A 288,358-nucleotide genomic window follows, 5' to 3' on the forward strand; every position below is an offset into this window, starting at 1 on the left:
CTACTGTGATGCAAGATAAGGGTTTACTATTGGAGGGAAGTCCCGCCCAAATAGTAACCCCTTGTCTGATGTTGACAGTGGAAATGAGGTGTCAATTACATTTTGTTGGTTGGGGAGACATAGCCAGGAGGGGTTGACTCTTAGCAAGCCGTGATGGGGCGCTTTGTTGCTCTCCTTGTATTTTTCACCAGAATCCCATATTTGGAAAGACTCTTAACCTATATTGCCTCCCAGTATGCATGAAATGCAACTCCTACACCTTGTAACCCTAATTGTCTTATGTAACATTTCATGTGCATTGATTTACTCACTTTCATGATTCATCATCTCTGTATAATGTGTGTGGTGTGTGTGTTGTAAAGTGCTTTTACACCCTGCATTGGACAAAGAGCGCTACAAAACAATAGAATACAAAATAAATGAATGCTATTTAACTGAATATTTATGCAATTACTCATACAGATACATCTGACATTTTTACGTTGCATGCATGTCGCTTACATTGAGCAATTGAACAAAGTCAACAATCTGCCTCCAAATCATAGCTTCTCATGTTCTTGTGAAGCGATAACCTACGTGCCTTTGTTTCTCTCCATTGTATTGGCATCTAGATATTAGACTCCAGATATACCCAAAACTCCACCCAGGATTACACTCAAACAAAAGAAGGACTAATGGCACTTTATATCCACCTCTGTTTAGAGCCCAGCTGGAAGTAAATAAGAAAGCCCTCTCACCCTCTGCAGGTTGCTGCTTGAAGCGAAAAGCAGATAAAGTGCTGATGCTGCCGAATGTGACTCATATAACACCAGGACAAATTCAGCGTGTTTCTTTGTGGCCAGCCCGGATCTGGTACAATACTAGCTGCCAAATTCAGGATCCGTCAGGGTCTCCCCCATGTCCTTCACTGCTCCTTACAAAAATTAAAAACTAGTTCTGAAATCTTGGTATTGGTATTGCTCGCCAATCGCTGATTCAGATTTGTAATGTTACTTGTTTGTAGACAAGTGTGTTAATGACTGATCAAAGAACGCAATGATTCTGCTTTAGTGCCTATAGACTACCTCTTCCTGGAGACCACTTGGCTTTGCACTCAAGAATCCGAAATACATCTGGGTAGAAATTAACAAGATCATTTCAGAGTAACAACAGAGCCCCAGAAACGTGTTTACAGTGGACTCACGCCTTCTCCCATATGCCCTGCTAGTTTATTTGAGCAGTTAAATGGGCAGATATCGGTGTCAAGGTACCATACAAGTGTGCTCTACAATTTGTCCTAGCACTTCATGACACTATCCTTTGCGTATCATTTACATAGTAAATAACATATTCTAACTGTAACTGTCCATATGTTTTTATTATTCAGTATTAATGATATTTGCGTGCCCTTGGTGGACCCCCAGCATACTTTACAAGTTGGTGGCCGAAATGGTAGATTGTCTACATCCGTTATTAATTACAGGACTGAATACTTGGTTGGTCCTCTTGCAATCCACCACGGTAGGTATAGACCAACACACACTGTTTCTTGTGCGTGTCTTGGCTGTTCCTTGTTGGTAGGTGGTGATTGTTCAGCATCACAATTGACAACTTCGTTGGCATTCTCAGCAGAATGAAGTGCATTTACTCTGAAGTTCTCTTTCACAGACATAGTTCTCTCTCTCCTGATTGCTGTAGGGCTGGGTAGTCAGCAGTTCTTCCGCAAATAAAAGGTTCAGTCTCTCATGGCTCGTGGCTCTGAAGTGAACCGCCAAATTTCAGGTGTGCGCTGACAGCAGAGCAGTTGTGTCACGCGCCAGTGGAGGACGGAAAAGGCAAAATCGGTTCTTTGTTATAAACATTTATTTGTATTTGGTTAAGGCACAATGGCGAGTCCGAAAACTCCACAAGGAAACAAAACTGCTCCCAGGCAGCAAATTAAAGTTGTGGACGAGGAGGAATGGAAGAAGAAATGGGAGCAAAAAAATACCACATTTCACAAAGATCAGGTACACAGGTAAGTTCCTGTTAAATGTTTGTTAGGAACTTCGATATGTTGCCCAGGCTACCTTATCGTACTTCACTCCTAGGTCTGTGGGCTGCCTGTTCTGTGAATATCTTGGCCATTTGTGTGGTTGTTTAATCATTCGGCAGTGGTTCATCGGTTTAGGTTTAGGCTGTAGGTAGGTGCGCCGTACGACCACACTTCTCAGTGATTTCATTCAGTATTTGCCCGGCTGAAAAGGAAAGAATGTGGAAGTGAGAAAACAGTTTTTAATTTATCTGCGCAGTCCAACCTTCATAACTTGATTGCTTCTAATTATCCGTAACGGGTTTCTTCAGAATTATTTTTTCTGAGTGGAGAATCCACATCCTTGCAGTCGTGTGAAGTATAGGAAGGGCAGGATGCTTTAAGCTCAGTGTCGACACCTATACATTTTTCAAAGTTCTGTAAAGAGAAGAAGCTAGAATTGTTGACGTCCTAAAATATTGACTAGCATGATGACATCATAAGATCTATGGTGTTATGATATTACAGAACATCTCATCATTGATGAGACCTGGCTTAGAAGGAAGGACTGTGTGTTTTGTAATATGAACAATATTTTTTTAAATTAAAAACCACACTATATTTTAGTGTCTTTGAGACTGTCCTATGCAACCTTCTCTCCTTGGCTTGTATTGTGACTGCACTCTTTACTGAACTGTCTTTCCTTGTTTTATGATTGCACTATTTATTGGGCAGTGTTAGTCTATCTTGGTGAAAGTATGTTCGTAGCATATGTGGTCATTGAATCACATTCTCTGCTTACTCCAGTCATTTCGTGCTGGATGTGGACATTTGCAAGTTGCTTTTAGGCATCACCTTGCAAACAGTGCAAGCTATCTGATTGCAAAATATCTATTGTCAACTTTTTTAGGCCTTACCTTGCAAACAGTGCAAGCTATCTGATTGCAAAAGATCTATTGTGAACTTACAATGGGGCTATAATCACAATTCATTGCTTACAATTGGCTGACTTAATTGTAACTGTCATTTGCTTACTTCTTATTCAACAGCTTGCCTTCAACGTCTTGTGTTTGTCCCTCCTTGGAGAATAACCTCTTTACCAAACTTCTGATTGATTTATCTTGCCCCTACTCCCTTTTAACCCCTTTGCTCCCAGGACTTTTCCCCTCAGGTGCTAGGCCTTTTTTTGGCTATTTGGGGCAGTTCCCACTTAGGCCCTCATAACGTTTTGTCCACATGAGCTACCCACGCCAAATTTGCGTCCTTTTTTTCCAAAATCCTAGGGATTCTAGAGGTAGCCAGAGTTTGTGGGTTCCCCCGAAGGAGACCAAGAAATAAGCCAAAATACAGCGAAAATGTAGTTTAAAAAAAATAAAATGGGAAAAAAGGGCTGCAGAAGAAGGCTTGTGGTTTTTTCCCTGAAAATGTCATGTAGAAAGGGTTTGCGATGCTAAAATCACCATCTTCCCAGCTTTCAGGAACAGGCAGACTTGAATCAGAAAACCATATTTTTCAACACAATTTTGGCATTTTACTGGGACATACCCCATTTTTTGTATTTTTTGTGCTTTTAGCCTCCTTCCAGTTAGTGACTAAAATAAGCATGAAACTAATGTTGGATCCTAGACAGCTAAACATTTCTATAAAGTAGTCTAAATTCTGAATTCAGCAGGGGGTCATTTGTGTAGAACCTACAAGGTTTTCCTAAAGGAAACAACAGCTGAAATGAATAAATATTGAAATTGAAGTGAAAAAACAGCCATTTTTCTCCACGTTTTACTATGTATCTTTTTCCTGCAATGTCAGATTTTTTAAAGCAATATACTGTTACTTCTGCTGGACACTTCTGGTTGTGGGGATATATAGGGCTTGTAGGTTCATCAAGAACCCTAGGTACCCAGAGCCAATAAATGAGCTGCACCTTTCAATGGGTTTTCATTCTATACTAGGTATAAATCAATGTATTTGCTGAAATATAAAGAGTGAAAAATAGGTGTCAAGAAAACCATTGTATTTCCAAAATGGGCACAAGATAAGGTGTTGAGAAGCAGTGGTTATTTGCACATCTCTGAATTCCTGGGTGCCCATACTAGCATGTGAATTACAGGGCATTTCTCAAATAAATGTCTTTTTAACACACTGTCGTACATTTGGAAGGACAAAATGTAGAGAAAGACAAGGGGCAATAACACTTGTTCTTCTATTGTGTGTTCCCCCAAGTCTCTAGATAAAATTGGTATCCTTGTGTGGATAGGCCTAGTGCCCGTGAAAGGAAATGCCCCAAAACACAACATAGACACATTACATTTTCCCAAAGAAAACAGAGCTGTTTTTTCCAAAGTGCCAAGCTGTGGATTTTGGCCTCTAGCTCAGCCAGCACCTAGGGAAACCTGTGAAATTTTGAAAACTAGGCACCTAGGGGAATACAAGAGGGGGTGACTTGTGGGGCTCTCACAAAGTTCTATTACCCAGAATACTTTGCAAATCTCAAAATGTGGCCAAATAAACACTTTTTCCTCACCTTTTGGTGACAATAAGTTCTGGAATCTGAGAGGAACCACACATTTCCTTCCACCCAGCGTTCCCCCAAGTCTCCCAATAAACATTGTACCTCACTTGTGTGGGTAGGCCTAGTGCCCGCGAAAGGAAATGCCCCAAAACACAACGTGAACACATCACATTTTCCCAAAGAAAACAGAGCTGGTTTTTGCAAAGTGCCTAGCTGTGGATTTTGGCCTCTAGCTCAGCCGGCACCTAGGGACACCTACAAAACCTGTGCATTTTTAAAAACTAGACACCTAGGGGAATCCAAGATGGGGTGACTTGTGGGGCTCTCACCAGGTTCTGTTACCCAGAATCCTTTGCAAACCTCAAAGTTTGACAAAAAAACTATTTTTCCTCATATTTCGGTGACATAAAGTTCTGGAATCTGAGAGGAGCCACAAATTTCCTTTCATGCAGTGTTCCCCCAAGTCTCCCAATAAAAATGGTACATCACTTGGGTCAGTAGGCCTGGTGCCCGCGAAAGGAAATGCCCCAAAACACAACGTGGACACATCACATTTTCCCACAGAAAACAGAGCTGTTTTTTTAAAATTGCCTAGCTGTGGATTTTGGCCTCTAGCTCAACGGGCACCTATGGAAAACTACCAAACCTGTGCATCTTTGAAAATTAGACACCTAGGGGAATCAAAGATGGGGTGACTTGGGGTGGTCTCACCAGTTTCTGTTACCCAGAATCCTTTGCAAACCTCAAAATTTGTCCGAAAAACACTTTTTCCTCACATTTTGGTGACAGAAACTTCTGGAATCTGAGAGGAGCCACAAATTTCCTTCCACTCAGCGTTCCCCCAAGTCTCTCGATAAAAATAGTACCTCAATTTTGTGGCGAGGCCTAGTACCCACGGAAGGAAATGCCCCAAAACACTATCTGGACACATCAAAATTATCATATTCAAAACTACCTGTTTTTGCTGGGGGGTGGGAAGGAGGCACCTGTGTTTTTGGTCCTGGGCTCAGCAGACATACAGGGAAACCTACAAAATGAAGACATTTCTGAAACTAGACACCCAAGGGAGTCCAGGAAGGTGTGGCTTGCGTGGATCCCCCAGTGTTTTCTTACCCAGAATCAGCAAGCCTCAAATTTAGCTAAAAAATACAATTTTCCCACATTTCCTTGTGGGATCACTGCACCAGGACAGATTTCCTACCGCAGAACGTTCCCCTCAGTCTCCCGGTAAAAATGATACCTCACTTTTGTAGGTGGGCCAAGTGCCTGTGACAGGGAAGAGCCAAAAACATATAAAAATTGAAGGGGAACCAAAGCGGATCCAAAAGGGCAGTTTGAAAAAAAAAAATTTTAGGCTGAAAAGTGTGGCAGAATTTTTATCGGTATAGATGAGACAATGCTGTGTGGTAGGAATTTTGTGGATTCCGGAAGGTTCAATCACAAAAATGTGGGAAAAATGTGTGATTTCCAGCAAAGTTGGAGGTTTTCAGGGCTTTGTGGGTAAGAAAATGGTGCGGGTGCATGTGAAGCACACCACCCTGGACTCACCCAAATTTTTAGCTTTCAGATATGTCTAGGTCTTGTGGATTTTTCTACCTGTCCCAAAGTCCAAAAAGTACAGCCCTCACCATTCCAAGTGGGACGATTTTGAGAGTTAGCTAAGCTCTCATGGCCCAAATGTAAAACCAAAACCCAAATTAATCAAATGTTCTTGCTTACCTTGGAATAAGATCTTTTAGAGTGCGGGGGAGAGCTGAAAGACTGTTACCCCCTTCAGTTGGGGTTGGGGGCATAACAATGCCCATACTGGTCGGTAGCCTCCACCCCACTATTTTTATTTTTTTTAATTCCCTTGTATCTAGTAGGTTTTCTGCCCCCCAGGGAGTGAATCGGGGGTAGTTGCCCCATTTTCCCACCGGTGGGCAGAACAACTGTGGCCCAATTTATTTGGGGTGGGGATGTGGCCCTCTTTTTTTGAAGAAAAAAATCTTCCCTGGTCTCTGGTGGGCTTTCTGCTCCCTTTGGGGGCAGATGGGCTTTCCAAAAATAGGCCGATCTGCCTCCAAGGGGGGCAGATATGGCCAATAGTAATGTGTCCCCATGGGTAGCGACCCTTGCCCAAGGGCAGCAAAAATGGGCTAAAATGAATTTGCCCCCCAGGGGAACGACTCTTGCCTAAGGGATTTCTCTCATCGCATTAAATCAATGCAAAAAAAACAAACCCTGGTGTCTAGTGGTTTCTCCCACAAGGGGGGCAGAAATGGCCTAAAGACAATTTCCCCCCCAGGAGAGTGACCCTTGCCTAAGGGGGTCACTCCCCACATGTAAAAAAATAAACTAAAAAAAAAAAGAAAGATTCCTGGTGTCTATGGGTTTCGGCCCCTCCTGGGGGCAGATCGACCTAATTACGATAGGCGGATCTGCCCCCAAAGGCCTAAAACAAATTTGCTCTCCTTTCATGCCTCTCTCGCCCCCTCCATGTGATCAGAGGGGAAATGCTGAGGAGGTGGAAGCCTCTGATGATGTTGCTGACGTCATCAGATGCCACAGGGAGGTTGGGAGGGGTAGGGGTGGAGGGGGAAGGGGAATCAACTCCCCTTCCATTCCCTGCCCAAGGGAGGGGGGTGCTTGGCCCATGGGGGGAGCGCTAGCGCTCCCCCGAGGGCCCCTTGCAGGATGAGCTGGTCTCGTCCTTGGCACCGGGCAACTGGAACTATTGTTTTGTTTTTCATTAAGCATTCAGAGTGTGTATGTGTTTTCCAAGTGTATCCCTCTGAGCTTCACCCCCTCCAAATACAACTCCAACTACTTGCCCCCACCATGTGCTCTGTGCTGCTCTTTCTCCAGTCGCAGCTCACTGCATGTTAAAGGGGTGGGGTGGCGTGCAGCGCGGGGGGGCAAACACATTAAATTAAAAAATAAAATAAAATAATAAAATATTATCTGCTACGCCGCGCCACTCCTCTTTTCTGGTCACTGCAGGCAGGTACAGGGTCCCAGCCTGCCCTGCGACCAATCCTGATGCTGCTCAGAGCAGCATTGCTATTGGCTGGAGCACCCAGCCAGGGTGCTCTCAGGCAAACTGCGAGCCTGTGCCTTCTCTCTCTAGCCCAGCAACACAGTGCCGGGCTGGAGAGAGCACAGTGCGCATGTGTGTTTAGCCGGCCCAAGACGGCTAGGCTAACACACATGCACACTGAGGGGAGGGCACAGGGCACTCCCCTCATCCCCGTCACTCCCACCGGCCCTGCCCCTTTGACAACAAAAGGATAATAAACAGAGTTTTAGTTGTTAAAGTTTTGCAGCTGCTGCTTCTGCTCGCGAGGGGGGAGGCGCTCTCCTGCTCTCCCACACTGTGTATTGTTCTTTCCATCATGTACTTCTCCCCTCATCCACTGTGTTACTCTTTCCCTAATGTGCTGCTTTTCTTTTCCTCCTCCACCCTCACCTCCATGGCCGCTCATCCTATAATGCAAAAATATTTTTTTCGTTACTGATCCAAGCAACACCTGCCATCATGAATTGGTAAATTTAAAAAACAGAAAACGAAATAGGTCCCTTTGTCATTCTGTAAGATCACACATGAATGACCAACAACGTTGACCGTGCCATTGTGCCCTTTTTATTTTTTGCTAAGTTAAAGAGACAATCAGTGTGAGTATCGTGTACTGGGGTGTCTGCTGCAAGGTGGTATGATAAACGGTGTGTAGTCAGTGTCAAAATCAGAGGCAGACAAAGTGGATTATTTCAGCCTCTACTTTGTATTGTGTCAGATGTGTCAGACATCGAAAGGCAGCCCAGCGGCAGACCTTACCTCTTCCATTCAGGAGAGGGAAGCACTTCCTACTGAAACACAACAATGTTTATCTTTAATGTGTTTTTAATAGCACTTGCTTCTTGCACGTGATCAGTTTGCATTATGTCGTATCAGTCTGCTGTTGTGGGCACGTCCTACCTTATATTTGTTTTGATAATTTATTTATAAGGGGAAACGTAATGATAAACAACCATCTACCCTCATGAGGTCGAATGATACTTTGGACTCAGATAGATGTGAGTGTTTGGCTCTGAACAAAACAAAGTCAACAATGAACAAAACCAAACAATACCATCATTAATCAGCTTTAGAGTCAGTAATTTATCCACACCATTACCTATTTGGCTATGAATCACCACACCAGTTTAGTAAAGTTCAAACATTTATTGCCCTTTAAATTAACAATGCTAAGATCAAGTAAATCAAGCCCAAAACCAAATTATAAAACTACATGAATAACACAGGTTGGCCAAACCTTCTAAAGAATCTCAGCTCTGAGAGAATATGAATTATTAGGCTCTCAAGAATCAAAATACAGAATAACAGAAATATTAGCTGCACATTTGAGATTGAATACATTGAGTTAACACAAATGTATTATTCACAATCAATTATTTTGCGCAGCCAAATTCTGATTGTGACATTCTGTTACCCTAATTAGATTAAGCATTGTTGAACTTCATGCAAAAAGGAAAAGAAGACAAAAACTAATTTGGAAAACATCTATCTATGGCATTAGCAAAAATAGCGGTTGGGTTTCCAGAAGAGAAAAACATGTAATGCAAGAAATACAAATGCGCACATGTGTGTTATACCTCTCCTTAATGAGTTCAGCAGGCAGCGAAGTCTTCATCAGTTGAGCATTTTCCGGTCATCTTCAGTGGACAGTGAAAGCCCCAGAAAATAACTAGCTACTCTACCATTGGTTAGACTATGAGGTGGTTAGAACAGAACCAATAAAAACGAATATACGTTTCTTCATGTTGCATTCTTATTTCCATTTTTCTCCCTCATTGGTTCAGCTTCTTCCACTCTCATCGCCAGTTTCTGTTGCAGGGATAAAATGTTTCAAACTACATAAAACTACTGAAAGCCATTGTTTTCTGTGGAACACTACCTAACAGGAAATTAAATAAAATGTTATAAATGTTACAACAGGACATTTCTCTTGGACATTAGATCATTACATAGGATGTTTCAGAAAGAACAGAAAATATTCAACTGCCATCAGCATTTCTAAGCATCACATTATTTCATTCTGAATTAGCTTACCATAGGCCTGTTTAAAAAGCAGTAAAATATGCAGTGCACACTTCATAAAACAAAAAAGCTTCTTTTTTGAACATGTACTTATTATTTTTTGATTACTCACAGTAAAACATAAAATACATTTAATTAGACAGTAATTTATTTTCATTTTCGAAGTATTTGTGTCAATTATCAGTGTAGGCCTCATTTTCATTTCAGCCTTGCAATTTTAAACACACATGTGTCTTTCAGTTAATCACACAGTTTTATTAGTAATTAACACTGGCCACCAAAGGGTGGCCAGTGTTAATTACTAATAAAGGGAAGGCCTTTCAATACAGAGAAAATCCAGGTCTCCCTCAGAAAATTTCCTCTTTTGTTGTTCCTGTTGTTCCCTCCATCTGTTGTCCACTCCTTCCCTTTCGCTACTTATCAAATTCAGCTCTCCCCCAAAAATGTCCTTTTCTGTTGTTACTTGGGAGCGACCACAGTGCAGAGCTCCTTTTATCTGTGCTAAACAGCAGCTGGATCTTGTATTGAACGCAGTAGAGCCACAGCTTAGCTCACTTCTGATTCTGTGCCTACAACATTTACCTCATACTTGTTGATTTATCACTCTTGCTACATAGTATTCCACACAGTATTCAGATTGCAGAAAAATCTGTTCGCAGCACAATGTCCCTATTCTTGCCATATCATTCAGATGACCTGTGTTCAAGGGAGTAGCCAGAAACATTAAAATACTACCCACTTTGAACCAAAGCTCTTATGGCACAAACCAAGAGAAGCAAGTAACCACAACCCTCTCCAGAACAGCTTGCTTGTTTGTCACCATTTTGTCCATCACTCCACCTATTTATATCCATACCTATCCATCTACCTTCACACCAATGCAGCAAACATATCCATCTGTCCTTTCATGTATCCACCCCTTTCATCCATCCATCCTTTTAATCATCCAGCCAGCCATCGTTTTGCTCATCCATTTACCCTTTCACCCTTCCATCCATTCACTTCATCCATCCACCCAACCTCCCTTTCTCTCATCCACCCTTTCACAACATACAAAACCAGAGAAATTCTCCAGATATAGTTAAACTTATCTCAAGTAACTATGACTCGTGCCCAAGGGTAACTATAACTCTTGCCATGCACTGCTAATTACCCCCCAAATTATGGCACTCATGACATCTTTGATAACATCATTGATAATATCAGTGTAAAATTTGCGGTAACATTTTTGCCAAAAAAAACTGTGCATGGCGGGTGAGTGAGTTATAATTACCTTAGGACACAAGTTATAGTTACTTGAGATAACTCTAACTATAACTGGTGAATTTCTATGGTTTTGTACGTTTCAATTGTGAACCTAACTATAACGTCTCTGTAACCTTTGTTTTTTTTAGTTACAGGGACGTTATAGTTAGGATCAGAATTTACAATTGCCACTTCCAGGGCCATTTGCAATAGGTGGTCTTGGTCACGAAGGTTCAGGATCCTGGCCACCGTGGGGCGACACCCTCAGTGGCGGGCGGTGCACCGGCACTCTGTGAGCCCTTTCAATGACAAACACGGCTTAGAAGCCTTGACGAGCCACCACCACCTGAAACCATTCCTTGATGAACTGGGTGGGGTTGGTTCCCTCTCTACCCGGAGGCATTCATACTAGTCTTCAGTTATTACGCCGCGTCCGGCACTCAGCGTCCTCTGTGCAATAGTGCAACATCAGGATCCGCCGCCAAAGATCTGAGATGGCGTCAGTGTTCGAAGTGTGCTGGGGGGCCAGGTCAGTGAGGGTACCCTCAGCAACGCACACCTTGTCTGCTAGTTTCCTGTGGTCATCTCTTAAGATGCAGAGGTCTGTGGCAATGATTTATATGTGGTGTTCAATGCAGCAAACGAATTGCGTATTTCCTGTAATATCAGGTCCACCTTATCTGCTAGAGGAGCTGGATTGGTACGGGGGATACAGTCCACAGATGCCGGTATGGTGTGCCCCTTAGGGGGGGAGCCTGATGAGTGTTGGAGTCCCCAAGGTGGGACGGGGAACATGCCATCTTGGTGGGCCTCAGGGCAGCTGCATTTTGGGCTCATTCTTGCTTCCAGGTAAAAGGTGCGCCGGTGAGGCTGGTGTACAGGATTTCCTGCACTTCTGGACCCTTTATGCTAGTGGGTATTTGTTGGAAATGGTCTTTCTGCAGGGTCACCCCCAAACTTTTTACCTTCCTCCTTGCTGGCTTTGGGACTCTGAGCACTTTATCTGCGCACTTTACCACTGCTAATCAGTGCTAAAGTGCATATGCTCTATCCTTAAAACATGATGATATTGGCTCATACCCAATTGGCTTATTCAATGTACTTGTAAGTCCCTAATCAAGTGCTCTACATGTGCCCAGGGCCTGTACATTAAATGCTACTGGTGGGCTGCAGCGCTGGTTGTGCCACCCACAAAAGAAGCCCCCTAACCATGTCTTCGGCCTGCCTCTGCAGTGCTTGTGTGTGCAGTTTCACTGCCATTTCGACTTGGCATTTAAAAGTACTTGCCAAGCCTTAAACTCCCCTTTTTATACATATAAGTCGCCCCAAAGGTAGGCCCTATATAGCCCATAGGGCAGGGTGCTATGTAGGTAAAAGGCAGGACATGAACATGTGTGTTCTATATGTCCTGGTAGTGTAAAACTCCTAAATTCGTTTTGCACTGCTGTGAGGCCTGCTCACTTCATAGGATAGCATCAGGGCTACCCTCATATACTGTTTGAGTGGTAGGTCCTGATCTGAAAAGAGTATCCAGGTCATATTTAGTATGGCCAGAACGGTGATACAAAACCTTGCCTAATGGTGAAGTTGGATTTCATATTACTATTAGAAATGCTACTTTTAGAAAGTGAGCATTTCTCTACACTTAAATCCTTCTGTCCCTTCCAATCCATGCCTGGGTAGGTTTAGTTGGCAGCTCCCTTGTGCATTCACTCAGACAACTCCAAGCACAGGATGCTCAGTCACACTTGCATATATCTGCATATTGAATGGGTCTTCCTGGGCTGGGAGGTTGGAGGGCCTGACACTTATATGTCAAAGGACAGTAGCCTGCCCTCACACAAAGGCCTGCCACACCCCCTACTGGGACCCTGGCAGACAGGATGGAACTGAAAGGGGACCTTGTGCACTTCTAAGCCACTCTTTGAAGTCTCCCCACTTCAAAGGCACATTTGGGTATTTAAGCAGGGTCTCTGACCCTACCAACCAACTTAGACACTTCTTGACAAGACACTCTTGTTACAGACACTTCCTGGGGAAGAACCTGAACCAGAACCTGCAACCTGCCAAGAAGAACTGCCTGGCTGCCCAAAGGACTCACCTGACAGCTTTCTGAGAAGGACTGCTGCCTTGCTGTTGCCCTGCTACCTTGCTGCTCTCTGGCTGAGAAGTGTTCTCCAAGGGCTTGGATAGAGCCTGCCTCCTGTTCCCTGAAGTCTCAGGACCAAAAAGACTTAATTCCTGCAAGAAGAACTCCCGGTGTGGTGAAAATCGACGCACCGCCTGCCAGAAACAACGCACAGCCTGCTTCGCGGTGAAAGATTCACCGCATGCCGAACCGGAACAACGCAGCCCGACCTTGCATGGAGAAGATCGACGCAGCGCCAGCGTAGCAACTGGAAATTTTATGCACGGCCCACTTCGATCGACACACAGATGAGCCGGAACGACGCAGCCCGACTTCCTGAGAGGAATTGACGCAGCGCCTGCCATGCAGTAGAAATTTCCATGCAACGCCCACTGGATCGATGCAGCCCCTGTGACTTCGTCCTGTCAGTGCCAGATTTCAGCGCATTGTCCCCGGGGAATCCGAAAACCCCGCAAACCGAAGAGAATCCAAGCCCGAGCGCCGGAAATCTACGTAAAGCCTTCCCTGCGTGAAAAATAAACAACACATCACTGTGTGCGGCCCGAGAAATCGACGCACACCTCCCTGTTTTCCACGCATCTCCTCCTCTGCAGTTCTTTGAGGAGATTTTGAACGCAAACCAAGTACTTTGTGCTTGCAAGAGACATTTATTGTTTTTAAGAGACTAAAGACTCTTTATACAGTGATATTTTCAACATATACTCATTGCATCTTAATCGTTTTACCCTGCATTTATCCAGCTAAATATTATATATTTTCCTAAGCACTGTGTGGTGTATTTTTGTGGTGTTCTATTGTGTTATTGCATGATTTATTGCACAAATACTTTACACATTGCCTTCTAAGTTAAGCCTGACTGCTCAGTGCCAAGGTACCAGAGAGTTGGCGCAGATTAATTTGGATTGTGTGTGACTTACCCTGACTAGAGTGAGGGTCCTTGCTTGGACAGGGGGTAACCTGACTGTCAACCAAAGACCCCATTTCTAACAGTGTTGCAGCAGGTTGGTGCTCGGCAAGAGCCCTGGGAGGACCAAAGCAGAGAACACAGTCAACACCAGTCTGTTCGCGACACTGGCTAATCGATATCTCCCTGTAGCCACCTCAATTCAGGGAGGAGGAGGAGGTGGGGAAGAAGGTCTGCAAAAGCTAAACTGCAAGGCTGCAATATTTGGTGGTAGGTGGCACCTGACACTGGTTATTAATAAGATAGTGCCCACAGTGAATGGAGTAGAAGCTCCTCTCCTATCCGGCCCCGTGGTAAACCGGTATGTGTCTTCTTAGGCCATGTAGTTCCCCTCCAGTTAGGGCACCCCCTGCTGGCCACGCCTGGTGCAGCGGGATTTGCAAGCCCTGTCAGACCAATCAGGAATGCTGAATTTGCTCAACTCATTGCCAGCGATGCCACCATCACAGCAGAGGGCCCCCCAGGCAGCACTTGCCCTGGAATGGAGGCTCGAGCCGGGGAGTCCATTCCCCCCAGGGCCACACCCTGCTCATCCAGCACCAGCAGCCGCATGACCGTCCCGCTACACAGTCACCAGATTACGACCCACCTTACCACATAGCCCAGAGGCCTGCCTAACCTCTTCAGGTCCATCCTCTCAGCTCAGCGAGGCCTCTGGGTGCAGGATCCATTCCACACTGAGGCCCCCCTCTCTTTGGTCCAGGGGAGGGAACGCCGCTTCACCAACCTTTTCTGCAGCTCTGCTCCTTGAGGTAGGCCCACGCGTGCCTTGCTGCTCCTCCTCTTTGGTGCCTGGCAGCATGAAGCTGGAGTCTTTTGGAGACCTCGCAAGGCTGAAGCAGGTCTCCACAGCCTTCACCCTGCAGTAGAATGTGTGGCATGAGATTTTGCAGATAGGATGCAGACGAACTCCCGGGTGGACTGCGGGAGCTCCTTGAGTTTGCGTCCATCATGTTTGGCGCCAAGCCACGTCCCATCTCTCTAGTGACATTACATCTCGCGTTACCATTAACATTGTGCATGGTATGCCTGTGGATAAAGTATGATATATATGTGCATGTGTTCTAATTTAAAGATTTGGCATCAAGCCCTCTTACTTATTGTTATACAGTCATAAGCATTGCATTTGGTGTGCAAGTTTTGTTATGCATGGCAGTTTTGTGGAGCTAACTAGAACTGTGAATGTTAGGTGTTATTCGTTTTTTTTTTACTTCACAGCCACAACTTTACTATATGTTTTTTTCAGTGAATTTCTGTTTTTCCTAATGACTACATCCAGCATCTATAAAAGCAAACCTTCATTAGCAGTCAACTACTGATGCACAGGGCCTGTAGCCATGTGCCTCATTGATGGGCACAGACCCTGGCCTGTGGCCTATGTTCCACTTTCTGCAGTTGGCAAGTCCCTGCTGTGTACATCCTTTTGTCATACGCTGTGGTGGTTGTTAACAGGCTTGTGCTGATCACATCCATTAGCATGCAGACAGTCCCATCTGTGCATGTCTGACAGCCTTGTTCAGCAGAGGCATTATTGCAGAGACTGATCCAAATCCTCTTTGGGCAGCCAGCCACCGCTGTGCATGGCAGAAGGTGGTGTACAGCAGTCTTTGGCTACTAGATCGTGTGACCAACCCCTCCACATGTCCACATCACACTGCACATGATGTCGGCAGAGCACTCCTGTTAGACCTGACAGCCTTAGGGTGGTCACCCCAAACTTTTTGCCTGCCTCCCTCCACTTTTTGGACACTGTTTTTGCTGGCTTTTAGACTCTGCGCACTTTATCACTGCTAATCAGTGCTAAAGTGCATATGCTCTCTCCCTTTAAACATGGTAACCTTGGATCATACCTGATTAGACTATTCAATGTACTTATAAGTCCCTAGTAATGTGCACTATATGTGCCTAGGGCCTGTAGATTAAATGCTACTAGTGGGCCTGCAGCACTGGTTGTGCCACCCACTCAAGTAGCCCCTTTACCTTGTCTCAGGCCTGCCATTGCAAGGCCTGTGTGTGCAGTTTCACTGTCACCTCGGCATTTAAAAGTACTTGCCAAGCCTAAACCTCCCCTTTCTCGACATATAAGTCACCCCTAATGTGTGCCCTAGGTAACCCCTAGAGCAGGGTGCTGTGTGGGTGAAAGGCAGGACATGTACCGGTGTAGTTTACATGTCCTGGTAATGTAAAACTCATAAATTCGTTTTGCACTACTGTGAGGCCTGCTCCCTTTATAGGCTAACATTGGGGCTGCCCTCATACATTATTGAAGTGGTAGCTGCTGATCTGAAAGGAGTAGGAAGGTCATATTTAGTATGGCCAGAATGGTAATACCAAATCCTGCTGACTGGTGAAGTTGGATTTAATATTACTATTCTAGAAATGCCAGTTTTAGAAAGTGAGCATTTCTTTGCACTTAAATCTTTCTGTGCCTTACAATCCACGTCTGGCTGGGCTTAGTTGACAGCTCCCAGTGCATTCATTCAGACACACCCCAAACACAGGGTACTCAGCCTCACTTGCATACATCTGCATTTTAAATGGGTCTTCCTGGGATGGGAGGGTGGAGGGCCTGCTCTCACACAAAGGACTGCCACACCGCCTACTGGGACCCTGGCAGACAGGATTGAACTGAAAGGGGACCTGGTGCACTTCTTAGCCACCCTTTGAAGTCTCCCCCACTTCAAAGGCACATTTGGGTATATAATAGGGCCTCTGCCCTACCTCATCAGACACTTGCTGGAGAAGAAACGTGAACCAGAACCTGCATCCTGCCAAGAAGAACTGCCTGGCTGTCTAAAGGACTCTCCTGACTGCTTTCTACAACAGACTGCTGCCTTGGTGTTGCCCTGCTGCCTTGCTGAACTCTTGTCTGGCTGTAAAAGTGCTCTCCAAGGGCTTGGATAGAGCTTGCCTCCTGTTCCCTGAAGTCTCAGGACCAAAAAGACTTCTCTTTTTTATTTGGACTCTGCGTGCGGCGAAAATTTCGACACACAGCTTGCTCCGTGGCGAGAAAATCGCCGCACACCGACGCTGATCGATGTGACGCCTTCAGGGCAACCGGAACTCGCAAGGACAACGCCGCCCAACTCCCAGAGGGGAAATCGACACAACACCTGCCGTGAGAGTGAAACTTCGACGCACAGCCCCGTGGAATGACGCGCAGCCGGAAAACAAGCAGGAAAATCCACGCACAGACCCCGGGACATCTGGTAATCCCGCGACCCACAGAAAGAGACTGTCTGCGCGCCGGAAAACGACGCACGACTTCCCCACGTGAAAAATAACGACGTAAGTCTGTGTGTGCTGGGGAGAAATCAACGCACACACCATTTTTCCACGTATCTCTTCTTCTGTGGCCCTTTGCGGAGATTTTCCACTCCAAACCAGGTACTTTGTGCTTGAAAGAGACTTTGTTTGCTTTTTAAAGACTTAAGACACTTCATATCACTTTTTAGTGATATCTCTACAATTTCACATTGCATCTTTATTCGTTTTGACCTGCAATTATCCAGATAAATATTATATATTTTTCTAGACACTGTGTGGTATATTTTAGTGGTATTATATGGTGTTATTGTATGATTTATTGCACAAATACTTTACGCATTGCCTTCTAAGTTAAGCCTGACTGCTCGTGCTAAGCTACCAGATGGTGGGCACAGGATAATTTTGGATTGTGTGTGACTTACCCTGACTAGAGTGAGGGTTCTTGCTTGGACAGAGGGTAACCTGACTGCCAACCAAAAACCCCATTTCTAAAAACTCCAAAATAATTTTTATTAAAAAAGATCAGGATTTACAGATACTGAGACGTTAAGGAGGATGCATATGGTCCAGCAAGGCTCCAGGATTTGTGAATTCAGACAAGGATCCTGCAAGCAAATTTACATTTTTTAAATAATTTTAATAGAGAGACCCCAGCTGACTGGGTACGGGAGTCAGGATATGCTCACCCTTCTCCCATTTTGTCCTATTTTTTATTTTTCCGATCACAGTATTTTTTTATTTTTCCCAACCGCTTTGGGTAAAGGTGCCTGGTACAGACATTTTTATATGACAGCCTTCGAGTCAGAGTGCACAGATTAACAAATAAATTTGTCGATACGTGAATTGACAATGGACATTAGAGCAAAAGTTCCCTCTTCCAATGTTGTGCCTTTATGTTTTTTTTAATGGATCTGTAGACCCTTAGTGGACTTGCAAATTTACAGAGTATCTGTAAGTTAACATCAAGATAGCTCAAGCGATTTGAACTATGCTTGACTCCCTTTGTAACAATAATTTCTCACAAGCTACCACATTAGTTTATGCCAAATCAGCAAATGCACTCCTCAGTGTAAAGTTTCTGTTTAAAGTCAAGTTTGGAGCAATTCTGTTCATTGGTTTTTGCTACAGTACAAAGCAGTTTCCTATATGAGTTAAAAGGGAAAATGCTCATTTTGTAGGCCTTCCCTCCCTGTCACTTATATGTTTTTACGTCCCTGAAGGGATCTACACAAACCTTGATATGCCAAAACATAGCCATCTTTGTTATTTGATTGGAAGGTTACTTGCAGATTCGTTAAATAGCACCAAACGTTACAAACATAGCAAAGCTCGTCTTTACAATGGAAACTGTTTAACTAAAGAGTTGCTGTTACCGACGTTGTACCCTATATTTCTGGAAGTAACTAGTAAGTAGGGAAGCCTAAAATTCTCCTTACAATAAAGTATCAGATGTTGGCACATTACATCAGCATACTTTATTTCATAGTCCTCTTTTTCTCTCTACAGATTATTACGGGCACACCTGAATGCTCTACTGAACAACAGGAATGGACTCCGGATATTCTTCCCACTGTGTGGTAAAGCTGTTGACATGAAGTGGTAGTACAATATATATATTTTCACATACTCTCCCATATGATCACCATATATATATATATATACATAATCTGTGCCTCTATTCTGGTTGATTTATTATCAAGACTTGATTTAGGTTTGTTCCAACAGCGTGAACCAGAATATGGCGTACAATCTCCTAATAATGGGGCTGCCTTGGAGTATGTAAGAGAACTGTAGTAGATGGCCTCCACAAATTAATTTATGTGGGTTTTAAGCATTCTGAAGATACTGTCTCGCCATCCTTTGCACTTAGTGTGAGTAATACGCAGAGTTAGTGATATATATACTTGTGATCCTTGTTGTCACTGTCGAAGCAAAGCAACAGTGACACTTTATTTATTTAGCTGTCCCCGGATCAGCATTCCCATTATGTTGATTGTAGCTCTATATTTCATTCTTAGGAGGCATCGCTGCCCTCAAATGCCTACCTGTTAAAATGCAAGACTTCGGCAACAGGATGTGTCATCGTTGGATTGGATGTCATTTAAAAAGTCAGAACGTCTTTAACCAAAGGAAATTAAAGAGTTAAAGTAAAAATATATGCCGTCCGATAAATAACATGGCAAGATCTTAGCCCATTCTCGTATGGAAGCAAAAGGGAACTTTAACCACAAATTGCTAGTGCAACAGTTGTTAACTTAATATCAATTACAACAAATAGAAAATCTGTGCTACCTTGATGTTGGGCGGTTATGGGAGGCTCTGCGTCCTGTGTTTATATGAAAAAATGTACTATTTGCAACCTCCTGCATCAAGCTGTAGACTGGAGAAGATGGTTCCAAGTTCCTCTTCTAATATCAGTTTGACGCTACAAACGTTATGTTGGTGACTCATGATAAAACGTTTTCAAACTGATTGACCACTAATTAGATCAAACATGAATCCTAAAAAAATATTATTGTTTTAGTTTATTGAATGTTCATAAAGCGACAGGACACTTTGTCTAATGGAACAACTCATTCAGCAGTTTCATTGAACGTTTTTAGTAACCAAAGCTGGATACTGTAGCTGACAATCGTGGGCTTTTTGCTTACGGTGTAGTTGTCACTCAGCTGTCCAGATCTTGTTTGAGATCTCTGCTCCTCTGTTTACACCTGTTGCTTTTCTTGTTCGTATTGGTTGCTTTCCAGTAAAGACCATTGTATGCAACCTGCACTGCCATTGACTTTTTCAATGTATCTTTCTAATAGACATGCTGAGCTAGACTAATGCTTTGGTCACCATTCAGAATTCTATTGATAAGTTTTGCTGTCTTTAATTTATACAACAATCATAATATTGGGGCCAAAATCGTTCAGTTGTTCATGGTGTGCTGTACATCTGAGAGTAACAAACAAGTCTCTGGGCAGTGACTCGTGAGGTTTTTATGGGCAATTTCTGGATTCAGTCACATCACTCCAACGCCTTCAGCATGTGCTTGCGGTGCTAGCATAGTTTGACACCTCTGAAAGTTATCTGAAGAAGCAGACACCCAATGTAGATCACAATAACATTTTGAGGATAGCCTTTTTTTTAAATTGAAACATTTTAAACATTCACATAACTTATTTTAGAACTGTCCCTGGTGTGTCAAGGATCACATTAAGTTGTATCACTGTGCAGTTTAAGATCATAACATGGCAATTGCACGACAGCTGTTGTTGAATTACGAACATGTCTTGTTGATTGTGGCTTCTCAGTCAACAAAGAAGGTTTATACCTGCATGTCACAGTGCCCAGATGTGCGAACAGTTATTCATGGATTGGACACATGTTGAGTTTCTTCCTTCGGTTCCGTCATAACCCCAATGTTGTTTTGTGGTTTTTCCTTTTGGTGGTGGATTCCTCTTGCTTCATTGCAGGGCAATATTTATTGGCAGTAGGTTTATTGTTTTCAAAGGACTTTTTCAGGGAAAGATTTCATATAAAGTGCTAAATTATTTTTTGATGAAAAATGTGAAAGGGACTGCTGTGTTAATGCAGTAATGCTAGATTGTAAACCTCAACCAGCATCATTAAACAAAGGATCACATGGAATCCTTATTGTTGATTGTTGGTGATCCAGGATTGGTTAAATAGATAATGGAGTTTTTCTTTCAACAGGTAACCCTCTAAAAAACAAATTCGTCACCATCAACAGAAAATAAAACAAATGTATTTGTAGGTTTGGTATTGTTTTCTGGCCTGGCATATCACTTCCCAGTATGTTGATCTAAACGTAAAGAATGTATTGTAACTTTAATTGCATTTATATAGCTCTTACCTGTGCTGAATTTGTAAAAATATGAGCTCCAAGGCCCTCGTCAGGAGGCTACCGCAGCTTGCACCACACATTGCCCCTGCCAGCACTGTTAATGACATTACCAACCCAACTACTGACCATTACACTTCTACAAGTGAGACAATTTAACTATTCCAGGCCCCCAAAACTTAAGAATGTCTTGGGCAGCAAGTATATGTCAGTGTTAGACATGGGGTCTTTGGCTGGCAGTCAGGTTACCCCCTGTCCAAGCAAGGACCCTCGCTCTAGTCAGGGTAATAGAGAATCACCTTCAGCTAATCCCTGCTTACCCCCTTGGTAGCTTGGCACGAGCAGTAGGCTTAACTTCAGAGCGCTAGGTGTAAAGTATTTGTACCAACACACACAGTAACTGAATGAAAACACTACAAAATTACACAACCCAGGTTTAGAAAAATAGAAAATATTTATCTAAACAAAACCTGACCAAAACGACAAAAATCCACAAAACACAAGTCAAGTTATCAATACAAATGCAAAAAGAGTCTTCATGTAATTTTAAACACACACTAACGCTCTTAGCATGAAAATGTACCTTGAGCATGTCAAAAATAAACCTGCAAGGGTGAGTGTGCGTCAAACAGGGCTTGCGATGCGTCGAGATCACTCACGAGCGAGACCTTGCGTTGTTTCTCCTTTCGTCGGGTCGGCGTGCGCCGTTTCTTCTCTCTGCAGGTGAGCGATGCGTCGATCCGGTCAGCACTCTCGGGTCTGGGCAGGCCTTGCGTTGTTTTTACAAGCCCAGCGGTGTTGCGTCAGAAATCCAGCCGCACTATGATCTGAAAACCACGCAGCTCGGGTTGTGATCTCATTAGCCTCCATCAGCAATGCTGTGCGCCGTTTCTCCAACCCCGGGCATCGATCTTCCGGTCGCGTTGCAAGTGAGCATCGATTTTTCAGCTGCGATGCCAGCGGTGCGTCGATTTTTAAGCCGCAGATCAGAGTTGCGTCAATCTTTTCCCTGCACGTTTGTCGGTGCGTGGATTACTCACTCTTGGGCTGCCAGCTTCTCCTTTCAGGGTCCCAGGACCTGGACGGGGACCACTTGGCAGAGTAGGAGGCTCAGCAGAGGCTCCAGGTGCTGGCAGAGAGAACTCTTAGCTGTCTCTGATACTACAAATAATAGGAGGCAAGCTCTAAATCAAGCCCTTGGAGAGATCTTCACAAGATGGGAGGCACACAAAGTCCAGTCTTTGTCCTCTAGCACAGGCAGAAGCAGCAACTGCAGGATAGCTCCACAAAGCACAGTCACAGGCAGGGCAGGGCAGCTATTCTTCCTCAGCTCTTCAGCTCTTCTCCGGGCAGAAGTTCCTCTTGGTTTCCAGAAGTGTTCTAAAGTCTGTAGTTTTGGATGCCCTTCTTATACCCATTTTGCCCTTTGAAGTAGGCTTACTTCAAAGCAAAGTCTCTTGTGTTTGTGAAATCCTGCCTTGCCCAGGCCAGGCACCAGACACACACCAGGGGGTTGGAGACTGTATTGTGTGAGGGCCGGCACAGCCCTTTCAGGTGTGAGTGACCACTCCTCTCCTCCCTCCTAGCACAGATGGCCCATCAGGAAATGCAGACTACACTCCAGCTCCCATTGTGTCACTGTCAAAGGGAATCCACAAACAGGCAGAGTCACAGAAATGGTTTAAGCAAGAAAATGCTCACTTTCTAAAAGTGGCATTTTCAAACACACAATCTTAAAAGCAACTTTACTAAAAGATGTTTTTTTAAATTGTGAGCTCAGGGACCCCAAACTCAGCATGTCTATCCGCTCACAAAGAGAATCTACACTTTAGTCATATTTAAAGGTAGCCCCCATGTTAACCTATGAGAGGGACATGCCTTGCAAAAGTGACAAACGAATTTAGCAGTATTTCACTGTCAGGACACATAAAACACATTACTATGTGTCATACCTTAACCATACACTGCACCCTGCCCTTCGGGCTACCTAGGGCCTACCTTAAGTGTGTCTTACATGTAAGAAAAGGGAAGGTTTAGACCTGGCAAGTGGGTACACTTGCCAAGTCGAATTTACAGTTAAAACTGCGCACACAGACACTGCAGTGGCAGGTCTGAGACATGATTACAGAGTTACTAATGTGGGTGGCACAACCAGTGCTGCAGGCCCACAAGTAGCATTTGATTTACAGGACCTGGGCACCTCTAGTGCATTTTACTATGAACTTGCTAGTAAATCAAATATGCCCATCATGGATAAACCAATCAACCATACAATTTACACATAGGGCATATGCACTTTAGCACTGGTTAGCAGTGGTAAAGTGTCCAGAGTTCAATAGCCAACAGCAACAAGTCAGAAAAAATAGGAGGCAGGAGGCAAAGAGATTGGGGATGACCCTGCATAAGCAAAAAAGTCCAACAGTCAGCGTGACCATATAGCAGACTGCCATAAGTGCTGATGTTGACAATTAAAGCTCTGCCTCAAATTAAGCACCGGTGCTTACCACCCCTGTCAAGGCTTTTAAGTGCTTTATGCCAGGGTAACATGCTGCTCCTGAAGCCATGGTTAGTCCAGTGTTATTTGTTACTGTGGCTTTTTGGGATTCACCTTTTGTGGCTCCTCAAACCATTCTGTGCATTCACTCCACTTTCTCTATGGTAGATTACATTTATAGGAGTTGGGTGTTGTCATGGGCGGGCTGTGGGTGGAAGTCGACAGTGCAGATGTTTGGTGGGGTTAATAGATGAGACAGAGGTTAGGTGTTGTTAGGTTGCAGGACTGTGACCTTTAAAATAGCAGAGACTGTGATCTTTAAAATGAGTTTTGGTCACATTGCAGAAATACTTTAATAGTGATTAAGGCAAACAGGCAAGTGAAATAAAGAAGTTTGTGCTCAGGGAGAAAAGACATGCAAAGGATGGGAAAGGAAGAAGATTGTCATTTGAAGGAAAAAGGTGAGGCAACAATTTGACATTTTAGGTAAAAGTGAAGGATCGGTTTTTCATATCAGATTTTATGAATAAAGAGGGCACTTTTTAAAACAGTATTCAGTTTGAGGAATTAAGGCTTTAGACAGAATCAACATTATTTGCATGTGAAGATACTGCTGTATTCAGTACTTTTGCTAGCTACTAGAATCAGGCGAATAGTTTGTGTGATGTTAAGCTAACTCTAGACCACCGCTTTCGCAAGCACAACTGGTCAACTCATGGACTTGAAGCTTAAAATAACGGCATGACATGAGATGCTGCAAACGGTGGAGTGGATGTCTTCTCAAGTTTGGCTCACAATATTTCATGGTAGAGCGAGGTGAGATCTATTTGGGACTCCTCTGGTCTGACATGGCACAGGATGGAGGGTGAGTACAGTTTCCACAGACAATGCAAATGTATTACCTCGATTCCTGTGGCTGGAGGGTGAAGACCCAGACATGGAAATGTAATGAAAACTTTTGCTGACGAGTCTTCCGGAAGCATTTCCCTTTAGTAGGTGGCAGGGGCGAGGGGCAGAGCTGCAGGTTCTGTCAGGCAAGTTAAAGGGAATCCCGAGGGGAGGCCCAGCCATTGTTCCTTCCTCGATAACACTTTCAGGCGGACTGATGACAGCCGGTGAAACACTCACACCCTTGTGCCTTTGTTGTGGGTGCTGCAGGGTTTAAACTACCCTGCTGTGAGGGGCATCAATGGACAAAAAATGTGTCTAGAGAGGAACCTGGAGGGGACATTTCAACGGGAACACCCCAGATTAGTTCTTCAGTTTGTAGACTTTAGAAACATTTATCACCCTTGTCTTAAAGCACTCCTGCCGTGTAGTAAACAAGCACAAGTAAAACTCAACGCTTGATAAAGTTAGTTAAGAAGCAGCAATGGAGGCTGGCGTGTGGAAGCATGAAGGATACAAAACTCACTGTTGTGGTAACAAGTGTGCTCACTGCAAGGCAGAGCCGGTAAAAATACAATGTTTAAAGGGAAAAACTGTCACAGGCTTGTCCTCTGCTGTGGGAACAGGATGCAGCACAGGGCGAACGCAGATATGATCACCACTCCATCAAATACACATAAACACACTTTAAAAATTGAACACCAGCATTATAATTTGGGCCGGATGTGTTTGTTTATATCCGCGTGCTAATCAAATAAAAAAGGAAAGTGGAATTTCTGGCACCACGACCAGGTCTTGGAGCAATTTCGCCGATTCTGCTTACATTTATAACTGCTTCCATCCAGGCACGTTCTTTCTGTGTTTTTTGAGGGCCTCAAAGGGGAAGAAGGGTCGTCTTATATTTCCACATCCAGTTGGATGAGCTATTAAACATCATTACTCAGAGTGTAGCACTTACAGAAGATCCGATTTAAAAAAAAGCTTTTTCTATGTACCTCATACTCACAACCCCATGTGTGCCTGCTCCCTGCATCTCACGTATAGCATCATATGCCTGCTCCCTTCAGCGCACATCGACAGGCGTGTAAGTATCTGCTCCACGGACCTCCCATACAGTGTCATGAGTTTGTTCTCTGTCATACATGCGCAGTGTCATGTCTGATTGTTCCCGCATTCTAACATGGACAGCGTCATGTCAGCTTGTCCTTGCACCTCACATGCAGCATCATGTGTACCTGCTCCTTGCACCAAGCATACAAAGACTGTGTGCCTGCACCTTACTATTCTCATGCGAGGTTTTCCTGTGTACCTCTGCTTGTACTTCAAATGTGTAGCCTTGTGTGCCTGCCCCGCACGTGCAGCATCCTATGTGCCCCTTCTCTGCGTCCAAAATATGCAATGTCAATTTGTTCCCTGCACCTCACATGGTGTCATATCTGCCTCTCCCTGCACCTCACATACCGAGCTCCCTCTCTCTGCTCTTTAATTGAACCTCAATTGCTCATCTCTTCTGTCTGCCTGTTTTCAGCACCATAAGTGTGGAGATGTATGTCTGCCTGCTCCTTGCACCTCACATTACAGCTGTCTACTCCCCTGAGCCTCACCTGCACACAGTGTGCGTCCATGCACCTGACAATCTCAGTTCCAAGATTGCCTTTTCACTGACACTTTCCCCGTTTATACCTGAGGCTGTTCCCCACATATCAAATGTACTCCGTGCCTTCCATAGTCCTGGTTATAGTAAACACAGCTGCTTGTCTGACCAACCTCTGCATCTCACACACAGAAATAACTATGGCTGTCCCCTGCACCTCACAGGCAGCAGTTTCCGATCCCCTCAGCCCTCCCACGATAAACTGTATAGACAGACCTAATTACAAGGAGAGCTCTGTGTTTTGGAATACATCACTTCCTTGCACGAGCACCCATATATAGGTATTAGTCCCACAGAGCAGTCAGAAGGCAACTTTCTTAAGAACTAAACTACTAATGGGGTGTTTTAAAGGAGGTCTGGCGCTCACCTTATGCTACAAATCTCAATATTCACATAAATCCCTTTTTATATCAAGTTGACGGTGCTATTCCAAGTTACCTCCCCAAAAAGACCTTGTAACTGGAACTTTCTTAAGAACTCCTGCCCCAAGGACTGCCTGGAGCAGGACTTCCCTGACCTGACCAGCGGGCAGGCTTTGCTGTAGTTATGTTCGGGGAAGGTCGCTTAGACGTTTCTGTCGTTTCAGGCGCTGCAATAACACTCTCACTGTACGTTACCATGTGATGGAGAGAGGGGCTACTTTCTGGTAAGGAGGCAGAGGTGGTCTATGGATTTCAGGCACAGTAACCCCTTCAGGAGGATGCCGGTGCAAAGCAGGCTCTACCCCAGTGCACAGGGTCCTTCGCTGACAGATCACAAGGTCATACCTGGACACCTCAGGGAAACCTTCACATGCACCCTGCAATCCCTTTTCCCTTCAATTCAAATGTTTCTGTACGGGTCGTCATAGGCTCCCTAGCCTACCTGTCATGGCTCCTTGCCCCGCGACCCACAACCCCCATCTCCAGCAACTTACAGGCTCCTTCACTTGCATCCTACAGACTTCACCGCTGCCAAGACACAAGTCCCTTTTTGGCATTTCCAAGGATATTTCCTCTTCACCTCACAGACTCCTTCCTCGCAGTCCACATGCCTGTTCAACTGCACCTTATGGGCTGCTTCCCATGCACTTCAGAAGTTTCCTTTCCAAACCACAGGATCCTTCAATGGCACCTCAAAGGCTTCTTCTTCTTCAATTGCCCGTAGACTCATCAAGTGTACCTTATTGAAAGTTCAACCTGTAGGTAAAAAAAGAAGTTAGAAATTGCAACAAGCCCACAGGAGAATGACCTGAGTGATTCTGTTTGGCCCTGCACTGACGGATTTGGAGGACAAGGAAATTGAGGAATTCACGATTGAAACAAGGGCTGATTTGATAGGAACGAAATAATGAAATACACCCCAGACAATTGTTTAAAAGGTAAGGCAAAAGTAGGAAACAAGAGCATGGATCACCATAAAGTTACAAAATTAATGAGGCAGTTATGTATCCGAGGAAACATTGAAATAAATAGGAACAACCAGGGTCGTAGTGGTAACAATAGGAATGTATAACAATGCTGTGGCGTGTGATCTGTTGCTTTTGCATTTGGTGGGTGGTGTACTTCCTTGCCAGCTGAACGGAGGGTAGAGGTGGGGAGAGAGAACCACTGTCTAATTAAAACCCAGCGATGGCTGATATGTTTGTATGTTTCTGTCATAGTTATGCTTTGTATCTGAAAATTACAACAAATAAAAAAAAAGGATAGCAAGAAAAGAACAGTGGAAAAATGAAATAGAGATAAGTATAACAGTAGGCTCCATGAGGAAAGTTCTGGACATGACACAAATGAAGCCATGTGCTCCAGAACATAGCCCTCATAGGGATATCGTAGCTGTCTGTATATTATGTCACTGTGTGCCATCTAATAACACAATATTGAAATGCTAACCTTCTTTAATGTTTCTATAGGTTAGCAGATATGGGGCATACGATTACTGGAGTGGACGTTAGTGAAATTGGACTAAAAGACTTTTTTACTGAACAGGATGTTCCATATGTTGAAGAAGACGTTCCTGAAATACCTGGGGCCAAATTGTTTAAGGTTTGATTCGTACACTAAAGTATAGTTACCTCCAGCGCCATAAAATCCTCTGATTGTTTCCCTCTCAGTGTTATGAGATTGAATTAGTGGATTTGGTTTGCAAGTGTTCATTGAAGATTGAAGACATTTTGCACATAAAGGCCTCCATCAAAGGATAATTCTCTCTCATTACAGTTTACTTTTTCCTATTCTACTGTTCCCAACTAGTTGGATCCTGGCGATACCATATGTGATGGCAATGTGAACTGATTCTGAAAGCACTTGAAAATGATAGGAGGATGCAGCTCTTAGCTTCTGGCTCACCCCTTTCCACAAAACCATATCTGACCCATTCATTTAAATGCAGTCCAAAGCATGCATTCAAATACTTGTGTGTGGTTTCATTTTCCAAGGTAAAGTATCAACATTAGTAGAGAAATCTATGTTTTTAGCATGTCTGACTATAAATGCATTGCTTTGCATACTTCTGCCATCTAGTGTTGAGCTCAGGGGTTAGCAAGTTGTTTTTCTCAAAAAAGAGTCTCACGTCACAGGATGTGATGTGACTTCCCTTTGGGGACACAGCACTTGGGCGGTGACTCCTTGTTAGATTGATTTTTTCTGTCCCCCGGGTATGGACATGCTCCAAGAGAGTCTAGTGTTTCTCATGTGCTGAACACGTTCTTTGGCTTGAACGTTTCCTTTTTGTTCCTGGTGCGTTGGATAGACCTAGTCACCATTCCTTCATCTTTCTGACTCTTGGTTCAATAGGCTCCCCCCACCAACCCACCAGACTCTTTGGGGGCCAGGTGTCATCTCCAACACCAGAGAATGCTGATCGCATCTGGGTTATGGAAGAGACACCCTTTCAAAATTGATGTTGCTTTAATTCCAAATACATGTTGGCTACGAACACAACATATGCAACTTGTGCTTGTAACCCGACCGCCTCTGTGTGTGCTTCCTCTGTGTGTGCATCACCTTCTGTTCCCAAAAGACTCTGAGGTACCAAAGGGAATGAAGTTACACACACACAAGATGTACCAACAAACAGAGCCTCCAAATATCTTCTGGGAAGAAAATCCCTTCAGTGCCGAAGAACAGGAAGCCGCTGACCCCCCACCTCACACATGATACCCAGCCTGTATATGGTCTACTCTAGTGCATCAGAGCATGAGGAGCTGGAAGACAAAGACCAGCAGCCCCCATACTAAGACCACACCCAGGGTCTTGAGTATTCCATTGGACCGAGAAGTTCGTACCACCAATCCATGGCCTCAAAGAAGGCCAGAGCTGTGGTAAAGCAACACTCCAGCGAGAGTCAGGCATTGAGCCGCAACCAAGGACAGAAATAGAAGGCCACTCAAGGGCCCCGGCTTCCTCTGGGCTCCTATTGGCACCCGTAAAATGCTTCAGAACTGAGCAAGCTTCCACAAAAAAGTCATCTAACCCCATAGACTGTTGAGCCTCATCCTCTCCAAGATCGCCGAGCACCTTTGCTCTCTCCCAAAGCAAGCAAAAAGGCTCCACCTGCACTTGTGTACAAGACTCTGTTAACGCCAAAGCCTTCCTTGATGTCAAAACCTCTGCTGAAGCTTCCATCAACAGTCAGCTGCGAGGAAGCGGGGGATCCTGTACAGTGCACAGTGCAGTTTTTACCATTGCTCAAAGGCATGTTGTAGTCTGCTGCTGATAATTTCAAGAAGGAGTCTTTTAAAGTGAAAATAGTTGTGCCAAGGGTTGAATAAAGTTTAAGCCCTCCCCTAGTGACTCTGTGTCTACCACGGGCCAGGTTCCTCACGACTCTTTAGTAGTCCACACCGCCCACAAGCATGCCTCTGTCTAGGCCACTGGTAAGTCTTTGCCGCCCAAGGAGATTAAAAAGATGGATGAGGCAGGCAAGACAGTAGCAGTTAGGGCAGCAGCACATTGGTGCCTTGGCTAATTCTGTTGCACTCCTATTCATGTATGAGAGGGATCAGTGGGAGGAGATGCAGGGACTCCTTAAATATCTCCCAGGGTATAAGAAAAGGAGTGTAGAAATTGTATCAGAGGATAAGATCATCTCATGCCACAGATACAGCCTCTAGAGGTAATGATACTAGTATCCCCCTCAGGCTTCATGCCTGGGACAGTGTCTCCTGGTTCAAAGTCAAGGTCCACCAGAGTCTCCTCCACCTCCCATTTGACAGGGAACAGCTCAGGCCCCAGACTGATTAATTTCTGGAGAAATTAAAGGCTGATATAGAGACAGTGCAATCACTGAGACACTACAAACGTCACCAAACTGGGGCCCATTAGTAGGTGGGATGGGAGGGGTGTGTGGTTGGGAAGTGAAAACAGCCTCACTCAAACAGTGACACTTCTATTAGAGACAGCAACAGTGACCTTTCACCAATAAACTGGGAGGGGTTACTGCTGCGAGCCCTACAGGGAGGTGGTTCTGATGAGACTGACACTTCCAAACAGTGACTTCCCCGGCCTAACCTCAACCACACGTAAGCTCTCTCTTATTGGGAGGAAATCACATCCAACTTTTGGGTCTTAGGAGTGGTCCATCATGGCTGTTGCTCAAGCTACACACAACTCCTTCCAGCATCTTGCCACGTACGCACATTCATATCAAGGATAACCTTTCCCTCCTTCAGCATCAAGTGCAGGCCCTTCCACACAAGGACACCATAAAAAGAGTCCCTCTGCAACATCGAAGGAACATTTTCACATGTCAAACCTGGAGGATGTTATCCCCTCATCCAACAGGTTGATTACATGATGGAGCTTGACCTCAAGGATGTCTACTTCCACATACCCATCCAACCTGCTCATCCCCAGTACCTTTGCTTTGTGGTAAGTTGACAGCAGTACCATTTTCATTTGTGGTCACCATGGCTACAAGGTTGTTTACAAAGTACCTTGTAGTGGTGGCTGCCCATCTGCAAAGAGGGAGCATTCATGACTTTCTCTCCATCAATGATTGGTTGACCAAGAGTGGCTGCAGGCTGCACTTGATCACAGAGAGCAGTGTTTCTATTTCACAACCTGCAAGCACAGCAGATAGGGAAAGCCTAGCCCAACCATCAAAGAGTGAATGCCTTTCAGCAGCTGCTGTCTTTTTTCAGCAAAATTCTCAGTTCACGGTCAGGACTGTAATGTGCCTTCTAGGAATAATGAGCTCCTTTATCACCTTTGTATCCCAGGCTAGGCTACGTATGTGCCCCCTGAAGGAGTGCCTTGCCTTTCAAAGGACACAAGCGGAGGGTCACTTGGAAGAGCTAGTGTTGTTACAGGCCAGGACCCAACTTCTCTGCGAGGTGGACTAGCAACAGCTTGTTGCAAGGGATGCCTTTCTTCAGTCCCATTCTACAGGTGTCCATTACTACCATTGCCGCTCTCACAGGTTTGGATATGCAATTTGACGACATGACTGTGTAGAGACGTAGGTCCCTCATCAACTTGTTCAACACATCAACTGCCTCAAACAGCTAGCCGTTCATCAGGCTGTCAAAGCCTCAAGGTCATTCAGGTCAAAGAAGTCCTCATCAAGACAGACACCATTTCTGCCATGTACTATCTACTAATACAGGACAGCACATACTCTCCCCAGCTGTCACAATTCAGGGAATTTTGCATTGAGCAGTCTGCCACAACATACACCTCATGTTGGAACTGCTTCTTGGGGTGAACAACAACTTTTTGGACTTGCTCAGCAAGATGCATCAACAAGTCCACAAGTGGGAACTCCAACCAGAGGTTTTACATTGGAACTTCCATCATTGGGAAGGCACTACATATAGACCTGTTTGGCACCCCAAAAAACACACAATGCCTAAACCTTGCTTTCAGGTACCCACAGTCCTTGCACAATGCACTAGAGACGAATTGGTAAGTGATATTTGCCTACACTTTTCCTCATTTCCCACTGCTTCCCCACATGGTATGGAAGTTGAGACACACATCACTGATGCTCATACTGGTAGCTCCTGCCAGGGCCAGACAACCTTGGTACTCCACACTCCTGGAGATGTCCATCAGTCCTCTTGAGGGGCCCCCGCTCAGGTTGGACCGTCACGTACAGAGGCAAGGTCAAGTTGGGTATCCAGACCCTAGACAATTCAAACTGCTGTCCTGGAACCTAATGTCCTAGAATTCAGGTTTTTCAATCTTCCCAATGAATGTATGTCCATCTTAAGAGAAGCTTGATGGCCCACAAAACAGGCCTGCTATGTTGAAAAATGGAACAGGTTAGTTCACTGCTGTGTTTTCAAAAATCAGGATCCGTTAAAGCTTACTGTACAGGACATCACCTGCTACCTCCTAAATATGCAAAAGTCAGGCCTTGCCTAGACCTTCATATGTATATAATTAGCTGTTGTTGCAGCTTTAATGCAGAAAAGAGAATATTTATCCCTTTTAGAATTCTGGTTGTTAAAGCATCAGGGAAAGTCTCAAGAGGGTTATACCCCTAGAGTTATACCCTAAGCATGCCTCCTGCCCACATGTAGAATCTTAATATAATTCTCACAAATCCTATGGGGCCACTCTTTTCACTTATGCTCTCTTGGTTGCTCCCCTGTAAGGAGGCCTTCCTAGTGGCCATTTTACATTTTTTAGATGCATTAGTGAACTGCAAGCTCTTATCCTACAAGAGCTGTTTCTTCAGGCCCATAAAGACAGGGTTGTTCTTAAACCAATCTGTAGTTTCTCTCTAGGGTGGTTGCCCATTACATCTTAACAAGACCATAGATCTCACATTCTTCTTCCTACAACCAGATCCGGTAGCTGAAAGAGTGCTGCACACCTTAGATGTCAAAAGAGCTCTTACATATTACACCAACAAAACAAGCCTTGGCTAAATCTCCGTAAAATCATCCAATCTCCAAAGGCAAGTATGGCTAGATGGATAGTCAAATGTATCCAATCCTGCTACTATAGAGCAAAGAGAGTTCTACCCAGTACAATCAGGGCGCATTTCACTTGTAAGAAAAGGTTATGGCCTGCTTAGGAAACATTCTGCTAGCAGACATTTGCAAAGCAACCACCTGGTTAACATCACACACTTTTACTACTGTGTGAATATCTTAGCCTGCCTACAGGCCAGGGTGGATCAGACAGTATTTGGACTGCGTACATACATCTGCATCTTCCACATACCAGTCACCGCTTATGGAGGGCATTGCTTACAGACAATGAAAAGCATATGCAGATATAGTCACACATGCGGGGAACAGAAAATGTTACTTACTTTCTAAGTGTAGTTCTGTAGATTCACGTGTCTGACCTCTTCCCCATAAGCCTGTGTTTTTGTAGCTCTCTTATTCACCACTTCACATTGTATATTGTGCAAGGTGCACCATGACTATGTTCACTGGAAACTCCATACAAATTATCAGCAATTATGCAAAACAAATCTAACATGGAGTCGGTGCTTATGCGCAATGCCCACCAAGAGGAGGAGTCACATCACAACTTGTGACTAAAGAGACTTCCTCGAAGAAAAACAACTTGTGAACGTCCGAGCCAACACTAGATGATAGTTCTATGGGAATCATGTGAATCTACAACACTGTACACTACAAAACAAGGTAAGGAGCATTTTCCTTCATAAATGCATCAATTTTGCAAGAATGTGTACTCATACAATTTTTCTGATTACTGCAGAGCTCCTCTGGAAATATTTCACTCTACTGTTGCAGTTTCTATGATTTTATCAGGTAAGAATCTATAGTTTTCTTTTAGCATGAAGTCGCTAGGTCATACTTTATATTCCTTGTGACTTTTAATTTTGATATTCCTCTGGTTGAAATGTGGTGTTCCATCTAAATTGATTGTATTGTATTGCGGACATCTTTGAAACTGGCAGTACATTGCAGGACCTGATGTAAAATATTTCTGCAGTTGCAAACTCCCGTGATTCACACAATCACAGAGTTTGAAACTTCAAAATGGCATTTTATTAAACTCATTTCATGGTTCAGTAAAGCCCTCACAAATTGCAAAATGGGTTTACTGACTTGTTCCAATTCACTACTAAGAAACAGTGAGTGTAAAAGGGGCATTCCTTCCTATTTGCAAATCAATATGGAATGTATCAATGGTTTGTCACCACAACTGCGGTCACACACCATTGAAAAATAAACTACTTTCCAAAGGAGGTGCTAACCCATTTGAAAAGGGGAAGTGCTACTATTTGGACAGCTCCCCATCGAGAATTTTAAACTTGGGGAGCTGGTGGTGGTCCAGAGGACCACTGTCTGCTCCCCACCCCAATATGTTCCCAAACTGGAGACATTTATTATAGTCAGTAATGGTCAGTTGTTCCTTGTAGGCCACTATTATTGTGTTTGTGACCTATCACAGGGCTTGCAAATAGCAGCCTGCCTAATTAATATTGTGAGGAAATGGGGTGTATTATATAGTGTGGTTGTGTGACCTCAACTTGTAATACACTTACCAACTCCTTTAGGACCCTTAGATTTTGTTTGTCAAACCTTCAGCTCAACCCTGGGTAGCTTTGGCTGTGAGCAGCAAGGCTTATACAAAGGAACAAGTGTAAAGCATTTAAACAGCACCAAAATAATTGAAGAAGTAATTGGCAAGACACTAAAGAAATCTGACTCAAATTTATAAAGTTTGTTTTTATGTAGTGTTAGACACCACAAAGAGAAAGAGCCACCAAAAATGTGGGCTAGTTTTAATGCGGTTCCTTAGAGTCTCTTTACATGACCAACTCCGGTAGGGAGCCAGTCAGGGGGCTAGCAGGGTCCTCAGAATCAGTTACCCCTTCAGGTGAAGCAGTCTCCTGGCAATTCCAGGCACTTTATTCTCCTTGCAATGGTTTCCTATGGAAGCGTTCCTGATGCAAAACATGAAGGATGCTGAAGATGCTCAAGGATGCTGTGGATGTGGTGCAGTCGATGAGTGTCTTCCAGGGGCTACTCCTCAGTCCACCAAGGGGGTGAGGTGGTCTGGTCACAGGGTCGAAGTCCTTGTGAAGTCCTTCGAATTCCTCTCAGTGCTGACAGAAGATATGTCACCATTGAACTACTAGTCGCTCAGTATCATGGACACAGCCAAATCCTTCCCTGGGCAATCACTTGGCTTCTGGGTGAGCAAGCTGCACTCCAGCGACTCTCCCGGGCTCAGTGAACTCAGGTGCATCTTTGAGTGTCGGGTCCTGGTCTCTGGTGCTGCATGATGGCAGTTGGCGATGGTTTGAGGATTCTGGTCTACAAACTTGTCCCAGCAGAATTCTCAGCTGTTGTGTCCCTGTGCTGTCAACAGGAGATCAGCTCACTGACCCTTGGAGTCTCTTGGCTTTGGCTGGGTTCTGGAGATGACTTCTCCCCAAGCACAACACAGCTGGCACAGTCTGTCTCCTTTACTAGCCACCAGGCTCAGCAGGTGTATAGCCTCTCTCTCTGCCGGTTCCATGCTGCAGCAGGGCAGTCCTTCGTTTGTCCTTCTTCCAGTCCAGACAAGATTTAAGTTTGAGGCACCAGGGGTGCCCTGCTTATGCTCAGAAAATGCATTCAGTGTAGGATTCAGTTGATAGCCAATGGGCTTCCTGATGACCACTTCCTGTGAAGTGTGGCATCTGGGCATCCTGGGATGCACCATTCTGCCCACTTCTAATGGGGAAGAACCCCTCTCCAGGCACGTGGAGCTCCCTAGCCCAACCCACAGATGTGGCTATCGAGGGGCTACATGCCCTAAAAAATACTGTTTAAAAACTGGCTTTCCCTTCCCTGTCCCTAGTGCTAGCCTGTCTACCTAAACAACAGATCAGCCTCTCTCCCAAGTGTTTCCCATTTGTCCTTCAAAGGTGGCTTCCTGCCTGGGGAGGTAACACCTCCTCCTGTGGCAGGTCTTAACTCCTATTAACATGCTCCCCAGGAGGGCAAAAAGCTCTCTGCTGGGCAGGCCCTAAATACATTAGCAAACAGGCACTGGAGACCTTGGGCAACTAAAGTGGCAACTTCTAAAGTTGCACTTTTCCCACCAGTGACATTAAATTCGATTCAACCATTAAATCAGATTTAATGCACTGATTCTTTTGATACCTAATAGCACCAACTTTCGTAGTCCCATTCAGAAGTTAGCAGGGTTGAAGTGTCAGCTGGTAGCTTTGTACTTGTCAATGGGACTACTAGCCTTTCCAAAGTAAAATAGACAATTTAGGGTTTTTACTGCTGGAACATGTAAAAATATCTCTTCCATTCTTTAACATACAGCACTCAGCCTTAGGACTTAATAGGCCCACCTTGGGAGTGACTTACATATATTATAATAATTGATGCACAATTTTCACCACTGCTTGTGATCTGTTCGATTCTACAACATGCTCCTAGCTCCTCAAATAAATAAGAAACAAGGGTAGAGGCCAGTTTAATTTCATTATAATAGCATCAGCTGACATTATAAGACCATTTCTATTTTTGAGAGCACAGCATTCTAAAAATGAAAACCCTTTTCACTGCAGTCTCAGGTGGTGATAAACACCACCAGACCTTCAAGTAGCTTAGCTTTCCTTTCCCCACTGACAACTGCCATGATTTTTCAGTACAGCAGCTTTCAGGAGTGGGGGTGGTTCTCACAGAAGGTTCAGCCATATTTTACACACTCTTGTGGTTCCCAGTTAATCAGTTTCTTCCTAACAGAGGACTCGTAAGACTCTTGCAAGTGCCCGAAACTTCCTTCTCCACCAGCAGCTTTCATTGATGTTGCAAATGGGCCATGAGCCCTAAAGCAAGTAAGGAATACTGGCTTGCCCTAGTTGGATAGTGCTAGACAGCAATACTTGCAGTGCAGTTGATCCCTCCCTTCTCTGAGACACAGTGCCAGTGCCACTGCACCTGCTGCATTAATGAAAGCGATATTGTTGGCAGCTTACCCGGTTGTATTGATTTCGGCAGGAGCTGTGCTCTTCCTGCTGTCATTTTCAGACAGTTATAACCTGCTTTAATTGTGATACAGTTACAGGAGCCACATGAGGTGGTTTAGGTGTGCAAAAATGTGTTCTCTAGTGTTATATCTTGATTTACAGAATCAGAAGTCCTGAAATATTGTGAATGCAATTTGTCCTTTTAATAGCAGAACATATGTGTTGCCTGGGCAGGAGAGGGCAGTGACCATTGGAAATACACCTAACACAACTGGTGTAAATGTGTAAATGGAGTGCACTAGGTTCTCAATGAAACCCAGTATTTGCAAGTGCAGATGAACAGGTTTCTTCACAAGATAAATACCCCGAACCCACTTGCTTTCCAGGTTAAAAAAAGTTAATGTTTGTTAGCAAAATTCCTGCTATTAACTTAGGCATAAACAATCTACAGTGTTCATAGATTTAGGTGTATGTCTTTCAGCTCAAGCCAAACTGCCAATGTACCACTCCGTCCGCCAGGGTGGTAACGGCCTCCGGGCTGGAGACTTAAGTCTCCAGCCCGGCGGCCGTCTCAGTCCTACCCTCGGGATTGTGACCCCCACCTACCGCCATGGTTTTTGTGGCAAGCATACTGCCACGTAAAACCATGGCGGTAGACACAATCAGTGCCAGGGAATTCCTTCCCTGGCACTGATAGGGGTCTCTCCCCCACTCCCTCCCCTCCCAGAGTCCTCACCCTCCCCTCTCCCTCCTGCCCCCGTACATTTCCACACCCACACGCATACACACATGCATAACCACATCCACCCACGCATGCACACATACATACCCACACACCCCTACACACACCAACATACTTTGCCGCACACATGCATTCACAACACACAACATACACGTACACTCACATTCAGGCATTCACGCACTCATTCAAGGCGACTCACACCCGCAGTCATAAACAGACACCCCACCACACACACAACACCCCCACACACGCACACAACAACCCCCACCCCCTCTCCTGTCAGAGAACCCGACTTACATGCTGGCAGGGGTGCCTCCGGCTCGAGACGGGACACGGAGCTGCTGTCAGCAGTAGCGTCTGCCATCAAAACACTGTCAGGCCATATCATTGCTCATGATACGGTAGGCGGTGCTTTGCTGGTGTGGTGCTGCCGCTGACAGCAGCGCCACATTACCGCCGTGCACCGCCATGACTGTCGGCAGTATTCCACCAGCCTTCTGGCTGAATTCCGTCAAGGGTCATAATGCGGGTGGGAGCTGTTAGCCATGGCGATGGTATGTTGGCGGCCGTCGCCATGGCGGTAGGTGGCAGTTACCGCCAATGTCGTAATGAGGGCCTATATTTTCCATATCCTCAAGCAACTGAGACATCATTTGCTGAAGCACACTCACAGCGGACTAAGCCAAACGGCATACGAGTAAATTGAAATGGACACTCAGTCATTATGTAAGCAGTGAGATGCTTGGAATTTTTATGTAACTTCACTTAATGGTAGGCACTTTTCAAGTCCAATTTAGAAAAGTATCTCCTACCCTTTATGGAAAACAGCAATTCATTTACGTTTTGGAAGCAGCAAAGTGTCAGCAACAACATTGTGATTTAGTGACCTCAAATCCACAAAAAATCTTAGATGACCATCTGATTTCTGCCTGATCACTACTGGTGATATCCACTGAGAGGGTTCTTCAGGTTCAATAATACCATCCTCCAAGATCTCATCTAACAGTTTTTTTCACCTCTTAGCACACGTCTTAACTTGAGTTGAACAGGAATAGCAACCATCCTTCAAAACTATTTTATGTACAAACCTGATTAGACATCCTGGGGTTTTATTACATATTTCCTGTTCATCTTAGAAAACATCTCGTAACTGCACTTCCTCCACCACCATCACCTGATCAGGTGCTCTGGGATTGGTTATTATGTTGAGATCCTATTAGTGCATCCATCCCAAAATAGGCGGACCATCAACAGATACATACACTTTCCCTGTAACTTGCTGTGATCCATATCATATGATGCCTTCGATGAATCCCACAATGCCAATAGTCTCACCCTGATACCCTCCTGGATTTATGTCTTTGGGTAACAACTTAACATTTTTCCAATGTGACCTGAACAATTATTATGGGATAAGAGTGTATATGGACCCTGAATCTATCATCAATGCTATTGTACACCCATACACTTCAATTCACTTCTTGATCTCATCATACTCCTTTTTTCACCAAACAATTATTTCACTTCCTCCCTATCCCTTACTGCCAAAAGTTTGTCAGTATAGACAAGTTCTTTACCTGTTTCTGCTATACCTTCTCAGGATTTTAAATATTCTTTGCTTTGTTTGTTGCACATTCTCGCAAAGTGGCCCTTGCAACCACACTTCCTGCAGTCTTTGTTTGCCACAAAACATTTGTTTGATTCAGAAGTATGATAGGTGCTCCCATAATGACTATAATCCTTCACTTTATTTTTTGTACTGGTTGACATGCCCACAGCATCTCCCTTGCCACTGTTTATAAAAACTGCATTGACCTCCCTTTCTGGAGTATAATTGTCATACCACAAGATTGCTACTTTTTCACAGTTTTTGTCTCTTTTGCTTAACTCTTTCATAGACCGCTTCAACTCCTTTATTACTTTGGACATCTGTACTGCATCTTTAAGTGATGGATAATTAGCAGCAATTCCTGTATTATTTTATCTTTGCACTGAACAAACTGAGTGCAAAGTTAAAAACTGGGGGGTCATTACGACCCTGGGGGTCGGAGACCGCCAGGGGTAATGTGGCGTCCGTACCGCCAACAGGCTGGCGGTACGGAGACCCGTATTATGACCGCGGCTGCAGCGCCGCGGTCACACCGCCGGGGCCGGCGGTTTCCCGCCGTTTTAGCCCCGGCGGTGATAATCCTCCAGGGCAGCGCTGCAAGCAGCGCTGCCCTGGGGATTATGACTCCCCTACCGCCAGCCTGTTTATGGCGGTTTGCACCGCCAGGAAGAGGCTGGCGGTAAGGGGTGCCCTGGGGCCCCTGGGGGCCCATGCACTGCCCATGCCACAGGCATGGGCAGTGCATGGGCCCCCTAACAGGGCCCTGGGCAGCTTTTCACTGTCTGCATAGCAGACAGTGAAAAGGGTGACGGGTGCTACTGCACCCATCGCACGGCCGCAACTCCGCCGGCTCCATTAGGAGCCGGCTCCTATGTTGCGGCCTCATCCCCGCCGGCCCAGCGGGAATGTCGTAATGGGGTCTGCGGGAGTAAGACCGCATTGGCGGCCGCACGGCGGTTACCGCTTGGCAGGCAGCGGTAGCCGCCCACCAATGTTGTAATGACCCCCTGAGTCTGGCCACAAACTCATCAATGGATTCATGTTCTGATTGGAGTTAAGTGTAAAATTTGTATCGTTCCATGACCAGGTTACTTTCTTTTGAAGATCTCTAACCTCTTAAGTGCTTCCTTATGCACATTTCCACTGCCACAGGTAAGTATTTAAACATCTGCTGACCTTCACTGCCCAGAGCATTTAATAGTAGGGATTTCTTCCTAACTGGCAACACATTTTGTCCATCTAATGCTACAATATAATCCTCAAACATTTCAACCCAATCATCCCAAATTACCGTCAGTACTCATGGTTGAGATAAAAAGAATGGAGGAGGAATAATATTACTTTGTTATGCCATACTAGGTAACTGTTAATACAAGTAATTTAGACCTAACAATGAATGCAGAAGATGGTTACTTAAGCAATATTACAAAAATCTTTGATAATTAAAATACTGTTCTATAACATAATCGCTGTACCAATGTCCATGTTTATCATTTACAAATATATGTCCAACTATACGCTTTGCGCTCTGCTCTATAAGTGATGGGTGTGCAGATCACTGTTATTAATATAATGTAGCATTGAAGACCTTGAATAAAACATCAATTTTGCAAAGAGGTGTGCAATGCACCACTGTTAATGATGTTCAGATCACCATGAAATAGTGCACTCGTCACATACTCTTCACAAAGTATCGAAATACTAATTCCGCAGTGAGGTATTGAAATCACCGTATGACACTGCTTTCTGCACCGTAATTAATGGTGTGCAGATCACTGTGAACTTGTACAATCTTACTGTGCTCTGCACCAAGTATCTCCTCACTGAAAAGTATTGTAACTTAGACACTCCTTCACATTTAATAGTGGCACTGAATGCACAACTTTATTTCAGTGTGCAGATCACCATAAATACTTCCCGACTAGTGATGGCGCTGACTGCACAACACAGCATTGGTGTGCGTATTACAGTGAAGGATGCTGCTCTGACAGAACCAAGATGACGCCATGTTATGTGTGCTGTGTTGAAGCGTACCGTGTCATATGCTTCATGGAGGGGAGTGTCTGCGGGGTCCCTCTTTAAATCGCAGGCTCTATCGAGGCTCAAGTGTAATGAATGCTCCTCACGGGTCCTGAAGGATCAGAGTGCAAACCTTCCATGTTGCTCTACTCTCACAGTAAGAATCCTGGCAAAGCGCTCAATACCTTTTACAGTACCTTGTACCAGGAAAAAAGTATTCTACAGTATATCCTTCTTCTGTTGTGCAGTGACTCACATCCTTATCACAATGAACAGCCATTCACACTTCTCCATCACAAGTACTTGGACCAGGAGGTTGTGTGCGGCTGCCAATTTCTCTAAATGCCTCTTCCACTCGTCACCAATTTTGCTGTAACAAATAAGTAGACAACACGGGTGCCACAAACAGGTTCAGCTTAATGCTTTATTATGCACACAACCTGGCATCAATCCTCCCCGAGAGCTGGAGTCCAACTGACTCTCATGGAACTCTTGATGCCTCACAATCTAGAACTCAAACATCTTTACATCATAACAGTAGACATCCGGGCACAGTTATTAGTAGTCAGGCCATCAAACATCTGACAATAATTTATGCAACAAAACAAAGGAGTCGTCCAAGGCACATGGCAAAAATCTGGCGAATAAGGCAAAGAGGCCGATTCACAAAAGTATTTATGTGTACCTAGGTCTATAGGAGTACCCTTTTACATAATCTTACATGCCTTCATGAATTGGCTGCAAAACGCCAAACTTCTTATTAGTAAAAGCAAAAGACCGCACAGTTCTTTCTATTTACTAATTGTTCATGAATATTGTCATTATAATTCTCATTTTAGATGCTTTGGAGTAAATTCACAAAGTCATGTAGGTGTATATACAAACTACAGCAATACTACTTCATGTTCTCCAAATGTCTTTGTGAAAGGAACCCCAAAGTCTTCAATGGGATGTAAGGGCACAGCAGGTTGACCTGCGCTGACTTCTGTATTTCATGGAGGATGCCAATTGCCCCTCTTTAGGAGTCCATTTGCTGGGGTCTGTGGTGCCAGTGCCAACACAGGAGTCAAACAAGAAACATCTGGCGTGATCTAATGTAGTGTCCAACCCACTTGCCACAGTCGTTGGTAGACCTCTGAGCAACTCCAGTGCAGAATAAGAACATGGTGATCCTGAAAACATTGTACAGCCCATGTGCTCCAACATCCTTTCCAGCCCAGGTGCTGGTTCCTGTGTTCTGCTTGTATTCAATTTATTTTTCTGTTTTCATTTTGTAAAAGGTGTGTATGGAGGCATGGCATACCAAGTCTGTGTAAACCTTAGTGTGTTGTGGGCATGGGTCCTTGGCACCTAGAAACATTGCCCTGTGCTGCTCTTCAATTGAAACTCCAACTGATGACAGTCCCAGCTGAAGGCCAAGATCTGAAGAACTTTAATCTTGTATTGATTATCCAATACAACAAATGTATGTGTGGAGTTTGACCCATTTAAGAATCATTCTATGACAGCAGGTTTCAAGCAAAGGTGCCAAAAAGGATAACAGTCAGTACCACTGAGCAACACTTGACAGAAGCAAGATTATAATTTGGTTGTGAGTTAAAACGCTGAGGTCTCCCTCGAGCATATTAGGGCCAACATACTTTCATTGGCAGCTGGTGATCTTTTAAAAGTGCTGGGGTAGGGTGGCTTGAATAACAGCAATTGAAGTGTGCAAGCCCACCTTCTTTGGGAGTGCTCAGTGAAGGTGTTTCCCTTTGAGAGAGTTTTGAAAATAATGTGATCAAATATTGTATTTTAAGCACACATTTACTCATACATATGCTCAAACTCCGTAGACTGTGAAAGGCCACTATTGAACTTTGAATCACTTTCATTGTGTGCCAAGTGAATGAAGCCTGACACTTCCCAGAAGTTGACCCCTAGTTTTTCAAAATTTGCCAGTGGGTGACCCCCCATATGTCAATAATTACCTTAAAGTGTCAGGTCCTGTATTTTATCATAAGTGCCCCCTTATCCCAAAAATTACATACTGTATGCCGGTGCCAGAAGTTTTCCATTGACTACATTCAAAACCATGGGTGACACATGTCATAAATGACCTCTAGTATCTCAGGACCAACATTGATGCGTGCTCCTTAATGCCGAGAACTACCTACGATATGACAGTGCCAGAATTTTGGCATTGACTGTATTCATGTAACATGGGTGACCCTTATGTAAAAAATTACCAGCATTTTGTCATGACTGCTTGCCACCCCTTTATGCATAATGACAAAAATATCTCTAGTAAGTTAGCACCAGCATTGTGCTATGGTTTTCCCATATGCCAAGAATTACCTCTACTTCGATAGACCCAGCGTTTTGGCAGAGGTAGCCCTTATGCTAGGAATTATGGACAGTTTGGTAGTGCTGGTGTTTTGCCATGGTATTTTGTCCCATATGCAAAGAATTAGTTCTAGTGTGCCAGTGGCAGCATTTTGGAACAGGTGTCCACATGCTAAGAATAACATGCAGTGTACCAGCATTTTGCCACCTGTTCCTCTTATGCCAAGAATTACCTCCAGTATTCCAGTATCTTGCCATTGGTGCCTCTGAAAGACGTCAATTGCGTCCATGGTGCCAGCGCATTGTCCCAGACTCACAAGGGTATACGCAAACATGCACACACACACACACAAACCCACACACTGACTTATGGGCACTGTTAGAAATAGGATCTCTAGCTGGCAGAGGTATGCACCCTTCTCCAAATAGGGACCACAATCCTAGTCAGTGCCTTAAATGAGAAAACAATAAGCAAACTTAAAAAACTTAGGAACGACAAATAAAAGAGAAACAATCCGACATGGTCCCTGTTAGAAATTGGGTCTCTAGTTGTCAGAGGTATACACCCTTGTCAACGTTGGGAGCACAATCCTAGTCAGGGTAAGTCACAACACAATCCAAATTTTCCTGTACTCACCCCCTGGTAGCTTGACACAGAGCAGGCAGGCTTAACTTAGAAGGCAATGTGTAAAGTGTTTGTGCAATAACTCATATAGTAACACGTTGCAAACACCATAAGAAGTACTCCACACCAGTTTAGGGATATAGATAATATTTATCTGAATAAAATAAGACCAAAATGACAAAAATCCAAGATGCACAAGTTAAGATATCACTTTTTAAAGGTTTACATGAGTCTCAATCCTTAAGAATCAGTGGTTGTATCCTTTTAAAATGCAGTACCTGGGATGCGCCAAAAATAAAATTGAAAAATAAGGTGCTGTGTCTGATTTTCCAGCACAGCACACACAATCCATCAATTCTTTCTACACTGCAAGGTGATGCGTCGATTTCCAGGAGCGCAGCCTTGGTTCTTCATTGCGATGCGGGGATATTTTGATGCCCAGGGACGATGCATTCAAAATCCTTGAGGCACTGGTAAGAAGGAGTAGGCGCTGCATTGATCCGGTAGGTGATGCAGTGATTTGTTAGCCACAAGGCAGGTGCTGCGTTGATTTCTGCAGGCACCGCATCGATTTTCCGTAGTACAGGGATTTTCTTCTCTTTGGTGAAGTCTTTGTGGCCCTGAGACTTCACAATGGGAGGCAAGCTCAATCTAAGCTCTTGGAGAGCACTTGTGGAGAAAGCAGAGCCATTTCAGCAGAGTAGCAGGGCAACAAGCAGGGCAGCAGTCTTTCCAGCAAAGCCGTCCAGAGGAGTCCTTTGAACAGCCAGGCAGTCCCTCTGACAGAGTTCAGTTGTAGATTTAGAAGTGTCCAATGTGGTGGGGTCAGAGACTTAGTATATATACCCAAAACTTCAAAGAGTGGTTTTGAAGTGCACAAGGTCCCCTTTCAGCTCAGCCCTGTCTGCCAGGCTACTCCTATCAGATCAGAATCTACCACTTAAAAGTATATAAGGACAGTTTTAATGCTGGCCTATGAGAGGAGCAGGCTTCACAGTAGTGAAAATGGCTTTGTGAGTTTTTCACTTCCAGGAAACGTGAAACACATAGTTACACGTCCTGCCTTTTACTTGCACTCTGGGTCATCTAGGGTCTATCTTAGGGGTGCCTTCTATGTAGAAAAAGGAGGAGTTTAAGGCTTGGCAAGTAGTTTTAAATGTCAAGTCGAAGTGGCAGTAAAATTGCACACAGGCGCTGCAATGGCAGGCCTGAGACATGGGTGGCATAATCAGTGCTGCAGGCCCACAAATTGCATTTAATTTACTAGGGACTTACAGGTAAATCAAATGTGCCAATTGGGTAGGAGGGAATGTTACCATGTTTTAGGGAGAGAGCACATGCACTTTAGCACTGGTTAGCGGTAGTAAAGTGGTAGCTCTAGTGGTAAAGTGACTAGAGTCATAAGGCCAACAAAAACAAGGTCAGAAAAAGAGGAGAAGGAAGACAAAAAGATTGGGGTGACCCTTCAGAGAGGGCCATTTTCCAACAGCCACATACATTCACTAACAACTATTCTTTCACATTCTAACTCCTTCACACTGCCTTACACTGTCTCACACTCTTTCTCAATCACTCTGCCACTCTCACAGTCTCACTCAGTTCAGGTGTTCTCACATGTTCAGTCACTCAGTCACACTCACCTATTCTCACTCTGCATTGCTAACTCTTTCTCATACACCCAATTGCCTGCACATGCTCATTCACTTGTGCTCACCCTCATTCACTCACTTGCATTCAGTCTTCCTCAGTGTCACTCTCATTCTATCATTCTAACTTTATCTCACTTATTCTAACTCATTCTTACTGACTATTTCAGTGTCACTTATTGTAACTCTCCTTCACTCACACGGACACACAGACACACACACAAATGCACACAACATTTCAGAGAGGTTTGTCTCTTACCTTTTGCGCTCTGTTTTAAGCCACATCAGCTGCCTGTGCTGGGTACACCCTCAGGGCAGGAACACAGCTTCCTCCTGTCTCGATCACTGAAGCAGAAAACTGAAAGCTTCCATTTGTGCAGTGATGTGTCGGCTCTAGCTTTCAGTTTCTTACTTTTTCACCATGCCCTCCGTTTGACCCCACTGTACCCTGTGACAGATGGGACAGTCTAGTGTGACAACTTCATTGACAGGTTGCCCCAGGCACTGCATGGCTTAAGCCTAAAGCACCCAGGACTACAGGTACCAGCGGTACTGCACCATGTCACTAATGGTAAGACGCTGAGGTGTGGCAGGGCGCTGATGCCATTGCTGGGACTTTGCCAACTGTGGCAAGCCTGCCTGTTAGGGTCTACCTCTATAAAGGCCTATCATTTTTTTTTTCTCCAATAACCCCCTGAGGATGAAATGTCCTTATTTCATTTTGGTGCAGTTATGCTCTTTTTGGAACTATGGTGCCTAGGTGCCACTTGGGAACCATATATTTCAAGAAATTAGACTGCACAACAATAGCTAGATGCATCATTTTTTTAGTTCACCAAAAGTGCTCTCCATACTACGCAACTTCATCAGGCAGCTGGACCTAATTTGGTACATGCCATAAAGTCGTCATTGGAATTAGAGTTGGGGGATATTGGAAAAGCCATTGAAGCCGTGGCAGTATTTTCAGGCTGAAATCTATTTTCCATTATTAAACCTTTAACTGTCATCTTTCATTCCATAGTTACTGTAAGCAAGGCTAGAACTTTTGGCATCCTTGTTCTCACAGGCACTAAGGTAGTTGGAAGCAAGTTATAATGGTGGATGGAAATGTGAGAACCTTTACTTGATTTGGGGGAACTCAGTGTGACTGGATGGAGAAATGGGTATTTGTTGTTCATTTATTGTGGTGGGTGTGTGTGTGTGGGTGTGTGTGCAAGTGCAGCCTTCACTTCTTTTACCATGTATTATATGTTCTGTGTGTAGGGTCGTGGCCTTTTTGCTCAAAAGAGAAATGTGCTCTTTGATACTCATGCTGTACAACCTCTGTGCATTTCACTTAGGCTTTTAAAAACCATTTCAATATACAAAAAAGGATTGCCATTGTCAAATCATTTCATCACTAGTCTCTGACGTGCTGGACTCTGCCGTAAAACTCCTGAATCTGTGGATATATCCAAAACCAAAATTGTTTTCAGAGGTAGTACTGTGTTACAGTCATTTTGTTTAAACAGTATTGTGTAAGTAGAATTTGAATTTGTTTGTATGAGCCAGCAAAAGTGCTAGCGCATCAGACCGTATTTGATTTCTTATCTTTAATTTATAAGGGGATGTGTCAGAGGTTTGATGGACCTTTTCACTGCGCTTAGCGTAATTCCCACCATAAATCCCAAATCCAACACAAATACTCAACAATATAAATCACCAACAGTAAATACCTTTGAATTCAGACATTTGCATGCACCATGACCCATTGGACCATGAATAACCACACCTTTTAGTAAAAGTGAGAAAGTTTATTTCCCTATATTAACAATGCTAATGTCACGGAAATTTATTTCAGAACCATCTGATACATATACAAGAACAACACTGGTTGACCAAATCTTCTAAAGAATCTCAATTGAACTAGTGCATTGACTACTATGCATTCGAGAGTCACAGTACAAATCAATAGCAATAAGAATTGCGAAATAGAAATAGCATACATTTAGGTTCAGCAACTGAGTAACATCAATATTTTTTAATGGCAACCTGTTAACATATCAGGATTTCCCTTACTAACCTTCTGATTAGAATAGCATGTTTGGGCTTCATGCAAAACAATTTAGTCAACATAAATTTGGAACAACTTCTAACTATGGCTCTATCAAAATAGCGGTTGGTACCTAGAAACAAAGACAACTTACAACAAGTACAATAGCATTTTGTTATACCTCTTCTCATATGGATCGACAAGCCGCAATTATCTTCGTCAGTTGGAGATAATTTCGGTCAGCAACAGGCTACAAAAGGGCAATGGTTCCGAAACAGGGGCCTCTAAGCTATCTGAACCATCAGAAAGCAATGTCTAAGGCTTCAGCATTCAGCATCAGAAGTTTAAGCAATAAAGTTAAAGTAGAAATAAAGTCATCAAGAACTGTCCAACTCCTCAGACAGAATAAAATGAGCGCGAAAATGAGAATGATCACTTCTCCCCAGTGCAGTAGGGCTCGGTTAAACTTGTCTAAAGTACTTCCCATGGTGCCATTGGTCAAAGACTCGTATGTTTACAATTAGTCCAGTAAGGACTTATTTCTAAATCTAAGATATAAGTGAATTGTCTTACACATGTCGATGATTTGCTCCTCTTCTCCTGTTCTCCCCGTCAGGCTCATCAGGGAACATTGTTCTATCCATCCGTATTCCAGTAAATGCATCCATTGCTAGCTCCTGAGAACATCGCTGTCTCACGCACTAAACTATACATTATTTAAATAACTAGTATAAGACTTTGTAGCAAGCAGTTCTCATGAGAAAGTTAAAGACTTCTGCTAACGACTTGGTCAACCCAGTGAAAACAATATATGAATTAATTTATCTTTTCATACATTTCCCACAAAGTTGTTAAAAAAGCGCAGCTTAACAGGAGGCTGTGCAAACTAAGCCCAAACCTCGCTAACCTAAGGCCTACAACTAATAAAGCAAATACATAGTGCAAGTTCCCTAATACGTCACACTGCTACATTTTCTTAGTGTAAGTACTTTAATTAATATTAATAAGCCTTTTCATAAAGATACTTCGTGATTAATGATGGCCACTCAAGTGGGGAGATTTTTCTAAGTTGCACATTATTTTTCTATGTTAAGTCAAATTCTATGCAGATTCATAATTCAAAGTACATGATTATTTATTAGTAAAAGTTCAGCGTTAACAAAAGCACATACATTAGGGCTGAAGTCCCTTGGGCCCTGTATTTAATTTGATACACATGCCTCACAAAATGACCAGCAGAGACTTTTGTGGCTGACATCTTCCAAAACTAAAACTTTACAATTGCCACATGAGAAGCTAGTCAGGGCTGGCTTTAACACTGGCGCTGCCAGATGCGACAGTTTTTTGTGCCTGCCAATGACCTCCACAAATTCCCTCACTACCACTCTCCATAGGTGCCCCTCATCGCTCTATAGACTCTGACACATTTTATTTTTTAACATCTACTCACAGTTAACTCACACTCAGTTTTGTGATCTTCATGGTACACATTCTTTGCCTCAGGCACAATATCCTTCAGTGCTACTTCATGATGAGTCAAAACTGACACTGGACAAAATTCTGATCTCTCACAAGCAGTAACATTTATCACCAGAGTTATCTTGACATTGTTATTGTTGCCTGAAACTGCTGGATACACAAGGATGTTCAGGTGCTTTTAAACCCATATGTTATTTTTAAACATGGGGCCCTCCCACCAAAGTTAGCCTGGGGCACTGACACTAGTCATATTGGCAGAATAGTTTTTATCTAATAATAGCTGACTTCTTAACACAAGCTCTTCTCCCTCAAGTGTTGGGTTGGGAAAATTCTAGAATATTTGGTGGCTGAAACACTAGAGGTATACTTGCATTTGAAAACAAAAAAGACATAACAGCAACCACTAACACTTTTATCTCATCCTGAAAGAATTAAAGCATTCTTTTAAAATAAAAGCAAAACAACTTGAAAAAGAAAAAGGTTTTCTTCCTGTTTCATTGGCTTACAATTTGGACATATCTTAAGGATGGGCATATCTTTGCTACTCACAGAATATGTGGAGGAAGCATAATGAATAATAACTATTGCCTTTCTGTTATTCCTTTCTAAGTAATTATTGGGACAGCAGACTGAAGCTTGTATTCTAAAAACTATGCAGGCATTGGATTGACTTCTCAAAGCTCGCAATAATTTGTGCTTTAATTATCCATTTTACGATCATGAGGTAAATATCCTGTGTACACTATACTGAACCTCCAGTTTGTTCATAGTCACAAGATAGACCTAGAGGCAGTACATTCTCATTCAAGTAAGACCTCAGAGAATGAAAAATGTCCTAGTTCAAATGAGGGAAAGTTTCAGTTGAATTAAGGACACAGTGGTGAGGATTATGCATTGCTTTCTTCACTTTTTTCTATACAGCAGTAACTTTCAAAGAACATTTTGATAAAGAAAAATAACATTATAAAACTACAACTCCCATTTTCCAATTGGTAATAGTTGTCGATAGCAACAGACCATGAATCAAGTTATAGTGTTAACCATAGATATATTCAAGACATCCTTTCCTGTTCCTCTTCTTCAGAAGTTAATCCTTGGAACCTGCCTTTGTTGTTCTTTTTGTCATTATCTAGGGTACAAAAATCCACATTATCAGATTTTCTCCAACTCTTCCCTAGAGATTCATGTCAAATACAATTTTTATATCGTAAATTAGTCACTTGCAAGCAACGACAAGGCATACCATTTCCAGGAATTGAAAAACAACCATAAACGTAAAAGTCTCTTATCTTAACATGGAATAACTACCCTTAAACCCATAAAGTTGTGTGGGAAGGTCTGTAACAATGTCAGGACGGGAGGTAAGGATTATGTATGTTCAAAGCTTACTCACCACCAAAGCTGCTGCTTCCAAAATTGGCTTGAAATAAAGGTAGATTCCTAAGGTAGATTCTGATAACCAATCTGCAGCATTAATAATGTCTTCCAGTCTGCTACTTACCTGGATGGCCTTGAATGTCATGCCCCCCCCCTCATGGAGTGGGCACTGAACTTTCTTGCACCCATACCTGCTTCCATCATGATCATCTTACCCACCTGGCAATAGAAGAGCTTCCTCAATGCTATGAGTAGCTGTCTCTCCCCGGCCAGTCTTACCGCTGCCGTCCGATCCTCATAGATCTTAATACACCTGACCACGCAAAGTTTGGGTGTGACTGTGAAAGCAGGATAGGATACCAACCTAGTACTCATCTTTATTCTCCTCAAGATCATAAAGGTTACTCCATTCAGACTACAAAGTCCAGCTGAGACATCCAATGGTCGCACATCTGAGACCCTTCTACTAGGCCCGGGTGGTAAAATCCACTCCACTTGCAGAGTTTGCAGAATTCGGGGCACTCTGCGCTACACAGAGTAACGTGGAGTTCTGAAATTTCCACCATCTGGCAAGTGGTGGAATCTTTTTACCATTAGGGCGTGCAAGCAAGTGGCACGATATTCTCAGAACACTAGCGAGCATGCACAAGACTTTGTGCCCACTTGTGCTTCAACTGGCCACAACACTCTTTTATAGTGCCTCGCATGATCGCGGATACACTCAAGCAGCTTCTCTGCTTGAGAAGCAGCTAAATCTATTTGAAAAGATGTTTTTAAGTGGATTTTCCACTCCAACGTACCGTTCAAGTTGTTTTTTAGTGTGAGAAGCCTTTTTCAACAGGAAGTGCTCCAGAGACTCCAACTTCCTGTTCCTGTCTAGCAAGCTCTATCCCGGTGCTTTGTCCATCTCCTGGTTACTTCTCACTTGGATTTCGATGTGGAAGAATCACTCTCTTTGTCTGCTGAATACAGTACCTTGTTTTTGTAATATCACACAAGTAAGTTAAAAAACGATTGTACAAGGGTGTTGTTTATTTGCTTGGTGATGCAAAAGTATTTTTTTGTACTTTTATTTGATTTAAAAATTTCATTGTGGTGGGTGGCCTGGAGTTTATGTACTTATTTTTGTTGCATTTAATTTTTCATCTTTTGTAAAGGAAAAAAGTTGCACAGTTGAGTGCCTTTTTTCCATGTTTGTTACATTTGCAATGTTCATTTATTTTCTCATGTGGCCTAGTCTGCGAATGGGCCATCCAGCAAGTAGGGCCAGTACTAATCATCAGTGCAAGAAAGAACTGTTTCTGTGGTATATGTTGTTGTAATTGAAATATAATTTAGGACAGGGATGTGCTAAATTAAAAATGTTGGTTTTTGTTTGTATTTCATGTTTATTTTCTGCAAAAAGAGTATATGTGGAGTAATATTTGATGCCATAGGAGATGTGGGTTGTACAATGTTTATAGCTCAGTTAATTTTCAAATTTGGCATTGCTGAATTAATGGTAGTAGTCTTACCATGCCTCCTTTGTCAGTGAGTGTGTGTGAGTGTGTTTGCCATAGGCCATCATTTTCTTTGCTCTCCATGCCATTTGGCCAGGGGACATTTTGTGTAGTCTGTGTCCATAGGTTCTTTGTTTTCCATGCCTCCTTACTTTTTGGTTTACATTGTAGGTGATGGCCATTTTATGCAGTCAGCCAGTGTGCTTTTGCCATAGGCTTCCACGAATTCTTTGTTCTCCATGCCTCTTTTGCTCGATGTTGTTGTTTGACCATGTGGCCGGCGGCCATTTTGTGCAGCCAGCCAGTCAGTGTGCTTTTTGCCATGGGCTTGCATGTGTTCTTTGCTTTCCATGCCTCCTTGCTTGCTGTTGTTATATTGTGTATTCCTGATAGGATAGTATAAAATACAAGCATAAAAACCAGGGTTAACCATAAAGGGGGGAACCAATATAACTTTCATGGTTGGAACTTAATCAACTAAGCAGTAGATGGAGGGAAGTTTGGGCTTTAAGGGGAAGTGCATTTCAACAGGGTTGCCTGAGGGCAATATGACGGTGCCACAAGAGGCTCCTATGTCTGGAAGAGATGGAGGGCTCTTTTTGAGGTGGGGCACAAAAAGAGAGGAAGTCCCCTCAAAAGGTAGTGCACTAGATGACCCCATATATATTCAAAGTTTTACCTAGAGTCAGCCATAACATCAGTCAGTCACTCCATTGTAAGTGCATGCCATAGGCACGCATGAATAATGGTGCTTTGGGTTTTTTCCATGCTGATGCTAGAGTCATCTTAGCGGTGCCCAGGCACAGTTAGAGGATCAATCAGTCCCCCTGCATTTGGTTTAAGGGACCGATCCCTGAGACCCAAGTGAACATTTTCTAGGGTTGAAGGAACAGGATAGCCCAATATATCCTTTATCTGTGCGAGGATCTCCTCCGAGTACGGTTGAATAGAGGGGCAGTCCCACCAGATATGATAGAAATCTCCCAGGTACTCACATCCCCTCCAACATCTGTCGGTCATGTTAGGGATTTTTTTCCAGAGTTTTGTGGGATACATGTACCAGTCATAGATAATTTGTAATGGGCTTCACGTAATCCCAGTGAATGATTAAATCTGTTGATATCATGCCATAGGTTATGCCATTGTCGTGCCTCAATTGTGATCCCCAGCCTTTGTTCCTCGAATGTAACATATCATGAGGTCGGGGTGAGTGAGGTAGATCTCAAGCGAGAGTAAAGAAAGGAGATGCATCCCCTGGTAGTTCTGGCTTTTTGCACAAATTGCTCAACGGGTAGGGTGTCTCTAGTGCAGCCTGTCTTACATCAGGTTGGAGAACCCAGTGTTTTAGTTGGGCGTAATGAAACACTTCTGAACAGGTAAATTAAAGTTGCAACAGTAATTCTCAAATGATAAGGCATCCCACCCATGGGACAGGCCTGAAATGGAAAGTCATCCCCCCTCATTCCACTTATCAAAGGGACCTGCAGCTGAGCAGGAAGGAAAGCTGGATTGAAATGAATAGATGTATATGGGGAGGGGAAAGTTGTGAGCTCATTGGTCTTGGTAACTATGTCCCAGATCTTCTATGTGGTAGCTATGGGAGTGCTTAGGTAAGCATTGCATGGCCAGTCAGCTTTAGGCTTCCAGAGGATGTCCCAAATGTTTCTGCCCACTACTGCCCAGTCCATGTAGAGCCAGTGTTTGTCCAATTCCCTGACAGACCATTCAGATATGACTCAAAGCTGGGCCGCTTTATAATAGAGTGAGAAGTCTGGTAAGCCCAGGCCCCCCCTTTTCTTTTGGAAGTGTCAAGAGGTGGTACACTAGTCTGGGCCTCCAGTTCTTTCATATAAAATTTGTGATCAGGGAATGTAGGTTAGTGAAAAATTCCCAGTCTACCTCAATCGGGAGTCCCTGGAACAGGTATAATATACGGTTACTACGACCCAGCCAGGTTAAGTATACTGGCGCCTATCGTTTCAAGTCTAGTTTAAGTTGTCGCAACAGAGTGGGGTAGTTGACCTTATACAGGTCAGTCACCTCAGACGTGAGTGTTATTGCTAGATACGTAGTGTCCTTCTTTGCTAACTGGTAGAGGAAGATACATGCCAAGTCCTCAGTTTCTGTAGAGGAGACTGTCAAATTAAGCATGTAGGATTTATGAAGGTTAATACAAAAAACGGCTACCAATTCATAATGATGGAGTTTGACTTGTAGAGCCTGCAGAGAGGCCCAGGGGAGGTGTGGGAAAGAAAAATTTCATCAGCAAATGATGAAAGTTTATGTTTATCGGGCCCAAAGGTGTCTTCCTCAGAATAGAGGGAGTAGCTGTTATTCTTGCCACCAAAGGTTCAATGCTGGGGGCAAACAGTAAAGAGGAAAGGGGGTCATCCCTGTTGCGTGCCCCGAGTAAGAGTAAAAAAATCAGATGCAATCCCGTCCACCAGAACACCAGAGAAGGGCAACTATAGTTAGCCTGTATCATAGCAATAAAGCAATCGTTGAACGTGAACCGACGCAGTGTGTGAGATGGAAAGGTCCAGTTCACCCTATCAAATGCCTTCTTGGCGTCCAACTTCAGTAGGATCTCCAGGATAGATTTCTTAGCTGTTTTCTCTATCAAGTGGATGGCTCACCATAGGTTGTCATGAGTTTGGTGCCCTGAGATGAAGCCAGACTTATCTGGATGAGTCATATCTGGCATTATATTCTTCATTCTGTGAGCCGGAATTTTAGCTTACAGTTTCGCGTCGAGATTGAGGAGGATTATTGGACTGTATGAAGCACAAGAGTCTGGGTTTTTCCCGGTCTCAGGATAACTAAAATTAGGGCTTTTCCCATCAAAGGGGTGACAGCCTAGGAGTCTGCTATATGGTTTAAGAGTTCTGTCAGGTGAGAAACTGAATCCGTGCTGAAGGTTCTATAAAAATGTGCATTGAAGCCGTCGGGTCAGGGCCTTTAAGAAGTTTAAGAATCGCTATAGCATGCTGAACCTCTTCTGATGTAATGGGCGAGCTTAAGGCTTCATTAAGGGTCAGAGAGACTTGCAGAAGATTGATGTCAGCTAGGTAGGCCAGCTGCTCTCTGTCGTCTTTGAAGTCAGAGGTGTAAAGTGTTTTATAGAAATCTTGAAATGCCTGGGCCTTCCCCTCCTCTGTATACTGCAGCACTCCTGCTCAATATAAGATTTCTCTTGTTTACTACATAGTTGCCTCACTAACATAGAGCCCATCTTTTTGCCTTTCTCATAAGTGGTTTGTTTGAGCGGCAAAAGAGAGAGTTCGGCTCTGCTAGCTTACATTGCTTTAACTTTCCCCCAGAGGGCCGTGACTTTTTTCTGTAGGCTAAGGGTGGGTGTAGCTTTGTGGATCTTTTTGGTTTTCAAGAGTTCAGCTTCAAGCATCTCTCTCCCCCGATCTCTGCCCGGTTAGTCTAGTCATCAATATACATTTTCCCCTAATGATGGCCTTAAAGGCGTCCCAAGTTAGCGAAGTATCAGTGTCTCCCTTCTTATTTAGCTGAAAAAATTCTCTAATTGCATTACGAAGTTCCGTAAGAAACAAGGGGTCCCGCGAAAGTATGTTAAGGAAGTACCATCTGCGATAAAATGACTGTGAGGTGCGCCAGTCAAGGACAAGTTCTAAGGATGCATGGTCCAAGATGGTGATCGCATGAATAGTAGCTGTCAGAATTGAGTGTTCTATTTGTTGGCTTATGAACATGTGATCTAGTCAGGAGTGGGTTCTGTGGGTGTGAGAGATGAAGGTATAGTCTGGCACATCAGCATTCATTACTCTCCAGGTGTCTACCAGGCTAAACCGATGTAGGGCTGTTTTTAATGGCTTTAGGGGACAGACCAGCAGGAGATCTGTGTGGATGTGGGCTGTCCAGGATGGGATCCCATATTAAGTTGAAGTCTCCCTGCGATCTAATAGCATCCTCTGCAAAGCCACCCAACGAGGAGAGGGAAGAGCGGAGAAACTCCGCCTGACCGGTATTCATGGCATAGACTGTGGCAATGGTGCAGAGGCAACCATCAATAAGCCCCTTAACCATCAATAGTCTCCCTTCCTTATCCAATTTGCTACTGATGAAGTGGAAGTTGACTGTGGAGTGGAAAAGGAGTGTTGCTCCAATGTGTTTCATGTTTGCAGTCATTTTTATATATACTATATATATATATTTTTTTTTAATTTTCTTTTTTTGTTATTCTAATTTTGTTATTTAATTTGTTTATTCAAATTTTTTACTTACATTTTTTATTTTTGTTTTTTCTATCATATTTTTTTTTTCCCAATTCTATTTTTTTAATTTTCATTTCTTGTTTAATTTAGCTTTTTGCATTGTTTTCAATTCTTTTTATTTGCATTTTGCCTCGATCCACCACCCCCTAACTGCCATGGGTGCACAGCAGCATACATTTTTTTTTATGTAGAGTTCCATTTCCTGCCAGACCTCTGCCTGCCATAGAATAGGTGCACATGCAGCAGAATCATTCATTTTCAATGGTTATTTCAGTTCCCCCGGACCACCTTGCAAGCGTTCATTTTTATAAGGATTATTCCATTTAAATATGCACCTCCCTGACTGCCACAGGTGTCTCCTTTAGAAGATGCACAGAACTATATCTGTATGTTGTGTTAGCCTGATTGTAAATTAAATGTTATGTTATGGTAGTGTGGTTGACTTTAAAATGGTTGGATACATTGCTGTTAATTATCGGTAATGTGGTTGACTTTACAATGGTTCGATACATTATTGTTAATTATCACCTGAGTAGCCAACCACACTAAATTATATTGCCTTTGTCTGTACTAATTCAAACTGCAAAAATGTCACATTTCATCAAATGTTTTTCTTGCTTGTTTGCTTCTAGGTGCAAAAAAAGGAGACATCGCCCCCAGTACTGCCAAACAGAAGGCCTGCCAAAAACACCTGACCACACAACATGACATCAGTCCTCCAATCTCTTTTGCTTCTGCAGCTCAGTGTCACTGCCAGCTGACAGCTTTAACATGACACCAAAGAACGGTGCTGTCAAGAAAGTGGCCAATGAAAAGAAGAAGCTTTCTGCCACTGGCGTGCTGATTACAACCTTTTACGGGAGATGTATGCCTGGCACAGTGGCCTCTGGGGAGGAACCTGGGAGCAGCACTACCACATCAACGGCACTACCCCAACTTAAGCCCAGGACCATGTGTGTCAGCCAGACAACCACTGCAATCATGGTGACACAGATGAGCAGTGACACTGAATTGGATTTGTCCCTTCATGAAACAGAGCAAAGTGGACAGCAGCCACAGCCAGCAAATTAGATCTTCATGTAGCTGGAGCAGAACAGGACGTTAAGCTTCCTGTCAAGCAAGAACCTCCTCTTTTGAAATCATTGGCTCCCAGAACTCCATCAAGAAAAAGAAAGGGTACTCCACCATCTTCTCCAATCACCCTTTCTGATGATGATCATTTGGACACGGAGTGGACCCCGGCAGAGTGTAAGAGATGCCAGGAGATGCAAGGGAAAATGAAAGCTCCTGAAAGTCTTAGAATTATGGGAGGGGTTGAGGGGTAGAATGACAATGAGCCAGTCATTGTTATGGAATCCGGCACAGAGGAGTCTGACGTTACCTCTCCTATTCAACCTCCTCTGAGGGATGCAGCACAGGTAGCACCATCAACTCCCATTTTTGTAAAGCCCCAGCTGAGAACTGCACCAACCCCTAGCTCAGTAGAAGTATACACTGCAGAGAAGCAATCAGCAACACACCCACCTACCTCCAGTACTTCTTCAGGCATTGACACTGGCCCACTAAGAAAGTACTCCTCCCTAGTTTGGTACTTTTTTTATGCCTAGCAAGCAGGAGAAAATTGCAGTATGCTCCATTTGCTACGTGAGTGTTCATTGAGGTAATCCTGGTTCACAATATGGTACTGGAGACCAAATAGTCTATTAGGAAAACATCATGCAATCCAGTGGGAGGAGCACCTTAAAAAAATTGCTGAATGTGGTTGTGGTGAGGGTGAGGAGAGCCGGGAAATCTCAGCTACAAGCCCTGTCATGGTGAGAGGTCATGAGGAAAAAGAGGGTGACATCTTTATGCAAAGCAGCCCTCTCGTCAGCAGTATGCCAGCATCACTGCCTCAGCGACCTCAAAATTGCACAAGGCTCAGAGTGAGGTGGAGACACCAAGGCATACAGTGACTGCCCCAAGATGGACATTGAGTCTACCACTTTCGACTTCTCGAAGTCGCCTGCGTGAGTGGCCCCAGAAAAGAAGAAAATCCAGGCTACCTCTATGGGATTGTTTAGGCAGGAGTAGCCCCTTGACTGCACCCACCAAATGGCCCATTTGTACAATGGGCAGCTGGCTAAAATGTTAGCGCTGAGGCTTTTAGAATTTGAGGGGGCCATCTGTCAACATCAGGACAGTGCGTGCTCTACGGGCGCCAAAAAAGCAAAAAACCCAGTCTTTATGCATAATTCATGCATTGTGTTTATATCCAGTATGTTAACCTTTTGCATTGCAGAGTTTAACCTTGAAAAACACTATTAATGATGTTTGCAATAACTGTTCATTTGCAAGGTATTGCTGCAGGCTTACTGAGTGTGTTAGGGTGTGGTCCCTTTCTAGGACCTTCCAGAAGCGTTCCCTGCAGCATGACTGGGTGTGGTTTGTGGGCTGGGCCAGACTCTATATAAGGGAGCCAGCCCAGCTCCACGTGCTCACTATTCAGAGGTCCCTGTGCAGAGCAGCAGCAACTTCCTGAGCTCCTGAGTTGATGTTCCAGGCCTGCCCCTCATTATATTGCCTATATTGGTGATCCTTGAGCAGGGCGGTAAGGCGGAGGTCGGGCTGGGCCCCCGACCATGCCCGTTCTCAAAGACTTTCGAGTTTTGGGCCTAGTTGTGAAACTTTCAGAGTGCGGGATCGTTTCATGGCATTTGCATACTTTTGTTCAAATCGGCAGAGTGCACGATTCATTTCCAGCATGTAAACCTTGACGATCAGATCGGCAGCAGTGTGCATGATCATTTCATGGTATTTGCATATTCTTGTTCGAATCGGCAGTGTGCGCAATTAATTCCTAGCATGTAAACCTTGACATTCAGACCGGCAACAGTGTGTGTGATCATTTCATGGCATTTGCATATTCTCGTTCGAATCGGCAGAGTGTGTGATTCATTCCCAGCATGTAAACCTTGACGATCAGATCGGCAGCAGTGTGCGCGATCATTTCATGGCATTTGCATATTCTTGTTCGAATCGGCAGTTTGCACGATTCATTCCTAGCATGTAAACCTTGACGTTCAGATCGGCAACAGTGTGCACAATCATTTCATGGCATTTGCATATTCTTGTTTGAAACTGCAGTATGCACGATTCATTTCTCTCATGTAAACCTTGACATTCAGATCGGCAACAGTGTGCGCGATCATTTCATGGCATTTACATATTCTTGTTTGAATCGGCAACAGTGTGTGCAATTCAATCCTGGCATAAAGCGCTTGGCTCTTAGTTCAACAGTGTGCGCGATCATTTCATGGCATTGAAAACTTTGGTGTGTTTGTGTTTGTTGAGGGGCACACATTTATCCTGAGCTTTTGGATTTTCTGTGAAGATACTTAATTCAAAGTGCGACATTCTTTGTGCATATTAATTCCCTAGTACAATTCCTGTTGTTATCAAGGAATGTTTCAGATAGCCTTTGTCCTCATGTAAAAATGCCATGTTTGTTCGGAAACATTATTCTAGAAGGTTCTTGTATTCTAGACAGTATGTGATATTTCATGAAAAGCTCATATGAAACATTGTATTAACCCATTTTTGATTTTTTCCAGCTACCTAGATTTCATGAGGTCTAGTTAAAGTCATTTCTTAGGTTATCCATGGTTACTGTATGAGAACTCTTAGGACCGTAGTCTATTGAAAGTCAATGTGATCATATCTTGACATTGTGTTGTTTAACCTCTTGCTTCCTACAGGTCTCCTTCCCAGCTGTCCCCTACCTAATCCCCTTTTCCCCCACTTGGACTCTCTCAGGCTCTGTGGTATTTCTATTGGAGCTTTGGAGCTGTGTAGTGGTGGACATGTTGGGAATGTGCGCAGGCCCCGAGGATCTGGTCTCCCTGACACCATCTGCCTGAAAATTGGAAGGTTCCAAGTCAGACCTATTTTGCCAGAGTTGCTATTTCAGCACTCCATCATGATGTGATGCAATTAGTTGGATAAGCTTTGCAGCAAAGGGCTGTTCACACTATCCACCTGATGATGGTCATGTGGACCAGGTGTCAAGCCACTGATTACATGTGTATCACTTCGCTCTGGATCGCTTTTGCGGGGGTTAGGAAACAGATATCTACAGGTTACTGCGCTGATGATACTTTTAAGGGTGTTTGGCGGAATGCAGCAGTTGCCATGTGCGCCATGGAGAAATCCCATACAGCTGCAAACAACTTTGGATCAATTTAACAACAAGGTATTTGAATAGCTGTTACCTAGAGGTCTCAGAACTGGATTTTTTGCCACGGACAATGCCAGTAATGTAGTCCAGACCATGTCAGATGGTGGCTATTTCAGGTTGTGTTTGGCACATTTGATCAACCTGGTTGTGCAGGAGAAGACATAGACCCTCATTACAACCCTGGTGAACGGCGGTAAAATGGAGAACAGTACTACCAACAGGCTAGCAGTACTTTTCTCCATAATATGACACCTACCGCCACGGTTTTCATGGCTTCCTTACCACCACGAAATCCATGGCGGTAGGCACTATCAGTGACAGGAAATTCCTTTCCTGTCACTGATAGGGGTCTTCCCTGCCCCAGACCCGGTCTCACCCCCACTCCCTCCCCAGATCACCCCACGACATACACGCACCATCAAACACATGCATACACACACCCATACCCACATTCATCCACACATGCATACATCCATTCACACACACATCCACACACACTTACATACACACATGCACACACGCATGCACACAACACAACATACATGCACCCTCACATCCATACAAGTACACACAGACAACACGCATCACACACCCGCATATACACACGCACAGAGATACACACACACACACACACACCCCACACACACACACAACACCCCCATCCCCCTCTCCTGTCGGAGCACCATACTTACCTGATGTCAGGGGGTCCTCTGGCAGGAGATGGGACGGGGCGCTGCTGCCAGCAGCAGCGTCTGCCAGCAGAACACCACCAGGCCATATCATGGGTCATGATATGGTCTTCAGCGGTCTACTGGCGTGGCGCTGCTGCTGGCAGAAGCGCCACCTTACCGCCATCTGCCAGCATGGCCACAGCTGGATTTCCGCCATCCTTCTGATGGAAATACGGCTGCGGTAATAATACTGTGGACAGCTGGTAGCCGCGGTGACGGTTATCAAGTGTGTTAGCAGACCAACTTCTGGATGAACCACCTGAGTTTGAGGATGAACTCTACTTCCCTCACTGAGTATTCCACCATTGCTCCAGTAGGTTATTGATGTATAAGTGTGCCAGTACCAATGCCAAATTCCAATGTGTTGCTTGCATCAACGAGGAGATACAATTTTGCACCTACCACCATGCTTGGATTGGAAGAGGTAACTATTAACTATTGCACCAATGAGTGATATATTATTGAGTGATTGTGAGTGATGATTGATGATTTATGTGGTGACAGGCAGTGAGGGAGGTTGTTCAAATAATTAGCAAACTTGATTTTGATGATTTGCAATGTTTGGGGCCTGATGGGTAATCATTTTTCCTGAGGGTGAATGGTCCTTTCAAACTTAGTGAAATTTACTTGAAGGGTCCACTCCATTTTTTCTTGTTATTCAGAGACTAGACCAGTCACTTTAGTTAACAAACAGAAATCTACTATCCAAAAAAATGCTCAAATTCTGATTCTCTACTTGTTCGTTAACAGCAGTGCACTACAGGTCTATCTTGCGTGGGTCGGGACTGGGACGGAATTGCTCTGAATAAGGAAGAGGATGGAAGGACTACTCCAACAACCAGAAGAAGGAAGTTATTGACTTCAAAGGGAAACCATGATGATGACTCTGAGGCCTAGTACTCAGCTTTGTGGACTAGAAACCAGTGCAGTCTTTTGAAAAATGCTGTTGAGTTTGTGTGCTGCATTGCTGGCTCAAATGTGAAATCCTCTTATGTTCTTGCTCTGTCTCTGAGTCTTCTTGGTACACTCCTGACTCCTCATGAAGCTTACCTTCCTCCTGCCCTTCTCCATGACTCTACAATACAGTTTCTGTTTTTCAATTCACAGACTTTCTCCTCTCTTGCACGAACAAAAAGTGAAATCTCAGCACTCCTGCTTGCCTACTGGACAGGTTCAGCCTGGCACCCAAGATTGACAGACATTCTGAGATGATTGCAGATGCACCGCCCACTTTGGCAAAACAGTATAATTTTTCTTTTAACAATCATAATTGTTTTAGAACTGGGTGGGTTCTCTTCACTCCTACTTTATTTGTATTTTTCAAAGCTAGATGACAGAACATTTAGATATATACTACCTTGGGTCTCTGGGGCTGAAGGACTGTTTGCAATGCATTTAACTGAACTGTGTCATACTCATTCCTTCATTTCCTTCCACAACAGATTGGTGATGGTGTGCTGGTCAGCACCCTGATGAATATTGCTGTTGTGTAGTGTTTGTCTTTGTCACACCTTTCCCCAAATCTCCTTTCTCATCCATTCATCGAACCCCTAACCCTCTTCCCCTGGGTTGTGTGATTTATTGAGGTGACCATTTTACACCATAAATAGATCACACAGTAGGGCCCAGAATTAAGAGGGCCTAGCGCCTCCTTGCTCCAAACTAGCATCATCGAAGCCAAAATCACGGTGCCATATTTACAAGTTGGCGCAATGCATGTATTGTGCCACTTTGTAACCCCTTGCACCACATTATGCCTGCACCAGGCATAATGTATGCAAGTGGGCGTGTCCCCATTAGGGGGGCTGAAAAAAAGGCACAAAGAAATCTAAAAGAGTCAGAGCAGGCATTAAAAGGGGACATGCCATTGTTTTCAATGGTTCCCTATGTACTGTTCAGGGTTAGCGCCAAAACGTTGGCACTAACCCTGAACATCAATAGCATCATAAATTCTAACGCTATTGCCCCCTACCCTGTGCCATGGTGTGCCGTATTTTAAATACGACGCACTCATGGTGGCAGTTGGAGGGCGCAAGGGGCTGCAAGAAAAGTGGCGCTCTATGTAATGTAGCGCCACTTTTCTTAAATCTGGCCCTTGGTGGGGCAGATGTGATGAAAGCAACACCAACTCACTGTGGAACCTTCTATTACCTGGGCAATAGCTCCATTTACCCACCCATGCTTCATTCATCAGCATCGTCATTCAGGCCTTGTGTTGTGCTGCGTAAACACTTAACCTCGTCCACTCCACTCCTAACTCTGAGTCCACTTCTTCTGGCTCGATGCTTTCATACGTTTACTTTTAATTAAATACTAGCTCCCCATCGCTCAGAAGAAGTGTCTGTTGCTAGTTATTGTTATCATATCAGGTCTTCTTTTTTTTGTGTCATGGTGGTAGTCTAGTCTCAATCTTTATAAAGTTATGATATAAATAATATAACCCCCTAACTCTGTGTTTTCTTTCAATCTAGTTGCCTGTGATGGATAATCCTTTGATTAATTCTACAGTCGGAGTTCACCTATTTGGGAATGGAACCTTGCTTGTGAGGTCTTCCCTGTTAGAGCGCTAGCCTGCTACTACCACTGCCACCATAAGATGGTACCTTGGGAAACCCTGCAGTAAGAAGACTGAGAAAGGTAGCAGCCCTTGCTTCATCTTTTCAGGTAAGAGAACTATGTAGTGAAGTAAAATAGTTTAGTTAGTAACTAACTTCTACTAAAGATGTTGTTTGTGTGTATCTAGGTTGTTGTAGGCAATGGAAATCACCCTTTAGTGGTCAATATAGGTACGGAGGGTAATAGGACAAGGGTATAACTAAGTGGCATACACTTCTAAGCAGATTTAAAAACAGGCTACGCTTGAAGACAGCAGTGGAAGAAAAACACCAAAATAAAGATATGAGGCATGAAGTATAATAAATGATTCCCCTTTTAATTTTTGACAGTGATAAAACCTACCCTTTCCACTCCCTAGACAAATCACCCCACCCACAGCTAATGTCCAAATAAATCTTAAGTGTCCAAACTACTAGTCCAAAATCCAACCCTGGCCTCAACTTCCTTTCCTACCCTCTCCACCCACAACAAATGTCCCTCCCACCAAAACAAAAATGTAAAAAAGGGTTAAAAGAGGGCATTCTCCACGTGGGTCTGGAGATCGTCGAGGGTTCCTTCTATGTGTGCCACCCTGTGGTCCAGGTGCTTTAGATGTTGTAGTATGCAGTGCTGGAATATGTGGTCTGAGCCGGAGTAGGGGCAGCAGTGGTCCGACATGGACAGGCAGCGGTCAGTTGAGGCGGCATGGTCGGTGTTGTTGCCGCTAGGAAGCTGGAGCTGCTGGTGGTTGAATGGAGGAGCTGGGACCCGCAGGCAAGGCACCTGCCTCATCCTCCTCCTCCTGCAGAGCCAACAGCTTCTGGGACTCCGAACAGATGGCCTACAGCCTCTGCTGCTGCAACTGGGCTGCTATCTTCTGGTGTGTAGGTGGTTCACCAGGAATAGCTATAGCAAGAAAGAAAAAAAAGACACATTGTATAGAGTTCTCTGTGCAAACACTTGTTTACAATTAGAGTGGCACAGTAGCAGTACATTGCTTTTCCCCTAGGGCCACTGGAATTTCATGTGGCTGATTACGAGTCGCAGGACCATTTTCTTGCTAACGTGTGCCTTACTGTAGTTGACGAATGTCAAAAGGGAAAAATTTGAACAGGCATGAATCCGCTACGGAAGCCATGAAATATAAACCACTTGTCCAGAAAAATATGGTGCATGCCAAAAAGGGAATTTTCAATTGTGTTGGCTGGCTGGGACAGAACTTAGGAAAGAATAAAGGACTGAAGTACTAGGAGGTGACTCAGTGGTCACTGGGAGGAGAGGGAATACACCTTGTTTTTGGCTTGCACTGCATTGAAAACTTTGCAAATGGTGCGTTAATTGAAACAGATGCACATTGCCCAGACAGCACTATTGTACTGCTGAATTGAACCATGCTGCAGTTAGGTCATGGCATGGGTGACTAAATGCCATGGGCATGGAGGTGATAAATCATGATGGGGAAGGATACATATCTGACTCGCTTAGGAAATACAGTGAGTTAAGGGAGTAGAAAGAGAAGTAAAATACCCCTCACTATGAATCAAAGCTTTGATAACCAAGCAAAGTAGATAAACAGGTCCCTCTCCAGAAGAGCTTCCTTATTTCTTCATCCGAGTAATTATCTTTTCATCCTTTCATTGTTCTATTTACCCCATTGATACTCACCATTCAAGCTTTATATTCTCTCATCCAGGCTTTCACCATTCCAATCATGCATCCATAAATCCACCCATCCATCCATGCATTCACCTATCCACCCTTTCAATCATCCTTTCACCCATCCATCCATTCTCCCATGCATCGTTACCCATTCACCCATCTTTTAACCCACCCGAGCATCCTTTTATCTATCTACCCTTCATCCACCAGGCATCCTTTCACCCATATACCCTTTCATCCATCCTTTCACCCACCTTGCATTTCCTATCACCCACCTATGGATCATTTCTCCTACCCACACATCCTTTCACTCATATAGCATTTCACCCAATCTTTCTTTTAACTGTCCATCCTTCTTTCCCTTTTCCATCAGCCTATCATTTGTAGAGTTCATTATGAGCTTTCGTCTGTTGAGTTGCAAATAATCGCAATGGATCACTGCAGTTCTATCTTCTTCTATCATTCACTTTAGAAATTTTGTTGGTCAACTATGTTAGAAAAGCCAGGTAGTCAAGTCAAGCCAACCGCAAATTTTTCATAATGGCGCATCGGAGCTAAGTCACTGAAGCGCAATGAAGGGGTGGAACACATGGTCAATCAAGGACATATGGTGAGGTCTTAGTTGGCAAATGCAATGGAACCATTCTCATACTACTTTCCAGCCATGCTGTACTGTCATTGTAACTGTTGGTATGGTATACTACTGTATAAATGAATGATACATACATCACAACATTGGGGAGAGGGGTGGTACTCTCTCAATTTACTGTTTGAGCATGAGCAAGGAAAAGAAACCCTCCTCAACAAACATGCTTAGAATAGCTTACTTGGGCAGGAAATCTTCATGGCAGAGTACATGTCCTAAAATCTATTCTCTTAGTCTTACAGTACCAGTCAACAAGATATATGGGGAGAGGGAAAGCTTACTAACAAAGTAGAAGAAAGCTACAGACTAGTACAGGCAAGAAGAAGTCAGCTACAGAAACATTAAATATAGAACAAAAAACAGGGTAATACAGGGATAACAAGAATCTAACAAACCTTAGTTAGAACGAAGATGGGTAGGAATAAAAAGGGAGTCAGGCACAGTAAAAAAAGAAAAGATTATTCTAAATGGGGGAGGTAAAAGTTAGGGAAATAATAATAATATAACAGGATGACTTACTGGGGCCGGCAGATCTGCTAGCTGCCTCACTTGTGGTGGCACCCCCGCATCCCCGACCCACCTCCAAAGCTAAAAAACATATAATATATGTAAATAGTTAGTGGTACAGTTATTCTTCCAAAAATATTTTGACAGGCAAAGGCAAACACAATAACACTGTACTTTTTTCGAAATCAGATCGCCTATATAGTACTAGTATCAAGTTGACTTATCAATTTCCAAACCTAAGCTTCCAAATGTCCTAAACCTAAACTACATTTGGAACTACTAGAGAATTGCAAATAATGATCTTTGCTTCTCAACCACCTTTGATGGGCCAACTCAGTCTCCCTTTTAAATGCATAGATGCTTACTACACATCACTGAGAGATTGTGATTGAGACTGTATGAGCTACATAAAGAAAGGCACATAGAACACTAACTCACTGATATTCCTTACCACTACTACCACTATCTTAGTTACAGGACTGAGGAGTCTGCATGGCTTCCTAAATAATCAGCCCAAGCCCGGGCCTACGAGTACGATTAGGTTGCGCTGAGCACCTGGCTACCTCAAACTGGATCACAAAATAGTCATCGTAAGGTAATTTTAACTTACCTCTGAGGGTGAGAAGCATGCTATTTGAAAAAATAGCATTGTAGAACACCCATAACGAATAGATAATTACTTATCGAGTCCCAACACCTCAATGACCAGCAGGTTGAGCAGTTCCTGCTCACAGTCCAGTGTGTCTGCCCAGCGGTGCATGAATTGCTGCTGGGTGCGCTGGGCTCCATTGTGCTAACGGACACACCGGCACACCCTCCCCCACAGCAGTTGATGATCCCATATGGGGCAACCACGCCCAGGCTGATAGCCTACTGCCGGCATGGTGGGGAGGTGGCTTTGCACAAAACACACAAGTCCTGCCACCTCAGCCTCAGCCTGGGGTGGGCTGCACCTTTTGGCAGTGACATGACCTCAAGGTGTGTGGTTAGCAGTCGTACTGGCACCGCCACTTACTCTTCTGCCTTGCTTTGCCATGGCGCTGGATCTAAAAAAAAGGCAGAAATATGAGAAGGAAGGACGAAAGGAAAAACTAAAGAGGTAAAGGGAAAACCAAAAAAGTACCAAAAGTCATGACAAACACAAAAAAAGACAAAACATAAAATACACAAAGACACACACTGATACAATAAAGCGAACTGAGGGGTAAATGAATTATATAGGGGAGATTTAAAAAGATTAAGGGTGGATTCAAAACAGGGTCCAGCAAAATGTACAAAAATAGAAGAGAACAAAATAAACTGAGTGGTGTTGTTCATGCTCTGTTTTCAGCATGAGAACATGTATTGCACTCCTAAACTTAAAAAAAACATACTACGAATGGGTGTGCTGAGCAGCTCTTCCCGCTGGTGGAATTCCGTGGAAGCTCATGGAGTTTTTGGCCCGCTTTTTGGAATCCCGCACAGCAAAACTCTGGGAGCCCTGCCCAGGTCTACCTTTTACAGGAAATCAGACACAACAGCATCGCTAATTTGGCAGACAATTCTTTCTGAGAGATACTTATTATCCTGCCAAGTTAAAAAAAAGCATAGTACAATATTGACGTCCCACATTGCTGAATATTGCGGTTCCAGGGGTTTCGATAGTCAGGTCCCTTTCATCATCTTGCAAATCCAGGGGATGACGTGCCAAAATAGCTGAGCTGAAAGAATTCACTGTGCACTATGTGAGCCTAGCCTGTGCCAGCTCTGCCAAGAAATTCAGGATATCTGCAACTTCTGCCCTTTGCAATCCACATGTCTCTCCAAACACCAATGATTCCATCTGTTTCATGCGAAGGGATGCCTCTTGATGATTCCTAGGGCCCAAGTCTGTTGGATGAATCCCTGCGGCATCTGCTGAAAGATGGTTGTTCTATCAGCGTAGCCTGAAATCCACCACACCATGAGCTGAGGTGCCCCTGCAGGACCAGGCGGTGAGGGCAACTTAGATTACCCAGCAACATTGAATGGAAGAATGGCATTGCTATTGGTAGGTTCCATGCTAGTTCCATCAACATTAGGAACCAGGCTGGTGCTCTCCAGATCGGAGTCACCAATATCAAGTACACCCTCTGACGTCGGGCTTGCGCTGCTACTCTGGGACTCATTAGAAATGGGGGAAAGGCATACCACTGTCCTGATAACCAGCCCTGCATAAAGGTGTCCACTGCCACTGCTTCCGAATGCGGTCTCCAACTGATGTATCTAGGCAGTTTATAATTCAGTCTGGATGCAAAGAGATCCATGTGGCAAGGCCCCAACTGTCCATGAGTGCTTTGAAGAACTTGTAATCCAGTCTCCCATCGCTGTTGTCTGGGATATACCTGGGGTTCCAGTTCGCCACTTCGTTCTGCATCCCCAGGAGATACTCCGCTGTCTCTGAGATCTTATGTTGAAGGCAATAATGCTAAAAATCCTTTCCTAGGTCTGAGAGGATTTTTGACCTCATGCCCCCCGAGCAGTTTATGTACTACACTGCCGAGACATTTTCCATCCTCAAGAGGGTGCAGCATGAGACCTTGTCCTTGGTAAGAGATTTAATGGTGAAGGACCCCGCAAGGAGTTCCAGGCAATTGATGTGGAGCATTTGTTCCCTTTCTGTCTGTAGGAAAGTACCCTCTTTTTTGGCATGGTTACCCCCATTTTCTGCCTGTTGTCAGTGTGTTTGTGTGTTTGACTGCGTTCACTGGGATCCTGCTAACCAGGACCCCAGTGATTATGCTCTCTCCCTTTAAACTTGGTTACTTGAACCACATACACCCCACATTTGGCATACTGGTGCCCCCATGTAAGTCCCTAGTATATGGTACCCAGGTACCCAGGGCATTGGGATACCAGGGGATCCCCATGGACTGCAGCATGCATTATGCCACCAATGGGGAGCAATGCAGGCCTGCCATTGCAGCCTGTGTGAAAGGGTGCATGCACCCTTTTCACTTCAGGTCACTGCACCAGGTCACTGTAAGTCACCCCTGTGGTAGGCCCTCCTAGCCCAGAGGGCAGGGTGCAAGCACCTGTGCGCGAGGGCACCCCTGTACTAGACGAGATGCCCCAGAACTTCAGTTACATTTTTCTGGACTTCGTGAGTGCGGGGGCGCCATTTTATGCGTGTACTGGACATAGGTCACTACATATGTCCAGCTACATAATGGTAACTCTGAACCTGGGCATGTTTGGTATCAAACATGTTGGAATCATACCCCAATACTGTTGCCAGTATTGGAAGTATGATCCCATGTACCGTAGGGGCTCCTTAGAAGACCCCCAGCATTGCTCCCACCAGCCTTTTGGTGTTTTCTGGGCAGCCCAAGCTGCTGCCACCCCTCAAACAGGTTTCTGCCCTCCTACTTCTTGATCAGCTCAAGCCCAGGAAGGCAGAACAAAGGATTTCCTTTGGCAGATGGGGGGTAGCACCCTCTCCCTTTGGAAATAGGTGTTACATGGCTTGAGAGGGGTAGCCTCCCCAAGCCACTGGTATGCTTTGAAGGGCACATTTGGTGTCCACCATGCATAAGCCAGTCTAGACTGGTTCAGGGACCCCCAGTCCCTTCTCTGGCACCAAACTGGACAGTGACAAGGAGAGTGACCACTCCCCTGTCCATCACCACCCTTGGGGTGGTGCCCTATGCTCCTCCAGAGGGTTCCTTGATTCTGCCATCTTGAATCCAAAGTAGGCAGAGGCCTCTGGGAGCATCTGAGTGGCCATGTTAGGCAGATGATGTGAGAGCCCCCTCCCGATAGGTGGTCACCTGGCTAGGTGACCAATCCCCCCTTTCAGTGCTATCTAGGGTCTTCCTCTGGGGTGAGTCCTCAGATTCAGCTTACAAGATTCCAGCAGGACTCCTCTGCAACCTCTACTTTGACTTCTAGCCACTGGAACTGCGACTGAACCCACCAGGAACAATCAATCTGCATCCATAATGAAGACTCTGCTTGCAATATTGTTTCCACGGCTCCGTCCAGCTTCTGCTACATTTCCCTGGCTGTGCATCCTCTGAGGGCAGCAACTCTTCAGCCTGCATGAGAAGGAAGAAGGAATCTCCCTTTTGAGTGAAGGAGTCACTCCCCTGCATCTGCAGGCACCAACTTCAACGACGACCGGCTGCATGGATCTCCTCTCATCCTGAGCTACATGGATCCTGCCACACAGGTGGTCATCTGGAATGGTCCCCTTGGCCCTCTCTACCAGCTGTCCAACTTTGCTGGAGGTAAGCCTTTTCCTTCCCACGCAGGACAGTACCCCCAGGTACCATGTCTCTTGCAGCTACCAAGGCTGGTTGGCATCTCCTCCAAGGGATCTTCAGGCTCCATTTAGCCCCAGCACTCCTTACTGTGACGCCCAGCCCTCTGCATGCTTCTCCTGTGGCGTGGGGCCCTTCTCCAGTTGTGCCGCATGGGCTCCTCTGCAACTCCTGGTTCCTCTTCTAGTCGGTCTCCTGTGGGGGATGCCTTTTCTTCTGTGTACTCTCTGCCTTTCTGAGGGCCCCTAGGATTCCCTCCCATGGGTTGAGCACTCCTGGACCTTGCTGGTCCCCAGCAGCTCCACTTTTGCTTCACCGTGACTTCTGCCTTTGCCAAGGCTTGTTGGTGGCTTTCCCACGCCACTGACCAACTGCAATCATCCATCCAGCATGGAACGTCAACTGCATCCTCCAGAAACTCTTCTCTGGCTCCAGGGCTGCATTGCTGATCATCTTCATCCTACCGTCGACCAACTCCTACAACCACAGACGGGTGGGTATTGACTGCTGCCCCCACTGGACACTTCTGTGACTTCCGGACTTGGTTGCCTTCTTCCACAGGTCTTTCTCTTCAGGAATCCACCACAGTTTCTTGCAGTCTTGTCTGGGTGTTGCATTTTCTTATTTTCAGTCCTTTTGGGTGGTTTGGGGGAAAATCCAGTAATTTACTCCTTTCTTCCTGGTCGCTGGGGGCACTGTGGTACTTACCTTTGGGGCTTTCTAGTTTCTCCAGCTCTCCTCTGCCCATCCCACTTACCTAGGTGGGGGTCCTGCTCATCCACAGCTACCTCTAGAAAGCCTGGCTTCTAGACATTGCCTACATTTCAGTGATAGGCAAGCCCTGGTATAACGTCTAAGTACAATAGGTACCCACCACACACCCGGCCAGCTTCCTACACTGTCCATCTGCCTCCCATTGAAATGTTGCCTCATCTGGCCCCCCAGCATTAAAGGCTGGCATCCAACTCTATGACCAGATCTGGGTGGCCCCAAATGTCGCCAGAGGTTCCAGTCCTCTGTGTGGTCTATCTACCCCTGCAGCTGCATTTTGGCTTTCTGGTTGAGGGGAACCAGCTCTGAGTACATGAGCCACCTCCTGTGGTGTGTTGCTTTGAGGCGTTGCAGGGCCCTGTAGTGCAGGGGGACCTAGAAATATGGCTTATATTGAGGAAGAAAGTATTCCCACTATCCTGGCGAGGTGTTACAGTGAAATTCTGTCCCTTCTCAAGACTTTCTTCAGTTCTTTTTTTATCTTGGAAGTTTGTGTCTCTGGTAGTCTTAGGGTTGCCAGATTCAAGTCTAACTTAAAGCCTTGTAAGGACATTGTTTAAGCCAAGATCAGATCAGATTTCTTGTCGATGATGACAAATCCTAGATCCTGGAGGTCAATTTTTATCAGCAGAGATCTGCGCCATTCCACTGACAGGGCACAATTGGTGTTCCCTAAAAGTCACATGGCCCTTTGGGCCCAACCTGCCACAAAATTCGTCGGAGACCCTGTTGCTTTAGCCTGCTCTGCTACTTTGATAATCTTTGTTAGAGGGCCTACCACGTCCAGTACCTTATCCTCGAACACTTCCCCGACCTGTCAATGCCCTACTTGGGGTCTTTCTTATATTTCCCAAAGAATATGCACATCTTGCCATCGATCTCTGGGGTCAGAGCTACTTGCTTGCTAAGTGAGGGTCTGGGATATTCCGTCCAAAGGAAGGCCCTAACTGTCATTTTCTAAGGCTTGTCTGATCTTTGCGACATAGTCTGCCACCTTTTGCTCTAGGATCCATTCTGATGAGTGGAGACAGTCGCTCAGGTTCGAACATGTCTGTTTGACCAAGACCCCCTTCTTGAGAATCTGAAGCTCTAGAGCCAAGCCATCAAGGCTTACTGCTGCTAGGTTTGTCCAGAGATGAGCCATCATCATCCCCTTTAATGGGGAAACCAGTATCGCGTTCATCATTGGGGATGACAAGGTCGCCAGATTGCCCTGGTGACACATCCTCCTGGGAGGGTACATTACCAAGCGAACATGCACTCTTATGGAAGGTGTTGCATAGTCTATAGAAGTCTTCCAGGTGCCCAACTTCACACTTACGGGCTTTTGTGGTAATGGAGGATGAAAGTCCACTAGGCCCCTCCATTGGCAAGCCAGGTTCACTAAAGACCTTGGGGATTTGCTGTGCGAGCCTATTGATTTGGTCCTGGAGGGTGGCTAAAGCCCTAGATATGGCTTGTGAAAGGGCTTTTTCTACTTCTGCAGGGAACCATGAAATTGAATATTCATGGTCTCTGAAAGATTCCATATTTTTTTTAACCCCTTCTGTGCCTTGGACGAGATGATCTCGTCCAAGGCTACAGTTCCCCTGTGCCTTGGACGAGATCATCTCGTCCATGGCACAGGGGAACTTGGGGGCACGCTAGCGCGCCCCCGTGCACCCCCCTTCCCCCCCCAAGTCGGGATGGAAGGGGAAGACCTTCCCCTTCCACCCCCGACCCCCCCCACCCCCCCTGTGACGTCAGCGCGCGAGCGCGCGCTGATTTGTCACAGGGGCCTCCCTAGTCGCGCTGGAAGCTCTGCTTCCAGCGTGATTGAAAAAGAAATGCAAAAGCATTTCTTTTTCAATCACTTGGGAGGCCCGGAGGGGCTTCAAAGGGAAGGAAAAGTATTTCCTTCCCTTTGAAGTCCCTCCGAGGGTTTCAAAAGTCAGATTGCTTGCAATCCGGCTTTTGAAACCCCACTAGACACCAGGGATTTTTTTTTTTTATTGAAACAGACAAAAGGGAGCGACCCCTTGGCCAAGGGTCGCTCCCAGGGGGGGCATTTTTTTGAGAAGGCCTTTTCTGCCCCCAGGGGGGGCAGAAACCTCTAGGCACCAGGGACCATTTTCTTTTTTTTTTTATGTTTCATTTCTTTTTTTTTTGGTGGGGAGCGACCCCTTGGGCAAGGGTCGCTCCCCTTGGGGGAAAATTATATTTTGGCCATTTCTGCCCCCCTTGGGGGCAGATTGGCCTATTTTGATGAGGCCAATCTGCCCCCAAGGGGGGTAGAAACCACTAGACACCAGGGAATTTTTTCTTTGCGTGAATTTCACGCAAAGGGAGCGACCCCTTAGGCAAGGGTCGCTCCCTGAGGGGGGAGGGCAATTTATTTTAGGCCATTTCTGCCCCCCCTGGGTGCAGATCGGCCTATTATTAGGCCGATCTGCCCCCAGGGGGGGCAGAAACCTCTAGGCGCCAGGGCAAATTTTTTTTTTGTGTTTTTTTTTTTTGTTGTTTCTTTTTTTAGAGATGGGGAGCGACCCATCAGGCAAGGGTCGCTCCCCTGGGGGGCAAATTGTATTTAGACCATTTCTGCCCCCCTGGGGGCAGATTGGCCGATTTTAGGTCAATCTGCCCCCAAGGGGGCAGAAACCACTAGGCACCGGGGATTTGTTTTGTGGCGCCAATGTCACTCAGGGGGAGCTACCCCGTAGGCAAGGGTCGCTCCCGGGTGGGGTGGGGGTTGGGGGGGCAAATTTATTTTAGGCCATTTCTGCCCCCCCGGGGGCAGAAACCTCTAGGCGCCAGGGCAATTTTTTTTTTGTTTGTTTGTTTGTTTTTTTTGAGATGGGGAGCGACCCATCAGGCAAGGGTCGCTCCCCTTGGGGGGCAAATTGTATTTAGGCCATTTCTGCCCCCCTGGGGGCAGATTGGCCGATTTTAGGTCAATCTGCCCCCAAGGGGGCAGAAACCACTAGGCACCGGGGATTTGTTTTTTGGCGCAAATGTCACGCAGGGGGAGCGACCCCGTAGGCAAGGGTCGCTCCCGGGGGAGGGGGTAGGGGCTGGGGGGGGGACAAATTTATTTTAGGCCATTTCTGCCCCCCCTATTATTAGGCCGAACTGCCCCCGGGGGGGGCAGAACCCTCAGGGCACCAGGGCAAATTTTTTTGTTGTGTTTTTTTTTGTGTTTGTTTGTTTTTTTCGAGATGGGGAGCGACCCATCAGGCAAGGGTCGCTCCCCTGGGGGGCAAATTGTATTTAGGCCATTTCTGCCCCCCTTGGGGGCAGATTGGCCGATTTTAGGTCAATCTGCCCCCAAGGGGGCAGAAACCACTAGGCACCTGGGATTTGTTTTTTGGCGCCAATGTCACGCAGGGGGAGCGACCCCGTAGGCAAGGGTCGCTCCCGGGGGGGGTGATTTTTTTAAGGCCATTTAGGCCCCCCCGGGGGGCAGATCGGCCTATTATTAGGCTGAACTGCCCCCGGGGGGGGGCAGAACCCTCTAGGCACCAGGGCAAATTTTTTTTGTGTGTTTTTATTTTTTTTTTGTTTCTTTTTTTAGAGATGGGGAGCGACCCATCAGGCAAGGGTCGCTCCCCTGGGGGGCAAATTGTATTTAGACCATTTCTGCCCCCCTGGGGGCAGATTGGCCAATTTTATGTCAATCTGCCCCCAAGGAGGCAGAAACCACTAGGCACCGGGGATTTGTTGTTTGGCGCCAATGTCACGCAGGGGGAGCGACCCCGTACGCAAGGGTCGCTCCCGGGGGGGGTGGGGGCTGGGGGGGGAATAATTTATTTTAGGCCATTTCTGCCCCGCCTGGGGGCAGATCGGCCTATTACTAGGCCGAACTGCCCCCAGGCTGGGGGCAGAACCCTCAGGGCACCAGGGCAAATTTTTTTGTTGTGTTTTTTTTTCTTTTTTTTTCGAGATGGGGAGCGACCCATCAGGCAAGGGTCGCTCCCCTGGGGGGCAAATTGTATTGAGGCCATTTCTGCCCCCCTTGGGTGCAGATTGGCAGATTTTAGGTCAATCTGCCCCCAACGGGGCAGAAACCACTAGGCACCGGGGATTTGTTTTTTGGCGCCAATGTCACGCAGGGGGAGCGACCCCGTAGGCAAGGGTCGCTCCCGGGGGGGGGGGGGGCTGGGGGGGGGAATTTATTTTAGGCCGTTTCTGCCCCCCCCCTCCTGGGGCCGGCTGAGCTAGAGGCCAAACTCCACAGGTAGGCACTTTGCAAAAAACACCTCTGTTTTCTGTGAAAAAATATGTTCTGTCCACGTTGTGTTTTGGGCCATTTCCTTTCGTGGGCGCTAGGCCTACCCACAGAAGTGAGGTACCATTTTTATTGAGAGACTTAGGGGAACGCTGGGTGGAAGGAAATTTGTAGCTCCTCTCAGATTCCAGAACTTTCTGCCACAGAAATGTGAGGAACATGTGTTTTTTTAGCCACATTTTGAGGTTTGCAAAGGATTCTGGGTAACAGAACGTGGTCCGAGCCCCGCAAGTCACCCCATCTTGGATTCCCCTAGGTCTCTAGTTTTCAGAAATGCACAGGTTTGGTAGGTTTCCCTAGGTGCCGGGTGAGCTACAGGCCAAAATCCACAGGTAGGCACTATTTTCTTCCAAAAAATGGGATGTGTCCACGTTGCGTTTTGGGGCGTTTCCTGTTGCGGGCGCTAGGCCTACCCACGCAAGTGAGGTATCATTTTTATCGGGAGACTTGGGGGAACGCTGGGTGGAAGGAAATTTGTGGCTCTCTCAGATTCCAGAACTTTCTATCACCGGAATGTGAGGAAAAGGAGTTTTTTGGTCAAATTTTGAGGTTTGCTTAGGATTCTGGGTAACAGAACCTGATGAGAGCGTCACAAGTCACCCCATCCTGAGTTTCCCTAGGTGCCTAGTTTTGAGAAATGTCCAGGGTTGCTAGATTTTCCTAGGTGCCGGATGAGCTAGAGGCCAAAATCCACAGCTAGGCACTTTGCAAAAAACAGGTCAATTTTTCTTTGGGAAAATGTGATGTGTCCATGTTGTGTTTTGGGGCATTTCCTGTTGTGGGCACTAGGCCTACCCACACAAGTGAGGTACCATTTTTATCGGGAGACTTGGGGAAATACTGTGGCTCTTCTTAGATTCCAGAACTTTCTGTCACCGAGATGTGGGGGAAAAGTATTTTTTTTTTGCCAAATTTAGAATTTTGCAAAGGATTCTGGGTAACAGAACCTGGTGAGAGTTCCACAAGTCTCCTCATCCTAGATTTCCCTAGGTGTCTAGTTTTAAAAAATGCACAGGTTTGCTAGGTTTCCCTAGGTGCCACCTGAGCTAGAGGCCAAAATCCACAGCTAGGCACTTTCCAAAAAACATGTCAGATTTCAACGTAAAAATGTGATGTGTCCATGTTGCGTTTGCTGTTGCCGGCATTAGGCCTACCCAAGCAAGTGAGGTACTATTTTTATCAGGAGACCTGGGGGAACACAGAATAGAAGAACAAGTTTTATTGCCCCTTGTCTTTCTCTACATTTTTTCCTTTCAAATGTAATACAGTGTGTAAAAAATACTTTTATTTGAGAAAAGCACTGTAATTCATATGCTAGTATGGGAACCCCGGAATTCAGAGATGTGCAAATAACCACTGCTTCACAACACCTTAGCTTGTGCCCATTTTGGAAATACAAAAGTTTCTTTGATACCTATTTTCCAATCTTTATATTTCAGCAAATTAATTGTTGTATACCCTGAATACAATGAAAACCCATTGCTAGATGCAGCTCCTTTATTGGCTCTGTGTACCTAGGGGTCGTCATGAACCTACAAGCCCTATATATCCCAACAATCAGAAGGGTCCAGCAGACGTAACAGTATATTGCTTTTGAAAATCTAACATGACAGGAAAAAGTTACAGAATAAAACGTGGAGAGAAATGGCTGTTTTTTACCTCAATTTCAATTGTATTTTATTTCAGCTGTTATTTTTTGTAGGAAAACCTTGTAGGATCTACACACATGACCCCTTGCTGAATTCAAAATGATGTCTATTTTCCAGAAATGTTTAGGTGTTGGGGATCCAGCATTGGTTTTACACCCATTTCTGTCACTAACTGGAAAGAGGCTAAAAGCACAAAACACAGTAAAATTAGGGTATGTCCCAGTAAAATGCCAAATTGTGTTGGAAAATGTGGTTTTCTGATCCAAGTCTGCCTGTTCCTGAAAGCTGGGACGATGGTGATTCTAGCACTGCAAGCTCTTTGTTTGTGCCATTTCGAGGAAAAAAACACAAGCCTTTTTCCCATTTTGTTTTTTAAACAACATTTGTGCTGTATTTTGGCTAATTTCTTGGTCTCCTCCAGGGTAACCCACAAACTCTGAGTACCTATAGAATTCCTAGGATGTTGGAAAAAAGGACACACATTTGGCGTAGGTAGCATATTTGGACAAAAAGTTATGAGGGCCTAAGCGCAAACTGCCCCAAGTAGCCCAAAAACGGTCTGGCACCTGAGGGGGAAAAGGCCTGGCAGCGAAGCGGTTAAATACAGATAGCATTACAAAAACCCACTTTCAGTTCCAATAGATATTTCATGGAAATGTTGTTGAAAATGCTGCATCATTTCTCCAGTGTGGGATCCTCCAAAGACTGATAATTATGGTTGCACATTCCTCTCTAATCTTAACAAGCCAAGAGGAAAAGCTTTCGAACACTTCTTTTGAAAGAACATGTGATAGTGGTAGCTGCTCAATGTCTTTAGAACCTAGCTTTGAACTGTTTTTTTATGAATCGCAAAGACCATATAATGTTCAGTGCACAGTCACTATTTTAGTTTTTCAACATCACAGGATCTTTGACGATGACTCTGGTGGTGTGTCTTGTGGATATTTTGGGATGCTGTACTGACAAGTATTGCATTTTATATGACTTTTTTCTTTTTTTTGTTTGGTGCATTATTTAGCATTATTGTTTTAGAAACTGTCAGAAGTACCCAGGCTACACCTCATGGTTCAAATGATCTTTTTAAGGTCTTGAGACTACGGCAACAAAACTGCAACTAACAATAGTTGTTTTCGCAATACCTGTCTGACATGCCTCCAAAAGCAATTTGATTTTTTAATGCTTTGGGAATTTCAGGCAAGACCTGCTCAAGCAAAACTGGAGATGGAAAGAATCCTAGGCGGAACAAGTTGCAACAAATTGTCATACTGTAACTGGATCAGCTGCCACTTTTGTGAACTTTGGAACACTCTTATCTTTGATTTCTGAACATGCTGCAGGTAGGCTTGGACCATGGATGACTTGATGCCTCCACTGTTCTGTAGCACCATTTTTGTCAATGTCCATATCAACATTTACCCCAAGTTCACAAGATCAATTGCACATAAAACCAAGACCACATAACATCAGTCATCCGTCCTGAAAGCTGAATTAAGAAGTGTGGCTTGCTTCATTATTGGGCTTTGAAAGTTTCACAGAATAATGCCTAAGCTCAAATATCTCCACTGGCTCTCTTTACCTGCACACATCCTTGTCAAGAAGACCTAGATCCTACTCAAAGTGATCAACAATGGTATTCTGCATTTTCTGGCTTCCTCAGTGTAGACATTAGGTGGACTCTGAAAAACTGGCAGCAACAGGATTCACAGGAGATGCAAGAAAAGAAAAAACATAAGACTCTAGGTCAGCCAGAGCATGATGTAGAAAGTTAACCCATCTGAAATTATCCAGGTTCCTTAGCAAAATAAAATCAAGAAAGTGCTCTTTAAGCAATAGGTCATCACTTTGTATCTCCAGACTCATGTAAATCTATTCCATGGTGTGTCTGCATGGGGGAAATTTCAATCTCTTGTCCACAACTGCTCATCATCGATCTGTGGGATGTTCCCCCTACACTGTACAGTGCGCAGTTTGTTAATCTACATACATACATACCGACTAACATCCGTACCTACCGTATATCACGTTAAGTTACATGACCAGGTGATCCCTAAAATAATTTTGCTTTCAGACAATGTTTTTTTAATACTGATAAGGGTCCAGGAGCTCCCCAAATAGCAAAGTTTTACAAAACAAAACAAGCAGTGACAAAACCTAAAAGCCGCCAGCCAACTCCAACTATGCTGGTTTTACCACTGTTTGTTTCTATTGTGTCTAATGCTAGGCCAGAACTACAGCTACATAGCACAGTTCAAAATAATAACAAGCACTGATCTAAAATGCCAGCCATGAAATCTTGTATTGCAGTGCAAGTAAAATTTAAATAAAATAGAAAGATTAAAATTGACGATCACAATACCCATCCCTACTTTTTATCCCAGAGTATGGCTAGATCAATGTTGAGATATAGAGTAGATAGCAAAGTGGCAAGTGCAGAAAACATATTCTTTAGCTTTCAACAAATATTCCTTCAACTTGATTGAAAATCTTGAAGGTTGTTTGTTTGTGGGAGCTTGCTCCAAAAGCAAGCGGGCACCACCTTAAGAGTTTTTCTTCCTTTATATAGTTGACAATATTTATAGCTATGGTCGCTCTCTGGTCTGCCGAACGAAATTTCAGACAAGTGTAAATGGCTTCCAGGTCATGTTAGTTTGGCTTTCTTCTGTAGTCAGAATTAGGAAAAGGGGCTGACCAGCAGAACTCCTGTTTGTGTGTTGGCAAGTATGCTCCAGTACACGTTTCTCTCAGCAGAGCAAGAGGACTAGCAGACTTGGTAGAAATGTTTTTGTGGTGCCATTCCACAGTAAGGATAGCTGGACACCAAACAAGTTCCCTATTCAAGAAAATGACGTATTACCATTATTTCTAATTATTCTGAGTTCTGTTTTCTCTGTAGTTCATAGTTGAGTCAGAAAAATGCATTTCCTTCAGTCATCAATCCTTTCGAAAAGTCATCCATTTTTTGGGGGTACTATAGAATTATTCCACTCCAACTCACAATGTTTATCCACACCTAACATTCCATTATATATCAGCCACCAGGATGTAGGCTATTATCTCTTCAAAAATTGAACATTTCACAGACTTGTTGATCGTGATACACCTCCCTACGTAGCGTGCTCACCTAGTGTACTGGAGGGTCACTCCTAGGAGAACTAGGAAGACTGCTGCCCAAGATACCTGCGCTCATTGTCCCTTCTGCGCAGGCTTGGTGAGCTGGGATGTGTTTCTGAGATAACTTTATCCAGGTCATAGTTCAGTCCAAATGGATCAGATGTCTGTTTAGCCATGTGGATAGGACATCTGCTCCCAGGACTTCTCTCCTCTTCCAGTCCCTTGCAAGAGGATTAGGTGAGGTGAGAGAAGGTACGTAGAAACTGATTTCATGAGCCTCCTTCTACTTAGACTACTTCTCACCTATGCAAAACAGCTGTGAAGTTGGACTTTTTTTATACTTTACCTCCTTTCTTCACTTCTTCATACTTAGGTCAGGGGAGTCCAGGCCGGTAGGGTAATAATGCATTCTCTTACAAACTGAAACCTATGGAGGACAAATTGGACCCAATCTATTTTTTTTTTGTTCCCAGGCTTCCAGACGATGATTGGGAAAGGAACTAAGGGCCTCATTTATAAGGAACTGGTGCATCGACTCCGATGTACCAGTTTCCCTGGGTTGCCCTGCACCGCCCCATGACACCATGGTAGTACTGTATTTATAATACAGCGCACCATGGTGCTCGTTAACACAACTGAGTCAAATTGTTTTACGCACTTGTGGTGCTTTACTGGACTAGTGTATAAAATGTTGATGCTAGTTCAGCAAAGCACAGAGAGTCCCATTGAAAAGAGCCTAGTGTCAGTTTAACACCTGCCCTGGGCAGGCATTAAAAATGATGCTAGAATGGTGCAGTGAAATCTTGTAGATTTCACAGCGCCATTTTTTGGGCCTCCCTGCGGTGGAACGCTTCCCTTGCATACATTATACCTTGGCAAGATGGTTTACAAACTGCCACAATGGTGAGTTTGCACCGTTTGTAAATACGGCATGCTGTGGGGGATTGTTTTGCGCCGCCGTGGAGTAAACAAATGATGCTACAGTGGCGCAAGGGGCTTGTAAATGAACCCCTAAAATTCTTATGTTTATATAACTAGGAGTAACAAGCCATCTTGAATGGTATAAGTTTTTTCCCAAACCAGCAGTGTTCCCTTGTCCAAGATGTGCACTCACAAGTAATTAACACCCAAGCAACCGCGAGAAAAGCCTCCTATCATGACTCCCAAAGACACACAAGCTTCTGGAAAACACAGACAGTCAAAATAATTCCCTGTCATACCCACTCTGTGGACTAGTCCCCGAGTGGAGCAAAAGAGAACAGGAAAAGGGAGCACCCAGCGGGTCACAGCCACATGAGACTCTGACAAGGGATTAATGACACAACAACTCAACTGGGAAACTGGGAAAACAAGCATAACATACTATGAATTAAAGGAGAGAGTCAACACGAATGCAAATATCTAACTTACCAAAATCAACTAATCAAACATGATCAAGTCAGCCAACTGGGCCTGTCCAACCAAGTGGCTAAAACAAACATTCAAACTTTACAAAAGAAGGCCTCATGTAGCACCCAATACAACAGCAACAACCATGGCACCATGGCCATAACCCTCTAACTTCTATTTCCAGCCCCAGGTAAATGAACAACATATCGGAGCCCACACCACCATCTCTAACATTGGCCACTCTAGTTTTCTTCCACACTTCCAATTTCTGTGGCCCGGGGACAAACTGAACAGGTCAAATATATTCAAGATTTCCTCGGCCCTTCCAGGCCTGGAGAAAATAAGCAGTAAACATTTGGAATACACAGCGTTTGTCGCACCAGGACCAGGCGAGGAAAAGAAATCCACCAAACCACTAAAATATGCTTTTATGGTGCAACCACCACCGGTCCCATACTCAGGTACAATGGCTTGCTGGAAGACTGAGGAATCACCATGTGACATGTGGCACCAGAAAAATATCCCCATTTGCGGAACCCCCAACCAACAGCACACCTTCAAAACGATTATAGACTCCAGAGAACAAGGCAATCAGTGATGATAACTGCAAAAGGCACCTCAGACAAATCACAGCAATCCTGTCACAACATGACAATCACCACATCATCGGTTCCCTGGGCCAGATGCATTGGCCAAAATACACCTTCCACCTTAGACACTGAATAGCTCACAGAAGCTCTTCATAAACATCCATAGCACCTGCTCACTATCAAATGGGTCAACCACAAGCTCCTCTGGCAAGATCGCCTTGATAACTTGGAACATTGCAGGAGCTGGGAAAATCGCATTTGAAACTTAACTAGAAACCAACCTCAGATCATTTGACATATGTCTCCAGGAGGCTTGGAGTCTTGGAAAAACACCACTGAAGGACTACTCAGAATCCCATCATCTGCTGTAAAAAGTGGAGTCAAAGGTAGACCAAAAGGCGGGCTGAGTATCTATGTGTCTCTCAACAGAGCCCTAAACACAATCCAGCAGAAAACAGATTCAGCTTTCCTGCAGGCAGTATAGATCAGCGACTGGAAATCTGGCACACAAGAGAAAATGGTCCTAATAGTAAATGAACCCAAGGGAGGCACAAAAGTAAAAGGCAATTGCATCCCTGGAACATGCCTTGCTAGAACTAAACAGTAACCACCCAAGGGCTGAATGGATAGTGTCTGGCAACTTTAAGCTAAATCTGGCAAACCATTTAAAGGGCAGCAAGGAAGTGCACATTGTGGAGGCTAGCAAGGGTATATCCGCACAGGTCTCAAAACACACAAAAGCAGACAGCTGAGACCACCAATCGCTATTCACAATTAAAGCCATGGGCCGGAGAGCAGTAAATGGGAGGATTGCTACAGACCGGCCAATGGTGCAACACGAAAAGCCTAATTCAGCGGAATCAGTGTTGGACTGTGTATTAGCTCCTTCTTTGTGGTTTCAAAGAGTCACAATGTTCAAAGTAGAAGACCGCAGTGAAAGCAACCACCAGCCCATGATGGTAGAGATCAAAAACGACAATGAACAGGTTGCCCATGGGAATAATATAGGTTTTTGAGATCCAGGAATGATATAGAGTCGGGTAAGGGGGTCGGAGTTAGCTCAGGAAGAATATAAATGCTGGAAACAAACTGACCCACAAAGTAGATGTGATCCTTTGAACCTGATAGTTTCCGGGGAAAAAATGCAAGAAGGGCTCAAAATCTACATGGAAGCAAAAAATTGGCAGTGGCTGATCCACCAGCATTCACCCAAAAACCGTTGGTTCAATAACACCCTTAAATATCAGAAGCAAAAGTTTAAAGCAGTGAAGGCAAAGCAACACAAACATACACTTGGCCCTCACTTGTCCACACTCACAGTAGAGAGTTTAAAAAAGAAATTTGGGAACAACACATGCAAAAAGTCATCAAACTGGACTGAAGTTATACAAGCCTGCAAGTCAAAGAATAACAAACTTCTATGGGCCCTGATCAACCAGCTAGAACATGGTATGACTTTCTCAGCAGGCAACCACATCCCTCTACAAGCCTTGTTAGCTCACATTGGCTCTCTGTACAACCCTGGAGATTCCACAACATTGTACACAGACAGGAACTGAGATTTTCCAAGTCTTTGGTTTTCATAAACTGTAATTGAAGCCCAGATAAAGAAAATCGGAGGAAACTGGGCCCCTGGCCCAAATGAACTGCCAGCATCGATCTGCAAAAATGACCTGGGACTGTGGAGCAAAAAAACTCCTCCAGCTGTTTAATTTCTGCCTTCAAAACAAACAAGCATTTGCAATTCAATGGATCTCGCGTTTACTCGAGTTAAAGCTATGAGCTTTGTAAACTCCTAACTGGACTTTTCTTGGCACATAAACTGAACAGTAAAACAGTTTCACATGAGCGAGCCGACGTCCGCTATGAGTGTAAAGCAAACACACAAAAGGAAACAGACATTCGCTCGCAGTGAAACGTATCAGCAAAGGTGCAATTATCCATGTAACCCGCAAAATTGCAAATATCCATGTAATCGGAAAAAGTGCAAATATCCATGCAGCAAAGTAGTCTAGAAACCATGCTGAACACACGATGCTTCGCATGTTTTCAGTAGTTGGCCGGTGCGCTTGAGGAGGGGTAAACACAGGAAAAGGCATGACGAACGCATGCCTTTCAACAATGAAATGAAGCAAATTGTAAAAGGAATGCCCACAAACCAACCTAAGTGATGGGCCTGACATGGGCGTGGTTACAAGCCGGTAGAGAGAAAACAACAGGGACAGAGCGTTTTGTGCTAGACCCTAAAAAAAACCAGGGTGTTGGTGCTGGTCCATTCTCCACCACATTTAGAGAAAAGGCCCCTACTTGAACCCAGACAGTAACCAAATGATCAGGCTATTAGATATCAACTCAAAGGTCTTTGCTAGCATCCTGTTACAAGAACTAGAATGTTGGGTGGAAGAAGCAGGCTTGATCCCACAAAATCAAACAGTCTTTCGTTCTCAAGTCAAGTACAACAGATAATCTTGTGGTTCTGTCCACTGTCATTGAGAAATGCACCCAGAAAAAACAGCTACTTTATACAAGCTTTAATAACTTTTCTTAAGCTTTTCACCTTGTGCACAGGAATTTACTGTGGGGAAAACTGGCATTATGGAATATCCTAGCAGATCTTTTATGAACTATGCAGGTTCTGTACTCTGGAACCTGTGCGAAGGTGAGCCTCAGGACAATAATTGTTGGAGTTGCTATAATGTGCAGACCACATTATTAATGAACTTAACCTCAATTGGCCTGCAAAATGTGCTGAACGTGCTGGCCTTCTGCTGTACACAAAGTCATATGATGGTGAACCTAGTAACCAAAATTGTGATTTTTGGAGGTGGCCGCAACAAGAGGGGAGCATGGCATCTGGGAGGCAACTTGGTGGAAACAAGTTCCAGCTACAGTTACTTAGGGGTATGGCTCTAAGACTGCCATTTCCCCAGACTCCACCTAAACATTTTAAGGCCTCACTTGACTTCACTTATTACTGCAATTAAAAAACATTGAGTATAATCCCTGCACCAACCTGGAGACCAGTCCTGATGGCAATCAAAGCTAAGCTGATCCAATTGTTAGCCTGCAGGTCAGAAGCTTTCTGCATCATATTTCACCTTGTGCAGTACACATAACCTGTACAGATCCATCTAGAGTTCACACTACAAGACTGAGGGCTAGATCAGCAAGGTGCCATTCTTATGTACATGTCAACACTAAGAGAAGCCAGTGCCGGCACATTAAGTTGCCTTATCTGGCAAGAATTTCAAGAAGGCAGCAAAACAAATCGCTGGGCCCTCACCTGTTTCAAGGCCCTAGAGGCGCTGGGCGCATACCACTCAGTGCACAAGTCAGGGGTACAAGTGGGTGAACAGCGTCCACCCACTATTTTTAGAGGGTGGACACCATCTACCCTGCCAAGAAGTTGGGCCCCACTTTAGAATATGCTGAAGTCATCTTGGTGTAATTTTCAAACACCGTGACATAGTCAGCAGTGCCTGCACGTTGTCTGCTATCAATACGATCTGGGGCGAGGAGGGGCCATTCTTGTTTGAAACGCCAGTGGGGCCCATAACAAAGACTGAATTTAAAGGGGCCATTAGGCCTCTTTTTGTTGGAGTATCCTGCCCCGGAGCTACCTAGAGCCTAACACTTAGATGTAAATGTAGTAGAAGGGAAACAGAGACACACAGCGTTTTAGCATTTCACACTTACTTAAGAGAGGCACAGTTTTGACTTTGTTCAGTCCCTGTATATGCATGCACTGTAAGAATGTCATACATGTAGCTCTGTCCCAGTGTTTACACAAAATAACAATTTAAATAGGGTTATTTTGTATTTCTTTTTATAGCGCTATTCATCCCAATGCAGGGTGTCAGATCGCCTTACTACACATTAACACATTACATTGACAACAAAGCACATAAGCTTGTAAATCAATGTACAGGATATGTTACATAAGGCAGCGAAGGGTACATGGAGTAGGAGTCACATCATTATTCATAGCTCCCTTTGCTGTATTAGAATGATTACAATGCAACTGCAAGTAACAAAAGGATCTCTGTTTAAAACAGTAACCCACTTACCTATGTACATAAAATAAAACAATCTGTCATCTGTATTTTACATGATGTTCTTTGTAGGAAATGAATTAACGCTCTATGCTACTGTGAGTCAAAACTGGGACTAGAAACAACACAGATATTTCCCATAAATGCATGAACCACTAGAGTTATCTTACCATTATTATTATTCCCTCAGATTTCTGGGAACACTAAGATCTCTGCAGCAGACGGCTTAACCCGATAAAATATCTTTAAAAGTCATACTTTGCAACCATTTAGGCAGAACAGATTTACTGTCATGTTTCTCCTTGTTGCTTATTTTTTATTTGTGTCAGAGATTTAAAAAAATAAATGTATAAGTTGAGGCCCAGATTTTGCATCTGGGTTGTGTCACTTTTATAGTACAACTCTGACGCGAAATCCATTTTGGGATTTACAGTACAAATTCTGTTTGCGTGGCTTTGTAAAGAAGAGTAAACTAAAACAGGCAGCACATTGCCCTGCCGTGCCTTACCTTGCGACAGGTAGGCATTCCATGAGTGGTGCCTGGGTGTAAGCATAGGTTTGCACCAAACTGATCTTGACAAAACAAAGAGAAATATCTTTGTTTCTTTTTGCTATTCCCTTTTTGCATTTATGTTGCATTCGACAGCACACATACAATGAGGAAATAGCCTCATAGGATAGTTTTTGTGTGGCTTTGATAAAAAAAAGATAAAAAAACTAAGGCTAGACAGCACATTGCGCTGCCTTACCGTATTGAGCATCAGAAAGGCATTGCATGGGCTTTCCCATCCATCCACCCATCCATGTATTTTGTGCAGAAATAATATACATAATCTTCCTAATGCAGGTACACTAGTTTTCCGTGAGTTAGCTCTCCGGTCCCACTTCCCTGTCAGATGATCATGGGTATTCCCTGTTAATATGATGCGACATTCCAAGAAGGACCCACTGTTGAGTTCTAGTCTTAGACGTTCTATGATGGCTTTGGAAAATTAATTTTGCCTCCTTCCTATAGCATGTCAGTCAGAGTAAATTGCCCGAAGGCCTGGCAGCCCAGTCTTGCACGCTCTCGCTGGATGCCTCAGTAGAGGCACTCCCCCACCTATGCTGTAAGCCTCCCTGAATTTGGTAGTGGGTCTTGGATCCTCTTGAATTGTTGGGTAGTTGAATCATTGCTCTTCTTCTGTGAGTAATGGCTTGCTTCTCCTTCACAGCTGCAAATTGCTCCAGGACGACAACCCTTTCACTTCATAAATGCCCCCCAGCATATGGGTTCATAACAGTGCAACACGGATGCAGCCCCGTTCAGGTCACAGCATTGCACAGGGCAACAGTCCTCTTTTCGTTACAGCAATGCACCAGAGCAACAGCCCTCAGTTATTGCGGCCCTACCTGACATACGGAGATCATGGGCAGCACACAGGGTTTTGTATTCACTTTGTGCAATTCAACCACTAAATGGACATCTTTTCATTTCTCCTCTTTCACATCAATAGTTAATGATTTGTCTTTCATTCTTGGTGCATGTGGGTAGACTGAGGCTGGCAGGCAGAAGCCACGTGAAAGTCAAGTGTTAAATACAACATGGATTCTTATTATACATTGTGCAACATTATAGCCTATTGAATCAAACACAAGAGAGAGATTTGACTAGAATCATGCAAATTGATCCCAGGTTTTCTGCTTTCACATTGTTGTTTTATTTATTACAAATGTACTTATGGTGCATGTTTTACTGCCAATTAGGGCCGAAACCAGGTGTGATTGCTTATGTGACCTAAGATAGTTTGATTATTTGTGAATAGGCATACTGTATAGGGACCATCTTTTTGGCAGTGCATATTTTTTTTAATGTTTCTGTTGTGTGTTTTTATATGATTGCAGTGAATGGGATTTTAATTTTGTTTATTGTGTTTTGTACGTTTTTCATCAGCCCTGAAGAAGACCCATTTTCTTTGAGTCGAAAAGCGTTGGCTGTGTTTGTGGCCATGATTGCCATCTAAATTACAAGATAGAAAGGACGAATATCACTTTGACTAGGAATAAGTACCTGTGTATTTGAAGTAATGATTGATTGGCTTGGACTTTACATATGAAACATTTAGCTTCTTCTCGGGCAATTTAAAAGTTGTGCTATTGTTCCTCTCCCTTTTTTTTGTATTTTATTCCTGTGATATGTGGTTTTTTGGGACCGTTAACCCGTTAACCCAGGTGGTAGAGCACCTGTGTTGTGGAACGAGTTAGAATGTGGGTACATATTCCATATCCGTTTTTGAGATTTTCTTTTTTTTTTGCCAAGTTGTTATCCTGTTGGGGTGTGGGTGGCCTTGTTTTTTGTCTTTCTTACACCTGCCTACTACAGCGATGCTGCAAAGTTTGCAATGCACTGCATTATGACATAATAACAGAGGGTAGCTTTGTTGTTATGATGATACATAGGCTATGTATGAAATGAAAGATCATGTGTGCTTACGTAGGACTGACTCCTTCAGTTAAAGTGAATAGGCAAGCCCACATGTGACTGTTACTATAAACAAGTAAATCAAGTAGACTGTCTCCAGTGCACCGTTTTGACAGCGTAACATGTCTAGGATATGCAAATTTCTTATTAGTGAGCATAGTCTAGTGTAGATTCTGATTACTGTCCATAGTTTGTGGTGTCTCTCGCTGTTCCTATGTCTCTCCACTTGGGTAGTTTTTCTATGCAAAATAGCAATATTTTTTCTGAAGGCCAATAACTTCTTGAAAGTGCTAGCTGAGACCGAAATTGTGTGTGCTTTTTTCTTGTGAGTTATCTGTGTCACCATTTCCTTCTCATTTTTGGATACTAGGTGGCTTACACTTATTTTAACGTGGAGCTGATACCTCTTACCATGAAATTTATGGTCTATTCATTGTAAGGGTGTTCTGGTTGTACTGATTTCAGGGTGAGCTGATAGGATGCACTGGTGAATGTGAGGTTGGCTTATAGTTATGCCATCTATAAGAACATGAGAGATGTCTGCTGCTAAATGTGGAAGAGACCTTTTGGGTGGTAACTTGTAATTTGTAAAAACATAAATGCAGAGCCCCAAACTTTTTCTTAGGGTTCCCTTGCTGAATGCCAAGGTTACCATAACCTTTTTCTTTCAGTATCCTACACTTGCTTATTCTTGCAGGTACTTTTTTCACCCCTTGTTCTACCTTCATCATTGCTGTCCTTTCTCTCTTTTTCCTTTCTTCCCTTTCTGTCTTTCTATCTTCCTTTGGATTGTCGTCTGTTGGTGAAAAATGAGCCTCAATCTCCTAAAATGAGTGCAGGTGCCCACCACAGACACATTAAGTGGTGGGTAGGACTGAGTGAGCATACTTTGCATAGGAAACTGGTATCAACTCTGGAGAGCACAGGCAGCTAAAGCAATCACATCTACATAGAAATATGCTGCATATGGAATAATGTGTCTGTGGGAGTAGGCTGGTGGCAAAGTTAGTTTGTTCAATGCTTGGCTAAGAGAAGCTTTATGCTGACAAAAGGCAACATTGTTTTATGTGTAGCTTACAAAAGCGTGGGTCTTCCACCTGTCAGGAGTGTTTGCATGTGTACTTGTAATAAACTCAAATGTACTCATGATAGACTTGCTAACCATATGTGTGAGGTCTTATGTCCCTTTTGTGATGTCACTTCCTGTAAAGTCCTCGATTATGATGTCACTTCCTGTGGTACCACGTACGATGTCACATGCCATGCTGTCACTTGCATACTGCCTAACTTGGTTAGTCCCCCCACTTCTTTTTTAGGACTTGTACCCTGACACCACCTTTGGGAATCAAACCTACTCCACAACGCTTTCAAGCTTGCAATGAATAAACAATTAAAATTACAGTCAAGGACCAAGGAATGTTTTAAAAAACGTAAGCACTCGTGAACATGTATAAACAAATACAAATCGCCGAACCCACAGAGCTATCTGTTTAAATACATTCAACGCTTTCATAAATCTAGGTTTCTACCGCTGAGATGTGGGCTACCACCAATAAGTTACACACTGCCAATATGGGCCGCAAAAGCTGCCTCAGAGTTATGCAGACTGTGCCTGAGACATGAAAACCTCTTGCACATACTGTGCAGTTTGCCCAGTTTAACATACCGAACATAGAAAGCTCCAGCACAACATCTTCAACGCCTAATGAATCAGGGTGTGCCGTCATGCTAATCTTTTCTGCTTACAAGGCTTGAGCACCCAGGTCTGCCTGGCAAAGTTCATTGCAATTGCTGATAAACTGCTCAAAGTGGAGTCCACAACGCCTTTCAGCAGCCAGCGGCATGCAGAGCTGCCTCTCGTAAAAAGCCAAGTCAAACTATAATCTCTAGTGAACAGCGTAATGAACAGGGCTTGAAACTGGAAGTTTTCAGCGTACAGCAGGCCGCCCCCCAAAACTGGGACAAAAACTGTTGACGTGGCTGCAGTATGCAGATGGCATAGTATTGACCCGAGTGGAACGCACTACTGCAAGCCATTGGCTAGGCAGGACAAATAAACGTCCTGACCCACTCGAGCATATTCAAAATGCACATATGTCCCGATCACACCTGAGTGCATTTTATGATCTGAACCAAGATCCACAGCTGGGCCCTTTGCAAGCACTGGCACTTTGATTGCGTAGCAAATCACCACTATCAGATAACCGCTGCAATAGTTTAATGGCAGCGATGCCCACTACCTGAACGATAATCTGTTGGTTCAGCAGTTATCATTCAATTAGATTACACCTGAGCGCAGTTTAAGGCTTGAACTAAGAGCCACAGATGGGCTTTTTACATACGCCATGTTGCACTTTTCAAGCTTTGACACTTTAATGGTGTGGTATCGTTCCATTATTGGACATCGCTGCAATAGCACTATGGCAACAATGCCCACTACACGAATGGACAATACCCGGCACAGTAGCTATTGTTAATAGACGCTGCGGTACTTTTAAGACCAGTACTCTCAATTATTTTGCACAGTTTGAAGAGACTTCTTCAAATATGTTTTTTAACACGTTTTTTAAAAATTCCTTTTACCTGTTTTTGTTTTTCAATCATATACTTTTATTGTGTAAAGGTTTTAATTAAATACATCATGATTAATAAAATTCATCCATGCTCCCAGACTCTGCAGCTGCTAGGACACAGACACACTATCAAAAATAACAAGAGTGATGGTGTACCCACTAACCAATACACTGGACACTTGGGGCCTCATTACAACAAGTTGTAACCGCGACCGCACTCCCGCGGTGCACATTATGACATCCCGCTCGGGATGTGGGCCGCAACATGGGAGCCGGCTCCAAATGGTCTTTGACCGCCAGGGTTGTAATGAGGGCCTTGATCTACGACAGAAAGCTGGCCTGCTAAGCATCTTTGTCTTTCTGGGTTGCTGTGGATAAGCAACCAAGTTTAAGATGAAAAGCGATGGTGGAAGGTTGAGTTTAGATACAGTATTGAACAAATACAACTCCAATAACAATGGGAGTGTTAACCAAGTTTGTGAGATTTTGTAAATAAACAACAGTTTAATAATATCTCAGAATACATAAATATATTTACATTAAAAACGAAGGTCAAATGAAAACAAGCATTAGCAAAACCGACATGTCTGGTGTTTATATGTAAAAGTCATTGTAATTAGGCAACACTATGTTTGTATCTTCCCTAGAGTTTGTTAAGATAAGTGTGTGAAACACACTATGGTGTTCATTATGAACATGGCGATAAACACAATGCACCGCCGGCAGTGGCGGTCCGGACCCCCAAATAATGAAGCCCATGAGAAACAAGTAGCGGTCCATCCACACTCCGCCATCTTTGTAGTCCCAACGACCACGGAGGAGGCTGCCCACAGGCCGGCGCAAAGGCCCTACCTGCCCACCAAATAATGAAATACCAGACCGGAATCAGTTCCGGGAGGGAACCACCACCAGGCAAAGCGTGGCGGAAATGAACAATATGAAAGAAAACACTCACTGGAGGTACACAGAACATGCCGACACAGACATGAAGCAAGAGTTGGAAATAATGCCAGTGCTTCTCCTTGCCATATTCCTCCAGGACCGTGACCAATGACGAAGACAACGACGGTAAGTACAGCAGCCTAGTACACATGGGAAGAAAGGGCACAGTTACACACCCACTCCAACCACCCCGCAATGCACTCCCAAACCCTCCCACATCCCAAGCCATACATATCATAACAAAGTGTGCTTACCAGACACAAGCCAAGAAATACCTGCACCAACGTACACACATGTGCACACCACACCCCCACAGTGAAAGGCTGAGCAACGCCACAATATTGTGCCAACAGCACTGCTGGGCACTTAAAATGTATTAGAAATATCAAAATGAATGTCTAAATAAGGCCATTGTCCAGTCCATCGTTAAGTCCCTGAAGGGCCAATATATCCCGGACTTGACTCCCATGTGTGCAAAGGATACTCCACTGGAAAGGGGCATCAATGGGGCAGCCAGGCATCTCAGGGAACAGGGGCAGGGGGTGGCGGGTGTAGGGACTTAGGTCTGGAAGGGGGGGTCTTGGGCTTAGGTCTGGGAGGTGGAGGGGGTTTGGGCTTGCCCTTGGAAGGAGGGGGAGTGGGCCTGGACCGGGTGTGGCAGAGGGACCTGGGGCTTCCTGCCTGGGGAAGGGGCATGGGAATGGGAAGGGTGGACTGGGGTGGACTTAGACCAGGAAGGAGTGAACTGGGCAAGGTCATGGGAACGTTTAGGGACAAGATGGGGTGGGCCAGAGGGTTCACACAGGTCAACACAGGATAGGAAAATCTTCTTAGGTACAGTTGGAGGGGATTTGGAGGCAGGTCTGGGAGTGGAGGTTGAGGGAGTGCTCATACCAGGTGTAGGTGTGCCGGATGTGGATGCAGGTGCCTGTACAGTCTGCTTATGTGTGGTGGATGAGTGTTATGTGGATGTGTGTGTATGTTTGAGTGTTTTGGGTGGAGAGGGGTGGACACAATGGGAGAAGACAGGCTGCCAGTGTAAATGGATGTTGTCTGGGTGTCTGCAGGTCTGGTGAGTGTGTTGCAAGTGTCTGTAAATGTAGTAGTGATGAGTGCAGGTGTGGTGTCAGAGGTGCATGTCTGGATGTCAGATGTTGTGGTGACTGAATGAATGTTGACAGCAGCAGTGACTGAGGGTGCAGTGCATGTGGGTGTGCACAAGGACACAAGAGCACAGGGTTGGGGAAACAAAACAAGAAAGAAGTATGTCAAATCCTGAATATAGGTACATTATGGGTCTCACACACACTCCCACCCAGGTCAGGCACGTACCCTCAGCAGAAACAACATACGTTTTGAATGTGCCCCTGAATAGTGGGCAAGATCCCAGAATACACCACATAACCCTCATTAAACACAACCCTGATACACTGTGTGAAGTACACCCATGAGAGACCATGCCCAGCCAATGTACTTACAAGTCCATAAGGCCACAATGAATACCAGATGACAAAAAGGGGACCCCTCATAGGCCTATAGAGCCTGCCATAACTAGGTATTACACCATCCCAAGGACTTGGACGGGGCAGGACTGCAGGGACACACCTATCTAAGTGCCTGGCACTACCATGCATACATCCCACAGCACCCACATTCAACCATCGAAGTGGTATCACAACAGTGTTGCTACTCACCCCCTTGTGGCTGCTGTGCTGCCTTCAAGCGCCCATCCAAATCCAGATAGGCCACCACCAGAATGCAGGCCATTAGGGGGGTCAGGGTCCGATGGGCACTCCTTCCTCATTGGGAGGCCTTCCCCAGCTGGGCCATTCCGGTCTTCCTGGCCCAGCACCTCAGGTCCTCCCACCACTTCCTGCAGTGGGTGCTCCACTGGTTGTAGACCCCCAGGGTCCGCACTTCCTTAGCGATGGCTTGCCACAGGCCTTTCTTTTGATGGGCGCTGACCTGCATGGGACACACAGAACAAAGAAACATACGTCAGTGTTGGTGCCCCGTATACATAGGCCATGCCGTTCCATATTGAACGGCCAATGTTGACATGCATTTGAACAAATTACAGGCAGAACGTGCCAGACAACCTGCGGCTGGGCAGTCACACATCGAACACACATGCATACAGGCATCCGCCACAATCACACACATCTACGGGTGACAGATGGCAACTCACCTGCTCCTCTGGTCGCCCATACAACTTCGCATACAGGGGTAGGACCCCGTCCACCAGCTTCTCCAGCTCCTCCGCGGTGAAGGCCCGGGCCTGTTCCCCTGTGACACACGCCATCTCGGGGACCAGACTCAGGACACAGCAGCACACGCAGTGCAGTACTACCCTTCTCGTGATTCAGGAGTCAAGTGTCAATGGGCTGACAAAATGGCAGTAGATATCGCGGCGGTGTGCACCGTCCTAACCGGCGGCGATCATGATTGGCCAAGGTTCCCCATTGACAACTATGTAATCCAATGATCAGGTGCACGGCGGTGAACACCTCCTTCCGCCATGATGACTAATGCCAACGGAGTGAAGTCGCTTCCACTCTAGCATACCTGGTTGACAGTAGGCTGCCATTTTGCTTCCACCACATCTCCAGAGCCTGGCCGGGGACCTCAGCCATGGCCCCATTCTCTCTTCCCTTCATCACTTGCTGACATGATTCTATGATCCCCACATGTACCCATGGTTGGAAGTGTGTCCACACTGTGATGCCATTATGACAGAGAAACCTCAGCACACATTTGGCTGACGGTTTACCTCATTCTTTTTGTTTGTGGCGTTACCTATGTGACGTATTTTGAAAAGTACAGTGACATCATGTGATGCAAGTGTATGTTGACATTCAGAATGTGTTCTTTCCTCCCCCATAGGTACAGACCCATGTGGTGGCAGATGACCGCATCTGTTTACAGACCCCCTTGTAGATCTGGACACTATGGAGGAACGTCACATCACTATCACCTACCGACTCAATAGAGCTACAAACCATGACCTATGTGCATTAATGGATCCTGTTCTGAAGCAGGCCCATCGGAATCAGCATGCCATCCCTACAACTGTGCAAGTGCTATCTGTGCTCCATTTTTTTGGCCACAGGCTCATTTCAGGTGACAGTGGGCATGGCTGCAGGGGTCTCACAGCCAATGTTCAGCCTCATCCTGTCCAAATTCCTGGATGCCTTTGTTCACCACTTGCAGACTTATGTCCAGTTTCCCCAAAGGGCTGAACTCACCACCATCAAATCCCCATTCTATGCCTTCGCTAATATCCCCCACGTGATAGGTGCCATTGATGGAACTCACATAGCTCTTATACCCCCTAGAGTGAATAAACAGGTGTCTAGGAATCATAAGAACTATCACTCCATGAATGTACAATTGGTGTGTACTGCTGATCAGTACATATCACATGTCAATGCCAGGTTCCCAGGATCAGTCCATGATTCTTTTGTCCTGAGAAACAACAGTGTGCCACACATGATGGGACAACTACAAGGGGACAGAGCTTGGCTCATAGGTGAGTGTGTATGACACTGGATCAGTTACATAGCTGACAGGAAGGCTGTATGCAAGTAAAGGCAGTTTGTACAAGTCCTCTTTCACCCACTTTTGAAGGTGATTCTGCCTACCCCAACTTGTAATGGTTCCTGTCACCTGTGAGGAATCCCAGGACAGATGCAGAGAGGAATTATAATGAGGCCCATGATCGTTCTAGGAGGGTGACAGAGTGCAAGATTTTGGTGTCTCCATCTCTCTGGGGGATCCCTGTGCTATGTCCCTGACAAGGTGTGTAAGATAGTGGTGGCCTGTTGCATGCTGTACAACTTGGCTGTGAGGAAAGCTGTCCCACTTCTGGACGAGGAGGGTGCCGACCAACCAGCCCTGCAACCTCAGAGAGGGGATGAGAGTGATGGTAAAAAAGAAGAGGGGGAAGATCTCAACTCCAGGACCCAGCTAATCCGGCTATACTTCCAGTGACCCTAAGGTACTGTTCAATGATGCTGATGTCTTCACTGCATAGTTACAGTCTGTCTCATGTAATAAGTACTGTGGTGTCTTTTGTCATTGACAATGCTAAATCATGAGTGAAGTGGCATGTGCCAGGGAACCCAGTATTAGGTACAGTGTGACATACTTCCGACACTATAGTGTGTTGGATACCCTCCTGCAATAAAAGTGTGATTATGATAGTAACTGGCTAATGCATTTACAATCACAATTGATCTCTCATATTGATGAAGGACATACGATTTGAGTGCACAGGTGTATTTATTCAATGATAATATATACATAGGTTTTGGGACAGTGAAAGAGAGTGGGCGCATGGTGAAAAACATACTGAGGTACATATGCTCAGCTGTTGGCTGCACTGGGGTTTAGTCCATGTGGCCATTGGAAGATGGTGTGATGGCAGTGCCATGTCAACAAGGTAGCTCAGTGGCACACAAGGGAGACAGTTCAGGGCAGAGTCACTTCCTGGTGCTCGGCTGAGGGCATGTTTGTGAAGGTGCAGCTGGGCTGCAGGGGTAGGGGTGCTTGTTTCCTGTGAGTCCTCTGGCAGTGCCACCAGTCCAGTGGATGCTGCAGATGTAGATGGCAGGGCAGAGTCCTGGCTAGTGGTTGGGGTTTGCAGGTGAATGGAGGACTCAGGCTGGCTGTGGTACTGGTGCTGTATCACCTCTGCAATGGTGTCCATGGTGGAATTGAGCTGTTTCCATTGCTCTATGGCCTCGTGGTGGTGTGCTATCTGCAGCCTCTGATTCTGCTCCAGGGCGGCCAGGAGCTGGCCCATCCTGTCCTGAGTTTGGTGGTATGCTCCCAGGAACTCAGATGTCACCTCCTGGGCTGCTGCATCCATCCTTCTGGGCCATTGATGCTCTCCCACTGACCCTAGGCCCCTGTGCCTGTGTACCCTGCACAGGTCTGGCAGTCCCACTTGCAGTTGGCCCTTTATCATCCTGTCTGTTGGTGGGTGAAGACTCTGGCCTCTGTACATGTGGGCAGCCAGTCCGTGGCCGGGAGACACTGGTGTGGGGTCGTTTGACCAGAGCTGATGATGGTGGTTGTGTGGTAGGGGTGTCAGTCGTGTCCTGGGTGGGGCTTCTGGAGGGTGGCAGTCCAGGACTGTGGGATGGACCAGGGATTTCCTCTGTGTCCAGACATCCCTCTGCACTCTCCTGAGTGGGGCATCCGTCTTCAGGTGGAGGGTTGGCACTCCTTGACGTCTCCGTCCGGGTGGCATGGGTGGTGGTGCCTGTGTGTGGGAGAATAGACATGTAGTGTGTCCTGTAATTTTTCGGCAATTGCTGCACTGGTCTGCACTATTTTATGCTTATATTCCCCTGAAGTGGCATGCAAGGTCCCTTCATGTACATTTTGGTGCATTTATTGTGGGGGGGTGTGAAGGTGCATTGTGGGTACTGTAGTGCCACTGGGATTCCATGCAGGGGTAGGTGACTGTGCACAGGGGGTTGGATGGAGATTTGTTTGTGGGATTTTGGGCATGCAGGGAACTTGGATGTAGGTGTTGTGGACTGGGCAGCGGATGGGGTCCTGGTGGTGGTGAGGGGATGGGTTGATACATGCAATACAGGTGTGGTGAATATAAAGATATTGTAGTTGACTTACCAAGTCCAGTCCTCCAGTGAGTCTGGTGAGGCCCTCGGGTGCAGGATAGCCAGGACCTTCTCCTCCCAGTCGGTGTATTCAGGGGGAGGAGGTGGGGGACCACCACTAGTCTTCTGTACGGCGATGTGGTGCCTGGATGCCATAGACCGAACTTTCCCGCACAGGTCGTTACAACTCTACCGGATGTCATCCCTTGTGCGTGGATGGTTTCCCACTGTGTTGACCTTGTTGACTATCGTCTGCCATAGCTCCATCTTCCTGGCCACGGGTGTCTGATGCACCTGTGGCCCGAATAGTTGTGGCTCGACCCTGAGTATTTCGTCCACCATGGTCCTTAGCTCCCTCTCTGTGAAGTGGGGGTCCTTCGGGTGTGCCATGGTGTGTGTTGTGGGTGGTGTGTTGTAGGTGTGTTGGTGAGAGTGCTGTTGTGTGGTTGGGTGTGTGACTTGTGTGATGTTGAGTTCAGTGTATGCGTTTTGTGTTGTCAATATCTGTCATTCTATTGGCGTTGCAAAGGATTGTGGGGTGTTTATGTGAGTGTTTTATAGTGTTCTGGATGTGTGTAAGGTGTGTGGGTTTCAAACTTGCCAATGTGTTCATTTGTTGTTTGTGGGTCCCATTGCTGGCCATGGCGGTCTGTACCACCAATGGACGTTCAGCATTCATTGTCCGCCAAGCTGATTTGAGCATCATCATTTGGTGGGAGGAGGATTTGTCTGCATGGTGGTGGCAGGGTGGAGTGTACTGCCTTTCCGCCGTCATTGGCCCTGGCGGCGGGTGGAGGTTGCAGGAGTTTTGGAATTTTATATTTTTGGCATCATTATTCGGCAGTGTGCAGTCCACTGCCCCTGGCGGTCCTTCTGTTCACTGTCGGCATGGCAATCGGCAGTGATTACCTCCAAGTTCATAATGAGGGCCTATGTTTCTCACACTCCCCGAAGCAGTACTAAATGCACTGTTGCTGTTACATAATGAAATGACACACATTCAATTTAAATAGAATTTAAACAGACATCCCTTCTACCTCCACACCTGGGAGGCATTGCTTTGAGAAAACAATGGTGTAGCTTGTTAGAAAAGATCCAAAACCCCATCCATAAGCCCATCATAAGCCCCTAATGTAAGTGTAGGTTGTGGTAGTACTAAATTATATTTAAATATGAGGATGCATGTGTTCTCTACAAAAATAACTGTGAAAGAGGTAAATAATATTGGCATGTGAATGCTCATTCTTTTGTGTTACAAACTTCTTGTTTCTCCAGCTTACATTCTTGCAACTTATTTTTGTCCTGTTTTTGCTTTTTACCTTTTGCCCTCATGTCTTTTAGTTAGGTAAATACTCATTATTTAGTCTGTTCCCATGGGGAGCAGGGTCAATAATGATTTGAATATGGCTGGGTCCAATCTGGGGTGGCATGGTGAACAAGAAAACACTGGATTAAACCCAGATCTGTGACTGGGGGTGAGTGTTTGAAAACTTTTAGCACCTTCCTTACACCTTTCTCAATGTGATGTCCAAAGTAAAATACTTCTTTCTTACAGTACTGCAAATTGGTCTGGGATACTTTATGTTCCTTCTCAGCTAAGTGGTTCAAAAGGGAAAATATATCTCTTCTGCAAGCTTCTTGTATGTTTGACGCCACCAATAGGTCATCAATATATTGGATCAAAATTAAATGATAGGGCAGCTCCAGAGACTTCAGATTCTTCTTCAGAATCTGATTGAAATTGACAGACTCTCCGTATACCATTGTTGGACTCGGTACCATGTCAAAACATGACAGCAAACTGAAATGTGAAGAGGAATTGGCTTTCCTCATGCAACAGTATGGAGAAAAATGTTTGGCAAAGGTCAATCACAGTGAACCACTCAGCTTCGCATGGAATCTGAAACACTATCACTGCTGGATCCAGTACCACATGACAACAAGGAATAACCATTTAATTGATTTTCTATTGTCTTGGACAACGTGGTATTTTCCATTGGGTTTCCGCAGTCCCATAATGGGAGAGTTACATGGACTCCCCATTATTGTTTTTCAGTATCCCTTGCTCAAACATAGAGTCAGTCACTAGGGTAATTCCTGCAATGGTTTTAGGTGTCATGTTGTATTGTGGGATTCTCAGATACTCCGCATTTGGCTTTACAGTTATCCGTAAAGGCTCAACACCTTTGAGGAGACCTATATCTTTTCTTGAAAAGTCCCAGACTTCAGGTAATATTGTATCTCTCAAATCAGTGGGCAAGTCATCACTTGTCAACATGGAATAAAATGTAACACCTAAGGGTTGATTCACAATTTTGAATGCTACATCTTCATCATGAGTCTGTGTCTCAGTGCCTCTCAGAGTGCAATAGATAGAGCAGTTGAGCTTCTACAATAAGTCATGCCCAAGCAGACTCACAGGACTTAAATCACACACCACATATTAGTGTTTATATTCAAAGGACCCTATTTTTATAGGTACTGCTTCCATGACGGGGTTGTGCATTGTTTATTTGCAACACCTACAACTCAGATTCTTCTTCGAGGGAGGGGTAGGTTGGGAACCTCTGCTGTTCTAACAGTAGAGCGAGTAGCACCAGTGTCAACCAGAAATGACACAGGATGGCCATTAACGTTACCATCAACGTATAGACCACTCTAGTCTACCTCTAGGGACGTGCCTCTCAGGCACTGTCATTGGCATTGATTCGAATTGTAATCCTCATCCATCGGGATCATGGTGCGCTGATTGACAAAGGGGTTAGTACTCACACTTGGGTCCTGATTTAAATTGGATCTGGGAACATTTGTTCTTTGTTGTAGCATCGGGGTTTGTGGAATCTGCATTGTCTGTCTCTGGGGCACTTTAGAACTTTGCATTCAGGGTTTTTGCATTTGCGGTGATAAAACATGACTGTTTCCCTGAGTCTGCACAAATCTACTATTCTGCATCTGATTTTGACCATTCATATTTTTTGGGTTAAAGTGACATTCTCTTTTCCAATGGCCCAACTTGCCGCATGTGTGACACAGATTAGTCCTTTTCAAAGTCATCAGATCCACAGCTGTACTTGGGTCTATTGGAACACCTCCTCCTTTACCCTGCTGTGGAAAAAACATTACCTTTTTGCATCATTGGAACTCCTTTCTCATACACTCCCTGCATTACACCAACGTTCCCTACAAACTATGGACTCTGACTCCATTGAGCAGTTTTTATCTGCACTGTCAACAGCTTCTCCTTCAACTATTTCTGTTTCAACTCCAGTTCATCACTGCAATATTTTGCATGTTGCAGGATCTCACCAATCAGGTAGTTCTGCCAACAAATCAAATGCTGCTGAATCATGTTAATTACGTCTGGCTTAAATCCCTGTACAAATCAGAACACAAAATGTCCCATGTCTTTCGCCTGAATAGTTTCTGTAACACTGAAATCTCTCATAATAGGAATGTATTGACTTTTTATTTTCTTGAATTCAGTCAATTCTCAGCCAATCCACATCCTTAGGGGACACCTTTGTTTTCATAAACAGAATTTCCTTATGATACTTTGCTATCACAATTGGAGATGGAGCTTTTGTCGACAGATGTCTCATAGGTTCTTTCTCAGGCCAGTCAACAGCCAATTTGCAGTCAGCCCACAAATCACTTGGAACAACAATGTCAAGCAATGTATTTAAATCTTTCCACAAGAGTTTAAAGAGCTTCACAAATTGCTCAACCTGTCTGTACCATTCCACAGGCTTCTCTCTCTACTTTGGAAAACAATTTGTAAATGATGCACTGTCACCCCTACATGAACATATCATCCACCCAGGACTTCTTTCATGGGAAGCAGTTGTACATCTTCCTCACTCTTAGCTGCTCCAGCCAGAGGCAGCTCTATTCTCACTTTCTTCCTGGAGTCCTTCTTCTTTACCCATCGTCCTTCCTATCTGTCTAATTCACTCCACTATTGAATATAGCTAAGTCATTTTTTGATCTGTAACTTAGTTCCTGGAGGTCTCATGTTTGTAATGTTTTGATCTGTAAAACCGAAACGATAATTTCTCTGCAATGCTTCAGACTTCTTCGAATCTACTTCATATTTCTGGGCTAAATTAGCTAAACTCTCAAAAGCTTGTCCTGCACGTTCTGTAATATCTTTGCACATGAACAATAGTTTATCATCCCTTTAAGTGTCTAATGGGGCTAAATCAAGAGTTCCTAGTATCATTTTATTTAATTCCAATTTTATTTTGGATACATCCAATGTTCTTTCTCACCCTGGGGCTTGGAATACTTCATTTGTAGTGTTTAAGCTGTTTAGCCAGTCATCCAATTCTTGAGGAATAAGGGTAATCTTCTGTTAGGGGTGCTACCATCAGCATTCAGGTTATTTATATTTTTTGTAGGAAAAATGTTGGCAATCCCTCAGGAAACCCAGCACTGGGTGAAAATGCTTTTCGACTTGTAGTCGGGTTCGCATTTGAAGTGCGTGTAGGGTTTATCTGTCTCTGGACTGAAGGAAGTCTTCTGATTGTTGAGTCACTCAAATAATTGTGATTAATTGGGATATTTCTTTCCATCGGAACAGTAGGAAGAGCCAAAATATGCAAAATATTTCCTGTCACTCCTGTACCATATAATTGAACAACAAGACCTATTGTCACAGGAACCTTTAGTGCATCTGGGGAAGTTATAGTATTTGGGTTCTGAGGAATTGTCATCCCTAACCTCTGTCCTATTGGATTTGCATTTTGTTCTACTGATGCGGTAGGTATGTCAAAAGTCTCATTTCCATTCTCTCAGTTTCCTCTTTTGTCTGGACAGTATTATATTGTGGTGGAAAATTAATTAGTAACACTTTTATGAAATCATCATCTGAATTACTCTCACAACTGTCACCCTTATTCACATAGATAAATTTGCTATGGGCAAATGGCAATTCTCCCAATGAGCCTAAATAATGAATATTTATTCCACTGTAAGACATGAGGGCAAAAGGTCAAATACAAAAACTGGACAAAAAGAAGTTGGAAAAATGTCACCTGGTGCAAAAAGAAGTTAATCAGAGAGGGTAAAAAGTAGTTAAAAAGAGAAGGGTTCAGCATTGCAGAAGCTCGGTCAAGAGTCTTCTTAGGGGGATACGATTAAGCCGGAGCCACACTCAGCAAAGCATGGGGGCAGGGGGTAAATTCAGAAGTCTGTACCTTTCCAAGTCCAAAGAAACCTGCTCCTTTCTGCTCGCTAATCACTCAACGAAAATCCTAGTTAATGTCACAAAATCAGTTAGGAAATGCCTCTCTCGATCACACCACTTTAGCAGCATCTTCTCCCACCTCACGGTGGAACTTGCAACAATACTGTGTCTTCGCAAGACAGTCCTGCGAAGGTAGCTGTCCTTGGTCTCTTGTACAGAGATTGTAACATGTATGAATAGGGACAGTCACTTCTCTTCTTGATCTCTCCAAGGTTGCTGTCTCAGAGTAAGACAATAGCACATCTAGTTCCAAATTAACATTTCTCAGTGTGGAATAAATGCAATTAAATGACAGGTTAGCAAAAAAGGGAAAACAGTTTCTCACGTTATGGAAGATTCAGGCTTTATCAAATCAAAATAAATCAGTATTTCAATGGCATATTTAATTCATGTTATACTGTGCACATTTACCTTTGCATCATTAAACGTCAGTTACATTTCTCAGTTTAACTTCATGTTGCAGTTTGTGTTAATCACAATACATTCTTAACACATGCAATTTAATATAATAGATAACTAAATTTCTCAACATTAATCAATAAAATTTTTAATACACATGTTACATAACTGTTATCGTTTTAAAGGTAAGCACTCAAATAGCAGGAGGATGGTTATAAAATTATTATAAATGATTACATTTCAAGTAATAGGATTATGTCACACAGTATATTTTCTACTACTACTACAGTGAATGCACTTCATTATAGTATTTGAATACATCACTTTATGTTTAGTACACTATTTATTCACATTCTATAGTTCATAATATGGTATCCAGAACAAAAGATCTCACCTTCCTATTTTCAGTTTTACAGTGGGAATAAATCCAAAGTGGAAAGACCCTACTTGCACACTATATAAATTTTTTTAAATTGTAATTTTTATTTCATTTTTCTTTTTGGCAACTTTCATAAAGTATATGTTTCGTAACTTCTGCATTTTTATATTATCACCAAAACATAGACATTGCATTAACACAACATTAAATAACATTTCTCAAATTTCCCATCTGCACAATGTCATTAATTGGTCTTCAAAAATCACAGCTCCATTTGTCCCTTCCTTTTCACTCTCAACTCTGTCACATCACTCATACAACATACCACATACTCTACAACCCTCAGTTTGGAAGTATTGTACAACCCCACACTGACGGAGTCCATTCATCTTTCTCCTTCCGTTGTGCCATTACCAAACTGAGGGCCAGATTACAAGGCTGGTGGTCCAAAAACCACCAGCTTCCCGGTGTGTCTCAGACCGCTGTGGCTGTGGCAGTATGGCCACCACATTACGAGGTTGGTAGGCAGATGGGCCAAGCTCCCGCTGTCCCCGCCGGGATCTCAGATCCCGATGGGCTGATGGCGGTGCAGGTTGCAATCAGCCAGGTTGGCGCTAAAATCAGCGCCTCCCTGCTGATTATAACCTTGTTCTCAGCCAGCCTTTTCATGATCATACCACCACCATGAAATGGCTGGCAGAGAACAGGTGCAGGGGGCCACACGGGGGCCCCTCCACTGCCCATGCACATGGCATGAGCATTGCAGGGGTCTGCCTGCCCAGCACCCTCGAAATGCGAACTGTCTGCTGTGTGCAGACAGTGCGCATTTCGAGAGTGATGGTGCCCCCTTCATGTGGCAGCATTGCTGGCAGCTCTGTTATGAGCCGGCAACAACGCTGCCAGCTCTTTTCCACTGGGCCGACTGTCAGCCCAGTGGGGGGTTGGGGGGGGGGGTCGACTGCATGGCAGCGATCACCACAGCAGGAGTTTGGCGGATGGGTGTTTCCGTCCGCCAAACTGTTAATCAGCCCCTGAGTAAACAACTGTCAACATATGTTTCAGTAGATTTATACCACCTTTACCAACTTCATCAGGACCACAACCCATTTACTTAAGTCTAAAAACAGCGGGCAGTCAGGGATGTGTACAATGAACAGAAGCAGTTTTTACTGATCAGAAACTAAAATAGGTAGGGTAATTTCCAAAATGTTATTAAAAAAAAAACATTCACACATCCAAAAATACAGAATTTTGTGACTTAGACTATCCTGATGCCTGAGTGCATCAGGAGTATCATACACAAGAAGGAAATGCAGTTCACCCAAAAAAATAGTGACCTCCACTAACTCAGATTGAGTCCAAACCTGCCATGGTGGGAGCATGCACATGGAAACAATTTAATTATCCTATTTAAAGTGCTCACAGACCCATTTCATATACTAATTTTCATAGTGCATCAGATGTTTATGATGCCTTCTCCCACATCCACCCTAGAGTCCTTCCTCTGTGCATATAAAAGCATATGGCTCACACTCTTGTGCAGCTTAGAAAGTCCCATGGCCAGTATTATACACTCGGATCCTGATATTCAATGAATATCTTTGTCTCAACAAGATGCCCAGGTCATTGTCTTCCACAGAACTGTAAAAAATGAAAAATAACCTAATGGTACACCCAGCAACAAGTAGTGAAGCAAAGGTTAGAAGGAGGCCCTGATATAGCAAAAGGTACCTTTCCGCAACACCATTCAACACTAGGGTGGGTCAAATCCCAGTACAGGTTCCTTGTTTATTATTCTGAAGTCTGTATTGGTTTTATATTGGTATCCTATAACGCAAAAAGAGTGTGAGATCTAAAAGTGTTAAAAATATGAAGACTCTCAAACAATCCTGTGTCCTAACTTAAACACCAGTACAGTCAATGGGAGCACGCTGCTAAAAAATACTAATATCCTATTTACCAACCAACTTGAAAGAAGTTCGCTTCTTCGCTGCATGCTGCATCCACAACTCAGCTCTCTGAAAAACAGCTCTCTAGGGGTCCTCAAATGAGACCGGCTTCCTCACAAATCACCCCCTATGTTGCGGGTCAGCCTGTCAACAAAGCATAATGCTATAAATCAGCCACAAACCACTCATTCTCCTATCTGCTTTTGTAGGCCCCTTTGCAGCAGGACACCAATTATGGAGAGGAGTACACCCAAATAACCATTCCCATCACTTACTTCAATTCCATACAGGCTCACTCCCACAGCATACCGGCTTTCTAATCAAAAGCTCCTTTATCACCTGCCTTGATTCAACTTTTAAATGGTTGGGCCAACTTGAACTTTCCACAACTAGAATGGTAACTCACCCTGCCAAGATGGTGCCTCCTGGGGGGCCATAAGTGAACAAAAAAAGGGTTCTGAATCTGCAAAAGGCCCCTACACATTCACCTCACTCCCTCTACATTCATGTGCTTTGTTGTATGAGAGCCAACTAAGATATAGCTTATCATTAGGGCACAGGAGTATTGCCAATTATGTATTTAAAACCGTTAGAAGATTCAATTCACACAGAAGCTTATAAGCTTGATCTTCAGCTCAAAAAACACATCACACACCAAGAATATTGGTGTCACGGTCAAAAACTAGACTGCTTCACAAATTTCATTAGATATACCATCTACTTGGGTGCCATCTTGTGTCATCGAAGGATTACTTGCAAAGAGACAACAGTAATTGTATATTACTAACAAATTACACTAATTTCATCTATTAACAATTGCAGACATAGCTTTGTATCTTCACTATTGCAGGTATCGCTAAAATGTAACTCCCTGCTCAGTGCTTAATCTCTTACCACCAAAGAATAAAGGGAAAGAATGGTAGAATAACAGATACTAATTTCCCTCAAGTTGAGAAGACTCCATATGACGAGGCCTAGATGAAGTACCCATTTGAGGGCTCTAGCCATAATATTTCCTCATTGAGGCCCGTCTGCTTGTGTTGAGGGAGAAAATCCAAAAGGTTTCTCTCTCCTTATGCGTCTCTGTCTGTGAGTGTCCTGGTCTCCATATGTTCTTTTCTAATATGAGCCATCTCAGTTCATTTTGTACGTTTCCAACCTCAATGCAGCGTTTAACGAATGGTCACATATTGATCAATATTGTGACGTCACAGGTTACAGAAAATCTACACTATTCCATGTGCATGGACATACTTTGAGCAGTATCACGTTTGAATATTGAAATTCAAGATATTATTAAAGGAACAGATTTTGGAGATTTTTGACATACTTGTTTCATTTTGATTAGAAGCAACTTACTTTGTCTAGACCTGAAGCCTGAGGAATAAGTTGTGGGGCTTGTTAACCAGTTGGTCACCAGCAATTGACTTTAAATCAGCACCACCATCTCCTTGAATGTAGCTGAAGTATGTGCTTTCAAACAGATACACGGGTAAGAATCTGAATGGCATTTGAACAAAATAGTTAGTCATAAATATCAAGTGAAACTAATATCAAGTTTTTAATATTGTGTCACGGAAATAGTGTGATGCAGGAATATCACTGACAAAAATATAAAGTTTTAAGGTAAGCAATATTGTTTTCAGGAATATAATTGTTGTTAATATCATTTACAAAAATATAGTTGTAAAAAATATTGTTTTTTAAATTATCTTTATGTTTTTAAAAAATATTTTAAATGTATGTTGTGTTGTTTGTATAATTGTTGTTAATGTTTTTAAACATAGTTTGTAATTTTAAGTTACTTATAATTTTAATGTAATAGTCAATAGTAATTTATACTGTTGTAGTGGGTTGTAAGGTTTGCAGGGGTACAGGGTAGGAAGTTAATTAAGATTTTTTTAAATAAAAAAATATTTTCAATAATATTAATTATTCAATTGATCATTAATTATGTAAATTTTGTAAATATTATTTTTTAGGTGCAGGTTTGGTTTATGGGGCATAAGGTGGGAAATTAATTAAGTAATAATTTATTAATAATTGATTCTGCATTTTTTATTGAATTTTTAATCAATAATTACGTAAATTGTGTATTTATTATTTTTTAAGTTATATTTTAGGTGCGTATTGTTGGGTTTGTAGGGGTATGGGGGAAGTTAAGTAATAATTGATTAATAATTATGTATTAATCATGAATTATTTCATTAATAATTAATTATGTAAATTGTATAATTATATTTTTAAAGTTATGTTTTATGTGTGAGTTGTTGGGTTTGTAGATGTATAAGGTGGGAAGTTAATTAAGTAAATATTACATTTCAATTAATTAATAATTTTAATTAAATATGTAATTTATGTATAATTATGCAAATTATTCAATACATATATATTTTATGAGATATATTAGGTGTGTTTTGTGCTTTTAGGGTGATGGGGTGGGAAGTTTAAGTAGCAGTTAATTAACAATGAATTAGTCATTCATGTTTATTTTTTTATTACTTAATATGTTTGTTGTGTTAGAATTTTTATTTTAATTATCATTTCAATTTGGGCTGCTAGGTTTCTGCAAGTTTAGTATGGGAACTTAATTAAATAATTAATTAATAACATTTGTTATTTGATGTTATTAAAAAAATTATAATTATGCAAATTGTCCTATTGATTTAAAAATGTATATATATTTAACTGTTATATTAAAAGCTTATCTATTTTTATTCAATTAATACATAAATTAAAATATGGTATATGTTTAAAGTAGAGTGCTTTCCCTTCTGTTGCACCAGCTGGGGTGGGAATAGTAAATTCTACCCCTCCTCAGTCCAATGCTTTCACTACTGCTGCACAGTGTAGAGTGAGAATAGTAAAACTTACCCCTCCTGAGTCCAGCGCCTTCCCTGCTGTTGCACCAACTGGAGTGGGAATAGTAATTTTTACCTCTCCTGAGTCCAACGCTTTCCCTACTTTGCATAGACTGGAGTGGGAATCGTAAATTTTACCCCTCCGTACTCCAATTCTTTAGGTACTGTTGCACTGACTGGAGTAGAAATAGTAAATTTTATCCCTCCTGAGTCCAATGCTTTTCCTACTGTTACACAGTCTGGAGTAGGAATATTACATTTCACCCTTCCTGAGTCCAACGCTTTCCCTAGTGTTGCACAGACTGGAGTGGGAATAGTACATTTTACCCCTCCACAGTCTAACACTTTTCCTACTCTAGCACCATCTGGAGTGGGAATAAAATGTAAAAGTTTTGTTAATATTGTTAAAATATGTATTATTATGTGCTTGTGTATTTAATTTTATGTTGTTTATATATAGAAATAAATGTTATTTTAAGATATTTTTTTTAACGTATTTTTTGTTGTTTACTTATTATGTATATTAAATCGACAATGTTTTAAAAGTTTTTTCAAGTTTATTTGCTAATTTTTTATTTTTACTATATGTGTGTATATATAAATATATATATATATATATGTATGTATATATATATTTATATTAGTAAATAAAAAAATGGAAAATCATAACATAAAATAAAATTTACATTTTTAATTATAGCTTTATTATATGTGTACATAAACATACACAGATGCATATATTATCTCCAAATATTATTTAAACAAATTTAAATATTATATCAATGTTATAAGTTAAAATATTTAGTATTTACTATTTTTTAACTAAATATATTAAAAAATAATATGTTTGTATATGTTTTTTCGATATTAGTGTAAAACGATATTTAAAAAAAATATTTTTGTGATTACATTCATATGTATAGTAAAACAATATTTTTGTGATCGATATTTTTGACACAATATTTTTGTAGCATGATATATGGTTTCAATATTATGGGCCTCATGGGACCGTCAGACTCGCATTGACAGTCGGTCCACTGCACTCCAGGCAGTCCGACCGCTACATTACTACCTTGACAGTCGGACTATGAGGGAGCCACCGTCACTGCAGAGAACATGGTTCCTGACGGGCTCACGGCGGTCGGACTCACCACTCCTGTATCTGCCAACCTTTCCATGGTGAGACCCACCACGGAAAGGCTGGCAGAAACACAGTGCTGGGTGTCCCCTGGGCCCAGCACCTTTGCAGACAGTTTGCATGCCAAGGGTGCTGGTGTGCTACGTTATTGGCATCAACTCCCTTAAGGGAGCTGTGGCCAAGGATCCCTTAAGGGAGCCAAGACCAATACCGTAGCCCTGTTTCCACCTGTCAGCGGGAACATTTTAATATGACGGGGGAAGGACACCGCTAGCATGATGGCAGTATCCTTCCTGTGACTTTGGTGGTCCCATGGTACGGACCGCCAAAGTCAAAATGACCCTGTTAGTCACTGAACCAATCCAAACATGTAGTGACAGAATTAACCCCAAAAAATGTTCTTTGGCATCACACTCAGGAAGTTTCTGTAGCATCCCATCATAAAAAATGCTGATAGCATCAAACCAAGGAAGTGTTTGGCAGCATTACACCAAGAGAATGTTCAGCAGCATTCCACTGAAGAAATATACAGCAGTATCTGACCAGAAAATGTTTCCCAGGAAATATTTGATGGTATCTCCCCCAGGACACGTTCATACTGGTGGTGGACCTCAAACTGTTTTCAGCAGCACTTTTACAATTCGAAAGATCACAGTACTTTATACACATCTGCTATAGAGTGAGTAGAGATAATCTCACATTTAGGATTTGGAGAAACATTCAGAATTCAAATAAATGCATCCTTTGCAGTTACTAGCCCTTGTTTATGTGCTTAAAAATATGTATATGAGGATCTCCTTATGTGCCCACTGTCCCATGCAAATGCAAATGTGAACGACACTCAATCAGACAAAGACCCTGTTTGTATATCTATATTATTTAGGATTTTTTTACATTGCAAGAGCTTAGTAACAGCTTAAGTTGCCAGGCCCGACCTAATGTACAAAAATCTCAATAGATAATAAAAATGAGTAATGTATTACAATAACAAGCTAAAACCAGCGTCATTGGGTACAAACACTGTAAGGCATTTTCAATAATTAGATGATTAATGTAAAAAGAACACTGCAGATGCATGAGGAACACAACATAATACAAATGCATGTACTGTAAATATGAAATCATTAGAAACATTTGTAGTCCCAGATGATGCATGCTGTAACGGGGGAAACACCAAAACACAGAAAGTTAGACTTCCTTCAAACTCAGAACATGAGGAGGAAAATGTGGTTTTCCCTGGATATTCTGCTGTACTGATGCTGAATGATCGACTCCTGAGGGATTGTATCTGTTGATTTTATTATAGGTTTTTTCCCCCTTGGCTACATACTGCATATGGTGACAATTGTTTTGAGAACTGCTCTGTTGATTAAACTGAAACTGATCAATAAAGGTTAAAGAAAAACAATGCACTAGTTAAAACAATGAGCTTATCAAGTATAGGGCCTCATTACGAGTGTGGTAGTCTGAGGACCGCCACACTCGTATTGATGGTCGGACCACCACACTCCAGGCGGTCCAACTGCCCAATTAGAACCCTGGCGGACAGATCCACCAGGGGACTGCCATCTCTGCCAGGAACATAGTTCCTGATGTGGTGACTGTGGTCTGAGTTGTACTCATCCAGGGCGGCGCTGAACTCAGTGCCGCCTAGCTGATTACATCTCCCCTCACCACCAGCATTTCCATGGCGGTTTCACTGGCATGGAAAAAAGGCTGGTTGAAAGGGTGTTCTGTGGGCCACAGAGGGGCCCAGCACTGCCTGGGGGTCCCCCTGCCCAGCACCATCGGAATTCTCACACGCATTCCGAGGGTGCTGGTCGGCCCCTTCTGCGCTGCGAGATAGTATTCGGCTCCTTTAAGAGAGCCGAGTGCTATCTCTCAGGTCTGACCGGCAGGAAAGCTCTATTACAATGTACCCGCCGGTCAGACTGGTGGGAACATTATAATAGGGTAGGGGAGCAACACCATGGCAGTGGCATCCTCCTCGTGAGTTTGGAACCCCTGCATTGGGACCACCAAACTCCTTATGGGGCCGATAGTCACCACCCGTGCTCACCTACACTTCTAGCAGTTGGTTTCTAAAGCACCCTCTTCGGTCTCTGGTGAGGGCTATGCAGGACTTCTAGGTGCTATATCCTCATTGTTGGAATCCATGGTTTGGTTGAGATCTTCTACATAGACAGGGTCAACTTCTAGATAGTGCAGGCCAGTAGAGCTTCAGATGAGCTATTGATTTGCACTGATTCTCCCTCTAAAGAGGATGCAACGGTGTCCTCATTGGCAGCCATATTTAGGTCAGGCGTCTGCTGCACGGAGTAAAGGGAGAAGGAGCTGGACTTCTAATACTTTACCTGAATTATTGAGGGCAAAACATTATATAAAGTATGGATTATTTGAACCCTTTCACTGCCTAGCCTTTTCAATGCTAAGCTCTTTTTTGGCTGTTTGGGTTAGTTCGCACTTAGGTAGCCATACTTTTTTTCACATATGGTATCCTCGCCAAGTTTACTCCCTTTCTTCCAGCATCCTGGGGATTCCAAAGGTACATAGGGTTTGTGGATTGCCCTGGAGTGGATTGAGAAAATGGCAAAAATACAGCAAAATTTTGGCTTCTGGAGGAAAAAAGTGCTCCACAAAGAATGTTCTGTTTTTTTCTTAAAAATGGCAACAACAAAAGGTTTTCTGTGCTAATATCATCATTTTCCTGGCTTATGGGAACATGCAGAGTTGAATCAAAAACGCTATTTGTTACCACAGTTTTGGCATTTTTCAAAGATGTAGCCCATTTTCCCTAACTTTTATGCTTTCAACCTGCTGCCATTTTGTGATAGAAAGCAGGATGAAACCCAGGGTGATTCAGGAAAGCTATAGATTTCTGAAAGTAGACAAAATTCTAAATTCAGCAAGGGCTCATTTCTGTAGATCCTTGAAGGTCGTCCCAAAGAAACGAATGGCTGAAATAAAAAAATTAACATGAGTAGGAAAAAACAGCCATTGGTGACAACTTTTTCATGTGTAACTTCCTGTCACATTGGCCGATTAGCAAAAGCAATATAACATTACATCAGCTAGACCCTTCTGGTTGCTGGGATATATGGGGTTTGTGGGTTCTTCAAGAACCAGAGGTACCCAGAACCAACGAGTGAACAGCACTTCACATTGGTTTTTCATTTTCTATCGGGTATAGAGCAATTCATATTGTAAAATGTAAAGACTGAAAAATGGGTGTCAAAGAAACCTATGTATTCCTGAAATAAATACCAGATACTAAGTTTATGAGCAGTGTTTATTTGTACATCTCTGAATTTGAGGATACCCATGCTATATGTAATTCAGAGGGCCTTTATCAAAATGTCTTCTTTCTCACACACTGCCTTACATTTGAAAGGCACAAGTGCAGAGAAATACAATTGGTAATAACAAATGTTCTACTTTTCTGTATTCCCACATGTCTCCCAATATAAATGGTACCTCACTTGTGTTTAGGTTTAGTGCTTGAGACAGGAAAGGCCCAAAAACGCAACATGAACACATCACATTTTTCCTCTGAAAACTGAACCTTTTTTTGCAATGCGACTAGCTATGGAGTTTGAACTCTAGCTCAACCACCACATAGGGAAACCCAGAAAAAAATGTACCTTCCTGAAAACTTGACACCTAGGGAAATCCAGGGTGGGGTGACATGCGTGGCCAACCTCAAAGCCTGACTAAACACACACATTTTCCTCACATTTCTTTGAGGAAAATATCTGTAATCTATGCAGCCACAAATTTCCTACCTCCCAGCATTCCCCGTGTGTCCCCATTAAAATGGCACCTCACTTGTGTGGGTAGGGCTAGTGCCGGCAAAAGGAAAGCTCCCAAAACACAACACGGACACTTCACATTTTTTGACTGAAAACTGACCCTTTTTTGCAATGTTGCCGGCACCTAGGGAAACCTCGAAAATCTGCATATCTTTGAATACTAGACACCTAGGGGAATTCAGGGTGGAGTGCCATTTGTGGTTCCCACCCGGTTTCCCTACCTAGATGCCATTGCAAACCGTAAACTTTGACTAAAAATACATTTTTCTCACATTTCTGTGATAGAAACTTCTGGAATATGCAAGCCACATATTTTTTACCACCTACCCTTTTTCTCCAGGTCTCCCAATAAAAATGATATTTCACTTGTGTGGGTAGGCCTAGTGCCTACTACAGGAAAGGCCCCAAAATACAATGTGGAGACATCAACATTTTCTGTCACAAAAAAATTGGCAATGAGGGTAGCCTTGCTTTTTCTTGCTGGGGATCGACGGCCACCCAGGGAAACCTACCAAGACAAGACATTTCTAAAACCTAGACACCCAGGAGAGTCCAAGGTGGTATGCCTTGCATGGATCCCACAAAGTTTGCTTACCTACAGTGCCCTACCAACCTCAAATATTGCCTAAAATTGCACATTTTCCTCACATTTCTGTGATCTAAACCTCTGGAATCATCAGGAATCCACAAAAGATAGCCCTTGCCAATCCCCTAAGCATGAATTCACTGAAAGGAAGTCCCTCTGGTGCTCATACAGAAGGATTTCCTGCCTCTGCTATCACGATGGGCCAGGATGTGCGGGAGCTGTCCTCAACACCTCAGATCTGGTGCTGAGGACCTCTCCAGCAAGTCCTTAGCATGCAAGAGGTTAAGGAAAAGAAATCTAAATGTACACATTTCTTCTTCTTCTTAATCCAAGACGGCCAAACCTTTTCCTTTAGAGTGATGTCACGTCCTGTTATCTGCTATGTAAGGGGTCCATTTTCAGGTCCAGTTGATTCACAATTGTTTCTGTACCATTTCTCGCTCACTGGACCATGTGGACCCTTTGTTCTCTCCAGTTCCTGTGTTCTATGCTCCTTGTCGCCTATTTGTATGGCCTGGTCAGGCTGAAAAGATTTACTAGCCTCCAGTTTTTCCCCTTGATGCTGAATTATTTTCTGGAGCATTGCTAGAATTCTTGTATTAACCGGACCTTTGGCACTGCCACTGAGGATATAAGGACTTTTCTTCAAACCAAGAAGACTCCATAATCATTGCCCTGAAGACCAGTGTTTCACAGGAATTCACTGACAATCAGAGCCAGGTAGTTTTGTAGTTTGGAAATGCAACAGACCAGGTTAGAAAAAAGTTTTGCTCCTTTGTGGGATTTCTCTTCCCTGTGCAAGCTTTCAAGATGCATTCTGGTGCCTAAATAAAGCAAGTCTGTTACAACCTCCAAGAACATGCTCTGGCAGGAAACTTTTTGTAATCCACAAACAGATCTTGGAGTACAAGGGGAATGAAGTGGAGAATGCCGCTATCATTGATGTACTTTGTGGGTTATATCCACTCTCTGTCTTGCAAAATGCATCCTCACAATTATTAAAATGTGAGCGATCAGCAAACTGCAACCCTAATGCCAGTTAGCACTCTATTGATTGCAAAGTATGCCCCACGCACACACAATCATTATTGTAAAAACAACACACTGTGGGGACGGCCTATTCGCAATCTGCATTTTAGTATGTTTAGTAGTACTACAATAGTAATTATAACTTGATGCAAAATGCTATTCACACACTCATGTGCGGAGGTCTCCGCCTCTCCTATCTTTAATGGGTGGAGAACTTCACCCTTGACTGCAGAAATATATGCACACGTATGTTAGTAGTAAATGTGGTATGGACTGGGGAAGTAACTGGAAAATAGGGAACATTTAAAACTATAGGGGAGGGGTTTTAGAAGGAATATGGAGAGATTAAGGGAGGGGTTTAGGAAGGGGTATGCATCTGATATCTTCATAAAGATTCCATTTAGGTACTCACTTTTTACATTATAAATGTTTATTTATTCAGGTGTACATTTTTAATTAGAAATTTACAATTACCAATGTTGTTAAAATATCAGTTTCAGTGCAATGTAATAATCCAGCTTGGTTGAATATATTGTTTAATGTTTGTTCTAGCATAGCCTGATTATTTTGATTTTCTAGTTGTTGTTTTTGAATAGTTAACAAGATTTCATAGAATATAACATTTAGATTTCCCAGTTTTTGTTTCAAAACTGTAAACAACGTTCCAAGGAACATAAAATGGTGCAAGGCTGGAGTGGTTTCTATATTGATTGTTTATTTTAAACATTCAATAAGGTTCATGTAGAGTACACAGAGATTTTTTAGCTAGAGTGGAAACTTCAATCCAAGAATAGCAAGCAGGGGGTCTTGCAGATGTGAGGTTTTCCTGTAGGCACTCCTCTTTGCTGAAGGTTACACAAAAACAAAAAAGCCTTCCACAAGTCATATCTGCCTGCCTGAGGACAACATAGCCAGTGAGGCACAAAGACAGGGACCACACCTGTGTCATTTCTGAATCCTGGTTCTGTTGTTCTAAAAAGGTACACAAGTATCAGCAATGCAATCTGAGAAACTCACATAAATGAACTAATTTTAATGTTACAAATATGATATAAATTTTAAATAATATTTCTAAATGATTTATTTATTTTTTCATTAAAAAATAAATGTAACTTTAATTTTAAAAAGTTAAAATAATTGTATATCATTTAGTAACTTTGAGTACATAACAAATAAATATAAGCTTTTTACTTTAAGAGGGGTTTCATTTTTTAATAATTCTTCAAAAAATAATTTTAATTTAATTTAATATATTCCAATATATTAAAGGAATGCCATTTAAAATAGTCGTTTAACAGTTAAAAAGAATAATTTCACATGTGAAAATTACTTTACATTAAAAAGTAACATTTCTAATTATTTTAATACTTTTTATTCTCTTATTTTATTATTAATTTCCCTATATTTAAACATATGGAGATCTCCACTCTGAGTGCGGAAGTCTCCGCCAAGTGTCTGTGGAATATCAAACACAATTGTAAAATCAACACTATTAGTAACTGTATGTTTGTATTTGAAGTTTTCATTTTTTAATAATTCTTCAAAAAATAATTTTAATTTCATTTAATATATTCCAATATATTAAAGGAATGCCATTTAAAATAGTCGTTTAACAGTTAAAAAGAATAATTTCACATGTGAAAATTACTTTACATTAAAAAGTAACATTTCTAATTATTTTAATACTTTTTATTCTCTTATTTTATTATTAATTTCCCTATATTTAAACATATGGAGATCTCCACTCTGAGTGCGGAAGTCTCCGCCAAGTGTCTGTGGAATATCAAACACAATTGTAAAATCAACACTATTAGTAAATGTATGTTTGTATTTGAAGTTTTTACTGACTCCACCCACTAATTCAGGGGGTGGGAATATGTAAGTCTACACTTTTGAGTGACTTTAGACTCATTAATGACGAGTAGCAAAATATTGTCGTTACTCACAAGTGTTAGAGTAGACCTGCACTTGTAGAATGAAGTTTATTTTTCTGAATAGACCCCATAATATTTATTTTATAAAAAAGAACATTTCTAATCATACAAATGTAATACACGCGAAAGGGCACATCTCTGCAGCGCCCCTGGATTTAATTTACATGCAGAGGCCAGTAAAGATCACCCATATGCAAGAGCCTATCCAAAGCAGGATGAGGGGTGCTATCCTGTTTAGACTACAACATGGTGATATGCCAATCTCTAGGCACACCAACTGTGTCATTGTAGAGCACCAGACTTGAGGTTTTAAGAGCCTTTGAGAACTAGCGGCCCTACAAACTGCTGTCAAAAAGCAAAAGTACAGGCTTACTAGCAGAAAGAAAAGGAAAGATGTCAGGAGCAGCATAGCTGCACATATGGTCAAAGTCTTTCATCCTTCCAAATGATGATCAATAAAGCCTACCTCACGAAAAACCTTTTCAATCCCATCGTCATTATTAGCATGTTTTTTTTTTAACTTGAGCACTGGACCTTCACATAGCTCCAGTATGGATTCTCTTCATGTGTAGGCCAATTAGAGCTATTACCTACAATATACCATTACATTTCTGCAAGGGGAAGGCCATATCTGCCTGTGATATGCCTAGAAAGCCTACCTTCAAGCCTATCAAACGTTTTCTCTTCATTTTGTGTTCACAAATCCCTGAACACTCTGGCCCATATTTATACTTTTTTTGTGCCGCATGTGCGTAATTTTGTGATGCAAAAGCGGCGCAAACTTACAAAATATAATTGTATTTTGTAAGTTTGCACCACTTTTGCGTCAAAAAATGACTCAAATGCAGCGCTATAAAAGTATAAATATGGGCCTATCTGTCTTAAGCATCTGGGTCTGAGTCACAGTAAGACCCTGTGTTGGAAGGTGAGTCATTAGTTGTGTGGCCTGCACAAGTAACGAGTCCGCACACGACCGCCACTGGGAACCAAACACCCCATTGTAGCGCTTGACTCTCATAGGGTAGCGTTGCAGAGCAGTCCAAGGCTTACTCAAGGGAGGTGGTGTGGGCTAGTAATCCCCATTCACAAGCACACAAGCATGACTCTCAATAAATGAATGTCCAGTCTGTGCTTTTTCTTTTGATAAAGTAAAAGTACATTTATTATTCACACACACTACTCAATACTATGCAACAATCTACAAATATATACAAAGTGATAGAATCACTCTGGGCAAACATTATGTAATCTCTCAGGTCTCCTCAAGGGAGAATATAATCCAACAATCCACATGGCAAAACAATCCCAGTGCCCCCCTTGCGACATTTGAACATTTTGACAGTATTCAACAGTACAGTGCAATGATGACACCTACATTTGTGATTAAATACTTCCTTCTTGACCCCTACATTTGTGATTAAATACTTCCATCTTGTCAAGAGGTGACTGTCAGTATCATTATTCAAATTAGCATAATCAAGAAACATATGAAACCAAATTCTAGCATTATAACCATCAAGACTACTTTTAGATTACTTTTGGATTACTCTTAATTGACCATAAAATAACAGTAGAATACGTGGGGCTATACCAACCTACACCTATTGTAAGCACCCTTGCACAAATAAGAACAAAGGTTCACTGAAGCTTGTGCTTCAAATATCAATCCAACCCTTTAGGGGTTATCTCTCATGTGTCCCACCCTACCTAGGGTGGGGACACCAACCGATGTTGGGGGGAGGCTGCGCTGCTCCTGCAGCTCCCCCTGTCTCCTGGTACTTCTTTGGTGGTGGCCCCATCTCCCTGGGACTATCACAGGTGTTTTGGGGGCTCAAATAGCAGCCCCCTGCCCCGCAAAGCATGCTGGTGCAGCTGCATAACTGATGAGCGGCTCTCCCGCTGCGCTGGGGAGAACCGCTGTGCCTTTTCCTTATGACTTTTCTCCTGGGGGTGCCGTTCCCACCCGGGCACCCCCACACCACAGAGAGGATCCCTCGTTGGAGGGCGGCCCAGGGAGCCCACCCCTGGCCGCCCCGCCGGCTCCCCGCGTGGCCAGCCCCTCCGGGTGCTGCGGCGGGAGCCGGCCTGCTGCTTTGGAGTCTGCCCGTTCCAGCGGGCCCCGGGAAGGGGTCTGGGGCCCCTGCAGGCCACCTTCACGGGGAGCGCGACGGCGCTCCCCGACTTACGCTGCGGCTGGGGGTGCGCGACGGCACACCCCCACTCCTGCCTCTTCACGGGGCCCCGGGGTGGTGTCCGGGGCCCCATTTGACCATCTTCACGGGGAGCGCGACTGCGCTCCCCAGCTTGTCTTCGCCGCCGGGGGCCCCGGGATGGGTTCCGGGGTCCCATACCACAGCGGCGGGGGGTGCGCGACGGCGCCCCCCATCTGATAACACGAAATGCACCAGGCTTCACGGGCCCCGGGATAGGATCCGGGGCCCCTTTCTCTTCTGCGAGGGGGAGTTGCTCCTCTCCCTCCTGGGCAGCCCCCAGGCCCTGGCCCACCCTGGGGGCACGGTCTCAAGCAGCTGCGGAGCTCCACGCGCTTCGTAGCTGTTTTCCCAAAGGTCGCCATCCTTTGTCCTGTGATATCTCAGGCCCCCAAGGGCCGATTTTCATCATTCTTGTGTCGTTCCGCTCCTGGTGACAAGCCCTTGCTACCAGGAGAACTCTCCTTAGGCCTCCTGGCCTGGAAGGGTCCCAGATCATCAGGGAGCCAGTCCCACTGACTCCCTGTGCCAGTCTTTCCTCTGGGTTCCCTCTTTTCCTTCTGGGCAGCGCGCTCTCCTTGCGCTAGCCCAATCCTTCCCCCAACTAGTCCTCTAGTCAGCTTGCCTGGCCCTGGCATTGGCCTCACTGGCCTGGAATCCTTCAGGGGCAGAGTTAGTTGCCACATGTGCTCTGAAAGTCTCAGCCCCTCCTCCCTGACATTCCTCGCAGGGCTTCTCCAGCCTGCTCCTGGCACAGAATGACAGCTGGCTGATTGATGCAAGGCCCTGCTCCAGCAACTGGACAGAGCAGTAATTGGCACTAATCCTAAGCTGAGTCAGAGAAAGATGACATTCCTGGATGACCCATAAGTTGTACAACTATGCTCTTGTAACCTACTGCATCATTCTTTTCTTACAGGTTACAGTGTACGTTGGTGTGACTCTAGTCTCGGTGGACCCCAGAGAACTGGAGTTGCACCCTAGGCCCTCCTTTCTCATTGACATTCAATGGAGTATCCCCCCAATGCAAATATCTTAAGCACCCTGACATTGGCATTGAACTGAGTGTCCCTACAGTGAAAAGACAGTAAGCACACTGACTCTCCCTCACATGTATACACCCCTCTCATGAGACCTACTCCAGGTCACCACCCTCTCTGCATAGTTCCTCCTGCACTAGGACTACCTAAGCGCAGTCCTTGGGCTGCACACACTAGAAATCCTCCTCCCACAGCCCTCACATGGGTGCACATCCATGCGCACACATGATCACATGTAACCTGCCCGGGGCCTCCTGCCCTTGCTGTGCCACAGCAGCCTTTCCTTAGCACGGCGACACCAGCGGTAAACATGCGCAGTCCATTTTACCATGTGTTTATTGTGCGGGAGTCACCTCATAGGAGGCGTCCTCACAGTAAACAGTCAAAAACCAGGTGGTCAAAAATCGAAAAATCAGGGCAGACCTGATGGTCAGAACCGTCCTCTAACACCCTGCAGGTTCTTTTTCCTTAAAATCCTTACGAAAATTAAGATGAGATAGGTCCAGGGGTCTCCCACCTTTTCTGTAGTGAGAGCTACTTCTTATCAATGAAAATCATTGTGAGCTATTAAAGTTTAAGCAACTCACACATTGTTACCAGACACCCTCACTCCCTAATTCCTTGACTTTAAGTCTACTCTCCATAGAGCCAGATACAGTGGTTTGGACAAAATACTTTCACTAGATGCACTATGGCAGGTCTGCGTGAGTAAGAGTGTGGTCTTTGGGGATGTATGAACAGGTTTCCGTATGACTGGGATATATTTGTGTGGGTGACTGAGGACCTGTGTCGTATGTACTTGTGCATACAGGATGTACCTTTCAATATATGTGGCACCTTTACATGTATAACGCAAACATACTTACTTCTTAATGAAGCATGTTTCTTCACTTTAAATTCCTCCCATATAAACCATTGGCTGTATTTTCTGTTATGAATATGGCAACAGGTCTACAGCCACTGGGAGCAAGTTGCTTGCTGTTTATAAATGTGGCACTTGGAAATGGGAGAAAATTTAAATTATGAGTTTTATGGAATCCATATAACATAACGTTAACTCTTCAATTTAATTTTACTTCTTTCTAAAGTGTCACTTTCACACACAGCAAGCATTTTGCTCCCAGTTGCTAGTAGACAAAGGCCCGTATTTATACTCCGTTTGCGCCGAATTTGCGTCGTTTTTTTCGACGCAAATTCGGCGCAAAACTAACGCCATATTTATACTTTGGCGTTAGACGCGTCTAGCGCCAAAGTATTGGCAAATAGCGTCATTTTTTTGCGTGAACGCCTTCCTTGCGTTAATGAGATGCAAGGAAGGCGTTCCCGTCTAAAAAAATGACGGCGACGCAAATGCGTCGTATTTATACTCCCGGGCAAAAATCACGCCCGGGAGTTGGCGGGTCAAAAAACCCCGCATTTGCGCCACTATTTAACGCCTGGGTCAGGGTAGGCGTTAAGGGGCCTGTGGGCTCAAAATGAGCCCACAGGTGCCCTCCCCTGCCCCCAGGGACCCCCCCTGCCACCCCTGCCCACCCCAGGAGGACACCCAAGGATGGAGGGACCCACCCCAGGGACATTCAGGTAAGTTCAGGTAAGTATAATTTTTTATATTTTTTAATTTTTTTTGGGTGGCATAGGGGGGCCTTATTTGTGCCCCCCTACATGCCACTATGCCCAATGACCATGCCCAGGGGACACAAGTCAAGGGCAAGGGGGCATGACTCCTGTCTTTACTAAGACAGGAGTCATGAAATGGCGTCTGGGCGTCGTAAAAAAATGGCGCAAATCGGGTTGAGGCGATTTTTTTGCCTCAACCTGACTTGCCCCATTTTAAGACGCCCTAACGTCATTTTTGCCCAACGCCGGCGCTGCCTGGTCTACGTGGTTTTTTTCCACGCACACCAGGCAGCGCCGGTCTGCTTGCGCCGGCTAACGCCATTCCATAAATACGGCGCCCGCATGGCGCTTCAGAATGGCGTTAGACGGCGCTAAATTTTTTGACGCTAAACTGCGTTAGCGCAGTTTAGCGTCAAAAAGTATAAATATGGGCCACAGTGCCATAATTATACCTGAAAAATGCAGCCATTATTTTAAATGGGAGGCATTTTAAGTGAAGAAAGATATTCCATATTACGAAATTTTTGCAGAATTTTCTTCTGCACTTTGCCCACATTTAAAAGGATTTGGCTTAATTGAAAATGAAGAAAAATATTAAGGGCCTCATTACGAGTCTGCTGGTCAACAGGCAGTGGCGGTCATGTCTGCCGCTGGTCCAACTGTCAAATTAAGAGTTTGGTGGTCGGACCGCCAAACGACTGCAGTCTTCGCTGGGCACAATGTTCCTGATGGGCTGACAGTGGTGCAGGTCGTAATCAGCCAGGTCAGCACTAAAGTCAGCGCCAACCTGCTGATTACGACCTGGTTCATCTGCCATGAAAAGGCTGGCAGAGAAAAGGTGCTGGGGTCCCCCTGCAAGCACCTTTGAAATGCACACTATCTGCACAGACAGTGGGCATTACGAGGGTGCTGGTGGCCCATACAGGCAGCAAAATTGGCGCCGGCTCGATTATGCGCTGGCAACCCTGGTTTCCGCCCATCAGCCCAGCCAGAAACTCATAATAGGGCCAGTGGGGACGTCTCCAGTAAGGCAGCATCCTCCCCGTCGGAAGCTCAGCCGACAAGAAGAACTCGCTATCGTGCCTTAAGACTTAGGGCCTGATTTAGATTTCAGCGGACAGATATCTCATCCACTGAAATATAAATCACATTATTCCCTATGAGATTTATGTTTCAGCGGGCGGGATATCCGTCACCTTTGTGACAGAGTAACCCGTCTGCTGAAATCTAAATCAGGCCCTTAATGTTTCATAGAAATATTTTTTATCACTTAAAATTTCTCCCATTTAAAAACAAAGGCGGTATTTTTCAGTCATACACATGGCACAGTGTCTCCTGGCCATTGGGAGTAGGAGGCCTGCTGTTTTTAAATGCAACACTTTGAAATGGGTGGAAATTAAAATGAAGAGTTAACTTCATTGTTAAGGTAACTTTTCATTTTCATTTTCTCCAATTTAAAAGCATTCAGAAGCATCATTTTGTTCTCACACTCCAATATTGAGTTGACAAAGACTTTTATTTAACAGTTAAATACCTCAATGCTCCAGTTCTTCTCTGTGCCCCAGCCTGGGTCATAAATCTGACTGAGCACTGCACATTATCTGGCCTTCCTACTTGCAGCCTCCTGATAATATTGTAAAATAAATACAGTCTTCCCTTAAGTTTAAAAGGAAAATATGGCCCTGTGCTTATTTAAAAATGAACACAATTCTGCGAGCTGCACTGAAGATGCCTGCAAGCTACTGGTAGCTCAGTATTGACTGATTGGAGACACCTGCTCTAATGCATCACATTCTCTTCCCTCTCTCTGTGGCACTTATATCGCAACATCTAGTTAAAAGATGAGGAACTGCAATGTTAGTTGGAGAAGGCAGAAACCATACTTCTACTGAACATATATTCAAAGACGGGAAATAGGAGAAAAGGAAAGTGTGGAGGCTTAGTATTCTTACATAGTAAATAAGCATTCTTTGGGCAGTAATTAATGGGTGGGAAATCTGTGTACAAGCATTTTCTTGTACATATTGTGGCTCTCAGATTTTGTTATTGTTTTTACATCCCTGTTTTCAATAAAATGAACCCTTGATATGTACACATTTGTATCTATCTGTATTGGATCTTGAAATATTTCTGGATCTTTCTCTGAAACCTAATGAGTGCTTCTTGTACTGAAAATAAACATAATCACAATATATATTAATATTTGAGTATCCCTCTAGTTTTATAAAGTCTGTTTGTGTATTTTAAATGTATCTTTTGTTCTTCTGACAGACTCCCTGCAAAGTATGATGGGATATGGGATAGAGCATCTCTGGTAGCAATTAACCCATGTGATAGAGAGCGGTGAGTAAAATTATTTGGATGACTCTCTCTTCCACCCTTTCACTCATTTATATTTTTGGGCAGATGAACTGCCAGGGAAAATTTCAGACTATTTGGATCAACTCTTTCTACTTAACTATATTTTGCATTTTTATGAGCCAATTGACAGGAAGATTAAGGTAAAATACAATACCAGCACATACCTCCCACCCTAAATAATTTATGTGGAAGGATCTCCTTCAAATGATGGGATTTTCCAATTATGGAATGCAGACATATGCTGTTTAGGATATATATAACACCATGGTCAACAACAAGTGATTCACTTCATTTATTGTGCTCAACAGACAATGGCACCATTTCACCCCAACTATTGGTATTGCAGATAATCCCACTGACACTGCATGAACCAAACTCCTCATGCTCTCATAAATTACTTTGTGGAAGGGGGTTATTTAATTTAGAATGATCACAAAAAGGGTATTTACTGTTCATTTTTCTAAATTTGTTGCACTGAAATCAGTAGGCCTCTTAAGGGCACCTAAAAAAAGTGTAGGTCTGCCAATGTACCCAGAAGCTTTATTGTTCTACAGTAGCAAATACATGTATGCGACCATCAAAAATCTATGTAGCCGTAAAAAATCTGGAGGCACAGCAGACAGTAGGACCTGATTACAATTTTGGCAGTCGGACAGGCAGACCGCTGTGTTGGCAGCCCTGAAAAGATCACCATGCCGGTCATCTTCCAGACCACCCTATTATGAGTTACATAGGCAGTACTGCTGACCGCCAAGCATAAATGGCAGACCACCAGTGGTGCAGCAGCCTGGAAACAGGCTGTCTGACCTCTAGAGCAGTCAGCATCGTGACTAACCACCAAGTTCATTACAATCACACAGTTGCTGTGGCAGTCCTTTAGTGGCGGTCAGCCAATGGCGGTCCGGACCAAGGTGAGCAAAGTGACAGACAACTGCACCTTGGATGGATTTAAAAACAGCACAGCTGACACACATTGTCCAAGTGGACACACCTGCAAAGGACACTATAAAGCACCCCCCTTCACAGACCACAATCCTTTGCATTTCCACTGCAAGACACAGAAGCCTGAGCACCTCATTTTCCACAGACTTCATAGATTAGGTACCCTTTTTTATACCATCCCATAGAACTCCCTGCACTCACTTTGGTTAATTCACACCGTATTTAACTTCCTCTGTTAAGTAAGTTCCTGTCACCCTTAGTTTTGTTCCACCATGTCATGTTAAAAAAATCACAGTTTTTCTAAAGATGAGTTAAGAGTCATGGTGGAAGACATCATAACAGTAGATCTACAGTTGTTTGGGGCACAAGTCCAGCATACTCCTCTCAGTAGGAAAATAGCAGTGTGGGACAGGATCATCGACAGAATGAATGCAGGTGCTACCACTCAGCACACAAAGGAGCATATTAGGAAGAGGCCCTACCAGTACCCTGTTAAGATTCTTCCCTGGGAAGAGAAGGTGTTGGCCAATCCTGCATCCTGAGGGTTTGACAGGAATTCCTGGGGAGTGGAGTCTGGTAAGTCACAACACAAATAATGCCACCAAAATGCAATGTCATGCATGCTCACAGCTCAGCTTTGCCCACCATCTTGTTCATGTACCCCACCAACATTCGATAACCAGAGTATCTGAGTGTTAACACTGTCAATGTGAATTGTTGGACCCAGCATCACAGCTTTCAAGGCTCATCACATGTCATGTGTCCAAATGGTGCCTTTAAGTCTTTCAATCTCAACAAATCATCCCAGGTCTAATGGCATCTCAGCATGTAAATGCATGCCGAAACCTAAATGCAGTCTGATATATAATACCCAAAATATTTATAGTGTGAGTGGTACAGGGAGTGACCTGACTGCAAATCCCAGGAGGCACTGTTTCTTCAACTCCAAACACCAACACAATGTTCTCTTGTCAAAAGGCCCCTGTTTGTGACCTCTCAATTGAAGTTCACTCACCTGGGAGGATCCTATTTGTCAAGTGTTGGCAAGTAGAGTGAGTGACATGACTGCAAAGTCCAACAGGCCCTGTTTCTCTAACTCCAAACACCAGCTCAGTCTGCATTTGTCCAAATACCCCTGTTTGTCAACTTCCAAAAAATGGTTAATCACCTGGGGGGATAATATATGTATAGTATGCGTAGCAGAGAGAGTGACCTCCCAGGAAGCCTTGCGTCTGTAACTTCAAATACCAGCCCAGTCTGCACTTGTCCAAATACCCCTGTTTGTTAACTCTCAATTGAAGTGTAGTTACTGGGGAGGAGGATAACATTTGTATTGTGTGTCTAATACAGGGTTTGACCTGACTGCAACTCCCAGCATGCCCTTATTCTCTAACTCCAAAACACCAGCACTGTGTCCACTTGTCCAAAGATCCCTGTTTGTCAACTCACAAATAACGTTTACTCACCAGGGGGGATAACGTGTATAGTGTGTGTAGGACAGAGATTGACCTGACTGAAACTTTGAGCAGGTCCTGTTTCTCTAACTCCAAACACCACCACAGTGTCCACATGTCCAAATGCCCCTGTTTGTTAACTCTCAATTGTAGTGTACTCAGCTGGCAGGATAACATATGTATAGTCTGTGTAGTACAGGGATTGACCTGACTGCAAATCCCAGCAGGCCCTGTTTCTCTAACTCCAAACACCAGCACAGTGCCCACTTGTCCAAAGACCCCTGCTTGCCAACTCACAAATGACGTCTACTCACCTGGAGGATAACATTTGTATTGTGTTCGCAGTAGAGAGAGTGACCTAACTGCAACTCCCAGCAGACCCTGTTTCTGTAACTCCAAACACCAGCCCAGTGGTCAGTTGTCCAAATGCCCCTGTTTGAGATGAGTCTGTCTCTCTAACTCAATTTTGACTTGCTGACCCAGGATTAAATTATTGAGGAAAGGAATCACACCTTACCCAGTGTGTACAACAAGTATTCCTAAGGCTTCAAGCTGCATCATCAGATTGGTATTGTCAGTTGATACATTGACACAGCACTATGTACATGACTCCAGTCACATATAAAACAAAGTCCTGGGTCTGCTGCATCACAACCAACTAGGCCTCAAATGGTCAAAGCCATATCTTGTCTAGCCACTGATTTGGCTGCACTGTTGGCAAGAGGTCATTTTCAGGCCAGCCTCCCAAGTGTAACTGATCTGCACATCTTAGCAGCTTCTTGAGCCAAACTGGGTTGGCATTCTTCACACGTCATGTCAAATCACCAAATACCATGGCTACTTGCCGCAATTGGATTAACTGCATCTTAGGTTTGTACAAGGTATCTGCTTACTGCAACTCGAAACCAGTAACATTGTACGTTTTACATCAACAGGTTGAGCTGCCACTAGGCACACAGAGGCCACGGAACAGACTGCCACTACCCCCTGGATGAAGCCCTCAGTGAAGACAATACTCCTGAATGTCTTGACGCGAAGGATAGTTCTGGCCCATCTGGGCAAACTGATCAAATGGCAACAGAGTGTCTTAATGTGCCCACAACGTCACCTTCCAGCCTTGTTGCATCAACATCACAGGCAACCATTCGCCCCCCCATCTATGTCCTTAGCACAGTGTCTATCATCTTGTGCCCCCTAGTCCTGGAACCTGAGGGTGCAGATCCACACTACGGACACTGAGGGTCCAGAAACAAGTTGCTGGGGGTACCCTGTGGCCAGGGCACAGGCTCGTGGTTTTCAGGTGCATGGGAGGGATGCTGTGGGCTAAGAGGGAAGGCCATTGGGGCTGCTCTTGGCCAGAACACCATCAGCCATGTCTTAGGGTCTATCAGGAGTCACAAGGCATGATGGGCTTGGTGTTGGCTGAACTCCAAGAAATCAAGTTGCTACAGAGGGACATTCATGGGGACATGCTGGAGCAGATGGAGGCCCACAATACCAACATGCCCTCCAAGACAGGGGTGTTGAGTGATACAAGCCGAGCAGGGCTTTTCAACACCAGTCTAACCCTTCATTTAGCCAATCAACAGCAGGCCTAGCAAAAATGGTGCCAGACACTGGAATGGAGGCCCTGCCAGAGGAACACCAAGGCCCAGACACCCCTGCATCTGTAGCAGCAGATCCACCCCCCCCCGACACGCAAAAGGGGACATCCAGCAAAGAATCCAGGAGGTGCGGATGGCAAACACCCAACACTGCCAGTAATAACCCTCCTTTGTGTGGATCTGGATTGGTCCTGAACCACCTAACATTTCCAATGGGAGGAGTACTCTGGACTTTGGACTCACAGGCATTTGGTGGTATGACACAAATATATGTCAGTGTTGTGGCACCGGCACTGTGGCCTACAATAATGAAACACATCTACAGCTAAAAACAGGTCGTACAAAAAGAGTGTTTACCCATTCGGAAGGAAAAATTACTTGGTCGTAAGCTGGCACTACATATTTCTTGCCCATATGATGACACACATGATGCATCAGGCCCACCACAGCACACAAAACAAGTCCAATGGGCACTTCTGGCCTTACACCCAAACACTGTACAAGCTGTCTTGGCGCAGGTCTCATACACCCAAACTCTGTGACCTACATTACCTGCATCAGTCCATGTGCACTTCGTATGTCAGAACAGCACCACATACCTTTAAATGTCACAACTCTGAAATGCCCACATGAAGATGTCATGGTGAAGGTACCAGTACAACAAACAAAACAAGGAGCACAGGCTTGAAACCATACATATGACACAAGTCACATAGCAAGCTTCTGGAAAACAAAGTACATTGCAGGGAAACTGACACAAACAAAGCAACATCATCACGGTGGGGATGTTTCAAAAGCTATCTCATCAAGCATTCTTTGGCTGATTATTGCAGAGCACTAGCTCCCTAGCTGTATCCAAAACATTCACCTTAAAACATTATCACAACTACAGTTCATCATACAGTCACAGTCATGATATCACAAGACATACTTACACTCATGAGAAGTAGCCGTGGATGAGTTCTTCTTGCAAAGTCAGCTCCTTCCTCTTCACCACTGTCATCCTGAGTTAGCATTTCAGGATTCTCACCCAGTGGCGCTGCAGGTTTACCCTCCTCTATGATGTACGGAATATTCCTCCACAGGGTGATGTTGTGGAGCATGCAGCATCCCACAGTGATCTAACACACTTTCCCAGGTGAGTGGAGGTGGGCTCCACCAGTCCTGTCCAGACAACTAAATCTGGCCTTCCAGAGCCCAAAATGCCACTACACTGCCTGCTTCATTGAAGCGGACATCCCCTGGCGTAGTTGGATTCCTCAGCCAACCAAGGATGGTTTGGAAATGCTGAGCCCCCTGTTAAGGAATGAGACATAAGTGAACCAATAAATCCCTCACTTCATGATTGTAGCACCTGACATTGTTCACACACCATCAGGATAGACGTGACTTACCAACCATCCAGGTCCTCTCTCTCTCTCTCATCAACTGAGGTATGGAGGAGTTCTGCATTATGAAGGAATCATGGGCTGGTACCGGATAACGGGCACACACATGCGAGATGAAGAGATCCCCCAAACAGACAATTTGCATGTTGATGGAATGGAAGTTCTTTCTGTTGCAATAGACTTGTTCAGTGGCCTGCAGTGGCACCAAGCCAACATGTGTGCCATCAATGGCCCCCACAACATGTGGGAGGTGGGCAAAACCATAAAAGTCAGCCTTCACATTGGCTAAATCCTTTCATCGGGGAACCTGAGATAGCTGTCAATTTGTTTCATCATTGCTAAAAGGAAATCCTTCAACTCCAGAATGAATATAGGTTGGGTCATACCAGCAGATAGGGCCAAAGAGTGTTGGAAGGACCCTGTGGCCAGGAAGTGCAAGAATGACATCAGGTCTGGCTCCAACTGATGGCATATGTGCACTATTATTTGCCTATCCAGGTGGTATAATTGAATTATATGCCGCTGCCCCATGGTTTGAAGGTCTGGCAGTGGACTGTAGACAAGAGTTTATCGTATCCTCCCTCTCCCAGGGTACCTATCTGTGACAAGTCATGATTTGTAACATTAGTCAGTGTGTCCACAGCAACATACATGATGCATACCTGCAATATGATGTGACAGAGCATTTCTAACTGGATAGAAATGACACATAGTACACACAGTACACATCCCAGGTGGTAACTACACAGAAGTCACATGTGACCTCCATGATTGCCAACAATGTGTCCATAACATGGATTTGGATGAAAATCAACTATCTGCTACACAATTGCCCCTCAAAAGGTGACTGTATTTTCTGACCATCAAAAAGACCATCGGCAATGATGGATCATGCACCGCCATCAAATAACATCTGTGCCCTGCAACACACTACACTGCTGGTTGTGTAGAAGGACGTAGATGACAAGACAGAATAAGGATGTTTTTGATGCTACAACACATATTTTGTAGGTGTGAAACAGTTTACAGAGCCAAATACAGTATTTCAGGCCACCAAAATGGCAGATGCCTGACCTACTCCAATTGACATTAGGAACCGCCCGCAACCGCCACCAGAAGTAGTTTGGGCGGCAGAAGGTTCCAATTGCAGCAGACACTGCCACAGGCTAACATTGTTGCCTTTTGTGGTTGCGGCCCAATGACTGTGTCTGTCGGCAGTGATGACCGCGTAAGTAGTGAACATGACTGCCATGTTGTGCAAATTCACTCACTTGACTCATGACACGTATTTAGTTATTTATTTATTTATTTATTTACAAATTATGTAAAGTCTATACTATCGCCAAAACTGGCATCCTGGCACAAATCTAACTGGAGATTCATCCTATGTGACAGAGAGTGAAATCTAATCATCGGGTAGGAAAAACTGACTAGAGAGCCTCAGTTTGGAAATAGCCAAGTCTTTAATGCTTTCCTAAAAGGTAGAAGATCCAAAATTAACCTGAAATACGGGGGCAACTTATTCTTAGTCTGAGGAGCCTTATTTGTACTTGAGCTGTTGTGTGCCGCCTCTGGGAGCAATCATGCCATGGTCAGCAGGCGATAGGGCCCATGCCTTCTCTGCAGAGAGCTGGAGGAGCTTGTTGTTAATGAGGTCCGTCCCCTGTATAGACAGCTCTATGGCTCACCAAAAGAGGAGGTCAGTACATCATTTGCACAATTGGCTCTGTTCGACACCTTCCCTCCTCACGGTTACAATGTGACCCTGTGTGTCAGTTAGACTTCTTGTCTCCCTGTTGTTGCAGTCTGTGTGGCATCAATGGGATGTACATTGTGCAGGTACTGGTGGCCGCCGGTACTAAATGTTGTGTTCATGAACATTGTGTTGTGTGATTTTTTTTGTGGTTCTATATCCTTCTTGTGTTGGATGCACATAACTAGGCAAATAGACTTTACTGCCATCCAATGACATCTCTTTCCTATGATGGTTGTAAATGTTGGACAACATGTATGTGCATAACAGCATGAGTATATGCATCATGTCTGAGTCATTTGAGGATTTTGTAAGCAATGTGTATAGTACCACAGATATTCCAGCCCACTTCTGACCTTGCAAAAGTGTTGTCTGGAAAGCATATTATGACTCATTCTGCCCTTCAGATTGGTTGCAACACAAACAACATGCCATATGGCTAATGGCCATTTGATGTACTGCCATGCATGGATGTGATGGAAATGTGAGTGTCATGTATGTTCTGTATACTCAGCCTGCAGAAATCAGGGCCTGACACATGAGGTACATCCCAGAAGTAGTCCATATGTGCATTTTACAACATTGTCAATGTATATATGATAGGTCCCTTACTCCCACAGCTCTGTTGTCACCTTCACATATGTAATATTTGTCCTGTACAGGCTTAATGCACAAACACAGTGTTGATTACTGGGAGGCCATGCCATGTAAGTCAATAGCTTGGTCACATAGCAGAAATTGTACAGTACATACCTTTGTATGTTGGATGCCTTCTATGTAGGATAGACACATATGTCCATAGGAGTGTTCTGTGGTACAGGTACACACCACAGAACCCCTCTTCCCTGAAGTGGCATGAGTCTGCATGTGGTAGGTCACAGGTCCACACATGCACAGGGAAGACATTTTCTGTACCTACCACGCCAGCCCCTTTTTGCCACTCAAGTGTAAGGGAGAAGTCTGTACTACGGAGATTGCCTGTTGGGACTCTATGCAGTGAATCAGTCTTGCAGCATGTGAATGTGTTGGTCCTTTCAGGCCTAAGGATTTTATCCTTCAGAAGCCACATGTGTAGTGTTTCATTCTGGTCACATCACACTACATGTTGCTGGAGTGAGTAGGCTTGCTTAGTCATTGTAAATCGTGAGCAGAGTAGTGGGTTAATCTGCAGATGGGTGCAAATATTTGTAGTCATGTCCCTGTACTTATTGGCTTGTGTGCTTTACACTTGTGGTGTGTTGACAAATTGAAATTCTTTAGCTTTGCGTTTTCGATGTGTGTGTCACAACAATTTGTGCCAAAACTTGTGATTGTAATCTCTTGATTTGTCTCTTGCATCCATACAGGTAAACACCCATCAGAAGAAGGAGATATGGAGAACCATTGCCTGGAAGGAACGGACCCTGGTGGTCCACAGCCGACAGAGCTCCCACTGTCGCAAGAGGTGGGAGAACCTGAGATGCTGGGCCCAGAAAATCCCAGAGGTCCAGCTGGGGCTGTCCTCCAAACGTGATGGGGCACACATCGGACCATGACCCCCGTAATGTCCTGCATCCTGGCAGTCGCATACCAAGACCTTGATAGGCATTTGACGGAAGCACAGCAGCTACACAGGGGTGAGTACATGACATATTCCTGCCTGTAAAATTGCCAAGCTAATATGTTAGGTTCTGACATCTCCCCCTGACGATTAGGGATGAGCCATGTGTGACACAGTAGATGAGTGACTGTTTGTGTAGATATGTCATGTGGTGCATACTGATGTGCCTTGCCTATTGGCCTAGGGACCTAGGACACAACTAGGTATAATCCACAAACAATTTGCCCTCTAGGGACAACACATGGTTGTATACATTGATCAGTCAAGTAATGTTTGTTGTTGTTGTGGGTGGAAAGTCTACACCACAGACTAGAACTCTTCAGTGTTACAGGTCAAAGGAAAGGAAGTGATGGATCACTGTCCTCAGCTATGTGTCTGGTCAAATGAGTATATTGGCATCTGCCACCCAGACTCTACTTGTCTTAAGTGTATGACGAGTGCTGGTGCCTCACTTCTGTCTGTAATGTGAAGATGGCCATAATATATATGACAGAGCATACATTGTTATTTGGTTCAGCTACAGATCAAAATGTTCCCTTTGTAAGTGAGGAATGTCCATTGACATGATATGCGTGCCATGACTGTTGCCAACATTCCTTGTGCCTGCATGTGTCCTTTTCTCTTTTGACAAAATGTGTACACTGCTGTTAAACCCAGACCTGTGACTGGGGATGAATGTTTGTTTGGTACCACTTCCGGTCCATCATTTTTGTTTTTTTGGTTTTGTTGCCATAAGTGTGCCGGGTAGGCTCAGATGTGGGTCTCGGGCTCACTGTGCCACTGGATTCAAGCTAGCCTGGCTGCTGAAGGGTGATACCCTGAAACCGGTCCCAGGATGCTTGTTTCCAGTCCTGGGAGGATTTGGCCTGGCAGTTCGGGCTGGACTGTTCCCATGGGGAACAGGGTCAAGACTGATTTGGATATGGCTGTGTCCAAACTGGGGTGAGCAAAATAATTGACGGATTAAACCCAGATCTGTGACTGGCGGTGAATGTTTGATTGGCTCCACATTCCGTCCATCATTTGTGTTTGTTTGCTTGTGTTTACACTGCTGTTTCATGCATTGTCTACCTAGGTTCATGGGATGATTTCTGTATTCCATCACATACATGTGCATGCCAACCTGTGTTTGGAATAGGACTTTGCAATGGGGGTCCATTTCATGTGGTATTACAGACAGGAGTGTGTCACCATTGATTGTTGGCTAACACATATCCTCACCTGCCATTGCATGTCATTTGGATTATACAGCTGCAGTAGCAAAGAGGAACATGACGTTTATGACTACAATATTCAGCTGCAATGTGCATTTCCGTGTCATTGATGTGGCATCATGTGGGAAAGTGATCTGCACATGTGTAATGGATAAGGTTTGTAACTTGACATTTGGCATGCATCATGGAGAGAGTTGAAGTTACAATGGAATGGTATGTGTTTGGGCACACCGATTCATCCACAGACATCTAGGTTTTTAGGACCAGAATGGAGACAGTGTTGTATCTTCCCATTGGGCAACATGTTAAGTGCCTTCTACTAGTACTTTCAAAGCTGTTCCCCTCCAACATACAAAGGTCAAATGGTGTTTTCTGATGCAATCAGAGTATGTCATTGTAAGGGGTGGCGAAGTATCATGCCAAGCCAGATTCCCCAATAATAATATTTCGCTCTGCTGCCCTTAATTCGGCAATCATGGTGCAGGGATGGTCACTTGTTCCAAGCCAGTAGACCAGCTTGCCCCCCTTCCCATCCTATAGATCTGACCCAGGGTATGAAGCTGGCTCAACCTCACAGAGTCCAACAAATTGTGATTGAGATCCAGACACACATGTTCTAGCCTGCACTGCTCGGCTGGTGTAAGGAAAGTGTGAGTGCCACCAGCTAGGTTCATAATTTCATGCTCCAGGCACGGGACATCCACTTCCCTACTCCTCGTCCAACCCCTTATAGAGGAGAAAGCCTTGCCTCTTAGCTTCATCTTAAATGCCTCCTGCAGCATCACCAGGGAGGCTAAAAGCCCTTGTTGAATTTGAATTACTCTGCTTGAGTGTCTTGGATCTCATCCAGGAAGTCCTCATCCCACAGCCACCATGAATTAAACCACCTCAGCCCCCTCTCTCCCCGGTCACCCCCACCCACTGACAGAAGTACCAGCGAGTGGTCTCCAAGGCTCAGGGAAGAATGCTGGTGTGAGTGATCAGCCTAATGTCAGAGAAGGAAAGAAGGAAGAGTCAATCCAGTATGGAGGACATGCCAAATGGGGGGGGGATGTAGTAGATATATTGTCGGACATTAGTGGTGATTTCCCTGGTGCTTGCTGATCCATTGTGTTGTGGATTTTAGGAGCATGTCTCCCTGACATTTAGCACATTTTGTCCATTTCCATGCCAAATCTTTAACATATCTGAGCAACATTAGTACTAACTCCATGACTCCATTGCGACAAATTTCACTTGGTGAAGTGCGCATTGTTGATACATTCTCAATGTAACATGAGTATTTCCATGTCATCTTCTCCCAGCTACTGTATCTCTGTCAGCAACATGTAAGGATTTTGGAGCATCATTTGTTATTGTTGTGTTATTGTGAATGTGGCAAATAGATGTCTGCATGACCTTGTGTGGGATCTGTGAGAATGAAGCTGGCATTTGGCTACTACTATATGACAGCAGGTAACTGAGGTATGCTCCATGAGGCAAGGTGATTGCACAGTGTCAACCATGCAACTGCAGTTGTCTGAAATCCAGATTTTCCTGTGGGCAACTGTTGACAGTTGAGATGGCATGCATGCATATGGTGTGGTACATGTAGGAGCCACTTTGATGCAGTTTGTTGCTGGGGCCTGCTTGATGTCACGGTAATGTTTGGTAATCACAGCTGTTGTTAAAGTGTGTTAAGAAATATGTGGTGATCCGCTTCCTCTTTGTATTTGCAGCATCATCCCAGGCAAGCAAAGGAGACAGGGCACAACCAAGTAGGGAAGCATCTTGCCCCTGTACCTCCAGTCAGGACACTACTGACACAGAGGGACCCAGTGACCCGGAGGGTGAAGGAAGTGTCACAGCGGAGACAAGATCTACATCTTCACCATCGGATTCTACCTCCATTGGCCACTCCCTTGTGGTGGAGGGCCCATCAGGACCTGCTCCTTTGCCATCTTTGTCCACCGCCCCCAGTTCTATCACCACCCTCTCTGTTGCTCCCCACCCAGTTGGCTGTGCCTGCTCACCCAAGAGGGTGGGCGTCTCCTGTGCCACAGGTACCTCCGCCCCAGCCCCTGTTATTCATGCTGCCCTGAGTGAGGATGCTATTGACCTCCTGAGGAGCGTCTCTGTGGGGCAGACTGCCATTGTGAATGCCATCCAGGGGTTGGTCAGCCAACCTCAGCAGACCAATGCTTTCCTGGAAGGCATTCCTAGTGCCATTCCTGGCCTACAGAGATCTTTTCAGGCTCTGGCCTCTTCACTGATGGCAGCTAGTCACTCCCCACATTCTTCCCCCTCCAACTTCCTCTTCCCAATCCAAATTCCCCATTCCCTTACCTAGCCCAAGCACAGAGACACATCCGCACCACTCACCTCAACACACACAAGCAGCACACAATGACACAAACACGCAAGACACACCGGCATAAAGGCACTCAACATACACTCACGAACACAACATTAGCCACCACTACATCAGACACCCCCACCACCTCCACCGACCTACATACCACATCCAGCAAACCCCCAGGCACCACCACAACAGCCAGTGACACATCCACCACACTTACCATACCCGCAGATACCACTCCAACACACACACAGACATCCACCACACTCACCATTCCCCCACAAAACAACACAACACCCGCAGACACATCCACCACATCCAGCATATTCCCAGACACCACCCCCAGCAGACACACAGACATCCACCACATCCAGTAAACCACAAACACCACCCCAACACACACACACACACACATCAAGCATACCCACAGACACCACCCTAACAGACACACACACACATCCACCACTCTACCACCGAGCACCTCCACCTCCCAACCCCCAAGACATGCAAACACCCACACTCACACATCCAGCAGTCACCACCCAAACAGAAGCATGCCTCACACATGCACACACCCAAAACATCTACACCCACACACCTGGCAACCCCTCCTTCAACCTCCAAATCTCCAACCCCTTCTGATGACCATCCCTGTGTTCTGAAGGAGAGTTTCTTTTTCGACCTTGCCCTTTCCACTGTTACCTCCAAACCCTTCCCAAACCTGAGGCCCCCACCCACATCCCAACCCATCCCTTCCACACCCAATCCTCCTCTGCCACACCTGCACCCCCTGCAGCACCCGTAACCCTCCCCCCAAGAGGAAGCCCACCCCTCCAGAGAAACAGTTCACCCCTCCTGATTACAAACCCACCAATCCCAAATCCGACCCACCCCCCAAGGATGATCCCTGAGGTGCCTGTCTGCCCACTTGATGCACATTCCTATGGAGGTTCCCTGGTAGTGATAGGAGTCAAGTGTGGACACAATACTGTGCAGAGACTTTCAAAAGGACTGGCCAATGGCCTTTGCTATTATGCATTTTATTTTCAGTTAAGAAACCCAAGTTGTTGTTGTGTTTGGTATACATTTGTCCTGCAATTCCCTTTCTAGCTTTATGTTGTTCCTAAGTAACTTGTGTTGTTTGCCTAAAGTTGTGTGTCTTTCAGTCTGCTTGCAGATCCATTTGCTGTTGTTTGCAATATCTGCTTTTGTGGGCAGTGCTGGTGTCACCCAAGACAAAGGTAGATGTTTACTGCATGGATTTGTATTTTTTTCTCCAAATGGATTGCATTGTGTTATGGTTGCTATGGTAAGTATTTCATCTTGTGAGGTCCAATATCAGCATGTATAGTGTTAGACTTGTACCCCCAGTATGGATTGTAGATACATCTCATGTGTGGCAGCTTGAGTTTTCTTTGTGCAGACCTGAAGGGTGTTCAAATGTGCTAACTTCCTTTGTATTTGACTGTGCATGTGTCCATTTTGCTATGTGTACATTGTAGCTACTTCATCTAGGTGTATGGCCCATGCTGTTGCAGTTGTATGTGCTTTCTTGACTTGCACTTCCACATAATGCAGATGGCCATGTCAAATGTTGTTTTAGGGGCATGTGCAAAGTGTTATGTGCCCCAGGACAGCATCCTTCCATGAGTGCTCCTGATGCCCCCATCCCTATTGTGTAGGTATTGCTTGCATTGTGAGCTTTGGATATTTGTCTTTCTGAGTATTGTGCATCCCATTGTCCTTCTATTGTGTTGCAATATGGGTGATTTGTGGGTCCATTGCAGGGCTGTTTCTTGGGAGGGGTGACACATCCATGCATATGTGTGTTGTATCTGATGACAGTCCATGGCATGTGTGCAAAGTGAGGATGTCAGTTGGATTGGTATATGTGATGTTGCTGCGTTGTTGCTTTTTTGTGACACTATGTTGTGTACACTTCACTGTCCCTGTGCCTAAGATGTGCAGATGTGTGCTTGCTTTTGTGTAGTGTGGCAGTGCAGTGTGAGTGACCTGCCTAAAAGGGGCGTTTAATGGTTGTGAATGTGCCCTTTTTGTGAATGACTCCGACTGTGGACACAATGTCAAGTGTACTTGGTGCCGGTATTGTAGGCCCCATATAATGTGGACGACAATGCGACAATCTGTTGTTAAGGTTAGTGGCACAGGTAGACGTGTGTACTTACTGTCGGTTGCGTCTATGGTGGTGTGGATTTTGGGCTTCATTGATGTGCAGAGGCAGGACGTGTGTGGGGGGCTCAATGACAGCACAGGATATCTAACACTACCTGCAGGTGAGTTGTTTGCTCTATACTCTCCATTTCCACCTGCTGGGATGCAGTGGTTGGACCGCTACGGTCACATTGGCGGTGTGGAACGTCATAATGAGGCTGGCAGAAACACTGTCTCTGTTGACCTGTTTGTCTTGTCTTGTCACCGCGGCGGTCAGCACTGCCTTGCAGTTCGGGCGGAACTGTGACGGCCTTTGCTCCATACGCCCACCAAGATCGTAACACTGTGGTCCGACTGCCAGAAAGATGGCAGTTGGCCCGCCACAGCTGCCATGGTGGTGCATGGACTGCCAAGCTCGTAATGAGGACTCTAATGTCTATATGCATTGGAACCTTGCAGAAAATTCTGGGACAGGAAAGGTTTTATAAAGATCTATTTTTGTCCTAATTTAGCCCATGCCCATCACTAATTCTTTGCCATAGACTATTTTATCATATCTTCTGTACTTTAATATAAAACCCCACCAGAATTAATTGTCATTGTATGTCATGATTCTGGCATCATTTGCCACAATGTTATTGATATGCGTCTTGGGGATGCATAAATGCTCAAGGTGGTGCTTACATTTTTCAGATCACTCGTAGTATGATTAGTGTAGTGTGCTTCTTAAATGTTTCAGCTTCCAAGAGGGTTACTGTATGTGCTATGGGGCTGGTTATTGTACCATTAGGTTGCTCATTATTCTCTCAGGATTGCTTCATGTGCCAAAGTGGATAGCCAGTATGCCAAGGTAGTGCTGAATAGACTATGTGCTACTCAGTATTCAAAGGTCATGCTCAATGTGCCAGGATGCCAGGAAGCAGCTGATTAGTGTTCAATTGTTGCTGCTCTGAGTGTGAGTGGGCTGTCAAATATGCCAGGGTGTGCAACTCAAAATACACAAGAAGTGTGAATGATTCATTTGGGCTACCCGAAGGACATGTGGTGGTGCTCAGTGTGCCTTGCAGAGCTCAATTCTCCCAGGAGCTACTCAGTATGACACGGGAGAATGTCATTATTCCAGGTTTGCAAGCAATGTGCATGGGTGCAGCTCAGTGTGTCAGCGTACTAGAGGCCTACAAAATGTGGCAGGGATCAGCTTAGTATGTCAGGGTACTAATGCTCACTATGCCAGTGCATGGAGTACAGTTATTAAGTAGCCACTCTGTGGAAGGGATAGAGATCACTATGCCAGACTAGTCCCTAGTATGTCAAAATCCAGTATCTCATACCTGGGATTGTGTCAATTGTTCCAGGGTGCTGTTCAGTATATCATGGTTCTGCTCCCTTCCTTTTTCACAACGTGCATAATGTCCAAGGTATTACTGTTCCAATTTATTAGGATCCAGAAAAGCCTGAATGGGCTTTCTCTTGTGCATTAGGAAAGTACATTTATATGCCTCTCACCTGATATCCTCTTGCCCTGCTGTTCGACTTCCTGGTATTTCATCTGGAGTGGAAGAAGTGTTACCTTTTTCTTGTGGACAGCAGTTAACGTTCGATTGTGTGTCGTGGCATCAGCAGGTTAAGTTTAAAACTTCCATATGGTATCTTTGAAGTGCTGCATTATTCCCTCATTTATAAAAGCATTCTCTCGTCAGCCCTGAAAGCCATAGAAAAATGTGTACAGAGCAGTCATTATTTCTGATGTTAATACAAACATCCATGTAAACATAATAGATGGAGGACTTTGAGTAAATTGCTGTGAAAATATAATTAGCTTTATCATATCGCCGAATCAACAGTTCTAAACAATATCAAATCTTTGTTTTGTGGACATATTATGGAATGTTAGCAGAAACTTTTATATACTGTATTGTTTTTTATATGGCTTAGCGGCGCTGAAAATGAATTATCATTATTTTTCTAATTGTTACTCATCTTTCTTTGTTAGCTATGCCAAGGCAATCATTTCCGTGATGGCGCAGGGCTGTTGCAATCTACTGGTTACTGTTTCATACAATCTAGATTTGCTACAAGGTATGGTTCACTCTCAGTTTTTTATATTATTTTTTAAATAAACAAAATTATTTTGCAAAATTTTAAAAGCCACCAATTCATAAAAGGTTAACAAGAAGTGAAACTGGAATACATATGAGCTGTAATAAAATAATCTAAAGCTTTGCAAACATAAAACAAGTATCATTAGACAGCGCAGACAGCAAACGTGCATGTGGTTTATTGTAAGGGGTTACTGACTGTATAGTTACAGGTTTTAATTAAAATCAAACCTCCCTCAAAAACAGTAAATTTAAAATCGAAGGATTTTCTACAATGGCCCTTCAACAGGAAAAATGGGTAAATAAAGCAAATAGAATATCATTATTTTAGTGCAACAGCGATAGTCAGTAGGGTTTTCCAAATACCTTTGAAGTGCACCAAGGTGTGACAGATCAATCTAAATATATTGAGAATATATTCGCTGTGTTAAAAGCAATTTTATGTTATTTTTCACATATGTATCAAGTAGAAAACTTGGCACAGGGAAAGATCAACACTTTCCCAAGTTTGTTCTACTATGTGCTTCCTAATTTGGAACCTAAAATACATGAGAGCCGCAATCCCTGTATAAAAGCCCAGCTCTAACGTCCATATTACAGACGTCACTGGTCACCAGTAAAAAAGAAATGACACAGCTACTAAACTGTTATAAGTTATTACGGTTGAGTTCTGACTTCACTATACTCACTGCCAGAGCCAGTAACCAGAGTGAAAGGCAGGTTTTAGAACATAATTATAGATGCATTATAAAACAAGAAAAATAGGAAATGGCTTTTCCTTTTTTGATGTTTTTAAAAAAAAATAGGGAATGTGATCAGCAGAAATAAGATATTTATGGCCACATAAATATAAGCCAGCGAAGGAAACATAGAATCTCTGCATGTTTCTACACAATCCGAGCCACTGCATTTTTTACTTGATTTACATGAAACTGTTTTTAATATCTTGTTGCAAAAATTAGTAGCTGTTTTAGTGTGTTTAATTTTGCCCTCCAGATTCTAATTTTAGTCTTCTGTTCTGTAGTGAACATCAAAGAGCAAGATACCAAGGATTTAATTGGGTTTAAGAAGTATGATGATGTGACCATGTATTAAAAGAAATAAAATACCCTCTATCGTACATTAAAACAATACTACAAGTGAAGTCCGAGTTCCATGACTTTATAGAGGAATTCAACCCTTTTCATCAATATGGTTTTGGAAGTTGTTGGTGACTTGCAATATTCATGCAGTGTACAGACAGCGGACAATTTATCCTAAGTATAGTAATGAATCCTCCCCAGATTAAATGATCAATCTCCAAAGCATTATCAATGGAGGAGCATTCTTTTGTGTGAGACTGACCGTCTCTTATGCCAAATGAGGCTGCAAAATACCTTTTGTGGACAAGTAGTACACTACTCCTTAGGATGTGTTTGGTTGGACGGTGCCAGTTTTTAGTGTGTGCTAAGTGTGAAGTATTCTGCTCCTATTGTGCCAACCATAGCTACGCATAAGAGTGTATTGGAGCAAATAGAAGTAAAAAATGGAACACTCTATACATAGCTTAGTTGTGTTCAGTTGAAATTGTGGGATTTAGCAGTATGGCTTATATGGCAAGTGTTTTCATGTTTTGTATGATGATCAGTGAGATAGTCTTGTGTCACTGCAATTATTTTGCATCAGGGAAGTAGGTGAGCTAAGCTATGATAAAGCTTATGATCCTTGTGTGAGTGCTAGGTTCTGCTTCTTGAATGGATGGGATCACTCTTCAGGTGTTGGGGAACAAAAACAGTCTTGACTGTCTTCCAGATGCTTTTTATATTTCTTGTCTTTGTTGAGAGGAAGTTCTGTAGTTTTGGGCCTGTATACAGAAGGAAGTTCCACCAATGCATGACTTCTTGTAGGGCAGGTGGGTAGCAGGAGTGGGTAGTCTAACACAAAGTATTCAGTACCCCATAAGTAATGTAGAGTGCCCTAAAGGTGAATCAATCAACACCTAGAGGCTAATTAAGAAGATGGAGGACTAGACTAGGGTGATGTGGTCATGTACATTTAGCTTTAGTGGTTGTAATGTTGTGCGGGACAGGATTTTCTACACCTCAATCTCCTTGAATAGCCATTACCCAAACCCTGATTACAGGTTGTATGGATCTTTGATTGTGCACAGAAAGTAATAAGGAGCTGTACATCAAAATAAGATCATTTTAGTTATTAAGGGCTTGATTTAGAGTTTGGGGGACGGAGTTACTCCGTCACAAATCTGACGCATATCTCACCTGCTGTATTACAATTCCATTCTAGCCTAGGAAAATTGTAATACAGCAGACAGGATATCCGTCACGTTTGTGACAGAGTAACCCCTCTACAAAACTCTAAATCAGGCCCAAAGTCTTTTAGTTCAGTCAATAAAGAGACTTGGGCCTTCATTATGAATGTGGCGGTCTTACAATTGACACACTTGTGGTGGCAGTCTGGACAGCCCTCAATGCGACAGTCTGACCGCCACATTAAAACCCTGGCGGTCGAACCGCCAGCAGTTCTGCCCTGGGGATTACAGCCTCATTCTCCGCCAGTCTTTTTGTGGCAGGAACGCCACCATGAAAAGGCTAGTGGAGAAAAGGTGAAGAGGGCCACAAGGGTGTCCTGTTCAAGGGCACTCCTGCCAAGCACCATCGCAATGTTCACTGTCTGCTTAGCAGACAGTGAAAATTGCAAGGGTGCTGGGGCACCCTGCTGGCTACAGCATTGCCACCAGCTCGATTTCGAGCTGGAGACAATGCTGTAGCCAGTTTCCTGCTAGGCTTGCAGGAGGAAACCGAGGTTTCCATCTGCCAGCCTAGCAGGAAACTTTCAATGGGTCTGGCAGGAAGGTAACCTGTGTGGCAGCAACGTTCACATCGGATGTTCGCCGAACGGTGAAAACTGTCCACTGTGCTCCTAATTAGGCCCTTGGTGTCAAGTGAAGGGCTTTATTTTCAAATCTGTTAGATTTTTATCTTTTAATAATTTAGTAGAAATCGGTAGATCGCAGCATTAGAAATTATCTATATTAAGATTGTGAGAAAAGGTGTCAGTTCAGATACCCTTAAAGAGGTCTGGTGAGAGAAATCAAAGAATAAGCATAAAGCTTTTGCATCATAAGCTAGAAAGTGATCTCAGCTCAAAATCAGCAGAATTCAGAGAATCAATATAAATGATCTCTCACATAGAGAAGTACAAGAAACTCAGGGTAGAGCCTCCAGTCAGAGTGTGGGAATAGGGGTCAGGAATCTTCTTCTCTAAGGTTTGGATCTGGCTCTCATTCAGGTCTATTCTATCTCCCACTCTAGGAACACAAACTAATATAAACACACACATTCTATGTTGCAACATTATTTTGTTTCATCTTTCATGAAAGGATAGGATTTTAGCAAGTTCATAGGAACACATTCACTCCTCATCTTCTCACAGGAGCATAATTGACTTTCAGACATTAGTCCTTGAGATGGTACACTGTTTTTTTCTATCAGTCCGGTCTACTTTCACATGATTAATTCTTCCTGTGGCTTATTCACTAGTTAACAGTAGACTTCAGAAGTTGTAACAGCTGCAGCAGCAAAGAAAACAAAAGCATCTTGTGCAAACAATGTGAAAAACAACTTTCAGTATTTATACACAATTTTTTAATCAACATGGCATTGTCAGTTTGGCTAACTTTAAGTAAATATTTTCCTTTCAGTTTACAAGCCTAGAATATTTAATATGGTTACCTACCACAAAACTGTGCACTTAGCATCTGTTTATTTTTATTGTAAGCTTTGCACATCACTTTATAAAAGCATTTTGTCAACAGATAAAATTCACTGCAGCAGTTTCTCCCTTTTGATGGTTGAATAACCATCTCAATTTCTGTTTCTGTTGAAAATCAGCTACCACCAGCAGAAGCTCCTTTGTCTAAATTCCTTACTACAATAGTGGTTTCTGTAAATTCTAGTTCAGGTTTCAGGTAAAATAAATTCTTTGTAAATTATTCTATCTTTCTACTGTCATCCGGCATTACCGAATAACAATCTTCAGGTTTCAGCATCTTGCAGACTCCACCTTTTTCTACCAGCAAAATATATAACGCTAATCAATCTTGCAAAACCATTTATCTAATATCCACTTATTCCCTGTTACCACCTAGCAAAGCACCAGATATACTAGTCGCCAATTTATCCATTACTGCTGATAACGTTCTAATGTTTTCATCATTCAAAACTATTTCTACAGATGTATGTTTGCTCCAAAAATGCCTCTCCGTAATTGTGTCCCATCATTAGTGCATTTATGGGGTAGTGTCATCATCAAAACAAGCTATTTTTATAATACATTTTGGGAAACAACAATGCTAAATAACAAACACCTTTTCAATCAGCACAAAACTGGAAATAAGCATCTTGTCCACAAACAAAATAAACTCCTGGAATAACTCCATCGTCCTTTTTAAGATTTGAACAGGCCCTCTCAAAGCTTCAAATGTATGTTCACAATTGGTAACCCAGATATGTCTTTTCCTAACTTGGTTTCTTCTTTTGTACACACATAATCTACCATTTTATCATCTAGCTAATTTAAATTTTAGGTACACCATTTTATTTGTATATTCATCTTCTTCCTTCTTTCAGATATTTGCTAAAACATCTTCCCCTCTATTTTTACTATGGAAAATGTGGGTTATTCTCTCCTCTAATGTTAAAATGAAGTTTTAATTTAAAGGTCTCATTAAACCAGTTAGATTCTTTTTGATTGCCTTAAAAATGTCTATGACTGTAGGTGATCTAAAGAAATACTGTGGAGTTTCCATGTCTTTTGCCTGTAGATGGGGGTTCATTCATTTCTATGGAGGAACTTTGGAAAGAATTATGTCACAATTGAAAAAATAACATTCAAAACATTCCTGTCTATAAAATAAATTAAGCAAAATACTGCATGTAATCACGTATGATAGTGGGATATGGTGATATGTCACCTCTTCTGCAGCTGAAGAAGATAAGTGTGGATAAACGTAACAATCCTTAGTGTCTAAAGCCTGAGTGTACTCTTTTTTTTTTAAGTATGTTTTTATTTAATATTTCAATTCACATAACAAACAGTGTCTACAATATGATGCTTACAGCAATGGTAGAACATCATACAGCACAAACACTTACAGTGGGGAACCAGCTCAAGCCCAGGACCTCCAGACAACCACCACAGCCAACATGGAGTAGGGCCACCCCCACACCACAGCGTCCCAACAGTTCTCTCAAATGACAACCAATGGTTAGGATTAAGGCTCTGCTGCAGTGTCTCATGGTATGGAGCCTGGGTGGGTATGCGGTGCGAGGCCATGATAGTCCTTCCACATCCCCTAAACCTGATCAAATTTTCTTGGGCAACCCCTAGTTTCGTATATGACGATCTCTGCTTCCATAAAGATATCCATCCCAGATATCCATTGGGCTCTCATTGGCAGTGCAGGTGACCCCCAACTCAGGGTTATATCCCTCTTCCCCACTATTAACCTAAGTGTGTAGAATTCAGTTTCTTGTTTGGCAGGTCAACATACCCGGGGACATCCAGGATTACAAACTGGAGATTGTGTGGAATCTCCTCTTCAATCACTTCACTGAATTCCAGAATGATCATTCTCCAGCACTCCTGGATCTCCCAAAACTCCCAGAGTGTATAATAGAATGAGTACTCAGTGGCGCTGCATCTAAGACAACCAGGCCGGGGTAGCCGTCCTGTTTATGCAACGTGGCCCAGTCCAGATACACCCAATTAGGATCCTCAACTGGATCAGTGAGAAGCAGGCCCTCATTGCCACCTCCCAAGGATGTATCAAGGCCACCTCCCAGTCTACATTCTCCATTTCCCACAGGTCTCACTCCCAGCATTGCAGCAAGGGCCCCAAGTTATCCAGGATATTATTTATCAAGGCCATATAGAGTGAGGAAACTGCCACCCTGCCCAATGGGTCTTTTGGTAAGAGGCTGTCCAGTGCAGCTGTGTTGGACAAGTCTGTCCAGTCAAAACCCACAGCACAAAGGGCATGTTTGAGTTGTGTGTATTTGAAGAATTGTGTGTGTGTGAGGTCATATTCAACTTGTAAACTATCAAAGAGTGTAATGGCCCCATCTTCTATAATATTGTGTACTGTTTCATGGCCATCTGGCATAACCCTGAAGTTGGTGTACCTCCTTGTACGCCACCCCCACCCACAGTGGTGTTTCTTTCATGACTCTTCTTTTCTAAAATATATGGCTTGCATCTTGTCCAAGGCTTTTGGAACTGCATCTTGTCCAAGACTGTCAGAACTGACCAAGCTGGGGCCCTTTTGTCTCGTCCGTTGTGGAAGTAGTGCACCATTGTAGGGGCCACCATAGGGCATCTGTCCAAGAGGACTGCTAGATCACCGACCAGGATGTAGGTCTAATCATTAATGACTTGTAACTGAGCTGCCCAGTAGTAGGCCCGGATGTGAGCAGAGCTATCTACCTGGTATACAGGGATCGGTATAAGGTCTTCAATGCAAATTGGGGAGCTGAACTGTTCCGGAGTAATGACCTCACATCTCTGTCTATCCGGAGGAAATAAGACTCAGGATTAGATAGGAAGTATTTTGGAGGATATACAATAACTTTGGGAGGGAAACAATTTTATAGATGGCCGCTCTGCTGAGGAGTGTCAACTCCAACCTGTGCCATCTAGACACGTCATTCTGAAAGTTAACCAGAGGCCTCTCCAAATTAGTCTATATGAACAAGTCTCTATTCATGGTGACACACATTCCCAGATAGCTATGACCATCCTCCACCCTCCGCAGAGGGGCCTCCACTATGGGATGGGGGTCCCAATTGCCCAGGTAGTACAGAACCAATTTATGTCAATTGATTCTGTAACCAGACTTACAAAGGCCTCAAAGGTCCATCAGAGAGGGTTAAAATGTCTCACAGGATCTGATGTGTATAGTAGGACATCATTGGTATACAAAGAGATCACATCTCTCTGCCACTCCGCCAAAACATCACAGCACTCAGGAGCATGGTCAATCCTAACCCACGCCATTGGGGTTTGATGCAAAGAGCGAAGAGAAGGAAGTAGAGGGGATACCCCTGCCTCATTCCCCTCACCAGCAAAAAGGTCTCAGAAATCTCTCTGTTGACTCATACCACCACCATGGGTTCCTTATACCGCCGGGACACCCAGTTACAAAAGCAGGGTCAGAACCCAAAGCGCCTCAAGACCAATTTCAGATAGAACCAAAGGATGGAGAGGAATGCTTTTTCCTCATCCGTGGAGACAATGGCCAGGGTAACTTCATCCTTCCGCGCTGCATCGAGCGAATTGAACAGCCTCCTTAAATTCAGCCTGGTAAAACTACGAAGCATAAACACCTTTTTGATCTAGGTGAATGAGCATTGTGACAACAATGTTAAGCCTGCGGGCCAGCATAGCTGCCAGCAGTGTAGTCTCAACATTGAGGAGTAATATTGGGAGATAAGTCCCACAGTCTGTTCTGGGCTTACTGTCTTTATATATGACTGTGTGCACGAATCCTCAAACATTTGCAAAAGGTTATGCTCCACCAGCCCAGCCAGTCTAAACAAATCCAGGGTAGCCTATTGGGCCCTGGTACCTTACTGCTCTGCATTGCTGTGAGTGTCCCCCTCAGCTCCTCCAATGCAAAATCGGCCTATAACATTTAAACATCATCCTGCAAATGGTCCAGGAGATGTAACATAGCCAGGAAACATTCCATCTCCTAGGTGGATACCTGAGAGCACATGGTGTACAATGCACAGTACTGTCCGGAAAATTCTCGGGCGATGTCCCTGCTGGCGGTTACTGCCCCCCCTGCCAGGGTAACAATTTCCCCCACCCATCTTGCCTCTTCCTCTCTACATATCCCCCACATAGTAGAGCTTTTCTCTGGGTTGCCAGGTAACAACCACATTGCGGTATTCCGCCCTGGCATCATTCAGCTGCTGGATGACAACGCATCAGCTAATACAATAGCACTGTGCTCAAGGTCTAGAATACGGCATTCAAAAGTATCCTGTCTGCCATGGTGTGCTTCTTGCGTGCAACCTTTGTTTGTATTTTGTCACGTAGGACAGTTTTATATGCTTCCCACATAATGGCAAGGGACGCAGTCAAGTCCTTGTTTTCCTCAACGTATATCTTGGAATCCAATCTGAGTTGCTTGACAGTATCTGAATCCTGTAACTCCCAGGCATTAAATCTCTAGAGCGCCCCCCCCCCCTTGCCAACCCCTTTTGGCCAAAGTGACCAGTAGAGGCAAGCTTGAGTGTACTTTTGAAATAATGTAGAATAAACATTTGTTGAAAAATCTTTTTTTGAATAATCTACAAATGAAGCTTTTAATTTTGTCTCATCTATTGTGTGTGCAGGAGTTCTAGATGCAGGTGTAGATAATGGTATCTCTATCTCTGGTATTAAATTAATTCCAACAAATCAAGTTATGATTACTAATACTGCAACTATCAATGTAACACCTATGATCCTACATCAAGCTTTGGTAAGGAAACACATTTGTCTACATTAGACCTTGAGTAGTATGTAGCAGCAGGCAGGTTCAATATTCTGCTTTAACTTCTACTTGTGAAAACAAGCAGAACTGGAAGGTTGACTGCAGTTATTCAATTCAGCTTAAATGCAATAATCTTTGTGAGTCATCCATAGCCCTACTCCACCTTCTTCTGAATGTGTTATCTCTAATCTTCTACTGCGACATTGGCCATAAGAAATCTTCTTAACTCTTTTATTTACTGCCCCAATTTTTGTATTGTTAGTTTCATTTATTTCAGTCTTTTTTGTGGCTTTAAATACAGTTCACCATTTGTTATTGAAATTCTCTTCAATTTCAAGTTCAACCGTGCTTATGAAGTTTTTAACTGTAGTATTTGTTTTAAAGATCTAGGTTTTTGGTCCACGGTGTTCAGTATGGCATATCATGGAATTTCAAATACTTCTGATTTCAGTTCCTTTGAATTTTGCATTGATGCAGTTGCCACGTTATCTGAGTAGCAAGTCCATTCAGGTGCAGAATACCTTCAACAGAGTACTCTTGCTCTCTGGGATCTTCTTGGTGTTTGTTGATCTTTTGTTTCACTTACACCTCTAGACTCTGTCTCTTCGACGATGGTTTGTTGTATAAGTTCAACTGACCCACTAGATCTCAATTGCATGCTACTATTTTGCCATTCTTCAGTGAGTGCTTCCAAACTCCTTTGCAAGATTTCAGGAACCTGTCCTGGTGTGAGATTTTGCTGTTCTTCACCGCCCTCTGGTCCTTCTTGGATGTGTTGTCACAAATGCCTCTCTGGGTATGCTGGATCATTTCTCTGCTTCAGGACCGGCCTTATGTATGCTATCTTGAAGTTGAGCCTGCAGGGGAGATTAATGCTCATGTTCATGCTGGTGTGACAGTGTTAATGGTAAGTATGCTTTCTTTAAGGTTTGTGGAAGTCTGGGGTCTAATGAAGAGGCAGCAGGGCCGCTTGTCTTAATCAGTTCCTTGAACTGAGAGGCACATATTTGTTTGAAGGGGACTAGGTCTGTGATTAGCATGTGGAAGTCATTTTCTTAATCTTGGTCTGTTGAAGAAGGTTGCTGGATGTCTTACTTATGATGTGTGTTCCAAGATCTTTCCTTTTGAGACAGGATGGTTTATGCTGGTGTCATTGAAGTCTTTGAATGAGCAGTCTATTTGGTGGTGCAAGGACTGCACCGCCAGGTGGTTTACAGGCCTGGCTTCTATTTTTATATGAATGCCAGTAAAATATTGGGAAAAGCAATGAAATCTGTTATGTTTTTCTATTAAGAGAAATAACCTAAAAGAGCAAACACTTGAGTACATAAGTTAAAAGTATATCAGAGCTGTCTAATTACTTCTAAAATATTATTGTAGCAAAGAGATTAATTCTTGCATGTTACAAAAAAATACTGATAATCTTACATTCATTTTTACCTACTACTCTTTTCCCTTCCACAATAACAACAAGTGAGAAAGGTGGCAACCATAGGCGGTGCAGTCTGGATTGTGGAATTCTGTGAAGATCATGTTAATTTCCTTGTATGGGCATTTGGTTTTGGAGATCCACTCAAAGGAGAGGAATCATTTTCCCCTCATGGATTTTGAAATCATGGTATGACACTGGAGGACTATTTTGTCATTATTATGGTTAGATTTGTTTCTGCTGCTGTTGTGGTTCATTGTGTTCTTTCTTTGGCTTCTTTATTTGTTAAACCCTGAGCTCTCTGGTGCATAGATAAGGTGCGTGGAAGTCCTGTCATGGTATCAGTCTGTTCCGAGTCAAACATTATTTCTGTTTATTTTAGTTCACAAAACCTCCCTTACTTGATTGATTGTGTTGTTCATATATAGAATTTGAATTTCCACAGGTCAGTATTCTGGCAAGGCGAGTTGTGTGTTTTGGAATGTGCTTTTAATAAAGGTCATCATTGTTTCAGTGGCATAAAACAGATAGTTACAAGTTAATGACAAGTGATTATGTTGGAGAGCGCAGCCTAGTCTTCTGTGGAAAAGAAACCATACATCTGGTGTGCTTTTCCTATCACACCATTTAATTACTTTACTGTGGCTCGAGTCATAATGTTATACTTGTACCTAAGTTCAACATAGATACGTCAACAAATACGTTTGAAATATTATTCCCCAGGTAGCAGTGGGAAGGAAACACCCCCATAACTAATGTCGTCTAGGAAAATGAGTTCCTTCACTGAGATAATACTTTTGCCATAAATGTCATTGACAAATGCAAATTTCCCACCTGTGAAAGTTCTGCAGGCATGAATTGTACGCAACTGAATAGTTCTGGAATACTGTGCCATGGTTTTCGAGGTGTATTTATATAATTCCATAAGAAAAATCCACTAAAGCTGGATGTTAAGTCCAAATGGGACTCTAATCTAGTAAATGCTTATTTCATTTTTGACTTGATGGCATGATGTATTGAACATCTTACTTCCTTAATCGATCTGCAGTGAGTTTGCAGCATTTTGACCTTTATGCTGAACTTGTAAAATGTACTCATCAGCTGATGACATCATGTGATATTGGTATAATAACCGTTATACAATGGTCATTTCATTTGAATTTGAACTGCACCACATACCCTGTGTTCTATATGTCTGTTTTACAGGCCCTCCATTTTATGTTCCTAGTTCTGTAATTGAAAAGTTATATGGTGAGTCTTTTCCTTAATTTTTATTATACATTGTGCAGATGAAGGACTATTTGTTATTTCACACCAGAAAAGCGTGCAAAATCTTTATATTCAATTAAGTGGTCTACAATTTTGTTTGCATATTTGTTTCTATTTCTCTTGTAGCCAGTAATTAGGTTTTTAGAGTGTATATTACAATCCCTTACCATAAATAAATCCATTTATCAATCATGGTCCAGATGTAAAGCATCTGTGCAGTATGTGGAAGTCGGAGGACTTCACATCCTGGAACTCAAACAACATTGCCACAGGACTAGGTACAGGAACAGAGGATGGACGCAGTTAGAAAACCTAAGCAAGGTACCTATAAAGGCAGAGTTAAAAAAGGTTAAACACTGCTTTTTTGGTTTCACATCTTTGTACTGAAAAGGTTCCTCTTCAAATAGTGCAACCATGTTACATCACCTCCTAAAAGTAACATATTCACACATATATTTTCTCTTTCCCTCCCTTTTCAACTAGTCTATCTGACATGAGTGTGAACGAAGTGGACCTTTTGTTCTGAACAACATTGCTATTAACACTGATCTCTTGAAAATATAGTTTACATATTGTCCTTGGTAAATACCAGTTGGTCAAGATCTTACATATCCATTGCTTTAAAATTAGTAGATAGAGGTAAGTGTTATTATTACTATTAATGCTGAAGACAAATGGGCAACATAACAAGATAAAAAGAGTATCCCTGTGCTGTGCAGTATACTTTTTTACCAATAAAATTGTTCTGCACCTTCATGAGGGGGTTTTGCAGATTGGGCACTCGTGCCGACTTTCAGAATGATGCCTCCATGTGCCTTGCGGCTGCCAGCAGTTGTGCACTCAACACCTCAGCCATATCTTTTTCTAGTTTACATCATCTAATTCCTTTGTAAAGCCCTAATGTAAGCAGAAGATATTGGGGAATTCCAAGACAATAGCAGACTTCATATTTCTAAAATTAGATGTCTTAAGGCAAGCTGAAAATATGAGGTCCTCAAATGGAGTCAATTTCCACACACCTCTCACCTCCACTCGAGACAATAACTTGTAGAGCTTCAGAACATAATGCAGGTAGTCCAACTCCCCAGCCCCAATGAGTCTGTTGTGTAGCCATTTTTAGCTATTGTTTTATACATGTTATTTTAGCAAACTAGGCCTGCCACTGTGCACTTCAACCTAGATATATTTTATTTTAGCTTTGTTATATTATTTTAACATAAGCCACATTTGCGGTCCTGTTTTATTTTCTCTATCTAGCTGTTCTTCATCTAGGTCAGCACTGCATTCTAAAACAAGCCATTTCTTTCATGGTCACAGAAACATACACACTCTTACGTGGGGATCCTTTCCTGGAACATCAGATGTTTTATTATAAAAACACTACTTTGACCCATGTACGCTAGAGGGAGAGTCCAGCCAGATGACCACAACTGTATGCTGATTGCTGATTGCTTCACTACAGCTGCTACAGGCCTTCTGCTCAAGTATGAGGAATGATGTCTTCCCAGGGGGAACTTGAAGGGCAGAATTAGAGCTTAACATGCTGTGCTCTAACATAGCTTAGGCAGGAACTATCCCTACAAACCTCAGTGACAGGATGGTAGCGTTATTCTTGTGTTTTACTCTCCTTGTCACAATTTTAATCCTTTTGGGCTTCATCATCCTAGCTATTGAAATACATGCTTCATTATCTAAGATGCAGTCACTTCAATAAAACCTTGTTGTACTTTACTCTGCCTCTGATTGTCCTTGCATATGTGAGACTAATGTAACTGAGAGAAACGGATGATATCTGAGTGACCACGATTCCCCTGATGAGTCATTTATGTCATGCACCCAGTTGCCCCAATCATCCCTGCTCTTGGGTGGAGATGAGGCACTGCTAGTTAGCCGAAACAAACCCGGACTAGGACGACAGGTGTCACATGGTGCAAGATTATACTCAGTCCCCCTCAGTAAAGTGATTCTGCTGCCTGAATCCAGTAGTCTCTTTAGGATAATGAGAACTTATGTGACGTGGTGCCGCCAACGTTTGGTCAGGCACGAATTTTCAGGTCCTCTTGAGTATCTCTGTCTCACTACATGCAAAGACACCTCAGTACTATTTACGGAGACATCCGTGGTATTGAGGATTTTTACCTCCTCAGCTAAGTAGTGAGTACCTAACTAACTCTGCAGGTTGTAAAGCTTGAACTCTAAAAGGATAATCCCCATTTGGTGTGCTTATCTCTGAACAAAATTTACCATTCACCACGGCGAACCCGCAATGGGTAGCAATTGCAGTCAATATGCCACCACCCCTTACTACGCATTTATTGACGTATGGCCTAACGGCCCAGGGGGTTCCAGTTACATTTGTTGTTGAAGCTCATGCAGCCTATAGAACAGAAACTTTCTATTCTTGGGTCACATTTCCAGCAGTTGATGGGAACACAAATACATTTCACCACTATACACCTGCAACATACTTGCACAATGTAGAGCTTACGCATATTTAGAGATATCTCTCTCTCATCAAGACCATTATAATTGGCTTGATGGCACCCTACCACATACAATCTTACATGTTAGGTTAGGTCCTCTCAGTAATGATGGCCTTACCTGGCCTTTATTGGCCACATACATACTGCACCCTGATGCAGAAACCTTGCCAGTAGCTGAGGTTTGCTGCTTATATGCTGAACTTATGGCAAAATACAGACTTTTAGTACAGTTTGTAATGCAAACATTAAATACAAACCCAGAACGTGCTGCTCCGGTGCAACCATGTGCAGCAACGCCAGGTATTAATCCTGCGACTGTGCATTTGATTATGGGTAAGGTACCTGCCAAATGGGAAGAGATTCCGTTTTGGTTAGCTCAAAAAATTAATGCACTGGAAGCAGTCTTTCCCCATGCAGGACTCTGGATAAGCATAGAATATTAATTATGTGCTTGCCATTTGGGATGGTTCCCACAGTAGATAACTGCAATAGATGGGGCACGGTATTTGCCATGCTCTATACTACCGAACGCGGTACACCAACACTTACCAATCTTCTGGAAGTGTTAAAACAAGTTCAAGATGAATATGGGGCTGCCCAGATCCTAGACTTGGGGATGCAACTTATGGGCAATTTTGCCACTGCATCTTCCATTATACTGAGTAACCGTAAAGGGGAAGCAGTTGCACTAGCGGCTCCGGGACGTTCCTCCACAGGATCAAGAACGTGAGCTGCCAAAGATAATCACGGAGACCCATTCTAGTATTGGTGGAGATAGTCTGGGGACCAGACCCATAAAACCACAATTTCAGGGTAAATCTAATAAAGATTCTACCAAGCACCTGAGGGTTCTAAAAAACACTGGAATAAAAAACAACAAACACCTAAAAAAGAAAGGGGAGAATCTCCGCATTCAGAGACCCCTCAGAATGGATATAATTTCAGGAATAGAGAAAATATAAATACACCTGAGAGATATCAATATACTGATACACGCCAATCTCGTTCCTTTCAGGACTCACCAGAAAAACGCAGTGAGAGAGGTGGGTAGTCAGAGCGGAGAACTGAGTATGTGAAACCAAGACAGGAATCACAACGCTCAACAGAAGTTTCTATTAAAAAAGAAGAGAAACTTCCCCAACAAAAACCCCAATTTAAAAAGAAAAAAGTGACAGCAGTTGCGATTCGTCATGCCACTCAGGAGGAGAGCTCTACTGAAGAACAAGACGTGGGCTCTATCTCTGCTAGTCAGCATAGCAGAGATCACAATAGTTCGTCGGAATCTTCAAGAGCATCTGGAGGTGAAAGTAACTGATGACTTCTTACAAGTTGAAACTGCGGACATGCGTGTCTCCACGCCTGACTGGGTGTACAAAGTAACGATGCAGTTAGAAGGAGACATTGAACGCCCAATTGACGCAATCTGTTGGGACCACGTTGTTAACATTTATGATATTTGACTGGCTGAAAAGGATTGGCCACCTGAATTTGTCTGTACTTGCCCATAAGGGGAAGAGGTTATCAAACCTTCTTTCTCGCCCCTTGTTCCCGATGAGCTTGCAAGATCCTTTGCCATTGATTGGGCAGTGGCGCAGTCACCCGCATTTTATTGCAGCCACGTAGGGTAGTATAAAGATTCTCCCTATCATGTAATTCCAATTAAAAATCAACCCCAACCTCAACCCCAATACCCAATATAACATGATGCTAAAGCACCTGTGAGGGAAATCCTCACACAACTAGAGTACCAGGGCATAATTGAACCCTGTGTCTCACCAATGAATAATCCTCTATCCACTCTAGCTAATCCGGACCATTCATACAGAATAGTCTTAGACTACAGACACTTAAACAGTCATATACGCACATATGCTATACAAAACTCTCATAGTACAGCCCTTATGAATGACATAGTGCGCAAAAAAAAGAAAACAACATTGGATATTTGCAGTGGCTTCTTCTGCCAAAATATAGCACCTGAGAGTAAAGACTTAACAAGTTTCAGCATACTAGGCTCCCAGAAAAAATTCTGTCATTTACCACAGGGGTACAAGAACAGTCCAGGACTGTTCATGGCTCAGGTAACTTCAATATTGCATGACACTGACCCTGAAGCATTGTCCTATGTAGATCATATCTATCTTAAGGATGATGAATTACTGCAACATCTAAGACGGGTAGCCCACATTGTTGTAGGATTTGCCAAGTTCTGCTATAAATTCAATTTTAATAAAACAAAAATAGCCTTGCTTAGTGTCCTGTTTCTGGGATACGAATTATCAATTGAAGGAAAGAGCCTAGAGTCAAAATTCTTAGAAAAATGTGCACAGTTACAACCTCCAAATACAATTAAAAAATTCCAATCATTATTAGGTTTTCTGAATTTTGGCAGAATTTATATTCCAGATTATGCATCATGCATCAAACCCTTATTTGACTTGATACATACTGACTTTTCCAGTAAATTCCGGACAGTCGAAGACACATACATCCTCAGAGCATTGCAACAAGACATGCTTGCAGCACAACACCTACACACAAGGGACAATAAAAAACATCTGGTCATCAGAATAATTGTCGGTGCCATTGGTTTCACCTATGTAACATTCACGGAGGGTGAGACAGTCCCGATTGCATACAAATCACATTTGTACTCAACAGCAGAAAAACGTTTTGCTCCCACTGAGAAAATTCTCACAGCTGTTCAGATGGCTGTCATTAAAGAAAGACAACTAGCCCAGGGGAAATGCATTATAGTCGTATCTCCAATCCCAGCCCTCAAGGCTGTTACCAAAGCCAGCGTTCCAAACGCTAAAGCATTACATCCACATTGGATCCAATGGGCAACGTCTCTGACGGCCACTGATGTTGACTATATTTTTGACCCAAAGTTACGAACTCAAGAATTTTTGCGATATGAACTAGAATATATTGCCTGTTGATCGATATCAAAGAGTCATGTACACTGATGGCTCAGCACAACCTGCTATAGGCACAAAGCATCAATACTCTGCTGCTTCCTTCGAGTGCTTGTTTGGAACTCGGATGTATGTTCCAGATCTTGATGGTCCTGGCGTAGAGGTGGCAGAAACATCCTTTCACATAAATGAACGTGTCACTGTCTTGCAGGACTTACAACAGTTCTGTGATGACAACACTTCTGCCAGTGTTGCCTTCTTAGGAATTAAGGATGTACCAATAACATCGATCGGCTGGATTCCAAGGGCTGGGGATCTAGTACGTGAAAAAGTTGCTGTGAAAAAGGAGTTTGGTCCTTCCTATCGTGCACCGGTGCCAGTCCTGGGAGCACACGGTACCAGAACTGTTATTCTATCACCACTGCCTGTTTCTAAAGAAAACCGCTTTGTCTCATCGACAATGTCAAGTTACATCATGTGGCGGATTCTGCACAGCAGACCAGAAGGAACAACCAGTAGTACCTGAATCCCTCTCACATGGTGTGGGATTAGACTCAGTCCCCCACAGTACACGTGATTCTGCCTCCCAAATACAGTAGTCTCGTTTGGATAATGAGAACCTACGCAAGAAGTCCTTTATATATTGAGGGAAAGGTTAGATACCCTTGTGGTTTAACATATCTGTGACAGACTCACTGCTACCCCATGCCATTGTTAGCAACTCAATTCCTTGTAAACTAAAATAAAGCTCAGGCTTAGAAACGTGTATACGTTAGCAGCTAATAGGAGAAGGGGGATAAGTGGTTAAGCCCATCCTCAGGGACTCATATATGATCCAAGGTTGTTCCTTTCTAGTAGGCCACTTCATATCTATCAATTTCCTCACCAGATCCCCTCCGCAAAATCTTTTTGTTTCAAAGATGCTTCAGTGCTCACCCAATTATTGAATTAAGTAAATGGGGTCATCAGATAATATTGTTAGAAATAATAATACAAATTTGGTGAACCCAGTCTTCAGCCCCTTTCAGGGAGACATTAGGGCTCTGCAAGCCTGTCTTGGTATGGAGTGTCTCTAAATGAACCCTAGTACATATGTCAGCCCCTGATGACTTAATTTGAGACAGTGGTTAATAGAACCTGAAATTGGTATAATAATCTTGGTGTTGCATTAGTTTTCCAATCGATGAGCCTACCCAAGAACACATATCATCTGCCATGTTTTGTATTGTTTTGGGATATTGGGATAGTAATACTTATATATTAAACAGTATCACTATTGACATTCTCCTTGAAATACCACAGTGAGTTGGACTCCTTGCAAATTGTAAGCACTGCATCAAAACCATTAATTGTTGTTTGATCAAGAGTTAAATTGCCTTTAAACTGGATTTAGGGGGTCTTTATGTTCCCCGGCGGTTCAGACCGCCATGCCGGCAGCAGGTGAAAAGACAGCCACCGGCATGGCGGTCTGAATCGCCATATAAAGAACACAGTGAGGCAGCCTGACGGTAGAGGGAATCTGCTGCCCCTCGGATAATGATCCCTTCTGCCACCAGCCTTCCCCTTGCGGGTTCCCCTGCCAGATAGAGGCTGGCGGAAGGGGTGCTCTAGGGCCCCCGTGGGGGGCCCCTACACTGCCCATGCACTTGGCCGGCAATGTCCCGGCCATGCATTCTGCCGGCCCAGCAGAATGTTCTTTTTGCAGCTGGCGGGGTCCCATGGGGGCTGGCAGTCAGTTAAATGACCACTAGCATGAACACGGCAGTTAACACCGCCATGTTCATAATGAGGTCCTTATGTCTAATTTGTCGCATGCTTGTAGAAATCATGGACAGGCATCAACCCTTAAAATTCTAAGGTCATACTCAAACTGTCATAATCAAACAGAGTGATATTGTGCTTCTTGTTTCCAGGGAAGATGCTCTTGATGTCACAATTCTTTCTATTGATCATGGTGAGGTGCTCCTCAGCCTAACTAGAAGAGGACATTCACCTACAGTACCCTACTTTTCTAAGACTGGGCTGCATATATAACCATTTAATACCATTCTCAACTTAGGGGCTGTATTAATTGCAAATATTGTCCTGATAAGCCTTGGAACCAGCTTGAATCTAGACAGTTCATGTGTTGGAAAAGACCATTTGGCCCAAGCAAATGCCTTTTTGGCATATAGAGAAAGAAATCAGGATGCTGGTATCCTTCTTCTGTTGGCAATGCACATGAAATTACTGATTTACTGTAAGCTGTTGAATCTGCCCACATTCCCAACCCTTGCCTACCTTTCACAGTCCCAGTCGGGCATACCCTGATGATTCCCAGAGAAGCGTCTCAAGCCATGTTGCCTATAACTTCGTATTCAGGATCAGAAGAGTAATCAGACTGGTTAAATGTGTGCAGCACGAACACTTTATTAATTTTAGGAATAATCAGTAGATAGGCTGTTGTTCTGCCTGTTCCCAAGATAGTTAAATAGTTAATGTAGTGGAAACAGGAAAGGAAAACTCTTAAGAAATTTAGAAGGGAAGCTGTTGGGCTCTGCTGCTTTATTGCACATTTAGCACATAATTTGCCATAAGGATTACCTTGTTTTAGATTAGACCTTCTAAATTATGTTTATCTTGCAAATGTAACTGGGACAGTACTATGTTATCCAGATATTTATAGTTTCAGCCTGCCACCACTATCAGAGGTAGGCAGCTTCTGAGAGAAACACTGTTTCTATGTATGTGCACTTTACATCCCTAGTGATGATGTTAGGGGTGTGGGACGTGTAACTAATCTTTAACTCCGGAACCAGAAGCCTCTCAGGCATTTCCCCTTTTTGTAATATTGCTGCTTCACACTGAATATTGCAAACTGTGTACTGTTGGAGAGCATTGTATTAAGATCACCACATAATGCTACTAATTTGCTTTAGACCTTCTGTAGGGTTGAACGTCATGGTTGCAGCATTCTCCCCGCTCCTCATGTCATAATTTCTAACACATCTGTTATGTTTGCTCCACAAAACTCATATCCTAGTTCTCTGTGCAAGTGCTCTAAATAATGAGTTGCGTACAGCAGAGAACAAAGTTCTGCTGGAGTTGGGATTCACTCAGAGTGGTACTCCTTTTCAAAAGGGTGCCTACCATCCACGATGCAGACCACAACACAACTCCGGTATAGAGTATCTGCTGAATATTATTTGATACAGGCCTTTTTTTTCTCCACCTTATGTTCGGGAGGATGCTTAGCAGCCCTCTCTGGTAAAACTATTTAACACGTCATGACATGAGCCTCTCCTGTCCCCCCATGAAATAGACAGACATTAAGAGGGAGAGAGAACGAGTTTGTGTGTGTCTTCATGTATGTAGCTAGGTTTGTTCTACTTTAAGTGCTTAAGTCTGGGTTATCCCATGCTGGATACAGATAGCGAGAAAGAGAGAAAGAAAGAAAGAAAGAAAGAAAAAGACAGAGAAAGAGAGAATGAATGTAACCTAGAGAAGGTGGGTTGCAAGTCAAACAGCAAAGGCTTAAGCTAACTGCCTCTCATGTTTCCATGCATATTCCAGTACTTCTCTCTAGCAGTATCCATTATAAGCATTTAGTTGTGTGTTAAGGATACATCCACAAACCCTCAGTGTAACTGAGAAAGATCCTTTGTGATCATCTCACTGGATTAGACAGTTCAAAAAGGTCCCCTTTTGGCTTGCAATGAAGTATTGCCTTGAAAAACAATACCAGACAGGATCGCCTTTAGTGCAGACGATGTGCTTTTATGTCTCCCTAACCCCTAGGTCTCGGGTCCTGGAGATCATAAAGTAATATGGAGAGCCTGGTGGGCTCTGCTCCAACAGGGATACATTCCTCCTAATTCCGGTAAAGGGTGCCGGAAACACCAACTCCTGGCAGACAATGGAGGTTGAACTTTAAGTACCTGGGTATACACATATTTGTAATGCCAGACCTTATGCACAGTCTTAAGCTATGTTGTCTTCTGCAGAAAATCAAATTCGATCTTCACATCTGGTCTAAATTATTGCTCAACGTTAGGATGAATACCCCTTGTGCAAATGATGGTATTTTCCTGTTTTCTGTACGTGCTTCAGAATTTTCCCTTTTCTATTCCCAAATGTCGGTTTAGAGGGCATGTTCTGCTCCGTCCTTTAGAAAGGCCACACCTCATGTATAGCAGAGGACAGGTATCGACAGTCGGTTTACAAAGGAGTGATGGGGTGGTGAATATTCACCTATATCACTTGGCTTCGGGAAGTGGGACAAAATAGAGATTTCTACCCTGGGGGATGTCTGGAGTTGCTCCCATATCAAATCCTATCAAGACCTACAGTCCCAGTTTCAGCTCTCACAATCACAGGTCCACAAGTACCTACAAATCCAGCCTGCTTTAGCCTGCTATCAACCGCAACTTGACCACTTACCTGGCTCTACCCCAAAGGAGGCTAAGTTATTGATGGTGGTTTGGGGCAGGGTGGGGACTCTCAGATCTGCCAATTGCTTATCTGTAATGCCCTGCACATGTTAGTCAATCTGAGATGTTAATGGGAAGAGTAGTTTTGCACCCTGGAGTATACAGAGTGGCATGAGGCATTCATGGCCCCAAGAGAAATCGCTATCTTCCCCCCAGACTGTGGCTAATCCAGCTACATTATTTACACACAATTTACCTCATGCCAAAGTGCTTTTGGCATGCCAGTGTAGTCGCTGAGCCTACTTGTGCCCAATGTGAACACCAAGAGGTGGACGTTTTCCACATGATTTGGCTGTGTCCACACATTGCAGCATACTGGAGGCAGATAGCAGCCACCAAGATCGCCTCGCTGGGTATCCTGGAAGACTTGGGGGCTCAATAGGGGCATGCTTTTTTTGGTATAGCAACGATCATTGCTAAAAGGAACATCGAACATAAATGGAGCTGTCCTAACCCGCCTATACTATCAGAGTGGAGGGCAGCAATGGACTGGTGCACTAAAGAAGAGGAACTGATATATGCAGCTAGCGGCTGCCTCTGGAAACATCAAAAGATATGGGGGGGTTGGGAATTCTGCGGACAGGCGAACATTTTAGGCTACACCCTCTGTAGTGCAGGAGGTTCCCTGGGAGAAGGGCAAAGGGGAGGTGATGTATTGTTACTGTGTGTTATCACTGTACTTGTTTCTATTAAAACTAGCAAAATATGATTATTTAAAAAAAACTGCTACCACTTAAAAAAAGACGATATGCTGAGTGTCTTCATTCCCACTCCTTGTGGTCAGCTGTTATGGAAAAGTATTGAAGACCAACAAGATATACCTGTTTGACTGTAAAATCGACATAACTGGTTCTACCAGAGGTTGCCTGCCATTACCAAGGCACCAGACCAGTGCTTAATTTGTGCTTGTTGTTTCCGGTGCTGAGCACCGGCACTTATTTGTGAGGGCGTCATAGAAAGGGAGAAGCGTCATAAAAAGGGAGACAGTAGAAAGTTGCAGGATGAGCTGAAGGGGAAAGGGTGGCCGTAAATGGATTGAAGAGGCCCGAGATGGCTTCAGGATTATGCTGCCTCAGTATTCAGTGCTGGGAGATTTAGTTACATCAGTCTCGTGTTTAAGAGAAGGGCTTTGAGCACCAGCACCTCTTTATTTACAAAGTAAGCACTGCACCAGACCTGTGAGACCATTATGAGAAATTGGTTACCAAGAGACAAAACTCAAATTTGAGCAAGATGTAGTTGAACCTGGTTGGACCCCGCCCAAAAAATAAGTTCTTTACGAGTTCAGAATGGCTGATTGGGTACCCCTAAATGCCACTCAGTGAGGACTTAAGCTGGCTAAGTGAGAATTCATGGGCATACTCTCCGACTTGGGAAGTCACTCCAGTGGTAGAAATATCTTTCTTCTTTGCTGTATTAAAATTCTGCAGTATGTGTATGTTCAAGGGCACTTGCTACAAATTCTCAAATTCGTGTACCTGTAGCTGCTCCAGCTCTAATGACGACAGTGACAAGTGTCTCTCCACATCTAGCATCGCCCATCCCACACTACTGCAAGAGGGGGTTCACAACTGAGAAGAGAGTTTCACCTCGTAGAAGATCTTACTTCTGGCAACTACTTTAGTGATTTTTAATACATTTTACCAACAGTTTCTTGAGACCTGTTCTCCTTCTGGTATCAGTTGTGCTAGAAGTGAGCAAGGCACAGAAGACTATAATCTAAGCGTCTGGTTTTATTTTTGGGAGACTGGAAATATGGTGAGAATACCCACAACTAATTGTAGGGACCAGTCAATTGGTAAAATGTGGTCTACACATAGGTTGTGTTGCCCTGAAGAAGTAGTATAGAAAAATGGAAGAGAATAATAAATAATTAGTTGATAGTGGACATACATGGCAAGTATCAGTGAGGCAGACCATGCCAAATGTTTGAAAGAAGTGAGGCCGCAGGTAAGATAAACTTTCTTAGACCGAAAATTCTTCTGCAATGGAAAATGAAAATGTTATTGAAAATAAATGTTTTACATTTTTGTTTACCAGCATGTTATTTTCGATTTTAGGAGATTAAGTACAATAACTTATACTCCTGTTAAATGGTGATGGCTACAGCCGAAGCCTGCTTAGGGATTGATACATTAAAATCTGAGTGAAACACTTGAAGAAAACGAATAATGGTTAAGAGAACTAAAAATAATTCAATTTGGGTCAAACAAAAACTGAGTCTTCAATCTGATTGTTCCTTATTGGCGAATAAGATGTAAGGGGCACAACAGTCGTGTAGATCTGAACGATTAATGTTTGTGGAATGTTAACTAGATCGACGAGAGCCAGCCATAGAGCTCCTCCAGAATTCGGTCTCTGCAACTACAGCTCTGACTCGTATTCTGGAGAAATAGAGACCTTTTGAGCAACACCCTATTTTTCTGAGAATAGATCTGTGGCCGAAGTTTTCAGAGAAAGCAGTACATGTGCCCCAAAGGTTTGCAGCTTCTCTGTAACACCTCCCAAAATCTGTTGCTGCCACTGCATTGGGAGGGAGATAGGACAGATCCCTGTGTGTCTCCTTCAAGAAGTGCACAGTTAACCCAACGTGTGAGAGAAAGAAAGAAAAAAAAACTTTCTGAGGGGATGCTTGTGTCAAGCCAAATTATAAGGGCTTCAGAGGATTCTTCCAAAGTGGCAGATCATCTGATTGCTATGGATTGGCAATACGATGTTTATCTTGGCTTCATCTGAACCGGACTCCAACCAAAAGCTTAAACAAGCATTTACAATGCAATGAGTCTCGCATTGGCTCGAGTTAGAGCTATTAGCGTTATAAACTCCTAACCGGACTTTTCTTGCCACATAAATTGAAAATTAAAGGTAAAACAGTTTCACATAAGCGAGCCGATTCACAGCGCCACAGCCGCCATTAGAGCATCAGTGTGAAAAGACGCACAAAAAGAAAAAGAAGTTCGCTTGCAGTCAAACGTATTGGCAAAAGTGCAATTAGCCATGTAGCAAGGACGATGGCGAAAGCGGTAACAAAACCTCCCCAAGGAGGGACAAAATTAAATAATTTACCAATGTCATCAAGGGATTTTTGAAGAGCAAGGCCAGGGATAAGTGGTAGTGATAGGCGTGAGGTGGGCGTTCTTAAAAGTCCAGATACATACCAATACGTCAGAAAAGCAGCGCTTGTCCGCTGCTATGCTCAACCTAAAAAAGTAATTAATTCTTCCATTTCCAGCAACATGCTGTCCAGCACTCATGCATATAAAATAGGATCAAGACCAAAACGAAGACTCTGACTTTCCAAACCCATTTCTCCTCCCATGAACATCTCCTGTAAACACAAGTTTCTGTTGATGGTTATACTTTCCATGTGGATCTAGGGTGTGAGTGGGAGAAAGACCCCCCCACCAAGGTCCTATGCTTCATATAATTCTATGATGCCATTTATACTTATGTTATCAAGCCAAGGTCTGTACTCAGGTCTTCACAGTAATCCTAGGCCCTCAAGTTAAATTATATTACAGAATTATGGATGTGCAAAGCCACCCTGAGGTGTCATAGCACTGAATTTGAGGAACCTGGTGAAAGTGTTGGGTACAGTCCTAGTACCTCGCCTCACAGAGAAACCAAGGGAAACAAATCACCTGTTGAAGCCTGGATAGGGGAAAACCTCTATCTTCATATCCACTTCCTCTTTTGCTCAAGAGGGAAAGTATATGTTAGCTTTTCTCTGGGTGAAGCTGTTGAAAACAATGAGAATCTTCAAAGAAGATTTGATAGATGCAGTCCTCTCAGAGACCCCATCAGAACAAAATGTGGCCTGATAGAGGGTTGGCCTTTATCCAACACCATGACAGTGTGAACATATTTGTTGATCTCCCCTGCAAACGGGTCATGAGGGAATATTCCCAAGGTCACTGACCCAGCCTTGTTATTTGCCAGATGTCTGAACTTTGGGCCCACCTTTAGTAAGATTTATCTTCTTGACATCGCAGAATCAGTTCAGTTGGCATTCTTAAGGAGGCATACAGCATGTAGCATGTTGTCCTCTTCTGGCAAAGAGGACTCAGTCTTAGGGGAAGAATGGTAGCAGGGGTAACCTGATGATGTAAGAAGCATAAGCACTACATTCTACCTCATAATATATATTATATATTTTCAGCCTACTAAAGTGGATTATTCATTTAGGGGACCTTCACTGGTCTGCTGGAAGGATCCAGAAGTAGTAATTTCTCTGAGAAAATTGCAGAACTTCCTGCAGAGAGAAGCACTGCACCATAGTAATAATGGCTGAAGGGGAAGAGTAGGGCAGGTATGCACCGTGAAGTAGCACTGGAAACCAGTGGGCATCATGCAGAGGAAGTGGGCAAACAAGCATGTTGTTCTTTCAAACCACCAAACCAAGGAGTAGCTACACAGCCTGAAATGGTGGCTTGAATATGTTATAGGAAAATCTCCATTTATGACAAGGTTTGCAACAATTCAGTGTCCTCATTGGCTGCAGTAAAGAGGTATAGCAGATGTGGCACTAGCTGAAAAGCATCTGCAGTCTTCTGTAGAGAGGAGATCTTCTGAGCTAGTCATCAAACTAGATGTCTATGGGCTCTCCCTAAAATTTGAAGGTAACTGGCAAGATTGCATGTTGGCAGTAGCATATAAAGCCATGGCAACAAACCTTATAAACTACCTAGCTTAAATTTTGGTGGACTGTTTGTTTGGCATTAATGTTGGGTCAAATATTTTGTAGTTCATATTCAGTATTTATGATTCTGATGATTTGTTTCTTGTTCTCTGTTACTTTTTAGGAGAAGCCTGCAACATCAGGTTACTGGAGACAGCTGATGCACTTGAGGAACAACACAGAGTCTTGGGCTTGGATTTTTACTGGGAGACAATATATTTGCTCACACTAAAGGCTAATACTCCCTGATAATGAGATTAACAGACAACAAAGCATTCCTATGCTGTTTAACAAAGATCCTGGTTTAATTTTTGAGTGCATATTAAAACTTATTGAAACATTATACTTTTGTGTGAAAATACAATGTTGTTAAATCTCATCTACTTAAGTGTTTATTTCAAGGACATACTTAAGACCCACTCCAGAACTACCTGTTGGACTGTCACAAATCTCCATTAGATTAAACAATTCTGGGGTTTAACTTTCCTCAAGGGATTGATAAGAAAACCATCACTGTCTTTATGATGGTTGACTAGTCCCTTGTTTTCAACTGCTGTATTTCCAGCAACTATGAGTCGAGCTTAGTATTCTGCAGCAGAGATTGCACTTTGTGGGGAATGCTACAGCATTGCCACAAGATCACTATGATTGTGACCGTCGCTTCAAGATTCAGCCTGCCCTTCATCATTTAGTAGATCGTTTCTCAGAGATCTGGGTTTCAGGGAAAGATACACATGTGGATGAGTCTCTAGTCTTGTTCAAGGGGCATTTGTTTTTCAGACAATACATTCCCACCAAGAGAGCATCCTATGGTATTATGCTGTGTGAAAGTGCTACTGGATATGTGTATAATTTCAGGGTGTACAGTGGTAGGGATTCTTCAATTGCCCTCCTTTGACGGTTTTCCTCCCACCTTTGGAGGCAGTGAGAAAATTATGTGGGAACTTGCCAGAGCACTTATAAAAATATGGCACCATTTATATGTGGATAATTTCTACACATGTGTGCAATTATTTAAAGAATTGTATAGAGTGGGCACTGTGGCATGTGGCAAAACCCACTCTAACCGTAAGGGTCATCCTAAAGACCTTAGGTGTGAAAACCTTGAAAGAGGCCAGAACAGTGCTTTATGTAGTAATGAACTTCTTGCGGTGACATTTTCAAACATTCAAACACAAGAAATGTCTTCATGCTAACAACCATTCATGATGAAAGTACTGCCCCTATGACTGTTTGGGGTCAGGTTGCAGAAGTGCGCAAACCTGGGTGCATTCTAGAGCACAACAAGCACATGGGAGGTAACGGTTGGAGCCTTACAATGCCGCTGAAAAGTCCTATATCTGGTATAAGAAGTTGGCTGTTTATTTCATTTAGCATCCTTCAATGCTTACATTGTTTTCAAAGATTGTTCTCCAGAATCCAAATTGTCTTTTATACAGTTTCAGCAATCTGTAATAGGCAGCCTTGTTGCAGTTGAGCAGGCAAGTGTTCCCAGAGTCAGAGTAGTAGAGGATGTGGCTAGATAAAAAGATTGCCATTTCCCTGAATACATTCCTTCATGTTGTGGGTGCACTAGCACATCCAAGAGCTCAATTACAGTAAGGTGCTTTTGCTTGCAACATTCAGACCTATTTGAGTATATTCATTGCATCCTTGACCACAAGTTTGCAATAACCAAAGGGCTTGTTAAATGTCTCCTTTATTATAACCAATGCTTGTTGATTATACACATTGTATTCCACCTGCTACACTTGTGTCAACTATAACTGTCAAAATATCTGCTCTTCACAATGTGATCTGTATTGAAAAGTGCCACAATCAGGAGGATAATTGCTCATTTCATCAACAAGCAATCAACTGCCAAAAAGCACACGTGCACATTTGATTATTTAAGGATGCTTGTGAGTCTGAGGCCTTGCTTAGCTTCATACCTATTGCTCTGCTCACTTGTTTCCAGTCAAGTCAAATTTCTTGTCCTCCAGTCTGCTTCCAGTGGAGTTCCATTGCAAGTCAAGTTCCTGGTCCTCCAGCCTGCCTCTAGTCGAGTTCCAGTGTACCTCGTTCTCCAACCAGCTTCCAGGCAAGTTCCAGCATTTCTCATTCTCCAGACAGCTTCCAGATGAGTTTCGCAATCCCCGCCTACCGGTCGGCTTCCAGCGTAGTCCTGGCTCTCCTCTTCGGTCTTCTGCCTATGATATAGTATTTCCTGTAAAAAAGAGAAAATAAGAAAGGTGAAAAAACCCAGTTTCGGTTATTCTGAAATTTTCAAGCAAGTAACTTCATTTCAAGGTAAAGAAAGATTAATCGCTTAAATGAAACAAAACAGAGCTCTGTCTTTTAAACAATTATGACGGCAAGAACTAGCGTGATTTATTATTTGGGTGGGAATCCAAGATAGTGCTACCCAGACATTAAGGAAAGACGTATACTCTGTAAAAAGCTCTCCTCTGAGAATTAGGATATCGGAAATAGAGCAAGTTTATCACAACTATTATTGGCAAGAGATTACGCCAGAACACAAAGAAGCCCTTTAGTCAAGTTGATTGTTTTTTAAATTGGACATTGCTTCAGAGATTCTGAAAGTATTGTAAAAAGAGGAAGAGACTTGTTCAGTCTTATAGAAACGTATGCACAATGAGTGGACAATAACTGACATCTTGCAATAGTTCATGCAAATTCAATGTATTAATGAAGTAATTATTTTGCAGCCTAGAATCCGAAAACCAAGAACCCAGTATTTTGAGAAATGAGAAGTCCTAAAGCCCAACACAACACGCAGTCCAGGGTCTAGCAGTCCAATTCTGCAGTCCACAAAGCATAAGTTGGTATTTTCTCTTCCCTAAACCCCATTTCCCCTTGAGGACTTGCAAGAGGACAATTGTAGGAAGTTGGCTCTGTATGTGCTATTTCAAAGTAAGGAATAGCATGCACAGAGTCCAAGGGTTCCCCTTAGAGGTAAAATAGTGGTAAAAATAGATAATACTAATGCTCTATTTTGTGGTAGTGTGGTCGAGCAGTAGGCTTATCCAAGGAGTAGTGTTAAGCATTTGTTGTACATACACATAGACAATAAATGAGGTACACACACTCAGAGACAAATCCAGCCAATAGGTTTTGTATAGAAAAATATCTTTTCTTAGTTTATTTTAAGAACCACAGGTTCAAATTCTACATGTAATATCTTATTCGAAAGGTATTGCAGGTAAGTACTTTAGGAACTTTAAATCATAAAAATTGCATGTATACTTTTCAAGTTATTGACAAATAGCTGTTTTAAAAGTGGACACAGTGCAATTTTCACAGTTCCTAGGGGAGGTAAGTTTTTGTTAGTTTTACCAGGTAAGTAAGACACTTACAGGGTTCAGTTCTGGGTCCAAGGTAGCCCACCGTTGGGGGTTCAGAGCAACCCCAAAGTCACCACACCAGCAGCTCAGGGCCGGTCAAGTGCAGAGTTCAAAGTGGTGCCCAAAACGCATAGGCTAGAATGGAGAGAAGGGGGTGCCCCGGTTCCGGTCTGCTTGCAGGTAAGTACCCGCGTCTTCGGAGGGCAGACCAGGGGGGTTTTGTAGGGCACCGGGGGGGACACAAGCCCACACAGAAATTTCACCCTCAGCGGCGCGGGGGCGGCCGGGTGCAGTGTAGAAACAAGCGTCGGGTTCGCAATGTTAGTCTATGAGAGATCTCGGGATCTCTTCAGCGCTGCAGGCAGGCAAGGGGGGGGTTCCTCGGGGAAACCTCCACTTGGGCAAGGGAGAGGGACTCCTGGGGGTCACTTCTCCAGTGAAAGTCCGGTCCTTCAGGTCCTGGGGGCTGCGGGTGCAGGGTCTCTCCCAGGTGTCGGGACTTTGGATTCAAAGAGTCGCGGTCAGGGGAAGCCTCGGGATTCCCTCTGCAGGCGGCGCTGTGGGGGCTCAGGGGGGACAGGTCTTGGTACTCACAGTATCAGAGTAGTCCTGGGGTCCCTCCTGAGGTGTTGGATCGCCACCAGCCGAGTCGGGGTCGCCGGGTGCAGTGTTGCAAGTCTCACGCTTCTTGCGGGGAGCTTGCAGGGTTCTTTTAAAGCTGCTGGAAACAAAGTTGCAGCTTTTCTTGGAGCAGGTCTGCTGTCCTCGGGAGTTTCTTGTCTTTTCGAAGCAGGGGCAGTCCTCAGAGGATGTCGAGGTCGCTGGTCCCTTTGGAAGGCGTCGCTGGAGCAGGATCTTTGGAAGGCAGGAGACAGGCCGGTGAGTTTCTGGAGCCAAGGCAGTTGTCGTCTTCTGGTCTTCCTCTGCAGGGGTTTTCAGCTAGGCAGTCCTTCTTCTTGTAGTTGCAGGAATCTAATTTTCTAGGGTTCAGGGTAGCCCTTAAATACTAAATTTAAGGGCGTGTTTAGGTCTGGGGGGTTAGTAGCCAATGGCTACTAGCCCTGAGGGTGGGTACACCCTCTTTGTGCCTCCTCCCAAGGGGAGGGGGTCACAAGCCTAACCCTATTGGGGGAATCCTCCATCTGCAAGATGGAGGATTTCTAAAAGTTAGAGTCACTTCAGCTCAGGACACCTTAGGGGCTGTCCTGACTGGCCAGTGACTCCTCCTTGTTGCTTTCTTTGTTCCCTCCAGCCTTGCCGCCAAAAGTGGGGGCCGTGGCCGGAGGGGGCGGGCAACTCCACTAAGCTGGAGTGCCCTGCTGGGCTGTGACAAAGGGGTGAGCCTTTGAGGCTCACCGCCAGGTGTTACAGCTCCTGCCTGGGGGAGGTGTTAGCATCTCCACCCAGTGCAGGCTTTGTTACTGGCCTCAGAGTGACAAAGGCACTCTCCCCATGGGGCCAGCAACATGTCTCTAGTGTGGCAGGCTGCTGGAACTAGTCAGCCTACACAGATAGTCGGTTAAGTTTCAGGGGGCACCTCTAAGGTGCCCTCTGGGGTGTATTTTACAATAAAATGTACACTGGCATCAGTGTGCATTTATTGTGCTGAGAAGTTTGATACCAAACTTCCCAGTTTTCAGTGTAGCCATTATGGTGCTGTGGAGTTCGTGTAAAACAGACTCCCAGACCATATACTCTTATGGCTACCCTGCACTTACAATGTCTAAGGTTTTGCTTAGACACTGTAGGGGCACAGTGCTCATGCACTGGTACCCTCACCTATGGTATAGTGCACCCTGCCTTAGGGCTGTAAGGCCTGCTAGAGGGGTGTCTTACCTATACTGCATAGGCAGTGAGAGGCTGGCATGGCACCCTGAGGGGAGTGCCATGTCGACTTACTCATTTTGTTATCACTAGCACACACAGGCTTGTAAGCAGTGTGTCTGGGCTGAGTGAGGGGTCTCTAGGGTGGCATAATACATGCTGCAGCCCTTAGAGACCTTCCCTGGCATCAGGGCCCTTGGTACCAGAGGTACCAGTTACAAGGGACTTATCTGGATGCCAGGGTGTGCCAATTGTGGGATCAAATGGTACATTTTAGGTGAAAGAACACTGGTGCTGGGGCCTGGTTAGCAGGGTCCCAGCACACTTCTCAGTCAAGTCAGCATCAGTATCAGGCAAAAAGTGGGGGGTAACTGCAACAGGGAGCCATTTCTTTACACAAGCCCCCCCCCAGCCCACAGGCCAGGAGACTCAGCCCAAGCTGGGAGAGTCTTCCTAGTCTGTCAGGCGAGGAAGAGTAGGAGAAATAGGCTGGTTAGTTGCAGGGCCTACTCTGCCTTACATCCTTCTGTTCAGGTCATTCCCTTTGGGGAACTGACCCACTTCCACAGTGATAGGACCTAGTCTGAATTGCCTCTTGTCTGCCTCTTCAATGTCTCCACCCATTCTTTCTATTTTGGTCTTAGAGGTATCCACCTCTGCTAACCTTATCTTGGCCAGGGTTACCCCTAGCTTACCCAAAGAGGTTACCCAGAGCTGGAGTAACCCCACCATGACCAATAGGGTCAGGGGGCCTAACTTGCTATTTGGCATGGGGTCAGACCACCATGCTAAGGATAGTGCAGCCATAAAGGCTAACACCCAGCAGAGGCCACTGACAGCTGTCAGTGCCCAGAACCACACCTTTAGCTCCTCACCTAAAAGGGAAGGGGCTAAGTTACAGGCTTCTTTGGGTTCAGGTTGCCTGTCTGCTGTATTAGAGTGGGGGGTTACCACATCTTGTAGTAAACACCCTTCTTCCACTCTTTCTTCTGTTAGCTGAGGAGCCACCCACTCAGGGTTAACAGTTGCCTGACTAGCCAGGACTTCTTGTGGGTCAGGTTGGACTTTATCAGGGCCATTTTTGGAGTTCTCCCCTACTGGAGCAGAATCTCCTTGGCTTGCTGTAACCTTGGCTAAAGGTTGTCCACCCTTCCTACTCTGTTTTCTTTTCTTCTTCTTCTGGGGCCTGCTTGCATTTACTGCAGAGGCAGGACTTCCAGAATCCTTGGGAGAGGACTGGCACTGGACCAGTTCCTCTCTTGGGCTCTGACTAACCTCTGGGTAGTCATTTCCAAGGAGACAATCAAGGGGGAGGTCTGTACTGACTACTACCCTTCTCCAGCTAAGAGTGCCACCCACTTCTATGGGCACTAAAGCCACAGGCCTCTTAGTGACCCTGTCTAGGCTAACTCTTACCCTGGCAGTCTCACCTGGGATGTACTGGTTTGAGAGCACCAGCCTGTCATGCACAATAGTGTGACTGGCACAAGTGTCTCTCAGGGCAGTGGTTGGGATTCCATTCACCAGTAGGTGGTGGAAGTGTCTACTTCCCTCTGGAATCTCCAACTCACCTGTTGGGCCCTGTTTCCAGTTGAAGGCTATGAAGACCTCCTCATCTGAGGAGTCATCTCCCATGGCTACACTGGTTACCCCTGGAATTTTGTTCTGGGGTTTGTTTTTGGGACAAGAAGTGTCCTTGGTGTGGTGCCCAGACTGTTTACAGTTGTGGCACCAGGCCTTAGTGGCATCCCAGTTCTTACCCTGGTACCCACCTTTGTTTTGGGTTGTGTCTTGGGGTCCACCCACCTGTTCTGGTTTTTGGGGGCCTACAGAGGACTCTTTTTCTTTGTTTCTAGTGTCACCCACTTTCTCCTGGGGAGTTTTTGTAACCCCTTTCTTTTGGTCACCCCCAGTGGAAGTTTTGGTTACCCTAGTCTTGACCCAGTGGTCTGCCTTCTTTCCCAATTCTTGGGGAGAAATTGGACCTAGGTCTACCAGATACTGATGCAACTTTTCATTGAAGCAGTTACTTAAAATGTGTTCTTTCATAAACAAATTATAAAGCCCAACATAGTCACACACTTCATTTCCAGTTAACCAACCATCTAGTGTTTTTACTGAGTAGTCTACAAAATCAACCCAGGTCTGGCTCGAGGATTTTTGAGCCCCCCTGAATCTAATTCTATACTCCTCAGTGGAGAATCCAAAGCCCTCAATCAGGGTACCCTTCATGAGGTCATAAGATTCTGCATCTTTTCCAGAGAGTGTGAGGAGTCTATCCCTACACTTTCCAGTGAACATTTCCCAAAGGAGAGCACCCCAGTGAGATCTGTTTACTTTTCTGGTTACACAAGCCCTCTCAAAAGCTGTGAACCATTTGGTGATGTCATCACCATCTTCATATTTTGTTACAATCCCTTTGGGGATTTTTAGGATGTCAGGAGAATCTCTGACCCTATTTAAGTTGCTGCCACCATTGATGGGTCCTAGGCCCATCTCTTGTCTTTCCCTCTCTATGGCTAGGATCTGTCTTTCCAAAGCCAATCTTTTGGCCATCCTGGCTAACTGGATGTCCTCTTCACTGGGGCTATCCTCAGTGATTTCAGAGGTGTTGGTCTCTCCTGTGAGGGAACCAGCATCTCTGACTATTATTTTTGGAGTCAGGGTTTGAGGGACCCTGTTCTCCCTAGATAGGACTGGTAGGGGGGAATTGTCCTCCAAGTCACTATCCTCTTCCTCTGAGTTGCCACCCTCAGAGGGGTTGGCCTTTTCAAACTCTGCCAAAAGCTCCTGGAGCTGTATTTTGGTAGGTTTGGGGCCCATTGTTATTTTCTTTATTTTACAGAGTGACCTTAGCTCCCTCATCTTAAGATGGAGGTAAGGTGTGGTGTCGAGTTCCACCACAGTCACATCTGTGCTAGACATTTTGCTTCTAAAAGTTGGAATACTTTTTAAGAATCTACAACTAGTTCTAGGTTCTAATTCAAACTTTTACAAACTTTTAAACTCTACAAGAAATGCTAAACAGGATCTAACACAAGGCCCTAGCAGGTCTTTTAAGAATTTAGAAAACTTTTCAAATTGCAAAAATCAATTTCTAATGACAATTTTGGAATTTGTCGTGTGATCAGGTATTGGCTGAGTAGTCCAGCAAATGCAAAGTCTTGTACCCCACCGCTGATCCACCAATGTAGGAAGTTGGCTCTGTATGTGCTATTTCAAAGTAAGGAATAGCATGCACAGAGTCCAAGGGTTCCCCTTAGAGGTAAAATAGTGGTAAAAATAGATAATACTAATGCTCTATTTTGTGGTAGTGTGGTCGAGCAGTAGGCTTATCCAAGGAGTAGTGTTAAGCATTTGTTGTACATACACATAGACAATAAATGAGGTACACACACTCAGAGACAAATCCAGCCAATAGGTTTTGTATAGAAAAATATATTTTCTTAGTTTATTTTAAGAACCACAGGTTCAAATTCTACATGTAATATCTTATTCGAAAGGTATTGCAGGTAAGTACTTTAGGAACTTTAAATCATAAAAATTGCATGTATACTTTTCAAGTTATTGACAAATAGCTGTTTTAAAAGTGGACACAGTGCAATTTTCACAGTTCCTAGGGGAGGTAAGTTTTTGTTAGTTTTACCAGGTAAGTAAGACACTTACAGGGTTCAGTTCTGGGTCCAAGGTAGCCCACCGTTGGGGGTTCAGAGCAACCCCAAAGTCACCACACCAGCAGCTCAGGGCCGGTCAAGTGCAGAGTTCAAAGTGGTGCCCAAAACGCATAGGCTAGAATGGAGAGAAGGGGGTGCCCCGGTTCCGGTCTGCTTGCAGGTAAGTACCCGCGTCTTCGGAGGGCAGACCAGGGGGGTTTTGTAGGGCACCGGGGGGGACACAAGCCCACACAGAAATTTCACCCTCAGCGGCGCGGGGGCGGCCGGGTGCAGTGTAGAAACAAGCGTCGGGTTCGCAATGTTAGTCTATGAGAGATCTCGGGATCTCTTCAGCGCTGCAGGCAGGCAAGGGGGGGGTTCCTCGGGGAAACCTCCACTTGGGCAAGGGAGAGGGACTCCTGGGGGTCACTTCTCCAGTGAAAGTCCGGTCCTTCAGGTCCTGGGGGCTGCGGGTGCAGGGTCTCTCCCAGGTGTCGGGACTTTGGATTCAAAGAGTCGCGGTCAGCGGAAGCCTCGGGATTCCCTCTGCAGGCGGCGCTGTGGGGGCTCAGGGGGGACAGGTCTTGGTACTCACAGTATCAGAGTAGTCCTGGGGTCCCTCCTGAGGTGTTGGATCGCCACCAGCCGAGTCGGGGTCGCCGGGTGCAGTGTTGCAAGTCTCACGCTTCTTGCGGGGAGCTTGCAGGGTTCTTTTAAAGCTGCTGGAAACAAAGTTGCAGCTTTTCTTGGAGCAGGTCCGCTGTCCTCGGGAGTTTCTTGTCTTTTCGAAGCAGGGGCAGTCCTCAGAGGATGTCGAGGTCGCTGGTCCCTTTGGAAGGCGTCGCTGGAGCAGGATCTTTGGAAGGCAGGAGACAGGCCGGTGAGTTTCTGGAGCCAAGGCAGTTGTCGTCTTCTGGTCTTCCTCTGCAGGGGTTTTCAGCTAGGCAGTCCTTCTTCTTGTAGTTGCAGGAATCTAATTTTCTAGGGTTCAGGGTAGCCCTTAAATACTAAATTTAAGGGTGTGTTTAGGTCTGGGGGGTTAGTAGCCAATGGCTACTAGCCCTGAGGGTGGGTACACCCTCTTTGTGCCTCCTCCCAAGGGGAGGGGGTCACAAGCCTAACCCTATTGGGGGAATCCTCCATCTGCAAGATGGAGGATTTCTAAAAGTTAGAGTCACTTCAGCTCAGGACACCTTAGGGGCTGTCCTGACTGGCCAGTGACTCCTCCTTGTTGCTTTCTTTGTTCCCTCCAGCCTTGCCGGCCAAAAGTGGGGGCCGTGGCCGGAGGGGGCGGGCAACTCCACTAAGCTGGAGTGCCCTGCTGGGCTGTGACAAAGGGGTGAGCCTTTGAGGCTCACCGCCAGGTGTTACAGCTCCTGCCTGGGGGAGGTGTTAGCATCTCCACCCAGTGCAGGCTTTGTTACTGGCCTCAGAGTGACAAAGGCACTCTCCCCATGGGGCCAGCAACATGTCTCTAGTGTGGCAGGCTGCTGGAACTAGTCAGCCTACACAGATAGTCGGTTAAGTTTCAGGGGGCACCTCTAAGGTGCCCTCTGTGGTGTATTTTACAATAAAATGTACACTGGCATCAGTGTGCATTTATTGTGCTGAGAAGTTTGATACCAAACTTCCCAGTTTTCAGTGTAGCCATTATGGTGCTGTGGAGTTCGTGTAAAACAGACTCCCAGACCATATACTCTTATGGCTACCCTGCACTTACAATGTCTAAGGTTTTGCTTAGACACTGTAGGGGCACAGTGCTCATGCACTGGTACCCTCACCTATGGTATAGTGCACCCTGCCTTAGGGCTGTAAGGCCTGCTAGAGGGGTGTCTTACCTATACTGCATAGGCAGTGAGAGGCTGGCATGGCACCCTGAGGGGAGTGCCATGTCGACTTACTCATTTTGTTCTCACTAGCACACACAGGCTTGTAAGCAGTGTGTCTGGGCTGAGTGAGGGGTCTCTAGGGTGGCATAATACATGCTGCAGCCCTTAGAGACCTTCCCTGGCATCAGGGCCCTTGGTACCAGAGGTACCAGTTACAAGGGACTTATCTGGATGCCAGGGTGTGCCAATTGTGGGATCAAATGGTACATTTTAGGTGAAAGAACACTGGTGCTGGGGCCTGGTTAGCAGGGTCCCAGCACACTTCTCAGTCAAGTCAGCATCAGTATCAGGCAAAAAGTGGGGGGTAACTGCAACAGGGAGCCATTTCTTTACAACAATGTTCTCTTCATTTCGATCACTTTACTCCTCACCAGGATTGGGGAAATTGTAATTGCCTCATCAGAACGCCTGGAATTCAGGTGAGTGGCTCGCACAGGAAACCCCAAAACCCAAAAAAGACTTTCCTTGCTGGATATGTGGAGTGTGTGTCTGAAGAGGAGTATGAAAGGAGAGTCATATGTACTGCCCTGAGTGTCCTTCCACACTTGGCCTATGTGTGCCCACAGGTTTTAAAATGTACATTACACAACTCACATATTGGAAGCAACCATGACAGTAAAATGAAACTGGCTGCAGTCTGCATTGCTATATAGTTTCTGTTTAGATATCTGGTTAGCAGTAGTATACTTAGTTACACCTGTTGTGTGTGCAGTCATGGTTGGTATTTCATACTCTACAAATAGGCTGGTTGTTTCTATTTGAAAAAATGTGCTCTTTTTAGGTGGATGTTTTATTTTTTCCCTGTCTGTGCTTTGTGTGTGTAATTTGTTCATTGTGTGAGTGTTTTAGAAATAAAAGCTTCAATTGTGGAGCTTCACAGTGATGTCTGAGTAGAGTTTGGCTGGCGGTGTGTGTGGACTGGCATTTGGCTGGCGGTGTGTGTGTAGCAACTTGCGACTTGCTGTTGGTCACTAACTACACACTGGCAACTGAAGGCCAGTCCACACATTCCACCAGCTGCCAGGCTATGTGATTGCTGTGTCAGTCCTGTGGGTGTATCAAAGTGATGGACCCTTGAATGATGCTGTTTTTTGATGTGAGTGTTGTAATGTGCTGGTCCCGCAGCTGGCGGTGTGAATTTGTTTTGTGTGTGATGCGTGAAACTTATGTGAATGGCCTGTAAATTGATTGATGCCTTGCTGTGGTTTTACAGCTCATGAGCTGTGAGTCACAGGTTCAGTATTGAAAAATTATAATTATCTTATTAAGAGTGTTTTTTACATTTTAATTTTTGTGAGATAGTTTGTTAATAAAATTTACATTTTGAACTTTTCACTCACCCTCTTGCCAAATTCAACCAGTGTGTGTGTGTACTTGAGTAGTAGACGTTGGTACAATGATATTTGTCTTTTCTGTCTTTCTCTGTCAGGGTGTACATTGTTTCTAGGGAAAATCTACCAACCCCAGATATTTCATAAACTAGACACCAAGGGGACTCCTGGGTGGTATGTCTAGAGTGGATCCCACAATACTTTTTTACCCAGAAGCCCTTGTAATCCTCAAACATAGGCTAAAACACACATTTTTTTCTGCGTGAAGCCGTAGATTTCCTGCCACCAAGCACTCCCACATGTCTTCCAATACAAACGGCACTTCACCTGTGTGGTTAGGCCTAGCACCTGCAAAAGGGAAGGGTCCAAGATGCAATGTGGCAACATCAACAAAAGAGATACCTGCTGTTTTTGGGCCTGGGAACAGCTGCCAACCAGGGAACCCCTACAAACACAGCAGTTTCTGAGAATTAGACACCCAGGTAAGTACAGAGTTGTGTGCCTATGGTGGATCCCACAAAGTTTTCTTTCCTGCCATGCCAGCCACAAAATTTGCCTAAAATCAAACTTTTTCTGTGCATTTCTGTGGCATATTCTTCCAGTATCAGAAGGAATCCATAAACTTCCTACCACTCAGTGCTGTCCCACTTGTCCCAATACAAATGCTACCCCACTTGTGTGACTGGGCCTAGTGCCTGTGACAGGAATGGATCAAACTAAGGTCAACAGGAGTCCTCGCAAAGGGACACTCATTGACCTTGGATTGATCTGTTTCTGTTGCAGGCACTAGTCTCAGCCACACAAGTAATGTACTATTTTTATCTGGGGACTTGAAGAGATGATATGTGGTAGGAAACATGTTGCTCCCTGCAGATTCCAGAACTTTCCATTTCAGAAATTTGAGGAAAATGTGTTTTTGTATTCAAAGCTTGAGGTTTGCAAGGACTACTGGGTACGAAAACCTGGTGCGAGCCATGCAAGTCACCCCATCCTGGATTCCCATGGGTGTCTAGTATTAAAAAATGCACAGGTTAGCTAGGTTTCCCTAGGCACCAGCTGAGCTAGGGCCCACAATCCACAGCTAGCTACATTGAAAAAAAGGTCACTTTTCAGTGGAAAAATGTGATGTGTCTAAGTGGCGTTTTGGAGCCTTTCTTGTTGCAGCTACTAGCCATGTCCACACAGGTTTGGTACCATTTTATCCAGAGACTTTGTGGACTGCTCGGTGGTAGGAACTTTGTTGCTCCCTACAGATTCCAGAACTTTCCATTACAGAAATGTTAGAAAAATGTGTTTTTTATCAGAGTTTGAGGTTTGCAAGGGTGTCTGAGTAAGAAAATCTGGTGAGAGCCATGCAAATCACCCATAGGTGGATTCCCCTGGGTGTTTAGTTTTCAAAAATGCACAGGTTTGCTAGGTTTCCCTAGGTGCAAGCTCAGCTAGGATCCAAAATCCAGAGCTAGTTACATTGCAAAAAAGGTTGATTTTCAGTGGAAAAATGTGATGTGTCCAAGTTGCATTTTGGCACCTTTCCGGTTTCACCTAATAGCCCTCCCCACACAAGTGTGGTACTGTTTTTATCAGAAGACTTGAGGGAATGGTTTGTGGTGGGACATTTGTTGCTCTCTGCAGATTCTAGAACTTTCCTTCTCAGAAATTTGAGGAAAATGTGTTTTTTAAGCAACATTTGAGTTTTGCAAGGGCTTCTGTATAAGAAACTCTGGTGAAAGCCATGCAAGTCACCCCACACTGGATTCCCCCAGGTGCCTACTTTTCAAAGATGCACAGGTTTGCTAGGTTTCACAAGGTGCCAACGGAACTGGGGCCCAAAATCCACATCTAGCTACATTGCATAAAAAGGGTCAGGTTTCAGTGGGACAATGTGGTGTCCAACTTGGGTTTGGCACCTTTGGGTTTGGCACAGCTACTAGCCGTACCCAAACCGGTGTGGTATCATTTTTATTGAAGACTTGGTGTAATGACAGTGGCATGAAATTTGTTGCTCCCATTAGATTCCATTCTTTCCATCACAGAAATTAGAAAAATGTTTTTTAAGTCAAAGTTTATGGTTTGCAAGTCAGGTCTGGATAAGGAAACCTGGTGAGAGGCACACAAGTTACCCCACAGTCGATTTCCTCAAGTGTCTAGTTTTCAAAAATGCACAGGTTTTCCAGGTTTCCCTAGCTTTTTTAATTCTGAAAATACAGACATTTTTGTTTAAATACATCATTTTAAATTTTGGTGTATGTATATTAATATAACCAAGCAAAAGCTTCTAATTTAATCCACTGGGCTGCACACAAGAGAGCTACTTACAGGTAGCTGTAGAGCTACCACTAGCTCACAAGCTATTCATTAGAAAAGCCTGTTCTAGCAGATGTAATGGTATATTGCTGTATAGATCGGTCATCGTGAGAAGAAGTTACAAATGAAAATGTCACAAATGGATGTTTTTTGCAACTAATTTTCTTTTTTTGGATATCAATACTTAGGGGGTTATTCTAACTTTGGAGGAGGTGTTAATCCGTCCCAAAAGTGACGGAAAAGTGACGGATTTACCACCAGCCGTATTACGAGTCCATTATATCCTATGGAACTCGTAATACGGCTGGTGGTATATCCGTCACTTTACCGTCACTTTTGGGACGGATTAACACTCCTCCAAAGTTAGAATAACCCCCTTAGTTTCTTTGAAAAAACCTGGAGGGATCTACATATATGATCCCTTGCTGAATGCAGAATTTTGTCTACTTTTCAGAACTCTCGAGCTCTCTGGGATCCCCCAGGGATTTCACAGCAGTTTCCACCACAAACTGGAAGTAGGTTGAAAGCACAAACATTTTGGAAAAATGGGCTAACTCTTTGAAAAATGCCCAAACTGTGGTAAAAAATAGATTTGTTTGATTCAGCTGTGCATGCTCCTGAAAGCTAGGAAAATGGTTACTTTAGTACAGCAAACTTTTAGCTGATTCCATTTTTAGGAAAAAATACAGACTCTTTTTTTCATAGGACTTTTTTCCTATTGTTTTAAAAAAAATCACAAGTTTAGCTTATTTTCTCTGTCCCCTCCAGGGAAATCCACAAACCCTGGGCACCCTTGGAATCCCCAAGATGTTCAGAAAAAAGGACGCAACTGGATACCCTAGGTAGAAAAAAGTTAACGAGGCCTATGCTCGTACTTCCCCCAAATAGCCAAAAAAGGGCTTAGCATTCTAGGGGGAAAAGGATTAGCAGCCAAGGGGTTAAAGGAGCCAGGCTATAAGTGTGTCTGAAATATCGAGCACATATTTTTAACATATAATGATTTTCAGAATTGTTGTACCTTTTAGATCATTCTATGCATAAGACAACAATATATTCGTGACCATATCAACCTACATTCACAGGTCACAACTATTACACTATCATTATGGGGGTCATTACAACATTGGCGGTAAAAGCCGCTTACCGCCGTGCAGAAGACCGCCAATAAACCGCCGCGGAATTCCGCCACAGCTATTATGACCCACATCTCAGAATCTGCCGAAATACAGACACCCACACAAGTCTGCCACACCAAAGGTCAGTGTTAAACTGGCGATAACAAATCCTCCACCGTCACGCCAACAGAAACACACCCATGCTATTACGACCCACGAATCCACGCGGCGGTCTTTCAACCGCGGTATTCCATTGGCGGAACACACCGCCGCGCTCAAAATACACACACATCTCCACAACACCGCCACATTGGACAATTCAAAAAACACACAACTGATACACATACAAACACCACTCCCACACACCCAATTCAATATAAAACACATACCCACATCACCCACAAACCCCTACGACCAGAAATTTAGAGGAAGCCGAGAGACAGAGAGCACAGCAATTGAGAACCCCACCACACAGAGGCACACAACACCATCACCCATACAACATTCCACGCACAAAACACCACACACCACTACACATCACCACACACATCAACACTGACACCACCCGACACATCAACCACATCACCCCATGTCACGCCAAAGACACCCCAGGTTTTCCGAGGAGGAGCTCAGGGTCATGGTGGAGGAAATCCTACAGCCCAACACTGACCTTCCACCCTCTGGTAACACCAGCACAGCACCGACCCAGCGGGCCCATACCTCCGTACCCAGGACACGTCACCACTACAGGGAACCACTACAGGGAACGCAGGAAAATCCACCACCCCAACAACAACAGGGACCTGGGGGCAGTGGTAGTGGGCACACGGTCCAGGGGATGGAGGCACAGGAACACAGGGGAACTGGGAGGGCTGCTGTGCGACAGGGGGCGGACAGGCCAAGGAACCCACCCTCCACAAGGCCCTCTCCTCCATCATGGGAGCATACCACCACTCCCAGGAGACAATGGCGACGGTCCTGGCCAAGTTTCAGGAGACCCAGCGCCTGCAGGACGAACAGTATTTGGGGTTCAGGGAGGAGCTCAGAACCATCAGCTCCGCCCTGGGCACTATCGTAGGGGTGCTGAAAGACATACAAAAGACCATGAGGGACACCGTGGCACTCCAAGGGGCCCCTGACACTAGCATGGACGTTAAACTGCCCACCACCTCCGCCGGCACTAGTCGACAGGACGCCCCGCCACAGGACCACCACACCAGCACCCCACCCCCTGCAGATGGAGAACCACCCCGCAAGCGGTCCCTGAGATCCAGGAACAGGACAGAGCAAGATGGCAAGACCCCCGCCAGGAAATGAGACCACCCTGATTGTCCTCCCACTGTCCCACTTTGTTACCCTGTCCAGATTGGAATTGCCCAAGCTCCACTTCCTATGCCCATATGGGCAGTGCACCTGTGTGACCAATAGACTGGACTCTGCCATGGACATTCCTCCACCGTCCCCCATCACCATTTTACAACCCCCCTCCATTTTTTAGCACTTAAATAAACACCCTTGAAGCACGAAACAATCTGGAGTCAGTCTGTGATTTGGTAAATTTGTATTATCAATGACAGTGTCAAAATGCGTTTCCAATTGTAAAGCCAACATACCTATGTCACACATCAAGTCCATGAAGGATGCAAGCAGATGACACACATTGGTAACCACACCTGTGAAACCGTAATGGAAAGGTACAACTCAGTTACCAAATACGACTACTAAATGACAGACAGGATAGAGGTAGAAGTGTGAAAGTGAATGTAAAAGTAAAATAAAATGTTCTCACCTGTGTGTCACTGGAAATATTGCTGTATGACTGACTCCCTGTTGTCTATGTCTTCTTCCTCAGCTTCATCCTCATCACTGTTCACAGGCTCCACAGGCTCCACAGCTGCCACAACACCGCCATCTGGATCATCCTCCTGCAGAAAAGGCACCTGGCGTCGCAAAGCAAGATTGTGACGCATCGAGCAGGCGATGATGATCTGGTACACCTTCCTCGGTGAGTAGAATAGGGAACCACCTGTCATATGCAGGCCCCTGAACCTGGCCTTCAGGAGGCCAAAGGTGCGTTTGATCACCCTCCTAGTCCGCCCATGGGCCTCATTGTAGCGTTCCTCTGCCCTGGTCCTGGGATTCCTCACTGGGGTCAATAGTCAGGACAGGTTAGGGTAACCAGAGTCCCCTAATAGCCAGACATGGTGCCTCTGGAGTTGACCCATCACATACGGGATACTGCAATTCCGCAGGATGTAGGCATCATGCACTGAGCCAGGGAACATAGCATTGACCTGGGAGATGCACTGGTCTGCCAAACATACCATCTGTACATTCATGGAATGATAACTCTTCCAGTTCCTGTACACCTGTTCACTCCTGTGGGGGGGACCAGGCTACATGGGTCCCATCAATAGAACCTATGACGTTGGGGATATGTCCAAGGGCATAGAAGTCACCTTTAACTGTAGCCAAATCCTCCACCTGAGGGAAAACGATGTAGCTCCTCACGTGTTTCAGCAGGGCAGACAACACTCTGGACAACACGTTGGAAAACATAGGCTGGGACATCCCTGATGCCATGGCCACTGTTGTCTGAAAAGACCCACTTGCAAGGAAATGGAGCACTGACAGCACCTGCACGTCAGGGGGGATTCCTGTGGGATGGCGGATTGGTGACATCAGGTCTGGCTCCAGCTGGGTACATAGTTCCTGGATAGTGGCACGGTCAAACCTGTAGGTGATGATCAAATGTCGCTCCTCCATTGTCAACAGGTCCACCAGCGGTCGGTACACCGGAGGATTCCGCCATCTTCTCAAATGTCCCAGCTGACGGTGCCTAGGAAGGACAACAGCGACCACAGAGTCAACAAATTCCCAGGTATGTACCCACAGACACACAGAACACGACACAAAACACAAAACTGTTCCTGTATGTGTGTTGAGTGTAGGCCTAGGTATGTGTGACGCAGTAGTAAATGAAGCCATGTGGGCCCCTGAAATGGCGGCTGCCTGACCTCTAAACCGGGACAATGGGATGTGAGGTATCTGCGCTGGCGTTGTACACCGTCGCGGTAGGCGGTCGTAGACCGCGGCGCAATGCTACATGGGTTAACATTGGACCCTATGGGTTCCAGGAGCCAATTATGAAGTGCGCCGGTGGTGATGACACGCACAGCCGCGGACGTCACCGCTGCGGACGTCACCGCCATTTTCCATCTGTTCAATCACTCGATACGTGATCTTCGACAGGAGAGGACCTACACTGCAAATGCTGTTGTGACCTCGGTCTGGAAGAGACAATGGCTGCTGCGTCTGGCCCCCGGCTTCACTGCTCAGGAGTTCGAGAAGCTAGTCGACGGGGCCCTCCCCCAGTACACGCTCCAGACCAACAGGTAAGTACACAGGGAGCACGTTGTATGGGCTATGCCTGGGTGGAGAGGGCTGGATGTGAGTTGGAAGGGGGCAGAGTTCTGGGAACATGAAGGAGTGTGAATGCATGTACCACATGGCAAGGGTAGGGATGAGGGCCACTCACATCGACGGTGCAGTTGGTAATGACTTCTCTTCTTCCCCTGTACATGTCATGTAGGTCAGCGCCCACCAGAAGAAGGACATTTGGCGTGCCATCGCCAAGGAAGTCCGGACCCTGGGGGTCCATCAGAAACGGGGCACCCACTGCCAAAAAAGATGGGAGGACATTCGCCGCTGGAGCAAGAAGACGGCGGAGGTTCAGCTGGGGATGGCCTCCCAACGTGGGACGGGTGCCCGTCGCACCATGACCCCCCTGATGTACCGGATCCTGGCAGTGGCCTACCCTGAGTAGGATGGGCGCTTGAGGGCATCACAGCAGAAACAAGGGGGTTAGTACACTCTCATTCTGGGGACTTTGCGCGCAGTGGAGGGGTCTGGGTGGGGGAGAAGGGCTGTGGGTTTCCCTAGGCTAGGGCGAGTTACATAGGCTAGGCCCCTCCGTAATGTAGGACATGTGGCATTCCACCCCACCTCAGTAGAGTGCCAAGTACAGGTATACATGCCCCTGTGTCATCTATGTGTGCAGATGTCGACCATAGCCAGTTAGGCCAGATCCCAGGAATTGCATCTGTAGAGGCCAAGAGCACGGCGTAGTGCAGGGGGCTGCTGTATCTGTATTGTCCGCCAACGGTAGCGGTAAGCCGTGCACTCAACCTGTATTTTTCTGTCCCCCCCCCCTTTTTGTGCTCTCCCTGTTCTTTTGTGCATCAGCATCATCAGGCAGAGGTACAGTGGCACCGGAGCACGAGGGAGCTGCATCCCACATGGCCATGGAGGGCCACACCACAGACTCTGAATACACCAGTGGGACGGAGAGCGAGGGGAGCTTCACGTCGGTCACCGGATCACCAAACAGCGACACGAACTCTTCCGCCGATGGAAGCTCCCTTGTGGTGGCGGCACCATCTGTGCCCCCCACTTATACAGGTACAGCCGCCACCTCCCCTACCAGCACCGCCCTCCCAGCAGCCCCTCAGCCTTCGCTCTGTGCCCGCTCACCTAGGAGGGTGGGCATCACCTTCGCCCCAGGCACTTCAGCCCCTGCCCCTGCCCCTGTCACCCCTGCTGCCCTCAGTGAGGAGGCCATTGACCTCCTCAGGTCACTCACTGTTGGGCAGTCTACCATTGTGAATGCCATCCAGGGTGTAGAAAGGGAGTTGCAACACAGGAATGCATTCCTGGAGGGCATTCATTCTGGTCAGGCTGCCCTTCATCGAACCCTGCAATCTCTGGCCTCAGCACTGATGGCAGCCATTGTCCCTGTGTCTAGCCTCCCCCCTCCAACTTCCTCCACCCAGACCCAATCCCCTGTACCCCAGCCTATCACAAGCACACCATTAGACAAGCATGCATACACCTCAACACACACAAGTAGCTCAGGCAAACATAAGCACCACACAACCCACAGGCACTCACACAAGCATCAACCACATACAGACACAGCAACATCCACTGCCTCCACTGTGTCCCCCCCCTCGTCATCTCCCTCCTCCCTCCCAATGTCGTCTACACTCTCACCTGCATGCACTACATCTACAGGCACTAGGACTCGCACCAGAACACCCAGAACCACACCCCGCTCACCTGCACTCACCACCCCCACTACCATTTACACGTCCCCTGTGTCCACTCTCAGTGTGTCTGTGACGGCCCCTCCCAAAGTACACAAACGCGGCCACTCACACACCCAACATCCATCCACCTCACAACAGCCTCCAGTACCTGCACCTGCACCCAAATCACCTAAAGTTACACCTCCTACAACCACCTCCTCTTCCTCCACTCCCAGACCCCCTCCAGCTACCCATCCCAGTCTTCGTTAGCAACTCTTCCTCAGCAACGTTGACCTCTTTGCCCCCACCCCTACCCCTCCAATTGTTAGGTCCCGTAGTAGCACCTCAGCCAAAAAAAGGCCAGTACCAGTGGTGCGTGTCAAAGGTGTGTGGAGTGCATCGGCTACCAGGGCAGCCAGTGTGACACGGAGCCAAAGCACTGCCAGTCCACCCCCTGTAAAGCACCTCAAATTGGAAAGTGGCCGACGGGACAGGGTAAAGACTCCTGGCAGAAAACCTGCTCACAAGGGTCCCAGGGGGAGTACCGAGTCAGCTGTGACTCCTACAAAGGTGGTGAAGGGCCAGAGCAAGTCTGCACAGTCTGGGAAGAGCAGCACGGCGGAGAAGGGCGCCATCCTCTCCGGCGGCTGGGGCGCCACCGCCAGCACTGTCATCACTGGTCAGGAGACCACCGCCGGAGTCAGTGCCCAGGAGGGCAGCAGTATCGTCACTGGTCAGGAGACCACCGCCGGAGGAGACCACCGCCGGAGTCAGTGCCCAGGAGGGCACCAGTATTGTCACTGGTCAGGAGACCACCGCCGGAGTCAGTGCCCAGGAGGGCCCCGGCAGCCACAGCACCGCTGGGCAATGACGGACCGTCATGCCACACACCAATGCACAGGTCAGAGACCGCCATGGCAAAGCACCGCTGAACAGGGAAAAGACCGCCATGGTGAAGACCGCTGAACAGGGCAAAGCACAGCTGAACAGGTCAGAGACTGCCATGGCAAAGCACCGCTGGGCAGGGAAAAGACCGCCATGGTGAAGACCGCTGAACAGGGCAAAGCACCACTGAACAGGTCAGAGACCGCCATGGCAAAGCACCGCTGGACAGGGAAAAGACCACCATGGTGAAGACCGCTGAACAGGGCAAAGCACCGCTGAACAGCCCAGAGACCGTCATGGCAAAGCACCGCTAGACAGGGAAAAGACCGCCATGGTGAAGACCGCTGAACAGGGCAACGCACCGCTGAACAGGTCAGAGACCACCATGGCAAAGCACCGCTGGACAGGGAAAACACTGCCACATCAAGCATCGTTATCCCATGTGCAGCTGGGACAGTGACGGAACAGGAACCGTCACGGGGAGCCTGATGCAGTCTGGGCACACAGCCCCCTCCAGAACCAGTGGAGAACAGCATCCACTCCGTCTGTCCTTCACAGGATGAAGCACTCTGGGCACCAGTCCCCCTCCAGAACCAGTGGAGACTGTTATCCACTTAAGAGACTGTGGCTTTGCACTCTCCAGGATGGTACAGTGGGCAACCCACCCACTGTAGAGACTTGAGAGACTGTGGCTTTGCACTCCCCAGGATGGTACAGTGGGCAACCCACCCACTGTAGAGACTTGAGAGACAGTGGCTTTGCACTCCCCAGGATGGTACAGTGGGCAAGCCACCCACTGTAGAGACTTGAGAGACTGTGGCTTTGCACTCCCCAGGATGGAACAGTGGGCAAGCTACCCACTGTAGAGACTTGAGAGACTGTGGCTTTGCACTCCCGAGGACGGTACAGTGGGCACCCCACCCACTGTTATCCACTTGAGAGACTGTGGCTTTGCACTCCCCAGGATGGAACGGTGGGCAGGCCACCCACTGTAGAGACTTGAGAGACTGTGGCTTTGCACTCCCCAGGATACATCAATGGGCATGGAGCCCCGTCGTGGATCTGGCGTGGTGCTGTAATCCGGCTGAAGTGCCCCCCCCCCCATTCCCTTCCCCCTGAGATGCCTGTTGTATTTCTATCAGATGCCCCTGCAGTGTTCTCTCCGTTTGTGGAGAGGTATCTAGTGTGGGCCTCGCCCATGAATTTTGGGCCCAGTGTTGCACGGACATTGATATGTGCATACCTGCACTACTTCTCATAATGTATAAAATTTGGATGTGTATATATATCTGTATTAATTTGGTAACTGTATTTTGATACATTACAATGTTTGAACTGATTTCCTTTAGTCTTTGCATTCTTCCGGGGGGGTTGTGTGATGTTTGGAAATGCATTGGTGTGTGTGTTGTATTGTGCGAGGGTGGGGGTGGGGGTGTTGCGTGTGTGTGTCCCTGACTTTTGCCTCCCCCCTCCCCTATGTCGTAGGTGCAGTACTCACCGTTGTCTTCGGCGCCGCCGTTCCTGGTGTTCGTAGACGAGCAGGAAGACAAGGGCAGGGAGTATTTGTAGTTCCGGCTCCATGTTGTCCTCCTTCCTCGTGGAGTGTGTTAAGGTGAGCGTTTTCCCATTGCAAAAGCTGTTTCCGCCGTGTTTTTATCCACAGTGAATCCGCCGCGGAAAAGGTGGCGGATTGGGGGGTTGTGATACTGTGGGCGGTACATTGTCTCCCGCCTGTCTGTTGGCGGTGACCGCCGCACTACTTGTCTGTACCGCCGTGGTGGTCGGAGTGTTAAAGTGGCTGTCTATGTTGGTGGTTTCCACCACGGTCATAATTCCCTTTTTTTGTCCGCCGGCCTGTTTGCAGTATTACCGCACCTTTAACACCATCCACCAGGGTTGTAATGACCCCCTATGTGTCTAAATTCAAACAGCACAGTAATATAACAATTCACTTATCTCTCAGTACACAAAATGTAAAATATCTTCTTGAATTTCGCTAGTAAAGTCCAGGATTTCTAGCCCGCAACAAATATTAAATTAATTGAAATGAGCACCAATATTCCATTTTCAGGGCATACAGTCAGTATTGTCCCTATCAATAAGGGCAACAAACTAGACTCCAACCACCATAGGGTGATCCTTTTAATTGCTTAAGAGACCAACATAGTAGGGTGTGTTATTCTTCAAATAATTGAGGTTTGGGCAAATAAGAGTAAGGTGATTAATATGGTGCAGTTTTGTATTCAGAGAGAGGGAGTAGACCCAAGAGCAATACTTCGATTTGCACCTCATCATGGCACCAATATATTCAGATGATGCTGTCTTAATTGCCGACACCCCGAGTGGCTTGGGAGGAATAATTGATAATTTTGTCAAGTTTATGGATACCCTTCATTTTGAAACAAACACCTCTAAAACTCATTACATGGCCTACGCAATCAACGACACAAAGTTTAGCAAATCACTATCAAGGGCTAACCGATTACGAGAGTGTATGATTTTGCATATCAAAGGTGACATTTGATACGCAGAGCTCCTGGTTATCGTGCATTCGCACAGGTGTCTCCATTATAAGGAATCTGTGGGGACATTTTTTGACCTAGATGGAAAGATGGAAAATAAACCTTGGTTGCCTATCCTTGAAATACAAATTCAAGTGCGTTCCAGTTATATCCCATGGGGAAGCTATCTGGGATTATCAGAAATTAACAAAAATACAACAGGACGAAAATCGCTTCTGTAGACGTCTTTTAGGACTGTTACAATCTAGTTCACACTTCTGCATACATGAAGAATTTGGACTCTTGAATATCGAGTGCTGCATCAAATTTACAACGATCCTTCTTTGGATCTCTGCTTGGGCAAATGCCCAGGCCAATTTCAACAGTAATCTGATTTTTTTTTAAGCAATGTTGTAAGAATGACTGTGCTGTGCTGGTGTGAAAGCTGGGGTATGACTTTGTCTCCCAGCCTGCACTTGGCCCGCTTGCTGTTCCTTTACACCTGGAGGCATTTCATCACTACTCAAGAGGTGGCGAAGTTCTGTGGCACAGGATGCACTGTTGTTAGAGCGATTGTGCTGTGCTGGTGTGAAAGGTGGGGTAGGACTTCATCCCCCGCCTGCACCTGGCTCCTCCTTGCTATTCCTTCACACATGGGAGCATTTCATCACTACTTAAGAGGCGGCCAGCAGCATGTAATGCGTATGGAACACACCTGACCATTTTCTCGGGCGAAGACTGAGTCAAGAACTGACTCGTCTGCACCCATCAGCAACAGGAAGAAGCAGGGCAAGGCCCTCCCCACTTGGCTCAATATAAAGGCTGGCTGGCACACACTCATTTTTAGGTTGAGAGTAGCTTTTGATGTGTTGTACACTTTTAAGTATACTTATACTGTGGGTTCAAGCGATTTCATATGTTGGTTCCAGAGTCCTTTAAAAATCTTTGCTTGTTAAAGGTCAGTTCTGCCTCTTTGTCCTGCCTTTTCTCTCTTTGGGAGCAGGGCCAACTACTGTGTAATTATGCTATGTCCTGTTTATCTCTTCCGTAGGGGACTTTTGTTTTTAGTTTTTGCCTGTTGGTCTTACACTGTGGTGCGTGTTCAGTCCCTTCTCCCTACCAGCTCCCTCTGCAGACATAAAACCAACAGCAGAGGGAGGCTTTTCTTTATCCTAGCTCCCACGTTTGGCTTAGAATGGAGAGCTTTAATTTCCTCGTTTCCTGTGACATAGCTGTAAAAGACCAGCTGCTGTGCTCCAATCGCAGCTGCTTCAAGGATGTGCCGTGCTGATTAGTGACTGAAAGTGTGATGTTTGCATGAGTATGATCCCACAAGCCTTCGTTCAAATACAGAGAAAATGCAACTTACAATTCATTTACACAAACTAAATACACTGTAAAAAACGAGACACAGGCACACAAACGTACAGAAAACACAGCTAGGGCAGCTCTGGGCCCCACAAGGCTATAACTGGCATTGCCTCTTTAAGGGGTCCCTTGAAGCCACCCTCGCTCTCTATGTGTTGTCCTTCCTGTTCTCCCTTCCCTGCATCAATAATTTCTCTTTCTGTCTGTCACCTTTTGGCTTGTTTGTCTGCTTTTTTAATCCTAGGCAGCGGTCAAACACTTTGCATGACCCTGTTCCATTGATAGTTGCACTTTTGCCAGTTACATGGATAATTGCACTTTTGCCAATACGTTTCACTGCGAGTAAACTTCTGTTTCCCAGGCATGCCAGCGCCGCTAAATCTTGCTGTGTCTGCTCATAAATCCATCTGTTCTTTGCAGGTTACATGTTTGGGATGAATTATGAAGAGCCCAGCCTCGTGCAGACATCAATAAACGCCACTGTCACCCATTTCTGTTATGAAAATGCAGCGCGTGTGTCTGCTTCCCTGACACATACATTAGAGGCCAAGGCGTGTGCATGTGTGCGTGGAGGGGCAGGGCAGCAGCTGGGCTCTGTGTGGGGCGCGTGGAGGGCACTACTGTTGTGTGCGGGTCCTTCTGTCATACGATGTTGTTGATATCCTAGGTGTGCATACGGCCTGCCCAGATACAAAAGGCTACTAATTCTTCCAGTCGTGGACGTTAGTGCCCTGTAAGTATAACAAGGAGAGGATGCGAGCGTGTGTGCCCATTTGAACGTCTCTATGTCTGTTTCTCCTGGTGTGTCTCATTTGCTTTGTATTGTATTGTATTGTATTGTAATCGTATTTATATAGCGTTTACTACCCCTGACGAGGCGTCGAAGCGCTCTTCGATGAGTAGCACGCTACTCTGGAACCCAACAAGAATTAGTGATAGATTAGTATTGTTAAATAATGAGTACAGTTTTAGTATTGTTATGAGTTAATTTGAGCCGCGGATATGAGAGTTTGTTAGTTAGATTGACTGGAGTAATTGAGAGGTGGAGGAGGAAAGAAATCCAGAAATGTTAATTGGGAGTATATCCTTCATTTACTAAACCAAAGGCTTGGGATGAGTAAAGGGGGGCAGAGGGGGAAGAGTATGTGGAAGGGTTAGGGAGAGCATAGTGGCAGGGTGAGATAAATGCAGGAGAATTTAGTAGGGTTGTGTGGGAGGTCACAGTAGTAGAGTGAGGTTTGGTGAGTTAGATGTGGAAGCGGAGGGAAGAGCTTAGGCAGAGATATTTAGGAGATGAAAGTGGTAGAAGGGATTTGGGATGAGTCAGAGTGAGAATGGAGGATAGTTTGATAGAGACATGACATAAGAGTGATGAGTAGATAAGTGTGATAAGATGAGAGCAGGAATTCATAGATATCTAGTATAACAACCCGCCCAGGAGCCATGCAATGATCCACGAACATGCCAAGCATAGAAACAACATATACACATATATATATATATATATATATATATATATATATATATATATATATATACACACACATACACATGATTAAACACACATATGCACATACAATACATAATTAGAACCATGGGTAAAAAATACTTAGTCAAACAGGTTTCAAGAGTGTGTGTGTATTTTATTGTTATGACATAGTAGCAATACATATTTTCTAACAAAACTATAAATAAATAGAAATATACATATAATCTGAAAAAATATTTATCAACATAGGCATATGCAGTTCATAGTTGTTTGAATAAGGTGGTTATGAAGGAAAGAGCCAACTCTTGAGTAGTTTTCTGAAGACAAGAAAGTTATCTGTGGCTCTTATAGTTGGGGGTAATGAATTCCATAGTTTGGCTGCTTGGACGGAGAAGGATGTACCACCTATAGTCTTTTTCTTCTATGGTGGTGTTTGAAGGCGGGGTGCCAATCTTGAGCGGAGGGTTCTTTGTTGGATGTATTTGGTCATTTTCTTTCTGATAAAAAGCGGTCCTGTTCCATGTATAGCTTTGTGGGTGATAAAAAGCAGCTTGAGAGTGCATCTTCTGGCAACGGGTAACCAGTGTAGTGCCCTCAAGGCAGGGGAGATGTGGGCTTGTGGCTTTATATATAATAGTAGCCTGGCTGCAGAATTCTGGATACGTTGTAGTTTTTTCATAACAGATAGAGATGATCCATTGTAGAGGCTATTGGCATAATCCAGTTTGGATAGTACAAGCGAGATAGTAGCTTGCACCTTGTGTGGAAATCCGAGGTGGGGGAAGATGCGTCATAAAGTCTTTAAGGTGATGAAGCTTGTGCGTGCTAATTTGTCTACTTGGGCATTCATAGTTAACTTGGAATCCATGGTGATTCCTAGGTTTTTAACTTCCTTGGATAATTGAGGAGGTGGTCCGAGATCGTCAGGCCAGACACACAGAGGGTCATAATTTTTCCAGTCACAACATATGAGTATTTCTGTTTTGGAGGTATTTAGTTTGAGATGGCTCCAGGTCATCCACTGATTAACGGCTCTGAGGCAACTGAAGATTTGTGAGTTTTCAATGTTTTTGGGGCATTCTAATTTAAGTAGTATTTGTGTGTCATCTGCATAGTTGTAGCATGTGAGATGGAAATCATTGATCAGTTCTGGTAAAGATATCATGTAGATGTTGAAAAGCAAAGGTGAGATGATTGACCCTTGGGGGACCCCTGCTTTTGTGAGGTAGGGTTCGGACGAGAAGGGGGGCGAGTGAATGATATTCGATCTTTTTTGAAGATAGGAAGTAATCCAGTCAAGAGCAATCCCTTGTATGCCGGCTTTGTGGAGTCTTTGAGTAAGGGTGTCATGGTCAACCGTATCAAAGGCAGCTGAGAGGTCCAAGAGAAGTAGTGCAGCAACTCCATTTCGGTTGACTGTGTTTTTAAGATTGTCCCAGATTGCCATGTGGGCCGATTCAGTGCTTCTTCCTGGGCGGAATCCAGTTTGGAAGTCTGAAAGTATAGAATTGTCTTCAATGAATTGTGACATCTGGGCGAATGCTGCTCTTTCTATCAATTTGCCCAAGAAAGGTCCATTTGTGATTGGTCTGTAGTTGTTGGGGTCTTGCGGGTCTAGGTTTGTTTTCTTTAATAAAGGTCGTATGTACGCCTTTTTCAGGTCTGCAGGAAAAGTCCCTGAAGGTAAAGAGTTGTTGATGATTCTTCTTACAGGTGTGGCAGCAGAAGTAGAAAGAAGGATGTTCTTGAAGATTTGTGGTGGGCAAGGGTCAGAAGGGCAACCAGAAGGTCTGCTTGCTTTGACCAAATCCATAAATTCATCCTGGGATATTTGTTTGAAGGACTGTAGAGGTTGAGATGGTTTATTCTTAAAGGGTATTTTAGGAAAGGGGTTGGTGCTGATGGTTTTCTTCTGTTTTAAATAGGAGTCCAATGTGTCTGCCTTGGTTGTGTAGTGAGTTGCCAATTTATTAGAGACATCTTGAGTAGTGGGATGACTTCCTTCCATGCTTGTAGGTTTTCAAAATTCATTGAGAATTTTATAAAATTCCTTGATTGTAGATTGAGCATTTTGAATTCTGTCTGAGTAGTATCTTTTTTTAGATTTTTTGATTGATGATTTGTATATCCTGTTAAGTTTGTGTAGCTGCAGTTTGTCTTGACTGTTGTTTGTTTTGAGCCAGGTCCGCTGCAACTTTCTGATTTGTTGCTTTATCTTTTTAAGTTCTGTGTTTCTCCAAGGTGTTGGTTTTCTTTTGTTGTGTTTAGTTTTTCTGAGTGGTATTAGGACATCAAAAGCTTCCTGTAGCCACTCATAAAGTTTTGGTACAGAATTAATTGTATCTAGATCTGTGTTTGCTGTTAGTTGTGTTTCTAAAAGATCCAAATTGGGTTTGCTCCATGGTCGATAGGTGTATGTATGTAAGTAGTTGTGGGGTGTGTTGATTTGTGGAGTTGTATGTCGGAAAGTTATCATTTGGTGGTCTGACCAGGTGATTGGCGTGATGCTATGAATAGTAACTAGTTCAGGCTTAGCAAAAATGACATCTAGGATGTGACCAGCGATGTGTGTGGGATTGTGTACAATCTGATGTAGGTTCAATGCGAGTAGGCCAGTGGTGATAGCTTTTGGATGGGGCATATTGGGTTCGTCAAACCAAATGTTTAGATCCCCAATAATGCATAGATTGGAGTATAGTGGCAGTATAAAGGCAGTCACACTTTTGTCTTATCTAACCTAGTGCTTCCACCATATACTGTGGACACGGTATTATTACTTGATGGTCCACTGACAAAAATAGCAAAAGTTAGAGAGGCGCGGCAAACAGGGTCCTCATCATATTTCCCACGTATCCCCTGTAGAGACCGCACACTCACAGCGCTACTGATTGACAAGAATAACATCCGCCAGCAAGGTAGGCACAACAGCCATGACCACAGATGTACCTGCACTATGCAACCCCCAGCTTGCCCCTGGCGACCCCTGGCACTGTCTTTGCGACCCCTGGCCTCAGAGGTGGCAAAATCAGTGCCAGGAACGCAGGGCAGCTCGCCCTTATGGACGTTGCTCGGGGCTCCACTTCCCTGTTTTCAATCAGTTTTTTATTACATTAATAGTGAATAATTATATATTATTCACTATCAGTGTAATTAAAAAATGGAGTACAGTTGACTGTAATATGACCCTCCTTGGTAGCTGAGGTAAGTAAAAGACACATTTAAATGTATGTTGTGAGCATGCTTGCGGGCAAGAGTGTGCTTATGTAAAAGAGAGTGTGTGGGTGAATGTGTGTGTATGTGTAAGCATGTGTGTGTGATTGAAAGTAAAGATGAAATGGCGAGTGATGTCACTTCTGCTACCCCTGGCATTTTGGTGAATTTATGTCCATGACTTCCACAAGGAACAATAACTACCACAACAGCAGAAATCACAGGATTGACAACAACTGCCTCCTCAATGAGAGCCACAACAACTTCCATCAGCACAGCCACAACTTTCCAAAGATGGGCAGTAATGCTCACATTATGCCAAGCCACAATTATGATACAGAATGCATTACCAAGACTGGAAATCATTGATATACTCTGATAACCACAACACTGCAAGAATTACCACCAATATCTTAGGGCAGTATTTTTTTTAGAGGTGGGAACCATCACATCAGTGATGTAATTGCCAACTTTGGCTTTCAGACTAGAAATGAGCCATACATTCTGCCACCCACATTTCTGTTAACCAATCATACTCTAATTTGTATTGCTAGACAAAAACATTTTTAGTTTTAATTATGTGTGTGTGGGTGTGTTCACCTCTGATTGTAATACTCTGATGCAGTATGTCTCCTACTGCCTATATTATACAAACAGCATAGGCTTGTCCTAGTACTGAAGTACTCAGAGATAGTGGCGAGAAGAAGTATTCTATTCTACTATGTTGGAGCTCTCCTCAGCTGACTCTGTGTCATAATAAAGGTGAGTGTTACTGTCCACCCTTGGTATAATGTTAGTCCTCAACAAATGGTAGTAATCTCAGGCTTTTAGGAAAACAACTATAGTATAATTGTGCCAACCCTTTGGAGTGTACTGACCAATGAACAACGTTAATATCATGTCCAAACTATCAAAAGAAGATGGAAGAATGTTATGGGACAGAGTATAGCAGGTAAGAATCTTGTGTTCAGTGTTTTCGTTTTTTTCAATATAGTTGTATATATTAGCGGTTTTCATTATTTTGAAATATTTCATTTGTTGTGTGTTATAAGTTAATAATATGTTATTGATGACCAATGTAGCTTTATTCCAGCACAAATTACGATCTTTAACTTATGCCGCTTGGCACATGTTCTGCATGAAACCATGGGCATGGCTCAGGAATTGGCGTTGGTGTCGTTGGACCTTGAAAAGGCCTTCGATACTGTTGAATGGAGCTACCTCATGGCTGTACTGTGGGAAATGGGGGTTTGGCCCCAAATTCTGTGCCTGGTTTCGCCTACTTTATACTGAACCCATAGTACGAGTACAGGTGTGGGGGGAGCTTTCGGATTCTTGGGTGGTCGGCAGCGGAACCAGACAGGGGTGTCCCCTTTTGCTGCTCCTCTTTGCCTTAGCAGTGGAGCACTTGGCCTTGTTACATGGGGAGCTGGCACCTTGGGGTATTTGGGTGGGACTTGCCACTCACATCATCTCTTTATATGCTGATGATGCAGTGGTGTACCGTCAGTCACCGGATGTCTCAGTTCCTCAATTGTTGAGGCTGTTAAGGCAGTTTGAGGCTGTATCTGGTTCATGGGTGAATCCACATAAGTCACTCCTGGTCCCACTTGGTGCGCTTCGTGGTAGGTCTCTGGATGATTTGCCAGTGGTGGGCCTCCATTGGGAGCTAGAGAGCTTTCAGTATTTAGGCATCTGGGTTGCCCACACCGCAGCAGCACATGAGATACTTAATGTGGAAAGAGTTGTGTTGGGCGTGGAGCGCTCAATTTCATTCTGTAATAGGCTGCTCTTCTGTGTGATGGGAAGAGCAGCTATTGGTAAGATGGCGTTTCTCTTGCGCTGTCTATAATTGGTACAACATTTGTTGATTCTGTTAGCCCCTTGGTTATTCACTCAATTTGATAGCTTGCTGGTTTCTCTGGTTTGGGTTGGGCACCGCAGCAGGGGATCCTTGTCCACACTGCAGAAGGATCTGGAGGATGGTTAGTTAGCTATCCCCAGTATTTGTCTATATTACTATGCTGTGCACTTATAGCATGCTGCAAAGTGGCTGACTGAGTTGGACACCGGGGAAAAGCAGCTTTTGAGGGCCTGCTGGGCACAGATACATTAACACACCTACTGAAGAGAGGCAGCCGTTCAGAGGCAGCTGTCCCTTACCTGGTTCAAACACTGCACAGATCTGGGAACAGGGAGCTCAAGGTGTGGGACCTCGCTCCCTTTTGCTATATTGATAATCACATGTCCATGGACAGCTGGAGAGCGGGGGATGCCTTGTTCCGAGAATAAACCATAATTTATGTAGCCATACTGTGTTGTCGGGGATTCTATCAGTGCCCCAGGTGGAGAGTATAACCTGGTGGGCAGCCCCAAGGGCTATAGCCATTTGTCTTCCCTTCAGTGAAATACAATGGATATGTCAAGGGGTTAGGGAGCCCTAGAATAGTGTAAGCAGGGAACCTTGGGATGTTGGTGTGGAAGGCCTCATCAGTGTCATCTAGGATGCGCTCCCAGTATACATTCAGTTTCGGACAGTGCCATATTAGGTGTAGTAATGAGTCTGTACTTCTGCAACCCTGCCAACATTCTCTGTCCCGTCGAGAAGACCAAGCATGAAGGCATGTGGGTACGGTACCAATAAGAGACTATTTTATATGCTGCCTCCCTGTTCACCATGTTATGGGCATGGTGACGGTCAAGGTAGGTAATGTCATCCCACTCTTTGGGAGTGAGAACCCTGCCTAATTCCCCCTCCTATCGCCTCTGACCAACTGTATTGTCAGCTATATTGTCTTGTGTCTTAGCCCATCCCAGTAGTGCATAGAGCTCAGTGATAAGCCATCTGTCTTCCCTATTGAGGAAGACCCACTTCTCAAAGGGTGTCAGGGTCCTCTCCGCATTTAACCTGACAGCCAGCTGTGACCCCAAAGCCGAACTTGTAAGTATTGAATGTGGTCTAATTCCTCCAAGTCGTAATCCTGTTTTAGGCACTCGAATGAGATGATCCCCTGAGTATCAAATAAGTAACCTATACCCTTGCATCCACTCTTCCGTCAGTGTCAAAAACTCTCCTCTTGCATGCCTGGGAGAAAATAAGGGTTATCCAATATGGGAGCCATCGAGGCGGGGAAGGAAGTCAGTTCAGCCTGCACCTCTACAGAGTCCCAAACCTTAAAGGTGTAGCTGGTTACTGGGGATGAATAGAGGCGCTATGTTCAGTTTGCGGGGTAGTCACGGTGCCTTCCAGGTATGGAATCCTGTCGTCGCCTGATCCATAAAACACCAGTATTTCTCAGAGACTAGGCACCAGGAAGCAGAGTTGGGAAGCTTGGTAGTATCTAACTAGCAAGAGAGCAGCTAATCCCCATTTCTAGATCATATGGTATAGCTGGTGTCTTTGGAACCGGGGCTTTTTCCCCTCCCAAATGAATTTATTGATCTCTAGTTGTAGTGTCCTCAAAGTGTGTTTCAGTGGTATGAGTGGTAAGGCATGGAAGACATATAGGATCCAGGGGAGTATTGTCATTTTGACTGTTGCTATCCATCCTAACCAGGACAGCTGTTGCCAGTTTGCCAAATGTGACAAGACCTGAGGAGGGCAGTATAGTTGAGTGTCACTGTCTTTGCAGCCAAATGGTCCAATTTAATGCCTTGATAGATAGAGTATAGGCTCTCCTGTCTATTCAAACAGAAACCCAGAGCGGAGATGTGCCTCGTGCTGTGGGGAAAGAGACAAACTGAGTGTTTGGGACTTCTGTACATTAACCTTGAATCCAGAGACTTCCCCAAATAAGGTAAGTTCTGTCATTAGGGCTAGGAGGAATGACATCGGGTTAGTGAGGGCAATAATAACATTGTCTGTTGCCACCAATAGGAATTCCTTTGATGGTTGGGTCTGCTCTCACCCGTTGGCTTCATTTATAGAGCAACAAGCAAGGGGGGAGTGGGCACGCCTGTCGAGTTCACCTTTGGATTGGGATGAAGCACCATTGAGTCTCACCGAGGCCTGTGGTGAGCTGTAGACACTCTCCCTTTAAAATCAAGTTATTGAAAAGAAAAGGCCAATGCACCCTATTGAATGCCTTTTCGGCATTGATTGAAAGGAGAGCCTCTTTCTGAGACCGTTGGCTCTTGTCAATTAGGCGAAAGGAACGCTTGATGCTGTCCCCACATTGGTGGTTAGGGGGCAAAGCTGGCATGGTCGGGGTCAACCAGGCCAGGCATGAGTGGGTTCAGGCAGTGGGCAAGGATGCTGGTAAACAGTTTAGCATTGATATTAAGAAGGGAGATAGTTTGGTAGGATCCACAGGTTGTGCTCTCTTTCCCAAGTTTAGGGATGACTGAGATGGAGGCCTCAAGCATAGTGTTGAAGAGGGTCCCTGTATTAGCCAAGGAATTAAAAAGCTGTGTAAGTACAGGGCCAGGGCATGCCAAAACATTTTTTATAATTGAAGAGTGTGGCCATCGGGCCAAAGGAGCCTTCTGCAGATTCAAGTGCACAATAGCTGAGATCACTTCTATTCGGATGGGTTTCTCCAAGCTCTTGGCTTCATTAGGTGTAAGGGGAACAACCAATGTCATCTGTATCTAGATTTTATCTATGTGACAGACAGTCTGTATTTATAAGGTTTTGTAGAAGTCTTGGAAGACTCTTGCTATCAGCATGTCCCCACACATCTCAGATCCCTAGGTGTCATGGATCATTTGACCAGTATCCCTGTGTGTTTTAGCCCGTAATTGGTGGGCCAGCATACACCAGCATCTGTAAAATGTATCTTTTAGATGGGCTATAGAGTGCTCTATCCTGTTGAGATCTAAGGGGGTTATTCTAACTTTGGAGGAGGTGTTAATCCGTCCCAAAAGTGACGGAAAAGTGACGGATTTACCACCAGCCGTATTACGAGTCCATTATATCCTATGGAACTCGTAATACGGCTGGTGGTATATCCGTCACTTTACCATAACTTTTGGGACGGATTAACACTCCTCCAAAGTTAGAATAACCCCCTAAGTGTTTAAGTTGTTAGCGCACCTTTTCTAGCTCCCTCCAGACCCTCGGGCCCTATGCATTTGTGAATATTTTCTAGCTTGAGAACTTTTTGTTCAATGCCCTGCCGTTTCTCCTTCCTTTGGTTGTTGTCTACCACAGTGATAGCAATCAGTTCCCATCTGACCACCAGCTTGAAGGCCTCCCAGAGGGAGGCCAGTGGCATGTCACCTGTGTCATTGTTCCAGAGATAGTCAGCAATCACTTCCCGGAGTGTGGCAGCCATAGATTCTGATTGCAGGAGGTTCTCTTGGAGACTCCAGTGAGAAGGCCCTCAGGAGCTCCTGTCCACTAGAATAACCATCAAGAAAGGGTGTGATCGAATTGTGACCTGGGAGCAGTGGACACATCCTGGACAAGTGCTTGTATCATAGGTGAGGCTAGGAAGTAGTCTATACAGGAATATGTTTTATAGGCTACGCAGTAATTTGTGTAGTCTTGTGTGGTGGAGTCAAAGAGTCACCACAGGTCCCCTAAGCCACAGTCGTCCAGCCAGTGGACAGCCTGCATTGAGAAGGCTCTGGATTGGCCGTATCATTGGCCAGAGTGGTTCAAGTCTGAGTCCATGACTAGGTTCAAGTCACCCCACACTAGAATGGCTTTGTCTGATGTTTGTACCACTGAAGTAAGGGCTCCCACAATGAAGTCCTCCTGATGGTCATTGGGTGCATACAGAGAGGCAATTGTAATGTAGAGGCGACCCACCTGAACTCAGTGGGCAAGCAGGCACCCCTTAATCTCCGCTACTTTAGTGTGGACCTCGCCCCTGAAAGCCCTAGATAGGAGGATTGCCACTCCTCCCTTTTTTTGCGGGTCCTGCACTGGTGCGGGAACCAGCGGCATCTCATCCTATGTTCATACTTAGAGTGAAGGTGGGTTTCCTGAAGGAGGCAGATGTTGCTGCCTGATTGTTCTAGGAGAGACAGTACCGCAGCTCGCTTAGTCAGGTTATTCAAGCCTTGGACATTGAGGCTGGTACATTTAATCTCCTGGGGCTTGGTCAAGGTAATCCCCCAATCCCTCCCCCCAAGAAAGCTGACACCGGGAATTTGGAGCCAATCCGGAAAGAGGGAAGGTGGTCACAGGGCCCCGGAGATAGTGTGGAGATATGGTTCTGCAGTGAGGTGTGAAGGATTGAGGAATAACAAGCCCCTAACAATAACAACAGAACCAAAAAATTAACAAGTCCATCATAACTGGAAAACTGGTGCCTACGAGGCAAAGAGACTACGATCATGCTGTCACCTTGCCAACTCCTGATGCTAGGCTATCCAGTAATGCTTGGCATTGCTGGGTACATTCTTTCGGGCCGGGACATGGGTGTTTTTTGTGTTTGCCAGTTTTCTGCCACACTGATAAACGTGGGGGAGCCCCATAGGGACACGTGTCAAGCGGCAAGGTGAGTCTCCTGATAGATTCTGAATGTGGAGGGCCTCCCCTAATGTGTTGGGTTGAAACAATTATCCCTCACATCGAAAGACCAGTCAGAAAGGGAGGCTCCATCCATAGGTCACCCCCTTGGAGTGAAGGAACTTAGTGAATAGCTAGACGTCTTGGCGTCGCTAGAGGGTGAGCACTCAAATGTATTGGAAAATCCTGATTTGGTGTCCACAGAAAAGAATGGATTGTGCAGCTTGGGCTATTTTAATGATATCTTTCTTGGTCTGAAAATCATGTATGCAGTCCAGGATGTTGGGAGGTTTATTGCTGGGGATGCCAGGTCAGCCAACCCTGTTGAATCGCAAAAGAATGTCCTCTTCTAAGCCCAGTACATGGCGGAACAATGCTTAAATGTAGCTCTGAATTTTGGTGCCCTCAAAACTCATTGGTACTTCCCAGAGGAGGACACTATTGCAGCATGACCTATTTTCCAAGTCTTCCTCTTCGCCCAGGAGCTCATGTTGCTGTTCATGCAGGCGAATGATCTCTTATTGCAAGATTTCAAGCTGGTCGCCCATTGTCATTTCATTATCCTCATGGGAAGAGACCCTATCACCCACAGAAGTCAGGTTGTGTTTCCCTTCCCATAGTTCTTTAAAAAGGTCTTGTTTGAGGTTGTGAATATCTGCCTTAAGGGATCCAAACAGCAATGCCAAAAACACCTGGGTCATTGGCGCTGGATATTGGTCAAAGTCTCCTTTGGGTTCACCCTTTTGGGGCAGCTGCAGGACAGCACTAGGTCCTTGGAGGCGGTTGAGGTGGAGCAGGTGAGCATGTCTCGGTCAGAGTGTTCTTGTTTGCTCTTGGATGCTTCCATGACGATTGAAATGCATAAGGGTTTGTGGGCCCCTCTCAGTGCCGGGCTCACCTCTAGTGAAAAATGCAGCTCGGGGGAAAACCAGTGAAGAGCCCCCTTCATTGGTAGGTCAACCAGCACAAGAGTGCTCTTCTATCAGTGAGCTACTGGAGACTTGGAGGGGCCTGCTTGGTCAGCTTCAAAGTGGTGCAGCTCCAGGAAACTGTACCGCCCACTCAGACCCCGTACTCACTGTGTCCTGGATGTCAGGTCAGTTTCTGCCCCTGGAGAGTGGGGCAGAGCCCTTGTGTTGCTCCAATGGTTGCTGGCATACTTTTATTCACGAGAGGGATGTCACACAGCAAGCCTGGCAGACAGTGGCTCCATGGTGGTCCGAGCTCTGTAGAGGCTATTTCCAACTGGAAACCTCCCTTCGAGGGCACTGCTAAAGAGCATGCTCAATATCCACCAGTTCCAGGCACAGCGGGCGGTCTTTCCCATGGACAGTTCAAGCCATTGGGCATCAGGGCTAGTAAATACTGTACTGGACTGATCGAGGGCCTCGTAACCATGTCTTTGTGCTTCCTTGCCCTGACTTAGACCTCCACCATGGAGCTCTATCACTGCTTCTGCAAGAAGCGGATTCAGTGGGGCTGTTGGACCACGTGCCACTGGCTGCCATTTTGTCACTTCCAGGGCAACACCAAGAGGGGCAGCATTCATAGCCGGGATGCCTCCGGCGGTGCTGCAGGCTACTGGCAGCATCTACTAGGTGCTCTCTAGCCCTTGTGCTGTATCACTGGGGGAGCACCAGGGAGCGTGCAGCGGTCTTTAGGATCAGGCTCCTGCCTTCTTGTTCAGCCCACGTTCGCCGCACAGTTTACCCCTTTATCTTCAGGGTGCCCCTGGGCCAAGTAAGCCCCCCCATTGAGCCCGGCAGTTGCAACACCTTCATGGGCAGGTGGCTGGGCAATTACGGTCTCTAGGTCTCAGCAGATGGCAGCAAAGAATGGTCCACTGGTGGAGGAGTGACTGGCCAGCATTGTCTGGAGTCACAGATTCAACATCATCTCCTACGCCAACAACATGCAACTCATCTTCTCCCTGACAAACGACGATCAAAGACTGGTTTCAAAGATGCATGAAAGAGGTAGCCATCTGGATGAACAACAACTGTCTCAAACTCAAAACAGAGGAGACAGAAGTACTCGTCTTTGGCAAAGGCAAAGACACTCTATGGAATAACAAATGGTGGCCACCTGAGCTGAACCCCACCCCAAACCCTCCAAATACACCTGCAACCTCTGCATCATCCTCGACAGCCAGAAATCCTTGAAGGAACAGGTCAGCGATGTGTCCTCCATTTGTTTCCTCACCCTCCGAACGCTCAGGATGGTCTACAGATGGCTCCCACCCAACACCAGGCGAACAGTCACATAAGCTCTTGTCACCAATAGACTCGACTACAGTAACTCCCTCTATGTAGGAATCACCGCCCACCTCAAGAGGAAACTGCAGACCATCCAGAACACATCAGACAGCAGCCAGGCTCATCCTTGACCTCCCCAAACAGACACACATCACCCCCCACGTCAGGAAACTTCATTGGCTACCAGTTGCAAAGAGATGCCGGATCAAGCTGCTCACCCATGCTTACAAGGCACACACAATGAAGGACTGGGGTACCTCAACAATCGAGTGACTTTTCACCAGCCTTCCAGAGAACGTCGATCCAGATCCCTCTCCCTGGCAGCTATCCAGCGCATTCGCTGGGCAAACTACAGCTGCTGCTCCTTCTCCCACCTGGCCAGGCACAGCCTCCCACTGCATCTCAGAGCCTCACCATCACTCCAACAGTTCAGGAAAGACTTCAAGACCTGGATGTTCAACCAGCAAGAATAGGCAGTGTAATCCCCTAGCACAACCCCTCAGTGCCTTACACCCTCATGGGTAAAGCAGCCGCGCTATACACATCCTGAATGATTGATTGAATGCGATGTCTCACCTTGTCACTATGCTGGCCACGCCCACTATTTTGTTTTTTAGAACTAATATTTAAATATATTTCTTCATCTATATTTTAGAAGTAGTTGGTTGTTTACCAAAACTTGTAGTTCTCTTTTGTATGAATTTCAAAATGTTTCTAGTTTTTGTTTTGCTTGTGATATTTAAAAAAATATTTTACATTAATTATATATTCCAACATTTTCCCTGCTGTTGCTTAAAGTGGAGTAGAAATATTTAATCTATCTCTGCTGCCTCCAAAAGTCTAATGCTTCTCCTATTGATATTTAGGCTGGAGTGGAAATAGTAAATCTAATCGACCCTGCCCCACAAAGTCCAATGTTTTTACTGATGTTGATTAGACTGGAGTGGGAATACTAAATATGATCCCTCCAAAGTAAGAAACTTTCACCAATGTTGCTTAGGTTAGAATGTGAAGAGTAAATATGATCCCCCTCCCCCACATTCCAACACATTGGCTGCTGTTGCTTGGGTTGGAGTGGGAATAGTTATTCTAAAACCTCCAAAGTCCAGTGCATTCTCTTCTGTTGACTAGGTTGGGGTGGAAATAGTAATGCTGTATCTCTCCAAAGTCCAACACATTCACTATTGTTGCTCAGGTTGGCATGGGAATAGTAAAATTCATCCTTGCAAAGTCTAACACTTTCCCTACTGTTGCTTCAGTTGGAAAAGGAATTGTACATTTTATTTCTTTATTTTTTTAATGTAGATGTTGTAATAAGTAGTCTTGAATTTTGGTAATGATTTTATTTGTAATTTTGTTTTTTTATTACATATATTCTGATGTTACTTTACAGTGTATTTTTATTAGAATTTAATATTTTGTTTTCTTTGGCAACTTATTGAGTAATATAAATGTTACCAATATGGTTTACATTTAAATTTGAATGGTTAAATAATTAGGTTGGATAATTATATTTGTTCATGTTTTATTATGCATGTATATTTGTATAGCTATACATATATGTTGTTGTTATTTTTTATTAGCAGTATTAGCTGTTATAAATTAATGGATCATTGCATTTATTTATATATATAAAATATATGTATTAGTTTAAATGTATTTAATAGTTTATATATTTTGTTTGAACATTTCATTTGTTTTTTTATTTATATATATTTTATATGTGAAATATAGTTTTAAATATATATAAATATATCTACTTTTCTATGTAATCTTGGTATTTAGGACCACAAGATTTTGTAGAGGATATTTTTGTAGTTTACATTGTAAGTATAGAAACTCAGTAGTTATCTGAGATATTAGAAGTAGCACAATATTTTTGATGGGGATATTATGCCATAGAATATACAAAAAAAATGCAGTTATGGAACTCACACACCACGCAGGTCAGTAACCTAAAGTCTGTTAATCCTTATGCCCACTTCCATGGGTCTAACAGCCAATCAACCCAAATATATGTAGAATAAATTCTGCATTCATGGCACAACCTCAACAATCACAACACTAGATGAGGGTGTTTCACCAGCTTAACCAGACGGATCACTCCATCTACAAGAGCCAAGTCAAGCAGAGCCGGCTGGAGCGTCAGCAAACAGATCACAGTATAACTCCCCCACTTCGTCCAAAGCCCAGGTTCCTAGTGGTTTGAAGGTGGCATTATTCCTGATGGGGCCCACAGGTGAAGCGGAAAGGTTGTTCTTTACGTACAAGTACAAAATCTACTACTCCAACACCTTTTCTCAGTCTCATCCATGAATGCAACACAATGCTCTACCTCTAATGGTTTTTCAAGGCCTTGAGTGTGATGACATATTCTCCACCAAGTATATGGATAAAATTGTGGATAGTCTTGCAGAGATAGTGCAGTCACTTTTGTTGCCAGTCATCAAATGCTTAGGGGCTATAGAGCAGATGTCTTCCTACAAGGAAGTTACCCATCATCCAACTGTGCCACATTTAGACCACTCACCTAGCCACTCCTACACTTAACCTCCCTCCAGCTGCTAGCTCATATGTGGTGGTCATGGAGAATGTTCCATTACTTTCTATAAATACCAATGAATCCAACGACAAACTGAAAAACAAGGACATTCACTGGCTAAACTCAAAAGCTAATTTTCCCCTCTCTGAGGCCGATAACATTCTAATGGTTCACAGGGTCAAGTAACTTGATCTGTCTAAAAAGAACTTCAAAGGCAATTGTGTATTTAATTACCTTTAAGTATGATAGACTGGTTAACAATCTGCCATCCAAACCTGATATGTGCTCTCAGGGCTCCATCAAGTTACTTTCATTAGGGATCTTTTACAGGCATCTACAGAGTAACATTAGGTCTGTTAGTCGATTCCCATGTAAAAACTCACATTTCTGATCCAATATCCACCCCAATTCTAACTAGTAATAGAGGCACTGTATTATCTGGCCTTTCTGATAATGACTGACAATCTATCACTGTTAGACATGGCATCGTTGGTGTGGCCTCCCCTGTCTTTTTCGCCTCTGCTTCCCATGTTTTGACTGTGTGCTGGACTCTGCTTTTGCTGTTTTTGATACTCTGGACACTTTACAACTGCTGACCAGGGCCAAAGTGCAAGTGATTCTGTGTAAATTGTATGTGTAATTGGCTTTTCCATGATTGGCATATTTGATTTACTAGTAGGTCCCTGATAAAGTGCACAAGAGGTGCCCAGGACCTGTAAATCCAATGCTGTAAGTGGACCTGCAGCACTTGTTGTGCCACCTACATTAGTAGTCCTGTAAACATGGCTCAGACCTGCCACTGCAGTGTCTGTGTGTGCAGTGAAATACTACCAAATTCGTTTTTCACTGTTGCAAGGCCCATCTCTCTGATAGGTTAACATGGGGGCTGCCTTTAAATATCCTTAAAGTGCAGTTTTCCTTTGAGAGCAGATAAAAATTTGGAGTTTGGTGTCTCTGAACCCATAATTTAAAAATAGTTTTTTTAGTAAAGGTGGTTTTTAGATTGTTAGTTTGAAAATGTCACTTTTAGAGAGTAGGCATTTTCTTGCATTAACCATTCTTTGACTCTGCCTGTTTGTGGATTCCCTCTCTGGTTCAAACTGACAGTTGGGCTGTTTGTGAATCCCCTCTACACAGTGACACAAAGGGAGCTGGGGTGTAGCCTGCTATTCTGATGAGCCATCTGAGCTAGAGTGGAGGGAGGAGTGGTCACTTACACCTGAATGAGCTGTGCCTGACTTCACACAATACAGTCTCTAAAACCCTGGTGTGTGTCTGTGGCCAGGTCTGGGCAAGGCAGGATCTTATGAACAACAGAGACTTTTCTTTGAAGTTTGACTACTTCAAAGGCAGAAAGGGGTATCAGGAGTGGACCCAAAACTCCAGAGTTTTAGAATACTTCTGGAATCAAGAGGAACCTCTAACAAGGAGAAGAGCTGGAGGAGTACTGCCCTTTGCCTGTGATAATGCTTTGCTGGGTTGGCCTGCAGTTGCTGCTTCTGCCTAAAAGAGGACAAAGACTGGACTTTGTGGTATATTGCTGCTTGTGAAGACTCTCCAAGGGCTTGAACTGAGATTGCCTCCTGTTTTGAAGTCTCAGGGCCATCAAAGACTTCCTCTGCCAGAAGCTGGACTCTCTGCTGAGACTCCTGCCCTGCCAAATGGTGCTCTATCCAGTCCCTGGGTCCCTTGAAAGGTGAAGTTGGCAGAACAAGGAGTGAAATCAACAGTCAGAACACCATTCGGGGAAAATTGTGACGCACCTCCTGCAACGCGGCTGAAAAAAATGACGCGCCACCAGCTTCGTGGCTAAAATCGATGCTCCACCTGCAGCACGGCTCGGCGATCAATGCATCACAGCTGGAGAAACAACACAACACCCGCTTGCGGCTGCTGATAATGACGCAAACCCCACGCAGAGTGGTTTTCCAACACCATGCGATCAGATTTCTGGCACATCACTGGGCATCAAAGTTATCGTAAACGTGTGTGGATACGAGGTGCCCTGTCCTGAAATTGAAGCATCATTCTCTTGCAGGGGAGAAAAACGATGCATCCCCTACCCGACCGGAGATGATGCACAGCCTCACTTGCAAGTAAGGAATCAACGCATCGCTGACGTTTCCGATGCACACTCATCTGCTGCAGCAGGGCTGGCTTTAGTGCTTGTGGTGCCCTGTGCAACAGTCTTTTTTGGTGCCCCCACCCCAAGACCATCTCCTCGTATTCACTTACTACCACCCGGCAAATATGCCCCTAATCTCTTCATAGCCCCCCTTTCCCTTACATTCATTTGCTTTAAGGTGCTTGTAGAGGCTGCCTTTACTAATCCACTCAGCTATCCACCAAAAATATAGGCCCTCATTATGACAATGGTGGTAAATCCCACATACCTCCATGCTGACTGCCACCAACATACTGACGCGGCGGCAGATATCCATTCACCACATTATGACACACTCACACCAATCCATCACTATTCAGCCACAGACACAAGTCAGCCACACCAAAGGTCAGTGATAAACTGGTGGTATCAAAACCTACACCGTTACGCCAACAGAACAACGCCCACCACATTATGACCCACGAATCACCACAGCGGACATTCAATGGCAGTAAACCATTGTCGGTACATACCGCCACGCTAAAAATACACACACACATACAAAACAGCACCACATTGGACAATTCAAACTATACACACCTGACACACATACACACACTACAACCACACACCCACACTACCCACAACCCTTTACGACTACAAACAATTGCCACGAGATAGACACCACAACCACAGTCAAGACCAGAGCCACACACAACCATCACCTATACACCACCCACACACCTCACAACACACACCCCAACACATCACCCTACACACCCTCACCCACATTACTCACACAACACTCATGGCACCTCAACGACACCCCGGATTCTCTGAGGAGGAGCTAGGGGTCATGGTGAAGGAAATCATCCGAGTAGAGCCACAGCTATTTGGAGCACAGGTGCAGCAGATATCCATTGCTAGGAAGATGGAGCTATGGCGGAGGATTGTAGACAGGGTCAACCCCGTGGGACAGCACCCCAGAACAAGGGATGATATCAGGAAGAGGTGGCACAACCTATGGGGGAAGGTACGTTCCATTGCAGCAAGACACCAGCTTGCAGTACAGAATACTGGCGGAGGACCCCCACCTCCTCCCCCACAACTAACAACACGGGAGGAGCAAGTCTTGGCAATCATGCATCCTGAGGGCCTGGCAGTAGTAGGAGGAGGACTGGACTCTGGTAAGTCAACTCTTTACTACTTTCACCCCGCTACCTGCATGCCATCACAAACCCCCACCCTCACTCCCATCCCTCCACCACTTCCCACACACCCCACCATCACATCTCACTCATCCCAGTGCCAAGCCCTGCATGCCATACCAATGCATGGCCACCACTCACAGACCTGCATGGACACCTATCACTGAAGCATGCACACTAGAGAGAATCAGCTAGCCCACCAGATACCAACTCACACAAGTTAGAGCACTCAGGGCAAATACAACCAAAGAGGGCAAGCCACCCATGCACAATATATCACACACAGAAACAATAACATTGCATTTACATCCCCACAGGTATCCCAGCCAATGTCAGTAGAGAAGAAGGGCCAGCAATTTCCACTCCCCCAACAGAAGAGGCCCATAGTGAGACAGCAGTTCTGGTCGCCTGGATCTGGATGACCAACCTGGCCCTTCAGGGACCTCTGGCCAGTCAGTTACCCAGGCACAGTCACACACCACCACAGAGCCTCCCCCTCAGGAAACAGCACCACAGCGCCCACCCAGTGTACCCACACCTCTGTCCCCAAGACATGTCAATTAGCAGTGTGTCCACCACTACAGGGACCCCAGGGCACACCTTTCCCCCAAGGCAATCAGGGACCTGAGGTCAGTGGCAGGGGGCACACGGTTCAGGGGACAGAGGCACATGACAACCGGGAAACTGGGAGGACTGCTGTGCGCCAGGGGGAGGACAGGCCCAGGGAACCGACTCTCCAGGAGGCACTCATTGAGATCCTGGGAGCATACCAACATTCCCAGGACATGCTGGGCCAAATCCTGCACAACGTGCAGGAGAACAGGCGGCTGCAGGAGGGACAGTACCAGGGGATAAGGGAGGACTTGAAGGCCATTAACACCACCCTGGTCTCCATTGCAGGGATGCTGGCAGACATGGCCAACATTATGAGGGAGGCAGTCTTACAACAGCGGGCCCCTGCCACTAGCCAGCTTATTGAACTGCCCTCCAACTCCGCTGCCACTAGTGGACAGGAGTCTCTGCCATAGGACCAACAGGCCACCAGCACCCCTCCCCCTGCAGAAGGAGAACCACCCCACAAATGTTCCCTGCGATCCAGGCAGAAGCCAGAGACTATTGCCAAGACCCCTGCCAGGAAATGAGACTCTCCTGATTGTCACCCTTGTGTCCCACTCAGTCACCCTGTCCACCTTGAACTGCCATTTCTCCCCTTCCTCTGCCCCCTTAGACAATGCACCTGTGCTACAAATAGACTGGAACAATACCTCAGACTTTCCTCCATCATCACCCCAGCCCATTGCACTTCCCCCTTTTCTTCTGAGCACTGCAATAAACACACTTTGAAAAAATACAAGTATGGAGTATGTGAAATGATTTAAGTATATATTTGTTTAGCAAGGTTCAAACATTGCAAATCAACTGTACATCAATGTGCACATAGGATATACCTGTAGTTGGCTGCAGTGAACACACCAGGAGAGATATTGGGACACCAACATCTGCAAAAAGAGTTGCTAAAGGGTACCGTGAGTGGGCATAGAAGTGGGAAATCAGCCTGCCACTGACAATATTAAACAAAAAAATGACAATGAAATGTGAAGTTACACTGTCTTACCTGTGTGTCATTGGAGGTATTGTCTAATCATTGCAGTTCTGTTGTCCTCATCCTCTGCCTCCTCATCACTGTCCATAGGGTCCACTGATGGCACATGGCCATCTCCAGCCTCATCCTGCAGAAAAGGCGCATGGCGTCTCATGGCAAGTTTATGCAACATGCAGCATGCCATGATTATCTGCCAGACCTTCTTGGGTGAGAAGCACAGGGATCCACCTGTTAGATAGAGGCACCAAACCTGGCCTTCAGGAGGCCAAAGGCATGTTCAATGATCCTTCTTGTTTGCCCATGTGCCTCATTGTAACATTCCTCTGCCCTTGTACTGGGATTCCTCACAGGGGTCAGTAGCCATGAGAGGTTGGGGTAACCAGAGTCACCTGTAAATATTGAGGGACAACATTTAGCCACCCCAGCTAGAAACATAGCTGCCACCCCGTACCAGCAGCGCCCTCCCTCAGCGAGTTGCCCGTGCCCGCTCACCCAGGAGGGTGGGTATCTCCTTCACCCCAGACACCTCAGTTCCTGCCCCAGTTAGCCCTGCTGCCCTGAGTGAGGAGGCTGTTGACCTCCTGAGATCCATCTCTGTTGGGCCGTCAACCATTTTTTTTTCATCCAGAGGCTAGCAGCCCAAATGCAACAGACTAATTCATTTCTAGGGGGCATTCACACTGGCTTGGTGGCCCAACAGAGATCAATCCAGGCTCTGGCCTCCTCTCTGATGGTAGCCATTGTCCCTGTTTCCACCCTTCCCCCTCCAACTTCCTCTACCCAATCCCATTCCCCTCAACCCCAACCTATCCCAAGCACACAGGCAGACCAGCATGCACAAAAGACAACTCTCAAGAGTGGCACAGACAAACACAAGCACCACACTTCATCCCACAGGCACTCACACAAACACCATCCAGATGCAGACATACCAACATCCACTGCCTCCACTGTGTCCCTTCCTCCTTGTCCTCCACCTCCCTCCTCGTTGCGTCTACACTCACACCTGTATGCACTACATCCTCATCCACTGCCACCATCACCAGCACACCTATCAGAACACACACCTCACTGGTAGACACCACCCCAACAGCCATGCACACGTCCCCTGTGTACTCTCCCACTGTGTCTGTCCCCTCCTCCAAAGGTACACAAACGCCCGCACTCAGACACCCAACAGCCATCCACCTCACAACAGTATCCAGCCCATGCACCTGCACCCAAACACAGCAGACAGGCACCTCCCGCAACCACTCCCTCTTCTGCCACTCCGAACCTTCTCCCTCTTCCAGCCCCAATGTCCCTAAGAAGCTTTTCCTCTCCCCATTGACCTCTTCCCTACCCCTCCCCCGTCTATCATGTCTGGCAGGGTGGGTAAAACCCAGGCAAGCACCTCAACCACCCAGTCCACGGGCCCCGTAGTGTCCACAGCAACTCGTGGTGGGAAAGGATCCCGGGCACCAGGCAGCCTCACGGAAAGGGTGCCTGCCCCAAGTGCTGGCCAGAAGGGCAAGGAGCCCTCCCCAGCTGCTGCCATGAAGGACAAGGAGGCATCCACAGCTGCTGCAAGGAAGGGCAAGGAGCCATCCCCAGCTGCTGCCAGGAAGGGCAAGGCGCCTGCACCAGCTGCTGCCAGAAAGGGCAAGGAGCCATCCCCTGCTGCTGGCAGGAAGGGCATGGGGCCTGCACCAACAGGCAGGAAGGACAAGGGGCCTGGTACTGGGACTCAGTCAGGGCCCCCACCACCAACCATGATGGTGCAGCCGTCCGAGGCTGCAGGGGATGGTCAGGAGCTTCCCCCCACAACCACCACCAGCAGCAGCAGCACCACCACTGCCACCACTGAACAGCTGTCCAAGGCTGCAGGGGATGGGCTGGGGCCTCCCCCCACCACTACCAGCAGCAGCACCACCACCACCACTGCCATCACTGAACAGTCATCACCGCAGGCAGACATTCTGTAGACTTGCCTCCATGGACTGTTGTGCGGCCTGCCCCCTGCAAATCCTGTGGGTATGACACCCAGCTGAGAGACTGTGACCTTGCAGCCCCCCCCACCAATATCTGCATCATGGGGCACAATGCCCCTCCAGAACCAGTGGGGAAAACACCCACTCATCCCATCCTCCCAGGATGAAGATCACAGGGCACGATGCCCCGTCCAGAACCAGTGGGGAAAACACCCACTCACCCCATCCTTACCCAGGATGAAGATCAGAGGGCAAGATGCCCCCTCCAGAACCAGTGGGTATGACACCCACTCACCCCACCCTCCCCAGGAGGTATGATGCCCCCTCCAGAACCAGTGAGGAGAACACCCACTCACCCCATCCTCCCAGGGATGAAGATCACAGGGCATGATGGCGCCTCCAGAGCATGTGGGCAAGTCACCCACTTGAGAGACTGTGGCCTTGCACTCCCCAGGACCAAGCACATGGCATGTTGTCCCCTCCAGCACCAGTGGTGTTGTTCCATCTGCCGGCTGAGGTGCCCCCCTGTTCCCCGTCCCCCTGAGGTGCCTGCCTATTTTCGAACTTATGCCCCTGCAGTGTTCTCTCCGTGTTGGTGCAGGAGACAAGTGGGGCATTGGACTTTGTCATGTGGCCCAGTGCCCCACGCACATTGAGGACTGGGCAGTGTCCCTTGAATTGTACATATGTATATACTTTTAGATTGGATGTACGTATGTTTACTATATTTATATTATTACACTCACTTTCATCTATTTGTGTTGTCCTTGCATGATTCCTGAGGGGTATGGGGTATATATGTTTTATTACTGCATCTGATTGTGTGTATGGTGCTGGGGGAAGGGGTGTGTGTGCTGCATGTGTGTGTGTCACTCTCTTTTCCCTCCCTCCCTCCCCGGTGTGCTAGGTGGCTGTACTCACCGTGGTAGTCTTCGCCATCGTTTGTGTTTGTGGTGGAGCAGGACGTAGTAAATCATGGGAAATATTTGCAACTCGGGCTCCATTGCGGCGTGGTTCTTCCCTGAGTCTCCAATGGTGAGTCCTTTCCCTTCTGTGCAGTGTTTCCGCCAGGCTTTTGATGTCGTTGGTACCGCCCCACAAAAGGTGGCAGATTGGATTGTCATAATACGGTGGACAGAACAATGACTTACGCCTGGCTGTAGGCGGCTACCGCCGTGGTGGCTGTTGTTTCCACCCTGGCAGTCAGTGTGGTAAAGCGGCTGTCTATCTGAGCTCTTTCCGCCATGGTCATAATGTGGCGGTATTTACCGCCAGCCTATTGGCGGTATTACCGCCACTTTATCACCGACCGCCACATTTGTAATGAGAGCCATAGTTCTGTTCTTTGCAGCAGGTGTATTAACCCTCTGTGCTACTTTATGGCGAGTCAAAGCTGCCATGGACAAAACTCCTATCTTTCCCTAGCAGGACATTAATCACAAGAGGTGTCATGACATTATAATTGCTTCCTGAAGGCCGGACTCGCAAGGAACTTTTCAGCAGGTGCTTTTTAATGGCAAGTTTCGTAAGTCTTTGCTAAACACAGCGCCTCCCTGAGGTCAGCGCCCCCAGTCCAGGTCAGCACCCGGTGCAGCTGCACCGCTGGCACTGCCCTAAAGCCGGCCCTGTGCTGCAGTGATTGTCTGAGATGTTTTAGTGGGTTTGCCACTTTCATTTATTTTAACAAGGCGGACCCTATGGAGAAGTTTTTATTTTTATAGAGGTTTGCGGCAAAACTAAGGTCACCTCAACAAAGCAACGTTCTACCTGCTGACCGGTTTTAATCAGCCCCACCTGAACGTACTAAGAGGCACAGGCACTTTGCAACTCTACAGGTCCAGTCTAAACTCACTAGATTGCATGTGCACTTTGCAGTGAATTGGCTGGCTCCACATTTTACGAACACTAGTCTATGCTGTTGTTTTGTTATGGCCGAAGAGCATAGGAATTTATTAGGACCCGTGTTATATCCTGTATGTATGTTTTTTGTACTATTTGCAATTTGCTATCCTCGCCCACACTCTGCACTTTACATTCTGTATTTTATAGTGACATCTATTGACACGTAAAGTTTTAAATAGTTTCAATGTACCGTGTCATATTTTGTATTCTGTATGTCAGATGTAACTGATGTGGCAACGACCCTTTCTTTCTAGCTTGTGAACCGTTAGTTGCACTTTTATGGTTTTATCTCAGACCAAATAAAGATCGTAAGTCAAATCGAATCGACCAGCTGATAGACAATGTTTTTTGTTTTTCCATATATTTATTCCAAACAAATATGTCTGTGATAATAACCACAACAGTATGAACCCTATTCTGTAGGGTAAGTGTAATCCATCGACTGTCTGAACCTGCATGATCCTATAACCTGAATCACAGAACTACTTTATAAGTCTGTGAAGTCTACTAGCTCTGCTGTACTGCCTACAGGTGCTAAATTTGTTTTCTTACCAACCTGCCAAGGAGATTCTTCTGCATGACATATGAGTATGACTACTTGAAAAGGACAGGATGCAAAAATGAAAAGATGTGAAATGTCTATGAGTAGCTATATGTTTCAATAAATGATAAACCACATAAAATATTTTTTTTCTGAACTACCTGTATCACCTGGGGCTTTTTAAACACTTTTAGGGAAATTGTCTTCTAAAGTGCTCCATTCTGCCACCATGGTCTCAAAAGTATTTGAGCCTTTTGAACCCACAACACTTTTGGGGACGGCTTAGTTTCTTTGGCACATTATGAAAGTATTGGATTATTTAATAAGAAACGTTTCAGTGTCTATGACTTTATAGGACATTTGAGAGAAAAAATACTGTATTTGTCCCTATTTTTTTTTTAAATTGTCTCCTAGGTAGAATGCCCCTGAGCTGCCCTTTCAGTAATAGGTGTTTACTTGCTTCAATCGCTTGCTACTAGTTGAGGGAGGTATTGTGCCCTATCACTTTCAAAGATCACCATCCTGTACTGACTTAGCATGCTAGAGGTTTCTCACGTTAGTTGACCAGAATGTAGCTGCACATTTTTGCTTCATGCTGGTCAGATAATCTTTTGTGTGAAGTTAACAGTTTAGCATTCAAGACACTTTTATAACAAATAAAGCACCTCTTGTCACACATCCTGGATCCCCACCAACTAAACAACATGCTTGAGGGGCAGCGGAAGCAGCAAAGCCTTTGAACAGTGTCCGTGGAGGCTTTAGGTGGTCCCAGTGGTGAAAGTGGGAGGAACCGGTGGTAGAAAGGGGGCTGCAGCCTCGTGAGAAAAACTATGAACCCTGGTACTTCTTTTTTATTTATTTATTTACTTATTTATTTATTGTTACAAACTAAGCATATTCAGTGCACCCCAAGAGTCCTAAAGTTGGGCCGGTGAATAACTAGAGCTGTTGTATCTTTAGGCCTTTCTGATTTACAGGAACTTTACCAAAAACACCATAATAATGAATGTAGAATAAAAGAAGCGCAAGTACTACAGCAAGCAGGTGGATTTATGCTTCAAGCCTGTCAAGAAAATATGTGACAATTATAGGATGCTAGTTCAGACTTGCTAATGATACAGCAGGAACTGCTAGTATTATTTTGTCTATAATTTGTAAATTAATGCAAGTCATGAAAACTTTACTTTGCAGGTCATTTACAAGCCTATTTCCAAGTTTCTAAAGGTTTTGCAGTGATCTTGGAGGACTCAGATGGAGCCTGAGACTGCAGTACCATGACTAGGGCCCTCATTACAACCCTGGCGGTCGGTGATAAAGCGGCGGTAATACTGCCAACAGGCTGGCGGTAGATACCACCTAATTATGACCATGGCGGAAACAGCTCAGACAGACAGCCACTTTACCACACCGAACGCCAGGGCAGAATCAACAGGCACCATGGCGGTAACCGCCTACAGCAAGGCATAAGACAATGTTCCGCCCACCGTATTAAGACACCGGAAACCACCACCTTTTCCGGGGCAGTACCAATGACATCAAAAGCCTGGCGGAAACACTGCACAGAAGGAAACGACTCACCTGTGGAGACTCAGGGAAGAACCACGCCGCCATGGAGCCCGAGCTGCACATACTCCCAATGCTTTCTATGTCCTGCCCCACCACGAATACCAACGACGGCGAAGACGACCATGGTGAGTACAGCCACCTAGCACACAGGGGAGTGGGAAGGAAAAAGAGAGTGACACACACGCAACATGCAACACCCCCACCCCCAACACCATACACACAAGCAGATGCAGTAACATAACATATTGACCCCGAAGCCCTCAGGAATAATGCAAGGACAATACCAATAGATCAAAGTGAGTGTAATAAGATAAATATAGTAGTAATACATGCATCAAAATAAAAAAGTATATACATTGTACAAATGAAGGGACACTGCCCAGTCCTCAAAGTTTGTGGGCCACAGGGCCACATTACAAAGTCCAAGGCCCCACTTGACTCCTGCAACAACACGGAGAGAACACTGCAGGTGCATCAGTTAGAAAATAGGCAGGCACCTCAGGGGGACGGGGAACAGGGGGGCACCTCAGCTGGCAGATGGAACAACACCACTGGTCCTGGAGGGGGCAACATGCCCATTCCTCTGTCCTGGGGAGTGCAAGGCCACAGTCTCTCAAGTGGGTGACTTGCCCACGGGCTCTGGAGGGGGCAACATGCCCTGTGCTTGGTCCTGGGGAGTGCAAGGCCACAGTCTCTCAACTGGGTGACTTGCCCACTGGCTCTGGAGTGGGCAACATGCCCTGTGCTTGGTCCTGGGGAGTGCAAGGCCACAGTCTCTCAAGTGGGTGAATACCCCACTGGCTCTGGAGGGGTCAGCATGCCCTGTGCTTGGTCCTGGGGCGTACAAGGCCACAATCTCTCAAGTGGGTGACTTTCCCACATGCTTTGGAGGGGGCAACATGCCCTGTGCTTGGTCCTGGGCAGTGCAAGATCACAGTCTCTCAAGTAGGTGACTTGCTACATGCTCTGGAGGGGGCATCGTGCCCTGTGATCTTCATCCTGGGGAGGATGGGGTGAGTGGATGGCTTCTCCACTGGTTCTGGAGGGGCATCATGCCCAGTGATCTTTATCCTGGGGAGGACGGGGTGAGCGGACGGCTTCTCCACTGGTTCTGGGTGGGGCAACATGCCCTGTGATGCAGATTTTGGGGAGTGCAAGGTCACAGTCTCTCAGCTGGTTGTCATACCCACAGGATTTGGAGGGTCAGGCCACACAAGAGCCCATGGACGCAGAACTACACACTGTCCGCCGGCAGTGATGGGTGTTCAGTGGTGGCAGGGGTGGTGCTGCTGCTGGTAGTAGTGGGGGGAGGCTCCAGCCCTTCCCCTACAGCCTCGGATTGCTTCCCACTGCTGGTGGTGGTGTTGGTGGCGGTGTTGCTGGCGGAGCTGGGGGGAGGCTCCAGCCCATCCGATTCAGCCTTGGACGGCTGCCCAGTGGTGCTGCTGCTGGTGGTGGTGCTGCTGGCGGAGCTGATGGTGGTGGTGGGGGAGGCTCCAGCCCATCCCCTGCAGCCTCAGATGGCTGCCCAGTGGTGCTGTTGCTGCTGCTGGTGGTGGTGCTGGTGGCGATGCTGCTGGCAGAGCTGGTGGGGGGGGAGGCTCCAGCCCATCCCCTGCAGCCTCGAACGGCTGCCCAGTGGTGCTGCTGCTGGTGGCGGTGGTGCTGGTGGAGATGGTGGTGGTGATGGGGGGAGGCTCCAGCCCATCCCCTGCAGCCTCAGACGGCTGCACCACCATGGTTGGTGGTGTGGGCTCCAACTGAGTCCATGCACCAGGTCCCTTGTCCTTTCGGCCTGCTGGTGCAGGCCCCTTGCCCTTACTGGCAGCAGCTGGGGATGGCTCCTTGCTCTTCTTGGCAGCAGCTGGGGATTGCTCCTTGCCCTTCTTTTCAGCAGCTGGGGATTGCTCCTTGCCCTTCCTTTCAGCAGCTGGGGGGGGCTCCTTGTCCTTCCTTGCAGCAGCTGAGGGTGGCTCCTTGCCCTTCCTTGCAGCAGCTGGGGGTGGCTCCTTGCCCTTCCTGGCAGCACTTGGGTCAGACACCCTTTCCGTGTGGCTGCCTGGTGCCCGGGATCCTTTCCCACCATGAGTTGCTGTGGACACTACTGAGCCCGTGGACTGGGTGGCTGAGGTGCTTGCCTGGGGTTTTAACCACCCTGCCAGACATGAAAGACGGGGAGGGGTAGGGAAAAGGTCAACGGTGGAGAGGAAAAGCTTCTTGGGACATTAGGGCAGGAAGAGGGAGAAGGTTTTGGAGTGGAGGAAGTGGGAGTGGTTGTGGGAGATGTCTGTCTGCTGTGTTTGGGTGCAGGTGCATGGGCTGGATGCTGTAGTGAGGTGGATGGCTGTTGGGTGTCTGACTGCTTGCGTTTGTGCACTTTGGGAGGAGGGGGCACAGACACAGTGGGAGAGGACACAGGGGACGTGTGCATGGATGTGGGGGTGGGTGCTGCCAGTGAGGTGTGTGATCTGAAAGGTGTGCTGGTGATGGTGGTAGTGGTTGAGGATGTGGTGCATGCAGGTGTGAGTGTAGACGCAACTGGGAGGGAGGTGGACGAGGAGGAGGAGGGAGCCACAGTGGAGGTTGACTTCTATGCAATGGGACATATCCCCAACATTATTGGGGCGATTGATGGAACACATATTGCATTTGTCCCCGCCCCCCGGCAAAATAAACAGGTCTTCAGAAACTGAAAAAGTTTTCACTCGATGAATGTGCAGATGGTGTGTTTGGCGGACCAGTACATCTCCCATGTCAATGCTAAGTATCCTGGGTCGGTGCATGATGCTTTTATCCTGAGGAATAGCAGCATCCCAAATGTGATGGCCCAACGACAGAGGCACAGGGTGTGGCTTATAGGTGAGCCCTGGTCTCCACCCAGTCGATGTTGGTGTATGGGTATAATGTGGGCCATAAGGGTTAGTATGTGGCTAACTGTTGTCCCTCGATATTTGCGGGTGACTCTGCTTACCCCAAACTTTCATGGCTACTGACCCCTGTGAGGAATCCCAGGACAAGGGCAGAGGAACGTTACAATAAGGCACATGGGCGAACAAGAAAGACCATTGAACGTACATTTGGCCTCCTGAAGGCCAGGTTTCGGTGCCTCCATCTAACAGGTGGATCCCTGTGCTACTCACCCAAGAAGGTCTGCCAGATGATCGTGGCATGCTCTATGTTGCACAACCTTGCCTTGAGACACCATGTGCCTTTTCTGCAGGAGGAGGAGGCTGAAGATGGCTGTGTGGCAGCAGTGGACCCTGTGGACAGTGAAGATGAGGAGGCAGAGGATGAGGATGAGGACAACAGAAGTGCAGTGATTCGTCAATACTTCCATGACACACAGGTAAGACAGTGTAACTTCACATTTCATTGACAGTTTAATGTTTGACATTGTCACTTGCAGGCTGTGATTTCCCAGTTCTATGCCCACTCACTGTACCTTTGGCAACTTTTTTTGCAGATGTTGGTGCCCCACTATCGCTCCTGGTGTGTTGACTGCAGCCAACTACATGTCTTTCCTATGTAAACATTACTGTCCAGTTGAATTGCAATGTTTAAACCTTGTTACACAAATACATACTTAAATCATTTGAAAATACTCCATACTTGTATTTTTTCAAAGTGTGTTTATTGCAATGCTCTGACGAAAAGGGGAAAGTGCAGTGGGCTGGGGGGATGATGGTGGAAAGTCCAAGTTTGAGTCCAGTCTATTTGTAGCACAGGTGCATTGACCAAGGGGGCATAGGAAGGGGAGCAGTGGCAGTTCAAGGTGGACAGGGTGATAGAGTGAGACACAAGGGTGACAATCAGGAGAGTCTCATTTCCTGGCAGGGGTCTTGGCAATAGTCCCAGGCTTCTGCCTGGATCACAGGGAATGTTTGTGGGGTGGTTCTCCTTCTGCATGGTGAGGGGTGCTGGTGGCCTGTTGGTCCTGTGGCAGAGCCTCCTTTCCACTAGCAGCAGCGGAGGTGGAGGGCAGTTCAATAGTTTGGCTATTGGCAGGGGCCCGCTGTTGTAAGACTACCTCCCTCATAATTTTGGCCAGCACCCCTGCAATGGAGACCAGGGTAATGTTAATGGCCTTCAAGTCCTCCCTGATCTCCTGGTACTGTCCCTGCTGCAGCTGCCTGTTCTCCTGCACGTTGTGCAGGATCAAGCCCAGCGTATCCCGGGAATGTTGATATGCTCCTAGGATCTCAGTGAGTGTCTCCTGGAGAGTTAGTTCCCTAGGTCTGTCCTCCCCGTGGCGCACAGCAGTCCTCCCAGTTTCCCGGTTGTCCTGCGCCTCTGTCCCCTGAACCGTGTGCCCACTGCCACTGACCCCAGGTCCCTGATTGTCCTGGGTTTGTGTGGTGGCCTGGGGTCCCTGTAGTGGTGGACACACTGCTGATTGACGTGTCCTGGGGACAGAGGTATGGGCACGCTGGGTGGGTGCTGTGGTGGTGTTTCCTGAGGGGGGAGGCTCTGTGGTGGTGTGAGACTGTGCCTGGGTAACCGACTGTCCGGAGGTCCCTGATGGGCCAGGTTGGTCATTCAGATCCAAGCGACCAGAGCTGCTGTCATCACTGTGGGCTTCTTCTGTGGGGGGACTGGAAATTGTTGGCCCCTCTTCTCCGGTGACATTGACTAGGATAGCTGTGGGGATGTAAATGCAGTGTTATTTTTTCTGTGTGTGACATATTGTGCATGGGTGGGTTGCCTCTATGGTTGTTATTGTCCTGGCAGCTTTGCCTTGTGTGAGTTGTTATTTGGTGGGCAAGCTGATTGTCTCTAGTGTGTATGCTTTAGTGATAGGTGTCCATGTAGGTCTGTGAGTGGTGTCCATGCATTGGTGGTGCATGCAAGGCTTGGCATTGGTGGGTTGAGATGGTAGGGTGTGTGGGAAGTGGTGGAGTGACGGGAGGGAGGGTGGGGTATGTGATAGCATGCAGGTAGGAGGTAGTAGTAGTAGAGAGTTGACTTACCAGAGTCCTCCTACTCCTGCCAGGCCCTCAGGATGCATGATAGCCAAGACTTGCTCCTCCCATGTTGTTTGTTGTGGGAGAGGAGGTGAAGGTCCTCCGCCAGTCCTCTGAACAGCAATTTGGTGTCTTGCGCTATGGAACGCTCCTTCCGTCCTCTTCCTGATGTCATCCCTTGTTCTTGGGTGCTGTCCCACGGCATTGACATTGTCCACGATCCTCCGCCATAGCTCCATCTTCCTTGTAATAGATATCTGCTGCATCTGTGATCCAAATAGCTGTGGCTCTATCCAGATGATTTCCTCCACCATCACCCTTAGCTCCTCCTCAGAGAATCTGGGGTGTCGTTGTGGTGCCATGGGTGTAGTGTGAGTTGTGTGGGTGAGGGTGTGTAGGGTGATGTGTTGGGGTGTGTGATGTAAGGTGCGTGTGTGGTGTATAGGTGATGGTGTTACGTGGCTCTGGTTGTGTGAGTGCTCTTGCTGTCTCTCTCTGTTGGCAATTGTTTGTAGTCATAACGGGTTGTGGGTAATGTGTGTTATAGAGGTGTGGTGTGTGTATGGATGTCAGGTGTGTGTAGTTCGAATTGTCCAATGTAATGTTGCTTTGTTTGAGTGTGTGTATTTTGAGCGCGGTGGTATGTACCGCCAATGATTTACCACCATTGAATGTCCGCTGTGGTGATTCGTGGGTCATAATGTTGTTGGCGTTGTTCTGTGTGTGTGGCTGTATAGTGACAGATTAGTATGTGTGTGTCATATTATGGTAAGCAGATATCTGCTGCTGCTGGTTGCGGCAGTCAGCATGACGGTAAGTGGGATTTACTGCCAATGTCAAAATGAGGGCCTGTATGATTGTTGTAAGCAAGATATGCAAAGCACCACTTGTCTACTTCTGAATGGTAATTACAGGAAAAAAGGACATTTTGGATGTGTCATGCTGCTGTGCAAAGACCACTTCATCTCGGGGCGTTTTGTACTGAGCAAAATACAAAGGTTTTATCAGTTAAAAATCCATGCCTTCAAATAAACAAGTTCTAGACTTTACGTTACATGAGCTGGCAGCTTTTGTAAGGGTGCTTGTTTTTTCACACAGGAACTTTGACCATTCCAAAGCCTTGGAAATGCAACTTCCTGTTTCCGGGACAAATCATTTGTCCCTTTGATGTCATTATTACCAGGATTTTTTTGTAGGTCTCACATGACAGCGTGCATACAATGTGCATACAATGTTGCTGTGAGTTGTTTACAGTAAAGGGCTTGGAGCCCACCCATGGCTTACCACTTGTTGACTTGATTGTCACTTTTCTTTGCTGCTTCATAATTGGCTAGCATGGGTCAAGCGTGACTTCCTTTCATTTGTGTGGAGCACAGGATCAAGCTCAGATCCATTCATTCTAATTAGTGTCCATCCGCTGCTCGTGTTGTGATTCAGGTACTATTTCCCACTCTCCAACACCCATCCTCCTGTTATCCTTGTTCCCTCACCAACCCGCCATGGCAAAAATGACACAGCCAGGATTGTCGCACTTTTTTTTTTTGCTTTTAACTCTCATTCTTCTCAATAAGCTGTGCATCCACACGCCTGGGAACTGTGAGGTAAGGATAATTATTGCAAGGTCTCATGTCAGCCCCTGCTACATTAGTTAAAACATATAAATAGCAGGCTCTGATTTAATCTTATCTGAGATGTGGTTAGCAAAATGAGAATGCGCAATCCAATTCGTTTCTGGAGAATTCTGGTGATTGGATTTTGACTGATCTTTGTTAAACCAGCTTAGGGAAAATCATATTGAAGGGCGCTCCCTGTGCAGATTTTATGATTGACAGGGTTTGGTAGCGCTCCCTGGAAAAGATCAGCACCCTCAGTTATTGTTTGCAAGGTACACCTAAATGTATACAGCTTCTATAGAGGCATACATTTAGCCTGGGTGTGGTATGAGGTAACATTAACTGAAAAGTGGTATATGAATAAGAACTGCAGCATTGCCGTGAATACACATTGGCCCTCATTACAACCCTGGCGGTCAGTAATAAAGCGGCGGTAATACCGCCAACAGGCCGGCGGTAAAAAAAATGGAATCAAGACCATGGCGGAACCACCAACACAGCGGTAGAAACAAACACCGCTGCGGTAACCGCCAACAGACAGGCGGAAGACAATGTACCGCCCACACTATTACAAGGCACCAATCCGCCAGCTTTTCTGGGGCGGTAACAACGCCATCAAAAGCACGGCGGAAACAGTCTTTGGAATGGAAACCACTCACCTCACGACACTCAACGAGGAACCCAGGGGCATATTTATACTCCGTTTGCGCCAAATTAGCATCGTTTTTTTCGACGCAAATTCGGCGCAAAACTAACGCCATATTTATACTTTGGCGCTAGACGCGTCTAGCGCCAAAGTATGAGTAAAGAGCGTCATTTTTTTGCGTGAACGCCTTCCTTGCGTTAATGAGATGCAAGGTAGGCGTTCCCGTCCAAAAAAATGACTGCGACGCAAATGCGTCGTATTTATACTCCCGGGCAAAAATCACGCCCGGGAGTTGGCAGGGCAGAAAACCCTGCATTTGCGCCACTTTTTAACGCCTGGGTCAGGGCAGGCGTTAAGGGACCTGTGGGCTCAAAATGAGCCCACAGCTGCCCTCCCATGCCCCCAGGGACCCCCCCTGCCACCCTTGCCCACCCCAGGAGGACACCCAAGGATGGAGGGACCCATCCCAGGGACATTCAGGTAAGTTCAGGTAAGTATACATTTTTTATTGTTTTTATTTTTTTTTGGCATAGGGGGGCCTGATTTTTGCCCCCCTACATGCCACAATGCCCAATGACCATGCCCAGGGGACAGAAGTCCCCTGGGCATGGCCATTGGGCAAGGGGGCATGACTCCTGTCTTTACTAAGACAGGAGTCATGTAAATGGCGTCTGGGCGTCGTTTAAAATGGCGCAAATCGGGTTAAGACGTTTTTTTTTGCGTCAACCTGACTTGCGCCATTTTTAAGACGCCCTAATGCCATTTTTCCCTACGCCGGCGCTGCCTGGTGTACGAGGTTTTTTTCCACGCACACCAGGCAGCGCCGGTCTGCTTGCGCCGGCTAACGCCATTCAATAAATACGGCGCCCGCATGGTGCTTCAGAATGGCGTTAGCCGGCGCAAAATTTTTTGACGCTAAACTGCGTTAGCGCAGTTTAGCATCAAAAAGTATAAATACGGGCCCAGGATGCCATGGAGCCCGAGTTACAGGTCCTGCCCATGTTGGTTTACCTCCTCATCTACGAGCAACATCAAAGACGGCGGCGACGACGACGTAGAGTACTGCACCTAGCACACAGGGAGCGGAAAGGAAAAAGAGAGTGACACACACACGCAACACGCAACACCCACCCACAGCAACATACACACACACACACACACATCCAATAACATCACAGATACACCCTGTCACCCCCTGGAAGAACGCAAGGACCAAATGAAATGAGTTTAAAGAGTGCAATAATGGAACATTCAGATAGGCCAAGATAACTTTAAATCATCAGTGTATACAAATATTTACAGCAAGTACACAAGTCCCTATACTGTCTCATTAAATGTCCGTGGACCAGGAGTCCCAAAAAGCATGGGCGAAGCCCACACATGACACCTGCCTCAAAACGGAGAGAACACTGCAGGGGCATCAGGTAAAAAAAAAACACAGGCCCCTCAGGGGGAAGGGGGAGGGGGGCACCTCAGCCGGATGATGGGACGACACCACTGCTCCTCGAGGGGGCTCTATGCCCACTGCTTCCTCCTGGGAAGCACAAAGCCACAGTCTCTCAAGTGGGTGGTTTGCCCACTGCTTGCTCCTGGGGAGTGCAAAGCCACAGTCTCTCAAGTGGGTGGTTTGCCCACTGCTTGGACCTGGGGAGTGCTAAGCCACAGTCTCTCAAGTGGGTGGTTTGCCCACTGCTTGGTCCTGGGGAGTACAAAGCCACAGTCTTTCAAGTGGGTGGTTTGCCCACTGCTTTCTCCTGGGGAGTGCAAAGCCACAGTCTCTCAAGTGGGTGGTTTGCCCACTGCTTGCTACTGGGGAGTACAAAGCCACAGTCTCTCAAGTGAGTGGTTTGCCCACTGCTTGCTCCTGGGGAGTACAAAGCCACAGTCTCTCTAGCGGATGCTGTTCTCCACTGGTTCTGGAGGGGGCATGGTGCCCAGAGTGCTTCATCCTGCCAAGGACTGGGGTAGTGGATGCTGTTCTCCACTGGTTCTGGAGGGGGCATGGTGCCCAGAGTGCTTCATCCTGCCAAGGATATGGTGAGTGGATGCTGTTCTCCACTGGTTCTGGAGGGGGCATGGTGCCCAGAGTGCTTCATCCTGCCAAGGACTGGGGTATTGGATGCTCTTCTCCACTGGTTCTGGAGGGGGTATGGTGCCCAGTGAAGCTGCACCAGCGGTGTGGCAGTTCCCATTCCCTCACATGGGTGTCTGAGCCATGAGATTTACCGGTAACAGGTAGCATGATACTCCATGGAGGCAGAGCCACACTACTCCTTGCGATGACTAAGGCTGTAAACTGCTGGTAGTGCCAGTGCTGGTGCCTCATGTAGTGTGTGCAGGGTCCAGGACGTCTCCTGCAGCCTCGGAAGCCTGTGGGAATGTTGCTGATGTCCGCTGTAGTGGCACTGGCTGGGCATGTCACGGGGCAGGTGGCGGGGGCTGCGGCGGTGTCTGCGGCGGAGATGCCACCGGTGATGCACTTGTGGAGGGAGACACCAGGCCGTCTCCTGCAGCCTCGGAAGGCTGCCCACTGGGGATGATGCTGGTGACTGTAGTAGAGGCAGCAGATGTGCAGGTGGCGGTGCAGATGGTGGGCGGTGCCCACTGCCGTACAGCTTGCTGGTCTGTCTTGCAAAAGGGGTGACACCAGTCCCTCACCTGGAGGCTCCGTGCCCTGAGCTGACTTCCCTTTGCTCTTGTGTCCCTTCCCCACCTTGGAAGTCACTGCTGGGACCTTGGCACTGTCCTCTGTGGTTCTGGAAGAGGCCTTGCTGGGTGGTTGGTGCGGCTTTACTCTTCGGCATGCTGGCCCCTTCTTTACCTTGACAGGTGGCGGAATAGGGTGGTCCTTGGCCGCACTAGGTGGCACACTGGCAGTCCTGATGGGTGCCCCCTTCGATGTTCCCGGACTTGCAGGGACCGCACTGGACGAGTATTTGGTGGCTGAGGTGCTGGGCTGGGATCTAGACATCCTGACCCTAGGGGAAGGATGGGGGGAGGTCGAAGTTAGCTAGGAAACGTTTTTTAGACACACTGGGATGGGAAGATGGAGGGGGTTTGGGAGTGGAGGAAGAGGTAGTGGTTGTAGGAGGTGTACGTCTGCTGAGTTTGGGTGAAGGTGCATGGGCTGGAGGCTGTTGTGAGGTGGATGGCTGTTGAGTGGGTGTGTGCCGGCGTTTGAGTACTTTGGGAGGAGGGCTCACAGACACACTGGGAGAGGACACAGGGGACGTGTGAATGGTAGTGGGGGTGGTGATTGCACATGAGCGGTGTGTGGTGATGGGCGTGCTGGTGATGGAGGTAGTGGCTGAGGATGTAGTGCATGCAGGTGTGAGTGGAGATGAGACCGGGAGGGAGGTGGAGGACATGGAGGAGGGGTACATAGTGGAGGCAGTGGATGTTGTTGTGTCTGCATGGGTATGGTGCTTGTGTGAGTGCCTGTGGGATGTGTGGTGCTTATGTTTGCCTGAGCCACTTTTGTGTGTTGATGTGTGTGCATGCTGGTCTGATGGTGTGCTTGGGATAGGCTGAGGTAGAGGGGATTGGGTCTGGGTAGTGGAGGTTGAAGGGGGGAGGCTGGACACAGGGACAATGTCTGCCATCAGTGCTGAGGCCAGAGCCTGAAATGCTCTCTGTTGGGCCGCCACGCCCGAATGAATGCCCTCCAGGTATGCATTTGTTTGCTGCAAATGCCTCTTGACACTCTGAATGGCATTCAAAATTGTTGACTGCCCAACAGTGAGGGATCTCAGGAGGTCAATAGCCTCCTCACTGAGGGTAGCAGGGCTGACTGAGGCAGGACCTGAGGTGCCTGGGGTGAAGGAGATGCCCACCCTCCTGGGCGAACGGGCACGGGAAACACGCTAAGGGTCTGCTGGGAGAGCGGTGCTGCTAGGGGGGGTGGCGGCTGAACCTGTTCTTGGGGTGGGCATAGATGTGCCCACCACTGCAAGGGAGCTCCCATCCGAGGAGGAGTCGCTGTTGCTGGTGTCCCCTCCTGTCCCCGTCGTGGAGCTCCCCTCGCCCTCCGTCCCACTGGTGCCTTCAGACTCCGTACATTCACCCTCTTGGGCCATGTGGGTTGCAGCTCCCTCCTGCTCCGGTGCCACTGCTCCTCCGCCAGATGATGCTAATGCACACAAGGACAGGGTGACAAAACAAAAAGGGGGGGAAAGACAGGAGACACATGGTCAATGCCAGTAACACCACTACCGTTGGCAGACACAACACACAGGGAGCAGCCCTATGCACTAGGCCATTCACTAACAGTTCTTAGGAAAATCACCTGCCCATGTGGGACTATGCCTAACCCCATTTGCTGCACACCTGGAACCCACAGGAGCCTGACTAGTTGTAGATGGCCACTACCACTATTGGGGTTGGAGTGCCACAGAGCCTGCCTAACAAAGGACCAACCTACCAAGTTTGCCCTGGCCTAGGGGAACCCACAGCCCAAATCCCCCAACCAGACACCTCGTAAAGCGCGCAGTTAGCTGAATGAGACTGTACTCACCCCCTTGTGGCTGCTGTGATGCTCTCAAGCGCCCATCCAACTCCAGATATGCCACTGCCAGGATCCGGAACATCAGGGGGGTCATGGTGCGACGGTCAACCCTTTTACATTGGGAGGCCATCCCCAGCTGGTCCTCCGCCGTCTTCTTGCTCCAGCGGCGCAGGTCCTCCCATCTCTTGCAGCAGTGGGTGCTTCGTCTATGATAGACCCCCAGGGTCCGCAGTTCCTTGGCAATGACACACCAAATACCCTTCTTCTGGTGGGCGATGACCTACAGGAAAGGTAAAGTAAGAATCAAACTTACTCCCCCGTCCGGTCCTTCTTACTCATTGGCCACAACCTCCCACCCATGCCCTGAAACACATACACTGACCATCCTCACATGCAGGCCACAGCCCCCCCACATGTATCTTCCATCCAGGCCACTCCATACATTAATGTCACATCCATCATGATCACAGTGTACTCACCTGTTTGTCTGGAGGACCGTAGAGTAGCTTCTACTGGGGGATGACCCCATCCACCAGTTTCTCCAACTCCTCCGCAGTGAAGGCAGGGGGCCCTTTCCCCAGACACTGTAGCCAATGTCATTTCCAGACTCAGGTCACAGCAGCACTTGCAGTGTAGGTCCTCTCCTGTTGAAGGTCAGGTATCAAGTGAGTGCACAGATAGAAAATGGTGGTCACGTCCGCGGCGGTGTGTACGGTCACTGCCGGCGTACATCGTCATTGGCTCCTGGAACCCATAGGGCCCAATGATAACCAATGCTAAACTGCGCGGCGGACTTCGACCGCCTACCGCGACGCTGCACAACACCAGCGCCATAACCTCATTTCCCCTTGTCCCTCCTTACAGGTCAGTCAGCTGCCATTTCAGGGGGGCACCTGGCACGGCACCCAACTGCGTCACAGCACATTTGGGCAGGAATATGGACAGACAGCGCAACACACCGATTAAATCACAATAGTGGTAAACATCCTTGTGCAACCTATGTGGTACATGACCTTCTGCTCACCATTCTCCTCCATAGGGCACATCCGCTGGGACAGATGATGAGATGGCGTCATCCTGCGGTGTACAGACCCCTGGTGGACCTGTCGACAATGGAAGACAGACACATCATTATCACCTACAGACTTGATCGTGCCACAATCCATGAACTGTGTGCCCAGTTGGAGCCTGACCTGATGTCAGCTATCTGCCATCTACAGGATTCCCCCCTCTAGTGCAGGTCCTGTCAGTGCTCCATTTCCTGGCCAGTGGTTCCTTTCAAACAACAGTGGCCATGGCATCAGGAATGTCTCAGCCAATGTTCTCCAATGTGTTGACCAGAGTGTTGTCTGCCCTGCTGAAACGCATGTGCAGCTACATCGTTTGCCCCCAGGTGGAGGATTTGTCCACAGTGAAAGGTGACTTCTATGCCCTGGGACATATCCCCAACGTCATTGGTGCTATTGATGGTACACATGTGGCATTTCTCCCACCCCGCAGGAATGAACAGGTGTACAGAAACCATAAAAGCTACCATTCAATGAATGTGCAGATGGTGTGTTTGGCAGACCAGTACATTTCTCATGTGAATGCGAAGTATCCTGGCTCTGTGCATGACGCTTACATTTTGAGGAATAGCAGCATCCCTTATGTGATGGGCCAACTCCAGAGGCACCGGGTGTGGCTAATAGGTGAGCCCAAGGTCCCCACACAGTTTGAATAGGTGTCTGGGTATGGGACAGTCCTTAAGGGTTTGTGTATGTCTAACAGATACCCCTAGATATTTGCAGGTGACTCTGGTTACCCCAACCTGTCATGGCTACTGACCCCAGTGAGGAATCCCAGGACAAGGTCAGAGGAATGCTACAATGAGGCACATGGGGGAACTAGGAGGAATATAGAGCGGACTTTTGGCCTCCTGAAGGCCAGCTTCAGGTGCCTCCATCTAACAGGTGGCTCCCTATACTACTCACCAAACAAGGTGTGCCAGATAATCGTCGCATGCTGTATGGTGCACAACCTGGCTTTGCGACACCAGGTGCCTTTTCTGCAGGAGGATGGGGCTGATGTTGGTCTTGTGGCAGCTGTGGAGCCTGTGGACAGTGAAGAAGAGGAGGCAAAAGAAGAAGATATTGACAACCGAAACAACATCATCATGCAATACTTCCAGTGAAACACAGGTAAGAGACTGGCACTGCTCCTCTCATATCAGACTACTGCAGGACATTGTATAAGTCTGCCTTTTTATCTCTGTGTATGGACCCTGACAGTTCACTTTGCCTTTCCTTTTCACAGATCTGGGTACCGCATTCTGCCTTCTGCTATGTTCACTGCTGCCCAACAACTGTCATACTTTGGTATGTGCAAATGAACATTGACATTGATATTTGTCAGAGAGGTTGTAATAACTCATTTGTGAAAGTACAGACTGACTCCAGATTGTTTTGCGATTCAAAGGTGTTTATTTCAGTGCTAATAAATGGAGGGGGATGTGCAATGGGCTGGGTTGCTGCTGGAGGAAAGTCCAGGGTAGAGTCCAGTCTATTTGTATCACAGGTGCATTGTCCAAGGGGGCATAGGAAGTGGAGCAATGGCAGTTCAAGGTGGTCAGGGCGACATAGTGGGACAGAAGGGTGAGAATCAGGAGAGTCTTATTTCCTGGCGGGGGTCTGGTCAATGTTCTCTGTCTTGTGCCTGGATCGCAGGGACCATTTGCAGGGTGGTTCTCCTTCTGCAGGGGGTGGAGTGCTGGCGGCCTGTTGATCCTGTGGCGGGACCTCCTGTCCACTAGCGCCGGCGGACGTAGAGGGCTGTTTATCGTTCGGGCTAATGTCAGGGCCCCGTTGGTATGTCACTGTCTCCCTCATGGTGTTGGCCATGTCTGCAAGCACCCCTGCTATGGTGACCAGGGTGGTGTTAATGGACTTCAAGTCCTCCCTGATACCTAGGTACTGTTCCTCCTGTAGCCGCTGGGTCTCCTGAAACTTGGCCAGTACCGTACCCATGGTCTCCTGGGATTGGTGGCATGCTCCCATGATAATCAATCAATCAATCAATCAAGGATTTATAGAGCGCACTAATCACCCGTTAGGGTCTCAAGGCGCTGGGAGGGGGAGCTACTGGTCGTAGAGCCATGTCTTGAGGCGTTTCCTGAATGTTAAGAGGGCTTGGGTCTGGCGAAGGTGGAGCGGTAGGGAGTTCCAGGTGTTGATGTTGGAGAGTGGGTTCCCTGGGCCTGTCCTTCCCCTGTCGCACAGCAGTCATCCCAGATTCCGAGTTGTCCTGTGCCTCTGTACCCTGAACCGTGTGCCCACTGACCCCAGGTCCCTGTAGTGGTGGACACACTGCCAATTGACGTGTCCTGGGGACAGTGGCATGGGCCCGCTGTGTGGGTGCTGAGGTGGTGTTTCCTGAGGGGGGAGGTTCAGTGGTGGTTTGGGACTGTGGCAGGGGAACCGACTGTCCAGAGGCCCCTGATGGGCAGGGCTGGCAATCTTGATCCAGGCCTCTTCTGTGGGAAGACTGGATATGGCTGACACATCCTGTCCGGTGATGTTAGGTAGGGGTCCTGTTGGGGTGTAAATGCATAGTTATTGTATCTGTGTGTGCCATCTTGTGCAATGGGTGAGTTTCCCTCTACTCCTGTGCTTGCATTATTGCCTTGGCCCTTGTGTGAGTGGTGATTTTGTGGCCTGGGTGAGTCTCTCTACTGGACATGCTTTGGTGATAGGTGTCCATGCAGGTCTGTAATGGGTGTCCATGCATTGTTGTCACATGCAGGGCTTGGTATTGGGATGTGTGGGATGTGATAGTGGGGTATCTGTGAGGTGTTGGGTTGATGGGTGTGAGGGTAGGGGTAGGAGTTTGTGATGGCATGCAGGTAGGGTGGGGGATATAATAGTAAAGATTTGACTTACCAGAGTCCAGTCCTCCTGCTACTCCTGCGAGGCCCTCAGGATGCATGATCGCCAAGACTTGCTCCTCACATGTTGTTAGTTGTGGGGGAGGAGGTGGGGGTCCACCACCAGTCCTCTGTACAGCTACCTGGTGTCTGGATACCACGGAATGCACCTGCCCCCGTAGGTCGTTCCACCTCTTCCTGATGTCATCCCTGGTTCTTGGGTGCTGTCCCACCGCGTTGACCCTGTCGACAATTCTCCGCCCTAGCTCCATCTTCCTTGCAATGGATGTTTGCTGCACCTGTGATCTGAATAGCTGTGGCTCTACCCGGATGATTTCTTCTACCATGACCCTGAGCTCCTCCTCAGAAAACCTGGGGTGTCTATGAGGTGCCATGATGTGGTGTGGGTGATGTGTGAGGTGATGTTTGTTGTGATGTGTGATGTGATGTGTTGAGGTGTGTTCTTTGAGGTGCGTGGATGTTGTATGAGTGTTGGTGTTGTGTGCCTCTGGATGCTGATGTTGTCTTTGCTATTATCTCCCTTTGTGCTTCTTCCTAAATTTTCGTTGTAAGGATAATGGATAATGTGGGTGTGTGTTTTATAGTGGTGTGTGTATGTGTGTCAGGTGTGTGTATTTTGAATTGTCCAATGTGGTTGTGTTTTGTATATGTGTGTGTATTTTGAGCGCGGCGGTGTGTACTGCCCATGGATTACCACGGCTGAATGACCGCTGTGTTGATTCATGGGTTGTGATACTGTGGGCGTATTCCTTTTGGCGTGACGGTGTGGGTTTTGCTATTGCCAGTTTATCACTGACCTTTGGTGTGGCGGACTTGTATGGGTGTCTGTATTGTGGCGGATTTCTAGATGTGGATCATAATACCTGTAGCGGATTTCTGCCGCAGCCACGTATGTTGGCGGCTATCAGCATGGCGGTAAGTGGGATTTACCACCAGGGTTGTAATGAGGGCCATTGTGTTTGGAACTGGTCTTAAATTGATGTTGTTTTTAATTGTCGCTCTAATGTACACAAACCTCGGCTAAGGAATTAAAACATTATGCCTCAGTATAGTGTAGCTTTCTCTTAAAAAAAGTTAGGAATGATTTATTTAAAAGTCTTTTGTTCTTATTTGTGTGCTACAAATAAATCAGTTTCTCCTTTAAGTAAGATTTATCGTTTAGCACTTTTTAACATCTTAGTTGAGATTTTGTTTTGATTAACTGAATTACTTCACTCTTCTTGTTTTAAATGCAGCAGTTTCACAGATTTTAACCCTTTTGTTGCTAGGTCTTTTCCCCCTCAGTGCTAAGCCTTTTTTTGGCTATGTGAGGTAGTTCACGCTTAGGCCTTCATAACTTTTTGTCCACACAAGCTATCTATGCCAAATTCGCTTTCTGAAAATTCTAAAGGTACCCAGGGTTTGTGGATTCTCCTGGAGGGGGCCATGAAAATAGCCAAAATATGGCAAAATGTTGAGTTTTTTGGGAAAAATAAGAAAAATGTGCTCTGGATAAAAGTTGCTGTTTTTTCATGAAAACGGGCATCAAGGAACAGTTTGCTGTGGTAAAGTCACCATCTTCCCAGCTTTCAGGAACATGCAGGGCTGAATACAAAAAATATTTTTACATCAGTTTCGGCATTTTTTAACGAGGTAGCCTATTTGCCCTATTTTTTGTGGTCTCACCCTACTTCCTGGAAACCAGTGTGAAACCCAGGGGTGATCAAGAAAAGCTATAGATTTCTGAAAAGTAGACAAAATTCCAAAATCAACAGGGGGTCATATGTATAGATCCATAACTGTTAAAATAAAGAATAACTAAATAAATACTGAAAATGAGCAGGAAAAAACAGATATTTGTAACAATGTTTTCATCTGTAAATTTTAGTCACAATGGCTGATTTAAAAAAGCAATATTACATTCCGTCTGGTAGGCCCTTCTGGTTGCTGTGATATATAGGGTTTGTAGGTTTTCCAAGAACCCAAGGTACCTAGGTACCCAGAGCCAAAATCTGAGCTGTACCGTACAATGTTTTTTATTTTGTACCAAGTATAGCCCAATTCATATGATGAAATATGGAAGAAAATGGGTATCAAGGAAACCTATGTATTTCTGAAATGGCCACACAATATGGAGTTCGGGAGCAATGGTTATTTGTATATCTTTGATTTCATGGGTACCCATGCTAGCATAATAGAGTATTTTTGAAAATGTCTTGTTTCTTGCACAATGGCTTAACATTGGATGGCAAAAATGATGGGAAAACCAACTGGTAATAGCAAATATCGTACTATTCTATGCTCCCACGTCTTCTGATGAAAATGGTACCTCACTTGTGCGTGTAGGCTTAGTGCCTGCGGAAGGAAACAGCCCAAATCCAACATGGATACATCAAATGTTTCTCCTCAAAACTGGCCCGTTTTTGACTAGCTCAGCCAGAACCTAGGGAAACCTAGCAAACCTATACATTTTCGAAAATCAAATGCTTAGGGAAATCCAAGATGTGGCTCTCATCAGGTTGTTGTACCCAGAATCCTTTGCAAACTTTTAAACTTAGACTAAGATACACACTTTTCTCATATTTCTGTGGTGGAAAGTTCTGGAATCTCTGGTGAGCCACAAACCTCCTTTCACTCAGCATTTCCCTAAGTCTTCCGATCCAAATGGTACCTCACTTGTGTGGGAAGGCCTAGTGCCCCCAGCAGGAAAAGGCCCAAAACGTAGCAGAATAAATCAAATGTTTCCTCTTAAAACGTACCCATTTTTTGCAAAGTGTGTAGCTGTGAATTTTGGGCCCTAGCTTAGCCGGCGCATGGGGAAACCTTGCAAATCTGTAAAATGTTAATACTAGATACCTAGGGAAATCCAGGCCAAGGTTACTTGCATGGCTCTCACTAGGTTGTTTTAACCAGAATCCCTTGCAAAGCTAAAACTTTGACTAAAAAACATATTTGCCTCACGTTTCTGTTAAAACAGGTACCTCATATGTGTAGATAGGCCTAGTGCCTGCGACAGGAAATGGCCCAAAATGCAACATAGATACAATACATTTTTCCACTCAAAACTGATCCATTGGTAGCTTTCGATTTTGGGGCCTAGCTCAGCCGGCATCCAGGGAAATCTAGCAAACCTGCACATTTTTTAAAACTAGACACAGAGGCTATCCAGGTTGGGGTGACTTGTGTGGATCTCATGATGCTTTTTACCCACAGTGCCTTGCATACCTCAAAGTTTGCCTGAAATCATGTATTTTCCTTGCAATTCTGTGATGTGGCTGCAGACCAACAGACTTGTTGAACGTTTTATGAATACACTGAAGAAAGCATTACAGTGTGCAACACTGAGAAGCTCAGTGTGAAAACTGTATTAAATTCTACCCTGCAAGCTTATCATTCAACACCTCATTCGACCACTGGTGTAAGTCCTGCAACTTTGATGTTCGGGAGAGCAATGACAACCAAGTTACCTCAATGAACCAACAATAGAGAAAGAAGTGAGAACATGATTCATACAAGGGACTTGGGGCCAGATTTATACTTTTTAACGCAAACGTCAAAAAGTTTAGCGTTGTCTAGCGCAATTTTTTAATGGCACCCATGCATCATATTTGTGCTATGACGCTGGGTAGTGCCAAGAATAGGTTAGAGTCATTTGTTTTACGTCAATGCAGGAAAAGTAACTCTAATCCGGTTTCCGACATGTAAATACGTTACAAAATGGAAATCCGCCATTTTTGCCCGCAATAGCCTCAAAAAGCGATGCTAACGGAGCAAACAGTGCAAAGGAGAGGCAAGATGGATCCACAAAGCCAGGAGAGACCCTAGGATGAACCCAGACAACCAGGAACCAGCCAGGAGAACATTGACAAGACCCAGGGAAGAGACAAGAAAAAGAGGAAGTGTCACTTCAGCGCAGAGGAGCATGAAATACTGGTGAGAGAGGTGACGGAGCACCAACATCAACTCTTCATCACCTCTAAATGGCCAATTGGAAGGAAACAGGAAATTTGGCAGCAGATTGTGGACAAGATTAACAGTGTGGCAGAGGTCAGGAAAACTGCCACTGAGTGCAAGAAACGCTGGCATGACTGCAAGCGAAGGACAAAGGAGAAAATGGCAAGGAACTGGAAGGCAGCACTACAGACTGGAGGTGGGAGTCCAGCACCACAAGAGGACCTGAACGAGATGGAGGAGATGGTTGCAGCTGTCATCCCAGAGGAAATCGTCACTGGTATCGCAGGACAGGACAGTGCATACTACCAGGAAACAACACATATGCAGGGAAAGTTGCATGGGGGACCAAAATGCCAAAATATCAAGGGCAAGAAGGGGGGGCACATAGCTACTACACAATACATGTTAGACCTGCAAATCAGGCAGTGGAAAGGGCAAAGAGGCAGAGCATCGGACCCCCTGCACCGCCCATACCAGGTGCATGGGCTGTGCAGGGGCATCCAGGGGCACAGAACAACACAACACCAACAACCTTTGCATGGGGGTACACCACCATGCCAAGGCTGGTGGAAATGCTGAAGCAGACCAGGAGGGTAGGGTAGGATGTAAAATTGGTCTGGTGCAACAGGACAGCTGGTATTATCATAATGTAAACTATAGGAAAATGGCCAGTGTCAGGTCATTGGCTCAAGCGGCTTTTCCCATTAACAACAGTTGCCACACCTACCTGTGCTGTTTGCGCTGGTCAATTAGGAAATGGCAGTTAGGTGGCCATAGAACAAACACACTTGAAATGAGGTTTCAGTATGACTACGTGATCAATCCCCATCAATCCCTATCCAAGTGCAACTCCTGTCAACTGGTCATGTCCATAAATTCAATAACCACCAGGCACTGTTGCATACATAATGATTTACACAGCTGTAATCTCATACCCATGCTGCCCATCTCTGGGTTTACCCCTGTGCCTGTGTCACTGTAACAGGGTCACGAAAACCCTGTTCCCGCATCATAACCCCGGACCGCCTGACCGATACCCCAGGGGCACTAAGGAAAGATAAGGAAGCAAGATGACCTCAGCAAACCCGGATATCCGGGTTACAACGGACACTGAAAAGGGACTAGTTACCCGGATACAGGGTTCGACAGGAGAATGCAGGAGAGACGAGGGACCCGAACCAAGGAGAGACACGGACGCCGAGACAGGAAGAGACATGGAGAACAAGCTAAGAGAAGAATGACGTAGAAGAGGGGCAGACGGCCTACAGGATACCAGGGCCAAGGCAACCGGAGAACCAACGTGTCCAGGAGGAGCGGACCCACCAACAGCCAGTCGGACTTCGGATGAGAACTCCCGCCACGTCACTGGAGGGACGTGGCTATTGCAGGTACGTACCTGCTTAAGAAGTCCGACAATATATTTCTATTACAGGAAAGGGAGGCTGGCGGTGAGGGATTAACAGCGAAAGGGAAGGAGGAAAACGAAATGCACGTCCGTAAAAGGAGTAAGGCCCTATTTGACCAAATCCGACCACTGTCAGAGATATAGTGGGAGCATCTATATATAGATTTATTTTCGTTGTCTTAAACCTCACAAAACACACGGCGAGAGAAACAAGCACTGTGACGATAACAGGCCCGTGAATCAGATAGTAGGAAAAGTGTGTGCTCTTTACAAATACACTATAATCCGGGGTAAACCACTATTTAAAAAAAAAAAAAATATTTTGACCCCTCACTCCGCACCTTCCCTTACTAACCCTGGTAGGACGAAGTCAGAACAAAACACTTACCTCTTTCTTCACCTTTCTTTTCCTCTGGCCGACGGGCTCCTACTGACGCCCCCTGGCACCGACGAGTCTTCACCCAAAGAAAACATCCTGCAAAGAAGAAAAGAAAAGAATAAGAGTAGAACAAGACTAGAGAAGAAGAACCAAGAAAAGTGGAGGAAGAGGGGAAACCAGGGGAAGAAGACAAGAAGGGGAAAAAGATAAAAACTTTTAAGGACACTTAAATAATAAAACAAGTTCAAATATTAATAAAAGGACCTCATTGCAACCATATTGGGATTTCAGTCAGGTTATTCACGTCTCAACTCGGATAGCGCGGTCCCACAGCCTATACAGTCACATTAGCTGCAATGCCACCATGCCACATCTCAGGTATCACAGTGCAAAGACAACTGCATTGAGGGGAGGACATATGTGTGTAGGAAGGCGAACACACCTGCACAGTCACAAGAGGAAACGGACATGTCACATTACAACTGACACAACACAGACACACTAATTGTACAATATCTTATTGCAGAGGACAATGGCTCTCCTGTGGATCTGCCTGTCCTGAATTACCCTGATGACCTGGATGACCAGCTGACAACCATCAGCCAGGAAACCCTCCAAGATACCACCTCCAGTCCCAAGGAGGAACATTCATGTAGCAGCCATCCCAGAGGACCCACCCATCACCCCAAAAGTACGACCTGCCAGCTCAAACACAGCTGAGGACCCTCGTGACACAGGGACCACCTTTGAGAGGACAGTGGTGGGAGTCCAGCGGGAGCTGGCCAAGGAGGTGCAGGTGGGGATGCAAACTATGGCAGCCAGCCTTGAGAGTATGCGCATCTGCATGATAAAGGCCACTGAACAGATAGCAGCCAAACAAGGCACACAATCCCCACTGCATGGAGTCCAACAGTGTGTGAGGGACCTAACCACTGCCATGAGGGAGTTGCCACAACACCTGCCCTCCCAATTTGCTGCATGCATGACAACAAGCAGGACTCCATGCACAGAGAACTGGCCTGCCTAAGGGCAAACATGTCTGCCTACCACAGCGATGTTGCTGCCATACTCAATAATCAGCAGCTCCTCCTTGCTGCAGTGATGCCATGTGTAGTTCCACAGATGGCAGCTGCCGGGAATTTGGTGTCCACTTCTCCAATCACTGAAGTGTGTGTGGTCCCCTCAAACCTCCACCACCACCATCAGGGGCAGAGGAGACAACACACATCAAAGGAAGAAGATGTGGAACAGATCATCTTCACCCGTAGGAGTACCCGGTAGAACCAGCCCATGCCATATAAGCCGTGATTTCCCTTTGTCCTGTGCTTGACAACATGCCAGTGTTGCTCCAGGTGGTGACATGCACTCTTTACCGACAACCTGTTAACCTTTCCACAATGGACTGCAGTTGCCTCTCACTACTCCATTGGCAATTCATGTTCCCTTGCACTGAACGACACTTCACCTCAGCATGTCCAATGACATGTCCCTCAACCCTACACTTGTGCTGTGTCACAGCAGAATGATTTACACTAATGGGGTCACAGACCTGGACAATGTAAATATTGCACTTTAAAATAAACAACACCTACACAATCACTTTGTCTCTGTGTAATGTGACACATCTACTTTGCTGGAGATTTGTGATGCATGTAACATGTCTATGGTCAAAGAGTGTCAGTACAAGAGTGCAGAAATATTGTGGGCAGATATCTGCGCACAAGATATCTACATGATGAACGTCATTGCTGGCCACCTCCCCTACAAGCAAGTCTGTGGTGGTCCAATATAAGGAAACACCTGTGCGTGTTTATTTAGTAAACTGGTTCTTTATTTCGAGAAGGAAAGTCCGGGATACCACCGCTGTCCCCTCCGACAGACACGTTCTCCAACTGACCACTTTGGAACGCTCGGGCGGGGTGACAGCAACGGAATCCACATGCCAACATTCTACTGCATAGAATACAAGAACATAACATATTATCTCTTTTTTTTAAATATATAACTTCTCCCACTGCAAACACAAACATTCCCCAAAAAGAAAAAAAACTATAAACTAAAGACAAATAAATACTACAATGAAATCTTGACAGCACAAAAGAAAATAATGAAAATACATTTGCACTAATATCTATAACATTCCTTGAGTTTCCACGGTACCCGCTTTTCACGGTCAGATCTCCACAACATGCGTGGTTTCAATTTGTTAAAGTTAGACACGTTGTCTTCATAGACCACTTGACCAAACAATGACTTTTCTCTTGTTCTCATATCATGGACACTATGGCCTTTAACCTTCACAACTTTCCCTGCATTCCACCAGTGACCACCCTCCACCATAACAGCATTGCCACACACTTTCCTCACAGTAATGGGACCCCCATAACTGGCATTCCCCTTCTTAACAAATGTTTGACATTTGATGCGTACCACATCTCCAGGTTGAAATGAGTGCGCTTTTGTAGACTTTTTTTGATTATATCTAGTTTTCATTCTTTCCTGAGTTTTTATTACCTCTACCAACATCTTCTCCCGGTCCACTTTATCCGTGACCTTACCCGCTACAACATTAGCTAACCAGGCGGGAAAAAGCCTAGATGTGGAACGTCTTCCCTTGAGAAGTTCAAATGGAGAAATGTTTGTAAGCAAATGTGGGGTAGTGCGATAAAACCACAGCATAGAGTTCACTGCCTCTTCTACATCATGCCTACTTGCATTAGCCCACTTAATACATTCCACCAGCACTCTATTCATTCTTTCTATCAAACCATTCGTTTCAGGATGGTAAAGTGAGCTTTTCAAATGTTTCACACCTGACTCTACCAGGAACGTTTCCAATTCCCGACTGACAAACTGGACTCCATTATCTGAGACTATATACTCCGGAAACCATTCTCTCCCAAAAATGTCCTTGAGGAATTGTATGGCACTACCAGCCGTAGGCTTAGCAAAAAAACATACCTCAGGCCATTTGCTATAGTAATCCATCAGGACAAATGCATCACACAACTGACCTGGGAGAAAGTAAAACGGCCCCACCATGTCAATTCCCACTTTGATCCAAGCTTTGTCAGGTATTGGTATAGGTTGCAAAGGTGGTTTCACAACCTTTAACCCTTTTTCTGCACTGTTACATGCCACACATCTGCTCACAACCAGTTCCACATCTTTGCCCATAGAAGGCCACCAATAATGAGCCCTGATACGTCTCTTTGTCATCGTAGAACCTAAGTGCCGATCACGTGCATGGTCCACCAACATTGAACGAATAGCACCTGGGGGAACACACACGTCATTCCTCAAAACAACACCATCTTCAATCGACAACTCTTCAGATACATTGGAATACGGTTGAATCTCAGTACTCAAGTTCCTCTCCTTTGGCCAACCATTAATAATATACTGTTTAACAATGCCCAACACAACATCGTTGCTCTCAGCTGTTTTCCACCCTGTTTCCGTACAAACTTTGGATTCATCCACATTCACAGGTGCTATAAAGCAATCTTCCATATCATCTTCAAAATCAGTTGTAACCTGCTCATTAATTGGCAACCAAGACAAAAAGTCTGCCGTACGATTTTCTTTTCCTGGAATGTATTTAACCTGGAAATTATATTGTAACTATTTTGTGGTGAGACGTACAATGCGTGGGGTGGTGTAGTTGATTTTGTCGCCATTCAAAATGTACACCAACAGCTTGTGGTCAGTTTGAATTACATAATTTCTACCCCACACATAGCTCCTAAATTTCTCACTCGCCCAGTAACAAGCAAGTAACTCTTTCTCAATTACAGAGGAATTGAGCTCTGGTTCACGTAAAACTCTTGAGGCATCACTTATGACTTTCTCATTCTCACCAGAACCCTGGGACAAAACTGCATCCAGACCATACCTACTAGCATCTACCGTGATGATGCATAATTAGCTGGGGTCATATGGACTCAGTGTTCTAGCATTAACCAATTCCTGCTTGACTTTATCGAAGGTGTTTTGACACTCACTATCCCACACAAACGGAACCTTGTTTTTAAGCATATTAGACAAAACTTTCATTTTACTGGCATAATCTGGAATGAACCTGGCGCAATATTCACACATTCCAATGAATGAACGTAATTCATCCTTGTTCTTGGGGTTGGGAGATTCTAGAACCGCCTTAACTAAACCTGGCCTCGTTGCTATGCCTTCGCTTGACACACAGTGCCCCAAAAATAAAATTTCTTGTTTACAAAGTTCACATTTTTCTTTCTTTATGAGAATACAATGTTTCTGAAATATCTTGAACACTGTTCTAATAATGTTGTTGTGGTGTGCTAAACATTTAGCATAAATCAAAACATCATCTTGGAAAATTAGAACTCCTTTGACATTTCCTAAGAGTTTGTGTGTTATGTGTTGAAATACTGATGCTGCAGATGCCAACTCGAATGGCATCCTGCAAACTGGAACGTGCCAGACAGGAAATTGAAAGTCATATAGTGGTGTGATTCTTCATCCAACACCACTTGTTGATAAACTGATGCTAGATCAATCTTCAAAAACCACTCAGAGCCTCTAAGTTCTTTTTTTGATATAAAACAGCTTTATTGATTTTATTGCAGAACAAAGAAACAACACAGCATAACACCACTGGTCACATTTTGCCTTCTCTGTTTGGACACTACACAGATAGATCATAATCATGGGACTAATAATCCCCCTAAAGTCTCCATCAAGTCTTAGTTGCGCTTCTCCCAGCTCACACCGAGGAATCACACCCAATGCCCTGCTCCCAGGATCCCATCCATTTCCCCCACACCCGTTCATATTTAGCAGGACAGCCCATGCTTCATAGACAAGTTTCTCTTGAGAGGCGCACCAGTCCATCCCGCGGCGCCACTTCGCCAGCTCGGGGGCCGACTGCTCTCCAGTCTGAGGCGATATCCCTTTTAGCCACCAAACAAGCCATTCTTACAAAGGTGCGCTCCGCCCTGCTGGAGCCCACTCCCTTGAGGACCCCCAGCAGGACTGGCAGGGGAGCCGGCTCAATCTTCGCCTGCAAAACCCTGGACACCTCCGCTAACACTGCGTGCCAGTAGGCAGCAATATCGGGACATGCCCACAGCATATGAAAGAAATCGGCTGTCGGGCTCGCACACCGTGGACACTCCGCTTGCTGCCTAAGGCCGGCCTTGTGCAGCCTTGTGGAGGAGAGATATTCTGCGTGAAGAAAATAAGTCTGCACCAATCTAAGACGTGATGTCATAGTCAACAGTCTTGGGGCCATCAGGGCGTCTCTCCAGTCCTCCTATGTCATCGGACCCACCCATTGCTCCCATCGTGCACAAAGCTTATCGAGTGGTTGCGATGTATTAGTAGTCAACATGCGGTATATATGCGAAACCCCCCCCTTTGCCTAGGTGTCCCATAAGTGTCTTGGTTTCCACGGGGCTGAACTCTGGGAGAACCGTTCCTGCCTGAAGGTGCACCTGAAGGGCATGACGGAGTTGTAAGTACTTATGGAGCTGGGTCTGGCTGAGCAAGAATTGCTGTTGAAGTTCCTGAAAGGACTGCATATGTGAACCCACCCAGATGTCTCCGAGCGACGATATCCCAAAAAGATCCCACTTATGGAACCCCCGGAGTGCCGAGACCTCCCTCAGCCATAAACCCTGCCACAATGGGGTCTGTTGGGTAGGCCGAAGCCACCACCCAAACACTCGCTGCGCCGCCCTCCACCCTGTAAGCACCACCCTTGTCACTTCGGGAATCCCACATGGCACGGGGTCACCGTAGAGCATCCCAAACAAGTCAGGGAAGCCCATGGTCAGGAGCTCCAGTTGATAGGTGGAGTCCGACCATCCTCCCCCCCAGCCAGTCGTTAATCACCAGCAGATGCATCGCCAGGTGATAAAGGTGAAGATTGGACATCCACAGGCCACCCTCGTAGATGTCCCGCTGACAGACCCAAAGCACCAGGTGCAGACGGTATCCATAGCACAAAAAATGTCGCGCCACGGCCTCCATGTCGGCGAACCACCATCTAGGAACTTGATAGGGGAAGTTTTGAAGTAGGTAAAGGGACCGGGGGAGTACCATCATCTTATATAGTGTGATCCGCCCAAGAGTATTGAGCGGAAGAGATCTCCATCTCTGGAGGTCTTCCCTGACCCGCTTGGTTAGGGGCTTGACGTTCAAAGCCCACACCAACTCTGGCAACAGCACTATTTGGATCCCCAAGTACCGGAAGCTGTTTCGCTTAATAGGAATGCTGTGCTGCCAATCATAACATTCCCTAGAGTGGCTGAGCGGGATCAATAAAGATTTACTAAGATTAACCAATAGGCCTGACGCCTCTGCGAACAGTCCCATTAACTGCAGCACCGTGGGGCCACTGCAGGCCGGGTTAGCCAGGTGCAGGAGGACATCACCTGCGTATAACGCGATACGGTCCTCTCTCTCCCGGTGGGCCATGACCATCCCTCAACCATGGGATCCTCCCGAATTAGCTTCACCAGCGGCTCCATCACCAGGTTGAAGAGGAGCAGGGAGAAGGGACATCCCTGGCGGGTCCCCCTGCGGATGGGGAATCGATCCGAGACCTGAACCCGGGCTGACGGAGTAGAATAAAGGAGGCCCACTAATGTACGGAACCACGGCCCGAGTCCCAACCTCACAAGGATGCAGCATAGGTACGACCAATCTACAGTGTCGAAAGCCTTTTCGAAGTCCACCAACAGAAGCGCCAGTTGAGGGATAAGAAGGGCCATGGGAGCCAGAGCCACGTGCAAACGCCTAATACAGTGCCGGGGACTTCTAGCAGGCATAATACCGCACTGGTCATGGTGAACCAACTTGGGCAGTACCCTCTTCAGTCTCAAGGCCAGTACCGTGGAGAAAATCTTGAGCTCCGTATTGAGGAGCGATATGGGGCGGTAAGCTGAGCAGTCCCGCAAGGGGGGCCTCGTCTTTGGGATCACCACAATAGTGGCCTGATCCAAATCTGGGGGGAAGCCCTCTGTGTTTTCGGCCTCCTCGTACATTGCTAGAAGGTGGGGGGCCAACGTGTCCCTGAACCTCGTGTAAAACTCGGTAGGAAACCCGTCCGGACCGGGCGTCTTGCCCGTCGCCAGCTCCGCCATTGCCGCTTCAACCTCCTCTAAACTGAGAGGCTCATCAAGTTCACGCCTCTCCGCGTCTGGAACAGTGGGGAGGGTTACTTCCATCAACAATGGGGCCTCGATCTCGGCAGAGGGTCTAGGACGCTCCTCATAGAGTCTCCGGTAATAGGCAGCGAAGCTCTGCGCAATCTCAATGGGGGTCTGCCAAACAGCACCCGAGCCATCAACGATCTCCAGGACCACCCTGTCTGCCATCGGCCTAGTGGCGATTACCATTTTTGTCCCCCCACCCATACACTCGGGCTACGGAGGCTCGCCACATATGTTTCGGAGTCTCAAGCGTTATGTGTTTAATTCTCTCTTGGACCAAGGCTAACTGCCACGTGACCGCTACACCCGCCGACCCATCAATCTGGCCTTCCAGGTGCACCACCCTCGCCTCAAGTACCGATACTTTATGATTACGTATGCGCTCCCTAGCTCGAAGGAGCTGCCTGGCGTGACCCCTGACAGGTGCTTACAGGCCTCCCAAAGAATGCCTGGTGATGCCACGGATCCCAAGTTATGCGTAAGAAAACTCGGAGAGCCGATCGTCCTACTCCTGGGTGTACTCGCCATCCTGCAGACACCAGGCGTTGAGCCGCCACATGGTTCGTCGTCCGGTGCCCCCTCCGTCGAGACAAAGAAGAAGCGGCGCATGATCTGATACCCCATGAGGAAGGATCTCCACTCCCGTGAATTGGGGTACATCGAAGGCGGGTGCAAGAAAGAGATCAATTTGCACGTGAGTGTGTTGCGCCGGTGACAAATGGGTATACTGCCGCAAACGGGGGTGCCAAACCCACCACACGTCGCAAAGACCCAGACCTTCCATCCATCTTCACAATCCGGACAACCCCACCCTGTGACTCGAGGACGAGGGCCCAGTGACATCAACCTCAGGGTCTACGACAGAGTTAAAATCCCCTCCCAGCACGGTCAGACCTGGGGGAAGTCCTGCCACCACCTCCCCAAGGGACACCAAGAACTGTTCTCGCGTCCCAGGAGGGGCGTAAACACTCAGAAGATTAATCGGGCGCCCTCCAAGCAAGCCGGACACCACCACAAATCGCCCCTGTGGGTCGGACCGGGAATCTGCTACCACCAGCGGCAAGGAACGGTGCAGCAGGACCGCCACTCCTCTCAAGCCCCTGGAGAATCCAGCATGATAGACTCTGTCATACCCCACCCTCATAAGCACGGGCACCTATTCCCCAACAGATGGGTTTCCTGGAGCAAAACCATGGACGGGGTAGACATGCGGATCGAGGAAAAAAACGCGGACCGCTTAATTTTATCCAAGAGCCCATTTACATTCCATGAGAGTACCAGTGTAGACTGTTCCAGCATAGGTACATGTGTGATGGCTTCCAGTGAAGTGCCCCTACTTTAGCCTCCCATTGTGACCAGTGAACCAAACCTAGAAGAACATAATACACGCCCAAACATGGGCAACAGTGTATGAATAATCCCACCCTGCCCCCCAACTGCCCCCTCCCCATACTTCCAACCCTGAAGCATCTGTCGCCCGAAACTGTAAATACAGAGTGTCAACAGTAAGCGTGGAGTGGTGGACCCCTCCCACAAGACAGAGAATTGCAATACGGCCCTCTGCCGCCCTGAGTCCGGTGTTGTAAAGACATAAACGCCCATACTCTCTCCTTCAGTGTGGAGCACCGAGAGATCAGCCACAAGACATCCGGGGGGACTGGCTGAGGCGCTCACCCTCCAGGGCCAACACGGACCCTCTCTGCCAGGGCCCCCCTGCATGGCCCCATCCACGGGCTGGCTTGGGCCTGCCCGGTCATCCCCAGCGGACCCTCCACACAGGCCGCTCTGCCTCCTATTGCAGGACCGGGTCCGTCTGTGTACCTCCCGGGCCCCAGGGGAGCTGCCAGGAGCGGGCACCCGCCTCTCACTTCCCAACCTGGGAGAGCTCCTCTGGGCCATCCGGTGCTCCTCTGTAAGCCAGTCCCAAGCCGCCTCCGGGGACTCAAAGAAGAAGGATTTTCCGTTGTGGAGAACCTTGAGGCGAGCGGGGAAAAGGAGCATGTAGGTCAACTGCATTGCCCGGAGCTTCTGTTTGACTCCTTCATACGATCGCCTCCTGGCCTGCACCTCCCGGGTGTAGTCGGGGAATATAAGGATCTTGTGATTGTCCCAGCAAAGGTCTGGGTGTGCCCTCACCTCCCGAAGGATGACATCTCGGTCCTTGAAATTGAGGAACCGCGCGATCATTGACCTCTGAGGGCCGCCCGGCAGGGGCAGGGGCCGGGGCGCCAGCCATGGCCCTATGCATGCGTTCAATGGCAAACCAGGGGGAGAGTTTCTGGGCAGGAACCCACGACCTAATCCAACTCTCCAAGAAGTCCAATGCGCATCCTGCCTCTGCATCTTTCGGGAATCCCACAAAATGCAGGTTATTTTGCCTGGCTCGATTTTCCGCGTCCTCCGCTCTGTAATGCAGCTCACCAGTACGAGTTTGCAACTGCGTGGCTTTAACTTTAAGATCTGCAATCTCATCTTCGGCCTGGGAAACTCAGTCTTACACCTCCTTGATACGACCCACTGCGGTCCGCAGATCTTGCCGCAGGAGGCCCACGTCCTCACGCACCTCTCCGACATTGGTCTCGACAGCCAACTGCGAGGATTGGATGGCCTGTAGGATGGTGTGGACCGCATCGGTCGCCGTCGCCTCGAGGGTTGGGGTGCCCACCTCCCACGGGGATGTCTGTTTGGCAAAGCGATCAATGTGCTGCTGGATTGCCGGAGGCTGCTTACTTGCTTTGTCCTTCCTCATCACCGTCTCCGGACCAGTAGCCTGGGTACGCGCGGGGCTCCGCCCAAGGTCCAGGCCCGCGCCCTAGGGGCCATCACGGAGTCACACACGTCCCACCTGGATCCCCAGAAAAATGACCGCCCGGGCCAAGGTCAGCCCCTCCTCCAGGCGGGCAGGAGGACCACTCCGGGTCGATCCAGGCGGCCGCAGATCTCTCAGGCCGCTCCTCCCAACACTGGCTCTAATCTGACGGGAGTGGGTCCCGACCCAGGTCCCAGTCGACCGCCGCGTCTCTCTTCTTGCAGTACCTGCTACTCCGCTCACCTCAGTGCACCGCTCCACGCCGGTGTCTTCAGGGTGACACAGCCGTCCCGCTGCCCGATTGCGCCGCCACTGCACCTTCCCCTCCACACAGTTTTAGGCCTGAAAGCCCTTGGTCCCGGCTCCAGACCGGCAGGCACCAGTTCAGCTCTCCACCTGCCCTCCACCGGGACTCCAGCAGGGTCCCCAGATGCCCAGGTGGGCACCAGACACCAATGCTTCAGGGGCCCGACCACATCTCACGGCACAGGCTCCCACTCCTCAGTCTGCACACTGACCTCAACCCCCAGCCCGTTCTCGCTCTGGGGGGGAGGGGAAGCCCAAGCACCCCCGAGTCCACCGCCTTCCTATGCTGCCGAATGGGGGACGCCCAGGATTGTGCACGGTCTTCCTTCACCCCTCCCCCAAGCCGTGCTGCTAATGGAGCCCCCCTCTCCTTGGGGGGCTGCCGACCCAACTCACCGGGTGCAGGCAATTGGGCCCGGTATGGTGAGCGCGTGCGGTGCGGGTGAAAGCTTCCTCATCGCCTTCCCCGGCCGGGGGAGGACAGTGTCTGCAGCCCGGTCTCGTCTTGCGGCACCCCTCCCACACAGGGCGCCACTCAGAAGTGCTTCTGTGCTGCTCGGGGGGCCGCCGCTCCCCGGACGGGAACGCTGCGAGCCCGCGGGCCTCCCCTGCAGGCCCCTGGCTCCGGCCTCAAGTCACAGGGCCAGGGGCACCCACGGTCCTCCCACGCGGGGTTCCGGCCTGCCGCCTGCCCCCGCCGCACCCTCCGCTCACGGGGAGCCAGCCGAGGCCCAGAAAAGTCTCAGAGCAGCTGGGCCTAACAGGGCGGATGCCAGAGTGGTCCGGAGCACTCCTGGAGTGCGACCACCATCTTGACACCCTTAGCCACGCCTCCCAGAGCCTCTAAGTTCTTCAAGTAAATCACTAATTTTGGGTAGGGGATCTGAATCCACCCAAATTTATTTGTTGAGACTCCTCAAGTCCACACACAAACGTATGTCCCCATTCCATTACCTCGCAACGACCAATGGTGAAAGCCACAAACTAGACTCAATAGGTTCTATAACGCCATTGTCTTGAAGCTTGTTTAGCTCAGATTTGAGATCGTCCCTCAAATTAAATGGAACAGACCTGATTTTATGTTTTACAAGAATAGCCTTCTCTTTTATTTCTATCCTATGCTTGAAACCCACTATTTTTCCCAAACCTTGGGCACCAACACTGGGAAATTCATCCTCAAACAGTAGCAAATTTTTTGAATCTTTGACTACTAGGACTAGTTCCTTATCTCCAGGTTTAAGTATCATAACAAATAATCCTTGGTGGAACCAGCCCAAAATATTCAAACCTTTGTATGCTACATATATTTTGCCTAAGATCTTACGCCCCTTGAACTCTAGACTATCTTCTATGAAACCTTCTAAATCTACTGTCCTGCCTTCATAAGAGGCAGGTGCCCTATCTGGTGGATGCAATTTCCTATCATCCCAAGTGTAGTGAAATAATTCTGATGTAATCATCGTAATGCGTGCCCATGAGTCAACCAACAAGTGTAACCATTTATCTCCTATCCGTTTGTCTACAAGGGGATCGACACATTGCATATGGTCTCTAAAACCCATGTCATTATCAGTGACTACAACAATCATGTCCTGAAATGGTTTGGCCAAAAGTTCATCTCTGTTAGAATCGTCTTCATCCCCTACACTACTTACGTTTAGTTGCCTATTAGATGTAGATTGACATACTTTGGCAAAATGACCTAGTTTTCCACACTTTCTACACAAAACGTTCTTTGCTGGACAACTTCTGCCTTCTCTGTTATGTGGTGCATTACCACACCTAAAACATATGTTATAGCATCTGAAGAAATTGTTCTCAGATTTCTTCAAGTAATTTCTCTTAGACCCTCTAGTTTTTACAACTGCGTTGATATGAACATGCTCATTGTCTTTCACGCCGAGACTAGCTGTGAGTTCCTTTAATAAAATCTGTGCTAATTCAATACACTTAGCAACTTTAATTACATCCTCTAAAGTTGGATTTCCCATGCTCAAAAGTTTTTGTTGAATGTGTTTGTCAACACAATGACCAATGTATTGGTCCCTTATCAATTGGTCTTGCAAATCCCTAAAATCACATTGGGAAGATGACTGTCTAAGTGCACTAATATATGCGTCGATGTCTTCATTATGGAGTTAAGAATGTTTAAAGAATTTGTGCCTCAAAACTACCAAACTTGGTAGTACGTCGAACCTTGTAGCTAATTTCTTGCTGGCTACTTGATAGTCACCTAATTTTTCTTCATTGTGTGCCAACTCCGGTAGGTATTTAAAAATCTCTCTGCCTTCACATCCCAAAGAATGAAGCAACAAACATTTTTTTTCTTTCCGGTCTAAAACGAGAAGCTCCTATTGCCCCTAGATAAGTTTCAAAACCATCAAACCATTGTTTCCATGGGAGGGCAGGCACACAAGGAGACTCCAAGAATGGTGGTGGTGAATTAACTGACTGCATGGTTCACCACCCGAACAAAACACATTTTAAGAAGGAATATTGTGCAAGTAATATAGTTAATGGTACGCTTTTTCCTAAATAAAACTGTATGGGTCAGTTCTACTGAATGATGTGTGGAATTCACTCCAAAACTATGTCAGCATCCTTTAAATCCATCAGGAAGTATGGCAGAATTTCTTTTTGTTTAAATAGTGGCAGAAATATTCATATCAGGCTGCTGTGCACGTGAAAAAACACATCCAAGATGCCGCCTGAAATCAGCTTCATGCAGTTTGAGTCACGGTTGTTCCAGTAGTGAAGACTCCGCCTCCATGAATCACATCACTTACGTGTCAAGCGGGATTAATACTCGCATAAGCAAAGCGGGCCAAGAGACAAGTTTCCAGAAGCCACCCGTCACACTTGATGCCTGCCACCAATGACGCGTTCAGAGCTGAGGGGAACTGTAAGGAAATGCCTCCTTGGCATGGTTACCCCATGACTTTTTGCCTTTGCTGATGCCAAGTTATGATTTGAAAGTGTGCTGAGGCCTGCTAACCAGGCCCCAGCACCAGTGTTCTTTCCCTAACCTGTACCTTTGTCTCCACAATTGGCACACCCTGGCATCCAGATAAGTCCCTTGTAACTGGTACCCCTGGTACCAAGGGCCCTGATGCCAGGGAAGGTCTCTAAGGGCTGCAGCATGTCTTATGCCACCCTGCGGACCCCTCACTCAGCACAGACACACTGCTTGCCAGCTTGTGTGTGCTGGTGGGGAGAAAAGGACTAAGTCGACATGGCACTCCCCTCAGAGTGCCATGCCAACCTCACACTGGCTATGGCATAGATAAGTCACCCCTCTAGCAGGCCTTACAGCCCTAAGGCAGGGTGCACTATACCATAGGTGAGGGCATAGGTACATGAGCACTATGCCCCTACAGTGTCTAAGCAAAACCTTAGACATTGTAAGTGCAGGGTAGCCATAAGAGTATATGGTCTGAGAGTCTGTCATACACGAACGCCCACAGTTCCATAATGGCTACACTGAAAACTGGGAAGTTTGGTATCAAACTTCTCAGCACAATAAAGGCACACTGATGCCAGTGTGCATTTTATTGTTAAATACACCCCAGAGGGCATCTTAGAGATGCCCCCTGAAAACATACCCGACTTCCAGTGTGGGCTGACTAGTTTTGCCAGCCTGCCACACACCAGACATGTTGCTGGCCACATGGGGTGAGTGCCTTTGTCACTCTGTGGCTAGTAACAAAGCCTGTACTGGGTGGAGGTGCTTCTCACCTCCCCCTGCAGGAACTGTAACACCTGGCGGTGAGCCTCAAAGGCATTCCAGATAGTGGAGATGCCCGCCCCCTCCGGCCACGGCCCCACTTTTGGCAGCAAGGCCGGAGGAGATAATGAGAAAAACAAGGAGTCACTGGCTAGTCAGGACAACCCCTAAGGTGTCCTGAGCTGAGCTGACTCTGACTTTTAGAGATCCTCCATCTTGCAGCTGGAGGATTCCCCCAATAGGATTAGGGATGTGCCCCCCTCCCCTCAGGGAGGAGGCAGAAAAGAGGGTGTAGCCACCCTCAGGGCTAGTAGCCATTGGCTACTAACCCCCCAGACCTAAACACACCCATAAATTGAGTATTTAGGGGCCCCCAGAACCTAGGAAAATAGATTCCTGCAACCTAAGACGAAGAAGGACTGCTGACCTGAAGCCCTGCAGAGAAGACGGAGACACCAACTGCTTTGGCCCCAGCTCTACCGGCCTGTCTCCCCACTTCGAGAGAAACTGCAACAGCGACGCGTTCCCCAGCGTCCAGCGACCTCTGAAGCCTCAGAGGACTACCCTGCATCTAAAAGGACCAAGAACTCCAGAGGACAGTGGCCCTGTTCCAAAGAAACCAAAACTTGCAACAAAGAAACAACTTTAAAAGGACTCCACATTTCCAGCCGGAAGCGTGAGACTTTCCACTCTGCACCCGACGCCCCCAGCTCGACCTGCAGAGAAACAACACTACAGGGGGGACTCCCCAGCGACTGCGCTCCCGTGAGTAGCCAGAGTTGACCCCCCAGAGCCCCCTCAGCGACGCCTGCAGAGGGAATCCAGAGGCTCCCCCTGACCGCGACTGCCTGCTTCCAAGAACCCAACGCCTTTTAAAGACACTGCACCCGCAGCCCCCAGGACCAGAAGGATCCGACCTCCAGTGCAGAAGTGACCCCCAGGTGGCCCTCTCCCCTGCCCAGGTGATGGCTACCCCGTGGAGCCCCCCCCCCACCCTTGCCTGCCTGCTTTGCTGAAGAGACCCCTGGGTCTCCCATTGAAACCTATTGCGAACCCGACGTCAGTTTGCACACTGCACCCGGCCGCCCCCGTGCCGCTGAGGGTGTACTTTCTGTGCTGACCTGTGTCCCCCCCAGTGCCCTACAAAACCCCCCTGGTCTGCCCTCCGAAGTCACGGGTACTTACCTGCTGGCAGACTGGAACCGGGACACCCCCTTCTCCATTGAAGCCTATGCGTTTTGGGCACCACTTTGACCTCTGCACCTGACCGGCCCTGAGCTGCTGGTGTGGTAACTTTGGGGTTGCCCTGAACCCCCAACGGTGGGCTACCTTGGACCCAACTTTGAACCCTGTAGGTGGTTTACTTACCTGCAAAACTAACAAATACTTACCTCACCCAGGAACTGTTGAAAATTGCACTTTCTAGTTTTAAAATAGCTTATTGCCATTTTTGCCAAAACTGTACATGCTATTTTGCTGATTCAAAGTTCCTATGATACCTGAGTGAAGTACCTTTCATTTAAAGTATTGATTGTAAATCTTGAACCTGTGGTTCTTAAAATAAACTAAGAAAATATATTTTTCTATATTAAAACCTATTGGCCTGGAATTGTCTTTTAGTGTCTGTTCCTCATTTATTGCCTGTGTGTGTACAACAAATGCTTAACACTACCCTCTGATAAGCCTACTGCTCGACCACACTACCACAAAATAGAGCATTAGAATTATCTCTTTTTGCCACTATCTTACCTCTAAGGGGAACCCTTGGACTCTGTACATGCTATTTCTTACTTTGAAATAGTGCATACAGAACCAACTTCCTACAGGAGCCAACAGTTGAAGTACGCTCTCACCTTAGAGCTAGCTGTTGACAGCGTGGGTCATTAGGCGGTGGCTTCCACTCTCCCCTCATCGCCAAAAACGATGTTGTGGTCCAATGTAAGGAAACACCTGTGTGTTTTCATTTAGTAAACTGGTTCTTTATTTGGAGAAGTAAAGTCCGGGAAACCACTGCTGTCCCCTCCGACAGACGCATTCTCCAACTGACCACGTTGGAACGCTCGGGACGGACGACGGCGATGGAATCCACATGCCAACATTCTACCGCCTAGAACACAAGAACATAACAAAGTCACTGTGTATGTGACATTTGTTTTACAACATACATGCCCCATCCACTACATACAGCAGGAATGGTGGTGTAAGAGTGCTCGGCCAATAACGTCAGCTGGGAGTACAAGGGAAACACATTGGTGTGAAATTGTTATACTTGACCTCATCTGAATTTGGCACTGCTCAGTTTAGCAGTGTTGACAAGAACTTCAGGTTGCAGGCAGAGATCCCACAGTGCCAAACATTCCGACACAGGATCCAAATAATTACAGCTTAAAAAGCACACCTACCTGTCCAATATATGGGAACCATAGTCACCTTGAGTTGTGGGTACATTGGATGGCAGATGCATTGTGAAGTAGATTTGTTGTAGCTGCCAATGTGACAGCTCAGTTGGAAGTGGGAATTGACATGTCAAGAGAGGGATGTGGATGCAGGACGGAATCCCCAGGCCAACAGACAATTGGCACTGTACACTCACGCAAAGACCCTGAGCCCCAAACATATGACACATGCAGTAAGGGAGTACCCAAAGTTCTATTATCTATGTACGGAACTGAACTTAAAACTATGTAAAACACCTTTACTAACCTAATCTATCCTACTTATACATTACCCACAACTGTCCCTAACTAGTCTATGCTAAGCTTACTTAACACATTTAACAACACACTCTAAACATATTCTACCTAATCCTAAACAAACATAGATATATATATTCTTTATTTTTTAAATTCTTTTTTTGTTTATATATACACAAAGGCCCCAACATTAACCCTCACCCACCCACCCACAAACTAACATGTAATAATATGAAAAACCACCCCCCAAACCTGCTTATCCTATCTAAATAACCACCCTACTCTGACCTATCACTAACCCCCTTAAGCCCACTACAAAACATGATGAGGAATGAGGAGGGAGGGGACTGAACTAGGGGTGAAGGGAGGCAAGAGTCCAGAGGTTGGCCCTCCTGAGTGTCCTTTTGATGGCCTTCAGTCTCTTTGTGTTCCGGTCCACATCCTTCTGTAGGCTGTCCAGCTTTTTCAGGACCTGTTCCATGTCCCTCTGGAGCTCCTTTATTGCTGACAAGTCCATTGCAGCAGGCGTGGTGGGCTGTGGTACTGATGTTGATGGTGCAGCAGGTGGGGCAGATGTGACGGTGGTGGCTGTTGTCCCCTGTGTAGGTGTGGTGCTCGATCCACTCTTTGTGTCCAGTGCGGGTCCTCCTTGGCTGAATGCCCACCATTGTCCTGTGGCTCACTCTTTTCAATAGCATTGTGCCATCCTGCAGTACCCAGACTCAAAATCCAATATGTGGTGATATCGCACTGCCCTCTTTTGGAACGCCCTGAGTTCCGCAACATCCTAGTTGGCAGCTGTAAAAATGAGACAGGCAACCATCAGTGTCATCATTGAGTGATGTATGTACAGATGATACTCTAACACTCTGCCTCGATTTGCACATGCAGTCCAAATCACAGTCCGGATAATACAATAATGCAATGTCCCTGATGGATGTAATGGTAACACTGCCTACCCATCATGTCATTTACACCAAAGCAAAGCTCAACAAGAGTTGGACCAAATAAAGTAATCTGTGCATTGATTTAGTGCAATGTGTCACAATGCAAAGGCAGCAACTACTTCACATGGGCCAGGCCCTCTAATCTTTATCATCTGAGTCAACTTCAAAGCACACAACACCAGTGACTAGTAGATGTAATTGGCAGTATGGTATGAAGTTGCTAATCATAAGGGGTCAGTGTTGCTTGGGAAACACCCTCATTGATGCCAGTACACGTCCGGTCTTGACCTGCATGCACGCCTATGTCTCACGTAAATGGAGTACAACTTATTGGGCTACATGCTGGGGGACAGTTATCCATGCAGTCCTACATGTACATTACAATATAGGGATGCACCAATTTGTGTGGATAACTGATGCATCACTGTGTTGTGAGAATGACGGTCTGACCCAGTGCCAATATACTGACACTGGTGCACTTTCAAGTCACATGTGGGCCTCCATGTGGCTACTAATCACCTTGTTCACACGCTGCTGCCTATTGCGCAGCACAAGACTCCCAAGATATGACTCTTTGCTTGTGAATGGGTAACCCTTGCACGGAACACTATGTCACCATCCAGCCTACTAAGATATCTGATCACGTGCTAGCTCATCATATCTTGCAATGAGTGCAACACACAAAGGTCACTCCGACAACAGCCTCAATCACTACACAGGACAGACATTATCACACTTACTGGATACGTCTGGGCCCTGAAATCTTGCCACTTCTCTGATGGTATAGGGGGTAGGTCCACTTGTAAGACATGGATGGGAATATATGCTCAATGTCATATCACTGTACATACGAGTGGACAACATATCACAGTGTGTAACATCTTACATGAGTGAGTTGGTGATCCTGCATTAAGACAGTACAACAGACATACCACTGCAAACTCACATTGACACTGACCGTTGAGTGAGAGCCACACATCTGCACACATGCACTAGGCCTAACAATCATGTGGTGCTAAACCCACAACAACCATATGTAGCTAATTCATTTAAGGTGTTACTCCATGGCATGATTTGTATTTGTGTGAAAATTTCCATAGCACTTCCCTGGTACACTGCAGTACAAGTGACTCAGGTACTGTGGCTTGTGCATCAAGGGACACTGAATTACTGTGTGATGGACATGTGGCTCAATTTTCAGTCTGCGATTATCATGAGTTCAGTGGTCCATGACAGATGTTGCACAGTTGTATGTGGAGGACAAATGCCCCATTGGCAGTGTCCCCTAAGCCGCTTATGCCCCCTTTGCCAACATAATGGCAGGGATCATGTGTGTAATGATAACAATGTAGCACTAAACATGGATTGCCCACTTTGCTGCCAGGATCCAGTGAAATATGGTATGCTGACAGACTCTTACCTGATCATCCTTGACAGAATGCATGGGCACAGGTGTTGCCATGGCACCTGAAATGTGTGACTAAGGGCCACATGTACGAAGATCAGGTTTTGTGAGTCGCAAATTGCGAGACTTAGCTACTCACAATTTGCCAGTAGGGAAATCTGATTTACAACACTGTCAATGACACTGTTTGCAACCCACAATGGAGTACCAAATGACCTACCTCATTTGAATATTCATGAGATAAGTCTCAGTTTGCAAATCCATTGGGAATAGTGGCACTCACAGGGATGGTGGCGTGTTGGGCTCAGCAGACCACCATGTCTTTGACTGCTTTTAAATAAAGCAGTATTTTTTTTAATGCAGCCTGTTTTCATTAAGGGTAAACAGATTGTATGTCAAAAACAAATATAACTTTTATTTTCATTTTTTCAGAGCAGGCAGTGGTCCCTGGGACCACTGTCCGCTCCAAACCAATGTTTTTGCATGCATTCACAAAGGGGTAGGGATCCCATGGGGTCCCGTTCCCATTTGCAAATGGGTTAGCTCCAGCTTGAAACTGGTGGTAACTGCAATTGTTTTGTGACGGCATTCCCAGTCACAAAACAATCATACATCGGACTGCGACTCGCAAATAGGAAGGGAACACCCCTTCCTAAATGTGACTCGCAAACCCTGGCGAATTGGGTTTGTGCATTGGAAAAAGCATTTTTTTTTACGAAAACTGACTAAATCTGTAAACTGGGCCGTTTTCGACAATAAAAAAGAGCTTCATACATGTGGCCTTGATAGTCGTACATGACTCAACAAACCTCAGACCTGCATTGTTAGCATGTATAGACATGTGGCCTCCATCTCAGTACTTGTACACTAACACTTTGTTCTGATTGTGTTCAACCTGGCCACAAACATTGCATGCAGCATGCCAACACATCTGCTGCTGTCACTCAGGAGCATTTTACTGTACACATTTGTCAATGTGATACTCACCAACAAGGCCACCGATTACCACACCCAGGTGGTCCATCAGATCCTGCTCTCTGGCCACCAGGTCAGCCCAGCGATGCTTTAGCTGGTGCTCATTCCAGCTGGTATGGTACACCCTCTTCAGGTGGTAGAGCATCTTGCCCCACCGCAGCCGCCTCGCCTCTGTATCACCCGGCCACCCATCTCGAGCATCATGGGTAGGAAGTGGCACACCACCCACACAAAGCCCCCAAGCTCCTACTCCCCCATGCGTGTCAGCCTCGCCATTCCTGACATGTCCCTCAACCACAAATTCAAACAAGAAATATTGAAAAAAAGGAAAAGAAATGAAAATGCCCAAACCTAAGAACCATAACTAACTAATCTAACACCCAGACAGACACCCAACAGTACAAATACAATATGAAAGACACAAAACTACACAAAATCACAGACACTGGTACAAGTAACAAACCGATTTCACAACAGACACAAGAGAGACACCACAAGATGCAATAAATGCAATCAACACACCAGCAACACCGAGACACAGCCACACAGTCAACCCAATTGCACAGACTGTAAAGTGAAAGTGTACCCACTGTACCATGCCTGTAAACAGGATTTCCTATTACATCACTTCCTGTCCCCTTGGCCACGTTTTACGTCATGCATGTCTTTTTTTTGACGCATACATTGTTTGCGTGAATATTTTCAATGCATCACCTAGATGTGCGGCAAAATACAATGCATTACCTGTATACTTCAATTTCAATGAGTGTGGTGTGCGGGTGGAATTCACGCTAAGGGCTCATGTATGGTTAGTTTGCGTTTGCGGGTGTTTTTCACACATTTGCGTCAAAAATCTTTGCTCTATCTGCGATTGCGTGATATTCTAATATTTAACATGGATGCACCCTGTATCAACATGAAGATAGGATGATATGACCTGCAGTGTATAATACAGTGTATTGCCACATGTGGTAGAGCATGCTACTTTGTGATTTGGCTGTGAATGAACTGTAACAACAATGTGTGTCTTTCTGAAGGAACGGCATGCAATACTTTGGACATCATGCAACTGTATGAATGTGTGCCAAATGTGTATCTACATCTGATGGCAATCAGTGATCTACAACAGTTATGGTATGTGTTTGTAACATGTGTTGACTCATGTGATGTGTGTAGTTGATTGACTTAGGGGACATTAAATTTCAGACGACAAACAAAACTCAGGTATCATTGAGGATGGCTGATGAGTGCTTTGTAGGACATGTTACCCCTCATAGGTCATTAATTGTTGGTTATGAGTTCATGGTGACTTGTGTGTGGACTACACAAATGTCTGACATGTGTACATGTTTGGTATGTACTGTGTTTGAGACACTGTCTAAATTCCGCCCATAAAATGTTTGGTACACATCAGTTTGACTCATTACAATTAGCTATGTTACTTGTGTTGCTGTGGTGGACTTGCTGCCATGGCTGCATGTGTTCACGTATTTTCAGATGTGAATTTCACAGAAGTGTCCAGTCCAAGTGTGAGTGCATGTGTTCCCTGTGTCAGGATTGGGCTCCATTGCAGTGTCAGAACTGATTTCCAGGGATGGACTGCGCAGGGCATGTGTTGTGAACCTTGTTTGTTATACCCGAAACAATCATGCTATCCATTGTCACAAATGATGCCCCCCTTGTCACACAAGCTCCTTTCACACATTGCAAGTGTCACACTTAGTAATGTCAGGGGTCTGTTCATGCATTCCTGTACTTCTGATATTTCACATCCACTGCCTCATGTATGGGGCCCTTATTTACCTTATGATTGGAGATGTCATAGTTGTGTGTCAGGTGCTAAGGTTGACCATGTTGGCAGCGTGGATGTGACCCATTGATTGTGTCCTTCATATGTGACATTCAAGAGATGAGTATTTTTGATATTTGTGTGATGTTTGCTGTACAATCATACGCATCACATGTGATGTTGCATCAAAAGTAGTCGGATTTGTCTTTGTAACATGTTCCCTGAGGTAATACTCACATTCCTAAGGTACATGTGATAAAGAATGAAGACACCAGAGCAGGATTGTGTGATTAAGTAATGTGTTTATTTACATATCTTAACAGGGTGTGTATAGTGACTATTAAGTGAAAACGTTGTGCACAATTTGCTGTCTGTGGCGCATTCCTGTAGCTGTGTTCTGCTCTTCCCCCTCATTTTCCCTGCCACCATCCTCCTCCTCCTCAGGCAGTTCTTGGTTCGGCTCAAATAATGGGATGTTTATCCTCACACAAATGTTGTACAGGATAGCATAGGTCAGTATAAGTTTACACACAATGTGGGGGTATATTGGAGGCTGCCTCCTGTGATGTCCAGGCACCTGAATGTGGACTTCAGGATGGCAAAAGTCCTTTCCACAATGGTGCATGTCCTCCAATATGCCTCATTATAGGCACGCTCTGCTGCTGTGCATGTGTTGGGGAATGGGGTCATGATCCATGGCTGGATCCCATAACCCTGATCCGCTGAAAAAGATAATAGGAGTGGGTATTTTGTTAGTGCTTGCAACAGGAATGCCATGTAGCATGGCAGTTGATATCGTGCATCGTCTGTGACTCATATGTGTTTGTGGTATTGTGTGAGTTCCTGGGCTTCTGTGAGGTCTTCTCTGCACTGGGTTGTTTGACGTGACAACTTCTGCTTGGCTCATGGACCTGGGATCTATGTTTTGGTTTCCGAACTGTTGGTCAGTATGTATGTACTATGCGTTGTGTAGTGTCCCACTTGTTTCAGTGTGCTTTCACTGGAAGGGACATGATACATCCACAAACACAATGGATTCATATGTGGTGGTAACATGGTTGCACTGCATGGCCTGGACATCCCATCCATTTAGACATATGTCATTGCAGATGAAATGCGACACAGAGGCCCTTTGAATTGGGTAGGAGACAATGCACAACACATCTCCATAAGTTGGCAGCATTGAGCTGTTCAGAATTGACAATGCACAATTGTCCCATATGTGACTTGTTTCTAGGCAAGCCTTTGTTGTTCCCTCTGCCAGTAGCTCATGTGCAACCGTGCACCTACACTACTGAACTTGCTCCAGGGGACCTGGCTAACTGCCTCGTGGAGGTGGATGTGTCTGTGCAGGAGGGGCCATCTCCGTGTACATATGCTATTTTGATGGATGTTGGAAATGGCCTTTCTGCAGGGTCACCCCCAAACATTTGCCTTCCTCCTCCTATTTTTCTGACCTCCCTTTTGCTGTCTTTAGGACCCTGCGCACTTTACCACTGCTAATTAGTGCTAAAGTGAATATGCTCTCTTAAAACATGGTGACATTGGCTCATACCCAATTGGCTTTTTTAATTTACTTGTAAGTCCCTAGTCAAGTGCACTATATGTTCCCCGGGGCCTGTAAATTAAATGCTACTAGTGGGCTACAGCACTGGGTGTGCCACCCACATAAGTAGCCCCCTAACCATGTCTCAGGCCTGCTATTACAGGGCCTGTGTGTGCAGTTTCACTGCCACTTCGACTTGGCATTTAAAAGTAATTGCCAAGCCTTAAACTCCCCTTTTTCTATATATAAGTCACCCCTAAGGTAGGCCCCAGGTAGCCCATAGGGCAGGGTGCTATGTAGGTAAACGGCCGGATGATGAACATGTGTGTTCTATATGTCCTGGTAGTGTAAAACTCCTAAATTTGTTTTACACTGCTGTGAGGCCTGCTCCTTAGATAGCATTAGGGCTACCCTCATATACTGTTTGAGTGGTAGATCCTGATCTGAAAGGAGTAGCCAGGTCATATTTAGTATGGCCAGAATGGTAATAGAAAGTTCTGCTTACTGGTGAAGTTGGAGTTTAGATTACTATTTTAGAAATGCTTCTTTTAGAAAGTGAGCATTTCTCTACTCTTAAATCCTTCTGTGCCTTACAATCCACGCCTGGCTAGGTTTAGTTGACAGCTCCCTTGTGCATTCACTTAGACAACCCAAACACAGGATGCTCAGTCACTCTTGCACACATCTGCATACTGAATGGGTCTTCCTGGGCTGGGAGGGTGGAGGGTCTGACACTTACATATCAAAGGACAGTAGCCTCCCTCACACAAAGGACTGTCACACCCCCTACTGGGAGCCTAGCAGACAGGATGGAACTAAAAGGGGACATTGTGCACTTCTAAGCCACTCTTTGAAGTCTCCCCCACTTCAAAGGCGCATTTTGGTATTTAAACAGGGCCTCTGGCTCTACCAACTCAGACACTTCAACAGACACTTCTGGACAAGATACCAATGGAGAAGAAACCCTGAACCAAAACCTGCAACCTGCCAAGAGGAACTGCCTGGCTGCCCAAAGGACTCACCTGACTGCTTTTCTGCAAAGGACTGTTGCCCTGCTGTTGCCTTGCTGCCTTGCTGCCCTCTGGCTCTGCTGAGAAGTGCTCTCCAGGGGCTTGGCTAGAGCTTGCCTCCTGTTCCTTGAAGTCTCAGGACCAAAAAGACTTAATTTCTGCAAAGAACTCCTAGTGTGGCAAAAATTGACGAACAGCCTGCAAGAAATGACGCACAGCCTGCATTGCGGTGAGAAAATCACCACACGCCGAACCGGATCGACGCAGCCCGGCTACCTAAGTAGGAGATCGACATAGCACCAGCGTTGCAAATGGAACTTCGACGCACGGCCCATTGGATCGACCAAAGCCGACCCGGAACGATGCAGCCCAACTTCCTGAGAGGAATCGATGCAGCGCCTGCCGTGCGTCAGAAATTTCCACGCATCGCCTTTGTCCTGCGCGCCTAGGATTTCAACACATCGTCCCCGGAGCGTCCAAAAACCCCGCAACCTGAAGAGGATCCCTGTCTACACGCCGGAAAACAATGCAAAGTCTGCCCTGCGTGAAACCTCAATGACACATGGTCTCTGCGCTCCAGAAAAATCAACGCACACCTCCCCATTTCCACGCATCTCCTCCTCTGCGGTCCCCTGCGGAGAATTTGAACGCAAACCAGGTACTTTAAGAACTAAAAGACTCCTTTATCATTTTCTAATGGGATATTTCAACGTGTAATTATTGAATCTTGATTGTTTTGACCTGCATTTAACCAGATAAATATTTAATATTTTTCTAAACACTGTGTGGTATATTTTTTTGTGTGTTTTACTGTGTTATTGAATGATTTATTGTGCAAATACTTTACACATTGCCTTCTAAGTTAAGCCTGACTGCTCAGTGCTAAACTACTAGAGGGTGGTCACAGGATAATTTGGATTGTGTGTGACTTACCCTGACTAGAGAGAGGATCCTAGCTTGGACAGGGGGTAACCTGACTGCCAACCAAAGGCCCCATTTCTAACATTGGTGATCAGCGGTGAGGATAGGGCTCGTGTTTGTGCAGTAACGTACAATAGCTATGTGTACACTACCTTCCAACAGTTAAAGGTCATTACAAGTTGCTTTCTCCTTTTTTCTCTCCATTGGTCTTTTTTTTCAAACTTGAATCCTACCTCTTCTTCGTAAACTTGGAACTTTGTGTTGTGCCTGTGATACCTTGGAACAGCTTGGAAATGGATTCCAGCTTTACAGAAGACTACGACAAATTAGACCTTGTCCCCATTAAAGCCCTCACCAAGGCTGAGTTGAGGGAGCTTTGCAAAGATGGAGGGCTGACTGTGTCAAAGAGATCATGAACTGCAGGATGCCTTTGTAGCCTTTGAGGAAGCTTGCCTGGGAAGACGAACGGGCAGCAAAGAACCAAAGGGGTGATGGCCCTGAGAAGGGTAATGAGGAGGATGAGAAAAATGACTTAGCAGTGGCTCCAGAGGAAAAAAGGGAATCCACAGAGAGGGAGTCCCTTACTGGATCATATGCGGAAAGCAGTGTCTCCTCCTGTGCCTTGTCCCCTGAGGAGCTTAGGGACAGACAGGCTGAGAGGACCTGAGGCTGCAGCTAGCTCAACTGGCTGCAGAGGAGAGACGAGCTGAGGCTGACAGAGCCCTGGCAGAGGAGAGAAGAGCTGAGGCTGAGAGGGCGTTAGCAGAAAGAAAAATCTTGTTGGCTCATGAACCGAGTCTGAAGGAACTGGACTTAAAAGCACAGCAAGTAGAGTCCAGTAGTGGCAGCAAAACTACAATGTCCAGTGCAGAGAAAGAGGTCAACCCACCCAGAGATTTGGTACCTGACTTCAGAGACGGAGATGACATAGACAAGTGGTTTGAGGTGTATGAGCTCACTCTAGTAGCACACAGGATCCCTGAAGAGGATTTGGGGTCTGGCCTATGGAGACATACACCTGGTAATGGGAGGAAATCCCTTCTGGCCCTGGGAGAGACAGATTGAGGTATCAGGTACTTTAAGAACTAAAAGACTCCTTTATCATTTTCTAAAGTGAAATTTTCCACGTGTAATTATTGAATCTTGATCGTTTTGACCTGCATTTAACTTTAACCAGATCAATATTCTATATTTTTCTAAACACTGTGTGGTATATTTTTGTAGTGTTTTACTGTGTTTTTGAATGATTTATTGCACAAATACTTTACACATTGCCTTCTAAGTTAACCACAACCGCTCAGTGCCAAGCTACCCGAGAGAGGGCACAGGATAATTTGACTGATGTGTGACTTATCCTGACTAGAGGGAGGGTCCTTGCTTGGACAGGGGGTAACCTGACTGCCAACCAAAGACCCCATTTATAACAATTGACAATTGTCTCTTTCAGTGTGTGCAACAGTGTGCAGTTTGCATTGGTGGCACATCAATATGTGTTCATAGCACAGTCCACTTCCTTATTGCAACCTAAAAAGGGCACCTCAGGAGTGATGTATGATGTTGGGACTGCCTCAGTATTTCCGTGTCAGCTACAAGTGAGTCTGCATCATCATGCGATGTGTCTCATGATGTTAGATCTGCTGCAACACACATTCCACACCTCTTCCACGCTACATACTGCTTGGAGGGTGGCCGATTGACTATGTGGCCTAATGTAATTGTAAATGGTTCATCTTCCAAGTTGTACTTACAGTGCAGGCCATGTCATTGTCACTGTGGGCTTTGACATTGGTCCTTTGGTGCTATAGAGTGGCAGCTAATGTTTGTGGCAGCCGTCATTTGTCCAGAGGTGTGTATCCCATTGTGTCAGGGTGTACAACATAACTACTAGTGTGACACCTCAGTGTCACCCTGCCCACGTGTCAATGTAGTGGTGTGTGTCTTGTGTATCCTACAGGGTTGTTGTGCTGTGTGTATATTGCTACGTTTATTGACTTACCGACAAGAAGGCCATTACCATATTGTCCATCCTGGAAGTGCTGATTGATCCTGCTGTGTTGGAATATGAATGAGTCACGGACACTCCCAGGATACTTGGCCAAGATGTTTGTGAACAATCCCTGGTGGTCAACTATGGCCTGCACATTGATAGAATGTGTGTGCTTTCTGTTCCTGAATAGGTGCTCTGTTGCTGCAGGTGGGACGATCTGGACATGGGTGCAGTCAATTACACGGAGCACATGCAGGAAGCCATGGATTTGATAAAACCCCTGTTTTATGTCCTGCTGCTTTTGCTGGGTGTTGAGGAAGCTGATATGCCGGGTGTGAGGGAGATTATGGCATCTAACACCTTGGGCAGCAAAGCCAATAATGAGGGCTGTGATACCCCAGCGACCAGGGCACCCGTTGTCTGGAAGGAGCCACTTGCCAACATATGTAGGACAGCTAGCAGCTTGGTCACCGGTGGTATGTTGTGTGGTGTCTGCAGGCTAGCTGTTAGTTGTTGTTCAATATGGCGCAGCAGCTGTTTATGGCTTGCCAGTTGAGTCTATACCTCCGAATGATGTCCTGTTCCCTGAGGCCATGGAGGGTTGTCCTGTTTCTGAAAAGTCTCTCCTGCCTTCTGCGTTGCCTTTCTGGGCCACGTTGGGGTGGTGGTGACTGCCGCCGTTGGTCCTGTGCTTGGCTTGCAAACTGCATCAGTAGAACCTCCATGTTGTTCTGTTGGTCTGTAATGTTGCTTGTGTGTGTTTTCCTTAAGTAGTGGTGTGCTTGCCTCATTTTACCGCCTGCCCTGACCCAGGCATTAAAATTTGATGCAAATTCGGTTTAGCGTCATTTTTCGGTCCCGCCTCCTGCCCGTGTGTCATTTTTGCCCTGTTGGATAAATATGTCACTAGGGTGTTTGAGTCATTTTTTGGATGGGAACGCCTATCTTGCATCTCATTGACGCAAGGTGGTTTCACGCATCCTTAAAATGACGTTAACTCCATATTTTTGATGCCAGGCGGGTCTAGCATCAAAGTATAAATATGGATAGTTGCGCTGGAGTTTCATCAAAAATATTGACGCAAATCCGGCGCAGACAGAGTATAAATATGGGCCTTGGTTAACAAGCAGAAACTGAAAGCCTATGTGGACCATAGGTGCCATGTAAAGAATATTACTTTCAAGAGAAGAGATTTAGTGATCGCTCGACAGATGCGAAGGAGGACATTTCATGCTCCATATGATGATGAACGGCTATGTGGTGTCTACCAAGGAACACATGGTGACTGCCCAGTGTCCTGGGAAGTCTGTTATTAGAGACTCTACTCACTTTAGGCCTTTGATTCCTCGGTCTTCAAATCAAGATGGTGAAGGAAAGACTGAACTTGAGAAGTCAGACCTCTTCACCGTCTTCAAAAATCTCTGACACTGAAGATGACAGTTCCCAGCTTTAAGTAACCAGATCAGGTCGACTGATCAAAGTGCCAAGAAGGTTGATTGAACACATGTAGTTGTAAATGCTTATATACATATATATACTTATATACATATATATATTTTATTTTACATACGTGTAAAATAAAAGTACTTTTTTATTTAACAGAGGGGGAGATGGAGGGCCAGATGTATCAAGCTCCCGGTTCTCATTTATTAAATAGTGAATTTTTAAAAATTGCTATTTTAGAAATGCAAACTGGGATGTATCAAAATTGCGAGTCGGTAATAGCGATTACTTAAAATTCGCAAATGCAATTTGTAAGTTGCAAATACAGAATCGCAAAAAAATTAGCGAATCGGTATTTGAAAATCGCAAATTGCGAAAACGGCAAACCTGAACAGGCTGATGACATCACAACCAGGAAGTGAGTCAGCCCATGCTGTTTCCAGGAGCCACACCAACAGGTACAGGCAGAGAGACACAGACCAGCACCAGGGAGGCAGCTGTGTGAGCCAGCCAGGACCAAACAGCAATATGGCCATTCATGGGAAGGTGAAGGAAAAAGGAGACAGGAAGCGCAAGCTCAAATTCAGTGAGCAGGAATTGGAGGTGCTCACTGAGGAGGTGGTAAGGAACCACGACAAACATTTTGGGAAGAACTCACTCCAGGTACCTGAAAGTGAGAAGAGGAAAAGGAAACTGTGGTCAGAAATCCAGACCAAAATATGCACAGTGGGTGTTGCGCAGGGCTTTGTTGAGGAGATACGGAAGCGATGGTATGACTTGCGTTCCTGTGACAAAGAGAGGGTGGCCAGCAGGCTAAAGGAGGCAAGGAGCACCGGAGGAGGACCACCCACCCAGACTCCGTCTACACCAATGGAAGATATGGTGGAGTCCACACTGCTTCCTGAAGCTGTCAGTGATGTCACTGACATTGACACCTCAGGGACACCCAGCACCAGCAAAGGGAAGGGTAGTAATGATGTGTATCCCTATATGTGCATGTAGAAATGCCCCTTAGAAAATAGCTATTAACTCGATGAGTTGTGATAAATAGTCCATGCCACATCTTACATACAACGCAACAATGCCTCATGGGAGTGGTAGTCCACATCCCTAAAGTGCTAATCCCACATATATAGCAAGTTAGTGTACAGCCACACAGAGAAACAAAACACAAACAACTCACAGTGATACGATGTTAGTGTATATTCATTACTATTGTGCAACATTTTGTGAAATATACATAAATGACATGTTGTACATTGTCGTTGTAGATGTCTTGGGCCCTGACGCAGCAGAAGGTGGAAATGTGGGGGATGTTGAAACACAGCCACAGTCCGACTCAAACACCAGTGAGTCCTTCAGTATTGCACCAACTAGACCCAGGGCAAGGGTGTTACCTCTCCCAGAGTATAACCTGGACTCAGATGAAATGCCAGATGAAGTACACACAACACCCACAGAGGCTAGATCCACAGGAAGACAGCAGTCCCTGCCCTAGTGTCAGTCAACTCCCCTCAGGAGGCGTCACGATGCAGGCAGACAGTGCACAGATGAAGGAGAGGGCCCATCAATCTTTGGCGGCCTTGAAGCTTCCATGCTGAAAGTGCAGCACCTGCAATGCAAACACATGAAGTCGATGAACAGGCTGTTGGTGTCTCACAATGACAATATGGGAGTACTGCACAAGCAGGTGGATGCACTCAATGAAAACATGGGATCCATGCACAAGCAGTTAGATTCTCTGAATGAGGGACAGCAAACAGCAGCCGAAAACACAAAGGAGTTGACAAACGCCATTAGGGAAGTCTGCACTGAGATTCAGCAGGAGCTAGTCAGCCACCGTAGGCGCCATCACCAATTTATGGGAACGTTTGATGGGTTCTGCAGATTGGTCAATCAGCTCGCTAGCTCAACTGCCTTGATATCACGACGTGCTGTGGGCATACAGGTGGAGTTGGCACATTGCAGTCGGGACGTTGCACACGGATTGGTGCAAATAACCAATGTTCTGGATGCAATGCAGACAGCATGCAGTGCTGCAAATAGCAAACTTGGTGGGGGGATAGTGAGGAGCCCTCTAGCCTCAGCAGTCTTACAGCCCCTGTGATGGATCCTAGGTGTCGCAGTACCAGACACAGTACTGTCTTGGAACCCGCAACAAGAGGTGCAAGTGAGGCCACTGAACACTCAAGTGGAGTGCATGGACGTAGGAAGTAATGTTGAGGGCTACAGGGAACTACCTTAACATGTAGCAATTAAGTTATACTATGATGCTAATAGTGTGACACTGTTACTTGCACATGTTTGCCTATAGTGCATAGCTATGTCCTATTGACACATAAGTCAAGGTAATAAAGATGCTAACTACAGAAATACATAAAATTGAAGTGGTGTAGTCATTACTTACATCTGAAATGGTTGCACGTGATGTCAGCACGTCTTTGTCTGCCCTCTGCTGTACTGCTCCTGTCTACTTGGTGAATGGGTGGTAAGGGATCACCATCCTCATCTGAGTCCGGTTCCGTGGGTTCTACAGGTATGCCCCTTGTCATTACAATGTTGTGCAACATAGCACATGTAGCCACAATTTTGCAGGTCGTCAATGGGCTGTACTGTAGTGCACCTCCACTCTTATGGATGCACCTGAAGCGGCTCTTCAGCAGTCCAAAGGTCCTCTCCACCACACTTCGGGTTGCCCTGTGTGCAGCATTGTACCTCCTCTCTGCTGGCATTGCAGAGCTCAGGTAGGGCGTCAGTATATAGGTCCGCACTGCGTAGGCACTGTCTCCAGGAATGAAAAGAGAGTAAAATGATTTTTATGCGAATGCGAATGCAAAAAAGTTTGATACATCTGGCCCGTAGTGTCTTGCGAGTTTTATGACGGAACCCTTCTGGCTCCAAATGGACTCCATAGAAGTGTGACGTAGTTGTTAGAGCAGAATGCAATGAAAGCTTGGTTTAGAATGTTGAGTTCTCAGTTACATGCAGAATAATAAAGACATGTTTTATTGAGCTCCATGCGTAGCATAGTCATTAGCAGGTACACAGGCTGGGAAGGCACTGGCTCACCCTGTGATTGGCCTACTTTTGTTTCATCTAACTAAGACCATTCAGGCTTTGTGACCCGTTTGAGGCACAAGCCAGGTCAGGTTCATTTGAGAGCTATTGGCGTTGCCAGTGCCTTTTAGCCAGGTTGTGGAGCAGTATGGCTTAAAGATATTTTAAAAAGTGTTATAAAATTTGTTTTAAAAAAAACACTGACACAGGAAGGTAAAAAAAGGATTACAACGCCTTTTTATTGTAACTTTTTTACCATGCTACACAACAGCTGCGCTGCTCTACACCATGGCTAAAAGGTATTTGTGAAACCAATAGCTCTCACATAGGCGACACCTATTGGCTTTGTTAATGTTCCTTTCGTCATAACTTTTTTCTGGAATTTCACTTTAAGCTTTCTTGATGCAATGTAGCTAATAACTCCAGGACTGCTGCACATTTTACTTCTTGACCAGTTAAGAGGAAAAGGAAACAGCCATAAAGGTAAGGTTAACAAAAACTAACTTTATTATTTTCTTTAGCAAATCGTACAATTCATATTCGTTACAGAATGACAACCTCCTTATGTCCGTAATAACAGCATTTGGCTGCAATTCGGTGCATTTTTTCAATCTCCACCAGAGGGCAGCAAAAGTCAACACATATCCTACATACTGCAGTAAATGCTGTGTCATCGGCAGAGCACGTACCGTGATGCTTTTCATTGTGTAAAATTTAACTGTCCGCCGTCATCAACACAGATGGAAGACAACTCTACGCAGCACAGCCATCCCCGCTCCAGGAAACGATGGCAGTGTCCGCGAGTCCGTCAAAACAAATCCGGACAATGAAGGATCTGCTGTACGAAACGGAGATCCATCTATTAGAATGCAAAGTCTGCTTTGAAAAATTCAGCCAGCAGCAGGAACACAGGCCCAGGAACTTACCCTGTGGCCACATTATCTGTCAGGAATGTGTTTGCTCTCTAGCCCTGCCCAGGAATCCAAGGCTAGAGTGCCCGTTCTGTCGTAAGGCCTGCAGAGCCTCTGAAACCAGCGACTGCCTTCCTGTGCTGCACCTCATAGAGATCCTGAGCTCTGTGGTTACAGACCCTTTCCCCTCAGCAGCAGGCGATGCAGTGGGAGGCCACGTGGAGAGTCTCGCGCCAGCTGGATGCACGCTTAACCTCGCCTTTGGAGGCTGGGGGAAGCTAATCAACCCTACAGGCCTAGCGGTGTGTCAGAACTCTGGCTGTGTGGTGGTGGCACACGATGGAAAGAAAAGAATCAATGTCTTGAGCTCCACTGGCACGTGCATTCAGCAGTTTGGGGTCAAGGGAGAGTTCAGCTGCGACGTCAAATACGCACTCGACGTGGCAGTCACTCTGGACGGCTATATCGTGGTCACTGATGCAGGGGACCGTTCCGTTAAGGTGTTTGATTTCAACGGAAGGAGCAAGTTGGTCATCAAAGAGAGTTTCTGCCTGCCTTGGGGTGTGGACATCAACTCTCAAAATGAAATGTTGGTAACGGACTCCGACGCTGGTGCTCTTTGCCTCGTGGTGGCTGACTTCAGAAAAGGGACGCTGAAGAAGAACCTGAAAATCTTTACAAATCTCTGTCACCCGCGGGGAGTAGCAGTTTGTCCAAGCAATGGCGCTATTGTTGTAATAGAGCACCTGAAGGCCGCGGGGAGGAATGCCACCACTACACGGATAAAAATCTTCAGCAGCGCCTTGAAACTCATCGGCCAGGTAGACAGCTTCGGCTTCGGCCTCCTGCTGTCGTCTGAGCTGCATGCGACTGCAGTGGCCTTTGACCGACAGGCAAATATCCTGGTGGCAGACGCACATAACCGGGTTGTGTTTGGTCTAGGGAAACTAGAAGAATTTCCATCCTTTAGACCCATTGTGACTCATGGGCTTTCTTATCCAGTGGCTCTGACATGCACAGCCGATAATTCTTTACTTGTATTAGACAGTGGAGACCATTCTGTGAAAATATCTTCAAGGCGCTGAATATTAATAACTTTCTATCAAATGTGAGAGGGACAGGGAGATTAACAAGGTCTTCTTGGTTGGCGGGTAGGTCTCTGGCATTGGACGACATGCGTAATTGACGTCAGTCCTTTTGGCTCGCACTTTCCCAAGGAACCCGGTCCTCAATGTAGGAGGGTTCTCACCTATTGAGGCCATGAGTTGTGTAGCATTCTATGTAAGTTACTTGTAACCCTTCAGACTGTGAAATTCATCTAGGGTATGTAATATAGCTTAGGAGAAATTTGTTTTGGTCCTGATGAAGCACCATGTGATCTGTATGGACCTTTTAGGCACGAAACATGTTGACCTCATATAATAGCTAAAGGGAGATTGTTCCTTTTTTTTGGCTGGTAGAGTGGTGGAACATTATTCTAATCCCACTCCCCTGTGTTTTTAATTTTGACCGGGATCCTCAATACCTAATAAAATATTTAGTTTTGACGGTGCACGCTGAAAAATCAAGATCTCTGGCAAAGAGCCTCCTTGTGGGGCCTGACAGGCTTTGCAAGGCCAGTCTGACGAGGAACTAGCCCTATATTGAAGCATGACATCCATTGGATGTGTGAGGGCTCTTGCTTATAATTTTAGAAGTGTCTTTAGAACCTGTGTCCTTTTCTTTCTCTCTCTTGTTTGGAACAATGTACTTTATTGATTTATATTAATAACTTTCTTCTACTGTGGTTTGGACTTGATTTAAATTTATACAACACTTATTTTTACAGCTCTTTCTGCCATCTTGTCTCTTAAGGCTGCTGCAAACCACTCAGGGGCTAAGCTACCATTGTTGCAGCAGGTGCAAAGGGGACTGGGGCTCATTGAACCCTGACAATTGCTATATTTTCCAACTCAAGCAGGAGTCAAAAGAGGTCATTTTCTTGCTTGGAACAGGGTCTGTGGCATCCTTGCTATGCTACTGGATCTACTGTAGTGATAAAATAGCCAATTCCTCAACCCTGGCCAGTCACCAATGAGGAGATAGTGGAGGGGATAGTGTTTCTTCTCTAGTGATGACAGACAAGTGAAGGCTCTGGTGTGCTATCGGGAGGGTGTTTTTAAATGAGGTCTCCTTTCCAAAGCATTTGTAATTTCATTGTCTCCTAGTGCTATGCCATTCATTTCCACTCAGTCTCGTTTAATGAAAGAGGCTGCCAACTTTGTGTATGCGCCAGTTGTCACAGGTAATGAATGCAACTCTCCCGATTGACTGCTAACAACTCTATGCTACAGACTAGGTAGTCCGACATTAATAGTTTTAATTATTTGTCAACTTCTGTCTTTTAAACAAATTAGTACTTTAAACAAATTAGTGATATGAGAACTTAAACACCAATGAGGTGTGAACCGCTGCAGGCCTGACGTAGAGAAACCAGAACCGGACTTTATCTTTTGAATGAGAAAAACAAAAACGTGATTGGTGTAATTCTTGAAGTAGTCTCAGCTCCTGAGTATTACTCTATGATGCATTCCAGTCACACATTTTTTTACTCACAGTGCTACTCTATAAATAGGCAAAGCTTATGAAAAGCTGCCTTGTTTCTGCTCCAGCAGCAACAGTCCATCCCAGATTGCCAGGCCACGTTCTTCTCAACAAGAGTGAAAGCAAGCCCAGATTGATATCCGCCTTTCTAGGCTTCATCAGGGAGGTGCAGCTTCAGTTGTGTGGCATACCTAAGAAGAAAATGAATACTGGAATGCTAAATTAAATTCAGCCAGAGATAATTACCCTAGGCTGCATTCCAGTCCATTGTGTTTTGCTTACGGTGTCAATCCAACCTTTTGAAAATCAGCCTTCGTCCTTCTCCATTAAGAACAATTCAGTGCAGCTGCCAGGCCCCACTCCTCTAAATGGAAATCAAGCAATTCCAGGTTGATTTTTATTCTTTCTGGTATCATCAGTGAAGTAGAGCTTGATTGCTAGGGCTTGTGTTCCCGTTCAGAGGGCTGTGCCGTAACAATCTGGACCATCCATTTTAGGCCAGGGTAAGGACTTTTCCATATGCTTGGTTACCGTTTGTAAAGGCAGATACATAGCTGATATTATTTCTAGCATTACACACACTGAGAGAAGCACACAAGTAGCATCACTTTGTGTAAAGTATGAATCCATTAAAACTAGGGCAACAAAGTCTAGCATTTAGGAAGCAAGAAGTCAATCAGGAATTCGAGTACCCCATACTGAAAATGCAGTCAGTGCCAATCCCTCTGAAACCTCCTATCTGAAATAAACGTGTGGCATCACACTTCCTAGTCACCCATACGTGGTTAATGTTGGGATTTATTGCACATTAAGGAAAAGCCCAAGTCTGGAGTCTGTCACAAAGCAATTTTGCATAACTATCTGCTGCAGAGTCAGTCTGTGAAAATGTTTTTGTTTTATTTCAGTTCAATTGTTAAAGCTAAACTGAACCCCGCTTGTTTTGTTATGTGCAGTATGACATGACTCCTGTTGTGTCCTTGTGGGTTTATAGTATTTAAAGTTTGCACTGGGGCAATGACTATCGGCCTATACTGCACCAATTTGCTGGTTGTGTAATAAATTGAACAAACAGATTTTGGTCCATCCCATATAACCATAAGGATTCTGCATCAGAGCAAACATGGAGCAAGGGGAGTTGTGTTCTATGTTTGCTGCTTATGAAATAATACATGAAGCAAAGATACTTTTCTTCAATGTTCCATGAATGAAACATAGAGAAAAATGCACTTACTGCAGTTCTTGTTGGGTAAACTTCAGAGTTCAAAAACGGTTTGCTCCAGTGGTGTTACTGAAGATGAAGGGGCCATTTGGAAAACTTGATGGGCATTCCTATAAATTTAATTACACTGATTGCCTCACAAATATACAAAGACTGTGCTGAGGGAGGACCCTTGAGGTGCGGGAATCTTCTGCACTGTAGGGGTTGCAGCAGCCTTCATTATTCCCCCGAGGGGCTCCTTTTCTGACATGGTGCAAACCTTATCTAATTTGGTTAAGGCTAAATGTATAATAAAGCCTATTTGCCCAATTTCCTTTGACACATGCATCAAGAATGCTGAAAAAAGGGTTTGGTCCATGCTAGGCGCTGGTACACATTTCATGTAATAATGCTCCTACTGTTATGCTTGCAGCTGTCCTCAATCCGCATTAGGAAATGGCAGCAGGTGGTGCACGCCTATAATGTTATTGATGACAGATGTCAGACATGACGTTTCTGGGGTCCAGTGCACTTGGAACAGGTGCTTCTGTCTCGAGTGGGCTATGTGGAAAGAGTGGCCTGCTCTTGCCGAAGTAGCTAGAACGGTGACATGCCTTAAATGTAGAAAGGAATTAAAGTATGGCACTGTTTCCATTGCTTAGGAGATGGCGAGTGAAGAACTAGAAGAAAAATAAACTATTTTATTTGAGTAGCATTTTCTTGGGCTCAAGGAGAAAAGGGGTGTGCTACTTAAAATACTTTAACTTCAGCAGGAGTATCTAAAGAATGGAGTGCTTCATATCAAACAGTTTTGCACGTTGGGTCGAACTGAAACGTGGTTACAGAGTCCATAATATGATCAGGAAAAGAATGACAGGGAGATGTGTCCTAGGGCAGTGGTTCCCAACCTGTGGTCCAGGAACCCCTGGGGGTCCACGAAGCCTCCTCTGGGGGTCCGTGACTGCTGAGAAAATTAAATAATATTAACAGATTAGGTTCCCAGCTTTCATTAATGACTCAGTGGGGGTTCCCCAGATTCCAATAATGATTCAGAGGGGGTCCCCGGGTTCTAGTATTGATATAGTGCGGGTCCATGGAAGTCAAAAGGTTGGGAACCATTGGCTTAGGACTCCAAGTACTGGTGTGGGAACTTGAATACCCTGGTTCGATTACCAGCCCTGGTGCTATACTGAACATTGTGTGATTCTGGGCAACTCATGTAATATTCTTGTGGCTAAAATGTGATGAGTGTAAAATGTATATGTGTAATCCCCACTTGATGCACATGTAGGTCACCTCCTCAAACCCTAACATAATGTACAGCACTCTGTTGGTCCACGTTATGTTAATTCCAATATATACATGTCATTGGGACAGTAATAGACAACACACTGCATGGGTTCTTTTGTATATTTACATTATATGACAAAATTACATAGAGCAATAGTTTGAGCTGTATATGTTTATATATTAATTGCCTGCAATAATAATGGTCTAAAACCCACATTTATTTTTCTTATTTCATTCTAGTTGTGGCCTCATTACTCACTTGCAGCCTAGCAAGTACACTGATTCTGTACGGTATTAAGTTACAGTTTGGGGGTCACAGTGCAGTGTGGAAGTCAGGTGACAGAGCAGAATCAAAACTATTGCCTAAACAATAATGAGGGAGCTAATTTTTCAGCTCTTTCTTATCATTTCTTTTTTTTCCATTGGGAATGTACTTTCATTTATTTTAGTAGGTTGTAAATTACACATGGACATGTTTATTTTCATAGTACAGATGACACACTCATCCTACATACCTGAACCTAGTGGATGTCCTTCATAATGGGTAAGAAATCAATAATTTGATGGAATGTTGCTCAGTGTGGTCATGTCAAAGGGCCCATTATACTGATAAAAGGATATTGCAGGTCACCTCAGTGTTTCATAATTTGATATGGTGACAAAATTCCTTGATGGCTTTCTATATCAACATAACCTACAGGGGGTGTGGACAAACACACACACACACACACACACACACTCACACAAACACATACACACATTGTAAAAGTAAGCAAATTTGTTCAAGGGCTAGTTTATGTACATGTTCCTGTATGCAGTCGTAATTGATAAAATGAAAACCCCTAAAACAGAAATGCCAAAAATGTAAAGTTAAAATAGTCTATTTTCAAATATTTAATATTAAATTTGCCTCTTTTTTTATACTGTAGAAATTCAAAATGATGGTAATAATGGGTTTAGGATCATGGTTTAAGTTTTGAATCAGTCTATTGTCTGTGCACAGAGCTAGGATTAACTTCAGGGTCAGAATCAGAACTAGGCTGAGGCAACCTAAGAATCAAGCGCATGTTCAGGACTTAGGTTTCTCATTTCTCTAGCATCAGGGAGCAAGACTTGGTTAAAAACGTTCAGGGTATTAGGGTTCAGTTCAGGTCAGGGCTAGGATTAGACATCTGGCTAGCATTAGGTTTATGCTTAATATTAGTATTAGGTACAGGTGTGGGTATTAGGATGAGTATTAAGCTTAGTATTGGGTCATTATAGAATTTGTATCTTCTTAGTGTTTTTAGGTTATTATCTTAAAGGTGTCATATTGTAGGTATTTAAATTTAAATATTGGTACTTTGTTTTCAAAATAATTATTATTAGGTATTAAAGTTTAGGTTTTAAAACCTGTAACAACAGGCATCATGGCTTTTGGCCTAGCACAGGAATCATAGAGGATAACAATTTGAAAAGAAGATAAATCATTTTGATGATGATGATGATGATGATAATAATAATAGTAATAATAATAATAATAATAATAATAACTATAAGAGTTACTGAAAACATTTTAGTGTAAATTGTATTTAAATCTGTCATACACTGCTAAATATATGACCACACAAAGTACTTATATGCTCAAGTAGGATGTTTTGATGGCACCATGTGAATGGAAAATTGATAAAATTTGCCCTGGGTGGGATATCACATGATCCTCCTTTGACGTTTCTGAGTCTGGTGGCATAGAACACAACATATCAATGTAATAAATTAACATGCTGAAATCTCAATAAAGTGGAATGTCCTGTTTTACTCAACATATTTTTTGGCAGATCATTCATAATGCATGTTGCTATCTCGGAATGCATCATAGTGTCAATCACATACACAAACCAACCATATCTCCCTTAACTGCTTGTTTTTGGCAGTTTTGTAACTTAATTTAAAATCAGTGACATTTTAAACCCAGAATTAACCAGAATTGGTAAAACCAATAGGTCTCAACTTTGAGACCAATTGGCTTTGCCATTGGTCTTTAGCTGTGCTACACAGCATCCTCGATCCCCCCCAAAAAATATACGGCCATTTAGTTCTCAATCCATGCTGGATCGATATCAGAAAGAAAAAAAGAGTGCTTAAACAAAAGAAGAAAGTAGCATTTGAAAAAGATACGATACAAGTAATGTGTCCTTCCTCCAAGGAAGGGGCACACACACAAGGAGGAAGGAAAGCTCACACTATGAACAAGAATTAAGCTGAAGAGCTATACTTCCTCTATGTCCAGTGGCAGTGGTCAAGTTGATGACTAACTAGACTTTCCCTTGAAGAGGCATGCACAGAGGTGCACCTGATCCGCCCTGATGAACTGAATGGACTCCTGGTGGCAGATACCCAAGAACTTCATGCTTAAACTTGACTCCTCCAGGTTTCTCTGTGGAGCTACTCTCGAGCTCAACACCTCACTAAGCGGGTGGCCCCACGTGCACCAGCTCTTTCCCTTTGGGGACTTCCCAGCCACGTGGCCCAGCCCTGCAGAGAGATCTGAAACACTGGGAAAATGTGAACCATACAACAATGGGGATCTTTTTTGGGCGTACTTGAAGTGGGCCACTTTTTTTTTTACTGTAGACAAGCTAACAGAACAATTCACTCTCCAAGGGGACCAATACCTTACACATAATTTTATTCAATGCATCCTTCGTCATCACTGTCCTTAATAGATGCTCAGCCAAAAACACATTCTCCTATTCAGGCCCTTTACTCCATGGGAACCTGGTTTTATAAAGCCTTCATTTCTCATAGTACCATTTGGCTCACAACTTTAAAATAAATGGGAGATTGAAGCAGTCTGGATGTTCCATGAAAAGAATGGTTGAAAGCCTAGCCCTCCCACACTCTGTATTCTGTAACACCAAATTCAGGTTTATTCAGTTCAGTAGAGCTTACCTCTCCCTTGCAGCTATAAAGAAGTATATCCCGCAGGCGAATGTCTCCTGCCCTTGCTGCTCCATCAAAATGGCAGACTTCATGCATACTAGACCAAGATACTAACACTAATTTCCTCCATCACCCCAAATCTCATACACCATGGTTGGGTATCCATGGCTTTGGGTGTCTACAAATGCTCCAAAAAGGATAAAGTGGCTTAGCGCCACCTTGTAAATATGGTGCAGTGCACAGCGCCACAGGAGCGTCACAAAAAGTGATGATCCAGTGGCGCTAGGGACTTGTAAATATGCCCCCATTGTTCTGTGGCTGTAATTTCCGCAAGGGCCACAGTCTCCATGGTGGTCTTCAACTCTGCTCTAGTCTCTTGTGACAAAGCTGTGTTGGTAAGTGGGTATGCACTGTCTGGAGTAGGGAAGTGTTTTTTTGGTTTGGTGTCAGGATAAGTGCAATAGCTGTGTCTCTACAAGATATTTTCAGGAATGGCATACGTCGGGCCACAGGATGAAACTGGCTGGACCACATAAAGAGGGTACTTGTGGAATGTGTGAGTGTGCACATGTGTGTTAATGCTAATTTCCAAATACATCTGCATACATATATTAATCTATATGAGCTTAACTAAAATGGTTCAATGTGACTGCATATATGTGTGCATATATCTTTTGTAGGCATAGTCACCCACACAAAAAAACACACATGCATACATAGGCTCTTGTATTGTCCTGTGCCTCAAATAATTTCTGCACTGCAGTAAAAGGTGGTTGGACATATCTGATCATGGCCCCTCTTTACTGTGTGGGATGGCCAACCGCAAACTCAGCACCCAATCTGGAGATTTAGTGCGTGCCATCTAATGGACTCAGAGTGGGCCACATTCACAGACAAGGAACTGCAGGCTTTCTTTCAAACCAACGTGGGCTCCATATCCTCAGTGGCAATGTTGTGGGCAGCAGGTAAACCTACCCTTAGAGGAATACTCAAGGTCTATGTACGGTAATGGTCATCTGTGTAACAAGCGCAGGCGCCAGATCTAGAATCCCAAATTCTCACCTTGGAGTTCCGGGTCCATGGCTCCAGCACAGATGATATAAACCGCCTATTGGCATTAAGATGATCCAAAATGCAATAGGTCTCCCTTGAGGATGCAAAGCAGTGCTGGAGGGCTTCAACTCAATAGCTGTATGGATTTTAATTAAAAGAAACAATGAAACACTGTTTATTGAATCAAAAACAAGGTAATGGAAGAAATGCTGCATTTAAATTCAGCCACTGGTAATCGCTTGGTCACATCCCATTTCATGGTTTTTCGTCTACACTGCCACTTTAGGAAAGTAAGTGCAAATCTGCCTTGGTCCTGCTCCAATAAGAACATTTCCAGCCTGAGCTGATGGTCAAGGTCTCCTCAAGCAGTAACAAAGTTCTCTCTGGCCTGGGTGGATCTCCATAGGCATCATCAGTAACAGGAATCATCAGTAAAGTATACTTGATTTTTGTGTCACAGTGAGCCCAGGACCCACATCTGGGTGTACCTATTGCACTTATGGTATCTACTACAACAAAAACAAGGTGGTGGAAGGAATGCTTGAAATAATCTCAATAATCTATTTACTGAATCGCAAAATAGGTTTGCGAGGCACAATTAGGAAGGGGCGTTTCCTTCCTAATTGCGAGTCACAGTGCAATGTATGATTGTTTTGTGACCGTGGATGAGGTCACAAAAAAATCGCAGTTAGCACCAATTTTAAATTGGTGCTAACCCATTCGCAAACGGGAATGGTGGCGAAAATATTTTTGGGAAGAAGGCAGTGGTCCCAAGGACCACTGCCTGCTCTGAAAAAATGAAAAGAAAACATTTCATTTTTGTTCTTGAAATGCATCTAAGGAAAATGGGCTGCATTTAAAAAAAAAAGACTGCTTTATTTAAAAGCAGTCACACACATGGTGGTCTGCAGTCCCCAGCAGGCCACCATCCCTGTGAGGGTGGCCATTCCCAGTGGGGTCGCAAATTGCGACTTACCTCATGAATATTAATGAGGTAGGCCATTTGTGACCCCATTGGGAATTGCAAATAGTGTCATTGACACTGTTGTACATCAGGTTTTGAAAGTCGCAAATTGCGAGTCGCTAAACCTAATATTCATACATGTGGCCCTTAATACCTTAAGTGTGGAAACCATATCCCTGCAATCTAACACTTCTTAATATTTCCTAAACTATCTATTTAACCCATCAACCATTTGCATAAAGTCAGACATCCCCCACTAATGATCACACTTAAATCTGATTCATTTATTTAACCACTAAAAACTGGAGTAAATTCTGGAATGGTTTCCTTGAGAGCCCAAGGCTAATGCCAGTAACCAGCAATAACCACTGGATTATCCACTAACCTTTGGTTCAGGAGCAGCAAGCTACTTGCCACAAAGCACTTCAATGCCTCGTTAGGGATAGTAAAAGCTACATGAATGCAGTTACAATGCAATACAACACTAAAACATCTGATCTGGAATGGACCTGCTCTTGATCATCCATTTATTCAGAAAATCCTGCTTTGTCTGAAGTTCTTCGCTGCATAGATATAAAAGCTCTGGAACACTCAGTTAGCATGAACTAAAGTAATGAACAACAGTTTAGAATTCCAGAAAGCAATAAAGGCAAGAATCTTTGTAACACTTACAAGGTGTAATGGTAAATATAAGTAACCTCTGGTCCCTTGTCTCAACCGGTTACATTTCAAGCATACATTTCAGTGCGAAGGGTACACACCCCTGATGCTCAAGCATGACCCACAGCACCTTATACATATGCTACACGAAACCAAATCTCTATCAACCAGGGATTACAAACTATGTAGATACTTACCTGACCATAACAAAAGTGCTTTGGAGTCTTGATCAGGCGTATGAAGCACTAAACATGGTACAATTGGTTAATGAAAAGAGCAGACACATGTAGATTCACCTGCCACTTGAGTAAGATAAAATAGGAATAAGTTACATGGAAAAGGTATTTATAGCAATCATTTGTCTGTGTACAGTAGATTCCAATAAGCTTAGAGTTTCAGAAAAGCTATGCTGTTGTATACATAGGGGTTTATTCTGTCCTAGGCCAGTTCTGTGACAAATATATCCTGTCTCCTGGCTTCGATGGGGAGTCTCCTTTAACTATGCTTTGCGTAAGCAGATTCGCCTTCCCACGCCTGCCCCACGACCTGTCGCTACTACTGCCTATCAGTCATTTTGCCTATTTGTATGTTTTATGGCTGGTGCTAACCTACTGAAAATGTATGGTGCAGAAATTTCATGTTATAGGGAACTCCAGTGAGTTTTTCATGGAAACTAAGGCTTATGGTTGAAGTTTCCCTAGGCAGCATCTGCTCATTGACTTAGATTAGGGTAAATGAAACGCTGCCGCACTTTCAAATGTAGGTGCTTGGGGCCTGATTCACAAGGATAAACTTAGACTTGTGTGTAGGTTTACCTTTTTTTGCAATTCACAAAGGAATTTTCTGAATAGTATTTTAACGACTGCCTATATTTTCAATGTTCGGAGTCTCTGCCACGACTGGAGACTTCGCAATATTCCTTTGTGAATTGTAAAACAACGTACTTACACAACGTGAATCAGGCCCTGTGTGTGCTGTTTTTCATGATCACTCCAGATCGCTAAAGCAGTCAAAAGGAAAAGTTTGATTCAAGGGAAAAAACTGGTTTGTTAGTATAAACACTTAATAAACAAGCATTGGCAAAGCCAATGGGTCTCACCTTGTTCACCTATTGACTTTGACAATGATTTTTAACAATGAAATAATTTTTCTTTTTTCCCCATTTTTTATCTAATCTAAAATGGTGGAAGCTACTTAAATCATTAAATAAAATAAATAATTGCTCCTAAGCGCTTTAAGATAGTGGACTGGCCCAGCAGCAAATGGTGATTGCGGGGCCCACTACAAAATGTGAAAATAACATTAAAATGACCAGCAGGGGTGATGGAGCAACGGGGGGGGGGAGGTAGGGGAAGCAACAGAGGTGCCTAAAGGTGCTGTTTAGATTATGGAGCAGTAAGGTACCAAATGCCAGCTGCTGCCCTCTTCCCCCAAAAAATATAGAAGCAAATCAGCCAATCAAAACGATAGAAAGAGGCAATAATACAAGGGAGGGACAAACTTAAGAAGAAGAAAATAAGTCATTGAATAAAAAGCAAGCAAATGAAAGTGAGAATATAGGCAACCAATGGTTAGCAATTGGCAGGCTCTAAGCCCACTGTAATACAAGACTTAAAAATATGTTACTGGGCCTGATTCTTAAAATATTAAGAAATCTTGAGGTGTCTGAAAGGCAAAAGCTTTTACACACCTGAGTGAAATATGGGTCAGCAAAAAATGTTATTTGCACTTTGAAGTTCTAAATTCCGATTCACCGAATCAGGAGTAGTAGCTTTGTTGAAATGCACAGTGTACCAACAATATGAGCAAGTCGGCCTGTACAGCAGCTTTTCTACAGTCTTGAAGACCTGGATGAATGCTTCATTGGCCCCCGACATCGCCCTAGCCATCCCCGACGGCTACAAGATCGCCAGGAAAGACCGCACCAACCAAGTCGGAGGAGGAATCGCCATCATATACAAGAGCTCCATCAACGTCACTACCTCCACCGAAGACACCCTCCTCGCCGCTGAACACATGCACTTCCAGATCCACACCGACCCCAGGACCACCCTCAGAGGAACTGTTGTCTACAGGCCCCCTGGACCACGCGCCCTATTCAGCGAATCCATCACAGACTTCATCTCCCTGCACGCCCTAGCCCCGCCAGACTACATCCTCCTCGGAGACCTGAACTTCCACCTGGAGCAGAACAACAACACCAACACCACCACCCTGCTCGACAACCTCGCCAACCTCGGTCTCAAGCAACTGGTGAACACCCCCACCCACATCGCTGGACACACGCTCGACCCCATCTTCTCCGCCAGCAACCACGTATCCTTCAGCTACTCTTCCAAGATACACTGGACCGACCACAGATGTGTCCACTTCACCTTCAGAAGCAAGACTCACCACCTTCGCACACAACCTATCACCCGCAGACCTTGGAACAAAATCTCCACAGAACAGCTACTCTCCACTCTCAACCACAACCAACCTGCCATCACCTCCGACGCCAACAACGCAGCCCTCAGCCTCACACAGTGGATCACCAACTGCGCTGACAACCTCGCCCCTCTCAGACGCCTCCCAAGACAGACCAACATCAGGAAACCTCAATAGTTCACAGACGCCCTCAAAGAATCCAAGAAAACCTGCTGTACCCTCGAAAAAACCTGGCGCAAAGAACACACCGCAGAAAATATGTCAGCCCTCAAAATCGCCACCCGCGAACACCACCAGCTGATCCGCGCTACCAAAAGAGCATCCTTCAAAGAGAGACTGGACAAGAACACCCACAACAGCAAAGAACTCTTCAACATCGTCAAAGAGCTCTCCAATCCCAACGCCAGCTCCAACTCCATCACGCCCTCACAAGAACTCTGCAACTCCCTTGCTACCTTCTTCCATCGAAAGATCACCGACCTACACAACAGCTTCGGTCCACAGATCCCGCTGACCACCACGGAACTCACAGCCCCAGCCGTCACCCTCAACGCCTGGACACCCTTCAGCACCGAAGAGACCAAAACTACCATGAACACCATCCACTCCGGTGCCCCCTCGGACCCTGACCCACATTAATTCTTCAACAAAGCCGACGCCAGCATCGCCCCCTATCTCCAGACCATCATCAACAGCTCGTTTGCATCTGCCACCTTCCCCGAGAGCTGGAAACACGCGGAAGTCAACGCTCTCCTAAAGGAACCTACGACGGACCCCAACGACCTGAAGAACTTCCGCCCCATCTCGCTCCTCCCCTTCCCGGCCAAAGTCATCGAGAAGGCCGTCAACAAGCAACTGACCAACTTCCTCAAAGACAACAACCTGCTCGACCCCTCCCAGTCTGGATTTCGGGCCAACCACAGCACGGAAACCGCCCTCATCGCAGTCACCGACGACATCCGAACCCTACTGGACAACGGAGAAACAGCCTCCCTCATCCTCCTCGACCTCTCGGCTGCCTTCGACACCGTCTGCCACCGCACCCTAATAACCCGCCTCCGCTCCACCGGTATCCAAGGACAGGCCCTGGACTGGATTGTCTCTTTTCTATCGGACCGTTCCCAAAGAGTCTACCTCCCGCCTTTCCGCTCGGAACCCACCGAGATCATCTGCGGCGTCCCACAAGGCTCCTCGCTCAGCCCTACTCTCTTCAATGTCTACATGAGCCCCCTCACCGACATCGCACGCAAACACAACATCAACATCATCTCCTACGCTGACGACACCCAGCTGATACTCTCCCTCACCAAACACCCAGCCACCGCCAAAACCAACCTGCAGGATGGAATGAAAGACGTCGCAGAATGGATGAAACTCAGCCGCCTGAAGCTGAACTCAGACAAGACGGAAGTCCTCATCCTCGGAAACTCCCCGTCCGCCTGGGACGATTCCTGGTGGCCCACAGCCCTGGGCACCGCACCGACCCCCTCAGACCAC

General features: G+C 45.4%; 2 protein-coding genes and 1 long non-coding RNA gene across 3 annotated transcripts; all 3 read left to right on the top strand.

Moving 5' to 3' along the window:
- The first annotated feature begins 1,802 nt into the window (after positions 1–1,802).
- LOC138260256 (thiopurine S-methyltransferase-like) lies at positions 1,803–28,114 on the top strand. Its single transcript, XM_069208582.1, has 3 exons — positions 1,803–1,996; positions 18,708–18,800; positions 27,976–28,114. Exons 1-3 carry the CDS (start codon positions 1,866–1,868, stop codon positions 28,112–28,114), a joined length of 363 nt encoding a protein of 120 aa, XP_069064683.1. The 5' UTR covers positions 1,803–1,865.
- Positions 28,115–33,749: 5,635 nt separating this feature from the next.
- LOC138259169 (uncharacterized) lies at positions 33,750–141,724 on the top strand. The gene is made up of 3 exons (XR_011198656.1): positions 33,750–33,798; positions 125,096–125,167; positions 141,644–141,724. It is a non-coding gene; the product is annotated as an uncharacterized lncRNA (long non-coding RNA).
- Positions 141,725–273,556: 131,832 nt separating this feature from the next.
- LOC138268560 (E3 ubiquitin-protein ligase NHLRC1-like) lies at positions 273,557–280,611 on the top strand. The gene has a single exon (XM_069218318.1). The coding sequence runs from the start codon at positions 273,641–273,643 to the stop codon at positions 274,847–274,849; it is 1,209 nt and encodes a 402-aa protein (XP_069074419.1). The 5' UTR covers positions 273,557–273,640; the 3' UTR covers positions 274,850–280,611.
- The last annotated feature ends 7,747 nt before the right edge of the window (positions 280,612–288,358 follow it).

The sequence above is a fragment of the Pleurodeles waltl genome, chromosome 2_1 (genome assembly GCF_031143425.1).
Source record: "Pleurodeles waltl isolate 20211129_DDA chromosome 2_1, aPleWal1.hap1.20221129, whole genome shotgun sequence".
Classification (NCBI taxonomy): Eukaryota; Metazoa; Chordata; class Amphibia; order Caudata; family Salamandridae; genus Pleurodeles; species Pleurodeles waltl.

Coding starts and splice junctions, on each gene's coding strand:
- LOC138260256 (XM_069208582.1), top strand. CDS start 1,866: ATGGCGAGTCCGAAAACTCCACAAGGAAACAAAACTGCTCCCAGGCAG. Junction 1,997..18,707: donor CACAAAGATCAGGTACACAG/GTAAGTTCCTGT, acceptor TTCTCTCTACAG/ATTATTACGGGCACACCTGA. Junction 18,801..27,975: donor AAAGCTGTTGACATGAAGTG/GTAGTACAATAT, acceptor ATGTTTCTATAG/GTTAGCAGATATGGGGCATA.
- LOC138268560 (XM_069218318.1), top strand. CDS start 273,641: ATGGCAGTGTCCGCGAGTCCGTCAAAACAAATCCGGACAATGAAGGAT.